This window comes from Crotalus tigris, unplaced genomic scaffold (assembly GCF_016545835.1).
Source record: "Crotalus tigris isolate CLP2741 ecotype Arizona unplaced genomic scaffold, ASM1654583v1 scf7180000017740.2609645, whole genome shotgun sequence".
NCBI lineage: Eukaryota > Metazoa > Chordata > Lepidosauria > Squamata > Viperidae > Crotalus > Crotalus tigris.
The window spans coordinates 2,011,199-2,270,639 of NW_024096606.1; the positions used below are offsets into that span (position 1 = coordinate 2,011,199).

Sequence of the window (259,441 nt, forward strand, 5' to 3'; positions counted from 1 at the left end):
AGAGAGAGAGAGAGAGAGAGAGACAGACAGACAGACAGACAGACAGACAGACAGACAGACAGACAGAGACAGAGAGGGGCACTTGCGCTTCCCTTCTCTCTGTGTCTCTGTTTCTTCAACCACAATCCCTTCTCCCCAGCCAGCCAGCCACCATCACTGATCTTCTCCTCACCTGGCCAGCCAGCCTCACACTCTTCTCCTTGTCCTCTGCACTTAATTGGCTGCTAGCGGCTTGGGTGGCTCTGCTCAATCCTAGTTGAAGAAAACAGAAACACAGCAGAAAGCAGCTTTCTTCAACTCAGACGGAGCAGAGCCACCCAAGCCACTAGTGCAGAGGAGGAGGAGGAGGAGGAGGAGAGTGTGAAGCCAATTATCTGGAAAAGATAATCAAACAATGAATCAGCGAACACCTAGAGGCAAACAAAGTCATTACTAAAAGCCAACATGGGTTTGTCAAAAACAGATCATGCCACACAAACCTTATTGCATTCTTTGACCAAGTGACAAAATTAGTGGATCAGAGGAGTGCTGTGGATATAATTTACTTGGACTTTTGATAAAGGCATTTGATAAAGTAGATCACAACCTACTACTTGATAAGATAGAAAAATGTGGGTTAGACAGCATCACCACCAGATGGATTCGTAGCTGGCTGACCTGCTATACTCAGTGTGTGGTCCTCAATGGAACCGGATCTACCTGGAGTGTAGTGTGTAGTGGTATGCCCCAGGGCCCTGTACTGGGCCCAGTGCTCTTCAACATCTTCATCAATGATTTGGACAAGGGGATAGATGGGGAACTCATCAAATTTGCAGACGATACCAAACTGGCAGGAATAGCCAACACTCCAGAAGATAGGTTTAAGATACAGGAGGATCTGGACAGACTAACAAAATGAAATTCAATGGTGAAAAAAGTAAGGTTCTACATTTAGGCAAGAAAAACCAAATGTACAGGTATAGTATAGGGGGTACCTTGCTTGATAGTAGTAACTGTGAGCAGGATCTTGGAGTCCTAGTGGACAATCACTTAAATATGAGCCAGCAGTGTGCTGCAGCTGCCAAAAAAGCCAACACAGTGCTGGGCTGCATTATCAGAGGGATAGAATCAAGATCACGTGAAGTATTAATACCACTTTACAATGCCTTGGTAAAGCTACACTTGGAATACTGCATCCAGTTTTGGTTACCATGATGTAAAACAGATGTTGAGACTCTAGAAAGAGTACAGAGAAGAGCAACAAAGATGATTAGGAGACTGGAGGCTAAAACATGTAAGGAACGGTTGCTGGAATTGGGTTTGCCTAGTTTAATGAAGAGAAGGACGAGGGGGAACATGATAGCAGTGTTCCAATATCTCAGGGGCTGCTAGAAAGAAGAGGGAGTCAAGCTATTCTCCAAAGCGCCTGAAAGCAGGACAAGAAGCACCAGATGGAAACTAATCAAGGAGAGAAGCAACCCAGAACTAAGGAGAAACTTCCTGACAGAACAATTAACCAGTGGAACAACCTGCCTCCAGGAGCAGTGAATGCCCCAACACTGGAAGTTTTTAAGAAGAAACTGGACAGCCACCTCCAAGGTCCCTTTCAACTTTATTATTATTATTATGGATCATCGCACAGTCAGCCAGATGTTCAGACCGGATTTGGCATTTTGTCTACCTATGGAGTCCTTACCCAGGACCTGGGATAGGCAGATGTGGATGTTTGATGGTATTACAGATATCGTCGCAGGATGGAAGCAGTTCCTAGTAAGGCCGCCTTTTGCAATTGACTAATAGCGAATTTGTCAATGCCAATGGTGTTCAAGTGGTGCTCCAGTTGTTTTGGGATTGCACCCAAGGAGCCTATGACTATTGGTACTACCCTTGCTTGCTTTTGCCACAGTCTTTCTATTTCTATTTGTAGGTCTTTGTATTTTGTTATCTTCTCCAGTTCTTTCTCTTCTATTCTGCTGTCTCCAGGCACTGCCACGTCCACTATCCAGACTTTTTTGTCTTTCTTATCGACAATTGTTAAGTCTGGGGTGTTATGTTGCAGGTGCTTGTCTGTTTGAATTCTGAAGTCCCAGAGCAGTTTAATTTTATCATTTTCTATGACTTTCTCTATTTTATGATCCCACCAGTTTTTGCTTACAGGCAAATGATATTTTTTGCAGATCTTCCAATGCACCATTGTTGCTACTTTGTCATGCCGCTGCTTGTAGTCAGTCTGTGCAATCTTCTTGCAACAGCTTACCAGGTGGTCCACTGTTTCTTCAGCTTCTTTGCATAGGCGGCACTTACTGTCTGTTGCTGTCTTCTCAATTTTGACTTTATATGCATTTGTCCTTAAGGCTTGGTCTTGTGCAGCCAGAATTAGTCCCTCGGTCTCTTTCTTCAATTTTCCTGCTCTTAGCCATTGCCAGGTCTTGTTATTATCTGCTTTCCCAGCTATTTTTTTAATGTATTGTCCATGTAGTGCTTTGTCTTCCCATGCCTCTATTCTGTTCTTCATTTGGTCTTTCTTGTAGGCCAGTTTGGTCTCTCCAGTAGTCAGTAAGCCTTCCTGATATACTAATTTCAGTGCATCTTCATCATTGTTCTTCAGATATTCTTCCAAAGCCATTTTTTCTTCTTCAACCATCTGATGTACTTGTAGCATTCCACGCCACCTATTTGCCTTGGTAGATAAAGTCTATCAATGTCACTGCGTGGATGAAGGGCATGATTCATTGTCATTATTTTTCTGGTCTGCCTATCCATTGCTTTTAGTTCTGCTTGAGTCCAGTCCACTATTCCAGCTGTGTACCTAATGACTGGGATTGCCCAGGTGTTGATTGCCTTTATGGTATTTCCTCCATTGAGTTTGGATTTTAAGATCTTCTTCACTCTCTTGATGTATTCACCTCTAATCTTTTTCTTGACTTCAGTGTGCTTGATGTTGTCAGCTTGAAGGATACCCAAGTATTTGTAGTACTCTTCCTCATCCAGACTCTTAATGTTATTTTCGTGGGGCATCTTGATTCCTTCAGTTTTCACTATTTTTCCTTGTTTGATAGTAAGTGTGGCACATTTGTCCAAGCCAAACTCCATTACAATATCTTGGCTATATATACGGACAGTGTTGAGCAGCGATTCTATTTCAGATGATGTTTTTCCACACAGCTTCAATCATCCATGTAAAGGAGATGGGATAGTCTGGCAGATGTTTTTGATGTTTGATAGCCATGTCCTGAGTTGTATTGTTGACAGAGGAAACAGTGCAATAACAAATAGTAATGGTGACAATGAATCTCCTTGAAATATTCCTCTCTTGATATTAACCTCTCCCAGTCTCTCACCATTGATCTGCAACTGTGTCTTCCATTGTGCCATCGATCTTTGCACAAATTTTCTGATGTTTCTACTGACTCCTGTTATTTCTAGGCACTTGATTATCCAGTCATGTGGCAGAGAGTCAAATGCCTTTTTGTAGTCAATCCATTCCACAGTCAGGTTGGTCTTCCTTTTCTTGCAGTTTTCCAAGATCATTTTGTCTATTAGGGGTTGACCTTTTGTTCCTCTGCTATTGGGACGGTTTCCTTTCTGCTCAGGTGGAAAGAGATTGTTTTCAACTAGATGCTGTTGTACTGCATCAGCTACCACACCAGTTAGTAATTTGAAAGTTGTTGGTAAGAAGGTAATTGGCCTGTAGTTGCCCGGTGTTGCCCCTTTTGCTGGATTTTTCATTATTAGGTAGGTTTTCCCAGTTGTTAGCCACTTTTCAATTTCTCCTCCTTGTAAGTATATTGTTGAACTGTTTGGCAATGAGTGGGTGTATAACAGTTAGATGTTTCAACCAAAACCCATGCAGTTCATCTTCACCTGGTGCTGACCAATTTTTGATTTTCTTTGCTCTTTTTTCTACCATTTTTGTTGTTATTACTAGTTCTTTCATTTCAACTTCTGTTTTATTTGCATCCACCTCTTTTAACCAAGCCGCATCCTTGTTGTATTTCTTTGGGTTATCCCATATCTGCTTCCAGAACTGCACTGTTTCTTCCTTGTCAGGTACTGACTGATTCTTGCAGTTTCTCCATTGATGGATTGGTAGAAACGTTTCTGATTGGATTGAAATTGGAGGTTCTGCCTATAGTTTGCAATTCAAGCTTCATATCTACTGATTTTCCTGGCTATAGCTGTTATTTGTTGCTTTATTATTTCCAGTGCTTCCTTGATCTTCCTTGTTTCTAAGTGGTATTTCTTGATTAGGTATTCTTTGATCTTCTTGTTCTTTAGCTTCTTTTCTTTCATCTGTTCTAACTTGCTTCCATGTGATCTTAACTTGCTGATCTTATTTTCTAGTCTAACCTTCCATTTTTGTGGTGCACTGTTTGTTTGTTTTTCTTCTTTGTTGATTTTGCATCCCAGGTATTCAGTTATAACTGCAGCTATGTTGTACATTAGTTAGTTTGTTTCTTGCAGTGAATTGGTGCTTATCCTTAATATTGCAGTATTTGCATCTTTTAATGCTTGTGCTAGCTGTTTCTTTGGAACAAGCTTCAATTCAGGCAGCCTTATTCTGTTGTTTTTGTGCTGTTCTAGATGCTCAGTTATTCTTTGTTTCAATTCTTTTATTTCTTTAGTTAGAGGGTTTTGTTCTTCCTGAGGTAGAGATGCCTGGTTTCCAAATGAGAACAGTTGTATATCTCTGCTGGATTCCTTCAGTGCCAACTCCTCCTGGTTTGCCTCTACATTCTGAATTACTTCTTGTAAGGCTTTGATTTCTTTGCCCTGGGTAAACCTTTGCAGTTCGTCCAATTCTGTTTCTGTGAATACTTTATTTCGTATTATTATTATTATTATTATTAGGGTGTATGGGGTGTTCAGGGAGGGGTAGTACCTCTGGTGTAGGGCATGTTGTGCCTTTTAGGGCAGCTCGTACACCTTTGGTCCCCACTGGACATTCATCTCTCACCTGTGGCTCCTAGTAGCTGTAACATGCGCAGCGGCCACACCCCGGGCAACAGCTTCGACAGGCTGGCCAAACCAGGTTGAGAGTAGCCGTTGTGCCTTCGACACTCGGTGAGCAAGGGACTTGTTTATCCCAAGCATGTGAAGACAGATTCTGGTGGAGTGAGCGGATGAGATCTATTAAAATAGAACCAACGGTCATGAAGGCCATTTCTGCAAGCGACATGGTATGCTGAGAGCACGGCAAGACACGAAAGATGCCCTAGTCAACCACTGCACCCAGCTCATCTCCAATTGTCTCAAATTTTGTCCTGCCATTGGAATAAGATGGAATCTGGGAAGAGAGAGTGAGGCTGACTATGCGTACCTCTCCCTCACTTAAATCCAATCCATGCACAAGTCTTGACATCTTGACTGTGGCAATAGGTGAACGAAGAAGCAGCAGGTGTGGAATCACTGGGAGCTGTGGACGCGGACCTGCACACAGGCGGCTCAGGTCTAATGGTCGCTTCTTGCTGATGAAGCAACAGCTGGATTCGGCATCTATCTGAGTGACTGAGCAGCCCTCTTTAGGATCACACTGCTCACCTCCGTAGTATGAGGAAGGGGCTAGAAAATGTGCTCTAAACATTGTTGCTTCTTTCAAACCCTGTCCAGCCTACCGTGGTTGGAGGGGATCCCATCTCATGCGGTCGAAATACAAAATTTAAGACGAAACACAAGGTGTTACCACTTATTATTGGTACATGGAATGTACGTACGCTTCAAGACAATCCATTAGCAGATCGCCCAGAAAGAAGAACAACTCTGGTAGCCAGAGAGCTTTCAAGATTTAACATTGACATTGCGGCCCTGTGTGAAACTCGTCTAGCCACTGAAGGTCAGCTCACAGAAACAGGAGGCGGCTACACATTCTTTTGGTGTGGATGTAGCAGTGACCAATGTCGTGAGTCTGGAGTTGGCTTAGCAGTTAAGAACCATCTTGTTCGCCAACATGCCAGTCTTCCTAAGGGTGTGAATGATCGACTCATGACACTGCGTCTCCCGTTACTAAGTGGAAAACAAGCCACACTGATCAGTGCCTACGCACCCACAATGACAAATCCAGATAAAGTAAAGGACAAGTTTTATGAAGATCTTGATGCCCTACTTTCATCTGTGAAGCGCACCGATAGGCTGATTTTACTTGGTGATTTCAATGCGAGAGTGGGGTCTGATCACTCTACCTGGGATGACGTTATTGGTAAAAATGGAATTGGCACGTGTAATAGCAATGGCCTGTTGCTATTGAAGACATGTGCTGCTCATGATCTGGTCATTACTAATACCATCTTTCGCCTACCCACTCGTAAAAGACGTCCTGGATGCATCCACGCTCCAGACACTGGCATTTCATTGATTATGTCATTGTGTGGAGGAAAGACATGCAAGATGTAAGAGTGACTAAGGCTATGCCGAGTGCTGACTGCTGGACTGACCATAGACTCATCATTTCCAAGTTAAATATTCATATCAAGCCAAAGAATTGTCCAAGGGAAACAGAGTTGTGATGAAAAAGATCAACGTCAGTACACTGGAAAACCCCGATGTAGTAGCTTCATTAGTAAAAGATCTTGACAATCAATTCCTGGAGCTGCAAATACAGGAAAATGCTGAGAAGGACTGGGAATGTTTCCAGGACATCTTGCACTCTTCTGCACTTAAGGTTCTTGGACCCTCATATAGGAAGCAGCAGGACTGGTTTGATGAAAATGATGAAGAGATTAAGGCCTTGCTTGCCGAAAAACACCATCTCTACCACGCTCATCAGAACGACCCGTTGTCAACTGCAAAGAAAAATGCTTTTATAAACACTCGCAGGATTGTACAGAGCAAGCTCCGTAAAGATGCAGGACTCCTGGTTGAGTGCCAAAGCAGATGAAATCCAGAAGTTTGCTGATAGAAACGATGCCAAACGATTCTATGAAGCCCTTAGATCCCTGTATGGACCTCAGCCGTTAGGAAGCTCTCCTTTACTGGATTCGAGTGGTGCAACTCTTATCACTGAGAAGACCCTGATTTTACAGCGTTGGGCCGAGCATTTCCACTCTGTGCTGAACCGCCCATCCACCATTAATAATGAGGCGATTGACAGGATACCCCAGGTAGATATGAACTATAGCCTGGATGCCCTACCATCAGAGGCTGAAACCTCACAGGCCATCAATCAATGTTCCAGTGGTAAAGCGCCAGGATCTGATGCAATCCCAGTGGAAGTCTATAAGGCTGGCGGTGCTGTACTTGTTGAAAAACTTACCCAGTTGTTTCGATCTTTCTGGAAGCAAGGTTCCATTCCTCAGGAACTGAAAGATGCGTCCATTGTGCACCTCTACAAGAGGAAAGGAAATCGACAGGTCTGTGATAATTATAGAGGAATATCACTTCTCTCTGTTGCAGGCAAGATCTTTGCACGAGTATTGCTAAACTGCCTGATTGACCATCTGGAACAGGGTATACTACCTGAGACACACTGTGGTTTCCACAAAGAGCGTGGCACAGTGGACATCATATTTGCAGCTCGACAGCTCCAGGAGAAATGTCAGGAGTAGAATCGCGAACTATACACCACCTTCGTGGATCTCACCAAGGCTTTTGACACAATTAGTTGTGAAGGACTATGGTGCATTATGTCAAAGTTTGGGTGCCTAACAGGTTTATTCTGATGGTACGACAGTTCCATGATGGCATGGCGGCTCATGTTCTGAGTAACGGTGGAGCCTCAGAGGCCTTCCCTGTTACTAATGGCATTAAGCAAGGCTGCGTGCTGGTACCAACCCTGTTCAGCATGATGTTCTCAGCCATGCTGTCAGACGCCTTTCAGAACAGCTCAGTGGGAGTTAATCTGAGGTACAGAACCAATGGGAAACTGTTCAACCTGCGAAGACTTCAGGCTGTCACCAAGGTAAAGGAGACTGTGCTACGAGATCTCCTCTTTGCTGATGACTGTGCCCTTAATGCAGGATCGGAGCAGGAAATGCAAGCCAGCATGGACAAATTCACAGCCGCTTGTGTGACAACTTTGGCCTCTTCATCAACATGAAGAAAACTGAAGTGATGTACCAGCCAGCTCCAAAAGCCCAATATCAAGAGCCTACCATCACGTAAAGGGACAAAAGCTGCAAGCAGTGGACCAATTTATGTATCTTGGTAGTACCCTCTCCCGTGCAGTGACAATTGACATCAAGGTCAACTGTAGAATTGCCAAGGCAAGTTCTGCATTTGGCAGATTGCGGGCTAACGTGTGGGACTGCCGTGGAATAAGTCTTGCTACCAAGCTTAAAGTTTACCAGGCAGCAGTGCTAACTACCCTATTGTATGCTAGTGAAACCTGGACAGTGTACAGGAGGCATGTTAGGCAACTGAACTACTTCCACATGACTTGCCTTCGTAGAATTCTGAGGATCCGGTGGCAGGATAAGATACCAGACACAGACGTCCTCTCCAGAGCAGGTCTATCATCAGTTTACACTCTGTTGATGAAAGCCCAGATGCGCTGGGCAGGCCATGTTATAAGGATGCCAGATCATCGCATCACTAAACAGCTCTTCTATGGTGAGCTGTCTCAAGGAAAGCGATCACACGGGGGGAAAAAGAAGCGATACAAAGACATGTTAAAAGCTTCTCTTAAGTCCCTGGATATTAACACCATCTCTTGGGAACTTCTGGCGCATGATCGACCAACATGGCGCATCTTGGTGTACTAGGGTTGCCAGACATACGAACACAGAAGGACAATCTTGGCACAAGAAAAGCGAGCACTCCGCAAAGCCAGAGCTGCAAATGCTGAATTAACAGTGTCTACATTTCTTTGTTCAGTATGTGGCAGAACATTCCGTGCTAACATCGGTCTTATTAGCCACCTACGGACACATCGTTGATGGCCCATAACCCACAAAATGTCAAGGTCTTCATCGAAAATTGATGGACGAACATTATTATTATTATTATTATTATTGTTGTTGTTGTTGTTGTTGTTGTTATCGATCATCGCACAGTCAGCCAGATGTTCAGACTGGATTTGGCATTTTGTCTACCTATCGAGTCCTTACCCAGGACCTGGGATAGGCAGATGTGGATGTTTGATGGTATTACAGATATCGTCGCAGGATGGAAGCAGTTCCTAGTAAGGCCGCCTTTTGCAATTGACTAATAGCGAATTTGTCAATGCCAATGGTGTTCAAGTGGTGCTCCAGTTGTTTTGGGATTGCACCCAAGGAGCCTATGACTATTGGTACTACCCTTGCTTGCTTTTGCCACAGTCTTTCTATTTCTATTTGTAGGTCTTTGTATTTTGTTATCTTCTCCAGTTCTTTCTCTTCTATTCTGCTGTCTCCAGGCACTGCCACGTCCACTATCCAGACTTTTTTGTCTTTCTTATCGACAATTGTTAAGTCTGGGGTGTTATGTTGCAGGTGCTTGTCTGTTTGAATTCTGAAGTCCCAGAGCAGTTTAATTTTATCATTTTCTATGACTTTCTCTATTTTATGATCCCACCAGTTTTTGCTTACAGGCAAATGATATTTTTTGCAGATCTTCCAATGCACCATTGTTGCTACTTTGTCATGCCGCTGCTTGTAATCAGTCTGTGCAATCTTCTTGCAACAGCTTACCAAGTGGTCCACTGTTTCTTCAGCTTCTTTGCATAGGCGGCACTTACTGTCTGTTGCTGTCTTCTCAATTTTGACTTTGTATGCATTTGTCCTTAAGGCTTGGTCTTGTGCAGCCAGAATTAGTCCCTCGGTCTCTTTCTTCAATTTTCCTGCTCTTAGCCATTGCCAGGTTTTATTATTATCTGCTTTCCCAGCTATTTTTTTAATGTATTGGCCATGTAGTGCTTTGTCTTCCCATGCCTCTATTCTGTTCTTCATTTGGTCTTTCTTGTAGGCCAGTTTGGTCTCTCCAGTAGTTAGTAAGCCTTCCTGATATACTAATTTCAGTGCATCTTCATCATTGTTCTTCAGATATTCTTCCAAAGCCATTTTTTCTTCTTCAACCATCTGATGTACTTGTAGCATTCCACGCCCACCTATTTGCCTTGGTAGATAAAGTCTATCAATGTCACTGCGTGGATGAAGGGCATGATTCATTGTCATTATTTTTCTGGTCTGCCTATCCATTGCTTTTAGTTCTGCTTGAGTCCAGTCCACTATTCCAGCTGTGTACCTAATGACTGGGATTGCCCAGGTGTTGATTGCCTTTATGGTATTTCCTCCATTGAGTTTGGATTTTAAGATCTTCTTCACTCTCTTGATGTATTCACCTCTAATCTTTTTCTTGACTTCAGTGTGCTTGATGTTGTCAGCTTGAAGGATACCCAAGTATTTGTAGTACTCTTCCTCATCCAGACTCTTAATGTTATTTTCGTGGGGCATCTTGATTCCTTCAGTTTTCATTATTTTTCCTTGTTTGATAGTAAGTGTGGCACATTTGTCCAAGCCAAACTCCATTACAATATCTTGGCTATATATACGGACAGTGTTGAGCAGCGATTCTATTTCAGATGATGTTTTTCCATACAGCTTCAGATCATCCATATAAAGGAGGTGGGATAGTCTGGCAGATGTTTTTGATGTTTGATAGCCATGTCCTGAGTTATTCAGTATTGTTGACAGAGGAAACAGTGCAATAACAAATAGTAATGGTGATAATGAATCTCCTTGAAATATTCCTCTCTTGATATTAACCTCTCCCAGCCTCTCACCATTGATCTGCAACTGTGTCTTCCATTGTGCCATCGATCTTTGCACAAATTTTCTGATGTTTCTACTGACTCCTGTTATTTCTAGGCACTTTATTATCCAATCATGTGGCAGAGAGTCAAATGCCTTTTTGTAGTCAATCCATGCCACATTCAGGTTGGTCTTCCTTCTCTTGCAGTTTTCCAAGATCATTTTGTCTATTAGGAGTTGATCTTTTGTTCCTCTGCTGTTGGGGCAGTTTCCTTTCTGCTCAGGTGGAAAGAGATTGTTTTCAACTAGATGCTGTTGCACTGCATCAGCTACTACACCAGTTAGTAATTTGAAAGTTGTTGGTAAGCAGGTATTATTATTATTATTATTATTATTATTATTATTATTATTATTATTATTATTATTATTATTATCAATCATCGCACAGTCAGCCAGATGTTCAGACTGGATTTGGCATTTTGTCTACCTATCGAGTCCTTACCCAGGACCTGGGATAGGCAGATGTGGATGTTTGATGGTATTACAGGTATCGTCGCAGGATGGAAGCAGTTCCTAATAAGGCCGCCTTTTGCAATTGACTAATAGCAAATTTGTCAATGCCAATGGTGTTCAAGTGGTGCTCCAGTTGTTTTGGGATTGCACCCAAGGAGCCTATGACTATTGGTACTACCCTTGCTTGCTTTTGCCACAGTCTTTCTATTTCTATTTGTAGGTCTTTGTATTTTGTTATCTTCTCCAGTTCTTTCTCTTCTATTCTGCTGTCTCCAGGCACTGCCACGTCCACTATCCAGACTTTTTTGTCTTTCTTATCGACAATTGTTAAGTCTGGGGTGTTATGTTGCAGGTGCTTGTCTGTTTGAATTCTGAAGTCCCAGAGCAGTTTAATTTTATCATTTTCTATGACTTTCTCTATTTTATGATCCCACCAGTTTTTGCTTACAGGCAAATGATATTTTTTGCAGATCTTCCAATGCACCATTGTTGCTACTTTGTCATGCCGCTGCTTGTAATCAGTCTGTGCAATCTTCTTGCAACAGCTTACCAAGTGGTCCACTGTTTCTTCAGCTTCTTTGCATAGGCGGCACTTACTGTCTGTTGCTGTCTTCTCAATTTTGACTTTGTATGCATTTGTCCTTAAGGCTTGGTCTTGTGCAGCCAGAATTAGTCCCTCGGTCTCTTTCTTCAATTTTCCTGCTCTTAGCCATTGCCAGGTTTTATTATTATCTGCTTTCCCAGCTATTTTTTTAATGTATTGGCCATGTAGTGCTTTGTCTTCCCATGCCTCTATTCTGTTCTTCATTTGGTCTTTCTTGTAGGCCAGTTTGGTCTCTCCAGTAGTTAGTAAGCCTTCCTGATATACTAATTTCAGTGCATCTTCATCATTGTTCTTCAGATATTCTTCCAAAGCCATTTTTTCTTCTTCAACCATCTGATGTACTTGTAGCATTCCACGCCCACCTATTTGCCTTGGTAGATAAAGTCTATCAATGTCACTGCGTGGATGAAGGGCGTGATTCATTGTCATTATTTTTCTGGTCTGCCTATCCATTGCTTTTAGTTCTGCTTGAGTCCAGTCCACTAGTATTATTATTATTATTATTATTATTATTATTATTATTATTATTATTATGTAACAATAGGCACATCAAAACTCTAGGATTATATGATTCTTTCCTCCAATGTTTTTATATTTTCCTTTCCTTTATACATTCCTTTCCTTTTTGATAAGTCCAGGAATATTACAATTAAGATGATTCTAATTTATTTCAATGAATGAAAAGTTATAGGTATTTTAATGACATTTCTTTTTGTGACATGGTAGCAAAACAGTTAAATATTTTGGCTCATTTAAAATGCCTCTCTGGATGGAAAGAACAGCCTGCCCCATTTACTTAACATGTTTGATTTAAGCATGAATAAGTTTGGTCCTGCCCAATCTTATTTCTTAAGAAAACGACATGTGTCAAACAGCTTTCTGATTGTAAGGGGCTAATCTTCCAATAATTTTACTAAATTTGGACACCAGATGGATGTCTGATGGCCCACAGTTAAGAAGGCTCCCAAATGCATTTGCAGCATCTTAAGAAGAGGTCAAGCATGATGCATAGAGAACCTCCATCAAAATGAGATACTAGGCACAAGTGCTATTTGGTAAGGAATGGGGAAAAAGACAAAGATTAAACAGGAGAGGGAAGTCTGGAGGGCAAGAGACAAACGAGAAGCAAAATCATGACAAGCAGAAGGATATAAACCAGGGAGAAAGAACACACATACAAACATGCCTTGGAGTTAAAAAGGGAAGGTATTTTGTCAGATCTTTCTATTTTTGGCAACAGCACTGGTGCATTATTCCTCAAGGAGTAGTTAAGTCAAATGATCTGATCTGAATATGGAGGCCTTTGACAGATCTGTCTTAAAAAAATAATAAAAGAGCAAGATATACTTATATACAGGGCTTTTTTTTCTCATAGAACGCCCAGAACGGAGTTCCGGCACCTTTTTTGGATGGAACCTTGTTGTCAGAATCCAATTATATTTCATCTTTAGTTATCAAATATAGAAAACCCCAATTCTGCCTTCTCTGGATTCTGCCATAAGAGGGAGAGAAGGGGGAGAACAAAGGGGCTTTATGGCCCTCATTTCCTTCAGTATACTTCTAAGGAACTGAATGTGTGTATTGCAACTTCAAAGAGTTTGAATGGGGTTAGCACCAAAAGGTCTTATCATAACAAAGGAGGCTATTTACCTTTCATGTAGTTTATCTGAAGTCTCCATCCAGACGGAAGGAAAAAAGGGGGTGCCTGAGACTGTCGCTGAAAGAGGGGGTTGATTGGGTGGGGCTACTGGGGAACCCCTTAAAACCTTGAATGGGAGAGCTTGAACCCCAAGTCCTGTCTAGAACGCCTGCAACCATTTTCTCTTAATAAAGGATTCCTGCTGGAAGAATTATTCCAAGAGTTCTGTCTTCTTAAGATGCAAAGTGGGGTGGGTCCTTACATTAGACAGGACTTGCAAAATTAATCCACCTGGAAGGGAGACCCTTGCCAGGGGATTTTGCAAAAAATTACCATGTCAGACAATGGAGCAAGAAAGGGGGGAAAACTCCCGGAAAGAGAGCCGCTGACCAAATTGGAACCTTGCCGGATGTTGGGATCCGAGAGGTCAGATTCCTCAGGAGAAGAAGTGGTGGAGACACGGGACCACAAGCCTCGCTGGTCAATGGGCATTGGAAAGAAAAGTGAGTGGAGAAAGGAATCAAGAAAGGTGACCCTGAGACGGGGGACCAAGCAACCAGAAAGAAAGCAGGAGATGGAGAAATCCCTGCACGCAAGTGAAGAGGGAGGAAGCTGGGTACTGTACTCAGACTGGATCCTAGAGAAAGCTATTGACCTGATGAAGAGAACTCTCAGCTCCCTAAGAGAGGAGAATCCTGAGCCCTACGGCCGCCCCAGCTCCTGGAGCTGCAAAGGGAGAGACACCGAGGGGGACGTGTAACCTGCACCCCCGGGGACATCTGCTGATCCAGTAGTCCCCACCCCCTACCGGACCACAGATGGCAATCTGGACGGAAGACACTACCACCAAAAATGGAGGTACCGATCCATTCCAAGACGTCCACCGTTGGAGGTGAAATTCAAAGGGGAGCCAACACGCTTGGGTTTTTTTCTAACCCAAGTCCTCAGCTACATGGAGGAATACGGGCAGGACATTCCCAGCGACAAAGCCTGCATCCGGATCATGCAATCTGCCCTGGATGGACCGGCTGCAGATTGGGTGGTGAACTTGCATGACTCCAATGCCCCAGAACTCAGTAACTTCAACCGTTTCATGTCCTCTTTGAGAAGACGATTTGAAGGCCCCCTGGCTGATCGCAAAGCCTGTGAAAGGATAAAAACGATGAGGCAAGGCAAACGCCCGGTGGCTGAATATACACAAGAATTCCGGGCCATTGCCAGCAAACTGAATTGGCCAGAAGACATCCTCCTTAGCCATTTCAAAGACGGACTAAATTATGATCTATATGACGCTTGCCTGCCCCGAGGGGACCCACACCAACTTGAGGAATGGGACATCTTGGCAGAGGAAGCAGAGATCGACATACTGAAGAGACACCGCCGAGGAAAACAATGGAGCCGCCCCCCGCCTGAGCTAACACACAAACCGGTGAAATCATCGGCTACAGCCAAGAAGCAAATGGGGTGTTTCAAGTGCGGAAGAGAAGGGCATCGAGCTGTAGAATGCCACTCCAAAGCCCCCAGCACAACCCAGACAGATCCCCAATCAACAAATCCGGAAAGTCTTCAGCTAAACCAAAAGAAACTGCCACGAGAATGATGGAAATTGCAGAACCCCCCACTTCTGCTCACCAAGGGGAAAGAACTGCAGCCTACACCACAGGGCCGGTGGATGCCTCAGATGACAGCTCAGAGGGCAAACCCCTGGTAAGTGGACACATCACACCCATCCTCAAGACAGTGACTATATTAATCCCCCCCATGCCCGAAGCTGTGAAGGTGAAAGCCTTAATAGACTCTGGCTGCACCCACTGCCTCATTAGCCCAACACTAGTGGGTAATCTGGGCATCCCATCAAGGAGACTGGAACAACCAATCTCATTTGGCCAGTTAGATGGATCCATAGCAGGGGGGGTGCCAGCTACCCTAGCCATTCTACCAATACACCTCTCCCTGGGCAAACATGAAGAGGACATAACGTTTGTGGTGACCCCAGGTATGGAATGCCCAATGATTCTAGGGATGGAATGGTTGAAAAAATGGAACCCCTGGGTAAATTGGAGGACGACAGAAATCAAATTCCCGAAGGGGGACCCTATGGACTTAAAACCCCAAGGGAGGCTGCCAGAATCAAGGAATAGAAAAAGCATCCATAGGAGAAGAAAAAAGATTAACAGATATACCAGAGAAATATAGAGACCTTGCTGAAGTTTTCAGTGAGGAGAGGGCAAATGAGCTCCCCTCCCACCGACCCACAGACTGTACCATTGAATTCAAGCCTGGGGCAAAACTCCCGAAGCCCAGATTATACTCCATGAGCCCAAAGGAGAAGGAGGAAATGGAAAGATTCATTAAAAAAAACCTAGAGAGAGGTTTCATTGAGCCAGCCAAGCCTAAAGTGGCTGCCCCGGTCCTTTTTAGAGAGAAGAAGGATGGCTCTTTACGTTTATGCGTGGATTATAGGGCCCTGAATACAATCAGTGAAAGCAACCTATACCCTCTACCCCTCATGAAAGACATGCTGTCATACCTATCGAAAGGGAAAAATTTTTCTAAACTAGACCTAAGGGAAGCTTACTATCATGTGAGAATTAAGGAAGGGGACGAATGGAAGACTGCATTTAACTGCCCCATGGGGTGCTATCAATTCAAAGTCTTGCCATTTGGATTACAAGGGGGCCCTGCAGTCTTTATGCAATTAATCAATGACGTTCTAAGGGAGCACCTGTTTAAGGGGGTCCTTGTTTACTTGGATGACATTCTTATCTTCACCGAAACAAAAGAGGAACATGTCAACCTTGTCAGAGCGGTTTTAAAGAAGCTGCGAGCCGCCCACCTATATGCCAACTTCTCAAAATGCGAATTCCACCAGGAAAGGATAGACTACCTAGGCTATCGCATATCCCCCCCAGGGCATTGAAATGGATCCAGAGAAGGTCAAAGCAGTATTAGATTGGGCACCACCCCGCACAAGAAAGCAACTACAAAGTTTCCTGGGCTTTGCAAACTTTTACCGCCAATTCATCCCCTCATTTGCCCAGATAGCCTTGCCCCTCACTAACTTACTAAAAACAAAGGGAGCATCCTCAGTAAAACCTAGCCAGCCACTAACATGGACAATGGAGTGCCAAGCAGCATTTGAGAGACTAAAGAGACTTTTTTCTGCCGAACCAGTACTAAGGCACCCAGACATGGACAAGCCCTTCGTAATACAGGCAGATGCAAGTGATGTGGCAGTGGGGGCTGTTCTATTACAAGAAAACAATGAAGGGGTATTGCAACCCTGTGCATATACATCCAAGAAACTCACGGAAACAGAACAGCGCTGGCCCGTATGGGAGAAGGAGGCTTATGGGATACGTTGGGCATTACTCATGTGGCGACAGTTCCTGGAAGGCAACAAAATCCCCTTCCAGGTGTGGACTGATCACAAAAATTTGGAAGCCCTGAAAATGTCCAGGAAACTCAATCCCAAACAAGCCCGCTGGTCCCAGCATTTTCACCAGTTCCAATTTAAGCTCCAACATTTACCAGGAAGAAAGAACTTCCTGGCAGATGCATTATCTCGCATGCCCCAATATAACAGCGCACGAACCACAGACTCTAGACCAATAATGGCAGAGTCACAACTGGCAGCACCAGTAACCACAAGAACCCAAGCCAAAATAAAACCACAACTGGATAGCCAAACTGGGATTGAATTCAGAAAAAGCTTGGAAACAGATGAATGGTTCCAGAAAAACAAAAATGTGTGCACAATGAGAGATGGGTTGCCTTGGGTAGGGGAAAAGTTATATATACCAACAACTCAAAGAGTAACTTTCATGCACCTTTGCCATGACACAAAATCAGCAGGGCATTTTGGATTTGTAAAAACTTTACATTTAATTAAACGGCAATTTTGGTGGCCATCCATGAAAAAGGACATTGAAAGTTATATAGCCAGTTGTCCAAAATGTGCCACGGCAAAGAGGTTGCAAGGGAAATTGCCAGGACTATTGCAAACAGTGGCAAGTCCCTCAGCCCCCTGGAGAGAAATAGCCATGGATTTTATAGTGGAATTGCCAGAAAGCAATGGGAATACTGTGGTCTGGACGGTCACGGACTTGTTTTCCAAACAGGTGCACTTTATCCCTTGCCAAAAGATTCCCACTGCAAAAGCCTTAGCAAAACTTTTCATCCAACACATTTACAGATTGCATGGGGCACCCCAACGCATCATCTCTGACAGGGGGGTGCAATTTACGTCTGCATTTTGGAAGGAATTTTTATCCCTCTTAGGAACCACTCAGGGACTGACATCTAGCCACCACCCTCAAGGAAATGGGGGGGCTGAAAAAATGAACTCCGTACTTAAGCAATATTTAAGATGTTTTCTTAGTTTCCAGCAGACCGAGTGGGCGGACTTACTCCCTTTTGCAGAAGTTGCCTACAATAATGCAGTCCACTCCAGCACAGGTTACACTCCTTTTCAAATAGCTACCGGTCAAAGTTTCAACCCCATTCCAGAGTTAATCCCAAACGAACCAACGATCCCTTCACTGAAAGAATGGATGGAAAAACTACAAAACACCTGGCCAATAGTTAGAAAAGCACTAGATGAAACTAGGCAGGCATACAAAGCACAAGCCGATAAAAAAAGGGGTGAGCCTACACCATTCATTATAGGAGAAATGGTGTACTTATCTACAAAATACCTAAAGTCCCTACAGCCCTGTAAAAAACTGGGACCAAAATATATAGGACCTTTTCCAATTAAAAGAATCATAAATCCAGTAACAGTAGAATTAGAATTACCCAAAAATCTCAGGCAAATACACCCAATTTTTCATTGCAGCTTGATGAAAAGAGAGCATCAGTCACCTCTATGGCCAAAAATCCCCCCCCCACCACTTCCAATCATGGTGGAGGGCGAACAACACTTCGAAATAAAGGAAATCCTTGACTCTAGGAGATATCATGGAGCAACTCAGTACCTAGTTGCCTGGAAACACCTCCCTCCCTCACAAAACGAGTGGGTCCATAAACGTCATGTCAGAGCCCCGAAGCTATTGAAGAAGTTTCACACAGAGTATCCTAACAAGCCTGACTAACTTTTATACCTGTTTTGTTTCTTCCAGGTCGATCTCTCTTATTTTTGAGGGGGCCGGATGTCAGAATCCAATTATATTTCATCTTTAGTTATCAAATATAGAAAACCCCAATTCTGCCTTCTCTGGATTCTGCCATAAGAGGGAGAGAAGGGGGAGAACAAAGGGGCTTTATGGCCCTCATTTCCTTCAGTATACTACTAAGGAACTGAATGTGTGTATTGCAACTTCAAAGAGTTTGAATGGGGTTAGCACCAAAAGTTCTTATCATAACAAAGGAGACTATTTACCTTTCATGTAGTTTGTCTGAAGTCTCCATCCAGACGGAAGGAAAAAAGGGGGTGGAAGTGTGATGCCTGAGACTGTCGCTGAAAGAGGGGGTTGATTGGGTGGGGCTACTGGGGAACCCCTTAAAACCTCGAATGGGAGAGCTTGAACCCCAAGTCCTGTCTAGAATGCCTGCAACCATTTTCTCTTAATAAAGGATTCCTGTTGGAAGAATTATTCCAAGAGTTCTGTCTTCTTAAGATGCAAAGTGGGGTGGGTCCTTACATTTGTAGGGTAGGCAAGGCAGGTTGTATGATGTGTGTGAGTTCCAGCACTTTTTTTTTTTTAGAAAAAAAGCACTGGTTATATATATACTATATTATAATATACTATATTATTCAAACTCTTTTTATTTTTCCTGACCTTGCACAAATGATTTGTGTATCTGTTTCCCTACCAAATATTGTTTTCCTCCAGTACTTTTAGGAAAAGTTCAAACAAGAGTGGTAACACATTATCTGAAAATGGCCATGAGTCAATTTTATTATGGTAAATATTTTAGGAACTGATCTTTGATGTGCATGTTATGAGATTCTAAAATCCTACTTGTAATGTTTCTTTAAAATATAGTAATCATCAGGAACTGAGAATATTTGCTCTCACTCCAAAAATAAGAGTGACATCATTTGGATTTTACAAAAAGAGAGAGAAATGACAATAAACTTGTTCTGGCCCTTTACCTGTCTATCTGCTACAAAAACACTGTTTCCATGCATAGGCTATAAAACATCAATTGGTCTTTCTACACTAATAGAAGTTCCAGCATTTACTAGACTACCCTTATTATAAAACCGTAATTGCAAAACTGCTTTCTCACATCCATCCAGCTGTAGGATTTGCAAACAGCGGAATATGATCAGCCCGATCCTGATAAAAGTTAGGCCAGTGTCAATGGTTATCTTTGAGATCAAACTCTTATAGGAGCTCACTTGGAAGGACTTATCCTGAACCATTTTTGTCATGCATATATTTGTATATATTTATAAGCAGCTCACACAGCTTACTGATAGCTGGCAGGCTCAGAATAGCACTACAGGAAAACATGGCTTGTTTCAGTATCAGAGACAGTCAACTGGGTCTGACAACATTTTTTTGACAGCATCATTTTATATACCTAAGGCTGACTTTGTAAGAAGCCACCCATGTCTATGCTAATCTTATCTTATCTCCCTTATTCGAAAATAACAAGCCTGCTGACTTCTGACTGAGACCAGTTTCTATCAAATGAACAGCTCTCTCAGAATGGAGTCAACACTGATTTCATGGGTTCTTGTGATCTGATTGCCTAATGATAGCTTTTTCCCATTCATTCCAGAAAGATACAGACTATTCACTCTTAAGTAAAAGAAGGATGGAAAAAGATTGATCTTTCACTGAGGCATTCCCATGAGAATAAGAAGTGCCTTACCTGCTGCTTTTCTAAAAGATTGTATTTCCCCTATTTTTTTTTTTAAAAAAAATTGTATCAGGAATCTGGGTTTACAAATAAAAAAAAATGAACCTGTTTACCTGCAGATTTTTGCTTTATCTACCCGTGTTCTACCTACCATTCCTAATCCCAACATTAAGCAAAATAAAGCAGTAGATTTCCATGGTGTTCTGAAAGAGCATCAAAAAGTTGAATATTTGATCAATCTTTTTCTGTCAAAGGTTGGCAGAGAAACTGTAGGATTTCTGCCTTAGAGACAAAATCATTGGATTGGTTTTGGAGGATTTCAGCTTGATTTAAAAAGGGGGAAAGTGGCTTCCATTTTTGTCAAAATAAAATCAATACAAGTAAAAGTGATTTTCAGATATTCAGCAAAAAATGTTAGCTCCATTTCATGGTTTTTATAAAAACATATACAGTTAAAATAAAAGTGTATTCATGTGGTAATTTTAATGCATCAGGATGTTTTAAAAAGGCTGAAAAATATTTCATAATAATAAAATATTAAGTATTTTTACCAGATTACTTAAAACCTTTCTTCCTTGTCACTTTGTTGAAAAAAAATAAAAGCAACAAGTGATGTAACAGGAAAAGTTAGAAGATAAATACTTTCCTGGACTATCAAACTGATTAATTACTGTAGTCCAATTTTCAAAACAGCTATATGCATTTAATTGTTACCGTCATTCAGTGTATACTTAACTGGCTTGTTTATCAAAATGTCTAGAGTCTTCTGAATTACTGATATCAGAATAGTTGATAGTTTGCAAATTCTTTAACCTCCCACCTATTTTTAAATTTGCTAGTAACCTGACACTTATTCAGTTCTCTGGGATTTCTAAAGAAAAGTACTGTCATAAGGGTTTAGCCAGACCATTGCCTCACTTGCTCAATACCCTGGAATTTGTACTTTTGTATAACTTAATCCTAATTTTCCTTAAAATCAAGACCTTCAGCATAATATGATCATTCCCTTCAATGTTTCTGTTGCTTCTATTTCCTCTACTTTCCTATGTGCTACTATTAAGTAAAGGGCACCTGATCCTCTTATGGCCTATACTATCATCTGTAGGAGAAAGTTATCAGTAAAACATGCCAGGAATATCCTGGAAATATTCTATTTGGCAGAACCTGTTTCTCAAAAGATGTGATAATAAAAGTATTTCATTAGTTTGATTTCCCACTTCTTGGATCCTTGGTCTAGTATTATCCACATGCTCTCCTTGATCAGGCAATAATAAACTACAAACATTACTTTTGTTTAACCCAGATGTTCTCTACAGCACTGACAAATTAATTCATTATAATTTTCAAAGAGAAAATGATACTTTTCATATACATTGCAATTCATTCTCCCTTTCAATTGTTTTTTGTTTCTTTTGGGGGAAAAAAGTATCCTTCATTGTTGCATTCCAACAATAATCCTATCAAATCTCTGTGATATCAGTTAAAACAAATTTGCCCTTCAGTGCTAAAAGCTCAAGCTCAACATCTGTATTTCCCAAATTTTATGCATTAGTGTACAGATACTGGTGGCCATATGCTTTATTAGCCATTTTTTTCACTCAACGGTTATGATGTCTTGTGACAGCAACACTCTCATTTTTTGTCATATACTATATGTGGTGTTTGCATCAGTTTTGTTTATTTTTTGTTATTTGTTTCCAATCAGTTTAAAGCCCTTCTAATCAAACTCACTCTGGTTTGGCTAACAACATTACTGTAAGGTCCAGCATAGCTTGCACCAGCAATCCACCATTCAGATAATTCAGATCCTGGTCCAGAAAACAAATCTCCACCTATTTAATTAGTCACCAATTTGCAGTATTTTAATTTTCCTTTCCAATACTCTTCTTTTGAATAAAAGAATGGAATGTTACTTTTGCTATCTCTTTTTATTTTGGATTTTCCTTTCTTTGAATTAATAAATTCTTGTCCTTTCTCTTCAGCTGACAGGTAACCCAACTTTTGACATTTTCTTGAAGGACTGCTATGAGCTTACATTTGTTTTTAGTAACAACTGCAGACTCTTCTATGTGTAACTTTATCTGTGCTTCTTAGAGTAATCTCAGGAGAAAGACTTTTATTTCTTCTTGCTCCTTCTTTACATTACTATTTTAGCCAAGTAGAAACTCTTGATTTCCCTTTAAACTCACCCACTGAGTAAACCAGGCAAATTCGTATTACCTGTCCCTATTCCATTTCTAGGCTCTGCTTACCCAGCAGGAAGCAGTCACTCAATCCTTTGTGTATATTAGCTTACAATCTTCAAAATATGCAATTTTCCTCTCTTGAGCTCTTGAATGCTCAAAAAGCTCTTGTTATATCTCCTTGTTTGCTCATTCACTAATTATGTATCTTGCATTGTTGTGATTTTATATGGTACTATAGAGTGATTGGTTTATTTTCCTTGGGTGCATGACTTTTATTCAGTCAGAATTTCAGTGCAAGGAAAACTCATCTACAATATTTGCTTCAGAGTGACACAGTAGAGATTATTCTATTCAGCACGGAATTCAGAAATTAATAAATAGAAAATAAATGCAGTCTTCACATTTCTGCAGAGCACCAAGTTTGGAAATAGATATGTGAGAAATTAAGCAGGAATATTTCTTTCTTAAATTATTTAAGATAGATCAGTTAGGTCCAATTCACTTTCATGTTGCAATGCAAGATTTATTATGATAAATCTGAAGTTTAATGCTACCAGAGAGTCAGATAAGTCAATGTTAAGTGAAACTCATGACAATGTTAATACTAATTATCACAATTTTATTCAAGGAATCCTTCTCTGAATCATTGACATGAAATATGTGTTGCTGTTAATGTTTGTTATTTAATTACTTTGCTGATCAAACATATTAATGAATCTAATAAATCATGCAACAGCATGAAATATTTAATTGATTGATAGCTATAATAAACCAGAATAATTTTGAAAAGATACTTACATTTGACCATGCTATATTACAAGGACATCTTCAATTAAGTTTGGCATTTGAACTGAAATGGAGACAGGAGTCATTTCAAAAAGACCGCATTAATAGAATAGAATAGAATAGAATAGAATAGAATAGAATAGAATGGCTTCTGGTTTGCCATCGCAGCCAGGGCAGACACATGGAGGTGAGCTTCATCTCCAGCGTCTGGTTTTATCCCGCTGGGGGACCCTGGAAAAGGTCGAAAGTCACCCTGTAGGGGCGACAAGCAAGGAGAGGACCCCCGCTTGATTGCAAAAGGGTGGCAACTCTTCAAACCGATGGGGAAAAGACCGGCCATAATAATATGGCTCATCACTAAGTTGCTGACAGCCGAAGTCAAACTTACTACCAAGCACTTTGAAAGCAATGTAGATGAAACTGGGTGAGATCTTAACTTCTCTTTACCCTAAGTACTTTCTTCCTGTAAAAGCTCTTTGAAGTATCTTCCCCCTGTGAGGAGAGAGGGAAGGGAATTTCTATCCCACCTTCTAAGAATAGCAGCGTCTGACTACCCAGGGGAATCAGAGCATTTAAAAGAACAATTTTAATCAAATTGGATGTATATGTTTCTGAAACTTGAGGACCAAAAATTTTCCTATTTTTACTGGAAACTCTTGTTTTTATCTACAAAAAAGAAATAAACTTGGAAAAAGAATTAGAAAAAATCAGGACTTAAAAAACCTTAAATGGCACCAGTGACATCTTGTGGTGAAGCTTGGTATGGCAATTTGTTATTTCCCAAAAAGAGACTTGGCTCAAAGCTCAGAATGTAGATAAGATTTTCCTGACCTTGGCACCACCTGTAAGATACTCATTTCTAACAGAACAGCTGGGCAGTAAAATAGGCCTACTAGAACTGTGAAGGTAAACCTTTACTGACTCTTGCTTAACAAACAACTTTTACTAGAATGACTATTTACAAATATGTGAAAGAGATGGATGAAGACCAGGGAAAGATTCTTTCCATGTTGAAAGCAATACATGAAACTATTCTTTCAGCTTGTAATAAAATGAAACCTAAAATAAAAGATCAAGACACCAGTTTAGATGCACAAAGCCAAATTTTGACTACAACCAAAGAACTAACAATGCAGAAGATAACAGAAGAATTGGAACAACCAAATATTAAGACAGAGGATGCAATTGACCAACAAGTACAGCTGATGGAAAACTCAGACAAGGAAGTGACAACATTGAAAGTGGAAATGACTTTCTATGTAAATCAGAAGAAATTTGAGAAAGAAGAAGAACAGATTGAATTGAAGACAAATATATTAGAGCAAACACGGGGACTGGAATAACAGGGTGACAATCTAACAAATACAAATGGGCTAGTCCTTCCAGAAAACTGGCAATGAAGTGGTCTCCTTTAATTCAAATAACATATATAAGAATAGAGGGAGATTTATTTGATAATCTAAAAGTGTTGATATAGAAGCCTAGTTGGCAAAAGAAGAAAGCTAGAATAAGGTTGAAAAAATGGGGTTTTTGATTCATTACAGGAGATTTTATATTGTCAATTAGAGGGTTAAAGGGAGATGTTGAGATAAGAGGAATTTTGGTTATTAGATTTAAAATAGTTGGAAATCAGCTGAAAATAAGGATTTGGTTTGTTTAATATTGAAAAATTAGATCTAAAGGGGAAAAGAAAATTAATTACCATGAATATGTTTGACTTATTAATTAACCCAGGCAATATATATAATGGTTTTGATTTATTAAAAGGGATATTGTATTATTAAGTAGATGACTCAATATGGTGGGAAATAGATAATTTTTAGGAAATAGAACAAGATTACGTTTAAACAGATAAAATGTGTATTTTGGATACTATAGTTTGTTATGAAGTGAGATAAGGGAAATCTTGGTTATCCAAAATCTGAAAATTATGGATATCAAAGCTTAAATTGGAATATTGGTGAGAAATTAAAATTTATATAAAAATTAATAACAGGATATGGAGTGTTTATGAAGATTGAATGCAATTAAGATATGTATAAGCTAAAATGTATTGACAAATGTAATAATGATTTTATTGAGTTGATATAATTAGAAATGTACTAGTTTGAATACGAGACAATAAATGTTAAGGGAAAAAGAGAAGAAATATCTGATGTTGTAACCTGAGACTTGCAATAAAGATTTTGTTATTGAACTATTGATTAACCCAGTCACCACATTGCTTTTTAAATACTCAAATGTAAAATTGGAAAATTAATAAAATATTATAAAGAATAGAATAGAATAGAATAGAATAGAATAGAAAGGGACCTTGGAGGTCTTCTAGTCCAGCTCCCTGCTCAAGCAGGAGAACCTATACCAGCTCAGACAGGTGATTATCTCTTCTTAAAAATCTTCAGTGATGGAGCGTCCACAATTTCTGGAGGCAAGCTGTTCCACTGGTTGAATGTCCTCACTGTCAGGAAGTTTCTCCTTAATTCCAGGTTGCTTCTCTCTTTGATCAGTCTCCAACCATTGTTTCTCATCCTTCCCTCTGGTGCTCTGGTGAACAATGTGACCCCTCTTCCTTGTGGCAGCCCCTCAGATACTAGAATACTATTATCATGTCTCCCCTATTTCTTCTTTTCTTTAGACTAGCCAAACCCAAATCCTGCAGCCGTTCTTTGTATATTTTAGTCTCCAGGCCTTTGATCATCTTAGTTGCTTTTCTCTGATATTTTTCCAAACTCTCAACTTCTTTTTGTGATATGGTGACCAAAATTGGCTGCAGTATTCTGGGTGTGGTCTTACTAGGGTTTTATAAAGTGGTATTAATACTTCATGTGATCTGTTTATACATCCCAAGATTGTATTAGCTTTTTTGGTTGCTGCTGCACACTGCTGGCTCATAGTCAAGAGATCGTCCACTAGACTCCAAAGTCCCTCTCACAGTTTTCTTGACAACACCAATCCTTTAGCCAGTGGATTATTTCTAGAATTCTTTTTCCCCCTCCATGGGTGTTGGCCTTTTGTTGGGAGTACTGATGAGAACATTACTTGGGCTCCTAGCTTCTTAACTTTATTGCCTAGTTGTTCGTAATTTCTCACTATTGTACTTAGGTTGTTTGTTGTGTTGTTTGTCTCAATGTGGTGGAGGAAGAAGGGGTAGTAATCTATGGGTCTAATTATTTTGGTTAGGTTTTCAGCCACATCTTTGATTTTTGCTCCAGGGAGACAACATGCCTCCTGTCAACTTTGAATGAACATGGCTGTGGCCATTTTCCTTTCTCATTTTTAGTTGACACACTCAGCATGGAGGGAGGGGGGTTGTAGGTGTTTCGCTAGTCAAAACAAACTTTCTCTTGGGCTTTCTCTGGTGAGAACCAAGGTCACCCTCTGTTCCTGGGATTGCGGGCTGGGCATGCCAGGAAAAGCCCCACAACATGCTGTATGGAGAAATGTAGTTGTTTGCGTAGACTTGGGGGTGGGATTTTCTAACGTTGTATTGGGGAATTGTTATATATCTCTTTAATATTGGTTTTACTTTTGAAGCGCTGATACATTGTAAGAATAAACATGTTCTTTGAGGAATTTGCAAGCCTTGGAGTTCTACTTTATTTGTCTTTGTCTGTTGGAACCATGACATTAAACCAAGACTCATAAAACCCTCATTTCCCAGGAATGCTGGGCCCTGACCACCTACCCATTCACTTCTGGGAAAGCGGTAAAGACCCAGCAAAGATTTGGAATGAAAGAGAAAGTTGAAACCATTGCTAGCGGCAACGGAACTCAGGCTGTCGGAGCGCAGGCTGATACTCCAGCCACCGAGGAAGCATCACTGGCAGGGGCTCAGCTGAAAACCAGGGAAGCTGTACTGCAGCAAGAAACTACAGCCTTAGTGGACCTATTCCAAGCTGAGGCTGCCCCTCAGTGCAGGAGCACTCCTGTAACCACTGGAGAGGAGCTTTTATTGCTACCATCCCAGGGTTCTTCCTCTGCAAATGGAAAGAAAGGAACGAGCTCATTGGGATGGGATGATTCTGGAGAGTGGAGATTTCAGTCAGCAGTCCACAGCCCCTCACTCGAGCAGCTGAAGAATAAGTTCGGCCAGCTGGAGGTAAAAGATACAACCCCTGTTGCCCAGGGGCTGGGGGCTAGGGGGAAGATGCCAAACCTATCCATCTCTTCCTCCCCCTTGCCAGAGTTCCAGCCCAGCTGTTGGAGTCCGTGCTGCTTCACCTATTCCTCCGGCCAGCTGTGATACCAAGCCCTGGGCCCCAGCCAAGCCTGTTGCCACAGCCTCAGGATGCCATTACTGGAGCCCTGCAAGAGAAGTCTGGAGGGTGGTTTGGCCATGTCCCTAGGACCAGCAGGTCACCCAAGCCCAGCAGCTGATGCAAGCAGCCCCACCAAGATTCGACCCACCTCCCATCAAGCCCACTTTCAATGGAGATCCGGAGAGACTGAACTTCCTAAACTAGGTGTGGGCGCACTTAGATCGCTATGCTTATGCCTAGCTGGATGGGGTTATGATGGAGAATGCAGTGGCAGCAAATTTAGAGGGGAAAGCAGCCAACTGGGTGACCAACCTTCACGATGAGGGTGCTCCTGAACTGAATGTCATTAACCTATTCATGGAGCAACTGAGGGATCAGTTTGAGGATGAGTCCCGAGTCCTGATGATATGCAGGTTCTGAGGTTTTGCTTGATAAAAAATACAGGAAACCAGACGATGGAGTCTGGGACCATTGGGCAATGAAACTGTAAGGGACCTTGAGAAGCCCACAAAATCTCCAGCTTCTCATAACACAGTGGCACCGATGGATTGGCTTGATTTCAACCGGACGGTTGTATACTGGGGGGAGGAGTTGTGAAGTGCCTTTTTGATGTAATCTTTTATGTGCCAAATCTCAGACCTTGCTTTGCTCTCTTGCCATACTAACTCTCAATAAAAAGTTCCTTTTAAGACAATGCCTGTTTCAAGAGTTCTGCTTTCTTGGGAGATCTAGTTGAGGCAGGTACTTACATTATACCTGAATGTTTCTTCCCAGTGCTTCATAGAGATGGAATGGAAGAATCTGATATTTGGATACTTATAGTTTATTATTAATTAATCTAGAAAAATTAAAAGTATTTTCTTCTAAATCTTTGGCATTAAGAATATTATATACTTATTTTTCAGCTAATTTACTACTAACCATTATTCTCATTCTATTAGTCTGTTACTACTTTGACACAATCTTAAATAAAATAAATTAAAAATGAAATTGAAGCATGATTAAAATACATTAAAATACTAATCCAACTAAATAGTCAAACTAGTTCAATTGCTGAAGACCCACCTGAATTAAATTGTATAGCTCAGTTTCTTTGAATTTGGCTGTCCCATATTGAAGCTGATAGTAGCATTCTAAGGAACTCATAAAATAATTAGCTTTGTTACTTCATTCCATATTCTGCAGGGAAAAGAAAACAGATTCATTTCACTGTGTGCAGATGAATAAATACTGCTGGATAGTCTAAGCCTAAATTAAAACTAGCCTAAATTACCTTAAAGACTAAAAGATTGACCCCAACCTGTTGGCCTTTCAAAGCCCCTTAATTTTTTTTTCATCAGGCCTAGGTATCCCATGGAAGTATGGCACCCATTAAATGTATTAAGTGTTTAAGTTTAAAAATGCACTCTTTCATGTTTTTATTACAGTTTTTAACTGTTTTTATAGTATTTTTAAAATATTTTTATTAAAGGATTTTATACAGTGATAAATGCAAACATACAAATTTAAAAGAAAAGAATAAAGAAAACTACAGAATGAATAGACAGAAAGGGAAAAGAAAAGAAAATAAAAAAGAAAAGAAAGAAAGAATAGTGATGCAAATAATTTTAACGATCATATATATTTGAAACCAGATTTTTTTTGTTCTAGTTTGATAGTCAACTAGAAAAGATACCTTGAAGATTATTTTTGTACATGGTAACCATAGCAAGCCTCTAAATGCACAAATATGGAAAGACTCTAAATTACCTACAAAGAAGGACTGATTGTTGAAAATGACAGAATTTGCAGAAATGACAAAATTAATTTCCTTGATCAGGGAGAAGACAAGTATGGCTGGAAACATTTTATGAACTTTTTGCTGAAAATAGAAAAAATGTAATGGGAATTATGGATTTGGTAATTATAAATGATAAAATATGGGAAGAATATTTTGAATTATGATATAACTTTAAAGAGGGACAATGATGATAAATGTACCTGTAACTACTGTAAAGAAAATCAAAAACCGTTTTCTTTCTTTCTTTCTTTCTTTCTTTCTTTCTTTCTTTCTTTCTTTCTTTCTTTCTTTCTTTCTTTCTTTCTTTCTTTCTTTCTTTTTATTATGTTTTAATGGTTTTGGATGTTTTTGTTTGGTTTTGTTGCATGCCACCCAGAATACAATGGATATATATATTTAATAAACAGGTCTCTCTCTGTGTGTGTGTGTGTGTGTTATCTGTGTGTGCAAGACTAATAGCTTTGTAGCTTTTTACTAAAAGCTTTGTGACCCAAAATTCTAATACATTGATTAATTTTATCCTGATTTTTTTTATGACAAGCTGTTCCATTTGAATTAAAAAACTGTGAAACAATAGCAATAGAGAGAAAGTGAAGGAATAATGTGCTCCTCCCATTTAAGCTACGCTTAAAGCAGATGGTAGTGTACCAATTTCTTAGGATTATAAAGCAGCAGTTAATCCCTTCTCAAGAAATGGATCAATACTCTTCCCAAAGCAATAGTTTTTTTTCTTTTTAATATTGGCAGATCAAATTAGATCCGAAATGGATTTACCAGCAGGTGGCACCATATAGCAAATATACATTGCTATGAAATTGACAGAGGTTTGAAAGGATTGTATTGTGTCCCCCGGAATTTATTTATTTATTTATTTATGAGGCTTATATACCGCTTTAAGTGCGAGCACTCTCTAAGCGGTGTACACCAGTAAGCAATGTATATATATATTTACATTGCCCCCAACAATCTGGGTCTTCATTTTACCTACCCCGGAAGGATGGAAGGCTGAGTCAACCTTGAGCTGGTGAGATTTGAACCACTGACCTGCTGAACACAGTCAGCTAAAGTGGCCTGCAGTACTGCACTCTAACTGCTGTGTCTATGGTATAGATTGCTATCAATGATTCTCCATATATAGTAGCTGGAAGGCAAGAGCTTGGGAAAAATCAGATCATGTTTTTTTTCTCTTCTGGCAAAGAAAATATTGTAGAGTGCAAAGGACTCCAAGGATCAGTCTAGTTCAGGAATGTCAAACTCAATTTCATTGCGGTTGCCCTCGGGGAGCTGGGTGGGTGTGGCCAGGGTGGGTGCAGCCTATTGGGTGGGTGTGGATAGAGTGGGTGTGGCCTACTGGGTGGGCATGGCCAGCTCTACATCATTCACATCAAGGGTGCCTGTGGGGCCTGGGCAGGAGTGGGACAGATCTGAGGGTCTCTGGAAGAAGGGGGTGTGACCAGGGCAAGTGCCAAGGTGTGGTCCACTGGAGTAGCCTCACTGTTCCTCTCAGGCCATGCGGGGGGGCTGGATGGTGGTGCGGGCTGCTAGGAGCCCTGGACAGCAGAGGTCAAATGCACAGCCTGGCCCTCGAGCACCTGCGGCACCAAGCCCAGCCCCACTTCCCCAAGGGGGCACCCAGCTGCACTTACCTCCTCCTCAAGGCTGCTGCTACTGTGCTTGCTCTCCTTAGCCAGGTTGCTCATGATGGGTACGAGGGCAAAGTCAGAGGGAAGCCCATTCCCTCTCCATGGGGGGAGACCCAGCTTTGTATCCAAAGTTCCTTAGCAATAGAATGGGAGATCCCCAGGATAGGCCAGGAGGAGGGGGCAAGTGGATGGTGAAAGAGCAGCAGGGCAGGACTAAGGCAGGACTTCCCTCAGACCCTCCCTCTCCTTCTTTCCTTCTTTCCTTCCTTCCTTCCTAAGTACAGAGTGGTGGGGTGGGAAAATATTTGAAATGAAGGAGGGAGAAAAACAGGCAAGAAACGCAGTTAGGGAGGTGTCACCCTTCGTGAGGAATGAAGAAATGCACCATTGCCTGGAAGTGGCCAGCAGATGGCCCTCACCTACTTCACATATCTGGCTTGGTGGGCTCTGGGGAAGGGAATGCCATGAACAGTGTGAGAGTCAAAATTACCTGTGCAATGCAACCCAGCCCCCGGCCTGCCTGGTTTTGACAGGCAGTGAGGTGCTCTCCTCACAGCGCCGAGAGACGTAGCCAGGCAGCGCGAATCTGAAAAGAAGTGTGATGCCACCCAGCCCCCAGCCTGCCCAGTCATGGCAGGCAGCAGGGCACTCTCCTCACAGCGCCGAGAGGTTGAGCCAGGAGGTGCGAAGCTCACCAGCTTTGCACCTTCCTGCTTGCTGAAACTGGGCAGGCTGGGGACTAGGCAGCTTTGCACTTCTCATCAGATTTATGCCACCTGGGTCAGTTCTTGGCGCTGCGAGGAAAGTGCTCCGCTGTCTGCTGAAATCCCTCCCCCAGAGCCCATCAAGCTGGATATGCTAAGTAGGTGAGGGCCATTTGCTGGCCACTTCCAGGCATTTCTTCATTTCTCACAAAGAGTGACACCTCCCCAGCATGCACCCAGGGGGCGGGGCCGATGTGCCAAGGGCTGGTTCCTCGATGTTTCCAGATGGCCTTGTGGAGCTAAGACTGAATACATTTCAGCATAGATGGCCACCAGAAAATTGTACATTGGCTCCTGGCCAGCCTGGGCCAGAGCCAAGGCAGCAGGGGCCATTCCCTCACTGTTTCCATGATGGCTTTGTGGGCCACATGAAACCACTTCGCAGGCTGAATCCAGCCCCCGGGCCTTGTCTGAGCTAGAAGATTAAGAAGACAAAGACACCTAAAATCTACATACCCCACCCAAACTCTAAGACAGGATATAATAGGATTAACCCACAGATGCCAAAGGGGCACACTCAGATTCAGGTCAAAAATACAAAGCCTCAGACAGGAACAGGAAACAGGAAACAACCTCAAGAGCCCCAGAGGGTATAAAAACCCACTCCCTACATGTGCTCTCTCTCTCTCTTTTCTTCCAGAGTCATCTTTCTGTCTGGTTCTTTTCTTCAATAAACTGTAACTTTCTTTCTAAAGCAGTCGCCATGTTATTTATTCCCAGCTTGGACTGAACCATGATGAAGACTTTTCCTTCAACAATTTGGCACCCAGGATGGGACTCCAAACTAACCTCTCCAATGGACTGAGACGGATAAGCCCTATCTTGTCGGCAGTAGATTCCTTGTGTCTATGGATGCGTTTCCCAGGCCCTGCCCATGTGGAGCCAGGATAGTAAAGGGAGTTTTCGGTTTGAGCTCAAGCGCTGCTTTGGAAAGAAGGTGAACGTGAGTACCTCTAAATTTTAACTTTAAAGCCCAGGGGAGTGAGAGAAATGTGTGTGTGTGAGTGAGAAGACTCTTTTCCCAATCACAGTTGGATTTTGCTCCCTCTGGCCTTTCCTAACCGCAGAAAGGGTATGTTCAAGTGGCAGACCCTGGAAAGTATGGGGGTTTGGCCAGAGTGCAGGACCTTTTGTTAGGGAAAAGGGAGAGGCTGTGTGCAAATGGAATGAGTGAATGAGAGAATTGGATTTGGGCAACCAGCTGGCAAGGTCCTGTAAGCAAAGCCCATCTGTGGAAGGGGCTCATACTAAGGCACAAAGCATAGGTCCTCCCAGATTCCTCCTGAGTCTGAAAACTGAAGGTGGTGAGGAAGAAGGAGAGGTCAGTACCTGTCTGAGCCGAGGGCAACAGGTCCTCCCTAGACACCTTTGTAGTCTGAAAAGCAAGGGCGGCCGAGTTCCCTAGGTAGGAGGGGCAGTACCTTGTTAGGGAACCAAAGTCCTCCTGGGCATTTTTTGTGTGTGCCCAAAATCTGACAGCAGGGCGGCAGGGATAGTGTCGCTAAGAGTGGCTGGTAAGTGCCGCTAGGGACCCGACTAAGCCGATTGAACCCCACATCAAAGGGGAACATGGGTAGCTGTAGTTTGAGGGTTGGAATCAGGTCACCTATTGGAGATTTGCTCGAAGCATCGGACAGGTTGCCTGTCCTGGATGGCATGAAAAAGAAATGAGCACAGAAAAATTGGGAAAAAATGGGCTTTGCTCAGGGCTTTGCTGGGAAACCAATTTGGCTAAATAAGGGTACTTAAAGGGAAAATAAGAAATAATGATTCCCTCCCCCCCCTCTCTCTCCAACCATGTGGTATGTTTAAGATTTGTGCCTTCCCTAATTTGAGTTAACTGAGACTTATGGTGGGAATGACCAGTGTGTGTAAAACTAAGACTTCTGTTTCCCTTTTCTGTTCTCTTTTCCTTGTCTTTGTGTGTATATGTGTGTCAAAGTCTTTGTGTGTGAGGTAAATGTGACTGTTAATTGTCTCTAATCCAAAGAGAAATTTTTTTTAAAATTCTGCTAGAAATTCTGCTTAAAATAAGCCACCAAAAGAAAAATATCCTCACTCTGTTTGTCTGGCCAACAGAGTGAAGAAAAATGTTTTTTTTTCTCCTTTCTCTCTCTGTACTCTTACGAACAGCCCAAAGTTAGCAGGAGGGAATGTTTTAAGTTCATCTGCTGGAAAAGTTTCACCCTTGCCGTTACTGTATGTGTTGTAAATGGGTTTTATCTGTATATCCTTTTCCTGAAACATGCCCAGCATTTTTCAAGTTGCAACTCTTTAGTCATCTTTAATATGTTACAAATGTTCAGTTCAGGTGAGATCTTTCATTTTGTTGTTCTCTTACCAGAATTCAGCCTTTTTTATCCTCATCTGTGTTGTCCCCATCTTATCTGTTCCTTTAACCACTGCAGTATTAATGCCTTTTCAAACTCTGCCTCCAAGCTACCCCCCCATTCTACTTCTCCTTTTCTTATCCTCTGTTCTCCATACCTTTGTTTGCCTCTCCCAGGAGAGTCCACCCAGAAAGGGGGGAGAAGATCTTGCTCTCATGTCTTTCAGCCCTACACAGATGACCCACCAACCTTTGAAAACAGAGCACACTGACCCAGACACTGCCTCCATCCATTTGAGCCATGGAATTGGGTTTTGAATCCAGCCATCCACTAAAAAGCCACCATGCAACCAGAGTGGAACACTTCTTCCCAAGTCCTACCTTTCCCCCAGATGCCTGTGAAAGCTGCAGAGGAAGGAAGGAGTCCTGGAGCCATTGGTCCCCACGTGAAGCCTCAGAAGAAAATTAGGAAGACTATGGTGGGAGGGTAGAAACTCAATGTAAGGTTTTCTTTCTTGCCCCATTTGTATTGTAATAAGGCAGTTGAATGGATTCATGGAGTGATGGCATTTGGGAATAATTGCCACAGCAAGTACTGAACACCTTGGTCTTATATCTGGTGGGAGGGAAAATTTGTCCATGATGCTTGTATTACCTGTTTTGTAGAAGCAGCTGCACACAAACACATGCACACACACACACACACACACACACACACACACACACACACACCATTCATACTGAGTCTATCTCTTTCGCCTACCTTCAGTAAAGCTCCAGCCTGATTCTTGCCCTTTGTCATTAAAACTTTGTAGGAATAATTTCCATCAAATTCTAAGGGGGAGGGAACCAGGTCCCTTCAGGTGATTTGTAATTCATATGCCCTCACTGAGGAGGTAGCAGAAAAGAAATCTCCAAACCTGAGCCCTGAATATCTTGCACTGGTGGACTCAAATTGGGAGTCCTAGGGCTCACTATGTGCAATTGAAGAAAATTTAATAGCCTGGCTTGCATACTGGCTAACCTCAATTGGACATTACAAACCTGGATACACTGAACTAAGAGCTAAGGCAGGAAACAACCTTTGAAAATGGGCAGCCAGTGGTTATGCACTGAGGCAAACCATGGCTATGAAGAATTTTGGGAGGAATGTGCAAACCTGACTGGAAGCTCAAAGTGACATCCAACATTTGAAAATGATTGGCACAGAATATTGGATACTATAAGTTTCTTTTCCATCTAACAGAACTTTTGCCCTGACTTTTAGACCGTTATGGGTTGAAAGCTCCCCTTTTAGGATCCACTGCAGGGATCTTTTTCTTCTGCCTCCATTAGTGTCTTCCCTTCTTTTTGGGGGGCTTAACAGTTTAAAGTTTGTTTACCAAATCTCCCTGACCAGATCAATTTTAATCTTGTGCCAGTAAGTGTGTCATTCACACACTTATGGCACAAAGGGGGGATTTGTGGGAAGTCAGCCCCCCCGCAGAGAAGGAAATATTAAAAGAGCAGAAAAATATATTTCCTCAAAGGATCTTAAAGAGGCAGAAAAGCATGCCCAGTTTTTTCTTAATATCCCTAAGTCTCCCTCCCCCAAGCAAAAACCAGGAAGGTTGAAGCTAGAAGATTAAGAAGATAAAGACTCCTAAAATCTACATACCCCACCCAAACGCTAAGACAGGATATAATAGGATTAACCCACAGAAGCCAAAGGGGCACACTCAGACTCATGTCAAAAGTACATGATAGGAAATACAAAGCCTCAAACAGGAACAGGAAACAACCTCAAGAGCCCCAGAGGGTATAAAAACCCACTCCCACTTTTCTTCCAGAGCCATCTTTCTGTCTGGCTCTCTTCTTCAAAAACTACAACCTTCTTTCTAAAGCAGTCACCATGTTGTTAATTCCCGGCTTGGACTGAACCATGATGAAGACTTTTCCTTCAACAATATTTTGGTCATTGTATTTAGAGGCAGTGAAAGATTCTAGTTTTATGCCTAAATGAGTGGTGATTCCCAAAGTTTATTGAGAGGGAAAATCTAACTGAAATGGCCTTTGTGACTTTTTAGAATATAATGTGAATCACAGCCCATCCATAACTCTCATTTGGAGTTCTTCTCATAGGATGTGTGGGTGAGTGAGCAAGCAAGCATAGAATTCCTTTCTTTTTTTACTGTTACTTGCATGCTAGCTGGATGTTATTTTCCCTTGTCATTACTTAACTAACATCCTGCCCATGCCATGGGGAAACAGAGAGCATGAAAGCAAAGAGAGCTGACAGAACCACCATAAAAATTACTCAATCTTTGCTAGGATGAATGAGTGATAATTATTACTATTTCTTGTTCACTCACTTATCTTCAGTCATAATGTGGCAAAAATTAAACAATCAAGAGGGGAGGAGTAACAAAGGGAGCAGCATTATCTCTAAGTGATTGCATGAATCTGAAATCCTAAGGTTAGTTACTAACTTAGCCTTACCAAACTCTGAGAGCTGTTGTGAGGAGAAATTGTGTTGTTTACTGTGTTGTGCATGCTTCAAAAATAAATACAAAGTAATGTTTCCGGATCTCATCTAACTGCAGCACGGGTTTGCCATTCATTAAGGCAGCCTGACATTTCTTCCATATGAACCTGAAGAAAAGCTTCCATTTTTTCTTACAGTTGCCTTAGTCTTTGTAAATGGATTTTCCACAGAAGCAGCAGAAGCAGCATCTTTTTTCTATGCTTGTATTAAAGAGCTGAAAATGGCTTCTACTTAATAAACAGCAAGGAGGTGCTATGCTCATCGAAAGTGGGAAACAATTCCTCTGAAAAAATTTTGAGAGATGTACAACTCTATTTATAAGAAAGAGAGAGAACAAGCATAATTCAACTGAAAAAGCAATCTGATTCAATAATGTCATATGTCTCTTGAAGCAGCTGATATTCCACAATTTCTCTTAGATTCTTCTCAACTGATATGTATGCTTCTGCATTTATTCTCTATTTCCAGGGGAATTGAATTTTTTATTCAACCCTAGACATACTTACTCAAAAGTTTGGAAGCTACAGTGTATGGACTGTGAGCTTTCTGACACAATGAAAAGGGTTCAGTGATATTTTTAAAAGACATTTTTTTCCTTTCCTAACTAAGGGATGGTTAGAATGGTTGGACCAACTCCCATAACCCCTAATAGACAATATTAATTCAATAGACATATTACTTGGGGCTTATGGGACTTAAAAGTGCTCTAAGAGGACTGGAAGTGCTCTAAGACAGACTTTCAGAGTGAAAGTGTTCTTTGATGACACAAGATACTCCATACAGTTCAAACTAAAGAATGAATTTTAAAACAGAAGCCTGCTTTTACACATCATCCTGAAAGTAAGTCCCATTGAACACAGTGTTTTAAATCAGAGTAAATATTCAGGCATTAAACATGGTTTTAAAGTAAGAAATACTTCTTGTCTGTATTTTGCCTTCTCAAACAAAATGCAATATGTTGGGAATAATACAGTATTTGACTATGCCTGTCAGGTCCCTTCGGAACACTGCCATAAGGAAAGGGAGGGAGAGCACATATTGATGTGGATTGAGGATGTGGATTCAGGATGTTTCTGTATTACTAGCATTTTTTTCTACTTTTGCTTTGATGTATCTACATGGGAATTAGGGAGAGGAGAATACCCTTGGGGCCATCTATTTTTCACTCCTGCCGACTGGCAAAACCAAGGTGCCTGAGAAACGACCGGTTATCATCTTTTGGCTCAAAATTCTCATAACACCTTCACACCAGTGGGTTGACATTGGGGTAGGGTTGAAGAAACAGGACTCTTAGCTTAACACTTTTGTGTGGGAACTTCAGATTCCACCTTTTTACTCTGCAATCACTATCTCACAGTAAAAGATCCTATTTGTAACAATGCTTGTTTCCTGAGTTGTGCTTTCCTGAGGGGACAGCTGAGGCAGATCCTTACAGTGCCTTTCAAAAACATTGCCCATGAAACTCTGCATTTGGATGAGCAAAACAATCTTCTTATAACTCTTGTAATCCCCACTCATGGGGATTTACACCTGCCAACTAGGCTTACAATTGCTTATGTTTTATGGTCTGCCACTAAAACATAGCAATGCCCCAAAGATTTTCACTAAAATCTTTCTCCCCACCCCTCCAGTTAAGATTTATTCCAGTCTGGGATTGAATTGGATTTCTAAAACATTTCCTCTATTTCCAGAGATAGCTGCCTTACATCCAATTGCAGATGCAATTGGAAGTAGAGCATATAAGTCATCCTGTTCTGATATGTTGAAGATACATAAGCCATCTCTGTGCCAAATGAATAATATAAAGTATTTCCTGATTAGTGAAGATGTTGTTGTTGTTGTTAATTGTGAAGTCGTGTCCGACCCATCGCGACCCCATGGACAACGTTCCTCCAGGTCTTCCTGTCCTCTACCATCTTCTGGAGTCCATTTAAGTTCACACCTACTGCTTCAGTGACTCCATCCAGCCATCTCATTCTCTGTCGTCCCGTTCTTCTATTGCCCTCAATCTTTCCCAGCATTAGGCCTTTCTCCAGTGAGTCCTTCCTTCTCATTAGGTGGCCAAAGTATTTGAGTTTCAACTTCAGGATCTGGCCTTCTAAAGAGCAGTCGGGGTTGATCTCTTCTAGGACTGACCGGTTTGAACGCCTTGCAGTCCAAGCGACTCGCAGGAGTCTTCTCCAGCACCATAGTGCAAAGGCCTCAAAAACCATGGCCTGGACTATATGTACTTTTGTTGGCAGGGTGATGTCTCTACTTTTTAGTATGCTGGCTAGATTTGCCATAGCTTTCCTCCCCAGGAGCAAGTGTCTTTTAATTTCTTGGCTGCAGTCCCCATCTGAGGTAATCTTTGAGCCCAGAAAAATAAAATCTGTCACTACCTCCATTTCTTCCCCATCTATTTGCCAGGAATTGAGAGGGCCGGATGCCATGATTTTGGTTTTCTTAATGTTGAGTTTCAAGCCAACTTTTGCACTCTCCTTCTTCACCCGCATCAAGAGGCTCTTTAGTTCCTCTTCACTTTCTGCCATTAGAGTGGTATCATCTGCATATCTTAGGTTGTTGATATTTCTCCCGGCAATCTTAATTCCAACTTTTGATTCCTCTAGCCCTGCCTTTCTCATGATGTGCTCTGCATATAAGTTAAATAGGCAGGGCGACAGTATACAGCCTTGCCGACTCCTTTTCCAATTTTGAACCAATCAGTGGTTCCGTGTCCAGTTCTCACTGTTGCTTCTTGACCTGCATATAGGTTTCTCAAGAGACAAATGAGATGGTCTGGTACTCCCATCTCTTTAAGAACTTGCCACAATTTGTTGTGATCCACACAATCAAAGGCTTTTGCATAGTCAATGAAGCAGAAGTAGATGTTTTTCTGGAACTCCCTAGCTTTCTCCATGATCCAGCGTATGTTGGCAATTTGATCTCTAGTTCCTCTGCCTCTTCGAAATCCTGCCTGCACTTCTGGTAGTTCTCGATCCACATACTGCTGGAGTCTAGCTTGTAGGATTTTAAGCATAATTTTACTAGCATGTGAAATGAGTGCAATGGTGCGATAGTTTGAACATTCTTTGGCATTGCCTTTCTTTGGAATTGGAATGTAAACTGACCTTTTCCAATCCTATGGCCACTGTTGAGTTTTCCAAATTTGCTGGCAAATTGAGTGTAGCACTTTTACTGCATCGTCTTTTAAGATTTTGAATAGCTCAGCTGGAATACTGTCACCTCCACTAGCTTTGTTGTTGCTCAGATTTTCTAAGGCCCATTTCACTTCACATTCTAGGATGTCTGGTTCGAGGTCAGTGACCATCTCATTGTGGTTATCTGGGATGTTAAGCTCATTCTTGTATAGTTCTTCTGTGTAGTTTTGCCATCTCTTCTTAATCTCTTCTGCCTCTGTTAGGTCTCTGCCATTTTGGTCCTTTATCATGCCCATCTTTGCATGAAACGTTCCCTTCATATCTCCAATTTTCTTGAAGAGATCTCTGGTCCTCCCTATTCTGTTGTTTTCTTCTATTTCTTTGCACTGTTCATTTAAGAAGGCATTCTTATCTCTTCTAGCTACTCTCTGGAATTCTGCATTCAATTGGGTGTATCTTTCTCTTTCTCCTTTGCCTTTCGCTTCCCTTCTTTCCTCAGCTATTTGCAAAGCTTCCTCAGACAGCCATTTTGCTTTCTTGCATTTCTTTTTCTTTGGGATGGTTTTAGTTGCTACCTCTTGTACAATGTTGCGAACTTCCATCCATAGTTCTTCAGGCACTCTGTCTATCAGATCTAATTCCTTAAATCTATTTGTCACCTCTACTGTATATTCATCAGGAATATGATTTAGTTCATACCTGAGTGGCCTAGTGCTTTTCCCTACTTTTTTCAATTTAATCCTAAATTTTGCAACGAGAAGCTCATGATCTGAGCCACAGTCAGTTCCTGGTCTTGTTTTTACTGACTGTATAGAGCTTCTCCATCTTTGGCTGCAGAGCACATAGTCAATTTGATTTCTATGTTGACCATCAGGTGATGTCCATGTGTAGAGCCGTCTCTTGGGTTGTTGGAAAAGAGTGTTTGTTATGACCATCGTATTCTCTTGACAAAATTCTATTAGCCTGTGCCCTGCTTCATTTTGTACTCCAAGGCCAAACTTGCCTGTTATTCTGGTTATCTTTTGGCTTCCTATCTTAGCATTCCAATCCCCCATGATGATAAGGACATCATTTTTTGGTGTTAATTCTATAAGGTGCTGTAGGGCTTCATAGAACCGGTCAATTTCATCCTCTTCAGCACCAGTGGTTGGGGCATAGATTTGGACTATTGTGATATTGAAAGGTTTGCCTTGGATTCGAATTGAGATCATTCTGTCATTTTGGGGATTGTATCCCAGTATTGCTTTTCCTATTCTTTTATTGACTATGAAAGCTACTCCATTTCTTCTGAGGGATTCTTGCCCACAGTAGTATACCTGATGGTCATCTGAGTTAAATTCACCCATTCCTGTCCATTTTAGTTCGCTGATTCCTAAGATGTCGACGTTCAGTCTTGTCATCTCTTTTTTGACTACGTCTAGCTTGCCTTGATTCAAGGATCTTACATTCCAGGTTCCTATAGAGAAAAAATCTTTACAGCATCGGACTTTCCTTTCACCACCAGATATATCCACAGCTGAGTGTCCTTTCGGCTTTGGCCCAGTCGCTTCATTCTTTCTGGCGATACTAGTACTAGCCTTCTGCTCTTCCCCAGTAGCATATTGGACACCTTCCGACCTGAGGGGCTCATCTTCCAGTGTCATATCTTTTTGCCTTTTAGTACTGTCCATGGGGACAGTACTAAAAGGCAAAAAGTGAAGATAGTTTTCTTCAATAGTACAGAAAGGCCAATCCATAAGCATATTCAGCATTTCACAGCTTTAAGGTCTGCAATTCAGTGCCACAAGCATCTTTCTTTAAAATTCAACAGAGATTCTATTCTCCACTTTTTCATAAAGCTTTTTGAAGAAATGTAGTTAGGGAAACAGGTTAGCTCCTCAATGCACTGAAACTGTTTTAAAAATGAAACTGAAAATATCAGTGTTACTGCTTGCTTAAAAGTTCTGTTGGGGAGAAAACTTCCTAGTTTAACAAGCCAACTGATTTTACAGAAAGCTACAGCAGGTACCCCTTAAGGCAGTGGTTCTCAACCTTTTTAATGCCGCGACCCCAACCGATCGTAAGTTGAGGACTACCCAACTGGTCGTAAGTGGAGGACTTTCCCTGCCCGGGAGTGCTGCACATGCGTGGTGCCGCCCCCTGCGCCGGCCGAGGCATAGCTGGCAAGCGGCAGAGATGGCACAGGCTGACCACCGGCTGGGCCACCAGCTGGCCCAGCTCAAGGGAGGTAAGGCACCCGCCGGGCCCCACACACACCAGCAACCCTCCCTGCACCTGCCGGCCTCCCACCTCTCACCCCTGGCCCTCTTTTACTTACATTTTTAGTAGTTGCTCAGCAGGGAGGGGTAGAAACTTCCAGACAGCTCACCTTCGCTGCAGACGACTTGCAGCACCGTTTGCAGAATAGGACTTTTGGTGGGCTCAGCAGGGAAGAGACAACCTGGACAATTCCTATTGGCTTTTGAAAGCCAATAGAATTAGACTCTATTCAATAGATTCTATTCTATTTTTTCTTGTATTTCCTTGTATTTTTGTTTTTTTATACATATATTATTGTTAACTAGTTTACAATTTCTTTAATTAATGTATTTAGATGTGTTTATGGTTTATATTTGTTTTAAGACTTTTTGAAAAAATATTAATTAAGCCTGTATTCAGCTCTGGGAAGGTCGGGGGAGGGCATGGGAGGGTTGGGGGGTTTGGGGAAGGGAACCGTATTGTTTTGTAAAATTTAAAAATTTTCAATAAAAAAAAAGAGATTCTATTCTATTGGCTTTCAAAAGCCAATAGAATAAAAGGGAGTAGCACAGCTAAGGAAAAGGGGAAAAAAATGGCAGACTGCATTGTTTGGCGACCCCCATGAAGTGGTCGTTCGACCCCAAATGGGGTCCCGACCCACAGGTTGAGAACCACTGCCTTAAGGGAAAGGGAATATAATATTGCAAAATTATTGTTATTTGTGATTTTAGTCCCTCCTTTGGAGAGATGGAAAGTCTAGAAACATGAAATATAAATATATGTAAATAAATAAAATGTTGTATTCCTTTGACTGTTCACTATCTCTGGGTTCTAACTTATATAATAATAGTTTTGATAAATAGTAATAAATAAATAAATAAAATAAAAAGTCCAAAACTCAGTATTTGGTAGCTTACATGAAAGTCCAGTCTTCTTGGCATGTTATGAAAGTAATTTCCAATGCCCTTTTCCACACTTTTTTTAAAAAAAGGTTCCAGTCTCGTCTATAATCCTGAAATCCCAAATATCCCAAACTGATTAATTCCACCAAGGAGAGATATGCTTAGAAAATTTGTGGTTTCAGATACTCAGCCTATGAACCCTCATACATGAAAATGACAGTAAAGTAGGATTACTTTTTTAAAAAAAAAAAAACTTTAAAAAGCATCATATTTACAAAAATTATATTTAAACAAAAATTCTTTAAAACCAGTTGAAACTTTCAGCAGCAATGGCTGCTAGATTAGATAGACAGACAGACAGAGAGATAGGTGATAGATAGGTAGTTTTTATTAAAAAAATTTTAAAAGGAAGATTAAAATCTAATATAAACTAATATAAAGTCAGAAAGAGAAAATAAAATCAAAGAGAAAGCTAAAACTGCAAGAAAAGTAAAACAAAGTAAAAGTAAAAACTGTGAAGAAAAAATACAAAGAAGTACAGTAGCTTTCAATCTTCTTCACAGCAATTATAAGTACATATTTACCTCTTACTCTATTCAGTTACAAGAGGCAACTCTCTTATTTCTATATCCTGTCTAATCATAAAAGCCATGAACCATAAGTTCATTTTTTTCTGTTTTATGCAAAACATGGGTTTTTTCAGTCAGCAATTAATGTAGATCTTGTCTTTTCTCTGAGCAAATAAGTCAATTTAGCCATCTCAGAAAATTCCATCATCTTCACTAACCATTCCTCCATTGTGGATAGTGTTGAATCTTTCTATCTTCGAGCATACAATAATCTTACTGCAGTTCTCATGTACAAAAACAAAATACCATGACTTTTTTTCAACTGTTTGTCCATCAGTCCCAAATCTCTGCTCTCAACTGTATTTTAATCTTTAAAATCCTCTGAATCAGTGTATGTAATTAAAATCCAGAATTTTCAAACTTTTTACATGATAAAATGTTCATTCTTGTTTACCCTTTCAACTTAAATTTTGAAGCGAGTTTATACATTCTAGATAATTTCTCTGGTGACATAAACAATGACTGTTCACTTTTAAGGTAGTATTCATTCAGAAGATTAAAGTTTTGGAATCTCTTGTGAAGAACTCAGGCAGTTAAGTATTGCCAACATTTTTATTGGAGTTTAATGATTCTGATTTCAGCAGTAAATTCTGCAGTGTTTATTTTTTTTTTTAATTTATACACTACCCATCTCAGTGTGAAGTGACTCTTTAGATTACAACAAGCTAAAAACTACAATATAAAACATTAAAACAATAAATATTACATTTAAAATTACAAAGATAGCTGAGGAAGGAGCAACATAGATCAGGGTAGAGGTAGAATCTTCTCTTAATCCACTAGCCACTTTGAGTAAGAAGCATCCCATTGGGACGTTATCATTATTGAGACTCAGCATTCTTTGGCTATCTTGAATGGCAAATTCTGGAAAGTGAAGCTCTAACAAGGAGTTTGTTAGTTGGGATAGGCTGGACTATGTCATTTGGCTACATCTCTGTTGTGGCTTGGTTTTGCTCATATTATCTATTGGTCAATGAGATTAATTGGGAAAATTATGATTTAGTACAGAAGGAATATTTCAAAAAGGGAAATTACAGCTTCTTGCTATTTAAGTGCACATTCCTTCCTGATATTTCCAGCCTTGAAGTTTATTCTTATTTTTGTTCTTACAGTATATTATCTATTATCAAAGGCCTGGAGACTAAAACATATGAAGAATGGCTGCAGGACTTGGGTTTGGCTAGTCTAAAGAAAAGAAGCAATAGGGGAGACATGATAGTAGTATTCCAGTATCTGAGGGCCTGCCACAAAGAAGAGGGGGGTCAAATTATTCTCCAAAGCACCAGAGGGAAGGACAAGAAACAATGGTTGGGAATTGATCAAAGAGAGAAGCAACCTGGAATTAAGAATAAACTTCCTAACAGTGAGGACAATTAACTAGTGGAACAGCTTGCCTTTAGAAATCATGGGTGATCCATTACTGGAGATTTTTAAGAAGAGGCTAGACAGTCACTTCTCTGAGATGGTATAGGTTCACCTGCTTGAGCAGGGGGCTGGACTAGAAGACCTCCAAGGTCCCTTCCAGCTCTATTCTATTCTATTCTATTAAAGAGATAGAAATATCTAATTTCTTTCCATTAATCCTGAAAGCACACACTCTCTGCCTTTCTCTTACATTACTCCTGTTTTCTAAGATAAACATAGTATAAGACAGTGGTGGCGAACCTATGGCATGGGTGCCAGAGGTGGCACTCAGAGCCCTCTCTGTGGGCACGTGCACCATCATCCCAGTCCTAGGCCTTCAGCTGGGTTTTATAAAACTTTTTCACTTTAGGCCTCCGCTGCCATGGGCAAAAAAAAAAAAGGTTCAATCAGTCAATTTCAACTTCTCGCGGGAAAAAAGAAGATCTTGCAAAGTTGGAATTGATTGATTGAACTTTTTAGTCCCATCCAGTCTGTTGTTACCACTGCAGCCACGCCCACCCAATTGGCCATGCCCACCCAATTGGCCACACCCAGACAATGGGCCACACCCACCCGGCACTTGACGATGCATAAGTGGAGTTTGGGTTGCAGTTTGGGCACTTAGTCTCTAAAAGGTTCGCCATCACTGGTATAAGACTTCCCATAGATATAGAAGATGATGGTAGAATATAGGTACTCCTCAACTTACAACCATTCTTTTACTGACTGTTCAAAGTCAGTAAATTGACTGTGTGACTTACAACTGGTCCTTGCACTTATAACCAATGCAGCATCTCCACAATCACGTGATCAGCATTTGGATGCTTGGCAACCTACATGCATTTATAACAGTTGCAGTGTCCGGGGGTCATGCAATAATCATTTGCAACTTTCCAAGTAAAGTCAGTGGGGGAAGCTAAATTCTGTTAATGACATTATTCATTTAAGAATTGCAATGATTTGCTTAACAACCATGGCAAAAAAGGTCATAAAATTGGATGTGACTCACTTCCTTACAACCACCTTGCTTAACAACAAAAATTCTGGTCTCAATTCTGATCATAAATTGACAACTACCTGTAGGTGCTATTCTTAACTTATGTTTTTCAACAGAGACATGCTGTTTTAGAAGCCTACTTGGAATACGCTCCCTCCCTCCCTCCCTCCCTCCCTCCCTCCCTCCCTCTCTCTCTCACACACACAAAGACCCCAAGTTAAATCTCTATCACTGTGATATTATTCCCTGTGCAATTTCTATTATTAATCCTTATCCACCAATGTATTATCTCAGCATCAATGCATCCTATCGTGCACATGTACTTGCTATTCTATGACAAGAATAGAGGATTTCTAAAACAAGGGATGGAACAGCAGGACTACGACCCTATTTCTCAAAGAGAGAATGTCTCTGAACTCCAGTCACGTTCTGATGAACCAGAAGCATGCGCACAAGCTGAGCCTGGAGCTATCCAAGTGCTGAAATTTATAGTTAATGTGTAAGATCACAGCCCTCCATTCCGGCACAGGGAGTGTAGCATTTTTCCTTTTCTTTCTTTTTTGAGCACAACATTAACCATGCACCTTTGATATTTACAACTTGCTGATAAAGAAATGGGTGAAAAGCAAATAGCCTCTCTCCCATTTTGAAAACGCTTAAGACAAATACTGATTTGTAAGCCCAAGGGAACTGTAGACAGCTCCGGAAGACAGACCAACGTGGCAGCATTATTCTCATCTCCATAATGTTAAGGTAGAGAAAGATTTGGTTTTCCTTTGGGAGGGTGAGAAGACATTCAGCATTTCCAAAAGAAGCTTTTTGGAGAACTAGCAGTTCCAGATGATTGTACCTTTTGTGTTGGCTTGGGAATGCTCTTTGGTTTAACCTAACCATGATTTTAAGGACTGATACTTTGGATGTTTTTTTATCTCCAATGTATGCAAACACAGATTTTTTTTCTTTCTGATTATAAAAAAAATTAAATTATTACTGGATTTGGAAATTTAATGAAGACAAGTACTTTCTGACAACCTCTTTTTACTGATGCTGGAATAATTTCTGAAATATATTTTTTTTTCCACATTCAATACAGAGAACAGGAGGAATGAACCGACAGCTAGTGAGCATTTTGACAGCCTTGTTTGCAGTTTTCCTAGAAACGTATCATTTCAGGTAGGTAAAATCTTTCCTTGTTTGTAAGCTTCTATGAAAGATGCAAGGATTTAGAGCTGCTTCAGGCTCACTATTCTTTTTGCTGAATCCGTACTCTGAGTATTTAGGCTAGATATAATTTTGTCATTGGAAATAGCTGTTGCTTGGTAACACACTTTAAAATTCCACACAACTTTAGTCTATGGAGAAGTTACTGAGGTACTCTTCCCTTTAGGGTACAATGTTTATGGGTAGCTAAAATATTTCCTCAGGTCAATGAAATTTCATTTATGTAATAATTTATAGCTATCAAACAGAATAATTTATTCTGGTGAGTGAAATGAAATTAATTTGTGGCTGTGGACATGCACTCAATTGTTATTTAATACATGTTAATAGTCCTGCTATATTAAAACCAAAAAGATAAACTGGGGTGGGGAGAAAAAGAGTGTCCATGCTCCTCATGTGTACTTACCCTTGCTGCAGCAGTTCTAGTCTATGTTAATAAAATCATGGAGAACTGAAACTTTGCTGGATTAACTAAAATAATTTGTTAATATAACTTCATGTATAAGATAGCTGAGAAACAGATTTTTACTAATGAAAAAAAATCTAAGAAGAAGCTACTGTCTCAATAGATATTAATCAAGAAGCATTTTTTTTATCAGTTCAGCATGCATATCTGATTCTATATACTATAGAAAGAAGGAGTGAATGTTTAAATGGGAAAATCAGTGTTTGGCCTTATTTATTCTGTTTTATTAAATGAATAATTCTGGGGGATAGGTGAATTGATAAATATGTATATAAAGAACATTAGAATTTAAAAGTATGAATATTAATATATCAATACAGTATGCCAATTTAAAACAGTGAGTTTTGAATATTACTCCATATGATTGTCATATACAGAATGTATTATTATACATTATTGTATATCCATTTATAGAGCTGACTAAATAAACAAAAAGGAAAAAAATCTTTGCTTAGGAAAGAAAAAGGTTTTTCTTTTTCTCAGAAGAAATGAACAACCAACTCATTTAATTAGTGCCTATTGTTTGATTGTTTGTTATTTTTATATGGTTTGAACACTAACATTGTAAAAGTGTTTGCTGAGTGTGTGATATGTTTGGCCAGACTTTCAGAGATAATGTAGATCCATAATCAAAAAGGAAATATATGACTCTGCTCTGCAAATATAAACATTCTTTGAAAATAATTAAATGAAAATTTTATGAATTAAATATATTAGTGTGATCTTTTTTTGAATTTGATTCCAAAAAGTTTGATGTTCTTCATTGTTCTGTAAAGTTATATTAACATTACACTTTTCCAGTGAAAGTGATGTAACTACAATATTACTCATGATAACTAATATTTTATCTAGGACAACTTTCTGTAAAGAACATGATTCCAGATCTGCAAAATCCCCTTCACAGACACTGTCTCCTTCAGATTTCTTGGATAAATTAATGGGGCGGACATCAGGTTATGACGCACGAATAAGGCCAAATTTTAAAGGTAAATCCTTTTTAGTACATACAAAATTGTTTGTAAAGCACACGTTGTGATAAATGAATATGAAGATTTTCAGGTACATTATTCTAGAACAGTTGTCACCTATCTGGAGCCCTTCAGTTAGTTTGGATTTTCTGGGAGCTCCGTCAGTACTGACTGTTAGTCATAAAAGCTGGAGCTGAAGGGATTTGTAGTCTAAAGCAATTTAATTTGCTTCTGATGGGAACTGTATTTAAAATATATGGAGAGATTCAGATGGGGAAATCTTATGTAGGATAAGATATGCAGGAGTATTGCTTTCACAATAATTAGAAGTCTATATTTCATACAAGTAGAAACACCAGAACTAAAATAGCATAGAGATTATGTAATTTTGTATCTCTTCAAATGTTAAATTTTAAAAAATAGTTGATATATACAGTTTTATATCTTCAAACACCTGAGGCAGAGAGAAATTTGGTATCTGAACCATTTAGTTCTGTAAAGTTTATTCTATACATTTGATCATGAATATATAAATTTGGGTGTAAAAATGCTCTTATGAAGATATTTCTGTGATTCATTACATGATATTTTAGTTCTCCAATGATAATCCATCTACGAATCAGCTCTAAAAAGTTCAGTATTCAAACAATAAGCATGACATCAGAACTGACTACTTTTGAGTTTAGCGTCACAGAGTTTTGCTGGTGTGAACAGGTGGATCATAGCACAAATCTAAAATTGCATAGCTAAGCATCTCCCACTAATCATGACAATATGGTACAGGATTAGTACTTAGAATGTATTTAAGTTGAATATATATTAATACTAATGGAGACTTTGTAAAATTAAATTAGGTTTGCTTATTATCAGAAGCAATTAATTTTGAAATGGAAGTAGATACAAATATATTTGGATTCCTTTTGTTAATCATAACACAATATTTAAAATACATATTCTAGGTACTTATTATAGGTTATGCTGTAGATTTTAGTTTTTTTAATGTATTCCAAAGTAGGTAAATGGTGATTAAATGTGTAGGATATTCAGTTCTAATGGAAAGGAAGAAGATTTGGAAGATGGAACCTCTCAATTTAAAATACAGTTATTTGCTTGTATATTTATAATGTTGATTTACTCTATATTTACGATATCATTATTGGTTTTCCATTTCTTGTCTAGATTTTAAGTTCCCTTCAGAATTTAGAATATCTTTATATATCCATATTTTATTGAGACTGACTAGATTTGGATGTACCAATGCTTCCATTTTGAGAGCCATCCTGGAGTTTTCAAATAGATCTTACATTTTATTTTTTCCCATGTTAATAATAGTGCATTTCTAATATAGTGGTTTTGGAAGTATTTATGTATTTTATTTTTTCCATACCAAGCATGCCAACCAAGTTGTAGGTCATGTCCCTCCAAGTACAACAATCTTTTATTTCTAAGAGTTATCCATTCTTTTATCCATGTTAGCACTGATGCTTGATAATATAAAACCATTCTGGCAAGCCAAAGCCTCCATTTCCCTTAGCTTCTTATAACATTTTCAATTTAATTCTAGCTTTCTTTTCTTGCCAGATAAATTTTTGAATTTAAATCTTCAAAGAATTTTTTTCTCCAGTTTTATAGGTATCGTTTGGAACAAAAATTTTATTTTTGATAATATATTTATTTTCACCGTAGCAATTCTTCCTAATATTGACAGTTGCAGATTTTTTCATTTTTCCAAATCAAGCTTTATTTGATTTAACAATTTAATATAGTTATCTTCTTTTATTGTTGAACATCTTGCTGTCAGATACATTCCCAAGTGTTTGATCTTCTTGACTATTAGCAATTCTATTTTTTCTGATAGTTGCTTTTTTTGTTTATCTGTAAACTATTTAACTATCACTTTGGTTTTTCCTCTATTTATCTTTAGTCCTGCTATCTCTCCAAATTGTTCTATCTTTTCCAACAGTTTAGGAATCGTCTCTAAAGGTTCCTCTAGAACAGGGGTGTCAAACTCAATTTCATTGAGGGCCACATCAGCATTGCGGCTGCCCTCAGGTGGGTGTGGCCAGGGTAGTTGCGGCCTACTGAGTGGGTGTGGATGGAATGAATGTCGCCTGCTGGATGGGCATGGCCAGCTCTACAGTGTTCGTGTCAATGCTGCCTGTGGGGGCCTGGACAGGAGTGGGACAGATCTGAGGGTCTCTGGCAGAAGGGGATGGGACCAGGACCACTTCCAGGTGATGATGCATTTCTTCATTCCTCACAAAGGGTGACACCTCCCCAGCATGCAGCCAGGTGACGGGGCTGACACAGCAGGAGCTGGTTCCTTGCTGTTTCCAGACGGCCTTGTAAAGCTAAGACTGAATGCGTTTCAGCATAGATGGCCACCACAAAATTGTACATTGGCTCCCTCCTGGCCGGCCTGGGCCAGGGCCAAGGCAGTGGGGGCCGTTCCCTCACTGTTTCCAGGATGGCTTTGCGGGCCACATGAAACCACTTCATGGGCTGCATCCAGCCCCCGGGCCTTGTGTTTGACATGTCTGCTCTAGAATAAATACCAAATCATCTGCAAATGCTTGCAATTTTAGGTTTCACCTTTTATTTTCAATCCTTTAATTTCTGAATCTTGCCTAATTCTTGTGATTCTTGTTCTTTGTATTTTTATACTTACATCTGCAGCTGCAGAGCATAAATTATATAATGTAATAGACAAGAGGTGATATTTTCATTATCAACCTTGTAAAAAAATCCCATATATATTAAACTGATATTTTATAAATCAGGAGCTGTACACTGAAAATGTTATACTTTTGAAAATTGGTCTGTCTTCCATTTGTTCAACAGTAATTCATTATAATAATCTCCCCAGAGAATAAAGTAAATGTTTCAAAATATGGAAAGAAATATAATTGATTATATTGAATACTCTGCAATCAAATTGTTTCTATGGTTAAAATGGCTAGTAACATTTCAGGTACACTGTACTGTCCCCCTTGATAGCAAATGTTAAATTGTTGCTCTGAACAAGCTACTTCAATCATAATCCCATACCTCTCACATATGGTCTTCTAGAAAAAACATGTGTCACCCTCTTCGCAAACTTCTAATAAAAGTAGTAAAAGCAGGTTACTTACTACTGGTATATAGAAACCACTCAAGAGTTATAAGAAAGGCAAGAAACTAGAATGCCTCTTCTAAGAAACACCTCTAGTAATTGTGCCAAATCTCTTAGAGCAGTTTACAACCTGTAAAGCAAGATTCTCACAAATTCAGTATAGACATATTCATTACAATAATCAGTAGGGATTGTTTACAGAAGATTGGAAACAAAATATGTATACCTTCAATTATCAGTGAGTATATAACATGGGCCTTCTTGGTGCATTTGATCTTTCCAACTGAGTTTTGGTTTAATAGGTAGGATACCAAATATTTATTTGATATTTTAAATATTCCATTTATTTTTAATCTGCAATGTTTTCACAATACCCACTTTAATTTCCAAGTCAGAGAATTCCATCACATAGTCTGGATTATATATCACAGTAAGCCAAGAGTTGGTCTTCTTCTTTATTGCTTACTTGCTATGTGAACTCAGGTATTGTACTTTGTATTTTATAGCTTATGATTTATGTGAACTAAGCCAATCATGATTTAATGTGATGTGTGGAACACAATAATATGAACACTCAATGTAAGTTACTTGACTTTCTAATTTAAATCCTTTATTATTTTTTATGAGGCCTATTAAGTATTCTGAAAAATGGAGTCATTTATCAAACTCTTGGCTAGTGCAGTTCAGCTCTCCTAATGGGGATTTTTCCTCTTCCCTAGAACTACCTATACACCTTCAAAATCTGCTTTGGAAAAATGAGGAAAAGTTTACGGATATGAAGATTGCTTTAGGAGGGAGATCACCCCCTCCCATACTATTTTTATTGATGGAAGCATATGACTAAATTTCATACTATATTTTAATTATATTGAATTCTTTAGACAAGACTGTTCAAACTGTTGAACAGAATTTGCACACAACTCTTTATTCTATGAAGTTTAAAAGTTCCCTTTTAAACTCCAAAGCATCATCCCACATTACTCAAATTGACATAGGAAAAAAAAAAGCTTTCTTTCTTGAAGCTTTCAAAAACTGCCTAACATAACAGCTGGAAAGCAAGTAATTGTAAAAAAAAAATCTAATTTTGGGATTGTGGGACTATAGCTGTGATTCAAATATATCTCATTTGTTGAACTCATGTAGATTTTCAAACTGCCATATGCAAAGATATTTCAATAGAATATATACAAGGGTACTTTAGGAGTGATAATGCTTACTTAGTTGTTCACATTTCACAATAAACTGCTTATTTGAATTTATAAAACCCTGAACATTTTAAACAAGAACAGTAGCTTTAAAGCAAAGGGACTAAAATTAATCATGTATAATTAGCTTTTATTTTTAGGCAAATAATACTTAAGAACAAAAAACTCTTTTTCTTAATATCAATATACTAGTGTCTCTTTCCTATCACTAATTATTTAAAAAGACCAACAAGCTAAATAGGTACTGTTGAATCAGATTGACTCTTTTTAACTGCAAACCCAAACACCCTCCATTATGACCAGACCCAGGCAACAATCCACAAATCTACAAAAAATATTTCAGTGATAAAGCTGATATTATCTATCAGTGCCAGCCCTTCAATGTCTCTTTGTCTTGCCAAGCATAGTTGCTTTTTCTAGACTTAAAACCATTTACAACAGATGGCCAAAATATGTAAATTTGTGTTTGTCAATTATTGTTTCAGGGAAAGAGCTTTTATTACACTGAGGATCAATTGATTAGTTCTTGCAAATCATGATAATCTTAAAGTATCATCTCCATATTCATAACTTAAAGCAATCTACAGTATCTTCCAGAACCTACTTCAAGGGAGAGAGGGGAAAATAATGAAGCAAATGTGCTATTGCAATGCAAGCTTTGCCCCTTACATATTTGCATCATAATGCTTCCGCCATGCACAATAGAGACAAGGCTTTCATTACAACAGTGTGTCACTTGTATCATCATTTTGACAAAAATCATCAGATCCTGTAAGCCAGGGGTCCCCAACCCCTGGTCTATGGACCAGCACTGGTCCATGGCATGCCAGAAACTGGGCTACACAGAGAAGCAAAGGTGCATCCACAGGATGCAGCAGCACATGGAACCATGCCCCCTCCGGTCCATGGAAAAACCTCTCTCCATGGAACTGGTCCCTGGTGCCCCAAAGGCTGGGGCCACTGCTATAGGCACCTCTGCTATCATCTTCTTCTTTCTCAGTTTCTCACTTTCACAGACAATATATTGCCACTGGTAAACCCATTGGTTTTAGTATTTTGATCTTTGCTGGAAATAACCTGAAATGTTTATGAACTTGTTTAAGTTTGTCATTGCCTGAATTTTAATATACTTTTTATTCCTCAAATACTCAGACTGTCATGTTCTATTCCTGGGATCAAAGGAAGAAAGGGAGTATTTATCATATTTTCTACTGTATTGAGAGTGAATTCATTAAGCATGCTGACTGACTGCATCTTTCTTTTAGTATGTAACTTTAATCAGATTTTCAGATTTCATTTTTATTTTCCTAAAGTTCTCTTTTATATCTTCTTTACTTCCAGTTAACAAAACAATGTCATTTATATATTTCAAATTGTCAGTCCATCAGTCCACAGCTGCTGCAGATTCCAGCTGCCACTTTAATATTAGAATTGTTTTATATATAGATACAGATATTGTGCATCTATATCTCACTCCTTGCTTGTATCACTATTTCTTCAACTGCAGTTCTTACAGAAATTGCTTGCTCATTGTATTTCCTCAAAATAATAATCAGTAGTTCAGATATCCTCCATCATTAAACTCCACATTCTAGTGTAATCTACAAAATTGAAGTCATTGTTATACTTCATAAAACAAAGGTAAAGTTCTTTATTAAATTCTCTTCCTTTTCCCCTTATTTGTCTGTTTCTATCTGACTTCTTCTCCTGTTGCCTTTTCTGAAAACTTCGCTGTTTCTCTTTCTGTGTATGGCTCTATTCCTCTTGGTAATATATAAGCAAAACATTTTGCATGTACTGTATATATAGTGCAATAATTCACTAATATGGAAATGTTCTAACATATTCTTTGATCAATATAAGTATATAAGCAAACCGTGTCCAGTTTTGTACATTTTTCCATATTTGTTCACAACAATTTGCACAAAGCATCTTTAGACAGTTCTAGAATAGAATAGAATATCTTTATTGTCACTGTGTATCTCACAACAAAATTAAGTGCTGTCCACAGTGCACACTACACACAAGTAAAAACCACAAGTAAAAACATACTCAAGAAAGCAGAACTCTTGAAACAGGAATTGTCTCAAAAGGAACTTTTATTAGGAGCTAGTGATAGCAGGGAAAACAAGGCGAGATGTGGAGAAAAACCCGTGCAAGCAGTATAATAAAAGCAACATTATTACTCCTCCCCCCAGGGTCCATTTGAATTCCAGCCAATCCACAGATGGCATAGTGTTTTGGTAACTGGTTCCTTTGGCATGATCTTCAAGGTCTCTCTCACTTTCGTTTCCTTCTGGCTAACTGTCTCCTAGATAAGGGAGATGCATTCTTTCTCCCGGGGGAAGGGCACATTGGCAAGACAGTGCAAATCATCCCCAAGACATCCCCACTCCCAAATAATGGTTACAAAAGCAGGTATGTTTTTGGGGACCTGATACATACATTATATACATACATCCTTCACATTCTATTCACCATTGCGCTGCCCCTTCATTGCACTTCAATGTTGCACTATACAGTGGTATTTAATATGGTTACAGCTCTGGGATAAAAACTATTTTTCAGCCTATTTGTCTTTGTTTTTATTACCCTGTACCATCTGCCAGATGGTAATAGTTCAAAAAAAAATGTCTGGGATGAGATGAATCTTTGAGAATGTTTTGAGCTTTCCTAAGACGGGGAACTGTAGAGTTTGTCCAAGGGGAGGAGGATAGGGCAGCCAATAATCCTGTGGGTGATGGTAATGACCCTCTGGAGCGCTTTCCTATCTGCTAACATGCAGTTAGCAAACCACACACAAATGCAATAGGTTAGAATGCTCTCTATGAAGCAATGGTAGAAGACCACCAGCAGTTTTTCATTCAGTTGTTGTTTCCTGAGAAGTCTCAAGAAACATAATCTTGCTGGGCCTTTTTAACCAATGCTACAATATGAGCACTCCAAGTCCAGGTCTCCTTTATGGTAACACCCAGAAACCTAAAGCTGGCCACCCACTCCACATGATCTGCGCTGATGATCAGGGGCAGAATGTCTGATCTATTCCTCCTATGGTCTACTATAAGCTCCTTGGTCTTAGTGGTGTTGAGAACCAAATTATTGTCTCTGCACCACAAGAGCAACTGCTCCACCTCATCCAGGTAGGCAGACTCATCCCCTTTGGAGATAAGCCCCACCATTGTTGTATCATCTGCAAATTTAATAATAATATGGCTGGGATGAGCGGGGGGGGGGCAGTCATAAGTGTAGAGGCATAAAGTAAGGAACTCAACACAAAGCCCTGTGGGCAGCGAGTATTAAGGGCTGAAGAGACATAGTTGCCTAATCTAACCCTCTGAGAGCAGCCAGACAGGAAGTTCTATAGGTATTTCATATGCACCTGGTAGTCTTTTATTTATTCTGATTTATCACCTCTCATACCTAACTTTCTGGTGAAGTCTGCTCCCAATTAGATTTCTCTTTTATTCATGTTTTGGTATAATTCAATTTGTAAATAATTTCATTGTAATCTTTCCATTCTCTTGTAATCTCATTTGCCGCTATTAGTCTTCTTCCATGATTACTCAAGTAGTCTCCAACTTATTTTATTTATTAAATTTTTATGCTGCCCATCTCACTAATACAGTGACTCTGGATGGCTTACAATATTTTTTAGCTAGTTTTTTTTTCTAAAATCCTCTCTCATTTTTTATTTCTTGTTTTTTCTTGTCCTTTCTTGCTTGACATTCAGAAGCTACATTTAATAATTACACATGCTTTATTACCCATTCTCCATCTTTTCCTAGCTATCATAATAGCCTATTCTGAAAGCCATGGATATGGGAATATTCTGCTTTGAATTTTACATCTCTCCCCATAAATCCTCATGTTCTGTTTATCATAAGTTGAGTATAATGAATTAGCTACTTAAGTTTAATATATTAAACATATTTTGATTGTATGTCCTCTGGGTGAAATCTTACTATACACCTGTCTCTAGTTGTCTACATTTAACATATACTTTGACACCAGTAATTTATGACCTGTTCTATAATCTTCATCTGGAACTATCTTGGTTAACTTGATTGTTCTTCTCCATCTAACAGTTCCTATTACATACTTGATTATTTTAACTTTTTAAATCTATCTTCTGAATTATTGCATTCTTCTAGTCCAGCATCTTCAAATTTGGCATTCCTGTCACTTATTGTTACTTATATTATCAAAACAATAATGGAACATATTGAAGAATTCTATGGCAAATTAGAAGGTGTGATAAATACAATTTCTAGAAAGGATGTAGTAGCAACAAGTAACAGAAATACCAAGGTTGGAAAAATACAGGAGCCAGAAATTGTAAAATGCAACAATGCACAAAATAGGTTTATAAACTTAAACTTTATCTGCAAGAGTGAGTCCATCAGTAGCTTATGCCATGGATAGGATCATAAGAGTGGCTGAACTCTTCTACCTCTGAAACGATGAAGACCGAACAAAAAGACCACAAAAAGATGTTGAGAGTTTGGAAAAAAATCAGAGAACAGCAACTAAGATGATTAAAGGCCTGGAGACTAAAATATACGAAGAATGGCAGCGGGACTTGGGTTTGGCTAGTCTAAAAAAAAGAAGAAATAGGGAGACACGATAGCAGTATTCCAGTATCTGAGGGGCTGCCACAAGGAAGAGGGGGTCATGTTGTTCATCAGAGCACCAGAGGGAAGGACAAGAAAAAAAATAGTTGGAAACTGATCAAAGAGAGAAGCAACCTGGAATTAAGGAGAAACTTCCTGACAGTGAGAGCAATTAACCAGTGGAACAGCTTGCCTTCAGAAATTGTGGATGCTCCATCACTAGAGGTTTTTAAGAAGAGACTAGCCAATCACCTGTCTGAGATGGTATAGGTTCTCCTGCTTGAGCAGGGGGCTGGACTAGAAGACCTTCAAGGTCCCTGCCAGCTCTATTCTATTCTTATTCTAAACCTATCATAGCCTAGCAGAAAAGAGTACTTTTGACAGCTTTTTAAAATATAACCTTCTATATTGTTCCAACATGCCATGTATTTTGAGATTTCCTAATAAATGAAACATTCCTAAAGTGTACAATAATTATAAATTCATATAAACTTCATGAAATTGTTATAGAGCTTCTAAATCTAGTTTTGTCAGGCCTTCAAAGTAAACTAGATTAGGAAACCAAATATATGAATACTACTATTTTAATTATAAAGTTATAACAGATTCTTGCAGATCTGAATATACCTCCTGTCTTCCTTTATTTTCAAGAGCATTAGGGAGTGTCAAGTTTGAGACCCTTTCTCAATTACATTTCTGCCTGGAACTTACATGCCTTTTGTCTGACCTTTGTCTTTTTTTATTGAAAAGTTTTATACAACTTTATTATTACAATACAATAACCCTCCCTCCCTCCCCCCACCTCAACCCTCCCCCCTCACTTCCCAGAGCTGATTACAGGGTTTAAAATAAGCAAACAAATTCTAACTAAGCTTATCCAACTATACCAATAACCAAATCCCTAACATACTTTAACTCAAATACAAACAAATCCCAATTTAAACTATAAGTTAATCAAAAACTAAATGATACTTTCTAATCCCATATTTATTCTGTACAAAATTTATCCATCTTCTCCACACCGAGATGTATCTTTCTTGTGAATGATCCTTCAAATAGGCAGAAATTTTGGCCACTTCTGCTAAATTAGAAACTTTAAACGACCATTCTTCTATGGTAGGCAAAGAATCTTTCCTCCAATATTGCCCAACCAATAGCCTTGCCGCCATAATAAGATTCAACATTAAAATAGTTTCTTTAACATCACAATCTTCAATAATACCTAACAAAAATAATTGTGGTGTAAACTTTATCTTTCTATTAAAAATCTTCTGAATGTTCCACCAAATCTTAATCCAAAAAGCTTTTATATTTCTATACGTCCACCAAATATGATAATAGGTTGCATCTAAGCAACCACATCTCCAATACTTAGGCTGTAAATTAGGATACATGCGAGACAATTTTTGTGGATCCAAATGCCATCTATAAAACATGTTATAAAAATTTTCTCGTAAATTTTGAGCCTGAGTAAACTTCACATTCCCAACCCAAATTGCCTCCCATGTATCTAGTAAAATCAGCTCTTGAAAATTTTGAGCCCATTTTATCATACAATCTTTGACTAATTCCGTCTCTGAATCCAATTCCACTAATACATTATAAACTCTTTTTATATTTGCTCGACTTTGATCTCTAATTTGTTTTATCAAATTCTCATCTTCTAAAGTAATACCAACTTTTTGGTCTAAACTCCATCTATCTAACAATTGTCTATACTGAAACCAAGAGTAAACAATATTATCTTGCCTTAATTCATCTAACGATTTTAACTGCCAATCCTTCCCTTCCAGTTTAAGCAATTGGTTATAAGAAGTCCTATCCAACTTCACACCTCTCGATATCCCCTCTACTGCGTGTCCAGGAATCCCCCAAATTGGCGTTTTATAATTTAATCTATAATAATATTTCTTCCAGACACACAATAAAGCAATTCTTAAAATCTGTGATATAGAAGACCTATCTAGTTTCTTATTATAAATTAAATATGCATGCCATCCATATAATAAATCCCATCCCTCCAAAAAAAAGTATATTTTGATTTGTTAAGTTAATCCAATCGCTAATCAATGTTAAGACCGCAGCATCATAATACAATTTCAAATTAGGCATCTTAAGTCCTCCTCTTTCACATACATCTTGTATAATCTTAAGCTTAACTCTCGGTTTTTTCCCTGCCCAAATAAATTTATTAATACCCTTCTGCCATTCATCTAAATTGACATCTTTCTTCAAAATAGGTATCATCTGAAACAAAAAAAGAAATTTTGGTAGAACATTCATCTTAACAGCAGAAATTCTCCCTAACAAAGATAATTGTAATTTTTTCCAATCATTCAGATCCTTCTGAACTTTGGTCCATAATGTTTCAGAATTATTTTTATACAATTTTACATTAGAAGCTGTTATATACACTCCCAAATATTTAACCTTTTTAACTATATCAAAACCTGTCAAGTTAACTAACATTTCCTTATTCTTAATAGACATATTTTTGGATATTTTAGTCTTATTATTGTTAACCTTAAAACCAGAGACTTGCCCACACTGAGTTATAATCTGTAACAAATCTAAAACCGAATGAATCGGTTGTGATAAAGTAACAACCAAGTCATCAGCAAAAGCTCTCAATCTATAATCTTTCTTATTTATCATTATTCCCTTTATTGTAGTTGACTCACGAATTTTTATTAACAAAATTTCTAAAGTTAAAACAAACAATAAAGGAGATAATGGACATCCCTGTCTTGTACCTTTTCCAATTTGAAAGGCCTCTTTTCCAATTTGAAAGGCCTCTGTTAGCCCTCCATTAATTATAATCTGAGCCCATTGTTGTTGATAAATGCCCTTTAGGGCTTGCAGAAATTTATCCCCAAAATTCATCTCTATCACTCTTAACAAAAATTGCCAATTTAACTGATCAAAAGCTTTTTCAGCATCTAAAAAAATTAAAGCTGCAGGAATCTGGTTATTTTTATCCAAATATTCAATTAAGTTAACAATTTGTCTAACATTATTTTTCATATATCTTCCAGTTATAAAACCAGATTGATCAGTATGAATCACTTGCTTCAATACAAACATTAATCTATTTGCCAATATTTTAGAAAGAAATTTATAATCTGTATTCAAAAGAGATATAGGTCTATAATTTTTAGGTTGAGTAAGATCTTGATCTTCTTTTGGAATCAACGATATAAAAGCCCTTTTCCAAGATGGAGGTACGTCTGCACCCAATAATATACTATTAAAAAGTTCCTTTAATGGTTCTATCATCTCTTCAGATAATGTTTTGTAATAAATTGCTGTCAATCCATCTGTACCAGGTGCTTTACCAACCTTTAATTGTTTAATTGCCATAATAATTTCCTCAGAAGTAATTAAGCCATTAATCTCATCTCGTTGAGCATTTGTAAATGAGCTTCTTGTAAATATTTATCTATATCCAAAATCTGTACCTTTTCATCAGTATATAATTTTGTATAAAAATCTAAAAATGATTTTTTAATCAACTCTTGCTGAAAAACCATTTTACCTTTATAATTTATTCTATCTATAATCCTGACCTCTGTTTTTTCTGTAATTGATAAGCCAACCACCTATCAGGCTTATTTGCATTACAGAAAGTATTGTATTTCATATATCGTAAGTTGGTTGCAACCTGATCATCCATTAACATATTAAATTGTTCTTTAAGCATTTTTATAGAAACCTTTAACTTATTATCTAAAGGATTCAAAATTAAGGCTTTCTCTTTCAATTTAATCTCCTCTTCCAACTCTTTACGTTTCTGCAATTGTTTACGTCAATGAGCCTTATTCATTTGAATCAAAACTCCTCGCATATAAGCTTTGCTAGCATCCCACACCATTGCCATTGAAGTACCCTTGTACATGTTTAAAGTAAAAAATTCTTTCAAGTGTTCTCTACACTTCTGTGAATTCACCTCATATCTAAATAAATTCTCATTCAACCTCCAAGATCTTCTATTCCCATTCTCAGCAAATAATTCCAACCATACAGGACTATGATCCGTCAATGTCCTAGGAAAATTTTTTAACATTCTTAACACTAAAATATAAATCAGTAGTAATTAAAAAGAAATCAATTCTTGAAAATGTTGATGCCTGTCAGAAAAAAAGGTAAAGTCCCTCTCTTCCACATTTTGTTCCCGCCAAATGTCTCTCAATTCCAAATCATCTTTCAAGTAAAAAAAAAGCCTTAGGTAGTTTAGCTTGATTGGAGAGCATGGAAAGTCATTTCTTGTCCTTACGTGAGTCTAAAACACCATTCCAGTCTCCCATCATAATAACAGATTTATAATCCAAAGAAATTAATTTTTGATGTAATAACTTATAAAACTGCTTTTGTTGTTGATTAGGAGCATACAAACCCACTATAAGAAGTTTCTTACCATACAATTCCAATTCAATAAAAACATATCTTCCTTGAGAGTCAGAGTCTATTAATTTTGCTGATAAGTTGTTCTTAACATAAATAACAACACCCCCTTTTTTCCCTGGAGCAGGGGATATAAAACATGAACCCAACCAACAATTAATCAAATACTTTTGTTCCTTTAAAGTAATATGAGTTTCCTGCAGGCATACAACATCATTATTATATTGCTTCAAATAATGAAATACTTTCCTTCTTTTCTGTGGGGAATTCAAGCCATTAACATTCCAAGTCAGGAACTTTGCCATCCCTACCGGCCTGAAGCCTGGAAAAGACTGCATGAAGATCTGCTGTTGAAGATCTCTTCAGTCTTGCTCCTCCCACAGGCTCAGAAGTAGTAGATTCTTGTGTTAATACTCTTGCCTCCATCTTCTGTTGCTCCTTCTCTTTACATCTATGAGCTGCTCAAGTCACTCTCTGCTCCTTTGAAGTTTCTTTTATCTCAAAAGGCTGCTGTAACGATTCAGCCTGTAATTCTCCAACCCCCAGTGAAATGGCACCTTCAATTGGCTGTTCTCCCAACTTCACCTCCTTAATTTTAGATCGTGGAGATGGTGGTAAGCCTGCTCCCAGGACAGAAGTATAAAAATCTTTTGCCTTTGAAATTGTATTAAGTCTGCAACATGTCCCCACATAACTCATCACTATTCCAATTGGGATCTCCCATCTAAACTGAAGCTGTCGTTTTTAAGCTCATCAGCCAAGAAGGCAAAATCTTTTCTTCTTCTTAAAATTTTGGGAGGAATTTCCTTTAAAATGATAACATCTTGAGCAGCAATCTGAAATCTCTGCTTATAAAAGGCTTGTATGATTTCATTATGTAAAGATCTCCTTGCAAAATAAATCACCACGTCTCTTGGTAAATTTCTCTGCTTCGCAATCCATGAATTAACTCTAAATATTTTTTCTATATCTCTCAATATTTCTTCAGGTTCACACCCCAAAATCAACGCTATATCCTTTGCCACCAGTTCTTTCAAATCTTCTTGCATATTTTCCTTAAAGCCTCTAATTCTTAAAGCAAATTCCATTTCTCTATATTGAGACATGATAATTTCATCCTGTGACATTTCTACCTTATTTTCCACTTTACCAACCCGATCTTCCAGACCTTCAACTTTCTCCACAACATCATCAATGCGATCATCCTGCCTTTCAACATGGGAGGCAAGTCCTTGCAAAGCAAGTACTATATCCTCCCTCATTTCCCTATTTCTGTCCTCAAAAAGTTCCTCCATTTCTCTTCTAATCTGACAAACTGCTTTTCCCAAAGCATCTTTTAAGTCTTTTACTGTAAGTGCTGCTGGTGGTGGAGAAGGTGGTGGTGTCCGGGGCTTAGCTTGTTGGACAGTCTGTACAACCGGGGAAGAGATCGAAACTTTAGGCACAGCAGAAGTTGCGAGATGCTTCGAAGCCATTTTAATTTATAAAACTTCTTAGTATCTCAACAAACAAAAGGGGAAAAGAGAAAAGCCCCCTATAAAAAAAGAAAAAAGAAAACTAAAAAAACCTTGTCTTTTGTGTCAATAACTAAAATCCAATACGTTATTCAAACTCTGTAGCGAAATGTAGCCAAGTGAAAGTTCTTTCTTCCCTTTTGCTTACAGAAAAAAAAACATCCCAGCGCCATTTTAACTTCTTTTATAATTGTAAAAAAAGGAGAAGATAAATTCTTTTCCAGAGTTAAAGTTCCAAAGTAGATACAAATTATAAATACTCCTGGTCAGCTCTGTCTGCTTTGAAATTTACTTACAAGTTCACTTTAAGCGCAGATGTGGAAGCAGCGTCTTGCTTTGTCCAAAAAGACATCTGAGATGTGGAGAAGCCTCGGACTCCGTGGGAGCTCACCCTCCAAACGAAAAAGATAAATTTTAGGGTCTTGGGGAGCTCTACCACTATCCAAGGAAAACTCACCTCCTCCCCTAGGCCCAGGGAGAGAAGTTCCGAACCGCGGGTCAGCTGTTATCTGCTGTCTCCACAGATTTGACACTTTCTCAGACGGACGGCTGAAAGATAGCCGCCATCGGCGCGGCCAGTGCCACTGGAAGTCCGACCTTTGTCTTGAATGTGGCTCTTCCTCCTGTTCCTCAAGGTTGTTCTTAGAGTTCATTACAGGAATTAAAACAAAATGGTAGTGAAGAAATACAGAAAGCTCTTATTTTATACTACCAATTGGTACTCATGTGAATTTTTGCATCCAGGGCTTCAGGAAGAAATATTGGACTGAAGACTGCTCCATGAAAACTGGAGCTGATGACCATAGCAAAATGAAGAGCTGGAAAGTAGATCACGTCTTTGATAATTCCTCTCTGGCAAGGAAAGGACTTGAAATAGCTCACAAGTACAGTTGCTCCTTGTGAGGAGATCATAAGACTCCTGCAGATTTAGAACTCTGTGAGATGAGAGAAAAGACATCTTGCTCAAACTGCAATCAGCTCCTTTGAAAGGGCACCAAAGAACACACACTTGCTTTTCTAATCACTTTTGGAAGCTGCTTATAAGTGGATTTTCAGCTATTAGGAACCTTTGAAGTGAAAAGTTTTACAGCAATAAGTTCATGACCTAGACTCAGAACTCAGATTCAGAATCAGTATCTGAAAAAGCTTCTCCAATTGAACCTGTGAAATGTTATCCTCAGGAAACACCAAGCCAAGAATCACACAAGGCTGATCTAATAAAGGCACCACCTGGATTACTGGAGCAGTCAAATGATGTTGATAATGTCAGGCCTCCCAACCCCTGGCCACTTCAGTGAAAAGCAGAACAGTGTCATTTCATGAGATTTCTTGCCAAACAAGAGAGAAATCTCTTAATTTGTGACAGCTGGCTGCAGCCTGATTTAAAAAGCAACTCTGAATCATATTCCCTTTCTGGAAACAAATTCTGATCTCTGGATCTTGTGTGATGTTCCTGTGAATCCTCTTTGTGTAAGAAACCTTGAATCTTTGACTTAAAAAATGACTGGCAAACCTGACCTGGCTCTCATAACCCTGGATTGGATTTGAACTATTCTATGCATTCATATAAAAATGAACTCTACAGCCAAGTTTCTGTTTTGTTTACATTCTTTGTTTGCTATTTATCTCTTCAGTCTTGAAATAAAATTGCTAATCTCCATGGCAACTGTGTTTGAATATGTATGATTGAAACTGGAAGCAGGATACCAGGTGAGTTTCCTTTGATCTGTAGTGGAAAAAAGTCTTAAATAACTTTAAGAATTTTTTTTTAATAAAGAACAAAAGGATTCTGAAAATTTGATTTTATAAAGTTATAAATCAAGTAAGCATTCAGATAAATTTAAAATAAGAGTTTGTAATTAATTTTAAGAAATAGTTCTTGGAAAATCTTTTGTTTTGATTAAAAAAAAGATAAATATCTTTAGTAAAATACTTTAGTACAGATAAGACTTTCAGAATTGGACACTAAGGAAACTAGAAGGAATTAAACATAACTAAAAAAATCCCATTCAAACCCCACTCATTCTACAATTATAGAATGAAGTAAAATAATTTAACATTGGATATATTAAAGATTATTTTGAACAATGGACCCAGAAATTAACTTTGATAGAAAGACTGTTTAAAAACTGTTATGGAAGAGGAACAAATTCTACCTGACAAAACTGAAATTGAGTTGAAAGTGGATTTAAAAGTGACAGACTACAAGAATGATATGGAAAATGATGCTACATGGACATACAAAAAAACCCCAGCTGATATCTTAATTAAAAAGGATATATAAATACCAAACAAAGAGACCTTCATGGATAATTTTCGTATGTAGGAGTTATAAAAAAGGCTTATTAAAACTTTGAAGAATTTTGTTAAATGGGACAAAGAAAAAATGAAAAAAAGTGAAATGCCAATGCATGATTTGAAGTGACTAAAGATGAAGATTGTTAGAAATAAAAAGGAATACACCAGTTTATTGTTCAAGGTTAAAATAAATGTATTGTTATCTGTAATAATCCTTAATGCACTTTTGCTGGTGTCAGGACAAAAATGATGAGATATTATGGGAGTTTATTGATAAGAGATGAAATAGACAAAGAAGAGATCATTTGCTGTATTTTAAAATAAAGTGATAAGTTACTAAAATGGTTGATATTATTTTTGGTTTAGGGGGAAATCACTTCTTCCTATATTTTTTTCTTTATTTTTTTTCTTTTCTATTTTTTGTCTTGCTTTGCTTTCTTTTGTGGACCTTTGTACTTTTACTTTTTTAAAAAAAATTGTACTAATTTTTATTGTGATTGTAATCTTTACTAAAATTACTATAAAAATGTATTTTTGCTTTCAGATCTGCTAGCTTCCAGTTTGATTAATAATTCATATGAACATTTATAGAACTAGGAAGTAGTGGGAGCCAATATAAATGAGATAACTTGAATCTCATTGATAACGGCTCCCACTAGTTCATAGTACAATACTTGTTTTCTCACAGATAATCTCTGTTGAGTTCAGTACACTAGGTAAGTATGCTTTTATGGTAACAGTCTTAAAGTACTATACTGTATATCTTTCAGCAACTTTTAGAAACTTCTTCCTATTTATAGCCTGGTCAATTTTTTCTTATATTTCAATCTCTTCTATTGTCTAAAATAAATATAACTCAGTAACTCTCTATTTGGAAAGCTTTATTTATGGTGGAAAGAATATTGTGTTTTGAAGTATTTTATTTGTAAGCTAAATGAAATCCCAGTTTTTTGCAATAAAAAGGAGTTCCATGGCATCAACCTGGAATTTCTTGATCTAGTTGTTCTAAAGATGGATCGTCTTAAATCATCTGCAACATGCCATTACAAATTAATGATTGTTATCAAATATTAAATATAATCATTTTATATGGAGTCCTTGGTGCTTCCTGAGCTTGGTTGTTTGCTTGCAAACATTTTGTTACCTGACTTCAGCAGTACTGAAGATAACAACATATCTGCAAGCAAATAACTAACATATCTGCAAGCAAATAACTAAGCACAGAGAACCCCAAAAATTTCACATAGTTTAACCCTGAGTGTATACATATTATCTTCTATTGTATTTATTTGCAATATTTCTATCATACTTTTTTCAATTTCTAAAGTGGAAAATGCTCAGATTGATACTGTTGTATTCAGTACATTGAAAATTAGAAGGCAAATACTGTTTAATATATTGTCACTGTGTAAGAAATTTTATGAACTAGAATAGCATAGCCATAGCAACAAACCAGCCAATGAGAACTGTTTTTGATTAAGACACAGTATTGGTTGTGTGAGGGATGTGATCCAGCCTAGGTCTGGGCATGTCTTAGTCTTCTCTCCCTGTGTCCTGATCTCCTGAGTTAGTTGTCATTGTCCCCTACCACATTGCCAAGAACTGAATGAAACTGTATGTATCATGTTTTTATATATTTTAGAGATAACGTTTTTCTAAACTATGCCTCCTGCTCATTTTGAATGTGTGCTTAATTTTTGGTCTTATTTTTGTGCTTTAAAGCTGTAAAACTCTAACGGGTTATGGACCCAGATCCCAGCCAGCCCTTGCACACAGTTCAGACTGAAGAAAAGGATTGAGGCTCAACATGGAGCTGTAATTAAGCTGAAGGACTGCTTGAGTTAAATAAGAAAGAAAAAGGCTGCTCAGCTGAAGGCTTGCAGGATGGCTGACTTAAAGGAGAGCTCTCTGCCTCCACTGGAACAAAAGAATTATCTTATTTGGGCTGCAAAAATGGAATGCTTTCTGAAGGCTAAGGAGCTCTGGGATATTGTGATTAATCCACCCCAGGGGCAATTAGCAGCTGCAGATCAATGGAGGCATGATAAGGCATTGGCTTACATCATCTTAAGTGTGGAAGATGAACAATTCTTAAATGTAGCTGACCTAAAAACTGCAAAAGAAGTTTGGCTGAAGTTGAAAAGCATGCATGTGAGTGCGTCAGCATGCAATATAGTGCAATTATTGAGGCAATTGTACAGAGCCCTGCTGCTGCCACAAGAGAGTGTAGAAGAGCATTTGCTCCACATGCAGAAACTGTTTGTTGAATTAGAACAGTGGGGAATGCAGATTCTTGAATCTCAGAAGGTACTGTTGGTACTAAATAGTCTTGATGAAATGTGGGCCATCGTTTCAGCTGTTTTTGAATGTAGGCCAGAACAGGAATTACGTATGGAAGCACTTAAGGCCTATTTGATTTCTGAAGAACAGAAACACCATTTTAGAAAAAGCCATGAGGAGAAATTCTTGAGGTAGAGATCCAAGGACCAGAGAGAGCAAAGCAGCAGACTGCCTGTCTGCAGAGATTGGATTACATCTCAGCAGAGAATTACCAAGGATAAACAGAAATGTTTTATGTGTGGGGCTGAAACTCTTTTCAAGAAAGACTGTTCACAAGGAAGAACAACAGCAAATGGACAAGCTGCTGTTGCAAAAGTTAGCTATTGTAATAGCAGAGACAAATGGTTAATAGACAGCGGGGCTAGTCAGACAATTGTTAATAATTCTAAGTTGTTTTCCAGATTGGATTCAACTGGAGGAGATGCAGTGGCCTTAGCAAATGGCCAGAAGACAAAAGTCATGGGGAAAGGCAGTGTGCTGATTCCATGTCTGGAGGAAAGATTTAATAATGTATTATGTGTGTCTGAAATGGAGCATAATTTATTAAGTATCTCCAGTCTTGACAAACAAGGGTTTGAGACCACATTTGTGAATGGAAGATGTCTCATAAAAAGAAATGGGAATGTATGTGCATAGGGCATAAAACATAATCTTTCTGTGTTGCAGGCACAAAAGATTCAATGTGCCCAAACATTTGGTAATGTGGCACAACATGATTCATGCATTCATCTCTTGCACAGAAAGCTTGGCCGTGTCAGCTTCAGAGTGTTGCAAATTATGCCAGCGTTTGCAGAGGGATTAACCTTGAAAGGGTGTAAGGCATATTTAGACTTGCAGTATGTAAATCATCGAAATCCAAGGTGTTCCTAGTGAGCAAGAAGAGCACAAGGCAGACAACAAGGGTTCTAGAGCTGGTACATGCAGATTTAGTAGGACCAACGAAAGCCAGCTTGGGAGGAGCCAGGTATGCACTGGTCATTGTAGATGACCATAGCAGATTTGGTTTCTGTTATTTGCTTAAGAGCAAAACAGAGGTACTGCAGAAGTTCAAGCAATAGGTGAGCTTTACAGAAAGAAGATATAGGCAACAGGTATGCCAGATGAAAACTGACAGGGATTCAGAATTCATGTCAGCAAGTTTTCAACAGTGGTTGGGGCAGCTAGGAATAAGAAAATAGGTGCACAAAGGGACTTCCGGTTTTGCGCCCGCAGCGCATGGCCACGTGAGAACGGTCCTCCACTCCCCATGGCTAGTTTCTTCCTGCTTGTGGGACCCTAGATGGGTCAGAAGTTGCCCCAGAGAGGTGACCGTGAAGGAGGGATGCCCCATTGATCACAAAGTGATGGCAATCACTTTGTTTGATCTGGAGAAAGCCCTCTGAACCCAACAAGAGAAAGGCTAGCATGAGATCAGCGTCTAGCCCAAGCTGCTTGCAGTCGAAGTCACAGAGTATGAACCTAAACATCGGTGAACAGCGTGCTTGGAATTGGTGAGAGTACTGATCTTTTTTCTTCTATCTACTATCTAAATCCTTGAAAAGATCCCCAAAGCAAGAAAACCTCCAGAAGTGAAGGGAGGGGACTATATCCCCATTCCCTTACAGATGGAAGTGGTGAATTAATATCAAAGGAGGGAAGAAATATATTAAAATTTGATTTAAAATACTTCAGTCTGGACAAATTTAGGAACTAAAAAACTGTCAAGAATATACTCTATTTTTTTTTTATGGAATTATAAAAATATATAACAAAAACAACTTTTTGATTGAAAGAAAAACTGAAAAAAGAAATAACTGCTGACATCTAGTGGAGACTCAGAGAATAGAACACTAACAATAAGGACTCAGAAAATTAGAATGCTTTAATAGAATTAGACTCTGAAACAGAATAGGTTAAAGACTGTATGATTAAATGGGCTCAGAATATCCAGGATCCGATCCCATTGGACTTATGGGAGACAATTTGGATTAGAAATGTTAAATTTACACAAGCTCAAAATTTGAGGGAAAATTTTTATAAAATGTTTTACAGATGGCACTTAGATCCTAAAAAATTATCTTGTATGTATCCAAATTTACAACCCAAATGTTGGAGATGTGGTAATATGGATGCAACATATTTTCATGTTTGGTGGAATTGTAAAAAAGTAAAGGCTTTTTGGATTATGATTTGGTGGAACATTCAAAAGATTTTTAAAAGGAAGATAAAGTTCACCCCTCAATTATTCCTATTGGGTATCTTTGTGGATTTAAATGACAAAGAAACTACTTTAATGTTGAATTTATTAACTGCAGCAAGGTTATTAGTAGGCTCGTATTGGAAGAAGGACTCGTTGCCTACTTTAGAAGAATGGATATTTAAAGTTTCTAACTTTGCAGAAATGGCAAAAATTTCTGCTTATTTGAAGGATCATACACAAGAAAGATATATTATTGTATGGAGAAGATGGATAGATTATATTCAGAAAAAATATGGTACTTTAAAGTTTCATTTATTTTATGAGTAAATTTTATAGTAATTGTTGTAGAGATTTGTTTATATGTCTTAATTTAAGGGGAGTTAAAGGTTAAGTATGATGGTTTTTTTTCTTTTTTTCCTTTTTTTATTATTGTTAACCTTCTTATTAATAACCCTGTACTCTGCTCTGGGAAGCGAGGGGGGAGGGTTGAGGGTGGGTGGGTGGGTGGGTGAGAGGGTGGGTAATGATAATATAGTTATGGCAAATACTTGGGCATTTCCCCTATGCTGCGTTCACGTGTGTGAGAGGGATGAGAGGGGAGGAAGGAGTAGGGAGGAAGTAGGATGGTTAGAGGAGATGGGGAGGGGAAGAGAGTAGGAGGGGAGGAGAGAAATAGGAGGGAAGCAGGGAAGGTTTAGAGAGGGTGGACGCAGCCTGGGGGGAATGGGCAGGCGGTACCAAGGGTTAATTGTATTTTGTATGAATAAATGGAAAATAAAAACTTTTTTAATAAAAAAAAATAAGGACTCAGAAATTGGCAGAGTGCCCAGAAACAAAGTTGTTCCTTTGAATTGCAAATAACCTTGAAGCCAGCTATAAGATTAAAAAGTGTTTGAACGAAAAAAACAACACCTGGACTGTTGCTTAAATCTAAGAACTGTTTATGAAAAAGAAAAACCTTGGCTTTTTGGCTAATCTTTTAGAGGAGAATCTGTAGGAAGGATTTAAAGTGGCTTAACATACTGAACTATAATTTTGACTGACTGATAAATTGATTTTTTAATTAAAACATTGATGAAAGATTATTTGAAGAGGGGAGACAACGTGGATATCACGTACATATCAAAAAAATGACAGGATGCCACATTCAATATTTTCTCCTGAAGGACTGAAAAATCAAGGGCCTCCAGAAGCAATACTTCAAGGCAAGATAAATACTTTCTAGGAGGAAATATATGTAATGTTAGGACAAATACAAATGACAATAGACTCAAACCAAGAGGAAATCTGAAACAACTTTGATGATTTAAATAAGCATATTTCCAATCTAAATTTACAATGAAAAAATACCCAGGAAATAACAACAAAGACATAAATAAATCAGACAGCAGACTACAAATTAGAAGAGTATGATCAAATTGATGAAACAACAAAGGAAAAGAATTACAATTTGACACAAACAGGAAAAAATCTTCAAGGTTCTGATACAAAAAAAATGGAATTATCAGGAGAATCATCAAGCTTTGGGAGACAGAAAGTATTTACCTTACTTACTTCATCTTTTGTATTCCCAACAAAATTTGTAAAAATACAGGAACTGCTGGGTAAGCGGATTACATCAACTTGGAAATTACTTGGCAAAAGAAGAAGTCCAGAGACAGATACAAGAGATTTGACTCGCCCTACCAGATGGACTATTATGTGAATAAACATTTGTTTGAACATGGCTAAAAGAACAGAGAATTTTGAACACAAAGGGGCCTTATAACAAGAAGGATAAGAGATTTAAGTAATATAGTATGTTTTATAATTTGTGAAATGTTAAAATAACTTTTATTAATATATAAGTGAAATATAAACTGATTAAAAAGGATGTTATATCTAGATATTATAATATAGATAAAAAGTATAGTATTTTTATAATGCATGATATAAAATATTGGGACGATGTATCTAAATGGGAAAATTTGGACAGTTAGATGACTAATATGAAGAAATTATGACTGATAAGAATTGGATTGAATATAAGGGAATTTAAGCAAACAAAAAATATAAAAATAGGATGTATGCTGAATTAATGAGATGATGGTTATGAAAATAATATAAGCTGAAAAAATATTATATAGAGAGATTATTATTATTTGTATAAATATAAAAATGACTATATCTAATAATTTATATATTGAAAATATTAAGAATTATATTTTGGCTAAGGTTGAAGGAGAATACAAATGGGAGAAGGGAAGATCAAAGAAATGTATCATTAATATATTAATTATGGAATTATCAAATTTAATTATTATTGATTGTTAATTGTTATTGTCCTTTTTCTTGTTAAAATATAAAACAAGACAATACTCTATACATCAGGCACTGGCACTGGAGATTGTTATAGTTAAAAACTAATAAAATATCTCTATATAAAAAAAGACATAGATACACAAATCCGTACACAGCAGCTGAGAATGTCATGGCTGAAAGACGTAAAGGAGTCTTGCAGACCATGAAAGACTCACTGCTGGAGGATTCTGGTCTGAGCAGGTTGTATTTTGGTCAAGCCATATTGACTGCTAATTATTTGCTCAATAGGCTGTGGAGTTCCTCTATCAATGATACTCCAAATGCTATGCTATATGGGAGAAAGCCATCTCTAGCACATTTAAGGGTGTTTGGAAGCAATATTCAAAGGCAATTAGGAGTGCATATTCCAAAGGCAATTATGAGAAAAGGGCAACAAAAGGATAGAAAGCTCAGGTTTATGGGCTATGAGCCTGGCTTTAGCGATGGAAGCAGAAGAATAGTAATTTCCAGATCTGCTAGCTCTGCAGAGCAGAACTGGGGCAGAATTGATGCCAATTCTGGGATGATCCACTTAGTGATGGTGACTCACTTAGTGACGGTGTCAGCGTTCAGGGAGGAGAAGCTGAAAAAGGACAAGAAAAAGAGTCAGAAGAAGTTGGTGACTGATGTGAAGCAGGAAAGGGTTGAGCCAAGAAACTATCAGGAAGTATTGGCACTACCCAAAGTAGAGCAAGAGAAGTGGAAAGCGGCCATGGACAAATAAATGAAATCCATGGATGAACATAAAGTGTTCACCTCTATGACTTTGCCACAAGGCTACAAAGCTGTAGGATGTAAATGGGTATACAAAAAGAAAGTGTTACCCAACAATGAAATCCAATATAAGGCAAGATTAGTGGCACAGGGGTTTTCACAGAAAAAAAATGTGCACTATGAGATATTTGCACCAACGGTAAAAAGTGAAACTAAAAGGTTGGCATTAGCACTGGCAATGGCACGTGAGCATAAAATTTGGCACTTTGATATAACCACAGCATTCAATGCAGAGTTGGAGAAACAAATTTATATGTTTTAAGCACCAGGGTATGAAAGTAAAAAGCCTGGCACTGTGTATAACCTGAACAAGGCCGTTTATGGGCTGAAGCAATCAGCCAGAAACTGGAACATCTGTTTAGAAGTGGCATTGAAGGATCTTGGTTTCAAGAGTTGTAAGGCTGATGGTTGCATATATACTGCAAGGTTCCATGGTAGGGATTGCCAATTATTAGCATTCGTGGATGATCTTTGCTTCATTGCTAAGGATCTGGCACAGGTGAAGGAATTTGCTAATCAATTGGAGAAAAAGTTTGAGTTGAAAAGTCTGGATGAAATACAAAACTATCTTGGTGTTCTTGTGGAAAAATAAAAGCCTTAAAAAAAGGATTTTTATGAATTCCAAGGGTGAAAGAGAGGTTTTTATTTTTGCGCAAAAGGTTCAGAAGTGATTTAACAATCAGTAAATTTCTGAACAAGGGGGAGGGTCTAAACTAAAGCTTTATAGGTTTCTTTTTCTCAGGAACAAAGGAAGCATAGATGGAATCTTACATTGTATATGGAATCTACTTTGTGTAACATTCAGATAGTTTCTCACACGTTAGCTCCATTTCTCATGGAAATACAATGAAGGCAGTTTTTACTTTTATACAATGTTTCTAAATATGCATTAGATCATTCACATACAGCTAATACAGCTTTTTGCTAACACAGCTTTCTTTTCAGAGATTATGCAGACACATGATTTTTGCTTTTAGTGATTTTTCATTATTATCATTCATCGCACAGTCAGCCAGATGTTCAGACTGGATTTGGCATTTTGTCTACCTATCGAGTCCTTACCCAGGACCTGGGATAGGCAGATGTGGATGTTTGATGGTATTACAGATATCGTCGCAGGATGGAAGCAGTTCCTAGTAAGGCCGCCTTTTGCAATTGACTAATAGCGAATTTGTCAATGCCAATGGTGTTCAAGTGGTGCTCCAGTTGTTTTGGGATTGCACCCAAGGAGCCTATCACTATTGGTACTACCCTTGCTTGCTTTTGCCACAGTCTTTCTATTTCTATTTGTAGGTCTTTGTATTTTGTTATCTTCTCCAGTTCTTTCTCTTCTATTCTGCTATCTCCAGGCACTGCCACGTCCACTATCCAGACTTTTTTGTCTTTCTTATCGACAATTGTTAAGTCTGGGGTGTTATGTTGCAGGTGCTTGTCTGTTTGAATTCTGAAGTCCCAGAGCAGTTTAATTTTATCATTTTCTATGACTTTCTCTATTTTATGATCCCACCAGTTTTTGCTTACAGGCAAATGATATTTTTTGCAGATCTTCCAATGCACCATTGTTGCTACTTTGTCATGCCGCTGCTTGTAATCAGTTTGTGCAATCTTCTTGCAACAGCTTACCAAGTGGTCCACTGTTTCTTCAGCTTCTTTGCATAGGCGGCACTTACTGTCTGTTGCTGTCTTCTCAATTTTGACTTTGTATGCATTTGTCCTTAAGGCTTGGTCTTGTGCAGCCAGAATTAGTCCCTCGGTCTCTTTCTTCAATTTTCCTGCTCTTAGCCATTGCCAGGTTTTATTATTATCTGCTTTCCCAGCTATTTTTTTCATGTATTGGCCATGTAGTGCTTTGTCTTCCCATGCCTCTATTCTGTTCTTCATTTGGTCTTTCTTGTAGGCCAGTTTGGTCTCTCCAGTAGTTAGTAAGCCTTCCTGATATACTAATTTCAGTGCATCTTCATCATTGTTCTTCAGATATTCTTCCAAAGCCATTTTTTCTTCTTCAACCATCTGATGTACTTGTAGCATTCCACGCCCACCTATTTGCCTTGGTAGATAAAGTCTATCAATGTCACTGCGTGGATGAAGGGCATGATTCATTGTCATTATTTTTCTGGTCTGCCTATCCATTGCTTTTAGTTCTGCTTGAGTCCAGTCCACTATTCCAGCTGTGTACCTAATGACTGGGATTGCCCAGGTGTTGATTGCCTTTATGGTATTTCCTCCATTGAGTTTGGATTTTAAGATCTTCTTCACTCTCTTGATGTATTCACCTCTAATCTTTTTCTTGACTTCAGTGTGCTTGATGTTGTCAGCTTGAAGGATACCCAAGTATTTGTAGTACTCTTCCTCATCCAGACTCTTAATGTTATTTTCGTGGGGCATCTTGATTCCTTCAGTTTTCATTATTTTTCCTTGTTTGATAGTAAGTGTGGCACATTTGTCCAAGCCAAACTCCATTACAATATCTTGGCTATATATACGGACAGTGTTGAGCAGCGATTCTATTTCAGATGATGTTTTTCCATACAGCTTCAGATCATCCATATAAAGGAGGTGGGATAGTCTGGCAGATGTTTTTGATGTTTGATAGCCATGTCCTGAGTTATTCAGTATTGTTGACAGAGGAAACAGTGCAATAACAAATAGTAATGGTGATAATGAATCTCCTTGAAATATTCCTCTCTTGATATTAACCTCTCCCAGCCTCTCACCATTGATCTGCAACTGTGTCTTCCATTGTGCCATCGATCTTTGCACAAATTTTCTGATGTTTCTACTGACTCCTGTTATTTCTAGGCACTTTATTATCCAATCATGTGGCAGAGAGTCAAATGCCTTTTTGTAGTCAATCCATGCCACATTCAGGTTGGTCTTCCTTCTCTTGCAGTTTTCCAAGATCATTTTGTCTATTAGGAGTTGATCTTTTGTTCCTCTGCTATTGGGGCGGTTTCCTTTCTGCTCAGGTGGAAAGAGATTGTTTTCAACTAGATGCTGTTGTACTGCATCAGCTACACACCAGTTAGTAATTTGAAAGTTGTTGGTAAGCAGGTAATTGGCCTGTAGTTACCTGGTGTTGCCCCTTTTGCTGGATTTTTCATTATTAGGTAGGTTTTCCCAGTTGTTAGCCACTTTTCAATTTCTCCTCCTTGTAGTATATTGTTGAACTGTTTGGCAATGAGTGGGTGTATAACAGTTAGATGTTTCAACCAAAACCCATGCAGTTCATCTTCACCTGGTGCTGACCAATTTTTGATTTTCTTTGCTCTTTTTTCTACCATTTTTGTTGTTATTACTAGTTCTTTCATTTCAACTTCTGTTTTATTTGCATCCACCTCTTTTAACCAAGCCGCATCCTTGTTGTATTTCTTTGGGTTATCCCATATCTGCTTCCAGAACTGCACTGTTTCTTCCTTGTCAGGTACTGGCTGATTCCTTGCAGTTTCTCCATTGGTGGATTGGTAGAACCATTTCTGATTGGATAGAAATTGGAGGTTCTGCCTATAGTTTGCAATTCGAGCTTCATATCTACTGATTTTCCTGGCTATAGCTGTTATTTGTTGCTTTATTATTTCCAGTGCTTCCTTGATCTTCCTTGTTTCTAAGTGGTATTTCTTGATTAGGTATTCTTTGGTCTTCTTGTTCTTCAGCTTCTTTTCTTTCATCTGTTCTAGCTTGCTTGCATGTGATCTTAACTTGCTGATCTTATTTTCTAGTCTAACCTTCCATTTTTGTGGTGCACTGTTTGTTTGTTTTTCTTCTTTGTTGATTTTGCATCCCAGGTATTCTGTTATAACTGCAGCTGTGCTGTACATTAGTTGGTTTGTTTCTTGCAGTGAATTGGTGCTTATACTTGATATTGCAGTATTTGCATCTTTTAATGCTTGTGCTAGCTGTTTCTTTGGAACAAGCTTCAATGCAGGTAGCCTTATTCTGTTGTTTTTGTGCTGTTCTAGATGCTCAGTTATTCTTTGTTTCAATTCTTTTATTTCTTTAGTTAGAGGGTTTTGTTCTTCCTGAGGTAGAGGTGCCTGGTTTCCAAATGAGAACAGTTGTATATCTCTGCTAGATTCCTTCACTGCCAACTCCCCCTGGTTTGCCTCTACATTCTGAATTACTTCTGGTAAGGCTTTGATTTCTTTGCCCTGGGTAAACCTTTGCAGTTCGTCCAATTCTGTTTCTGTGAATATTTTATTTCGTGTTATAAATCGGCGTTGATCTGCTAGTCTCTGTTCTGTTATTTCTGATTCTGGATGTTGTTCTTTCCAGAACTGGTGCATTCGTTTTAGATATCCTCTTCTTGTTGGACTTGATCTATAGTAACAGATCATTATTTCTTTGTTTTCCATCACTGTGTATCTGCGACGGGTAAACACCTTTTCTTCCAGTAGTTCTGCAGCTGCTGGCCCTGGTTGCTCAGCCAACAGTCCTGAGTCCTGTAACCCATTTTTCACCAGATATCCAGGAACTCCAATATCTAGTGCGGACCTTGTTAACCCGGGCGACGTCCGAGCCGGTATGGCATTCTGAAATTTACGTCTCACCATATTTTTTATGGGAGAGACACTCTTTGTCTGACTCCTCTGATGAGACCTGTCCAGTATGGTTGAACCTCTGGCATAGCTCTCATCTTCCTCAGAGTACACAAGCCCCACAACCACGTCAAAGTAGTGCCTCACTGGGGGATTATTATTATTATTATTATTATACTTTATTCTTTTTTATTCTATGTTATTCTATTTCTTTCCCACATTACTCCCCCTTTTGGAAGTTTTCCAGCTTAAACTTCCATTATTCTGCCTCTGATTCCGGATCTCTTGAAGGTACCATTTTATATTCCCATAAGGCTAACATTGTTTCATGTTTTGCTGTTAATTGGGCTGTACTTTCTGAGATCCTCCGAATCATGGCTATAAGACAGGGGAGTAAGCAAGGAATTAAAATACATCCTAGAATTAACAAAACTGCTATAACTATGATGGTTTGTAGGCCTGGTAACTTTGGCCACCATCCTGAAAATACATCTTCCAAGTTAAATCCATTCCAGGTTTGCACCGGAACATGTGCTAACTTGATCATTTGGTCTGTTATGCCTTTCAATACTTTCCCACTTTCATCTACTTTGATGCAACAGTTAGTTAGGTTGAATTTTCCACATACCCTTTGGCTAAAAGATAGTCCAGGGCTAACCTATTTTGCATGATATATGTTCTGGATTTCACATTTTCTTTAGCCAATTCAGTTAGTCCCTTCACAGTCTCATTGGTGATTAACTCTACCACCGCTTGTAACCTCATGATCCTGTTGATCATATAAATAGAGGTACGGTATCCATACATTCCATTCTCAGCCCAAGTAGCCAGGCCATAGACTAGAATGATGTGACAAGGTGGCCATTCATTCTTTTGCCAAGTGATTCCTGCACATTGAGTGTATGCACTTGGTTCCCTTTTTTGTCTTATATTGCCAATTTCATCATATACAGGGACTCCAAGAATTTGCTTAGTTTTTAGTGGTAACAGGAAAAATCCTGGTCGAATTATTCCCAATACAAAAGATCCACACCGGTTCTTAGGTAGTTGCCTGTATGCCATTTTTCCGCAAATCCAGTACATTCCATCTGGGGCTAACCAATGGAGACTGGTATTTGTGGGGTCTTTTAGATAGGGCATCCCAGGTATGTTAGTAAGGGCATAACGATCCATAGCAGTGGTCTCATTGGTTCCAGACCACCATTTACCGTTTTCCCATGTCCCTGTGCATAGGAGGTCACCTACTGCTACACAAGATGCTGTTTTGTTTCTTGAGTAACATACATGTCCTACCAAGTTGGAAGTGAGAGCCCAATCACCATCTTTCCCAATTGTATAGGTTAAATTATTATTTTTAGACATTTCTAGTACCTTGGTATAATTTAACTCTTGTGCCTCCCATGGCCACCTTTCTCCCATGTTTGTTCCACCACACACAAAACAGTTAGACACGCCTAAAGTATGGGCAATGTCTTCTGCTAACTTAACAAAAGTATTGATTACATGTCTAGGTACTTCAGGAATATGTAGATTCTCCATTTCCTCATAATATGACCAAAATAATGATTTTTGTTCTGGTCTTTTGGTTGCAGTTATAATTTTGACTTCTATTTCTGACATTGGGTCATAGCCATTTGTATCTATTCCTATCCCAAACATCCATTTCTTACTTTCCCACCTATTTTGTTCCAGGAACCAACTGCCATTTTTGACTGTGAGAGTCACCAAATTACAGTTATCCATTCCACAGAAATTTGCTTTTGTTTCATTCTTTTCAAACAAGATGTGGTCTATCTCTTTTGGGTCTTGGGTATGCCACTTAATACATGACCACCACTTACATTTGACCGCACATCCATCTGGTGGGCACAAGTAATGTTTTGGGATAAAGTTGTGAATATTACCGATCCCTCCACAACCATATGTTGGAGTCCAATAATTAGCTGCTTTGCAAACATCAAAGGTGACGCTAAAACTGGAGTGTGGATTGGATTTCCATTGGGAGATCCCTAAGAGTTCCTGGTCCTTATAGCTAGTTCTTGTTCTATGTGTTTTGATTTGTAAGGCCCAACTATCAGGATCAGACTTTGGGTTATAACACTGATATTGGACACCTTTTCTACAAACTTTATATGTAGTTCTATTGTGTGTACAAGAGTCAGGAGAACTATCTTGGCACCCTTCTGGTTTAACTGTATGGTAAATCAAAGTCTTGGTTATCTGGTTTCCTTGTTTTGTAGTTTTGATACAGTTTTGACAACCTTGGTTTCCCTGTGTTTCTGCTCTTTCTTGGTGTGTGCTACTCAATAATTCTTTATTAGAGGGTTTCTGTATTATGATCTCTCGTGTAGCCATTGTACTGATTTGTGTAGGAATGTGTGTGCATATTAAATAATTAACAAATATTACGAGCTGTAGAATCCTCATATCTTCCACTGTGCATAGAGAGACAGCTTCCTGGGGTGTCTCAGCAAGGTTGTTGATCACACCGTGTCTTGGGAACCTGTTGCTGTATTTCTTGTAAATTTCAACACCAAAGGCTTGTCAGTCTTGTCCACCTTGTAGGTCACCGGATTTGCAGGTGCAGCTGCTTTCATTCTACTCCAATGGATCCAAGACTTTCCTTCCAAGGTTTTCACTGCCAAAGGAGAACACATGACAACAGTATACGGTCCTTTCCATCTTGGGCTCAAGGGATCTGATTTCCAGTGCTTTATCCACACTCTATCTCCTGGCTTGAACCCATGTGTTGCTGTAACCACTGGAGGGGGTTGTTTTTCCATCATATAATGGCGTAATTTTGAAACGGCCAAATTATGAAGCTGTAACTGATGTAACAATTTCTGTTGATCTACTCCCCCCTTATGGGCCAAGTCAGGCCAGCCTTGACTGTCAGGTTTAAACTGGCAAGGAGGACAGCCAAACATGAGCTCATAAGGACTAAGTTGTAATTTAGTGCGGGGGGCCAGTCTGATTGCATACAAAACCATAGGCAAAACATCTGGCCAATGTAGATGAGTTTCCAAACAAAATTTGGTAATAAGTGTTTTAATTGTTCTATGAGCCCTTTCCACTCTAGCAGCCGATTGAGGGTGGAAAGCACAATGAAATCTCCACTTAATTCCTAATGTTTGGGCTAAAGCCTGATTGATTTGGTATACAAATTCAGGGCCATTATCTGATGAAATCCTAGAAGGGCAACCAAATCTAGGAATAATTTCTTTAAGAAATATTCTGGCAACCTGTATAGCTTTCTTATTTGCAGTTGAAAATGCTTCAATCCATCCTGAATAGGTATCAATTATTACTAACAGTGCTACATATTTCTTACCTCTAGGCATATCAGTAAAATCAACAATGACATAGTCCATAGGAAAATAAGCGATTGGTTGTCTGCCAGGTGGTATTACTGGTCCTTGGTGTGCATTGGTTTGGACACAAATGGTACATTGAGAACAAACATGTGCTGTTAGCGAAGAAGCAAATGGGATATAAAAAAATCGTTCAAGTTACTGTAATAATGCAGTTTTTCCCAAATGATGTTGCTTGTGTGCCTGAAAAATAAATGGGCAAGCAAGTGCCAAAGGAACAGCAATGCGTCCATCAGGTAAGGTGTACCAGCCTTTAACTAGTTTGGCTTGTACATCTTGTTGTAATTTTTGAGTTTCCTCCCTTGTATATGTAGGATCAAGTTGTTCTAAGTAAGTGTCTAGATACATGAACCTTGTGACATCTGATTGGAGAGGTGGACCTTCTAATGCAGCTCTTTTGGCTTCTTTGTCTGCCTTCCTATTGCCCTGGGTAATAAGGCTTGAGTCTTTTTGATGTCCAGGACAATGGATGATTGCAACTTTGGATGGCAATTGTGCTGCCTTGATAAGACTTTTAATCAAAGTTGCATATTGGATAACCTTGCCTGTGGAATCCAAATATCCTCTCTCTTTGTAGATGGCCGCATGTGCGTGTATTGTCAAAAATGCATATTTACTATCTGTATATACATTTAAAGTCCTTCCTGCTGCTATTTCTAATGCACGGGGTAAGGCATACAATTCTGCAAACTGTGAACTGGCTTGACTAGGCAACTGTGCTGACTCAACAGTAGAAGTTTGAGAAACTATTGCATAACCAGAGTATCTACATCCTTTATCCATAAAGCTAGAACCATCAGTAAACCATTGATAGTCCGGATTATGCAAGGGTTGGTCTATAAGGTCAGATCTGCAAGAATATTGTAGTTTTATTGTTTGCATACAGTCATGAACAGGCATGGTTGAATCAGGAATTGGCATTAGAGTTGCTGGGTTTAAAGTTGAGCATTGTTGCAGTGTAACTTGTGGATTCTCTAATAAAAGAGCCTGTATTTTATGCATTCTTTGATTACTTATCCATAAATGTCCTTTATTGTCAATGATTGTCTGCAAGACATGACTAGTATAAACAGTCACTGGAGCTGAAAAGGTTAACTTGTTTGCCTCCTGCAGTAATAGCATAACTGCTGCTAGAATTTTTAAACATTGGGGCCAGCCCTGGGAAGAAATGTCCAGGTGTTTTGACAGATAAGCGACAGGGCGGTTCCAACTTTCCTGGTTTTGGGTAAGGACCCCTAAAGCTACATTTTGTCCTACATCCACATAAAGTGAAAATGGCTTAGATATATCAGATAGTCCTAGGGCGGGGGCTGTGGTGAGAACCTGTTGCAGTTGTCTCATTGCTTGGGTTTGTTCCTCTTGCCACAAAAGAGGTTCTTTTTCTGGTCCCCTTAAAACTTGGTACAATGGTTTAGCTGTGAGAGCGAAGTTAGGAATCCAAATTCTACAGAAGCCTGTAATTCCCCAAAAGGCTCTAACTTCCTGTTTTGTTTGTGGGATGGGAATCTGTAACACAGCCTGCTTTTTCTGGGGGCCCAAAGTTCTTTGTCCTTGTGAAAGTTCATAGCCTAAATACATTACAGTCTCTTGAACTAATTGTGCTTTCTTTTTGGATGCTCTATAACCACAGTCTTGTAACAATTGGAGCAGTCTGGATGTGTTTTCAAAGCAATCCTCCCTGCTTTGGCCAGTTACTAAGACATCATCGACATATTAAAGGCAACAATCTTCTTGTCTGACTAACTTCAGATAAGCAAGATCTTGGGCTAGGGCTTGACTAAAGCACGTTGGTGAATTTTTAAATATACAGCTATCACAAGGCTTTGATTGCTTGCCAATAGATTTATTTAGGACAGATCTGGTGGCTCCTGTGTCAACTAGCATTGGGACAACCTGTCCTCCCACCCATATTTTAACAATGGGCTCTGGGGATGGGCCGATAGAACCCTGTCCTCTTTAGTCTTCCCATTCCATGTCACCTAAGCCGATCATGTTTTCTTCTCTTTCCTCTGTCTGATTGGGATAAAATGGATGCCCTCTTCCTTTGAAGCTCTTTCTGAAGCTTCTTTGGAAAGTCCCTCTAAATCCTCTTCCTCTCCCTCTTCCATACTGGCGAGATTGTCCCCTGGGTTGGCCATTCCTCTGGGGGCACTCCCTTTGCCAGTGTCCTTCTTGTTTACAGATGGCACACTGATTGGGTCCTAGGCATGTTCCTCCCAATGCCATGGCTAACATCTCAACTTTCTTTTTTTCTTTCTGATCTGATTTGCGTTCCTCCTCCTTGTCACAGTTACGGAACATATTGAAGCATTGAAATATTAGTGTTATCTGGTCCAGAGACCAACACCTCTCTTAGAGGGGCTATATTTTCTTCTGTTTTTATTTCTGCCTTACTGGTTCGGCTGGAAACTGATGTTTCATTTCCAAAGTTATTCAAGCTTTTATCTGTCTCTTGAAGGGATCCAGCTGTTGCTAATTTTCCTTCCTCACCGGCTTCTGGCTGAAATTGCGCTACATTTCTTTCAGGCAGAGGAGGTGGAATTTGCTGATTTATTCTCCCTTCTTCTCTTCTAGGAATGTAGGGAGGTGGTTGTCTGGGCATTTCCTCCCTATCTTCCTGGCTGAAAATCTTAGCTTTTGTTTGAGGCTTGGCTTTTTGGCTTGCCAAATATATCTTTGCACATTCTATCTGACATTTTGCTAACCATCTGGGTCTCTCTGCAATGTTGATTTTCCACTGGTCAATATAGGGATACTGGTCCCAATAACCATTTCCAGTCACAATTTGATGAACCCGTGCAACGAGTTCGGGATTCGCTGATCCCATTTTTGGCCACCCTACGCCCAGGGCAGTCCACTCAGATTCACGGAATCTTTTTAACATGGCTGGATTTGGTTTTGGATCTCCATAATCCCTAGAAAACCCCTTTTTGAAATTCTTTAACATGCACTGGAGTGGCATCTGGTCAACGCTCTCCTTTGACTTTTTCCCACCCATCTTTCTAATACACTACCATCGATCACTCAGCATGAGCTACAATGGTTTAACCTCCCCACACAATCCTGCCTATTGAAGGCTTAAGGATGACACCTTTGCCTTCTCAGGGGGTGATCAATCCCCTCTTCCGATCCAAAAGGGATCAGGTTTACCCTGTTTTACAATACTTGCCTGCAGGCGTTTTCCAGACTCCTTTTTTGATTTAAGACCTTTCTGTCACCCTCACGGATCCTTAGACTAGAATGCTTCGCTGGTGGGTAAATTCCCTTTCCCCCTGTCGAGGTCTCCCCGCAGTCAAGAGCTACGGAGCTTGGAGCTGTCGTCGTTTAGGAGAGGGGCCCCCACCTGGGCAGTCCGTCTTGGAAGGTTAAATTCCTTTTCTTAAAAGCCCTTAAAAATGTCCCGGCGGAGAAGTCGGCATAAATCTTGTGGAAAAATAAAAGCCTTAAAAAAAGGACTTTTATGAATTCCAAGGGTGAAAGAGAGGTTTTTATTTTTGCGCAAAAGGTTCAGAAGTGATTTAACAATCAGTAAATTTCTGAACAAGGGGGAGGGTCTAAACTAAAACTTTATAGGTTTCTTTTTCTCAGGAACAAAGGAAGCATAGATGGAATCTTACATTGTGTATATGGAATCTACTTTGTGTAACATTCAGATAGTTTCTCACACGTTAGCTCCATTTCTCATGGGAATACAATGAAGGCAGTTTTTACTTTTATACAATGTTTCTAAATATGCATTAGATCATTCACGTACAGCTAATACAGCTTTTTGCTAACACAGCTTTCTTTTCAGAGATTATGCAGACACATGATTTTTGCTTTTAGTGATTTTTCATTATCATTATTATTATTATTATTATTATTATTATTATTATTATTATTATTATACTTTATTCTTCTTTATTCTATGTTATTCTATTTCTTTCCCACATTACTGTAGAAATACAAAAAACTGAGAAAGGTGCCTACATTCTCAGTCAAAGAAGGAAAATTGAACAGCTGTTGGAGAGATACATCCTGAAGGATTGTAATTCTGCTCCGAAACCTATGAGCATAGATTTTTACAACACTTTGGGTGAGGACAAAAGTGAAGCCTGTGATCAGGAGATATATCAGTCAGCAATAGGAAGCCTGTTATATCTGGCCAAGTGGTCCAGACCAGACATAGCTTGTGCAGTAAGCATCTTAAGTTGCTTTACTGCCGCACCAATGCAGTTGCATTGGATGGATGTGAAGAGAATTCTCAGGTATTTGAAGGGAACTGTGAATTTGGGTCTTCAAATACAGGTCTCTGAAGAATTAAAATTAAAATGTTATGTTGACAGTGATTATTCCAATGATATGCAAACCAAAAGTCCAATTCTGAGTTTGTGGTATTATTTGGAGGGATTTTGATTGGATGGAAGTCCAGAAAACAAACAAGTGGAGCTATTTCTACTGCGGAGGCAGAATTTATTGCTCTATCTGAACTTTGTTCAGAAGTAACCTGGTATGTACAGCTGTTAAAGGATTTAAGTATAGAAGTTAATGAAGCTGTAACAGTATTTGAAGATAATGCTGCTTGCATTAAAATGGCAACAGGTGATAGAGTGAAAAGTAGAAGCAAGCATGTGGACATTAAGTATTGTAATGTCAGAGAAGCCATCAAAAGTAAACTAATTTGCTTGCTTCATTGTTCTTCAGATGACAATCTGGCAGATGTACTGACCAAGTGCCATTGGGTGGAGTACACCATGGGAAGAGTATTAAATGATTTGGTTTTATGTCTATTCCAGTCATAAAGGGAGGAGTGTCAGTGTGTAAGAAATTTTATGAACTGGAATAACCATAGCAACAAACCAGCCAATGAGAACTGTTTTTGATTAAGACACAGTATTGGCTGTGTGAGGCATGTGATCCAGCCTAGGGCTGGGCCTGTCTTAGTCTCCTCTTCCTGTGTCCTGATCTCCTGAATTAGTTTGTTGTTGTTCTCTACCATGTTGCCAAGAACTGAGTGAAAGTGTATGTATCATGTTTATATATATTTTATTGATAAGGTTTTTGTAAACTATGCCTTCTGCTAAGGTGACCAACCGTCCTCCTTTTGGAAGGACAGTCCTCCTTTTTTGAGTTCTGTCCTCCCTTGAAAAGTGTCCTCCTAAATGTCCTCCTTTTCCACATACCGTCCTCCTTTTGGGAGGATGGTCCTCCTTTTGTGAGTTCTGTCCTCTCTCGAAAATGTCCTCCTAAATGTCCTCTTTTTGATGACTGATCTGCAGGGCTTTTGTTTCCTCATAGAACGCTCAGAAGGCATTCCGGGACCTTTTTTTATTATTTTTTTTCAACTTTTGCATCTACTCCCCCTATTGGCTTTCGAAAGCCAATAGGAATTGCTGCTGAGCGCGCCAAAACACCCGGGCGGCAAACTTTGCACGTGCAAGTTGCAGGAACTTGCACCCCTCACTGCTACCCAACTACACGATCTCCTACTTCTTAGTTCCAAAGATAGCTGGAGGAGACTGGAGCGGTAAGTTTCACTTGATCTTCCCTGTTCAGTTCTACGCGGGGATACACAGGGTAGGCGGTGGTGCTGGGGGGCGGCTGGGGGGGGGTGGCTGCAGGACCAGAGCTGGCGCAGCTGGTGCTTTGCAAGCCACGGGGCCGGCTCTACGGGGATGGGCAGGGGGGGCGGTGGTGCTGGGGGGTGGTGGTGCTGGGGGGCGGCTGCAGGGCCGGAGCCGGCGCGGCTGGTGCTTTGCAAGCCGTGGGGCCGGCTCTACCGGGATGCGCAGGGTGGATGGTGGTGCTGCCCCAGCAGCTGGGGGGCGGCTGCAGGGCCAGAGCCGGCGCGGCTGGTGCTTTGCAAGCCGCGGGGCCGGTTGTACGGGGATGGGCAGGGGGGGCGGTGGTGCTGGGGAGAGGCTGCAGGGCCGGAGCTGGCGCGGCTGGTGCTTTGCGAGCTGTAGGGCCGGCTCTCCATGGCAGGGCAGCAGTGCTGGCGGGGCGGCTGTGGGCGGGGGCGCGGCGGGCAGTTGACCTTCCATGGGCTGCGCCAGCTGGTGGTCTACGCAGTGCTGACCTGCACTGCCACCATCTCACCCTGCGCATCTACATGGCCATCCTGGAGCGCCTGGCTCACAACACCTGCCTCCGCCGCCCACCCCCGCGCAGTCCAGCCGTGTAGATTTTTGGACAAGTGAGAAATTGAGATTGAATATTGATACTCTAGCTGCAGCACTTGCCGTAAAATTCAATATGAAGGATATTTCTTGTTCAGATATTTCCAATATATTGTTAGAAGATGATACATTGACAAAAAATATTCATTCAATGGAAAAGTACTCATTTAAATAATTAATAGGCATGTAAGCATAATTACAATATAAAATGTTATTGTTACAAATGTTTTTATTATGCATTTATCATATTATAGTGTATTCTGTATTATTGTTGCAATAAATACAATGTTTCTTTTATTTACGATATTTTTTTCTTAAATTTATTCGTGTCCTCCTTTTTGTTGTAAAAAAGTTGGTCACCTTACTTCTGCTCATTTTGAATGTGTGCTTAAGTTTTGGGCTTATTTTTGCGCTGGAAAGCTGTAAAATTCTAACATAGATACCAATTTATTTCTACTAAATCAGGATGCTATACGTATATTAAGAATTGATAAAAGTGCATCAGTATGTTACTAATAAATGCTTTGCCACTATATTAATGTTTGCTATGTATCTATAATAGTGCAGCTGAAATAATACAAGGCAGCTTGTGCCTGCCACACAAGGTTTTTTGTGGTTCCTTTGAAAATTACAGTAGTTGATTAATGCACACAAGTCTTCATCTGTATTAGAGATCAATGGGGTGACAGATGTTGCAGCCAGATCGCCCTCACATCCGTATTAGAGAAAATATTACAAAATATCAGGAGCTGATTGTATGATAAAGTTGATGGACTATGTGATAATGTGATACCTTAGACAAAAAGCCAAATCAGGAATGCAAGCTAGCATTAAAAGGGAATGACTAGGTATAACAATGTATTTTGTGTTCTCTTACATTAGGTCATCTTTTTTCCTGAAGTCTTGCCCAAAGGCTTGAGTTTGCATGGTGGTCAGAAACATAATAAATGGAGCTCTCCTTATATCTGTATTGTAACTTTGTGAAAGGTCTATCCTTCAGTATAAACATACCTAAATGTGGTAGAGATGTTAATATCGGAATTTGTTGAATTGAACTGACAGGTGATCCAATTCATTAGAAAGCAGCTCTGTATATACTGTATGCAAAGTTTCTGCTTCCCATGCAGTTCTTTAATGGACAAAATATTAGTTAGCAGAAGAAATTTCATTTTTTGTCTGCTAGATCAGCCATTAAACAATATTTTACCAGAGAGTACAGTAAGGTTAACCTATTTAGACAAGCCTCAGACAGGAACAGGCACCCGATGTAGGGATGATTCAGATAAATTCAGAAAATGTCTAAATTGAATTGTTTTGCTTGATTTTATTTATATCCTACATGTATTTTTAAAAAGTAAAGTATAGTACAAAATACTCCTTCTTACAACAACAATCCTTCGAAGTGATTGGGTTGAGAAAAAGGTGACTGGAACTGACTGTCTCATGGTTTCCACTCCACCACAGTTTCTGCCTAACCACTCTACTAAACTGCTTACACACATTTTCTTGGTTTCATGTAAGTTCAGGAAACCTGAATATGATACGTGATAGATAGATACATGATAGAATGATGTTGTCATTTACTGTATCAGGGACAAAACTAGACTAGGTAAATTTTTGTGGAAATGCTAGCAAGAATGGATACAAAAACACTTCTCTATCTATAGTTTAAAGTGATCCTGGGACAATTGTACCATGTCAGTTTTCATACAGTAGTCATATTGTTCTTGAGTACATTTGTAACTAAACAGCACTATTATTATTTTTTCTCTGCAGCTATTGACACTTCCCCGGATATTTTGAATAAATAAGGTTGTCCTTTATATAGTTTCATCCCTGCAGATGCCATAGTGACAGGGCTATTGTTTCATGTTCCAGTGTGCCTCAAGTTGGTCTTTCTGATGAAGATACGCTGCCTGAAACTTCCTCATAGCTCATTATTAGTGAAGTACAATTTGGCCACCAAGGATCACAGTTATGAAAAAGAATGTCTGATTATAATTCATGTGTTGACATGTTATTCCCATGCTGGATCAATGAATTTAAAACTGGAATACTGCTATCATGTCACTCCTATTTCTTCTTTTCTTTAGACTAGCCAAACCCAAGTCCTGCAACTGTTCTTCATATGTTTTAGTCTCCAGGTCTTTGATCATTTTATCTGTTCTTTTCTGAACTTTTTCCAAGGTCTCAACATCTTTTTTATAGTATGGTGACCAAAATTGGTTGCAGTATTCCAGATGTAGAATTATTAGGGTTTTATAAAGCGGTACTAATACTTTGTGTGATCTTGATTCTATGCCTCTGTTTATACAACCCAGGATTGTATTAGCTTTTTTGGCTGCTGCTTCACACTGCTGGCTCATAGTCAAATGATCACCCATTAGGACTCCAAGGTCCCTCTCACAGTTGCTGTTTTTGAGCCTGGTCTCACCTAATCTGTACTTATATCTTTCATCTTTCCTGCCTAAATGTAAATCTTTGCTTTTCTCCACATTAAAATTCATTTTGTTGGATAGGGCCCATTGTTCAAGTTTGTCAAGATCTTTTTGGATCCTGGGCTTGTCTTCTGGAGTGTTGGCTATTCCTGATAGTTTCGTGTTATTCGCAAATTTGATGAGTTCCCCTTCTATTCTGTTATCTAAGTCGTTAATGAAGATATTGAAGAGAACTTGGCCTAAGATGGAGCCTTGTGGTACCCCACTGCTTACTTCTCTCCATGTGGATATAGTATCATTGAGGACTACTCGCTGAGTACAGTTTGTCAGCCAGCTACAGATCCATCTGATGGTGTTGTTGTCTATCCCACTTTTTTCCAGCTTACTAAGCAGTAGGTTGTGCTTTACTTTGTCAAATGCCTTATTGAAGTCTAAGTATATTACATCGACAGCATTTCACTGGTCTACTAATTTAGTCAATTTATCAAAGAATGAAATGAGATTGGTTTGGCATGATCTGTTTTTGACAAACCCATGCTGGCTACTGTTTATAACTTTGTTTGCTTCTAGTTGTTCCCAGATCTGGTTTTTTTATTATCTTTTCCAAGATCTTTCCAGGTATTGATGTTAGAGTTTCCTGGCTCTGTTTTTTTTTCTTTTCTTGAAGATGGGAACTACATCAGCCATTTTCCAATCATAAAGTACTTCCCCAGTGCTCCAGGATTTTTGAAAGATATGGTACAATGTTTCTGAGATTACATCTGCCAGCTTCTCCAGAACTCTGGGATGTAATCTGTCAGGTCCATCAAGATCACATGTACTAATACTGCTCTATAATGCCCTAGTAAGACCACACCAAGAATACTGCATCCAGTTTTGGTCACCAAACTATAAAAAAAGATATTGAGATTCTAGAAAGAGTGCAGAGAAGAGCAAAAAAGTTTATTAGGGACTTGGAGGCTAAAACATATGAAGAAAGTTTACAGTAATAGGGCATGGCTAGCCTAATGAAGAGATGGACTAGGGGTGACATGTTAGCAGTGTTCCAATCTTTAAGGGGCTGTCACAGAGAGGAAGGGGTCAACTTATTTTCCAAAGCATTGAAGTCCAGATAAGGAACAATGGATGGAAACTGATCAAGGAGAGATTAAACTTAGAAATAAGGAGAAATCTTCTGACAGTAAAAACCATCAACCAATGGAACAGTTGGCCTTCAGATGTGGGTGCTTGTGGTGGTCTCCCATGGAGAATGAGACATGCACGCAGGTATCTCGGGATGGGAGCCCAGAGCTGACTCCAACACCCTTTTTTATTGTTACTATACTTTTTGCATCACACGGTGTAATAAAAAGGCATATATAGGGGTGGTTACAATGTATCACATAACAGACACTTTCCAGATGCAAGGCTATGCAGGTGGGTGATGATTCATGCATCCTGTTTCCCGTGTTCTTATCAGAGCCTGTCCAAATGGCTGATGAATGTGTTCCATGTCTGGAGCAGTCTGTTTTGGTATGTCAAGGACTTTGTGGGAGCATGTCTATAGGCATATTTATGCAATTAATCCCACATCTCCCCCTTTTGTGTTTTTTCAATGTTGCTCTCTTCCAGTTCCAGAAGGGATCTTGATTCACTGGTTAAGGCGTCCTTCCTAGTGGAGGGCATAACATTTTTACACATTTGCAGGAGGGAGGGAATACATTGAATGCAACAACATAGCAATACAATTAATATCAAAATGGTTACTATAATAGAAATCAAAGATCGTAGCCAGGATCCATCCGGTAGCCAGGACCAAAGGGCACCCCATATGTCCACGGTGCCTGATCCATCGCTGCGTAAGGGATTGTTTTGGATCATAGATTCCATTTTTCTTACTGTAGAGGAAATATTAGGTTGAAAATCATGTATATACATACAACAATGAGAATGAATTAAAGCACATACACCGCCTTTTGCTGCTAAAATAATATCTAAAGCATACCGATTTAGCAAAACTATTTCCCTTATTTCCCCCATTTCTTGATTAATCATTTTAATGCTGTTGATTGTTTCATTAAACATATGAGCAGTCCAATTGTTAAGCAAATGAAGGTCCTGATAGTTCATGGCAACTCCTAGATTGGGCAATATTCCTCTGCTGATTTGAGTTAGGGGTGGATCCGAGGAATCAGTATCACGTTTGTTCCACAGACGTCCATCAGGGAGATGAGGCAAGGCATATACAGCAGGGGTCAAAAGGCCCAGTGTACAGGTGCCTTTCCAATCCTTAGGCACCTGGTGATAGGCTCTACGGCCACATAGTAGCCACATATCGGGTAACTCATAATAACCCTGGCAAGACTCATTAGCAAATATTATTATGGATTCCATGTCAAGGCAAGCCATGTAGGTACTGACGTTTGTCCATTGATTGCTTCGATAAGTGTTGTTTATCTTAGTGAGGTTGCTTTTGATGGATTTGCATTTCTTTGCAGAATTCTATATAATAACTTGTTGACAATTACTATAATTTCCCAAATAAGTGGCAGTACGGAATAGTCCTGTGCTATAAAAACAAAATCTGGCAGGTTCCATTATACGAGCGCCCACAGCATATGTCATATTCAAAGTCTCTATAGTTACGTTCCATAGCTGCTTCCATCCTGTTTCATTGAACGGGATGGCATGGAAAACGAGGCCACCATGACTGTCACCAGGAATTTGCATGCAAATCCAACAGTTCGTGATGTTAAGTGTAAGAGCAGTGCACCTGGCATCCCGTACGAAAGCATTAAAAGTCCACAGTCCCTGATCCTCATATGCCTGGCTGAGATGGTGTACGTTGAGCCATATAAGGACGAACACAACGAGCTGGAGTCCAAATGATCTCGCCATGGTCGTCTATTGCAGCGTAGCCTTGACCCCAGGTAATGAGGGAGGCAGGCCCTTTCCAGGTGGGATCAGGCAAACGTCGATAGTATACCTGGGGGCATGAAGAATCTGTGGGAGAAGCAGAAAAATGCCTGCTTGCGGCGGTTGAGCCAGGGGTGCCAGAAACATTCAAAAAGTTTAAGGTAAAAAGTACAAGATTAAGAGTGTTTTGTATCCCAGGCAAGCCGGGGGTATTTTCCCTTTTCTTTTTTGCATACATGTCTAGAGCCCTTTTTACGGTCTGATTGGCTCGTTCCACGATCGCTTGACCAGTGGAGTTATATGGAATGCCAAATTTATGTACAATACACCAGCGAGTGCAAAACTGCGCAAAGGAGGTGCTGGTATAAGCAGGAGCATTGTCTGTTTTAATTTCTTTGGGCTTGCCCAGGGTAGAAAAGGTACGAATACAATGAGTAATAACATGTTTAGCAGACTCATCCCTTTGAGGGGTGGCCATAATAAAGCCTGAATAGGTGTCAATGGAAACATGCAAATATTTCCAGGGGGCAAATGGCAAATATTGCATAACATCCATGTGCCAAAGTTGACAGCTCTGCATCCCTCTTGGGTTGACCCCTTGAGGAACAGAGTGTGCTTGGAGGCTGCAGGTGGGACATTGTTGTATGATAGCTGCAGCCTCTGTAGCCGTTAAAGAAAATTGTTTCATTAAAGCCTTCTTATTTTGATGAAAATATGAATGGCTGTCCCATGGGGTTATGGGAGATAAAACAAGGACAGAAACGTCCTGGTGAGTCGAGGTGGCCGAAGCGGCAGCATCCGCCTTGGCATTGCCTTCGGAGATAATACCGGGGAAAGGTTGGTGACTTCTAATATGAGCAGGAAAAAAACAAGTAGAGCGGGAATGAAGAAGGGATTGGAGTGTGAGAAATAGACTGAGGAGAGAGTCATCCAATGAGGGGGACACATATTAGTCAGATAAAGAGGTGAGAACTTTATATACATAAAGACTATCTAAAATAAGATTAAAAGGTTCAGAAGAAAAAGTTTGTAAAGCCAATATTGTAGAGGCAAGTTCAGCATGCTGAGCAGAAGTTTGAGGAGGAGTAATTTTTGTGTGCCATTGTTCACCCTCCTTCCATACACATGGACCATAAGTCTTGCTGCCATCAACATAGAGTGTGACAGCGTTAGGAATGGGAAAAGAGGAAATAGGGGAATGCAAAGAAATTGAGACATTATTAAGGAGTTGGAAGCGAGGGTCAGAGGGAATATGACAGGAAACAGATCCTGCCCAGTCAGCAAGAGAAAGTTGCAATACATCTGAAGAGGCAAATAAAGGTTTCCATATAGTAAGAGACATGGGGACATATAAAAAAACAATATCAAATCCAATTAAACATTTTGCTCAAAAACGGCCCTTCGTAATTAAAAGAGCAAACATATATGGCAGTGGATTGATAGATTTGCGAGGGGTATTGGGGAGGTGAATCCATTCAACAATGGAGACCCTCCCCTTTTGATGTTGGAGAAGGCCAGCTGTAGGAATAGAGGGAGTATTAAATATGGCCAAAGAGAGAGGCTCATTGGGAATGGCTCGGTCCACCCAGCGGGTGGAGAGGGCACTATTAATTAAGGCAAAGACATGTTTTTGAGTGGGGTTAAGAACAACAACAGAGGAGGGGGAAGTGTGGCCATGCAGAGCCAAAAACAAGGGTGCCAATTGAGCAGTGGTGAGTGCAAGAAATGGGCGCACAAAATTTATGGTGCCCAAGATTTGTTGTAAAGCAACTAAAGTGAGAGGAGAAGGAAGATGGATGGCAGGGAGTACCGGAACAGAATGAGAGGCTAGGACTTTGTGTCCCAGATATAAAAAGGGAGATTGGGTCTGAACTTTTTCTGGGGCGACAATAAAGCCATAAGAAGCTAAAAGCTGAATGAGTTGGGGGAGGACATTTTGCACCGTGCCAGGAGGACCCGGTGCGGCTAGGAAAATGTCATCCATATAGTGATAGAGCAAAATGTTAGGATAGGATTTGCGAAAAGGCAACAAGGCAGCATCCACAAAAGCTTGACATATGGTGGGGCTGTTAAGCATGCCTTGGGGAAGAACAGTCCATTGATAGTGAGGAGTAGGTCGGGACATGTTAGTTTGAGGCAAAGAAAAGGAAAAAAGTTGTTTGTCATCAGGGTGTAAAGGAATGGTAAAAAAACAGTCTTTTAAATCAATAATTGCCAAATCATAGTCTTTGGGGATCATATTTGGGTTGGGCATTCTGCACTGTAGCGGACCCATGGGTTTAATTATTATGTTGATGAGGCGGAGATCGTGAATAATTCTCCAGTTGCCTGATTTCTTCTTGACTACAAATACTGGGGTGTTATAAGGACTGGTAGTTGGTTCCAAATAGCCAGATTGTATTTGCTGATATACCAGTTTCTGCAATGCTTCCTGTTTTTCTAAAGTGAATGGCCATTGGTCTACCCACACGGGGGTGTCAGAAAGGAGCACAAGCTTCATGGGTGAAGGAGGCATTATTAGTCTTCCAGAGTTAACTTCGGATCAAATTGAGAGAGTAAGTCTCTGCCCCATAAATTTGTGTGAAGAGGGAGGACGACAGGTTTAAATTTAGCAGAAATGCCTTTTGTGATTCGTTGTGCAGTAAGCCAATTTTTACTGGAGCTTGCTTGTTGAAGTCCTCCCACTCCCCTGACTGCCGGTGAGGATTCGAGGGGCCAGTTAGAGGGCCATTCAGCTGTTCTTATGACTGAGACATCCGCACCAGAGTCTACAAGACCAGAGAAAAGAATGCCATTGATTAAAAAAGGCATCACCAGTTTTTGGGGAGTAATTTGCTTTGTTAGTGCCAATAAATCAGAGGAAGAATTCCCAGAGTGAGGTGCATAGGCAGCCTCTGGAAGGGATGGCGCTGCACGGGGTAATAGAACCAAGCGTGCCACCGTATCCCCCCCGGTTCATTGTGACAGGGAGATTGGTATAAAATTGGACTTTTAGGGTGTCTCTATATGTGGGATCTATCATACCTGGAAGCACAAACACTCCTTGTTCCCGAACAACAGGTGTGGGGAGGATCATTCCCTCCGTTTCCGGAGGCAAGGGTCTGGAATAAAGGGTTTCAGCAACCGTGAGTAGGTTAGGAAAAGTAACAGAAAGATCAGAAGCCAATTTTAAATCAATGCCAGAAAAATATTGCGAAGCAGAAGAAGGAGTAAAGTCTGAAAAGGATGCAGCCTTTGGAGAGGGGTTAGCTGCAGACCCCTCTGTTAGTTTCCCTGATTGGACTGAGAGGAATGGCACTGATGGGCCCAATGAAAACCCTTTTTACATTTTGGGCACACAGTTTTGGGCTTGGCTCCGGGGATGGCAGCGGGTTGAGCCGCGCCGCCTCCTGGGGCTTTGCATTGCTTTTTAAAATGACCAGGTTTTCCACAATTGAAGCAAGTGCCTTGGGATTGATTCCCCTTTTGGATTGCGGCTGCAGAGTGTCCATTTGAAAAGCATTGGTTCCCACAATGCGGCAGGCTTTAAGAAAGTCCACTAGGGTGGCCGTGGGATTGGAAACAAATGGTTTAAGAATGGACTGGCAGTCCGCATTTGCATGTTCATAAGCCAATTTTATGAGGATTTCATTTGCTGCATCTCAGTTTGAAATTTGACGCTCAATGGCAATTTGCAGACGATTCACAAAGTCTGCATAGGATTCAGTCGCAGTTTGGCGAATGGCAGAAAAAGACTGAATCGGAGTGCCAGACTCATCAACGCGAGCCATGGCGGAAAGAACACAAGAATTAATTATCGGAAATGCAAAGGGGGTGAAAGTTTGAGCCTGAGCATTAAGGGTAGCAAAATTGCCTTCTCCGAAGAGTTGTTCTGCTGTCCATTGTGAACCTGGGTGATTAGCTCTGTTTTGTGCCTCTCTCTTATATTCAGATTCAAAGACTACGTATTGCGTTCCATTAAGAAGCATACGGAACAGATCTTTCCAATCTTGAGGCAACATTCGATATGCACTAGCAACTGAGTGTATCAGTCCCCGAGTATAGGGACTGGTTATGCCATAATCTTTTGTAGCCTTTTTCAATTCTCAGATCATAGCCAGGGGAAGTGCTTCCCAATCAACCACTATGCCCGCTGCAGTCTGTTGGTAAGTAACAGGGAACAACTCTGTCTCGGATAGGTCAGAAATGCTCAAATCACCATTTTTCAAAGCCTTTTGAAAAGCGCCACAGATGATTCCGGGCCGAGAAACAGACGGCAACGTGGCAGGAACAGGAGAGGCTGTTTGTTGTTTATCAGGATCCATAGAATTTGCAGGGGCAGAAGGAGGGTTAAAACCAGCTCCAGGTGGCAAGGGAGTGGCCAACATAACAGACGGACTTTTGTATGATGGAGGGTCTAATAAAGGCCGATGAGGCGAGTCAGCATGGGTTTGAATCAGGGTATAGGCAAGTTTCCAAAGGCACAAAATCTCTGGTGGGGCTCTCGGAGACTGATGGAGGACGGCGCCAATTTTCTTCCATGTATCTACTTTTAAAGATCCAGACTCCGGATAGGATGAGCAATTAGCCCATACATAAGCAAGCAATTTAACAGCCTCAGATTTAGAAAGGTGACGGGTTACTTTCTGTTCCTGATCAGTAAGATATTTTTTCCTGCCAAGTAGTCTCAGCTGTTCTACATGCTGCTTTTGAGTGTGAGACATTCCACCCCCCATACTTACGAAGAGGAGTCAGTTGCCAGCAACTTCGTCGGGTGCACCAAGCCTATTCCAGGCGATAAGTAAAGAGTCAGCAAGGACGTATCCCTTAGTGGATCACGTCGGGGTCACCAGTTGTGGTGGTCTCCCATGGAGAATGAGACACGCACGCAGGTATCTCGGGATGGGAGCCCAGAGCTGACTCCAACACCCTCTTTTATTGTTACTATACTTTTTACATCACACGGCATAATCAAAAGGTGTATATAGGGGTGGTTACAATGTATCACATAACAGACACTTTCCAGATGCAAGGCTATGCAGGTGAGTGATGATTCACGCATCCTGTTTCCCGTGTTCTTATCAGAGCCTGTCCAAATGGCTGATGAATGTGTTCCGTGTCTGGAGCAGTCCGTTTTGGTATGTCAAGGACTTTGTGGGAGCATGTCTATAGGCATATTTATGCAATTAATCCCACAGGTGCTTAATCACTGGAAGCTTTCAAGAAGAGACTGGACAGCCATCTGTCAGAAATGGCTTAAGCAGGGGGTTGGACTAGATGACCTATAAGTCCCTTCCAGATTCCTATTCTATTCTATTCTATTCTATTGTATTCTAATTTTCACGAACTTCCAGAAATGTTCAATAGGGTTCAGGTCTGGCTGGGCCACTCTAGGACATTCACAGTTGTCCCTAAGTTGTTTTGGCTGTGTCCTTAGGATTGTTGTCATGTTGGAAAGTGAATCTTCAGCCCAGTCTGGCTCCTGTGTGCTCTGGAATAGGTTTTCATTGAGGATACCCCTGAACTTTGCTCCATTCAGCTTTTCTTCAACCCTGACCAGTCTCCAAGTCCCTGCTGCTGAAAAACAGCCCCACAGCTGCCAGTGCCATACTTCATTTTTGGGATAATTTTGGTCAGGTGATGAGTGGAGCTGGTTTCCTCCAGACATAATGTTTAGAATTGAGACCAAACAGTTCAATCTTAGTTTCATCAGATCAGATAATTTTGTTCCTCATAGTCTAAGAGTCCTACAGGTGCTTTTTTTGTAAATTCCAAGTGGGCTTTCATGCTGTAGCTCTTAGTTTAGTGCATTCAGGGTTTATGATGTCAAATTGTAGTTAGTCAGTGTGCAAGCCAGGCTATTAATACTTCTTAAATTACACAAAGTGAGTCCTAAGATGCTCACTAAAGAGACCACCAGTGCAACATATACCTTACTGGGCAGCATCATTTTTGAGTCACAATTGGGTTTGGAGATCGCTTTTTTGCTACCTCTTCAGTGAGGGCATATGAATTTTTAATTGTCTGAAGTGGCATGGCTCCCCCCATGGAATTGACATGGGGTGTTAGTGCCACAGAGCAAGAACCAGCCTAGGGGAGCTTTACATGGAGGTAGGTGAAGGGGATAGCCTCAGTATGGTTCTGAATGGTTTTGTGTGTGTGTTTGTGTGTGTGTGTGTGTGTGTGTGTACAGCTACTTCTACAAGAAAGGTAATACAAACATCTTTGACAGATTTCCCTCCCACCAGACATAAGTCCGAGGTGTTCAGGATTTGCTGTGCCAGCCACTTCCAAATGCCATCTCTCCATGAATCTATTTAACTGGTTAATTACAATGTAAATGAGGCAAGAAAAAAAACCTTACAATGAGTTTCTGCCCCCCCCCCCATAGTTTTTCCAGTTGTCTTCTGAGGCTTTACGTGGGGGCCAATGGATCTAGAAGTCCTTCTTTTCTCTGCAGCTTTCACAGGAATCTGGGTGATGTAGGACCTGAGAATATCTGTTCCACTCTGTTTGCAGTGGTGACTTTTCTAGCAGATGGCTGGATCCAAACCCAATTCCCTGGCTCAAATGAATAGAGGATTTTCTCTGGAGGCAGCGTCTGGGTCAATGTGCTCTACTTCCAAAGGTTATGGAGTCATCTGTGCAGGGCTGAAAGATATGGGAACAGCCCCACTCCCCCCTTTGAGGGTGACCCTCCCAGAAGAGGCATTGTTGATCTGACATAGGAATGGAGAATAGAGGATAAGAAATGGAGAGGTGGAGTGGGGTGGATAGCTTGCAGGTAGGGTTTGAAAAGACATTAATACTGCAGTTGTTAAAGAAACAGATAAACCAGTCACAACAAAATGGTGACACCACAGATAAGGAAAAAGAGAGGTTGGATTTTGGTAATAAGGCAAAAAGATGTCTGGTGATGAGATTGAAAAGAAAAAAATGCTTATATGTTCCAGGATTAGTTCCATAGTCATTTTACTGACTACTGATAGGATAAGAAAAGTAACTTTAAAAAAAGGTTATTTCCATATATAAGCAAACTTGAGTTCATGAGGCTCCTGTAGATGGGCATACTTCATGATTTAGGAAAAGGATGGACAGATAAAATCTCATTTGCAACACCTAGGGATTAGCACAAAAAAAAAAAAAAAGTGCTGGAACTCACACATGTCATATAACCCACCTTGCCTACCCTACAAGGTTCCATCCAAAAGTGGTGCTGGAACTCCGTTCTGGGCGTTCTATGACAAAAAAAAGCCCTGGGGATTAGAGACACTTAACAGCTACATTTACCTTGAGGACACATAAAGACTTTAACACATATACACACACAAAGACAAGGGAAAGAGAAAAGGAAAGGAAAACAGAACTCTCAGGTTTTCACACCCTGGTCATTCCTACCATAAATCTCAGTTAACTCAAATTAAGGAAGGCAGAAGTCTTACCAAACATATTAAGTGGTTGCATAAAAGAGAAAGAGACAGAAGAAATCAATGTGCCTATATTGTTTCCATTTCTTTTTAAGCAAAGACCGCTTTTTACATAATTGGCATGGATGCTTCTTTTTCATTCCCACATGGGTGGGTAACTTCTTTTAACTCCAATTTTTAGCAGTCTCTCTAAAGGAGACATCTGCAGAACCTTGGAATCAGAGCTTCCAATATTTTCAGGCAAGACTCTGACTCATTTACCTGCAGTGAGTCTTTTCCTTTACTCTCCTGCATCCCCAGAATGATTCTCTCCTGGAGTCCCCTGTTCCAGCAAGGCAGTCTTTGCCTTTGGTTAGGCAGTCTTTCAGATGCATGCAAGGCAACTTTTAAGCTGCACTAGAGCATGCACCCTAGCCCTGTGCTCCAGTTTCAAACCCTAAGGGGATCTGGGAGGACTCTGTCTTCCTTTTTGTAGAGTATGAGGGTCCCTCCTAGAAGAGTGGAACTTTGCCCATAGATTTCAGCTAGTTGCCTAAATGCCAATCCTCCACTCACCTGCGTTCTTTTTTCACTTGATTTCTTTTCCTGTCAGAAGGTCCCACGCTCTGGCCAAGCCCCTTGCCTTCCAGAATGTGAAACTGGGTGTGGTTAGAAAAGGCACAGAAGAGATAAGATCCAGCTGAAGTAGAGGAGGATTGTCCCTTTTGCACTTCCACATACTTCTTGCACTCACTCCCCCTTCAGGCACCCAAAGACAATAATTTTGTGGTACTCACCTTCTTTTCAAGCAGCCATTGAGCTAAAGACTCAAAACTCCCTTTACTACCCTTGCTCCAAATGGGCAGGATCTGGGAAACCCATCCACAGACACAAGACGTCTGCTGTTGGCAAGGAAGAGGCTCACCCAGGTCCAGTCCATTGGTCAGGTTAGCTTGGAGTCCAATCTGGGGTGCCAAATTATTGAAAGAAAAATCAGGTCTAGTTCCAAGCCGGGAGTAAGATGCTGGAAATAAAATGGAGGTTGCTTAGGAAAGAAGCTTCTTGTTTATTGATGAGCAGAATCAACAACAGCACGTTCTGGGATAGCTGACAGAATCAAGTTGAGAGTGGTGGGTTTTTATACCTTCTGATTGAGATGCTCCAGAAGTTTGTGTAACGTAGTGAGCCTTGTGTCAATGTGGTGGGTTAATCCTATTATGTCCTAAAGGTCATATCATGTCCTTAGAATTTTGGCAGGGGAATATAAATTGTTAATCCCATCAGCTGTGGGGGCTGAAGGTGTTTTGTTTATGAATAGATTGGTCCAGTCTTTCTGAATATCCATTCAAAATCTCCTATTGACTGGCCTTTTTGCTTGAGGCTTTTTTCCTATAGCAGAAAGACTGGGGCTGCTTTCTGCCTTTGTTAAGATTTTTTTCTCCATTTCTCCTTTAAGAGAAATATTCTATCCTGCCTCCTTTTTAATATTAAGAATAAAGAATATTTTAATCTGGGGAGGGGGGGCTTCCTTCAATATATAAAAACAAAGTGCAACTACCTGGGCACCAAAATCATGCTGAACTAGTTTACTGTGAACTGTTCAGGTTAAAAATTCAAGATGGCAACTGCAATCTCACAATAAAACTCCCATCTTGATTATTTTTGACATCTCTCCACATGTTTCTATGGTATTACTGTGGCAATTGATATACCTCTTTTCTACTTCATACCCCTGCCATTTTGCTAAGTTAAAAAAAAATAAAAAAACTGATTAAAAGAGATTTCTATTGTATTATCTAAATCCTCAAATGTTCCCATCACCGTTTTTTAGTCTGAATAAGTGAATCAATGAGATTATTTCCATTGCACTTATAATACACTTTGTAAAGAATATTGTATATATATATATATATACTGTATGCACACACACATCCAGCCCAATGAAATTCTCCTCTGCATTAGCTAAAACTATTTCCCACATGAAGAAAATCATATTGTTTATACACTAATGCAGCACACCAGAAAACAAGAGATGACAGTCCTAATTTGCCACCATAAACAAGGCTGAAGACATACTTTCATGAGCTTTTTGCTTGGATGAATGAATCTGTCACTTCTCTTTTCTCTCATTCAAATTGTTTCTGTCCAAGGAAAACATACCAAACATGATGTTCACCTTTCTCTGAGAGTATTAATCATAGGGATCTCATCCCTCAACATAGTCCAGTATCCCACTTTCAGAATTGAGTGGGTTAATAACTATCTACTCTTTTAACTCACTTTTAAAAATATATTTTACTATGGAAACAAAATATATTTGAAGCAAAGTTCCAGTGACAATAAGCTTTCTCATATTTTTATTCTGCATGGGGTGCATTTTATTCTGTGCCGAGGTGGCGCAGCAGTTAGAGTGCAGTACTGCAGGCCACTTTAGCTGACTGTGTTCAGCAGGTCAACGGTTCAAATCTCACCGGCTCAAGGTTGACTCAGCCTTCCATCCTTCCGGCGTAGGTAAAATGAGGACCCAGATTGTTAGGGGCAATGTAATTATATATATGCATTGCTTACTGGTGTACACCGCTTAGAGAGTGCTTGCACTTAAAGCGGTATATAAGTCTCATAAATAAATAAATAAATAAATAAAGCAGTGATGGCAAACCTTTTAGAGACAAGTGCCCAAACTGCAACCCAAAACCCATGTATTTATTGCTGAGTGCCAGGTGGGTGTGGCCCACTGGGTGGGCATGGCTGCAGTGTACAAGTACCACCAGTTATCTAGCAAGGTGTCAAAAACTTGACCAAAAAAAGGAAAAAAGTGATAAAGTACAAGTAGTCCTCGACTTTCAACAATTCACTTAGTGACTGTTCGAAGTTGCAACAGCACTGAAAAAAGTGATCATGATCATTTTTCACACTTATGACTGTTGCAGCATCCCCAGGGTCATGTGATTTACATTTGGATGCTTGGCAACTGATTCATACGTACGATGGTCAGTGTCCCAGGGTCATGTGATCACCTTTTGCAACTTTTTGACAAGCAAAGTCAATAGCAGGAGGGCATGGCCAGTTCAATATCACTCAGGTTGTGGGGCGTGTCTGGGGTGTGTGAGTGGGGCTGTGAGGGGGAATTTGTGGGTTTCGTGGAGGGGGTGGGACTGTGGTGGGCGCCTTCCCTCCCTCCCATTGTCCCTTCCTTCCTTCCTTCCCTCTCATTGTCCCTTCCTTCCTTCCTTCCTTCCTTCCTTCCTTCCTTCCTTCCTTCCTTCCTTCCTTCTTTCCTTCCTTCCTTCCTTCTCTCTCATTGTCCTTCCCTTCCTTCCTTCTTTTCTTCCATCCTTTCCTTCCTTCTCTCTCATTCTCCCTTCCTTCCTTTCTTCCCTCCCTCCCTCCCATTATCCATTCCTTCTTTCCTTCCTTTCCTTCCTTCCTTCCCTCTCATTGTCCCTTCCTTCCTTCTTCCCTTCCCTCCCTCTCATTGTCCCTCCCTCCCTCCCTCCATGTCCAGGAAGAGACAAGGGGAGGGGGACAGGCTGCCAGCATGGCTGATGGCTGTGCTGCCAGTGGCCATGGCTTGAAAGGCCACTGTCAATTGCTGGACAAGAGCTGCACAGCCATGAGACCAGAGTGGTGGGAAGATACTTGTAATGAGGGAGGGAGAAAAACAGGCATCCCCTGAAGGAAATCAGCTCTCACCCGTGGACTCCGGGGAAGGGGACGTCGCAAGCAGCATGACAGTCCATATTACCTGCGCTATGCCACCCAGACCCCAGCAGGCAGTGGTGCGTTCTCCTCCTGGCACGGAACGGCTGGGTCAGATGTGGTGAACCAGCAACATGCTGAAACTGCCTGGGCGTGTGCAGAGGCGGCAATGAGTGCATGTACCTGGTGCATGGCATCCTGGGTGAAAGGGAAGCACTCAGAATGTGGTCAGCCTGTGTAGCAAAACAATCACCCGGGATGCCAGGCACCAGAAGCATGCACTCGTCGCCGCTTCTGCGCACGCCCAGGCAGATTCAGTATGTCGCCGATTCCCCTTGCCCAGCCCAGCCACTCCATGCGGTGAGGCGAATGCGCCGCTGCCTGCTGAAACCAGGCTTGGGTCTGGGCAGCATAGCACAGGTAACATGGACTCTCATGCCACTCATAGCAACCGTTCCTCCGGAATCCATAGGTGTGTGAAGGGCCATTTGTGGATCTCCTTTCTCCAAACACTTTCTGCTTCAGAAAGAGATTCACCCTTCTCTCACATTTTCTCCAAGTGCTTCCTGCTTCACTCAGTCACCCTTCTCTCACATTTTCTCCAAAGTCCAAATTCCCATTGCTTCCCTTGCTCGCCCTGCTCGCCTTCCCAAAGTCCAAACTCACTTGCGATACTTCCCTCACTCGCCCTGGTCTCCTTCCCAAAGTCCAAACACGTGCATACTACTTTCTCTGCTCTCCCTGGTCACCTTTCCAAAGTCCAAACATGTGCATGCTACTTTCCTCGCTCGCCCTGCTCACCCTTTCTCCAAAGTCCAAACTCACATTGCTTTGCTAGCTTGCTCGCCCTTTCTCCAAACTCACGCCACTTGCTCACTGTCCTGACTGCACCGTCGCTTCCAAAGGCCATGTGGTCTCTCTCTCTCCCACCAAAACATGCTTCTTTTATAGGTTCCCCTCTCCCTGCCCAGCTCTCACAGCTGCTCCCAGACTCCCAGTGCAGAGAGAGAAAGAGACCGAGAGCACTGCTGGATTTGGTTTCCCTGCCCTCTCCAGCTCCCATTAGTCAGATGCGCATGGAGAGGGGGAGAGGAACAGCCCCACCACGCATCCCTCTGGGGTGATGATGTGCATGCCCACAAAAAGGGCTCTGCATGCCACCTGTGGCACACATGCCATAGGTTTGCCACCATGGGGATAGAGTATAATATGGAGCTATGAGAACACAACATGAAGTCAAAGGGCATACGCAGTCCTCAAAGCTTTGACCTAAATATCTCCAAAGGTGCTTTCAAATTGTGTGGTTTAATTAACTATGGAATAAACATATTAATTGTAATTTATATTTAATTTAAATATAAAACTAAGTCAGAATTTGTTTTTTCCCCTGAGCCTACTTATTTCTTTAGCCTAGGTCTATATACCTGCAAAGATCAAATGTAATTCAGAATATTTTCTGCCCAAATGTGGTATACTCCTAGCATATTGGCCCTGATCTAGAGCTAACTTAGCATAAGATAAAATAGAATGTTGATATCCAAAAGAATGGATCTTTCTGAAAATATTCTAATTCTTTTTTTTATCTTATCGAAAATGCAGAAAGCTTCCTACTATTTAGAATGTAGGTATTATTCTGGGAGATTGAAAAACTGAATTCACATTATGATTCTTCCTGCAGAAAATCTGAAGGATGATGCTTCCCAAAGATATAATTGAATTATAGTGTCATGCAGTGGTATTAATTTGAAGGGTAAGTTATGCTGACATCTATAGAAGCTGGATATAGATGTCAGGCTTATAGTCCATCTAAAAACTTGGTTTTTTAATAATCTAAAAGCAGAATTGCAAACAAATAAATCTAAGGATATATAGAGACATGTATACATATATACATATGATTGCGTGTGTGTGTGTGTGTGTGTGTGTGTGTGTGTGTGTGAGAGAGAGAGAGAGAGAGAGAGAGAGAGAGAGAGTGCCCTGGCATCAAGGAAGGGTACAGGCAAGTAGTCAGGAATTATGGAGGCTGTATCAGAAAGAGATAGCTTGAGTGAGCTGAAAATAGTGAAGAAGGATAAGAGTAACAAAAAGGGCATTTTACAAGTTCAGATAAAAACAAAAGAGAATAAACATTATACCAATTGTTTGATAAATAGATCAGAATGCTAACAGGTATTAAAGAAAAGATAAAGTTCCTCAACGTCTATTTTGATTCAGTATTTTCCAACTAAAAAGTAATTATTCCACTAAGAAATTATTATGAATAGGAGAGAATTGAAACTTGATACCGATGTAAATATCTTCAGGAAATATCCTGCTATTTGAATTAATTTAAATTTATAGGAAGAGATGAATTATATCCTGGGGTACTTAAGGAAGTAGTAGATTATAGTCTGGCTGTATTTTTATGTCTGAAAAATCCCAGAAAACAAGTTAAGTGCTATCTTACCAAGGGAATAGCAAAGGTTCTTAGAGTTAGTACTCTTATTTTCAAAAAGAAGAAAAAGGAAAAATCAGTAGACAAGACAGTCTGACTTTAATACCTGGGAAGATTTTAATGCAGATCATAAAGTGACAGATTTGCAAGCACCTTGAATACAGTGCAGTAATTTCCAAAAATCTAATAATTGGTCAAAAACAAATATTGCCAGGTTAGTCCTAATCTTATTTTTTTGTATTTTTTTTAGTTATGTAATTTCTTTAATAGACTGTGGAAAAGCACTATATCTTGATTCCTGGAGAGCATTTGAAAAATATCACATCACTTTATTAACAAAGCTGTTAAGAGTCGCTTGAATGGCATGACAATTAAGTAGAAACATAGATGTGTCAAAAATTACAGTCAAAGAGTAGTCATTAACAATTTCTCTTCACATTTTAGAAAGACATTGAGGGATACACCAGAACTTCAGTCCTGAGCCCTTTGTTGATCAATATTTTTGTAATAGCAGTATACAAAATCCTCTTCTCTTTCCTTCCATTTTTCCCAGTATTAGAATATTTTTCAGAGAACTAGGTCTTCACATCTGAAGTTAGCTAATTTGAATCTCCTTTTTTTTTTATATTGGAAAGGAGTATGAACATAGGTCCTAATATTTTCAGGAACCCATCTCCAATCCAAATTTTAATTAGCAATGGAACAAATGAATTAATTGTTTAATTACACTGATAGTGGTTTTTTTCTCCTGTACTTGGCAGATGTAGGTTCATTTGCAAATGTTATTAAATATTATTAAATATGTACTACTATAGCAATGGGAAGGGCAAAATGATGAAAACAGAACAGTTTGCATTGCTCAATTAATATTTCTTTGAGAATATAACTGTGTGAACTGAATCACATTGGAAACAATTTGCATTCAGACAAACTGTCAGAACTGTCTCTGATTAATTCCTATGAAAGAATGACTCCTATGACTCCATAGATTCAGAGAAAAGGTACTTTTACTAAGAACAAACTGAATGCAACAATGCAAACTGTTCTGTTTTTATCATCGGTTTTCAGCAATTCCACTCTCACACCACCTGCACACTTCTCCTCCTGAATGCCCATTGCTCCCTCCCTCCCTATTTCCATGGCAGCTGGCAGCAAACTTGAAGAAAGGCAATGATGGCTTGACTGACATTCCCCCCCTTCCAGTAACAGGGACATTAGCCCTAAAATAAGAAAAACAATATGCACATAGCTAAGGCAGTATAAACCAATTACAATAACTAACCTGTTTGGGGGTTTTCAGGGTATTTTCTGTGAAAGGTTTGGAGGAATTTAAGTGCCTGAACATGTTTGGTATCCAGCCATTCAGATTGAGAGGCAGGAAATGTCTCCAGGCAATTAGTATTGGGTTTTCCCTTTATGTTTCCTAGAGTCTAAAATCTCTTTAATTTCAAAATATTCTTCTTCAATTAAAATGGGCACCAGTAGGGCATCAGGTGTAGGGCGAAGAGAAGAAACAGTTTCATGTTTCAGCAAACTGCAATGAAACATGGGATGAATATGCTTAAGTTTCTTGGGTAATTCCAATTGTTCTGGATTGATTATTTAAATGGTGGGGAACAGCCCAACATATATTTGTTGAGTGGACTGTAAATATTTCATGGAAAGGTAAATTCTATCACCTACTTTATAATCTTTTGGTATCATGTTTTTTTTTTGTCAGCTTGTTTCTTATGTGCTTGACGTGCATCCTCCAGAGCCTTACAGGCTACCAGTCAAGTGTTTTGAAGTTGCACCACCCACTCCACCAAGGAGGGTATTTGAAGTTTCTCTTGAGGCAGCTCTGGCATTGCTACAAAATCCTGACCAGAGGCCACCTTAAATGCAGTAAACCCTCTGCACTGAATGGGATAAAACCTATGCACTGAATTATTATATGCCACTCTACAAATGGCAAGAGATCAGCCCAGTTCTCCTGTTGGTAATTAATATAGCACCTGAGGTACTGTTCCAGGACCAAATTAGTCCTCTCACATGCCCTGTTAGTTTGAAAGTGGTGAGAGGAGCTTAAGCCCTGGGTGATTCCTAACAGCTTCAAAAACTCCTGCCAAAAGTGTGATGCGAGCTGCAGCCCCTATTAGAGATAATGCATTCAAGAGCACCATGCAATCTATACATGGGTTGCACAAAAAGCTTGGCTAATGTTTTTGGAGAGGGAATCTGGAGCAAGGGACAAAATGTACCTGTTTCGAGAAAAGGTCTGTAATAACCCAAATAACAGTGTTCCCTCCACTCTCAGATAGTTCCACTATAAAATCCATTGATATCTCTTTCCAAGGGACCAGGGGCTTGCCACACTTAGCAAGAGTCCCACTGGCTTCCCTTGTGATCTCTTTGCTGCTGCACAGACTGGATAGCTAGCCACATAACTTTCAATGTCCTTTTTCAGTGAGGGCCACCAGAGCTGCCACTTGAGGAAGTGGGAGTTTTTATGAAATCAAAGTGTCTTGCAGTCATGAGTGCCGCCTGTAAAATAGTGCTCCTCAAGCTCAAGAACACATACAATTTATCTCCAACCCAGGCCAGTCCATCGTACATGGTGTAGTCATTCTTATGAGTAGTGAATCACTCACTGAGTTTTAGCACTTCTTTCAGCTTCTTGCACAGTTCATTTGAAATCTCAGACTCCTTTCTCACCTAAGATCTTGTGGTCACTGGAGCAGCTATCTGCTTAGAGGGTATTGAACCCAATGGACTTGCTTAGGGGATAGTTTACATGGGGTTTTCAGAGCCTCTAGATTTTTATTATCAGTCCACACCTTGAACAGTGTTTTGCTCCCTCTAGAACAGTGGTTCTCAACCTTTTTAATGCCGCGACCCCCAACTGGTCGTAAGTCGAGGACTACTCAACCAGTCGTAAGTCAAGGATTACTCAACTGGTGCAGCACCATTTGCAGAATGGGACTTTTGGCGGGCTCAGCAGGGCAGAGACAACCCGGACAATTCCTACTGGCTTTTGAAAGCCAATAGAATTAGACGCTATTCAAGAGAGTCTATTCTATTGGCTTTCAAAAGCCAATAGAATAAAAGGGAATAGCACAGCTAAGGAAAAGGGGGAAAATGGTGGACTGTGTTGTTTGGTGACCCCTGTGAAATGGTCGTTCAACCCCAAATGGGGTCCCGACCCACAGGTTGAGAACCACTGCTCTAGAAAGTGCCGCCAAGTAAGCAAAGTCCACCATATTGCATATGCCTCCTTTTCCCATACTGCCCACCTCTGCTCAGTTTCAGTAAGTTTTTTAAAAAGTGTATGCACAGAGTTGCAGCAGGCCCTGGGCATTCTCTTGTGGGGGGATTCTCTCCCCATGGCTACATCACTAGCATCTGTCTGAATTATGAAAGGAGCATTTGGGTCAGGATGCTTTAGCATGAGCTCTGCCACAAACAGCCATTTGAGTTTTTTGAATGTTATTTGGCACCTCATAGTCCACTTAAGTGGCTGACTTGGCTTCAGCTTGTCCTGGCCCTTAGGTTTTAAAAGGTTGGTGGTTGGTAATGCACGTTTGGCAAATGAGGGGATGAATTGCCAATAGAAATTGGCAAAGCCTAAGAAACTTTGTAATTGCTTCCTGGTGTGGGGAGGGGCCCACTATGAAACACAGAGTCTCTTTGTGCTTTCCCATTCTTCTTTCCACTGCTTTCCCATTCTTATTTCCACTGACTCAGTTATAAAATGAGCCACCCCTTCCCCACTACTGTCCCATCCAGTTGGCAAAAAGCTATTGGCATCTTCAGTTGCGTAAGTCTCAGTCCCAACTTTTCCACCACCTCAGGACTATTCAGAGACTGACACTTGGTGCAGTCTGAGTCTAGTAGAGCCAACATCCTCCTCTGGGTCCCTGACGAGGGCACCACTAATTCCATAGGAATGGTTACGGGGATTACATGTTGACTTATAAGGGGTCATTGTCAGAATTGGTTTCACTCTTGCCCGGGCTCCCAGCCCCTCATAATCAGGAGGAGCGAACTCACAACCTCCACCCCTTTCAGCGCAGTCTCACAGGACCTCAGAACTGGTTTCTCTGCCTTTCTCCTTGGAGTCATCATGGCCTTGGAGCTAGGTTTGGTGAATCAGAAAAGCATTAGAAGGCAAGACAAGAAATAATAGATGGAAACTAATCAAGGAGAGAAACAACCTGGAATTAAGGAAAAACTTCCTAACAGTGAGGACAATTAACCAGTGGAACAGCTTGCCTTCAGACATTGTGGGTGCTTCATCACTTGAGGTTTTTGAGAAGAGACTGGACAGCCGCTTGTCTGAAATGATATAGGGACCCCTGCTTGAGCAGGGGGCTGGACTAGAAGACCTCCAAGATCCAGCTCTATTCTGATTGATTGGCATTCTGCAGTTCAGTGTCCCTCTGTCAAATCTTCAGATGCTCTGATTTAATATTTTTTTGCTTTTTGTTTGCCACAGCAATGGGAGGGGGGAAGACACATTCTTGCAGCTTAGTCAAAACAATAAACTTTCTTGTGGGAACCAAGGTCAAGCAGCTTTAATGTTTGGCGGGCTGGAGCTACCGTTAGGGAGCCTGCCAAAGGTCTTAATTGGTGATTGTGATTTATAACATAGAAAGGGGTAGGGATTTCAACTTTTACTTTGTAACCTTTTTAGGGGGTAACTTTCAGTCTTGGTTTCACCTTTGTTCATGCTGATATTATGTAGCCATTAAAAGTGTCCTTTGAGGAAAGCAATTGCCTCAGAGTTCTTATTTCTTCTGGTCTCATCTATCGGAACCATGACATTAAACCAAGACTGCAAATTTCTTTCATCTATGGGGTCCTGAGTCCCGGTCACCTACCCATGCCTTGGGAGGATGACAAAGACTCAGGAAAGATGCAGAAATGGAAAAAAAGAGGAATCATTCCCAAGCCTGTGAGCGACAGGTTAGTCCTGAATATTACAGATGATCCACTACTCCAGAAGGACGCAAGTATTCCCTTAGCCCAGATCGGCACCGTCGGTCTCCAAGTCCCGATCGCTACTGACGCTCCACAAGCCCAGAGCACTATCAATGCTATGTTAGTCCTGATTGCCGTGGGCATCATGCCAGTCCAGATCACCACCAGCACCCGTTAGAACCCGAACCCTGCCAGCCCGAGACCTCCACCAGGGGTGTTTCAAAGAGGGAGATTGCAGCAGCCTCAACCACAGTTCCCTGGCTTAATGCAAGTTCTTTGGGGTCGCCGCCCAGCCGACCCACCTCCCCTTAAGCCCACTTTCGATGGAGACCCCGAGAAAGTGGCTATCTTCCTAAATCTGGTGTGGTCTCATGTTAATCGTTATGAAAGGGCTTATTTGGATGAAGCAGAGATGATTGATGCAATTGCTGCCAACTTAGAGGAGGAGGCTGTGGAGTGGGTAGCTGGCCTTTGGGAGGAGCAAGCACCCAAACTATGGAACTTCGACCTGTTCACACATGGGCTGAAGGCCAGATTCGAGAATGAATCCCAAATGGTACAGGTGGAAAAAGACCTACATGATGTTAAGCAGAGGGGCTGGCCAGCAAGAGAATACAGGAGAGAATTTTGCAGGCTGGCAGAGAAGATCAGGCAATGGTCCGAGCAATCATTGATCCACTATTTCAAAGTGGGGTTGGATCGCAACCTATTCCAGACATGCATCTGCAGTGGCAATCCTGATCAACTCTATGATTGGTACCATTTAGCTACAAACATGGATATCAAGTTGACATGGTACCACAAGCCTGCTGCTTCAGGGTCTCAACCAAAGCGAGACCCTGTGAGGCATCAGCCATCGCAACGGCCTCCACCTGCCACAACACGTGGATCTGTTCGAGCATCCGCTGGATCCCAGATCAAGTGCTTCCGGTGTGGAAAACGTGGACATCGAGCTTCAGAGTGTGCGGTCCCTTTCCCTCCAGCAAAAAGTGCAACTGCAGCTCCGTTGAAGCCAAAGAGACAGCCTCAGCCGATGCGTGAGAAGTCGAATTGGGCCAACCAGGGGCAAGTTGTACAAGTCACTTCTCCTCCCCAGGAGAAGCAAAAGGAACCAGCTGAAAGCCTGCCTGCACCAGATCCTTGTGACAGTGATGATGGGGGGGAGACGACCTGATGGTGAGTTAGCCTGTCCCACCTTTTGCCTTTACCACCGGACTAATGGTGCCTACATCAGGGACTCAGATGGACTTGAACATTTTAGTAGATTTGGGATCCACCCGATGCTTAATCAACCTCCCTACCATACTAAAATTGCACATTAGAGCAAAATTGCTATCCCTGACCATGAGGTTTGAGCAGGCTAATGGATCTCTCATAGGTGGAGCTCCAGTACCCACCTGACTGAGTTAGTGCATCTAGAAATAGGGGAACATTCTGGGGTTGGCCTGGCTTGATAAATGGTGCCCTATGATTTGGTGGGAAAATGGAGACAAGACCTTAAGACTAGCAACCAGACCATCACCTCCTACCACAATCAGCAGCCCAGTTGAAAGCCAGGTACAGCACCTGGAAATCTTGAAATCTGCTGTTAGTTCCCCACCAGGAGAACCTATCATCCCAAGTGAATATAGAGACTTAGCAAAAGCGTTCAGCAAGGCGGATATCCTGCCATCCCACCAAACTATGGACTGTGCTATTGAGATTTTACTGGGGGCAAAATTATCCAAACCGAAAATGTATTTTATGACCCCTCGTGAACTGAAAGAGCTGAGAGCATATATTGATAAGCATATAGAAAGGGGATTTATCCAACCAACAAAATCCCGGATGGCTGCCCCAATCCTGATTAAGGAAAAGAAAGATGAATCAAAGAGGCTGTGTGCTGATTATAAAGGGTTAAATTGAGTGAGCATGGAGAACACGCACCCCCTCCCCTTGATGAAGGACATGTTAGCCCATTTGGCAAAAGGAAAAGTTTTTACCAAATTAGAACTAAGAGAAGCGTACTACAAAGTAAGTATCAAGAAAAGAGGTGAATGGAAAACCACTTTTAACAGCCCCTTAGGAAATTTCCAATTCAATGTCATGCCTTTTAGCCTGCAGGGGGCTCCTGCCATATTCATGCAATTGATAAATCAAGTACTGCATAATCACCTATATAAGGGGGTTTTAGTTTACCTTGACAACATCCTCATCTACACTGAGACCATGGATGAGCATGTTAAATTAGTGCACGAAGTGCTAAAAAAGTTGCTAAATGCCACAAAACTCTCAAAATGCGAATTCCAACAAACACACTTGTATGACTTAGGATACAGGATCTCCAGTGAAGGCATTGAAATGGACCCATCTAAAGTGAAAGCAGTACTAGAGTGACAGCCCGCATGAACCCAGAAGCAATTCCAGAGCTTCTTGGGATTCACTAATTTATACTGGCAATTCATCCCCTCTTTTGCTGAAATTGCCTTGCCACTGACCGAGCTGTTAAAAACAGGGAAAAATGGTGGGAAGCTGCGACCCTGCCAACCACTCCCATGGTCCATAGAATGCCAAACTGCTTTTGAGAATTTAAAAAGACTGTTTGCAGCTGAACCCATTCTCAAAAACCCGATCCTGAGAAACAATTTACCATTCAAGCCAATGCCAGTGATGTAGTTGTGGGGGCTGTTCTTTTGCAAAAGAATGACAGCAAAGATTTACAGCTCTGCGCTTACACCTTCAAAAAGTTAACGGACGCTGAATGAAGGTGGGCAGTTTGGGAGAAGGAGGCTTTTGCTGTGGGGTGGACTCTACTTACTTGGCCTCATTTTCTTGAAGGGAGCGATTTGCCTTTCGAAGTATGGACTGATCACAAAAATCTAGAGGCATTAAAACCCCCTCGCAAATTATCCCCTAAGCAAGTCAGATGGACACAGTACTTTAACCATTTCAACTTTACATTAAAATACATCCTGGGAGGAAAAAATGTCCTAGCTGATGCCCTATCCAGATTGCCCCAGTACAAAAGCCTTCGAGCAGAGATTGTGAACTCTGTTATTCCTCAATCAGAGTTGGTTTCTCAGGTAAAAACAGGGGCCCCATCGCAGCTGAAATCAACTGAACCTGACAACCCAATCACTAAGAGACTGAAGGAGGAGTTAAAGACCAATCCCTGGTTCTTAGCAAATAATACTATACTGACTTGTCTGGATGGGTTAGCTTGGAAGGGATCAAAACTGTATCTACCAGAGAGTCTCAGAGTTCAGGCTCTCCAACACAGCCATGATAGCAAACAAGCGGGTCACTTTGGCTATCTAAAAACTTTACATTTGATTCAGTGGCAGTTTTGGTGGCTGGGACTGAAAAAAGACATTGAAAATTATGTAAAAAGCTGCACAACTTGTGCAACCATGAAAAAATGTCCAGGAAACCCCCCTGGATTATTACAGCAAGTCGCATACCCTTCACAACCCTGGAAAGAGATAGCCATGGACTTTATTGTAGAATTACAGTAAAGTAGGAGAAATACAGTAATATGGACTGTAATAGTCCTTTTTTCTAAACAAGCTCATTTCATTGCCTGCACTGATCTCCCCTCTGCAAAAAAGTTGGCAAGAATGTTTCTCAAGCATATATATCGACTCCATGGAGCTCCGAAATGGATTATATGAGATAGGGGGGTGCAATTCACTGCCAGGTTCTGGACAGACTTTCTGAAACTTATTGGGTCGACACAGTGTCATCAGCTTTTCATCTGTCAACTAATGGAACTGCTGAAAAGGCTAACTCAATGGTGGAGCAATATATTAGGTGCTATGTTGACTACCAACAGACCACATGGGCTGACCTCTTCCCCTTTGCTGAGGTGGCTTACAATAACACTGTACATAGTAGCACTAGACTCACTTCTTTTAAAATTGCTACTGGTAGAAAATTCATTCCCATGCCTGAGCTCCCTGAGGATCCTCCTGTTTCTCAAACTTTAGATCAATGGGTGACTTTCTGGAAAACAATGCAAAAGCAGCTTTAACAAAAGCCTCAAAAATTTATAAAGAGCTGGCAGACAAGAGAAGAGCTCCACAGAGATCATTTCATGTGTGAGAAAAGGTTTACCTCTCTACAAAATATCTAAGACTCAAACTGCCAAGTAAAAAATTGGGACCAGAATTCCTTGGACCTCTCCCTATAGTGCAGATTATAAATCCAGTTACTGTGGAATTAAAGCTTCCTTTTCTTCTAGTGAGAATTCACCCCGTGTTTCACTGCAGCCTCTTAAAACCATACAGGGTGTCCACATTGAGACCTTCTCCAAAACATACACCTAGTCCCCTTGTTGTGGAGGGAGAGACTCATGAAATAAAATGAACCCTTGACTCAAGGTTGTATAAGGGTAAATTACAGTATCTATTGCAATGGAAAGGTTACCCACTATCAGAGGCCACCTGGGTGAAAAGTGCTGATGTTAAAGCTGATAAATAAATACGTAAATTTAATGATAAACATCTGAATAAGCCTAGGGGTTGGATTTCTGATTCTGAATTCTTTTTTTATTCACAGGATTTCTCTCTTCTTTAGGGGATCCGACTGTCAAACCTTCAAATGCTCTGATTTCAGCCATATTTGCTTGCTTTTCATTTGCCACAGCAATGGGAGGGGGGAAGATGCATTCTTACAGCTTAGTCAAAACAATAAACTTTCTTGTGGGAACCAAGATCAAACAGCCTTAATGTTTGGTGGGCTGGAGCTACCGTTAGGGAGCCCGCCAAAGGTGTTAATTGGGGATTGTGATTTATGACGTAGAAAGGGGTAGGGATTTCAACTTTTATTTTGTAACCTTTGGGGGGGTAACTTTCAATCTTGGTTTCACCTTTGTTCATGCTGATATTATGTAGCCATTAAAAGTGTTCTTTGAAGAAAGCAATTGCCTCAGAGTTCTTATTTCTTCTGATCACATCTATCGGAACCATAACACCCTCCTTTCTGCCCTCAAAACACATGTGGAATGTTGTCTGCACCCAGATTCATCCCTCACTGACATCTGGGTCTCCTTTCATCCAGAGGGGGAATTTGTGCCACCTGCGACTGCCTCAGTGTCAGTCTCTGGCCAGGACGATCTCTACTTCATCTGCCAGCACATATCAGTGTAGTAGGATGCATGGGGCCCTGTGCCAAATGTAGGTGTGGTAAACATCATTGTTGAGGCCATCTTTGAAGCATTTGATCAGGATGTCTTCAGGCCATGTGGCTAGCCTACACACCAACCCTTGGAACTCTTGGGTGTACATGGTAACTGACTACTGACCTTGGGTGGTGGTCTTCATCCAAGCCTTGCTCTCTGCCAGTGGGTCATCAAACCATTGGTGAAGAGCTGTCATGAAATGGTCATAGTTCTACAGCTGGGGTCATCATCATTGTGGAGGGAGACCATTCACTCAGCTGCTGCATCCTCAAGAGTCATGGTCATGTATCTTACTCATCCAATTCAGCCCCATACTCCTGCATGTAGTTCCAGACTTGTGCCAGGAAAAAACCTAGTTGCTTGGGGTATCCTTTATACTTCACTCACAATGCTGGGACCTTCGGGTCCGGCATCTCCGAGAGGCAGCTCCTGCAGATGGAGGGGCCTGCACAGCAGTAGCTGTTAGTGGTGGCACCACTGGTGCTGGTCCAGACAGAGAAGATGGCAGCTCCATCCAAAGCTTGGCTTGGGGTGGTCCAAGGAGCCTGAGTGGTCATCTGGGCAAGAGTTTCCTGTGCTCTCTGATTCTCAATCACTTCTTGATAAGTACAAGGCATGGCTTAGCACGTGTCCTCTAGGTCTGACTGTAAGGTCCTGCCTCAGCTAGCATTCCCAAGAAAGCAGAACTACTGAAAATGGCATAGTTTCAAAAGGAACTTTTATTGAGAGATAGCAGAATAGCAGAATAGCAAGGCAAGATCTGAATAATTCCATGCAAAATGTTTCATTAAAACTCTCCTTTCAAACCCTCCCCAGTGCCCAACGGTCCAGTATTATTTTGGCCAATCCACAGGAATGAAGTTGTTATGGGAACCAGAATGATAAAACGCAGTTCTCAGGCATTTTATGTTCCTCCCTATCTCTTCCTGGAAGAGCAGAGATAAGACAGAGGACCTAGGCACATTCCTCCTTCCTTTCACACCCAGAGGGATGCATCAAGGGTGAAAAGAACAAAGTAAAGGAAATACATCCAAAAGCCCACAGAGCTTTCCCCATCCCCAAAGAGTGAAATCTCCCCCTTCCAACAGAATGGCAGTACCCAAAAAAGAAAATGGAGTGAATGGACAGTTTAAAGGTCTGATATCTCTGTTCCCCTCATGCCACTCCCATCTGTGGGAACCTCTGCTTCCTTGAGTAAATGTCACCTCTGAGGGTTGGTCCTCTGGTTCTTCTTTGCACCCCATGCCCAATGACCATCTGGGCTTGACAGGTTCCTGATTGATGTCCAGCTCCTCCAGCCATTCCTTTTGTCTCTAGCACAGGATGGCCTAGAAGGGGACACGCCCAAAGCCCTGGTCTCCTCCATTCATTTTCATGGTTGGACATTTAGATACTCAGTCCCCATGGTAGACTGCAGTCTCTGGGTTGACCATTAAAGTAGACCTTGCCTAATGTCAGGGCTGCCTCTGATCAATTCCTACAAAAGAAAATCCTTGACTCCATATATTCAGAGAAAATGTACTTTTACTAAGAATGAACTGAATGCAGCAAAAGTCAGGCAAGGTCTGAAGCAAACATGCATGAAAAAGGCAAATTGAAAATTACCCAAGAGCCCACCCCCAGCAGTCAGGCAGACAGGGTCCAATCATCGGCCAGGATGATGTTTTGGGAACATTTCTGGTCCAAGTGCTCTTTGCTGCCCTCGTGCATACTATTCCCAGAATGGTTGGCCTTGAAGATGTTAAATAACCCAAGCTGGCCTCTCTGAGTCCAAGCCTCCCCATCAGTTTTCAACAATTCCACTCTCACGCCACCTGCACACTTCCCCTCCCGAATGCCCATTGCTTCTTCCCTCCCAGTTGGGAGGGTGACATAAACTAGTATTCTTCCATCTTAGTGATCATCTCCTAATTTGATTATTGTTGATTATTATGTGTAGTACTGTTGTAATATTACAGTTAAAATTTGATTGCAAATCAGGAACTTTCATTCTAATGTCATTTCTGTTTTGGATATCTTAATTACCCTTACTATTTAATTTTCGACACTTGGTTTCATTTCTTTTTCCCTTGTGCATTTATTTAGTAGAAAGATAATACTAGTTTATCTTTTTCTATGACTTTTAGGATTATATGTCTGTAGTACTGTCAGTATAATGCATTGCATATTTGCACAAAATATATATGATACATACCAATTATGACAATACCTTAATATGAAAAAGCATGTGATCCAATAACTGCTTAGTTGCTGTCAAGTTCTTGGCTACAGCTAGACTACTACTACCTTTCTATCTCTTTTATATCATTGCTGTCTTTAAAAAGGACAAGAACAAAACAATTATTCCAACAGGGATTTTTTCCCCTAAAATATACTGTCTCCAGTTTTGCACTTTGCTTGTTATAGAAGACAGTCTTATTTTAAGTTGTTTTTTTTAACACAATGGAATGCCATAAATCATTGTTCTATGAAAACTGATGATTAGATCCCTACATTTACCCAAGAAAAATATCAGAAGCAAGTTTAGCTCACTTTTGTTATGTGGCTTTCTTCTAAGAATCCATTTCTCCTCCTTCTACCCTCATTTAAGACTGACAAAGGAAAATGTGTAGGAAAACAATATATTCAAATAATCTAGTCTCAGTTTTAATACAATTTATCAGAAATGAGAATTCCAGATGACAATACTTTCTCTGCAGAGAATCCTACGGTTGTCTAAGATTACAGTGATTGTTTATGCTTCAAGATCACTTTTGCTGCATTTGTCATTAAACCATAAATTGAATTAATAAAGTTCACTACAATGGGCAGAGGGAGGCTATAAAAATTTATCAGGGTTAATATCATTTGTTGTTTCGTCTCACATTTTGCTTAATTTTAGCAGCTATTGCTTCAGATTGCATAGATGCTGGTGGAGAAGAAGTTTTCTATGATATATATTGCAACATTTTTATTGCATTTCACAGGTTCTCCAGTAAACGTTACTTGCAATATTTTTATCAACAGTTTTGGATCAGTCACAGAAATCACAATGGTAAGTGTGGCAATGCCACTGGCACTGAAACAACTATCCTTAATATATGTCATAAACACAAACTGTCATTTTTTTCTATTTATTATTCAACTTGCAGGTCCTCCTGTAAATGTTACCTGCAACATATTTATCAACAGCTTTGGTTCAATAGCTGAAACTACAATGGTGAGTGGGGTTGCCTATTGAAGCTATCTTGTGAAGGAGAGGCATGTGCCATGGATCTGAGGTTTCCTAAATCTGGAAGCCTCAGATATGAGGGTGACCAAAGATGTCTATTGTCTTTCAGAAAAATGTAAAAAATCATTTTTAAGGGGAACCCCTCCCAGCATTCAAATTAAATATATTAAAGAATGGTGGGCATACACAAATACAGACAATCCTTGACTTATGACCACAACAGAGCCCAAAATTTATGTTGCTAGATTTGATAAGTGAGTTTTGCCCCATTTTACAACCTGTCTTGCCACAGTTGTTAAATGAATTGCTGTAGTTGTTAAGTTAGTAACGTTGTTAAATTAATCTGGCTTCCCTATTGACTTTGCTTATCAGAAGATCACAAAAGGTAATCACATCATCCCTGGACACTGAATCTATCATAAATATGAACCAGTTGCCAAGCATCCGAATTTTGATTATGAAACGAAGGGGATGCTGCAACAGTTACAAGTATGAAAAATGGTCATAAGTCACTTTTTTCAGTGCTGTTGTAACTTGGAACAGTCACTATGTCAACTATTGTAAGTTGAGGACTACCTGTATCAGTTTTACAAGGCAGAATAAAAATATAAAAAACAATGTTTCATGAAGATCAAAACCAGCCAACTGAAGCAGTTATCTTCCTTATATTCCTTACTGGCAAGGCAGGCCTTATGGTTTTAACTCTGCATGAAAAATTGGGCAAATTATAGTATAGCTGTACTTACATCAACAATGGTCAACTGTTTTGGCAACTGCATCACAAATCAATCTAGAGTATAAAAGAACACTATTAGTAATATATTACTATTACTACTCCATCTACTAAGGTGTATTTTTTCCTCTTAATTTAGTGGGATAACGGAGAAACAGCTGAGTGTGCAGGGTAAACATGAGGCACTTGGGCTCTCTTGCTTTTATTCACATATAATTGGTGCCAAATGCAACAACACTTATTCAGGTTAGACCATCTGCTTCTGGAATATTATGGACATAAACTTTATTTTTCAGAGGAAAATGCCATGAAAGTCATTCAAAATTTTAAACTCCAGAGCAAGGGAACTATATACTATAACAGCAATGGTAGTGATAAAGCTAAGAAGTTGCTCCCAGACCACATTCAGTGGCTGATTAGCACAATGATATGAAAGCTAGCAGAATTTTCTTTTATCTTTCTCACACATATTAGAGCCACATAGGAGATATTGCAGAAATAACAGAATCCTTCAGATCCACCTATAGCTCACTTCACCATGGATTTTTATTAATTTTTTGCTCTACTTGAGAAAGGAAAAAATAAAATTAGGACATGAAATGGAAGCCCAAAACCAGCAACATAAAACTACCGTATATTCCGGCGTATAGGGCAACCCGGCATATAAGATGACCCCCAAGTTTGATGCCGGGTCGCAAGATGATCGATGCCGAGTCGCAAGACGATCGACGCCAAGTCACATGCCTAGAAAGTCATCTTATCACTGGAAACTACCGGTATTTCCAGCATATAAGACGATCGACGCCGAGTCGCATGCCTAGAAAGTCATCTTATATGCTGGAAACTACCTTATTTCCGGCGTATAAGACGACTCGGCGTATAAGACGACCCCCGAGTTTGGAGGCTGTTTCAACGCTCTCAAAAGTCGTCTTATACGCCGGAATATACGGTAAATCCTTTAACAGTGTGCTGCTACATACCCTGTTAAGTCTGTACTTGGGAGAAAGGATTATGAGACAGTTTCTACTATGGGAACAGAGCTTCTGTGTCTTCCCAGAATGGAGACATATCTGAAATATTCTCAGCCATCCTTCAGTTCACATTTGTTAAAAAGAAATATAAGCATTGTTCCATTAGTATTAGTAAGCCCACCCCCTTGTTAGCTTTCTTCATTTTAAAGGGTCATACTATTTAAATTCCTGAATCAACCATGCCTTGGAATTTACAAATTGACCACATGATTGTTATTTATCACTAAGCATGTTTCTGTGAGCCAGTTCAGTTAAATATAATACCAGATTATGTTTCTCAATTAGTATGTGAGATTAGCTTCTGCTTCTTAAAGGCTGGTTTGCAACAGTATTTCAGCGGGTGGGGGTGGTTTCCCCCATACTTTCAGTATTTCTTCCACTCTGGGACAACAGCAGAAAACTTTACATTTTACATCTCTCCTGATGACATCAGCAGTCTGCACCTACACTGCAGCAGCTTTATACTGTGCTTAGCAAGCAGGTACCTAAGCAGAAAACCAATTGGAATAAAGATGCTTTTTGCCTGAATTCTCCAATTCTTCTCAAAAAAAGTTACACTGATACCCTTAACTAGATTTTTAAGTAATTTTTAAGTCCTAGTCCTGATTATAGGTCAGCATGATTGATAATTAAATTTTAAAAATTGAAGTAAGGTGAATTCTACTTGTCACTGGCTTTGCAAGATGGCATTCAATGATGATATTTGCATGAACTAATGGTGATTACATTAATCAGATTCATCCATTACATTTTATTGTCTCTATAATATGCATCTATTGTGGGTTTATTACTGCCTTTCAACTAACAAAAAATAGCTAAATATTGGAGTAGCTTCAAACCAAGACTTTCAGCTGCCTTATTTGCTAATAGGGTCAAAGGAGATCTATTTACTTCAGTGCTGTTCAGATGTCTGTGGCTGAATTTCTTAAAGCTGACATCTCACCAATACATTTCTTTGAAACTGAATGAAGAAATGCTGTTGAAGGCAGACGTCAGCTACTACTCATCTGCTTTGCTTTATAAAGCCAGTCTAATGATAACATAAGCAGCATTGTGATATAATAAAAAACTTGAGTTTTCTAGGACTTCCAGAAGTTATTCTGCTGAATATCCTATTTGCCTAGGTGTTTGAATATGGCTGGAAGAAGTGAAATTGGAAAATGAATGAAAATTGAAAATTATTCATAGTGTGTTGATATAAACCCACTTCTTAATCTGGAATTATTGTTTCTGGCAAGAAAAAAAACCCTCCTCCTGAAACTTCCTTTTTGATTCTCATTTTTATTTGAGATGGGTTTAACAAATATAAATGTATGTAGGTTTAAAAGTTTAAATTGCATATTGTCTGCAATTTTAAATTTAAACAATCTTTTTGTTTCTAAACTTTTTCATTGAAATTTTTAAAATTGGGCTTGATATATATTCATGTACATTCATTTTAAATCAATGCACTAGGCTTTTATGTGGCATTTTCATCCCTGCCTTTTTTTCCTCCAAATGCTTGGCAAGATGACAAGTATTTCCACATTTTTGTGTCATTATTTTTATGTTAAGTATTTTTCTGAGTCAGAAAGCTAACATTTGTTAGACCAACAGTTCTTAAAATAACATGCTGCTACATTTTAACACAGTGCCAGGACTGAGCATTTCCAAAGATATGAAAATCATAGATCTATATTTTATACAGCTTTAAGAAGTTATATCTGTACCAGTTTTAATCATTTTATATACATATGTATGAATGTTGTCAAGGAATTCAGAAGTTCAACTTACTTTATTTCTTTTATTGGTATATTAATTTGCCATCCACATATTCTAACAGAATTAAATAAAGTTGCCATTTAAGATTTTGTAAACTTCCTTGCTTTGGACACATATACATTTAAATAGTGTATACATAGAAATATGCACTTTAATAAGATTTCCTATAAGAAAATATACTACCTTGATATATAATATCTTACTATCTAGATAAATAGAGTATATTCTTGGTCTTAGATACATATAGTAAGAAAGTACCTTACATGATAAAATATAATCTTCAAGCCACTTTAATTGTACCCTTTTAATTCTTTCCCACACTCATAATCTACTATGTCAGAAAGAAGAGACAGGATCCACTTACCCACTCTCCTTTCTAATATATGTCTGAAACCATGCCCCATGTTCTAGTGTTGAAAAATCACAGATGGGTGTTGGCTATACTGGTGAAAATTCCCCATTTGCTCTAGAATAGTAATAGTATATGAAAACCTCTATAAGAAGTGCTGGTTCCTTTACAAACTAGATCCAGGTTTGATGTATGGAGGTTGACAGGACTTGACGAGGGTTAAACATCCACAATAGGGAAATATCTATACTTGCAAAGACTTCCTATTTTGCCTTTGAATGCTGATTGCATACAGTTGTGATTGCATGAAGAGCAATATACACATGACTTACACTATATTTTTTTAGTTTCAACCTGGTCATAAAGAACTTAATAACAGTAGGAACAGGGAAAGATTCTTTTTCTTTCCCCAAATAATAGGTTACATGTGAGAAGGATTAGTTGTTATAAGGATTATGCCAAAGTCCACTTTTGGTTAATTTGAGACATTTGCTGATCTATGAAAAAGATACTCCCTAGCAAAGGGTACAAAAGAAATCCTTTTTCAGCTGAACTTTGTCAGGTTGTGTCAAAGCATTGAGTTCATCTTCCAGTCTGTTACCAAAGACAGGAGAAAAAAGTTTAATGTGCAGAATGGCATTTGATATCCACAGACATTTTTGTTGATGATTTTTTAAAAGGCTTATAAAATTTTTGAATGCTTTAACATTGCAATCCCACTTATCTGAGAGTAAGATCCCAGGAAATTAGATATGAGAATCCTTTGTTGGACTGTATACTTTTAGTTTTGATGATTTTCCAATTTTTTTTCAGTGATTAAAAATGATTCTCTTTTAAAGCTACTTCCAGAACCTCAATTTTTCCACACATGTGGGGGGGGAGGGGTGTGCAACTTAGATCCTTCACATGCACAGTTTACAGTAAGGTTCACACTCCTATGAGAATCTAATGCCTGATGATCTGAGTGGAGCTGGGGCAGTGATGCTAGCATTGGGGAGCAGCTGCAAATACAGATGAAGCTTTGCTTGCTTGCCCACTGTTCACTTCCAGCTATGCAGTGCAGTTCCTAACAGGCCACAGATTGCTACTGGTCCATGGCCCAGGGGTTGGGGACCCTTGCATTAGGGTGAACATATATGGAAAACAAAACAAATCAAGCACTATCTTAACTGTAGCTTGATTTTTAAAAAAATGAAATTAGATATCTATTTAAAAAGATGAAGACTGGTGGGTCTTCATGCCATTGCTCCCCATGTATCTTTGATTAACAAAATTAACCTCACAGTAGCCTTGAAGTAGATATCATGTCGAGACTCACTCATATAATATTTCTCATTCACAAAGATACAGCTGAAAGGTGAGGGAAAAAATCAGTAACAGCCTCCACTCACCTTCAAAGACATTCCACACCAAACAATTCAGCCAGTAGTTACACAATGATGCCATAACCATGTACCATTAAGGACAAAACTCCTAAAGTTACTCAGTCGATACTTTGCATAATGTTTCTGCATAGCACAAAATGTCAATGTTATTAAATGTTAGTTCTTCCTAGGACCCACTGTGTTTATTTTCCAATAATTCAAAATGCATTCTCTGGAGTGAGGTTAATAAATATTATTCACAGATTCCTAGCTAATATTTATTTATAAATTACTCTGCTGGATATACTGTATGAATGCTTAGCTAGAGACTTACAAATTAATCAGTGAAGAGGCAATCAAAATTAGTCTTTAAAATTCTGGCAGGTTTTTATAATGTTTAGACAGTTTTTATTCTCACTATTATGGAATACTAATTACATTTCAAAATGTCTCCACTATGCTGAATAGATAAATTTTATTAATTTTATCAATAAAACATATGGTAAGTGAAAACTTGCACTCTGTGATACAGAGTTTAATTTTGTTTTGGTCCTAAAAAGAATGAGGTAAAATTGCCACTCCATAGCTTTATGATTTCAATAAAACAGCAACAACAGCAGCAGCAGCAGCAGCAGCAACAACAACAGTAATAATAATAATAATAATAATAAAAATCAATGGTTGTACCAATAGTAATAGGAGCAATATCCAAAGGGCTGCCTAGATACATGGAGATTTTGAACTTATCAGATCTGAATATTCTGACTTTGCAAAAACCCATGTTATTCGGAACTGCCTATATACTCAGACGTTACCTTAATAGTTCTTAGGTCCTTGGTTAGGACTTGAACTGTTAAGTTTTTACCAGTCCCAGACTGTGAATTGAATTGAAGATTAAATCTTAAATAATAATAATAATATAATAATAATAATAATACACCATTGGCATTGATAAATACGCCATCAGTCAATTGCAAAAGATGGTTCTACTGGGAACAGCTTCCATCCTGCGGTGATACCTGTAACACCATCAAACATCCAGATCTGCCTATTCCAGGTCTTGGTAAGGACTCGATAGATAGACAAAACTGCTAAACCCAGTCTGAACATCTGGCTGACTGTGCGATGATCAATAATAATAATAATAATGTGGAACGTTTGAATCCAAATAGACAGACATTTGGCTCACAGGTAATGCATGAATTGAAGAGAAATAGTTAGAAAAAATTACAAAATACCACAATCTGCAAATTGAGGTTGAGTTATTATGGAAGAAGAAATCAATGGTTGTACCACTAGTATTGGAGCAATGCCCAGAGGGCTGCCTAGATACATGGGAATTTTGAACTTATTAGACCTAAATATTCTGACTTTGCAAAAAAACCACTTTACTCAGAACTGCCTATACACATACCTAAACAGCTCTTAGATCCTTGGTTAGGACTTGAAGTGTTAAGTTTTTACCAATCCCGAACTGAATTGAATTGAATATTAATAATAATAGATTGTCCTTGACTAATATAAAACATAATATTGTATCAAATAATTCAATAATTGATCAAAGTCTAAAAGTGCAATCATCTGGACAAGAGATTAAATAATTGGTATATCTGACATTTCTATAGGACTACAGAGTGAACATTTTTTTGAGGCAGCAGTGGAACGACTCCCGTCTTGCTTATAGTGAATACCCTGATGACTCTTTGGATTTGGATCCATCAATGTTGGACTCTATTTGGAAACCTGATTTATTCTTTGCCAATGAGAAAGGCGCAAACTTCCATGATGTTACCACAGACAACAAGCTTCTAAGGATTTCCAAAAATGGGAAAGTATTATATAGTATCAGGTAAACCACTATATGTACATGTTGGGCATATTCTTGGTTTTTGAAAAATATGTCGTAGATCACAGAATGGAATTTAAATATCCAGCTGAGATTTGAATCCAATAGGGCAGAAAAAATGTCTCCACTGTGCTTGGCTTTCTCTTCTCAGATGAGAAAAAGCATCATCATTAAAACCATCAAGGATTGATAAAAGAAGCTTGCTGCTCCAAAACCACATTCCCATCTTCATGAGTTGGGAGTGCACAAGCTTATACTTGTGTAAATTGCATTTCAAAGCAAAAAGAAAATGTAGTCCACTATATACCTGATAGCATGCCCCATGTACTAGTATTGGACTACTAATAATTTAATTTTTGCAATGGAGCCTTCCAGATAGAAAGTACACTTAAATTATGAAGCTAAATTAATACTTTCTATACAGGTAGTTCTTGATTTGCAACAGTTCATTTAGTGACTGTTTAAAGTTACACCAGCACTCAAATAACTGACTTATGACCATTTTTCCCAGTTACAACCTTTGCAGCATCCCCATGATCTTGTGATCAAAATTCAAATGCTTGGCAACTGATTCATATTTATGATGGTTGCAGTGTCCCGGAGTCATGTGATCAACTTTTGTAACCTTCTGACAAGCAAAGTCAATGGGGAAGTCAGAATCACTTAACACTAGTAGCTATGTTACTAACTTACGAATTGCAGTGATTCACTTAACAACTAAGGCAAGGTCATAAAATGGGGCAAAACACACTTAACAAATATTTCACTTAACAACAGAAATTTTGGGTTCAATTACGGTTGTAAGTTGAGGACTATCTGTATTCTATATTTTTCTCTTTCTTGCTGCAATATTTTTTATCACCTGGAAGCTACATATTTATTTAGTGAAGAATTTGAAACTATAATCCAAAATCTCACAAATTCTTCTTAGATGCAATAAAGATTTAAGAATTTCATCCATACAGGAACCCCCCCCTCCCATTTCAGTGTATTTTCTACTTTATTGCTACAGTTTCTGATTTTATTTATCCAACTGTGAAGAAAAGCTAATTAATTTTAACCCAAGTCCTAAGATTCTTTTTTAGGTGCACACCAGGGACAAGCAAATGCTGGTTTTGTGAACTATTGTTGCGTTGTTGTAATTGTTACATTATTGTAGTTATTGCATTCCAATGGTCATTATAGGTTGGATATTGATGTAATACCATTACTGGTTTACTGAGGACAGAGCCAATATTTTAAGTGGTGTTTTGAGTTTTCAGAGAGTTAGGGTTTTTTTTTCTCATAAACTTTTTTAGGTATAGGAAGCATACTAGGGACTTTTACTCCCTCAAAAAAAAAAAAATCAGCAGAAATCACATCATCATTGCTTTATGGATTAGGCTATATTCTAGTGGCCTAATCCATAAAGCAATGATGATGTGATTTCTGCTGATTTTTTTTTTTTTGAGGGAATAAAAGTCCCTAATATGCTTCCTATACCTAAAAACGTTTATGAGAAAAAAAAACCTAACTCTCTGAAAACTCAAAACACCACTTAAAATATTGGCTCTGTCTCCGGGGATTTGGAAACCATACAAAGCAATTTGAGTTGTTTGCAGAACAGATAGAAACAAATAATAAGGATAAATAAAAAGAGAATCAGGATGAATTCTAAGGTTAAACCTACAATTGTGGCTCTACATATTGGATAGAATTTGGTATTATTTAATTGTGACCTCTGCTCAGATTATGGAAGGCCTGGTCGAGGCTTAGAAAATACAAAAAGCCATGGTCTATTGACTCCAAGAGTCAAGATAAAAGAACTCCCCCCCCCCTGAACCTATTCTCTCAATAATTTTAGAACTGCTTCTAACAGACATAACTACTCAACATAACCTATTAATTCCAACTCGCAGTCCAATCACTGAGATGTCTTCACTCTGTCTGAGACATCTTTTGAGTTATCAGTCTAGCCCAGAGTTTCTATGCTGGCTGGGGAATTCTGAGAATTGAAATCACACATCTTAAAGTTGCCAAGGTTGAGAAATGCTGATCTAGACTGCAATCCAAGGATTAAGCAGTCTCTCTTCTATTTAGCTTTTAAGGCCCAAGTTATCTAGTCAGAGTTAGAGGATCTTTCTGCAGGGATTTATGCTATGACTATGACTATCAGAAACACAATCTCATGTTGTTATTTTTTGTTTATATATTTATATACAGATATAATTATTAATACAGATATAATTATTAATCTTATCTGTTGGGTGGAGCACCCGGTCTATCAAATATAAATCAGTCTGTTCTACTTACATTTCACTCCAATCTAGGAGCATGTTTTGCAGGCAGACGTCACATACTGTGAATACTGTAAATTCAAAATTTTGTGGCTGACAAAGAGTTAGTGGGAGACTAGTATAGCTATTTCAAGCTCTTTTCAAGCTATACTAGTCTCCCGCTAACTCTTTGTCAGCCACAAAATTTTGAAGATATAATTATTATATGGTTACATAACTATACTTGCATTTTATTAAATTCAATATGCTTTATCTAGCAATAAACCCAAATCTAAAAATGCAGTTAACTGACTTTCTGTATGAGAAAAGTTAATGAGGCACAAACATGTTTATTCAGTGTGAATTCTTTCAAGATATATCAACAGCCACAGAGTGAATGACCACCTGAATTCTCAGTAGAAGTAAACCTGCTGTTACCTAACAGTGCTATTTTCACCTGTTTAGAATAGAATAGAGCTGGAAGGGACCTTGGAGGTCTTCTTGTCCAGCCCCCTGCTCAAGCAGGAGAACCTATATCAGGGATATATAAAATATACCAGGGTATATATAAAATAAAGGTTAAAAAGGTAAAAAAAGATATATGCAGAGTTATCTTCATTTTAGATGTCAAAAGGATATATCTCTCTCCCCCTCCCTCCCTCTCTTTCCTCTCTCTCTTTTTCTTTCCTCTCTCTTTCTCTTTCCTCTCTCTCTCTTTCCTTTCCCTCTCTCTTTCCTCTCTCTCTCTCTCTTTCTCTTTCCTCTCCCTCTTTCTCTCTTTCCTCTCTCTCTCTCTCTTTCTTCTTTTTCTCTTTCCTCTCTTTCTCTCTCTTTCTCTTTCCTCTCTCTCTTTCCTCTCCCTCTCTGTCTTTCTTTCTCTTTCCTCTCTCTCTTTCTCTCTCTTTCCTCTCCCTCTCTCTTTCTCTCTTTCTCTCTCTTTCCTCTCCCTCTCCCTCTCTCTGAACTCTCTCTCACTCTTTCTCTCTTTCTTTTCCATCTCTCTCTCTCTTTCCTCTCCCCTCTCTCTTTCCTCTCTCTCCCTTTCCCTCTTTCCTCTCTCTCTTTCCTCTCTCTCTCACTCTTTCTCTTTCCTCTCCCCTCAATATCTCTGGTTGCCCTGGACTTCTGGTTCCGGATCACGGCATTTGCAGCCGTGCCAAGAGATCACTCTCTTCACCGGCTGATTTCTCTCTGCCAGTAGACCCTTATTAGGGTCGAAAAGCCCCCTGGAGGGTTGGCTACCACTGAGGAGGTCCTCGTCAACTGTGGAAGGGCGGCAGCTCCTTCCATGGTCCGAGATTGCTCCTTAGGGCCGACAGAAGAAAGAGTGGTCAGTAAAATGGCTGTTCATTTTGCTGCTGTAACCAGAAGTCAAAAGAATATCTAAGCGCAAAAAACCATCGTGGTTGATCTGGGTGAGATTTTTTTTACTCTCTTAGCCCTTTTTTCCTTTTTCTTGCCTGTAAAAAGCATTTTTGGATTTATTTCCCTGTTTTAAGAGAGCGGCATTGGTTAGTGTGGGAACAGAAGCTTTGGATGAAAACTGACTTTAATTGACTATTTTTCTACTTTTACTTACTTTGGGGTCTTGAAAAATTTTTTATTAATGAACATTACTACTGGATTCAGCATATATGTGAAAAATATTATCCTTTTTCTTCTCTTTTTCTGACTTTGACAATGTTATTTTTGGTGTCTGAAAGAGACTTTTATAGTTTACTGAGGACACCTTGTGAAGAAATTTAAAATTGCAATTGTCTTTTGTTTTTACTGTCTGATGATGAGATTGGCTTTGACCTTCAGAGCATCATAAAGAAAAAGACAAAGAATTTAATAGCTGTTATTTGTGGGGGTGGAAACTGACTAAATGTTTTGGAATACAGCCTCCACCAAAAGATAACAGGCTTTGGTTCTAGTCACTATTGAAATGGAGAAATCTTATTTACAACTCGGTTGTAAACTCATACTGGAAAATATCTATGAAGCTACTGAGGAAATATGTTTCCAAATAAGAGAGAGTACTACAGAAATAATAAACAGAAATTCTACTGAGAACCTACAAACCAACCTTCAAGACCAAAAAGCAACAGAAGAAGAATTAATTTACACTAAAGAAGATTCTATTTCATTTTACATACAACCTATTGAGACATCGAATGACCAAAGAAGGATTGGAACTAAACCAGCTACAACTTCAAAACTAACAGAAATGGATTCAAAACTACAATTGGTTGAGAATTATGACAATTTTGATAATCAATTATTAACTAAAAATTTGGACATGACCGAGTGTCTTATTCAGCAGACAGGAGCCAGGCATCTAAAACAGAGGATGGGAGGTTTTTTACTGACCCAAATGACATTGCAAACAATAAAGGGAGATTTATCTGCTGAAAAAGAGGCCTTGTTATGGAAACCTGCTTGGCACAAAAAGAAAGCTAGAATAAGACTTAAAAGAGAAACTTAAAATCATATGTAATGGATTAAAAAGGCTTTGAGAAATATGGATTGACTTAAGGTTTAAGATTTAGAGTTGAAAATTAGTGATTATTAGAACATATATGTTAAATAAAGTAAGAATGGTTTTTTTGGAATAATATCTTTATTTGTATGAAAATTATGGAATAATTTTGGAATAAGAATAAGAAAATGGAAGAAGTTTTTTAGAGATTCAGATTGATTTAACAATTAACTGAGTATGTTAAGTTAGTAAGATGATGCTTTGTCTAATAATATGTGTGTTTCTTTCCTTTCTTCTTTTTTCTCTTTTAGACACAGATTATTTGGATGAGATTTAAATTCTATCTAATGGACGGAAATGTTTTGTTATAGAGATAGATTGACTGATGGATTGTATATGTATAGAGTAGAGTAATATTTTATTTTTAACCAGGATAATTATTTTGTAGTGGAAGAAGAAATAAGAGAGATTCCTGATAAAAATCAATGATTTATGAGATTAAGAACCAGAATGGATCTGGATTAGTATTTTAGAAGGGATACCCGAAGTGATAATATGTTTATCTAAGACTAAATTGGACTATGGTAACTGTAAATTAATAAAGTTCAAAAAGGATTAGGATTTATAGAAATGAAATGTAGAAATGGATTATTTTAAATATGTTATATTATTTGAGGGAAATAGAGAGGGAACATTTAATGTATTTATTCGAGGTATTATATGATTTTGTTTCTGGATGATTGATCACCCAACCACCACGGTGTGTCTTGAGCATTTTGTTGTACAAATTAAAAAACCAATAAAATTTGGTTTTAAAATATCTCTGGTTGCCTCTTTAATTACAATTAAAAATACTAAAAACTTTTTTAAAGAGTAATGACAGCAAAACCAATAAAAATAACAGAAGCATCCAAATTAAGTGACCACACTGGAATAATGCTCAGCTTCTTATCCTAGGAACGCGGGTCAAAGGTGTGACCGTTTCATATGGTTGTTTGGTGATTAGACGCACAACAATGATGCCCACAATAATTGAGCCATGAGGCACAACTTCCCCCAGGAGGCAGAAAGAATGCAGGCAAGCAGCATTTCAGAGGTCAGGCTATGGCTCAGTCGGGCCCTCGTAGGGCGCAATTAGGGGTGGTTCCACGGAGTCCCGGGCACCTGACTCACAGAGGAAGCTGGCCGGGAGCCCATAATTAGTGGGCCCGCCAGGGGATGGCTGATGTGGAAACCTCCCATGGCAGTCAGGCAGCCCCCGAGCTCCTTACCGAGCCAAACTGGATTCCTGACCAGCCGGGCACGGGCAGGAGCAGCTCCCTCGCCGAGGCTGCTTGGCCTCCCTGGGCGACTGACCAGCCCGGCCTTTCCAGGGCCAAATCCTGCAGGAGGGTGAACAGGGCCAGGCTGGGTGGCAGGAAAGGAGGTGTGCTGCGATTCGGTCCAGAAAGCACCCTGTCCCGATGGATGGGGCTAGGAGGGGGAAGCCCCTTCCGATGCCCGGAAAGCAGCACTTCCTCTCCTGCTCCGGGTGTGGGAAAATGGGCGGAGGTCCCGGGAAGGCCAACCATGGGGGGGCAGGAGGCAGCAGAAGGCGCTGAAAGGCTCCTGGGGCACCACGGACCGGACCAGGGAGACGCGTGGCTGGCTCATCAGCCCGGGGACGGCCCAGGAAGCGATGTCCTCACCGGCCACTGCCCCAGCCAGGACTGCTGCCTGGCTGGGGGAGATGCATGGCAGGCTCAGCTGCCCAGGGGGCAGCCCGGGAACGGCCCAGGAAGTGATGTTGCCGCACCAGCCGGGACTGCCGCCCAGCCCAGGGCGACGCGTGGCTGGCTCAGTGGCCCAGGGATGGCCAAGGAAGCAATTCCAAGGAAGCTGCCACCACTGTCGGGACTGGCACCCGGCCACGTGGAGACATGTGGCCAGCTCGGCTGCTCCTCCACCTGGTACAGGTAAGCCGGGGGGCATGCCACTTGTCCTGTGGCACTCCGCAGACTTGAAGCCCCCTCCCTCCCCCCACCACTCACCCTCCATCTCTGGCTCTTCTGCTTCTAGGCCAACTGGGGCTGCAGCTTGCGGGAGGGCTGGCCCGCTCAGTGGATGCTCTGGCAGGCTGCTCCCAGCAGGGATCCTGGGGCTTCCCCGTGTGGCTGCCTGCCTGGGAAAGAGACTTCCTGGCCACCCTTCTCCCAAGGGGTGGGGCACCCAGGCACAGGGCCAATCAGGAGCTCTGCAAGGGGGAAGTCCGAGAGAGAGAGAGAGAGAGAGAGAGAGAGAGAAGGGAAGTGTAAGTGCCTCTCTGTCATGATTCCGTGCCAGCCTGTGTTCCCAACAGCTGAGTCTGGGGAATCTGAGGAGGTGGAGGAGGCATTTGAAGGGCCATCAGGGTCAGAGGGAGGCTCTGATGTATTACAAGACTCACGGTTTGATAAAGAGCCTGGGCCCTCCAGTTGTGTTCCTGATGAAGTTCAGTTGTGTGGGGAGAATGAGTCAGACTTGGAGGACTCACACCTGATGGACATGCTGATTGATGCTTGTAAATGCCGGCAATTAGTGAGAGCCGATCAGCAGCAGTCAGGACGACAACTCCAGGGGAGGAGAAGAAGGCACTGAGAGGCAACGCCTTGGGACTGCTGTATAAAAAGGGAAGGTGGCGGTGCTAGTTGCTGAATGCAACTGTTGCAAAGTACTTCATGGGATCATGTTCTGTTAGTATTGCCGGTGACTACTTTTCTATTTGCATCGTGTTTCGTGTGGACAATTTCCTCCATTTGGATTGTGTTTTGCTGCTTTTGTTTCTGGACTATTTGGCAGATTGGTTATCCATATTAAAGGGGGTTTGTTTTGTTTTGAGTCTCCAACCTATTTTCTCAACAGGGGTTTGGTCCTTGTGTCTTTAACAAGGACGGCTATAGGCTGGGATAGAACAGTTTGCCTTCAGCTTAACCCCCTACTATTATGGAGCAGTTACATGCTGAGAATGCCCAGCTCTCCCAGCAGCTGGCTTTGTTATCTGCCCAAGTTGCTCAGCTATCTGCCCATGTTCCTGCTGTGCCATCACCACCCAGGAGAAAATGCCAAGTTGTGAGGCCGGACAAATTTGATGGCAATCTGGACATGTTTCCTGTTTTCAAGGGACAATGCCACCTGTAATATCAGTGTGAGAGTGGCTGATTTCCCCACTGACAGGGATAAAGTGGGGTTTATGATAAGCCTGCTCTGTTGCGGCAGCTTGTTGGGGCACACCCCTGCTAGCCCAACCTAGTCCATTGATGGACAACTTTGTGGGGTTTTGTGATTACATGTGGGTGATGTATGAGGACCCCATCAAGACCCACACAGCTACCTGGCATTTGAAAGCTCTGAGGCAGGGCCAATGCCCCCTGCAGGGCTATATCAGTGAATTTTGGCTGCTTAGCCAGGATTCAGCCTGGAATGAGGCTGCGCTTGTGGACGCTTTCCAGGATGGATTGTCGGAGGAGATGTTGGATGAGCTGGCCTGTGTTGATATTCCACCGGACCTTAATGGGCTCATTCATCTCTGTCTGTGGATTGATGCTCGGCTGCAGCAGTGAAGGAGTCACCGTGCCACCCCAGAGACCCATACTGCCCCCATTGTGCATGAGACCCTAGTCCAGAGGGAGGAGCCAATGGAGTTAGGTGCTGCCAGACCTCGCCTATCAGTGGCAGAGATGAACAGGTGACATTTGGGGGGGTTGTGTTTTTACTGTGGGGATCCTGGGCATTTGGCCGCTTTCTGCTCCAAGAAGAGACGAAGGGCGTCTGTGACTGAGTCTGTCTTGAGACTGCCATCTGTCGGGAAACGGCCCACGCCCGACCTGAAAGGCAATTTGGGTCAGGCATCCTGCAACACCGAATGACACCCTTCAGATGCTGCCCATGGACCCCAAGGCATCTGATATTGGAGGCATGCCTGATTCTCCCTAGTTTGCCCAAGGGGATTCATGTCCATGCATTGATTGACTCTGGGGCCATTACGAACTTTATGGACGCAGCATTTGTGGCTAAATGGGCAATTCCCCAATGCCCGGTGGATCCGCCGAAGTTAGTGGAGACCATTGATGTCACGTGCTTCTGTCTGGGCCAATTAAGGCTGCCACACAACCGCTAGGTATGGCCATCAGTTCACATGAGGAGGCCATCCAGTTCTATATCACATCAGACCTGCATATCCCCGTGGTCTTGGGACTGGCGTGGCTCTGGGCGCATGACCCACAGATTTATTGGTCACAAAACTTGGTCACCTTTCCAAGCTTACAGTACGTGGACCACACCCACTACATCTGTGCCGGTAAGGTAGAGAGGCCCATGGGGGTCTCCTTTCCCTCCAAATTGGCAGATTATGCTGATGTTTTCAGCAAGACTGAGGCAGATCAATTGCCCCTGCACAGGCCCTATGACTGCCCCATTGACTTAGTCCCTGACATGCCTCTCCCAGTGGGGCATTTGTATTCCATGTGGGTTGGCTGCATTGTGGGACTTTTTGGACAAGAATTTGGCTCAGGGTTTTATTCGACCCTTGTCCTCGCCAGTGTCTGCACCCGTGCTCTTTGTCAAGAAGAAGTCCGGTGAATTGTGGCTTTGCTGTGATTACAGGAAATTAAATGCCATCATGGTGCACAACCGATATCCGCTGCCCCTCATCCCCGAACTCTTGGACCGGCTCCGGGAGGCAAAGATCTTCATGAAACTGGACTTGCATGGAGCTTATAACCTTGTCAGAGTTCAGTCGGGTGATGAGTGGAAGACGGCGTTTGGTACTCGGTACGGGCACTTCGAGTACACGGTGATGCCATTTGGCTTGACCAACGCCCCCGCCATGTTTCAGCATTTTATGAATGACATTTTCCGGGACTTGTTAGATCAATTTGTTGTGATTTACTTGGATGACATCCTGATCTACTCCCCATTGCGAGAGGGCACTATCAGCATCTCCGTCAAGTCCTGCAGCAGCTCTGAGAACATTGGCTGTATGCCAAACTGGAGAAGTGCCAGTTCTACCAGATGACTATCGAGTTCCTGGGTCACCGCATTTCTCCTGAGGGCATCGCCATGGAGCCAAGTAAGGTTGAGTCTCTGCACAGTTGGCAACCCCCATGTTGTGTGAAGGATGTCCAGCAACTTCTTGGGTTCGCCAACTATTATCAGACTTTCATCCCCGGGTTTGCTACCATGACAGCCCCCCTTACTCGGCTCCTGCAGAAAAAGACTCGGTTTCAGTGGGACGCTCCAGAACAACAGGCTTTCCAGGCTTTGAAGGAAGCCTTCATGAAGGAGCCCATCCTGAAACATTCTAACCCACAACAGCCGTTTGTCGTGGAGACAGATGCCTCTGACATTGCCATTGGGGCAGTGTTACTCCAGGTGATGACACCCGGCAGTTCCCTCTTCCCTTGCGCGTACTATTCACGGAAATTGAATCCGGCGGAGCGCAACTATACCATCTGGGAGAAGGAGCTACTGGCCATTAAAGTGGTCTTTGAGGCCTGGAGGCATCATCTGGAAGGGGCGCGACATCAAATCGAGGTCCGGACGGACCATAAGAATTTGGAAAGCCTGCAGACCGCTCGGAAATTGAACCAACGCCAGATCTGGTGGTCTCTCTTCTTTGCGAGGTTCAATTTCCGTGTAACATACATACCCAGAGGTCACAACCAAAGAGCAGATGCTCTGTCCAGGAAGCCCAAATATTCCCGAGCATAAGACAAGCTTCTGCCCAGGACAGTGCTCCCTATCGAGTCTTTTGCTGCGGTGCGGGAGCCGATAGATATACGGGCTCAGATTCAGGAGGCCCAGCAGCAGGATGGGTGGGTGGCTCAGCGAAAGGAGGAGGTGGGGCCCAATTCCCCATGGACAGTCACGGATGGACTCCTCCACTATCGTGATCGGCTCTATGTTCCGGGAGGGCCGCTTAGGGGACTCATCCTCAGCCAGTGTCACGACAATCCGGTGGGGGGGCATTTTTGCCTGTTCAAGACCCTGAACTTGGTCTTCCGTATCTTCTGGTGGCCCCGAGTCTGACACGATGTCCAGGCCTATGTCTCATCCCGTATCCCATGTAGGCAGGCCAAGTCAGCGACAGCCCCCCCCCCCGGACTACTGCAGCCCTTGCCAACACCCAAAAGACCCTGGGGGCTGTGTCCATGGACTTCCTTACGGACTTACCCCCATCTTCTGGATTCATGACGGTGTTCGTGGTGGTGGACATGCTGACCAAGATGGCGCATTTCATCCCATGCCGTGGCTTGCCGTCTGCCCATGCCACTGGTCACATGTTCATCGAGCAGGTGTTCCGACTGCATGGCCTTCCTGATAGGATTGTGTCCAATAGAGGGGCCCAGTTCACAGCCCGTTTCTGGCAGGGGTTGATGCAGGCGTTGGATGTCAAGATCTGCCTCTTGTCCGCACATCATCCCAAAACTGACGGAGGGACCGAGAAGGTCATCAGGATCCTCGAGCAATATCTGCGCTACTATGTCAATCAGCAGCAGAACAATTGGGTGGACTATCTGGCGGTGGCTGAGTTTGCGTTCAATAACTCACAGCAAACCTCCACACAGATGACACCATTCTTAGTCAATGTGGGATATCACCCTCGGTTTTTCCCTCTTTCCCCACTAGACTCACCGGTACCAACAGCGAATGACTACATGGCAGAGTTACAGGCGATCCATCGATTGGTGCAGCGACAGTTAGAGAAGGCCAAGGCTGACTACAAAAGATTTGCTGTTTGGTCAAGGTGGGATACGCCTCCACTAACGGTCCACCAGGAACCTACTGTCAACCCAGCCAGCCAAGAAATTAGACCACCGATATGTAGGACCGTTCCCAATCGAGGCTGTCATCAATCCGGTCGCCTATCGCTTAACTCTGCCACGTTCCCTGCAGGTACATCCAGTCTTTCACCATTCTCTGTTGGTCCCTGAGCAACCGACGAGTCCACTTCGCCAAGCCGAACCACCCCCACCAGAACAATGTGATGGAGACAGTGCTCCTGAGTACGAGGTTGCTAGCATTCGGAACTCCCGTTGGGTGAAAGGTCGCTTCCAGTGCCTGATTGAATGGAAAGGCTATGAACCGGAGGAGTTCACCTGGGAAGATGCAACCACCGTTCATGCTCCTGCCTTGGTGACCGCCTTTCATGAACAATTCTCATCCAGACCGCATCTAGATCGGCAGACCCGGGGGAAGGGCCCTGCGGTGCGGGATAGTGTTGTGATTCTGTGCCAGCCTGTGTTCCCAACAGCTGAGTCTGGGGAATCTGAGGAGGAGATAGAGGAGGCATTTGAAGGGCCATCAGGATCAGAGGGAGAGTCTGATGAATTACAAGGCTCACGGTTTGATGAAGAGCCTGGGACCTCCAGTTGTGTTCCTGATGAAGTTCAGCTGTGTGGGGAGAATGAGTCAGACTTGGAGGACTCACATCTGATAGACATGCTGATTGATGCTCGTAGACGCCGGCAATTAGCGAGAGCTGATCAGCAGCAGTCAATATGACAACTCCAGGGAAAGAGGAGAAGGCACTGAAAGGCAACGCCTTGGGACTGCTGTATAAAAAGGGAAGGTGTGGGCGGTGCTAGTTGCTGAAGGCAACCATTGCAAAGTACTTCATGGGATCATGTTCTGTTAGTATTGCCGGTGACTACTTTTCTGTTTGCATCGTGTTTTGTGTGGACAATTTCCCCCATTTGGATTGTGTTTTGCTGCTTTTGTTTCTGGACTATTTGGCAGGTTGGTTACCCATATTAAAAGGGGTTTGTTTTGTTTTGAGTCTCCAGCCTATTTTCTCAACAGGGGTTTGGTTCTTGTGCCTTTAACAAGGATGGCTATAGGCTGGGATAGAACACTCTCTCTCTCTCTCTCTCTCTCTCTCTCTCTCTCTCTCTCTCTCTCTGCAAATGGTGGAGGAGGCTCTGGAGCCACAGGAGATGGTTCAAAGAGCCGCTTGCGGCTCTGGAGCCACAAGTTGCCGACCCGTGACCTATACCATCTCAGACAAGTGACTGCCTAACCTCTTCTTGAAAACCTCCAATGATGGAGCATCCATGATTTCTGAAGGCAAGCTGTTCTACTGGTTAATTGTCCTCACTGCTAGGAAATTTCTCCTTAAGTTGCTTCTCTCTTTGGTCAGTTTCCAACCATTGTTTCTTGTCCTGCCCTCTGGTGCTTTGGAGAATAGTTGGATGCCCTCTTCTTTGTGGCAGTCCCTCAAATACTGGAATCCTGCTATCATGTTGCCCCTGTTTTTTCTTTTCTTTAGATTAGCCAAACCCAAATCCTGCAGCCATTCTTCACATGTTTTAGTCCCTAAGCCTTTGATCATCTTAGTTGATCTTCTCTGAACTTTTTCCAAAGTCTCAACATCTTTTTTTTACTATGGTGACCAAAACTGGTTGCAGTATTCCAGATGTAGTCTTACTAGGGTTTCATAAAGCGGTATTAATATTTTGCATGAACTTGATTCTATGTCTTTGTTTATACAACCCAGGATTGTATTAGCTTTTTTGGCTGCTGCTGCACACTGCTGGCTCATAGTCAAGTGATCATCCACTAGGACTCCAAGGTCCCTCTCACAGTTACTGTTTTTGAGCCAGGTCTTGCCTAATCTGTACTTATACCTTTGATTTTTCCTGCCTAAATGTAAAACTTTGCTTTTCTCCAGATTAAAATTCATTTTGTTGGATAGGGCCCATTGTTCAAGTTTGTCAAGATCTTTTTGGACCCTGAGCTTGTCTTCTGGGGTGTTGGCTATTTCTGCCAGTTTAGGGTCATCTGCAAATTTGATGACCCTCATATACGTCGTTTATGAAGATATTGAACAGTACTGGGTCTAAGACTGAGCCTTGTGGTACCCCACTGCTTACCCCTCTCCATGCGGATGTAGTAACATTGAGGACTACTCACTGAATATGGTTTGTCAGCTAACTACAGATCCATCTGATGGTGATGTTGTCTATCCCATATTTTTCTAGCATACTAAGCAGCAGGTGTGGTTTACTTTATCAAATGCCTTACTGAAATCTAAGTATACTATGTCTACAGCGTTTCTCTGGTGTACTAATTTAGTCACTTTATCAAATAATGTTTAATCTGAAGGAAAACAGAATGCTCCTGTTTGCTCCTGTTTGCTTGAGTGATGCCAGATATATCTTACTAGGAGCAATGGTGCAGTAGTGTGTTATTTGGAATGCAGTTGGATAATTTTTCTGACATTTGTACATGTCACAAAATTAATATTTCAAGATGTCATTTCAGATTTGTAAAATGTATATACTTGTACCAAAGTTAATATGATAAAGTATATATAATACTTTGTTTTGAATCCAAAGATTATTATCTCCCTGTTGTGTTCTATTGACTATAAATGCCTCTTTCATAGACAATCAATATGAAGGAAGCATATTGGAATCTATACCTAGCAAATATTTACTTTAAGAATTACTCGTAAAAGGCAGTAGGATGGAATCTGTCTTCCTATTTCTTTTCAATGGATGCAAAACCATATAAAGTAACTGTTGTGTCCTGAGCCTGCAAAAGCAGGCTCAGGACATTGCAATGGTCCTGGGATGTTGCAAGCTGCCCGGGACCAGACTAAGTGGCGCCAGCCTGCATGCATACGCAAGGCGCGAAAGCGTGCCATTCTTTGTTACCTTTTTGCCCGGGGATTCTATTTAGAGGCAGAGAAGCCTGTGAGCCTCTGAGTTGTGTCGGAGAGAGCTGAAGAGAATAAAGGCTGTTACAACTATCAGAATATGTGCTCTTCTTTCGCCATTGATTCGAGGACTCAACACTGGGGAAGAAGGTGGGATCGCTTACAAGATAAAGAAAGAAGACTTGTAAGGCTTACCCTAGGAGTCCTGGAGAAAAGGAAGACGGCGTTAAACTCTGTTGGAATATTCATGAACAGGAAGAGTCATGTGGTAACTCAGTCAGCCAATGTGAAGAAAGGGCTACTGAGTCTGTGCAAAAGAGTATTGAGTTAGGAGCTGGATTTCCAGTCTCTGGGTTTGTCTCTGTATCTCTCTGTAAGAAGTCTTCAATTAAGCTATGTTGCTGTAAAGAAGAATGGTATTGTAAATATTTTTATATAAATATAAAGTTATTTGAATCAGCTAAATGCAGTCAACTGTGAGAACTTCTGATTTATTTTTTTACCAATAGAGAAAATAAAATTCTCTAACAAACTCAGCATCTGGCCTGCCAGTACAGCGTCGCTGGAGGTAAGCTGGCTGATAGACCCCTTCCTAGAAGCAAGGATGGTGAAGATAGGGAGATTGTCTGAATTCGATGTTACTCACCCAGAAAGATGGGAGTCTTATGTCGCTAGAGTAGAAAATTACTTTAGAGTGAATCAAGTTAGAGAAGATGGCTTGAAGGCCGCTACTTTGCTGTGTGTCTGTGGTCAAGATGCATTTGAGATTGCAGAAAATTTGGCACCCCCTGCTCCTCTTGAGTCTGTCACTTATACAGACTTAAAAAAGTTATTGAAGGAACATTTTCAGCCCAAGTTGACTGTCATTGCGTGGAGGCACACGTTTGAACAGAGGGATCAAAGAGTTGGTGAATCAGCCAAAGAATACATTGCAGTTTTGAGAAGAGTAGCTAAACCCTGTGATTTTAAAGATTTAGAAGAAAGGCTGAGAGACCGATTTGTATGCGGGTTAAGGAACAGAGATTTGCAACAGAGACTCTTTGCAAAAGAAGATATTTCTTTCCAAGATGCCTTGAGAGAGGTCACTGCAGAGGAGGCAGCAGGTGGGGCGGTCAAGAACATGAGGCCTATCAGGAACAACCCAGAAGCAGTCTCCATGCACCATGAGGGAGTCCAAGAGAGCTCGGAGGAAGATCCTGAAGATGAGGTGGATCATCTCTGCCCATCCAAAGAAAGGAAGCAGAGAGAAGACAAAGAAAAGGCTCCAGCTGTGTCCAAGTGCTTTGGGTGTGGAGGTCGTCACAAGAGGGCCGACTGCAGGTTCCGTTCTGCAATCTGTAGAGCATGTGGAAGGCAAGGCCACATAGCATCTGTTTGTCTGGACCGTCAGAAGGCACAACCTCGAGAAGAATTGCGTCTGAAAGGTACCAGGGTCCCCAGCCAAAACAGGGTGGGTTTCTGCGCATCACGCAGAAGTATTTGTAGAACAGGCACACACAAACCACTTAAGGAGAAACTGTCATTTAAGGTGAGGTTACAAGGAGTTCCATTGGTTATGGAACTGGACACTGGGTCTGCTCTTTCAATTATTTCTATTCACACTTTCAGGAAGATTTATAATAGCAGTGGGTTCCAGGCCAAACCTAGGCCATCCAATATAATCTTAACAGATTTTCAAAATTCCAAGGTGTGTTAAAGGAGGAGGCCACCCTTACAGTACAGCACAAGGATTTTGAAGGTCCATTGGATGTATTGGTAGTTGGAGGTGAATGAACGAGTCTTATTGGACTCAATTGGTTTGAGGCCTTAGGAATCCAAATTACAGGCATACACAATTTGCAAACGTTAGGCCTAACAGAGGTCTGCAAGCAGTTTGCAGATGTATTCAGTCCACAGCTAGGATCTTACAAAGGGCCTCCAGTTTCTTTGAAACTTGACCCTACTGTCACTCCCATTAGGGTGAAAGCAAGGAGAGTACCCTTTGCTCTTAAGGGGAAAATTGATGCTGAACTGGATAAATTGATCCAGCAAGATATTTTAGAACCTGTTGATTCAAGTCCATGGGAAACCCGCATAGTTACACCTCTCAAGGCTAATGGGGACATTCACATCTGTGCAGACTACAGATGCACATTAAACAAGACATTGCAACAGCATGTGTATTCTGTACCTGTAGTCAGCCATATTTTGGCTTCCCTAAAAGGGGGGCATGTTTTTGCAAAATTAGATCTGGCACAGGCATATCAACAGTTACCTGTTGATGAAGCTGCTGCTGAGGCACAGACTATCGTGACCCATAGCGGGGCATTCAAAGTCAATCTTTCTGGGTGAGTAACGTTGAATTCAGACAATCTCCCTATCTTCGCCATCCTTGCTTTGTTTCAGAAAAACAGGCCTAAAACATAAAAAAGATAAATGCAAGATAGGAGTTACTTCTACAGATTTCCTGGGATTCAGAATAGATGCCAGGGGTATTCACCCTACTGATTCTAAATTAAAAGCCATACAGCAGGCTCCTAGGCCTAAGTCTAAAGCCGAGTTACAAGCATTCCTAGGTCTCTTGAATTTTTACAACGCTTTCCTACCTAATAAGGCTAATGTAGCTGAACCACTTCATAGGCTTTTAGACAAGCAGGCGGTTTGGCAATGGTCCCAAGTACATGAGAAAAGCTTCAATGAGGTCAAGGCCTTGCTTACATCAAATGATGTGCTTGCACATTTCAATGCAAACTTACCAGTCTGCATCACTTGTGATGCTTCCCCTTATGGGGTGGGGGCTATACTTAGCCACTTAAGAGCTGATGGGACTCAGGTGCCTGTTGCATATTACTCCAGAACTTTATCCTCTGCTGAGCGAAATTACGCTCAGATAGACAGAGAAGCCTTGGCCATTGTAGCTGGAATTTAAAAATTCCATGATTTTTTATATGGCAAACATTTCACGGTCTATACTGACCATAAGCCCTGTTGGGATTGTTTACCACTAACAAACAAACTCCCTATATTATCTCTCCTAGAATGCTGAGATGATCTATTTTTTGTCAGCCTATGATTTTTCATTGATTCACAAACCTGGCAAGGAAATGGGCCACACTGATGGCCTAAGTAGATTACCTCTGCAACTGGTAGAGGCTGACCCTGCCCCTGCCATCAATATTCTCTCCATTCAGGTGTTGCCTGAGTCTCCCCTAAATGCCAGGGATGTGGCTGCAGATCTCACGCTTACTCGTGTGTTGTCATGGGTTTTGTCTGGATGGCCTGAGAGTTGTCCAGGTACTGAGTTCCAAAGCTTCTGGCTCAAGAAGCATGAGTTATCCACTTTTCAGGGTTGCCTGTTGTGGGGCAGCAGAGTAGTTATTCCTACCTCATTGAGACCTAGAGTCTTGGCCTCTCTCCATGAAGGTCATCCTGGCATTGTCAGGATGAAAGCGCTTGCGTGCAGCCATTTATGCTGGCCAGGATTAGACAGGGAAATAGAGGCCCAAGTGCATGCATGCCACTTGTGCCAGTGTTCATGCCCTGAAATGCCTCAGGCCCCTGTGCATAGATGGGAGGAGACACAGTCACCTTGGTCTAGGGTGCATGTGGATTATACTGGGCCCTTTCAGGGACAATTCTTCTTGGTCCTTGTTGACAGCCATTCTAAGTGGCTTGAGGTTGTTCCTGTCTCTTCCACTACTGCTGCCAAGACCATTCAAGTACTAAGAGGGATTTTTGCTGCTCATGGCCTTCCAGATGTTCTGGTTTCAGACAATGGTCCTCAATTCACTTCTTCCAAGTTTCAGGCTTTTCTGCAGGCCAACATGATTCGTCATGCGACTTTGGCACCCTTCCACCAATGGTATGGCTGAACGGATGGTTTGCATCACCATGGATGCTCTCAAGAAACTGACTTACAGGGACTGGCATCACAGGTTGGCAGATTTTCTTCTTGCTTACTGCATCACACCTTCTACTTCCACTGGGAAGAGCCCGGCAGAACTTCGCTGGGGGCGCAGACTGATCACCAAACTTGACAGGCTGCATCCAGACAGGGTGGCTCCTCGGGTCTCCCAACCAAGGGCACCAAGGTGTCTGCAAGTGGGTGCCCCGGTATGGACCCGGAACTATGGGCCCGGTCACCTGTGGGTTCTGGCGGTAGTATGCGAGGTCACTGGTCCATTGTCCTACGAGGTTTCCCTGGACGACGGTCGTGTCCTTCGGCGGCATATCAACCAGCTGTGTACGAGACTGGACTCTCCCTCTTCAACTCCTGGGTTTTCTCTGGGGGGGAGGGGGACCACTGTGGGCAAAGGGAAGGGTGTTGGCAGCAATCAGGGGCAAACGGAGAGACGGAGGAAGGCCTTTCCCAAGGTTCCGAAAGTGTCCCTAACAGGAATTCAGGGGAATAAGGAACAATACAGGCACCAGTACTTACTCTAGCCAGGGAGTCACCCAGGGGGCATACTCATTATTCACAACCCCACTACAGTACTTCAAGCAGGGAGAATAACCGGGAGCATCCAAACAACCCAAATAACGCAAGAGAACTGGCATCCCAAAAAGCTGATCCAATGCTGCTACTGCTCCCAAAAGGAAGTCTGCATACAGGGAGGTAGTTAGAGAGGCAAATCCTGATTCTGGTACCTCCAGCATGGAATGGGGGGCAGCCGAGTACTGGGGCACTGTAGAAACCCTAGACAACCCAGTTACAGGGCTTGGGAGTGAAGGGATGTGTTCCCTTGATAGGTCCATTGTGGACTTGGAGAGTACCACAGAATCACCAAATACTGGTGGGAACATAGAGGGGCCCGATAGTCTACAGTTAGGCAGATCAACCAGGTACAGTAGGGAGCAAAGTCCTGGTCTGACGAGCCCGGTGGGCAAGCAAGCAGACCAGGCAACAGAACCCAGGTCATGGGGACCACCAGGGCTTAAAAGAGGGGGCAACTCCACTACAATCACTGCACAGGATGGTCAAGGGAGTTCTCAAAATCTGAGGAGGTCACAGAGGGTTAAAAGATCTCCCAAATACCTGGAAGATTTTGTGACATTGCTGTCAAAGCAAGGGAAGTAAAGAGGGTGCCTGCTGTTGGGTGAACTTCGAATTGTGAGTCTTTGGGCATTTAATTCCAAAATAATAGCATGGTACCATGTTATAGAGTGGTTAGTAAGTAGGTGCAACAGTTGTGCGGTTCCATAAGGGATAGCACACCACGTCCATTTGAAGGTCACGTATACCTATCTATATAGGTTCATTAAGTTTCATCCGGGGGGAAGGGGTGTTGTGTCCTGAACCTGCAAAAACAGGCTCAGGACATTGCAATGGTCCCAGGCTGTTGCAAGCTGCCCGGGACCAGACTGAGTGGCGCCAGCTTGCGCGCATGAGCAAGGCGCGAAAGCATGCCATTCTTTGTTACCTTTTTCCCAGGGATTCTATTTAGAGGCAGAGACGCCTGCGAGCCTCTGAGTTGTGTCGGAGAGAGCTGAAGAGAATAAAGGCTGTTACAACTATCAGAATGTGTGCTCTTCTTTCGCCATTGACTCGAGGACTCAACAGTAACCTTTGGCATCTCTCAGTATTTCCAGATTCTGGATGATGGCTCTTGCAAATGGCCAATGCAGCGGAAGATTTCAGCAGGTCTGAAATTTGCAGTAGATTCAAGATGATCAAAAGAAAGCATATCATCATGCCAGGCATAGCAACCTTTTGCTCTCAGTCTTAAATATTATTTTGGCAGAAAAAGGGAGCCCATTTAAAGAGGTAAAAAACTTTCCTCTATGCCAGAATTTGGTATGAAAAGCTGTAGTCCAAAGAAGAAGGTACATATTTGAAAGGCACATTTAAAACTAAATTTGTGAATTTGATAGTGCTATCTCTGCTCTTCCCAACCTCTCTGTATGAGTTTTCCCCTCATTGCCAGATCCTGCCCCATATATTTGACAGATCTCTTGGTCTATGTTTTGGTCACACTCTCAGATCTCCATATTTGTGAGGAGGAATTGTCACCTCCAGTTTAACTCATTGTGCTTGCAGACTTGAGGGATGAGCATTTTGTCAGTGTGCAAGAATTTATGAACTGGAATAGTCATAGCAACGAACCAGCCAATGGGAACAGTTATTTAATTGAGACGCAGGATTGGTTGTATGAGGCATGTGATCCAGCCTAGGTCTTGGCATGTCTTAGTCTTCCCTGTGTCCTGATCTCCAAGTTAAGAGTTGTTCTCTACCATTGCCAAGAACTGAACAAAACTGTATGTATCATGTTTATATTTTATAGATAAAGTTTTTCTAAAGTATGCCTCCTGCTCATTTTGAATGTGTGCTTATTTGGGGGGGGTTTATTTTTGTGCTGGAAAGCTGTAAAACTCTAGCGGGTTATGGGTCCAGATCCCAGCCAGCCCTTGCACACAGTTCAGACTGAAGAAAAAGATTGAGGATCAACATGGTGCTGTAATTAAGCTGAAGGACTGTCTGAGTTAAATAAGAAAGAAAAAGGCAGAGACTCATCTGAAGGCTTGCAGGATGGCTGATTTTAAGAGTGAAGGAACAAAAGGATTCCACTTGACAAGTATTCTGGTGTGAAAGTAAAGGTGTGTAATGTGTGGTATGAGCCAAGAAACTATCAGGAAGTATTGGCACTACAAAGTGGAGCAAGTGAAGTGGAAAGAGGCCATGGACAAAGAAATGAAATCCATGGATGAACATAAAGTGTTCACCTCAATGACCTTGCCACAAGGTTACAAAGCTGTAGGATGTAAATGGATATACAAAAAAAAGTGTAACCCAACAATAAAGTCCAATATAAGGCAAGATTAGTGGCACAGGAGTTTTCACAGAAGAAAAATGTGCACTATGAGATATTTGCACCAACGGTAAAAAGTGAAACTATAAGGTTGGCACTAGCACTGGCAACGTGGGCATAAAATTTGGCACTTTGATATAACCACAGCATTCCTCAATGCAGAGTTGGAGGAACAAATTTACATGGTTCAAGCATCAGAGTATGAAAGTAAAAAACTGGCACTGTGTATAAACTGAACAAGGCCTTTTATGGGCTGAATCAGTCAGAAACTGGAACATCTGTTTAGATGTGGCATTGAAGGGTCTTGGTTTCAAGAGTTGTAAGGCTGATGGTTGCATATATACTGCAAGGTTCCATGGTAGGTGTTGAGTCCTCAGCTAATGGCAAGTAAGCACAGAACATCTCGTAGTGTCAAGAAGCCTTTATTGTAATCTCTTCTGCTCCGTTACAGCTCTGAGGCACGCAGGCCTCTCTGCTTCTCTTAAGAACACTTCCCCGGGCCGAATGGCAACAATTGGCGCGCTCCGTGCCTCGCGCATGCGCACGAAGCTGGCACCAGCCAGTCTGGTCCCGGGCAGCTTGCAACTGCCCGGGACCATTGCAACGTCCCGAGCCTGCCTTTGTGGGCTCAGGACACAACATCCCTTCCCCCCCCCCCCGGCTAAGACTAATAAACTATATGAATAGTTACACACGACCTCAACACGAGCGTGGTGTGCCAACCCATGCTCCAAATGGTACCGGGCTATTGTTCTGGGCATTAATACCCAATGCCCGTATTTCCATTGTTCCCAACAGCAGACACCCTCTCACTGTTTCTGCTTTGCCAGCAGAGTTACAAAGTCCTCAAGGTACTTAGGAGATCTCTTGACTCTCTGTGACCTTCTTAGACCCTGAGAACCCTCAATTCCATTTTGCCCAGAGGATGACATGAAGTTACCCCCTCTTTCAGACCCTGGTGGTCCCCATGGACCGTGGCCCGTTGCCTGGTCTGCTTGCTTGCCCACCGGGCTCGTCAGACCAGGACTTTGTTCTCCCAATAACCTGTTTGACCTGCCTAGTTGCAGGCTCTCTGGCCCCTCTATAAAACTGCCACTGTTAGGCAACTCTGTAGTGCCTTCCAGGCCCACACTGGACCTATCAAGGGGCTGCATTCCTTCGCTCCCCAGTCCCGTAACGGGACTGTCTGGGGTTTCAGTATTTCCCCAAAACTCAGTTGCCCCCCCCCATCTGTGCCGGAGGTGTCAGAATTGGGATTTGCCTCTCCGACCACCTCCCTGTGTGAATGCCTCCTTCTGGAAACAGCAGCAGTACTGAGCCAACAAGACTGTTTATGTGCCAGCTCTCTTGCAATGTTTGAGTTATTAGGATGCTCCCGGTTATTCTCCCTGACTGGAGTACTGAATGGTATTGGTGAATGATGAGTATGCCCCCTGGGTGACTCCCTGGCTGGAGTAGGCACTGGTGCCTGTGTGCTTCCTGGTTCCCATGGATTCCTGTTTGGAACACTTGCGGAATCTTGGAATAGGCCGTCTATGGCCTCTCTGTTGGGGCCCGGCTGCTGCCAACACCCATCCCTTTGCCCATAGAGGTCCCCCTCCCCCCTGGAAAAGGCCCAGGAGTTTCTGAGGGTAAGTCCAGTCTTGTACGCAGCTGGTCGATATGCCGCCGAAGGACACGACCGTCATCCAACGAGACCTCATACGACAAGGGACCAGTAACCTTGCATACTACAGCAGGAACCCACAAGTGACCTGGCCCGTAATTACAGGTCCATACCGGGGTACCCACTTGCAGATACCTCGGTGCCCTGGGTTGTGTAGCCTTAGGAGGCAGTCTGTCCGGGTGCAACCGGTCAAGTTTAGTAATCAGTTTGTGCCCCCAGCGAAGTTCAGCTGGGTTTTTCCCAGTAGAAGTTGAAGGTGTGGTGAGGTACGCAAGAAGAAAGTCTGCCAACCTGTGGTGCCAGTCTCTTTAAAGCATCCTTGGTGATGCGGACCATCCATTCAGCCATACCATTGGTGGAAGGGTGGAATGGTGCAGAGGTGGCATGACGAATCATGTTGGCCTGAAAGAAAGCTTGGAATTTGGAAGAGATGAATTGAGGGCCATTGTCAGACACCAAAACATCCGGAAGCCCATGTGCAGCAAAAATCCCCCTCAGTATTTGAATGGTCTTGGCAACGGTGGTTGAAGAGACAGGTACAACCTCAAGCCACTTTGAATAGCTATCAACAAGGACCAAGAAGAATTGACCCTGAAAGGGCCCAGCATAATCAATGTGCACTCTAGACCAAGGTGACTGTGTTTCCTCCCATCTATGTATAGGAGCCTGGGGCATTTCTGAGCGTGAGCACTGACAAAGGTGGCATGCGTGCACCTTAGCCTCAATTTCCTTGTCTAATTAAGGCCATCACAAATGGCTGCATGCAAGCGCCTTCTTTCTTACAATACCAGGATGGCCCTCATGAAGGGAACCTAAGACCCTAGATCTCATTGAGGTAGGAATAACAACTCTGCTGCCCCACAGCAGACAACCCTGAAAAGTGGATAACTCATGTTTCTTAAGCCAGAAGCTCTGAAACTCAGTACCTGGACAACTCTCTGGCCGTCCAGACAAAACCCAGGATAAGACACAAGAGAGATCTGTGGCTGATTCAGCAGCCACATCCCTGGCATTTAAAGGTGACTCAGGCAGCGCCTGAATGGAAAGGATGTTGATGGCAGGGGCAGGATAAGCCTCCACTACTTGTAAGGGTAATCTACTGAGGCCATCAGCATGGCCCATTTCTTTGCCAGGTTTGTGAACTAAAGAAAAATCATAGGCTGATAGAAAGATGGACCATCTAAGCATCCTGGGGGAGATGATATGGGGGGTTTGTTGTAAACAAACCCAATAAAGGCTTATGGTCAGTGTAGACCGTGAAATGTCTGCCATATAAAAAATCATGGAATTTTTTAATCCCAGCAACAACAGCTAAGGCCTCTCTGTCTATCTGGGCGTAGTTTCACTCAGCAGAAGACAAATTTCTGGAGTAATAAGCAAGAGGAACCTAAGTTCCATCAGGTCTTAGATGGCTAAGTCCTGCTCCCACCCCATAAGGGGAGACATCACAAGCGATGCACACAGGAAGAATTTCATTAAAATGTGCAAGCACATTGTTGGATGTGAGTAAGGCCTTAACCTCATTGAAGCTTGCTTCACGTGCTTGTGACCACTGCCACACTGCCTGTTTGTCCAGAAGCCTATGAAGTGGTTCAGCTACATTAGCTTTGTTAGGAATGAAAGCATTATAGAAATTCAAGAGGCCCAGAAAAGCTTGTAGTTCAGCTTTGGACTTAGGCCTAGGAGCTTGCATAATAGCCTTTATTTGAACTCAGCAGGATGAATGCCATTGGCATCAATTTTGAATCCCAGAAAATCCGTAGAAGGCACCCCAATTTTACATTTGTCTTTTTTAAGCTTGAGGCTTGTTTTCCGGAACCACAGCAGTACAGCCCTCAATCTTTCTGCTAAATTTTGAGTGGAGTCTCCAGCAATTAAGACATCATCAAAGTAGGGGCAAACCCTTGGTATACCCCTCAAAGTATTTTCCATTATGCTTTGGAAAATTCCAGGAGCCACATTTACTCCAAATTGTAGTCTTTTGACTTTAAATGTCCCCCTGTGTGTTACAATGGTTTGTGCTACAGCAGCAGCTTCATCAACAGGTAACTGTTGATAAGCCTGTGCTAAATCTAGCTTTGCAAAAACACGCCCCCCCCTTGAGGGAGGCCAGAATATGGCTGACTACAGGTACAGGATATGCATGTTGTTGCAATGCCTTATTTAGGGTGCATTTGTAATCTGCACAGATGCGAACATCCCCATTAGCCTTAAGAGGCGTGACTATGGGAGTTTCCCAAGGACTGAAGTCAACAGGTTCTAAGACTCCTTGCTGAATCAATTTGTCCAATTCAGCATCAATTTTTCCTTTTAAAGCAAAAGGTACTCTCCTTGCTTTTACTCTGATAGGAGTGACAGTGGGGTCCAATTTTAAGGAAACTGGAGGCCCTTTGTATGTACCCAGCTGTGGGCTGAAGACATCTGCAAATTCTTTGCAGACTTCTTGTAGACCTACTGTTTGCAAACTATTAAGCCCTGTAACTTGTATTCCCAAGGCCTCAAACCAATCGAGTCCTATGAGTCTCGTGCGCTCACCGCCAATTACCAATACATCTAATGGACCTTCAAAATCCTTATATTGTACATTAAGGGTGGCCTCCCCCTTAACACACACTTTGGAGTTTTGAAATTCTGTTAGAACTATATTGGATGGCCTAAGCTTGGCCTGGAACCCACTGCTAGAGCAAATCTTTCTGAATGTATGAATGGAAATAATTGAAAGTGCAGACCCAGTGTCTAGTTCCATAACCAGTGGAACTCCTTGCAACTTCACTTTAAGTGATAGTTTCTTTTTGAGTGGCTTGTGTGTGCCTGTCCTATAAATGCTTCTTCGTGAAGCACAGAAACCCACCCTGTTTTGGCTGGGGACCCTGGTACCTTTCAGGCGCAATTCTTCTTGGGGTTGTACCTTCTGACAGCCCAGACACACAGCTGCTATGTGGCCTTGCTTCCCACATGCTCTACAGATTGCAGAACGGAACCTGCAGTCAGTCCTCTTGTGGCGAGCTCCACACCCAAAGCACTTGGGTACAGTTGAAGACTTTTCTTTGCCTTCCTTCTGCTTCCTTTCTTTGGCTGGGTAGAGATGATCCACCTCTTCTTCAGGATCCTCTTCCAAGCTCTCCTGGACTCCCTCATGGTGCACGGAAACAGCTTCTGGGTTGTTCCTGATAGGCCTCGTATTCTTGATTGCCCCACCTGCTGCCTCTTCTGCAGTAACCTCTCAAGGCATCTTGGAACGATATGTCTTCCTTTGCAAAAAGTCTCTGCTGCAAGTCTGTTTCTAAGACTACATACAAATCTGTCTCTCAGCCTTTCTTCTAAGTCTTTAAACTCATAAGGCTTAGCTGCTCTTCTCAAAGCTGCAATGTATTCTTTAGCTGATTCACCAGCCCGTTGATCCCTCTGTTCAAAAGTATGTCTCCATGCAATAACAGACAACTTGGGCTGAAAATGTTCTTTTAGTAATTTTTTTAAATCTGTGTAGGTGACAGATTCAAGAGGCACAGGGGCTGCTAAGTTTTCAGCAATTTCAAATGCATCTTGACCACAAACACACAGCAAGGTAGCGGCCTTTAAGCCATCTTCTCTTACTTGGTTTACTCTAAAATAGTTTTCTACTCTGGCCACATAAGACTCCCATCTTTCTGGGTGCGTGACATCAAATTCAGAGAGTTTCCCTATCTTCGCCATTTTCTCCTTTGTAAGGAAGGGGTCTATCATCCAGCTTACCTCCAGCGACGCTGTACTGGCAGGCAGGTGCTGAATTTAACGCTGTCTTCCTAGCTGCTCTCAGGACTCCTGGGTAAGCTTACAATTCTTCTTAATAATTGTAAGGCATCCCATCCTCGTCACCAGTGTTGAGTCCTCAGCTAATGGCGAGTAAGCACAGAACATCTCGTAGTGTCAAGAAGCCTTTATTGTAATCTCTTCTGCTCTGTTACAGCTCTGAGGCACGCAGGCCTCTCTGCTTCTCTTAAGAACACTTCCCCGGACCGAATGGCAACAATTGGCGCGCTCCACGCCTTGCGCATGCGCGCGCAACCGGCGCCAACCAGTCTGGTCCCGGGCAGCTTGCAACTGCCCGGGACCATTGCAACGTCCCGAACCTGCCTTTGCAGGCTCAGGACACAACAGTAGGGATTGCCAGTTGTTAGCATTTGTGGATGATCTTTGCTTCATTGCTAAGGATCTGGCACAGGCGAAGGAATTTGCTAATCAATTGGAGAAAAAGTTTGAGTTGAAAAGTCTGGATGAAATACAAAACTATCTTGGTTTAGAAATACAAAAAACTGAGAAAGGTAGCTACATTCTCAGTCAAAGAAGGAAAATTGAACAGCTGTTGGAGAGATATAAAATGAAGGATTGTAATTCTGCTCCAAAACCTATGAGCGTAGATTTTCACAACACTTTGGGTGAGGACAAAAGTGAAGCCTGTGATCAGGAGATATATCAGTCAGCAATAGGAAGCCTGTTATATCTGGCCAAGTGGTCCAGACCAGACATAGCTTGTGCAGTAAGCATCTTAAGTTGCTTTACTGCCGCACCAATGCAGTTGCATTGGATGGATGTGAAGAGAATTCCCAGGTATTTAAGGGAACTGTGAATTTGGGTCTTCAAATACAGGTCTCTGAAGAACTAAAGTTAAAATGTTATGTTGAAAGTGATTATTCCAATGATATGCAAACCAAAAGTCCAGTTCTGAGTTTGTGATATTATTTGGAGGGATTTTGATTGGATGGAAGTCCAGAAAACAAACAAGTGTAGCTATTTCTACTGCGGAGGCAGAATTTATTGCTCTATCTGAACTTTGTTCAGAAGTAACCTGGTATGTACAGCTGTTAAAGGATTTAAGTATAGAAGTTAACGAAGCTGTAACAGTATTTGAAGATAATGCTGCTTGCATTAAAATGGCAACAGGTGACAGAGTGAAAAGTAGAAGCAAGCATGTGGACATTAAGTATTGTAATGTCAGAGAAGCCATCAAAAGTAAACTAATTTGCTTGCTTCATTGTTCTTCAGATGACAATCTGGCAGATGTACTGACCAAGTGCCATTGGGTGGAGTACACCATGGGAAGAGTATTAAATGATTTGGTTTTATGTCTATTCCAGTCATAAAGGGAGGAGTGTCAGTGTGTAAGAAATTTTATGAACTGGAATAACCATAGCAACAAACCAGCCAATGAGAACTGTTTTTGATTAAGACACAGTATTGGCTGTGTGAGGCATGTGATCCAGCCTAGGGCTGGGCCTGTCTTAGTCTTCTCTTCCTGTGTCCTGATCTCCTGAATTAGTTTGTTGTTGTTCTCTACCATGTTGCCAAGAACTGAGTGAAAGTGTATGTATCATGTTTATATTTTGTTGTAAAAAAGTTGGTCACCTTACTTCTGCTCATTTTGAATGTTTAAGTTTTGGGCTTATTTTTGCGCTGGAAAGCTGTAAAATTCTAACATAGATACCCATTTATTTCTACTAAATCAGGATGCTATACGTATATTAAGAATTGATAAAAGTGCACCAATATATTACTGATAAATGCTTTGCCACTATATTAATGTTTGCTATGTATCTATAATAGTGCAGCCTAGGTTTGGGTGTGTCTTAGCTTGGACATGTTTTGCCTATGTCCTGATCTCCAAGTTAAGAGTTGTTCTCTATCACGTTGCCAGGAACTGAATGAAACTGTATGTATCATGTTTATATATATTTTATAGATAAAGTTTTTCTAAACTATGTCTCCTGTTCATTTTGAATGTATGCTTATTTTTCGAGCTTATTTTTGCGCTGGAAAGCTGTAAAACTCTAACACATTTTGTGTTTGCTACTGATAAAACAACACTAGAATTAAGAATAGGGTTTTTTTTCCCCCCTGCTTCTTGCTTTCCTGAAACTTCTAGAAGAACTAATTCCAGTTTAGAATCCCAACATATACAGTCAGGTCATGATAACTAAATAACAATACTAAATTCAGCCAGGGTTAGTCAGCAATAATAAGTGTTGAAAGAAAAATCTTCATCAGGGTCCAGTCACAATGGAGACTGCTTTAGAAAGCAGGTTCTTGTTTAGTTAGTTGCCAGAAACTTCAGTGACAGCAGCATGTTTCTGGGATGGCTGACCACATGGAGCTGGGAGTGGTGGTTTTTTATATCTTCTTGGGCTTTTGTGTTTGGAGTTGTTCCTGTTCCTTTGATATTCTAAAGGTGGTGGGTTAATCCTATTAAGTCCTAAAGGTCATGTTTCATGTCCTCTTTTTTTTCTAATCTCAGCTCCAGCCTTTCTGCCCCCAACCTTTTGGAATAACATTATCAAATCTGAATTTCTACAGAGCTAGCCTCTGCCTGGGGAGAATAGAACAGAGCAGAACAGAACAGAATAGAATATCTTTATTGTCATTGTATAACTCACAACAAAATTGAATAAGACGGACTAGGGCTGGTTTCTGGGGGCTAGTTTCGGTCCTTTAAGATTTTCTTTCTCCATTACTGTATTCCTTTGGGGAAATATAATATTCTTCCTTTTTAATATTCCCCAAAATATTTCCTTCTCTGGGGAGTGCTGTCTTACTACATAAGAATACCTTATTTATTTATTTATTTATTTATTTTAACCAACAAAACAAAGCAAAATATAACATACATACACACAAAATATACTCCTCTCCCTTTTTTTTACAGCAATTGCATAACGGTAATCTATTATTTACATTTCTCCCCTTATTCTTCTTTGGAATATTTGTTCTTATTGCCCCGTTATTTCTTATTTACATTTTTCTTCCTTCATGTTCTACTTCTTACTAAGAATAATTCATATTATTATTATTATACATTATTTTACACATATTTTCACTTTTGACCTTTCCATATTTATTCTCCTCTATTATTTCTAGTCTCCAACCAGACATATCACTTGTTCCGTGTTATATAATACTCTGTGTCTTCCTTTTCTTTTATCTCTTTTGTTAATTTGTCCATCTCAGCACAGTCCAGGATTTTTCTTATTCTTCCTTACTTATTCTCATTTTTCCAGCACTGTGCATATGCTATTCTTGCCGTCGTTATTATATGTAAAATTAAGTACCATATTTCTTTACTATATTTTCTGTTTAAAATACCTAACAAAAAAATCTCTGGTTTCCAGTCTATGGGTTGGTCTATTATTTCTTCGATCCATTTTCTTATTGTAGACCAGTATTTTTTTGCAACTGGGCATGTCCACCATAAATGATAATATGTTCCATGTATTTTTTTACATTTCCAGCATGTTGGCAAATTGTTCTGGAACATCTTGGCAAGCTTTGCTGGTGGAAGATGCCACCTGCAAAGCATCTTCAACTGTTTTCCTTGAATGCCACCAACATAATCAATTTTATACTTATTTCCCATATTTTTCCCCTTTCTCCAATTCTATATTATATCCAAAATTTTTTGCCCATCTAATCATTGTGTCTTTGACAACCTCATCTTCCATTTTATATCTCAATAGGTATTTGTATAAATTGCTAATTAATTTTATTTCTGTTCCATGTATAATTTTATCCAATTCTTGCGGCTCTTTTTGGATTTCATATAATTTTTTGTCCTCTGTATATTTAGATTGAGTTTGTATAAATGTCCACCAGTCAATCTCTCTGCCAATATCTTGTTCCAATTCTTGTTTTGTTTTTAGATTTCCCTGTTCATTTACTAATTCCTTGTATCTAATTATCTTATTTATATCCAATAGATTTGGGTATTTCAGAGCTTCTGTTGGGGATAACCACATTGGAATTCTTATATAATGTTTTTGTTTTATTTTTTCCCAAGTCTGTGGCAATGCATTCCTAACTATGTGTCTTTGAAAGTATCTGTGTATTTTATGTTTTTCGTCCCATAGGAATGCATGCCACCCTTCTTGCAAGTCATGTCCTTCTATTGTTAAAACTCTAGTATTTTTCAAATCCATCCAATCTTTTAGCCAAGTTAAGCTCGATGCTTGGTAGTATATTTCCCACTCTGGTAACGCCAATCCCCCTTTATCTTTCATATCTTGCAAGAGTTTTAATTTAATCCTGAGTTTTTTCCTTTGCCATATAAATTTAGTGACTAATTTATTTAATTCTTGAAAGAATGTTTTCCCTAATTTTATTGGAATAACCTGGAACAGAAATAATATTTTTGGCAATACATTCATTTTGACCATAGCGGTCCTCCTTAAAAATGAACTTTGCAAATTTTCCCAATTTTCTAAATCTTTTTTTATCTGGTGTAATATTTTATCATAATTGTCCTCCTTAATCGAGGAACATTTTGCTGCAAGCCAGATCCCTAAATATTTTATTTTCTTGGTTATACTTATTTTTGTTTTATCTTCCAGTTCCCTTGCCTGTGCCTTTGTAAGATTTTTTGTTATTAATCTGGATTTATAGTTATTTATCTTAAGTCCGGCTACCTCACCAAATTCTTCTATTTTTTGAATCAATTTAAAGCCGGTTTCTAATAGATCTTCCAAAATAAATACCAAATCATCAGCGAATATCCTATAATAAGCACCCATAAAAGGTATAGAGATGGGATATTTAAGGAAAATATTTTTGCCTACCAACTGTGGAAGTTTCAGGAGTTCTGATTACTATAGCAGTAGCATTTAGGCTTATATACTGTCCCATACACTTTATAGCATTCTCTGGGTGATTTACAATGTAGAAGCATTATTTGTATATTTTCTCCAACAATCTGGATCCTCATTTTACCAACCTCTGGAAGGATGGTAAACTTTGAGTCCCATCTGCCCATCACTCCATATAATGCCCCAGACAGAACAGACGGCCTTAGTCCCATCCCGGACAGACAGATAATTCAGAGGAATAAACAGAAAATATCTCTTTATTCTGGGAATCCTAAACAATAACTCACAGTTATGTAGAGATACTTCCAAAAGTATATTTAGCGGTATTGGCCCATTCCACAGATAATTTGATAATGGATTTTCCCCTCTTCTTCTGCATAAGCATCACATGTTGGTATAGGACCTCCAAGCCGTGTGGCTAGGAGACATGAGGCTGGATGAACAAAGACATTCCAAACTGGCTTGTGTCCAGGAAGTCTCCCAATGTCCTTTAAAAACTCCTCCCACTGACCCATTAACATGGGATGACTGACTAGCTAAACTACATTTCCCATAATCCATCTCTTAAGGAGACAGCACTTAACCCAATAAATGCAGATATTCTAACATACAGATACATGCTCTCTAGTTAGGGTTACATAGAGTTATACGATCCAGAATACTCCCCGCTTGGAAATTTACATTTCCACTACTAACTAACTGAAATAGCAAAAAAAAAAGAAAAAAAAACCCATAGCATTAAGGCATGTAATACTCATTGTTAACTAACTTGTGACTAGATAGATAAAATATAGTATCAAACATGCATTACTATAGGGTAAACATAAAACATGCACAATTATAACAAAAATAAGAAAGTGTTACATCAAACAATGCATAAACACAATACATAGTTTGAGGTTTGATCTTCTAGTTCGATCTTCGTCAGCAACGACCAAATTGGTGGTCAGCCTGGTACAAAAGTCTTTGAGTCACGACCTGACTCACGTGGCTTCACGATTTGGACCTCAGCTTGGCAACCCAGTTCATCAACTGGGTGGGCCCAGTGCGCAAGTCCCATGGGCCAATAGTTCTGGTATGCTTTCCTGTCTCTCGGCGAGACAAAGTCTTCTTCCTGTAAAGGAAACTGGAACCACATCTGGAACAGAAAAACCGGAACCCAAATTTTCTCAGGAACAAAGGGAACTGGATTCACAGGATACACAGGAACCGAAGAACCTGAAAAAACAGGAACAGCCGAAGCTGTAAACTTAGGAACAGCTGGAGCTGAATAATCAGGATCAGGAACATCTGGAAACTCAGGAACAGCTGGAGCTGGAAACTCAGGAACAGCAGGAACTGAAGAGTCAGGAACATCAGCTGGAACTGAAGAATCGAACAACAGCTGGAACTGAAGAATCAGGAACAACAGCTGGAACTGAAGAATCAGGAACAACAGCTGGAACTGAAGAATCAGAAACAACAGCAGCTGCTGAAGACTCAGGATACTCAAGAACCAAAGGGTCTGGAACCACCGATGGAGTATTGAAGATGGCTGCTACTGTTGTCATCAGGGTAGTGAAGACTTCATGTGTGGGCATGGTTGTCTTTGATGACATAGAGTCTATGTGCTCCCACAATTCGCCTATGCATGCTTCGCCCATGCGAGATGTGTGGGGAAGGCAATTTTTGTCCTTCAGACATTTGTCAATCACTGGATCATGACAAATATTTTCAATAGCCAGTAAGTCCTTGGAGGCTCCTACAAGGCTAATTCTTGGGATGCTAAGACAAGTGATCAAGACAATCAAAACTATGCCTAATCTCAGGTACTTCCGCTTAGACAGAGGTTTGAAGCAGATTGGTTGACATTTAATGGGTGCCCGAGGTTGAAGGTTGGCACATTGATCTGAAGCTGGAAGTAGAGGGAGTACTTCTGGCAAGGGAATGAGACGGTCATAGGAGCCTGGGTCTCCAGCCTCTCAGTCCGGTTTTGCTTCACCTAGCATCTCTTAAGGGGATGGAAAGTTGCCCTGGAGGGGCAATGAAGAAAGAGGGATCTTTCAGGAGCTTGGATTTGGTGGCGATCAATCTAAGTGTACTGAATACCTCCTCTAAAGGGGCGAAAGAAAGGTTTCCAGGAGAGCCGAGGCAGCCCAAGTTGTCTGCCACCGGAAGGGAAGCTATGAAAAACAGCTGATCTTCAACAAGTTATGTCTGGGTGAGCTGAAATCTTTTCCTTGTGTTTGAAAATATTGAGACCCTGAAAGGGAGAACTTGAAAGAGTAAAGATCCCCAGAGAGACTTTTGGAGCGGCAATTTAACATTAAGGGGAAATGTTAAATGAATACTAAATTACCAGACTACCGGAGTGTGGAAAGTTGATAAATAAGCCAACGAGGACACCTACTGGCAAAAAATAAGAATTAAAGAATTAAAAACACAGTGACCTTGGAAAGTTTGAATAAAACAAAGTCTTGGTCTGAGATAATAAATGAAAGGTTGTTTATAGCTATACTTGTTGACATTGGCTAAAGACTAAATAGACACTATCCCGGGAAAAGAAAAGAAAAAGAGAACATTTTAAATCCAAGAAGAGACTGGAGGATGTAGGTTTGCCTCACAACAGCTGATTCCTGATTACGCTTTGGATATAAGTTTAAGACTGTGAGCAATAAAATGAGTACATCTAATATTTCCAGACTTGCAAAGAAAACCTCTTTGTCGCCCTCTGTTGGACAAGCCAGCCCAACAACTCAGAGTTCTGTTGGCACATTGCTACAGCGTGAAAAAGCAGGCACGGCTCAAGATGAAACACAGGCCTCTTTAAAATTAATCCAACAAATTTTGCAGAGAAACCATGAGGAAACACGAAGTAAACTGGAGAAACTAAGCAAAGAAATTACAGATATAAAGGCACAATTTGAAGCTCAAAATCAAAAGATTATAAAAATGAACAGAAAATCCAGGAAGTGGAAAATAAAACTGAAGACATTGAGAAAAAGGTGGAAATGTTATTGCAAAAGAATAAAGGACTGGAACAAACAAATCAAGAGCTAGAATGAGCTATGGCAATGGTAAAAATGAGAGAAGCAGAACATTATTTGAGGTTTCAAAATATTTCCTGAAGACAGTGAAGAAAATATAGAAACGGTGATTATTGAGCTGTTGGCAGAACTCTTAAATGCAGACTGAGTAGATATTCAGAATGAGACAGATTAAATTTTCCATATGAATTCAAGCTATGCAAGAAAAAACAGATTACCAAGAGAAGTGCATGTGAGGTTCATGAAGAAATCAACAAGAGATGAAGTACTGAGAAAAGTGAGAGAGGAACCCTTACAATATAAAAATAAAGAAATTGTGGTCCTAAAACAGATACCCAGGAGAGTGAGGGAGACACTACCCGGAGACACTACCATTTTCTAACTACAAAATTGATTGCCAAAGGCATAAATTTCAGATGGCTAATACCAGAAGGCATTTTAATAAACTGGAACAATACAAGATATCGACTGGACTCAATTTGGAAAGCAGAGGACTTTGAAGTAAGAAATAAAGTAATTTTGGATGAAAGATTGCAGCAACAAGAGGATAAGCAGATGGGAGAGACAGCCCAAGGAGCAACGGCACAAGCAGAACAACAGGAGAAAAGTGAACAAACAGGTGAAGGAGAAGGAACTGCCAGAGAACAAAGGACTACAAGATCGACTAGACCAAAATACAAGTAACGAAAGAGGAAATGGAGAAAAAAAAATGATTTTTTTCGGTAAACATAAATGGACTAAATTCCTCAATAAAAAGAAATAAATTTTTTAGGAAACTTCAGAAATTAAATATAGATATAATCTGTTTACAAGAGACACACATAAAAAACAACATTACAAATTCTTGGGGAAGCTTTATTATACATTAGCACAACAAAAGAAACGAGGGGTAGCAATATACATTAAAGAGACAATAGATTCTAAATTAATATATTCAGATGAAGAAGGAAGAATTGTAATGGTTGAAATATATTTACATCAAAAACAAATATTTTTGGTGGCAATTTATGCTCCAAATGATAATCATGAACAATTTTATCAAAGATTATACAGGAAATTAATAGAAATGGAATACCAAAATATTTGTTTAATAGGAGACTTTAATGCGATAGTAGATGGAACAATGGATTACAAAAGTAGCAAAACAGGAAAACCCGTAAGAAGATTACCCAAGATATTCTTTGATATGGCAGAAGAAATTGGAATTCAAGATGTCTGGAGAGAAATCAATCCTCAAAATCGACAATATACCTTTTACTCAAATAGCCATAAATCTTAGCCAAGAATTGATATGATTTGGATGAGTCCTGAATTAAAGATGGTTATACAGGAAATTGAGATAAAAATAGGCACATGGGCAGATCATAACCCTTTAAAAGCGACATGGAAAGGAATACAAAAAAACCCAAGATGCATTTTAAATCAATCTATACTAAAAGATAAAGAATTCATAGACTTGGCCAAAAGAGAAATGGAATTTTTCTTTAAAGAAAATAAAGAAGATAATCACTACAAAATCTATGGGACACAGCTAAAGCGTATTTTAGAGGTATAGCTATAATGTATATGGCAAAAAAAAATAAACAGAGAAGACAGCAATATTTATTATTAAAAGAAAAATTTAGAAAGTTAGAGACAGAATTACAACAAAATCCACAGAAAAAGACTTTGAAAAGAGAAATGGAAATAATAAAACATAAGCTGAATTTGTTGGACTCAGAAAAATTGGCGGAACAAATAAAGAGAGCAAAACAAAATTTCTTTGAAAATGCCAACAAGTCAGGAAGATGGTTAGCTTATAAGCTCAAAAAACAGAAAGAGAAGAAAATAATACATAACTTAGTAGATGGGAAAGGTTGTTTACAATTTAAAAAGAAAGAAATAAAAAAGATAATTAAGAAATATTATAAGGAATTGTATGGCAAAGAGGAGGCTGCAAAAAAGAGAATTGCTCAATATTTAGAAGAAAGTAAATTGCCAAAGATTCTAGAGACATTCAAAACTATGTTAGAAGAAAGAATAACAGTGATGGAGATATTAGAGGCTATAAAACAACAAAAGAATGGGAAAACACCAGGCCCAGATGGGCTACTGGTGGAACTTTATAAAAATATACAAGATACATTAAGCGAACCACTGAAAGATGTTTGTAATGGATTATTGTTAGAGGCCAAACTTCCAAATACATGGATGGAAGCAAATATTACTTTGATACTAAAAGTCTATATTAAGAACTATAGACCGATTTCATTACTCAATGTGGATTACAAAATTTTTACTTCAATAATGGCAGAGAGACTGAAAAAATACTTAGTTGAGTTTATACATCCAGATCAAAACGGCTTTTTACCGAAGAGACAAATTAAAAACAATTTAAGGGTGATAATGGACGGATTAGAATATTATGAATTACATCCAGGGAAACAATTAGCATTAGTGTTTTTAGACGCCCAAAAAGCGTTTGATAATGTTTCCTGGCAATTTATGGTTCAACAATTACAAATAATGGATTTTGGAAAGAATTTTACAAATATGATAAAAACAATATATAGCAACCAGACAGCAAAAGTGATAGTGAATGGAGATAAGAAGAGCTTTGAGATAAGAAAAGGTACGAGACAAGGGTGTCCACTATCTCCATTATTATTTATCTTTACTTTGGAAGTACTAAATAGAAGGATAAGACAGGACACAGAAATTAAAGGATTGAAAATAAAAGATGAAACATATAAGTTAAAAGCATTTGCTGATGATTTAGTGTTTATCTTGGAAGAACCTTTAGAGATGATTCCTAAACTATGGGGTAAAATAGAAGAATATGGAGAAATGGCAGGACTAAAAATAAATAAAGAAAAAACCAAAGTAATAGTAAAGAACCTCACAGATAAACAAAAAAGGCAAATACTAGAGAAAGCAGAGGTACAAATAGTGAAAAAAGTTAAATATTTAGGTATTCATCTTTCAGCTAAGTGTTCGTCACTAAAAGAAGACAATTATACAAAGTTATTGAAGCAAATAAAGCTAGTCTTGGAAAGATGGAAAAATCTGCAGCTGTCAATATTAGGAAGAATTGCTACAGTAAAAATGAATGTGTTGCCGAAGATTTTATTTCTATTTCAAACAATTCCGATAAAACTTGAGAGAAAATTCTTTCAAGATTAAAATTCATTGGTTTTGAACTTTATTTGGCAGGGGGAAAAGGCTAGAATTAAGATGAAAACATTACAAGATGCTAAGGAAAATGGAGGTTTTGGGTTGCCGGAATGGATGTTGTATTACCAAGCATCTGTGTTAGCATGGGTGAAAGAATGGATAACACTCAGAAATAAAAGGTTATTGTATTTAGAGGGACATGATTTACAATTGGGGTGGCATGCTTTCTAATGGTACAGGAAAAACAGAGTCCATAAGTACTTTCAAAATCATTTTATAAGAAATGCCTTGTCAACAGTATGGGAAAAAATTAAAGCTAAAATATATTTAAAAATTCCAGGGTGGTTAGCAATGATGGAGGCATTTATACATCCAAACTTGGTAAACTTTGAAAAAATATGGACATATAAAGATATTTTAGATATTGATGGGAAATTAAAATCTAAACAAGAATTAGAAATCAGGGAATTAACCTGTCCTGGTGGGCACATTTACAGATACAAAGTAGATATGAAAAAGATGTAAAAATGTATGGATTCTACAAGGATCAAACTGTGTTTGATAAGATTTTGTTAACCTCAGATGAGAAATTAATCAAGAAAATGTATAACTTTTTGTTAATTTTAGATATGGAAAGTGAACAAGTGAAAGAAACAATGACAAGATGGGCAAAAAATTTTGGCTACAATATAGAATTAGAAAAATGGCAAATGTTATGGGAGAGAAACTATAAATTAACAATGTCAACTTCATACAAAGAAAATCTGTATAAAATGTTTTATAGATGGCACCTACCACCAGCAAGATTAGCAAAAATGTTTAAAAATATGTAGATAGATGTTGGAAATGTAAACATAACATAGGCACGTATTATCACATTTGGTGGACATGTGGTAAGGCTTATTGGAGAAAGATACATACGTGGTTAGAAAAAATATTGGGTGAACAAGTGGATTTTAAACCTGAACTTTTTTACTAGGTATTATGCCTGAAAAGACTAATAAACAGAAATTATATTTAATATTACACATCACTACAGCAGCGAGAATAATTTTTGCACAATACTGGAAGAATGAAGGACTGCCATCAGAGGAAGAAATAATCAGGAAAATATTGGAATGTGCAGAGATGGACATATTAACTATGAGGTTGAACGATAAAGAAGATACAGACTACTATCAGATTTGGAACTTATTTTATTCTTGGTTAGAGAAAAGAATGAAGGATTAGGAATTGAACATGTATTAGTATAGCAAATTCCATACAACTTGTTGATTGGAAAAATTAACATATGTTGATGAAAAAAAAGCAATAAAATTTTTATTAAAAAAAGTCAAGCTGGAAGTACATAGTGTTTTGGTCTCTGTGGCATCTGTCTGTTTGGACAGGCCAAGAACTCAGGACTTTCTAGTCAGACCAATTCTGTTAACTGTGTGGCAAGGTTGGGCCACTTCACTTGGTTCACAAAGTTCTTATCTGTTGGCACATGTTGCCATTGTTCAGGGCTTAAAGATTTTTCAGTCCTTTTCACTCTGTTGCCTACATACACATAGAAATGTCTGCTTTGCTTGAAGATGTAGCTTGACATCATCTTGCTATCTGCGTAGAAGGTGGTAGACTGTAGTTCAAGGCACAACGTCTTCGCTGTCAAGTTGGTGAGCTTTACAGCCAAAGTGGTACCACATAGCTCTAATCTTGGTACGGTGTGGCCTTCTTGTATTGTTAGTCTCGCTTTTCCAAAGAAGACACCGAGACTGCAGCTCTCCCCGCTGTAGACTCTGATGTATCTTATAGTTGCAAACAAGATGATATAAGTGTGGCTCTCCCCGCTGTAGACAGTGACGCATCTTAAGGCTGCATTTGCCTTCGTTGACACATCTAAGAAAGTGTACAGTTCTTTCTTTTGCACTGTGGCGGCTGGACTGGAGACATACATGCGCTGTGCTTGCATACTCTGGAGACATCTTGGAAGTACACTCCGTGACTCCCAGACTCATTTCTGTTCTGGCAGACGCGGCTTATCCCATGGTGTGGTATTCAGGGAGAATGCACGTAGATGCAGACATTGTTTGTCTTGTTTGTCCTCTATGGACAAAGTTAAGTTGTTGTAATTCTTGCTTGTCTGGAACACTGTTGCTTCCAAAACAGGTTTGGTTGTCACAAGCATGCAGTGTTCTAGGTGTGGTTTTAGATAAGGTGCTGTTCCATTACTGGGAATCGAGATTTTTGAGATGCTCACCTGGGTTGGGGTTTGCGGTTGATCAACACAAACCATCCCTACTATGGCCCATCTGAGTTCCGTCTTAATGACTACTGGGGTTCCTGGTGGACCTTTGATTCTTTCATCGGAGCCAATGGACTCTGGGGCGTCTCTTCCCACCATGAGTAGGATTTCAACTCCAGGATCTAGAGGAGGGATTAAATCGGCTATGTGTGCTAAGTGAGGTATTTTTCTTGCTGCCTCTTGTGTTGAGATTTTGCTGCGAACATCTGGTCTCCCATTTTAACACTGATGGTAACTGGAAATGTGAGCTTCTGTCTATCGCTTCTATGTGTGGACCAGTGATTTTCCTCCCCGCCATGCGTATTGGTACTGTGCACGTATTTATTGCAAAATGCTTCAGTTCACTTGGGATGTCGAAGAGGTCGAAAAAGGCGGGCTTAGCTATAATGACTTTGCTGTTGTGGGTCTAATATGACATACATCTTTACGGCCTTTTCAGGTTGCCCGTCAGGGTAGACTTTTGCAAGACATACGGGTGAGCATGAATATGCGGCAAATATATGCGGCGACTCACATGGTGAGTCGCCGCATATATCTGTGTAGTATGTGTGTAATATGTCCCGTACGGTTTTGGCTGCTCTTCGGAGTCACTTTGAGTCTCCATCGTCGAAGTCGCTTGTTGTGTCTCCTCAGGCTTCTTAGTTTCCAGATGTAAGGCTGCTGGGTGCTTGTTACTGTCACACAGGTGGCATTTCACCCTGACTGTAGAGTCCCTGGCCATGCGATCTATAGAGTCACAGCATTTGAAGCATATCCTATGCTCTTTGAGTAGGGCCTTGCGGTCATCTAGGGATTTTTTCCCAAATTCTCTGCAATAGTTTAGAGAGTGTGAAGAATTATGAATTGGACAAGTCAGGCTTTTTCTAGATGGACGAGGATTCGAATGAGAACTCCTCAGTGTTCATTCGTCAGAAGTCTTCTTTGGGCAAGGCATGATGCTTGTTTTGTACACTGAAACGGTGGTTCTGTCCTTCGTGGCTTGGAAAGAGCCTCTGTTAGGGCTGAAGTTATGACTGGTCCGTTTTGGTGTTGGGAACGAGTCTTTTATTGGCTCGAAGTTGCTGGCATTACGGCGTAGTTTTGCTTGGTCAGTCACGAATTGAGCAAGGACAGCAAAGGAGGGTGGTGCATCAGGGTCCTGGCTCCTATGAGTTTCTGATATTTTGGCCCATTCGTCCCTTGACTGTTTTGTTAGTTTTCTAACTAACTAACTAATCCTTTGCTTCTCAAACTGATCGAGGCAGGTGAGTTTCGGCATGTTGGGCTGCTCACGAACTGAATGTAACATTGAAAGCACGTTTGCGAATTCCAACATCTGGGTGTGGTTGTTGATATTGATATTAAGGAAGGTGTAAATGCAATCCAAGAGCGAATTCTCTGTCAGTTTGTGCACACCATACCGCTCGTCGAGCCTTTCCCAAGTCTTGAGAAGGGCGGTGGCTGGGTTGCCTAGGTGGGCTAGTTGAGTGTTCTCTACTAATCGTGCAGATGCTGGTCCCAGCCATGCCTTCATGAGTCCAAGCATTTCGCTTGGTGTTATTACTTCGTCTTGGATGGCAGCCTGGAATGTGAGCTTCCACAATACGTAGTCCTTCCCCGGTTTATCGGAGAATTTGTGCACGCCTTTGGATGCCAGATCTAGTTTACCTCTGTAAAGTCTTGAAGGAGCATAGCTGGGTGGGGATGGTACATTGCTTCCGGTAGTGGGGGCTTGCACCCTGGCTGGCTGGTAACTTCCTTCTGTGTATTGTCCGCTGAGAGCATCTTGCCATGTCGCGTGCGAGGGGCCTTGTTGGCTTGGTCTGAATTCCTCTGCTCTGGCGTTGAGCTGAGGGGACCCAAGTCCTTGCGTGGTTGCTTGTTGGAGGGTCTTTCATCTTTTGGGAGATGCGTAGCTGGCTTCCTGGTCGGCTGGCACGGCTGATGGTTGAGGTTCTCCTCTATGGTCAGGTCTGGGGCAGTTCCTTGGGACGCTGCCTCCTGTTGCCGCAGCAGGGACTCTAGTTTGGCTCGAGTTCTTTCAATCTCATCCCTGAGTGGCATCTGGTTCTGTTGTAGGGCCATTGGTGCTGCAGGTGGACCCATTTAGTTGCCATCAGTGATATGGTTCGGTGGGTTCCCTGGGGCAGCAACGGTGGGAAGATCTTGTAGCACTGCCCGCTGTGTAGCCATTGCCGCTGCTGGTGGACCCATCCAGGTACCATCAAGGGTATGGTTCAGTGGGTTCAATGGGGCAGCGACGGTGGGAAGATCTCATGACCTAGGTGTCATGACATCAACTCTGTGGCTGACCGGCGCATCTGGCCTTTGAGATTCTTCTCCTCGTCTACTCGATCTTGGGGGGCTTGTGGCTGGCTGAGGTGCTCTGACCTGCACACTTTGAAGCGTGCTTTGGTTATCCACATAGCCTTGCACACGGCTATGAGGGCTTTCTCTTCCTAGCCCTTCCAGCCGTGGAAGGGGTCACTTTCCATCTTCTAGCTCTCTCTGGAGAGCTGCTTGTACTACGGCTGCCTCTTTTGCTTCTTGTTGGCACTGGGAAATCTTAAAGTTGGCTCGAGCTTCTGCTATACTGCTGCAGTCTCCACTTTTGCTAATTCTTCTCTTTGCTACTTGTCTTCTACTGCTGCTTGTGCAGCAGCTTCAGCCCTTGTGGTATTGACTCGTGCTTCCCTGAGACGGGCGGCAATGCTCTCTGCTCCTGAGGCTCGAGGTGCTTGGCTCTGGTGAGAAGATGCCTTTGAATGGCGGGAAGCGCCTGTGATGTGAGATTGTTGTGACACGCTGGAATGCGTCTTGGATATATGCTGAAAGGATGAGGCCTTTCCAGAGGCATGAGATGGAGCCACATGTGATCAGTGGGATGGTGCATGTGAGTAGCGGGAAACTTCGGACTCAGCCCCGTCGACCGGTCTGTCTCTCGGGCGAGGTTCGGGCTATGGGGGGCTCTATAAGCTCTCTAGAATCTTCTTACATTCCTTGTTTAGTAGCTTGAGGCTTTGCATTTTGCTATCGATAGTTGGATCTCCTAGTTGCTCCTGAATGTCCTGGAGTTGCCATTCGGAATCCATCCATTGCTCAAAGGCGTCTTCCTTATCTCCTTCCTCCTTAGGCCCTTGGTAGAGTTTGTGTACTCTCTCCAAGAATCTTTTATGGCGCTTGTAGCTTGAATCCCATCTTTCCATTAGAAGTGAGTGAATGGGCTTCTGTAGGCTTTCTTTGTTGTCTCAGCTCATAGTGACCCTGAGACTTCTTTGGCTTCACTGAGGCTTGAGCTTCAACCTCTGTGTACAGGTCAAGGTTGACTGTTTGCAGCATTTTTCCTTGACCGGCTGGTTGGGGTGTTTCATGTAGGCTGGCTGGTTGAACCCCTTCTGCTAGACCAGTGGGACACTCTGCCATGGCTAGGATAGGTTCAGTACACTTCCTAGATATTTTGAAGCAAATTTGATGAACTTCTCTCTTTGACCACGAGGGGTCGCTGCTTGCAGATCAGCTGCTGGGTTGCTGTCAGTGGGTGGAGGTACCACTGGGTGGTTCTCCTGCATTTGTGGGTACTTCAGCACAATTCACCCTTTCACGACTAGGGGTCACTTTCTGCAGGTCAGCTACCAGGGTGCTCTTCCTTCAAGGTTCACCCTTTGTCCACTAGAGGGTTTTTCTGTATGTGATTAAAGGCTTGCATGTAGTTCCTCCTTTAACCACCAGGGGGTGCTGGAGAGGGGCCAGCCAAATCTCCTCCTATTATCACGTTGCTGCTAGTAGCCACCAAGAGAATGCAGAGCTTTCCCCAACTGGTGCAAACTCCCACCTGGTCGTTAAGTTGCAGGCTGGAACTACTTGGTCATCAGCTCTGTGATAATAAGCAAGGATAATTGCTGCCTGTTCTTCTCCTTAATTTCCCTCAAGCTGGAACTACTTGGTCATCAGCTTCAGTGAGTGATTACTTTTAGTAACCTATATATATGTTTATTACTTTTGGTGAAGTTCACTCTGTGTCCTCTAGGGGGTGTATGTAGCTTGGGATGAATTTAGATAACTTGCTCTTTAACTATCAGATTCACTCTGCATAATTAGAAGTGTGTGCAGCGAAGTACCTTCTTTCCCCTCTAGGGGGTGCTCTTAGCTTGGCTTGGTATAAGCCTGTTATGTACTGAATTAATTATCAAGTTGTTGTAATCCCACATGTAAATTGCAAGAAATTGCATAAAGAAGGTGTCATGTACAAATTGGCCACCAGGGGATGCTACTGCATTGCTATGGGAGCCTCTGAACACTTTCTTTCCATTGACATAGTTGAAATTCCAAGGGGAGGGGGGGAGTTTAGCTTCTCTCTCTGCAGAACTGGGTTGCTAAGGTGACAAATGGTTTTATTGCCTGCTGTTGGGGCCAGAAAAGGGGAGAATCGCCCTTTCTGAGAATTAAACAAAGGCAACAGAGATTTGCTAATCTTTGAATTTGCCAGCAAAGAAACTTTTTCATCTTGCTATGTTCATTTAAAAAGGTCAGTCTCACGCATTCCAAGGCATCCCAAAACAAGCTAGCTAGATTCACATGCTAACGACAAAGTTTTTCTTCAAGGCTTACTGAAGCAGTTATAACACACACAGCTCTCTTGCAAACGAAAATAGGTTCACAGACAATCTTCTAAAACAATTCTCTCATTGCCCCAAGCTATTTAAAGTTGCAAAGAAAAGGGAGGGGGGTGCTCCTTAATTTCAGAGATGCAGCTTTCACATGCAAGAAAATCTTTACTTTAAAACATTGGCTAGAATGCAGAATTTGACTAGCAATGATTCCTTGCCAGCAGATGCTTGTCAATATGCCGACAAACTTTATCATGCAGACCAGTGGAGACTTGCAGAATTAACAGCGAATTAACAAAACAATGCATCTGAATCACACCTTCTTTTGAAACGCTGTCTGACAAGCACTGACTTTACTTTGCAGGCGACTAGAGGAAAATTAGCCTTATTAGATTACTTTTTTTCTTTCAAACTGTTGCAGGAGATCAGAGGAAAATTAATTCTATCAAATTACTGTAATGCCCCAGACAGAACAGACGGCCTTAGTCCCATCCAGGACAGACAGATAACTCAGAGGAATAAACAAAAAATATCGCTTTATTCTGGGAATCCTAAACAATAACTCACAGTTATGTAGAGATACTTCCAAAAGTGTATTTAGTGGTATTGGTCCATTCCACAGGTAATTTGATAATGGATTTTCCCCTCTTCTTCTGCGTAAGCATCACATGTTGGCATAGGACCTCCAAGCCGTGTGGCTAGGAGACATGAGGCTAGATGAACAAAGGCATTCCAAACTGGCTTGTGTCCAGGAAGTCTCCCAATGCCCTTTAGAAACTCCTCCCACTGACCCATTAACATGGGATGACTGACTAGCTAAACTACATTTCCCATAATCCATCTCTTAAGGAGACAGCACTTAACCCAATAAATGCCAGATATTCTAACATACAGATACATGCTCTCTAGTTAGGGTTACATAGAGTTATACGATCCAGAATACTCCAGGCTGTGGGCAGAGTTTTGTCTGCAATACTGCAGTTTAACTACTGTGCACCAGGGCTCTATATATATTTCGGGAAAAATGTGATTACACATTTGTACTTAGGTTTTTAAGTAAAAAATATAGATTCTCTATCATGTATTATTACCTGTTTACATCTACACAGTTGGAAAAGCATAACAGGATACAATACAAACCATATTGGTCAATAAGAATTAAAGAATAATCTACATAAGATTATGTAATAAGATTATATAATTCAACATCTTAAAACATGAAAAGAAAGATATTAGATGAATTCCACCTGCTGGGAAAAAAAAGCCAATACTGTATGGGTTTCTTTAGTAACTTATATATATGTTTATTGATCTGAATCATACATCATGCTATTCCTTTTGTTTGTTTGTTTTTGCTTTGGCTGAGCATGATGCACTGGTCCATTCATTGTGCTTTAGCATTATAGATGAACCAGACTATCTCGATTAGTTCAACAAAACAATCCTTACTATTTATCATGTAATCAAATAGCAATGCCTTACCTTACTTCAATATTTGTTTTTAATAATCAAGAACAAATTTTCTAGTGGGATTTTTTCTTTGATCCAACAGGGTTCTTCCATTTCCATTTAAGTAAATGATTTGAAATGATTATATACCCAACATTAGTCATAATGATTGGTCCAAGAACACTAGTAGCCTCAAGGGCTTCCTCAGTCAATATTGCTGAACATTGATAGCAAGTTTTCTGTTTCAATGTAAGAAACATTTCAAAATGGCTATCTAAGTCTTTCTATAAAGTTAAGATTGTTTTAAAAAAAAACATAACCCCTTCCAAAAAAACAAGAAAGAATCAGAGCTACCCATTTTGTTTCATTGTCCTCCCTTTTGCTGGTTTCAGGTTTCCCAACATGTTACTACACCCAAGTACTAAAAGGTTTCTCGCCCTTGAATTGCATAGAAGAAAGGTGAGGTTCCTCTTAATACTTTCTGATGAAAGAAACCAAATTTGAAGAACTCACATAAAAGTAGCAACAGAATATTTTCAAAGAAATGTGGTACTGAAGCTTTCAACTTCAGCTGACACTAAGCTATTTACAATGGCCAACATTACAGAGGACACTGTCCCTTTTAAATCCAACCGAAATAATTGCCCTTAAATAGTTTGTATTTATTCTAGTGCATTTGACTAGTAAAGTCTTCATCAGTTTAGCAGGGCTGATAACCTGAATATGGAATCTTCAGAACTCCAGCAAACTTTTATATGGGTTGTAACACTATGTGAATTTGTACTTCATTTTGTGTACAGTATACTATATATATACAGTGCACAAACACTTCAGTCTGATTTTAAATTTATTCTATAATCCAACCTAGTATTTTAGAGAATTTTGATTTTCCTGGGAAAGATTAGCAGTGAGAACACAAAGGTCATTGTCAAAACCAAAAGTTATTGCTTGTTGTTCAAAGCCAGAATGATTCCTCTCCTTCCCTTCCCACATATATATTGTTTGTGCCCAGATAACATTGATAGGTGGTGTTTTTGTGCATGTGTTTTTTAAGAAAGATAACACATTGGATCTAGCACTCCCAAAGAAACTATTTTTTGAGGGGAAAAAGCATAGTGTAAGAAAAACAATTCAATTATCCTCAGGCAAAATTGTATGAAATTCTTGGCTATTTGAAATGTCTTTTTAAAAATGTAAAGCTTTCCACTATAAAACTTGCTAATTGACAGAGAAACTCTCAATAGAATTAAAGCAAGGATGAGATGGGAGAGGGTAGAGTAAGGTAGGATAGGGTAAGGCCTTGTAGGCACATACAGAGCTTGTTATATATTTAATTACTTATATGAGGGTGGGATTTACTTCTGTATATGTGAATCCTGTAACCCTGAGAAATAAGTTGCCTTCTGTTGAGAACTTCTACAGCACTGTAGTTTTCATTTCGTTAAATGCATCTTTATTGAAGTTCTCTCATGCTACAAAAGAGTGACACATTTTAGCAGCTGAAAGTAACACCTTCCCTTCTAAATCCAAAAGGCTTCTGCTTTAAATCTATCCTGATCCTGTTGCATTGCTTCATCTAGTAAAAATGAGGATACCATATTTAATTAAAAATGGGAGAAAGAGTCTTTGTATTTGTAATTTTATCTAAGGATAGCATTACTCTTGGCTGGAAAGATTTTTAAAAATTGGCAATTTCTTATGGAAATCAGGATTAATGGGATTTTTGAGATGTTTACTGGATATAGGCCAAAGAACACCTCTGTGTACATAAGAGTCTTATCAGATAGTGGTTTCAGCTGGCATAACCGGAAGTGACTTATGGTAATCTGTGAACTGTGTGAAACATTTCTTTTGGCAATGTAGCACTTAGCATAATGACACAGTTTGAAAAATAAACATTCCTATGAGTCTGGTTTGTAAATGAGTATTGCAGATGAGTAGAAACAGAGACATGAGGGAAAGCAATAAGAGTTTTGCTGCATACTATTTAAAGAGACTTTATTTTCTTTTTCAAGATTACCATGTTGAGTTCTGGGTGCTATACTTCAGTAAAGACAATAATAAATTGAAATGGTTCACTGTAGAGCTACAAAGCTGTTAAATGGTCAGATATTATGAGAATAGATAGAAAAGGCTGATTTAGTCACTTGCAAAGAAAAAAAGTCACACTTCAGATACTGTAGGTTAAGAATAGTACGCGAATGTATATTTCAGATAAAAGTAGTCTTAACTCCCCTGGTAAACAAAGCAAATATCATTCTGAATTCTCATTTTATTAAAAATTCCCTGTAATCTCCTTTTTATAGTGCTACAAAAACATTAACTGCAAAATAATGATTGCTTGTGTTTGACTTCAAGGTTGCAGCTGAGCTACTAGAATAGAATAGAGCTGAAAGGGACCTTGGAGGTCTTCTTGTCCAGCCCCCTGCTCAAGCAGGAGAATCTATACCATTTCAGACAAGTGATTGTCCAGTCTCTTCTTAAAAACCTCCTGTGATGGAGCGCCCATATTTCTGAAGGCAAGCTGTTCTACTGGTTAATTGTCCTCAGGAAGTTTCTCCTTAATTTCAGGTTGCTTCTCTCTTTGATCAGTTTCCAACCATCTTTTCGTATCTTGCCCTCTGGTGCTTTGGAGAATAGTTTGAACCCCACTTCTTTGTGGCAGCCCCTCAAATTGGAATACTGCTATCATGTCACCTCTATTTCTTTTTTTTTTAGACTAATCCTGCAGCCATTCTTTATATGTTTTAGTCTCCAGGCCTTTGATCATTTTAGTTGCTCTTCTCTGAACTGTTTCCAAGGTCTCAACATCTTTTTTGTAGTATGGTGACCAAAATTGGTTGCAGTATTCCAGGTGTAGTCTTACTAGGGTTTTATAAAGCGGTACTAATACTTTGTGTGATCTTGATTCTATGCCTCTGTTTATACAACCCAGGATTGTATTAGTTTTTTTAGCTGCTGCTGCACACTGCTAGCTCATAGTCAAGTGATCGTCCACTAGGACTCCAAGGTCCCTCTCACAGTTGCTGTTTTTGAGCCAGGTCTCGTGTAATCTGTACTTAAACCTTTGGTTTTTCCTGCCTAAATGTAAAACTTTGCTTTTGGTGTTTACACTGGGTTTCTGATAAGAAATACTTTTACCTAAAAATGAAATTCTCAGTCATCTAATATTCATGAAAAGAAAACAAACTACTGTTGATGGCAAAATATCAGAGGAAAGTGAAAGGAATTTACAAAAAAAAGCCAAAGGATAGAGTTTGAAGACTTGCACTCTACTACTCTATAATACTAAGACCCTTGATTAAAGGCCCAAATGATCACATTATTGATTAATACTTTGGATTAGATACTTGTGCTCATTAATTTATTTGTATCTGAGAGGGTGAAAAGACAATAAGACCTCATTTTTTCTATCCCAAATGTGTCATTTTCTTTATTGCTGTCACTATGTTCTTTTAGTTTTTACATCAGGGAACTTAATGGTACATGTACAAATATAATACAAGTAGTCCTCGACTTACAACCACAACTGAGCCCAAAATTTTTGTTGCTAAGTGAGACAGTTAATGAATTCTGCCCCATTTTATGACCTTTCTTGCCGCAGTTGTTAAGTGAATCACTGTAGTACTTACGTTAGTAACACCATTGTTAAGTGAATCTGGCTTTCCCTTTGATTTTGCTTGTCAGAAGGTCACAAAAGGTGATCACATGGCCCTGGGACACTGCAACTGTCATAACTTCATTTTAGCAGCAATTCCATACTTACTAAACACATTTACATTTCTTTGCATTCCTTTAGGCTAACATTAACTTTATCCTGTCCCATGGACCTAAAGAATTTTCCTATGGATGTACAAACATGTACAATGCAACTAGAAAGCTGTAAGTCAGATATTATATATTTTTTTAAAAAAATACACCAGTCATAATCTGACTCTTCAAGATGCACCATTTAATATCACTTCATGAAGTATAATACAGAGCTTCTGGCATATACAGAATATGTCACTGAGAAAACAATTGGAGAAAGCAAACAGAAGAGGGATATGTATCTCTACTACAGCTACTATTACTTGTTTACTTTACTATTTTTGAAAAAGAAAAGGTAATTTTATTGGCCTTAATTTGTTCTTGTAATAGAACCTATTAAGGCATCTTAAGACCTGATGGCTTTTGAGAAGACAGAACTAAATGTTCTAATTCAAATTCCTATAATTTAGTAGAACCTTTTATTCTCCAAATCCCTCAAAGAAGGTGACTGGGAATTCTAGGATTTGCAGTCCCCTATAAGTTTGGAGAGAACCTTGGAGGAAAACAATCTTATTTCTCAACTTTGAGGAATGGATATGCCCTTTTTGGATAGGGTGACTAAATTCTGAGCTGTCTGTTAATGCTTATCAGTAAGCAAGCTGTTTGCTGTCTCTATTTCTTTCTCTTTAGTGATAGTGTAAACGGTTTTCCTACTTAAGGCCCTGAATAAAAACAATCTTTGGATAATTGAAATTTTTGACTTGGAGGACTATTTGACACTTAAAATGCAAAGCCAAAGAATAAATACATGGAGTAAAGAATGACATTTCTGAGGCAGGCCATCGTGGGTGCATCTTTATATTTAACATACAGTGTCAATCCTCTATATCCCCATAGACAAACAGCCTGTATTGCATGGGGTAATAATAGTAAAAGTGATAGGTATAGAAGCACCTGGATACTCCTGAGGCACTCAGATGTAATATTTAAAGATGCTAGTGCTATTATCCAAATAGGATTGGAGACTTGATAGCATCTAATGCAGATTTTTCTAATATAGAATTGTCCAAATATATTAGATCTAAAAGTGCCTTAGTTTGTGGCTCCCATGCTATTGTATCTATAAATTGTAGTCTCAATTTATATCAGGGTAAAAGATGTAGAAAGTCCTATCTACTTCACTTTAATATCTTTGTTATAAATATACTTATGGTCAAATATTCCCCAAATTTAATCTAGATATTCCTGATTTATTGATGTCATATCACTCCATGCATTAACCATAATCTGAATGTATTTATTAGTTATCTTTTCTCTTTCAGAAATTAAATAATTTTCTACTGTTGCTATTTGCCTGTTGTAGCAATTCTGTTATTATCTAATCACAAATAATTTGTTCTAGTTGGCTATACAATGAATGATCTGATATTTGAATGGATGAGCGATGGCCCAGTACAAGTAGCAGAAGGCTTAACTCTGCCGCAGTTTATTTTGAAAGAAGAAAAGGAGCTTGGTTATTGCACAAAGCATTACAATACTGGTAAGTATTATATTACTCAACAAAGATTTCCAAATTTTATGGGCAATATTGGAAATTTATTAAAGAATCCTGGTTATTAATATTAAAGTTAATACACATTTATTACATAATTGAATCAACAAAATGGATTTGATTAAATTTCTTTTTTAAAGAAGTAATTCAAATCATGAGCCGATATACACTTATCAACAGTCAAGCTGCAGATTGGGTATTGATTTATTTTACAGTTGCATAATACTTTGGCTATTGACATCTTGATGTCTTGATAAATTGCAAATAGTAGTATGTGGCCAAGAAAAACATATCCATTGATGACAAACAATGATCCATCTTTAAAGTCATACCAACTCTCTTAAGAATTTCTGACCCAAATTTGAAAATGCTACATTAAAGCCAAGCCATATGAATTAGCATTGGAATTCCTGAATTAAACTTCCAACAACACATTGTATGTAATCAGTTTTTATTCAATATATCCATCATGTCTGGTGTATTAGAAATAATATCAAGATAAAATAGTAGTGAACTTGTTGGTTTGGGATTTGGAAAACATAGGTTCTAATACAGTTGCAGCTGACCTGGTTACTTTCTCCCAGCCCAGCCTACCTTACACGATTGTTGTGGGAAAAACTAAGAGAAGAAAATAGTCTGTCTGTTGCCTTGAAGTCCTGGCTGAATGGTGATATATAAATTTAAGAAGTTTTATAATGAAAGAAAGTAGCTTCATAGCTTTGAAAATAATCCATCAAATCTCATCAATAATGACTTTCAGTCTAATTTGTTTCCTTTAATTTCTTATAAAAATAGTAAAACCAAAATTTCAATTCATTTTCAAGGTTTTAATAGATATGGAATTTCAAAGGACATGATTCAAATGTGTAACTGGGATATATCCAGCCACAAAGGGCCCTGAAGACATGCATTCTCTAGGAAATCCCAGAATCAGAAGGCATCTGATAGCGCCTTTTTTAACTAACAAATTGTATTAAGAGAAATTAGGTTTTATTAATATACATCTTTATTATAGACCATGGAATGGGGGCAGGGCATGAGAAAACACTATCTAGGTGTACCCAGAAATTTCTTTTGCGATTTGAAAAATACTAAAGAGAAAAAGTGATAAAACCAAAGAATAATTTTTAGGAATACCAACTTATAAATGCAGTTGAGCATTGCAGCTCCATACCAGGTCACATGATTATTTACAACATTTAGGGATTTCACTAAGCAGTTCCAGTTGCCAAAGTGATTTAGTTATTTAGATTTTTTAAAAACACCTGGTCCCTTATATCAAGTCCCACTTTCAACAAATGCTTTCATCAAACTCTTTGTGGTCTGAAACTTCAAATACACTGTTTTGTTTATTATTTTGTTTAAAAAGTATAAAGCGGTATTAATTTTTAAAGCCCTCATTTTCAAAACATTAAAAATGCTCAAGACAGATCAGTAAATTGAACCAATTGTTATAATTGCAGTCATCTTTGTATAAAGTGATATACAACTCTCAAATGACTAACTTGGGGTTGATTCCTTCAGGGTAGAATGTCAGTCAAAATATACTTTGTATTAGTACTGAAGGAACAATGCCCATCCAATTGAATAAGATCTGATATTTCACTGTTCTTGTGCCTAAGGCAGTTAATTTACGCTCATGATATAATAGGATTAAAATGTACAAAAATGATTTATAAAAACAATTTCATGTTCTAGGAAAATTTACATGCATTGAAGTAAAGTTTCATTTGGAGCGTCAGATGGGGTATTATTTAATCCAGATGTACATTCCTAGCCTGCTGATCGTCATTTTGTCCTGGGTATCTTTCTGGATCAACATGGATGCTGCTCCAGCCAGAGTTGCACTGGGCATAACTACAGTTTTGACAATGACCACTCAGAGTTCAGGCTCCAGAGCATCTCTTCCAAAAGTAAGTACTTTCCATTAATTCAGAACTAACAAACTAAATAGAGATGATTCCTATAATCTTTTCTATTATGTTCCTTATTTTTTTTCATGCATTGAAATTATCAGTAATGTTCTTAATAAATTTGTGGACCAGATGTCTTTTATTTCATGTATATACAAGCAAGTGAGATTTATTATACAGTATATGATTGAAGGGTAAAATTAAGATATAGGGCATTATGTGAAATACATTTCTTTTTATTTGCATTAAGGATGACAGTTGGTTATACAACCTATTTTCTTATTTTTTATTTTTTTTTAAAGTACAATTTTTATTATATTTATTTAATATATAAAATACAAAGAAAAATACAAATAAGAAATTAGGGAAAGGAAAAAGAGAAGGGAAGAGAAAAAAAGTGAGATAAAAGGGGAAAAAGAAAAAGCGTGGAATTCCGACTTTCTTTAGCGCAGTACAGAATAAAAACACGCCAGCTTCAACTTTTTGCTTTTACACATTAGTATATGACTAGCCATTTCTATAATGACAAATCTATCTAATCGACAAAACCAAAGTCAAAATTTCATTTTTTTTCATCACAAACAAAAAATCCAGAAATGATGTCCAAGTGAAAAAGGTGCTTAAACATATTCTCCTCTTTGAATAAAATAGTCAATTTAACCATTCCTGCTTTATCTTTACTGTGGAAATGGTATGTATTTCTATTTGCACCTAATAATCTTTGTGAATAATCATCATTTTTATTAACAAGGTTCACTGTATTTTTTCAGATTCTTTGATCTTAAGGGAAAACACTCTTTTTTCTTTTCTTTTTCACCCTTTTTAAAATGCTAAACTTTTCTTTAAACACATTACTAAAATCAAAGCTTTCTAATACATTTTTTAATGTCTTAACATACAGATTTGAACTTCAATATTAAATTTAAATCCCTCCCTCCAAACTATTCTTAGAGAACAATATTTTTTCTTTTACAAACATCCTTTTTAAAACTCAAAATTTTTCTTTAACTATTAAAACATTTTTTAACTTTCTCTTAACACAGATATTCTTAAACACTTTCAATAACATTTTGCATACTTTAAGAATCACTTAAGCATTCTATATATATATAAATTTCATTTTCAAATTATGGATTAAGACTTTCAGCTACAAATATCAAACAAATAAAATCCATCCTTCAACCTGTCTTCATGGAATAAGATCTTTTTCTTCTCTGGAAAGTTTATCAAGTAGTTATAAGCAGTGGTGGAATTCATATAATTTAACAGCTGGTTCTGTTCATTGTTATCACTGGCACATCGCGCGTCGCATTGACCATCACCAGCACAACGCGCATTGCATTGACATCATCACCGGTCCAACATGCATCTCATTGACCTCACTAGCACAATGTGCGTCACATCGATGTCATCACAGGCGTGACATGCATCTCATTGACATCACCATTGTGACATATGTTGCATTGATGTCATCATGGGCATGATGCGCATTAAATTGATATCATCACCAGCACAATGTGCATCACATTGACTTCATCACTGGTGCGATGTGCATCACATTGATGTCACCATGGGTGTGACGTGCATCACATTGATGTCATCACTCGAGTGACATGTGCTGCGTTGACATCATGGGCGTGACATGCGTTGAATTGACGTCATCACTGACACGACATGGGTCACATTGATCTCATCATGGGCATGACATGCATCACATTGATGTCATCACTGGCATGATGCGTATTGCATTGACGTCATTGATGTGACATGCCTCGCGGTAGCAGTGTCACCAGCTTGACATGCCTCGATTTATTCTAACCGATTCACCAAATTCAACAAAAAGTTAGGTATCGTTTCTGCCGAACTGGTGTGAACTGGATGAATCCTACCACTGGTTAAAAGCCTTTATCAACCTTGTTAATGTCATTAAAGAAAAAGTCCCAAACTTGTCTTTTTAAAAATTGCAAATTTTCTTGAAGCTCTTCTTTCAGTTGTGTTGAGAGATTTATGTTTAAACCATCAGAATAAAAGTTGGTGTCAGGTTTATATTCCAAAATTGCAGTTAACTCCTCTGCATTTTCAGCTAATTGTAAAGTTGCCTCAGTAGTTTGGTAATACTGTTTGCATCCCTAAAGTAGTTTGAGAATTTTTTTTAATTACTCTTGGAGAACAGCTGGTCAACAAACTAGTGGATTTTATTTAGAGAATTTTCAAATAATTTACTCCTCCATCTTGACTCCCTCTTTGGTCACAGAATAGCTTTTTTTTGGTAAGTTGCTTGGGAATTGCTTTTTATCAGAAATAATAAAAATCAGAAAAAAATTAGCCACTCACAGCAAAGAAGACCAAGCTACAAATTACTACAATAACATCAACAAACTGGTGGATTTTATTTAGAGAATTTTCAAATAATTTACTCCTCCATCTTGACTCCCTCTTTGGTCACAGAATAGCTTTTTTTTGGTAAGTTGCTTGGGAATTGCTTTTTATCAGAAATAATAAAAATCAGAAAAAAATTAGCCACTCACAGCAAAGAAGACCAAGCTACAAATTACTACAATAACATCAACAAACTGGTGGATTTTATTTAGAGAATTTTCAAATATATCTCTAATAATTTGCTCCTCCATCTTGACTCCCTCTTTGGTCACAGAATAGCTTTTTTTTTGTAAGTACCGTATTTTCCGGTGTATAAGATGACTTTCTAAACCCTGAAAATCTTCTCAAAGTCAGGGGTCATCTTATACGCCCAGTTGTCTTATACACTGGAAAATACGGGTATTCTATTTTATTCCTTTACACATGTGGTTTGGCATATTACTCATCAAGTTTTCTTCCCCCCCCTTGCTCAAAAAGAGTCCTAGGATTATTATTATTATTAAAACCAGCCAATCAACTAAAGATATCTCTTTCCAACCTCTATACTGGGAGCACGATAGGCATTATCTGACTGTCGTGACGGTAAGATTTCCTGGAGGTTTATTCCCCATTATATAATGCTACATTGCATACCGCCTCCTTCTCTCTTCTTCCCTCTCCTTCGCCATCCCAATTCCTTGCCCACCCTTCCAGAACTGCGGATTGGTAGTGGCCGTCCCGTGATTAATTCATTCGAAGGAACTAGAAAAGGATGGCCCATGTAATGGGGAAGGGGGCGGAAAGAGTTGTAGGGTGGTTTTTTTTTATATAATGAAAACAAACCTAAGCATCTGTGTCCATCCAAGGCATTTCTCAGCGCTTCTTCATCCGGGGTCTTTTTGGCGTTTACCTCTCACCTCTGGTGGGAGTAGCTTGGGGGAGGCAGAGCTTGAAAGGAGGTGGGGCGGTAGGAGATGTTCATGGGGGATGCAGTGGCGGCTCATACTGAGTGTGCGACTGGCGGCTGCGGAGGTGGGCAGGCAGGCAGTGGCGGCGCAAGGCGTTCCCTCTTTCCTCGTGCCCCACACGATAGGGAGGAAGGAGGAGGAGGAGGAGGCTATGGGTCTGGAAGGGGAGGGATATCAGTTAAATTTCTCTCGGATTTGCGAAGCAGGAATGGAGGGGGGACAGAAAACAACTACACGGTCCTTTCACCCGTCGACTTCCACCGAGCTTATGCCAGCGGTTTCCACCCACCTAAATAAACTTGCATGGTGCATTTGTGGTGTTATATATGACAGATCCTGGCTGGTCAATCTGGCTCCCGTCAATAAGTACTATAGTGCACTGAGTTTTAATAACAAATTAAAAGGAAAGCATTTACTTCCCTCCCCCTTACCTGAAAAGGGGGCAACTTATCACATTTGTGGAAATGCAAGTTTTCGAAGGGCAAATGCCTTTCTTACTTGGTTTATTAACTGCTTCCTTTCCTTCTTCCCTAAACATTCTGGCTGTCGCCAATTTCATTCTTGGTAGTATTGCTTTAAAAAACTGCTGAGAAGTCCTTTTGCAGGCAGGGCAATTTTCATCAAGGTGTGTGTGCAATTGACAAGGCAGAGCCCCGAAGTTTCCTGGCTTACAAACAGGCAGGCTTTCTGCTTGCTCGGCTTGGGGAGGCTGTGGAGGATTCACGGGGTGGAAGACCGAGAGGAGGAGATCCCTGTGCGCAGCCCGCTTGCTCCAAGCTGGAGCTCGCTAATGGGGGGGGGCAACGGAAGGGACCCGGGGAGTCGCATGCATGCCTACACGCGCATGCACACACCCTGAGCTACTCATTTGGGCTTCCAGGTGGCCAATGAGAACTCAGAAAACTTCACTCCCTTTCCCCCTCCCAGGAAGGGCTGGGCAGGCAGGGAGAGCTGACTCACCCAATCCAAGCAGGCTTTGTATACAACAACCAGCCAGATATGAAGCCAGTTTCAAACTTAAAGTTGTAAACTTGACTTGATCTTGGATAAGAATGGTCACTATAGGAACTTGATAGTTTGCCTGATAGTTAGCAGGTTACTTTGCTCTTGAAAACCCTTTCCTCACCCCCCACTACTCTGTCCTACCTTACAGCAGGGGAGAGAAACACCAAAAACTATGAAACTTTCTCCAATAATCCCTCATTCTTGTAACATTGTATATTGAAAAGTAAGGAACATCTTTGTAAATTTAGCATCTTGATAGCTACCTGATCTCCTTGAATTCACTAGAGGAGACTTGGCAGGACAACAGTTAAGAGAGTGAACAGATTATAGCAGTCCCAGTGTGCCTTCTGACACAGTTGGAGTTGTTCTTCTCAGCTAGAAGCATCATTCTCTCTGGCTGGAGAATGAGCCTGTCACTGTTTCTGGTATCACAAAGACATCTCGGGTATCTGTCTGACAGGGTTGTGATTACACCTGATCGCTAATGGATTTATTGTCAAGTGGTATAGAAGAGGACAAAGATGACTTGGAAGAAATCTGCCATAATCATTAATAAAACAAGAGTTTATCTGGGGAAAATAAGAAAACATGAGAAAGAAACTAATGATTCTCTTTGGTATAAGAGAAAGGAAAGGGAAGAACACAGTCAAGCCCTCAAGATTCTGTTATTGTATAGCCTATGTTTATTTTTTCTTCTTCTAAGAAAATAGAATTTTAGTGCTTCTTGTGATATCTGTTTCCTGATCCAGCCTACTTTTAAGTGGACAAATGGACTATCTATCATTGTAAACATAAATTACTCCATTAGGTTAAGTTATCAACCTTAGTGTTAGCCATTAGCAGCTGGGCATAAACAACATAGTCAGCAGGTGATTCTTGACTACCAAGTCCATAACTAGGTTTGGGATCTGGTTTTATCTCTCAGATCAAGATGAAACTTGTTCTCTGGAGTTTATCTTTCTAAACTGTTAACTCCTCACTCTCATAATTGATTATGGAGCAGATAACTGACACATTTTATAAACTGTAATTGTTTAATGAAGCAAAACAAGTTCTCACTTGTCATCTGACTGGGGCTTGAGATACTCTTTGATAATTCAGGGGTCCATCAGTGTTTCTTTGCATTTATTTTGCCAAATTTCAGACAGTTCTTGCTTCTCCTGTTGTTGTGTTTGCATTCCCCATCTGTAAGTCCTTATCAACTTATCCTCAATGGAAAATGTTGGCAAAAGAAAATCTTTCTGGTGGGCACTTGGATCAGCAGGAAATGTGAATGAAGAAGAAAGTAGGGCAAGTAGATGAGAAGTAATTAAAATGAATAAAAGTAAACTGAATAAAACTGTATAAAATTATATAAGAATATATTTAATGTATAAAAATGTAGGATAGAATAGAGTTAAATAAAAAAAATTGAGATAGCAAAAAAGTTAATGCATGTTGTGGGGGCCCACTTTGCATTTCTTTCCAGGGTCTCTTTTCACTCTTGCTATGACCCTGATCAAATGAAAGACAAGAGCTATTATCTCAATGAATATATCATCAATTTGTTTTTGGTATTGCCAATCCAATGATGTCCACATATGACTCATTTTTTAGGTTTCCTGTTGGAAGGCAGTATGTGCTATAAATATTGACTTTTCTTGGCAGAAATATTATTTCATACTCAAAGGCCTAATTTTTCCATTATCTTAGATACTATTTTCCTTTCATCTTTAGCATTCCAAACTATCATAATTAGCATGGTATCTTTTTGTTTTGTTTTATGAGGTTGTTACAAAGTACCATAGAACTATCCCACTTTCTCTCCATCTGTTTCTAGAGCATAATATTATTGATTGGTTTCTATTGGATGAGATATTGAGCTATTATCATTTTGCACCTGAAAATTGATTTTACATTGTTTTCCTAACAATGATGGCTACTTGTTTCTTACATGGTTCTTTTGGTTTGAAATCACCCATTTCTTACCAGGGAGATGAGTGGCTTATAAATTTAATAAATGGATAAATAAATAAAATTCCAGTTAATTTCTGTTTGCTGATTCCCAGAATATCAATATTCATTGTTGATATTTTTACTTGGCTTATGGTTCTGACACTTAATTTACCTATAATATACATACCTTTGGAACATTTAATATTCTTTTGTCTCTGATAATATCAGCAGCTGGATCTCTTTTGGCTTTAATCCAGCCATATTGTAAAAACAAATATTATTTGTACTTAAACCTTTGCTCTTCCCCAGTAGTTTATTGAACACTCTTTGGCTAAGAACAGCTCCTCTTCCAGAACATTGTCTTGGTTGTGAATGCTCATTTGCTTTTCTTAGTAAAATGTTGGATGACCATTTTCTTCCGCAGTGGGTCATATTTAGCCTAATTCTATTCCCATGGCCTCCCCATTATGGATGACCTTTTTAGGTGCTTAAGGTCCTGATAACTGATAATGTAATTGAAACTCATTATACACTGCTACCATTACAAGGTACTAATCCAAAATAGAAATGAATAAGATTGCCTTCTGAAGAAATGTTTGGAATGAGCAAGTACATATTTACAGATGTAGTTGAGGCATTGAGATGGTTTTTGAACCTATGACCATCAAAGATGACGGTAAATATCACATACTTATAAAATAGAAATGAGTCCTACAAGAATCTCAATTAAATATTAAGGTAACCAGATGTGGCAGAGGAAAAGATATTTCTTCAGCTGTTAAATGACCAGCTGCATCTATATTTATTGTATTGACAAGATGGAAAGAAAACCCTGTGTGTGTGTGTGTGTGTGTGTGTGTGTGTGTGTGTACTTCCTGTAGAATACTATTAAAGGAAATACTTGGGGCCACATCAAAAAGGTATGTGATCTTTCACATATGTTTATAGTAACAAGCATATTTAAGATAGAAACCTTTAAAATGATATAGATTCCTGTAATTAAATTTACTTTATGCAACATATTAACAACAAAAGGGTGATTGGATTTTTTAAAAAAAAAAATGGCTTAGGAAATTTATGTTACTAATTGCACACTTTGGGGAGGGTGAATAGAAAATTTCTGTATTTTCCAATTATTTGGATATAAAATTCATTTTTTTCCAGATGGAGATCTATTTAGAACTCCAGAACATAGTTAAATATTCTGTGGTCCTTACTACTACCTGCCAGCATCCCATGCTGGATTATATTGCCTACACCTAGTATTTTATCATTTTCTCTTTTTCTTCTGTATGTAACACAACTTCTATTTATATAATAGCAGCATGCTTAAATGGTGTCACGCAGTGAACCACCTACAAATACTGGTCAAAAGATCTAGCTTTGATTCCTGAGAAACTAAAGGTCAGCATGATAGTTGCTTCCACAAGATCTGAGAAATACAATATTTATCTTGTTGATACCAGTGGGAGTTTTGCTGATGGTTGCTATGGATGCAGGATTTCATACCCTAGATATCATGTTTTATTTATTACATAGCAATGAAAATATAGTTTTGTTTTGCATAAATTTGTATGTAGTTCTGCTTTGGGAAGTATTCATATACAATGCTGATTATTTAGAAAACTGCAAATGTATGAAAGTATTTTATATCCATGCATGTTATGCATTGATTTCATTGTCCATCTACACTAGGGATGGAAAAAATTGTAAAGAGGATAAAATAAGCATAGCCACTTTTCACATGTGCTACAACTCTGAAAGTTACAGATTTTAATATATGTAAAACTTGCTTCTTGTCAAACCATTCCATCTGTGAAACCAAATATCCAATTTAATAGTACAAATAATAAAGAATTACTAGACAGAACTGTTATCTTACTATATTTGAATTTCACTATTCAGAGCTATATAGAAAATCCTTGCAACAACAATTGAATTTTGAATCATGGTCCTTAGTGAAGGTATCACATTACTATACTTGATTTTACAGCAATTTTTATGATGGTTGTTAAACAAGACATTGCCAGAAAACATTTTAAAAAGTTAAAAAGTTTTAAAATGTACTCATGTGACTGCAGGACACTGCAACTGGTTGTAAATATCAGATGGTTGCCACAATCTTGAGGGGATTAGTACAGCAACTGTAACTGAAGACAGGTCATAAATGACTTTTTTTGAGTCCATTGTAATTTTGAATGGTGGGAGGTCATATGTCAAGGACTACCAAAGGGTTAAAATTATCCAGCTAAAATAGGGATTGGGCTTTTGAGATGAAGAAAAGCCAAGTCAGAATTTGTTTCAGATTTGCCTTCAATTTCTTTATTCAAATGAGAAGTGGTTTTTGCTCAGTCTAAAATGTTGATCCTTCTGATTTTACTTCAGTGATAAAGTGACACAGGTACATCTTCCAGATGGTTATGTGTTCCTAATATAGTGGATGAGGAAATAGGATGGTGGAGAAAAATAATAAGCTACACTAATAAAGTTATTACAGAAGAATTTTAGGACCACAAAAAAGCCAACCACAACTCTATTAAAAGCGCCACAGCCAAATCTAAGTATCATCTATGATATTAAATTCACTTAAAGGAAGAAAGTAATAATCTCTTTTATGAAAATATAACAGAAGAACTTTGATCTGAATGTATATCAAAATTAAATTAATAAATATATATTTATATATACATCTAAATTGCTTTTTGTTTTTCTTCCTATCTTACTTTATCTCTTTGATACTTCATTGATAAACTATTTGAATAGTTTCAGTCAAGCCAGCCAGGGTGAAAAAGGCCCATAAATCAACATAGGGCACATGATTAGCATGAAGAGGTTCCTAGGCTCAATATCTCACATTTCCAAATAGGGGGATCAAGATCTTGAAATTGTTTCCTGTACAGGTAATCCTCAATTTACAATAGTTCATTTAGTCACTGTTCAAACTTACAACGGCACTGAAAAAAGTGACTTATGACTGTTTCTCACACTTACAACCATTGCAGCATCTTATCAAAATTTGGATGCTTGGCCTCAGACTATTTTTATGACTGTTGCAGTGTCCCAGGGTCATATGATCACCTTTTGTCACCATCTGTCAAGCAAAGTCAAGATTCACAACAAACATGTTACTAACTTAATAACTGCAGTGATTCACTTAACAACTGTGACAAGAAAGGTCATAAAATGTGGCAAAATTCACTTAACAAATGTCTCACTTAGCAACAGAAATTTTGGGCTCAGTTGCGATCAAGGATTAAATATATTCTAGTCAAGGACTAAAAGTATTCCTAAAACTGATACCCAGAGGAATGGAACAAATGAGCATCTAAGAATGGCAAAACGTAACAATGTAGATATTTGAAATGTGAATGTTTCGTGCTTCTCTGACGAATACCATTAAATTCTTGCTTTCAAAAGCAATAATAAAATATAAAATTATTCAGAGGGGCCCTTGTAGATACTAAGAACAATTATTCTGTGTAGAACCTACATCTCTGTACATATTGCCAGCACATCTGTCATTTCCTCCACATCTGCAAGACTCCATGATTTTATTTCTTGCTTCCTTGTCTTGCAGGTCTCTTATGTAAAAGCTATTGACATCTGGATGGCTGTATGTCTTCTCTTTGTCTTCGCTGCATTGCTTGAATACGCAGCAGTGAACTTTGTGTCAAGGCAGCATAAAGAGTTTTTGAGGCTTCGAAGAAGGCAAAGGAGGCAACACAAGGTACAATATCCTATTTTCAGAATAATTATAACTGTTCATATATTCAGTAAAAGGAATTGAGAATTGAAAAGAAATTTATTTACTGCTGGTGGTCTTTGTAACTGACATCATACAAATGAGGACAAGCATGCCCACATTTAGTCAATATTCAGACTGAATGGTCTGTGTACTCCAACTTATGACATTTATACAATTTCAAACTAGTTTTGAATATTTAATGTAAATGACTTTTCAGCACTTGTCCTCACCAGATGCTTTTGATCATTATTCTGATAATTATGAAAAGGTTTAATTCTGCTTTAGTTGCCATGAAATCAGTCACAGTATACACCGTAACACCGTATTTATGTAAAGGAATGGAAGGGCTAATAAAAATAATCTATTTATTCAGAGCTGGTTTTGCCTTGGATTTCCTTTGATATTTACCAGGCCATCATAACTGTACTATTTTGGCTATTCATTTATTATTTAATTTGACTTTTCATAGCCAGCTCCAACTGATTTTCCTCTGAATTGCTTCCTGCAGTTCATTCTGATCCACTAGCTATAACATTCTTTTTGTTATTTTATTTTGTTCTATGTGTTATTGCATCATTTCCATTTTTATTTTATTGTTTTATTACTTGCTGATCAACAAATTTGAGAACAGACACAGGCTGGGACAGTTGGAAACGAGGATATCAGTTCATTAAATGAATGGCTTGAGGGTAAAAGCATCATCAACATATGGAACAATAGAATTAGAGCACCAGTCCAAATTTCTGGGTAAATTGAGAGATGGACAAGGAGACAAGAAGCTAATATATGTTTGATATTATAAACTGGCAATCACCATTATTCATATATACTCCAGTTCTTCTAAGCTTCATGAACTCTCTGTGTACTTCTTTTGTCCTGGACTTCTTTTAGATTTCCATCAACCTAGTTCAATGGCAATTTTAGTATCTCATTCCATTTGGACAGATATGGATTTTGGTTGTTCAGTTTTACAATGCAGTTATTGAAAACATTATGCAGTAATTAGATGGTGACATTAAATCAGGTTCAATTCCTGGTGACTACATGGTCTACATCACAGGTGTCAAACTCGCCACGTCACGTGACGTGTTGCGACGTATCGCAACTCTTTTTGCATTGCTGGCAATGGGGTAGGTGTGGCTTCGGTATGATGAAACTGGGCCGCAGGCCGGCAGTTTGACACCCCTGGTCTACATTCAGATTGATGAGTCATTTTTTTTGCGGTCCATAGTGTAATTGCCTTGAAATCGGTATTTCCTAAGTATCCAAGCACATACATATGCATGTAAGAATTCACCTATCTTTATTATGATGGTTTGTTACACAGTTAGCCAGATGTTTAGACTACTTTTGGCATTTTTATGCATTTATCAAATCCTTCCCAAGGACCTGGAATAAAAATATCATCACAGGATGTAAGCCGTTCCAAATAAAGCTACCTCTTATAATTGACTGATGGTGATTTTATCAGTGCTGATAGTATTCAAGTGGTGATTCAGTTGTTTTGGGGTTGTACCCAGGGACCTATTACTATGGTTATTGGCAGTTTTATATGTGACCCATGGAATAGGGTGCGATTTTCACTACAAGAATGATACATTGGAAAATATTTACTCCACAGACAACATGAAACTAATTCTCATTTTCAGTGTCACTTAATGTACAGGCAATTCTCAATGTTCAAAGTTACAATACTGCTGAAAAAAATGACCTATCTTACATTTATTACTGTCACAGTGTCCCCATAATCATGTGATCATAATTTGGGTGCTTGGCAATAGGCATGTGTTTACAATAATTGCAGCATCCTGGGATCATGTAATCACCATTTGTGACTTTCCCAGCCAGCTTACAACAATCAGTCAATGGGGAAGCTGGATTCACTTAACAACAGTGGCAAAAATATTCATAAAATCAGGCACAGTTGCATAATGGCTCACTTAACTTTACTGCTTAGTAATAAAAGTTCCAGTCCCAATTTTGGTCATAAATCCAGGATTATCTGAATGTTGGTCTTCACAAAGTGAGGAAGTTCCTTTGAATTGCTAGAATTCATTTTTGTCATCTTATTTGGTCCAAGAAGTTGCTGAGACAGATAAAAAAAATCCACTTTCCTTAATAGTCAACTAAATGCTTCTAGGAATATTTCTAAGAAGGCTTAAAGACAATAACCATCTTTAGCCAAATGTTTTTTATAGCTAAATCTTCAACATGAAGATTTCATGAAATAACAAACAGCCTTTAATGTTTTATCTTCTGTGACTGACTCATCATCTTTTAAAATTATCTATGCTCATAATCATTGTTACATCATAATGTCATATTTTCTGTTTAGGAGATACTCATATCAGGATAGAGTCTAAGTATTATGCACTCAACTTATTGTGATTTATAATTTGTCATTTTAAAGGGATTCTTTAAAATCATTGGCATTTTGTATTGTAAGGAAAGTGTCAGGCTTGTGATCAAGACATAAAACACAGTGCATAATGCAAACATCTTTTTGTTGTTTCCCCTGAATAATTTAACAAGCTCTTGTCACATGTGACAAGCCATGCAGCATTTCATCTATCTCCTAAAAGACAAAACATCACAACACTGAGAGCCAAAATTTCATACAATATTAGATCTGACAGTGTTTATTCTTATATTAGTACTTGTGTTACCTAAACCTTGAGAGTGATGACATCAAAACAACAAGAGCAGAGAAGAAAAAAATTAATTGATGTTATATTAATAAAACAGTGTTCTGAATGCATCCATATGATCCAGCCAAGGTTCTGGAAGACAAAAGTCAATTCTTCTCCGGGTTACATTGATGACTTGTGACTTGCTGATCTATTGGTAGGCCAACATTAAAAAAACATTACTTGCCCTGAACACTAAATCATACAAATGGAATATTCCTGAGCACATCATGGTCTGTCCTATAGACAAAATCAGGGGAACACATCATTTACAATAAAGGAAAAGAATGAGCATGTGACATCTAAGAACAAGAGAAAAGTAAAGTCTTAGCAAGCTTCATATGTGTCAGTGTAGCTATCACACGAGTTGGGAACTATGAGAAACCATTTAAATATACGTCATAATTTATCTATAAGTTTAACACAATTCTCAGGTGGCCAAACAACAAATCTAGACATGTATCAGTACTGTATGTATATAACTGCCTAGGGCTTGGATAAGGAATGATGGTGTTGGTTCTCTTAGGAAATACGCTTACAATCATTACAACCTCAAGGTCACATGATCAAAATTTGGATGCTTGGCAACTGGCAACTGTATTTATGATGGTTGCAGTGTCCCGTGGTTATGTGATCACCCTTTGCAAACTTCTGAAAAGCAAAGTTAATGAGGAAGCCAGATTCACTTAACAACTGTGTTACTGACTTAAACAACTGCAGTGATTCACTTAACAACAGTGGCAAGAAAGATTGTAAAAAGGGGCAAAACTCACTTAACAAATGTCCTGCTTAGCAATGGAAATTTTCAACTCAATTGTGGTCATAAGTCAAAAACTACCTGTGTGTAATTTGGGGCCTAATCTATCTTTCAGTTTTCCAAATGTTTTCCTTTTTTTTTTTTTTTTTTTTTAGAAAAGAGTGTTTGTGTATGAGTGTGGGTGTTTCTGTCCTATCCATCTCTCCATCCATCCCTCCATTCTTACTTGACTATTGTAGACAGTAGTGCTGCTTTGGATTGTTTTAATTCAGTTATTGCTACTGAGCTCTTCTTACCACATGGTATTTGTGAAATATCCCTTACTTGAAAGTGCTATCATGACTCTCTTCAGCTGCAAGCTCTAAAAGTAAACCAGCTTTTCCTCATTACATTTAGCTCTTAGTTCTTTCATCTTTCATGTTAGTTTTTCCAATTGCTGAAGTGTGGTGCTCAGGGATACAGTGTTTGAAGTTGGATTTGACCAATGCAGGATTCAGGGGAACTCTTATTTCCTATGAGTTGGCAATTTGACTTCCATTAGTCCAGCCAGTGGTGAATCCAGAGAGATGTAAAAAAATCAAAATAGCAGTATGGTCTCCAGATTGAAGCTCTGAATCTTTGCTCATGTATATAATGATTTGCAAAAGGAGTGAGGACTTGATCACACACTTGTGATTGCGATCTTTTATTGACCCCACCTGTAAATGCAGATGGATGCAGTCTAAAATTACATTTGTCTGTTTAGTTGATGATTCATATTCAGCTTATGATCCAAGATCTGTTTTATTCGTACTCTTAGCAATATCTCTGCATTTGACTTCATTTTCCTAAATGAAAACTTAAACATTTGAAACAATACTTTTTCAAATTAAATAAGAATGGTAGAAAAAATACAAAATAAATTTGCAACACAGTATTAGTCATATTGACAATTCTCATAACTGGAAAGAAGTTATGAGCCAATGGCCTTTATAGAATAATAGCTTTATTATTCTTTATTATGGTTTGAAATTAATCACATCTGTCTTGCATTTCATTGATAAACTTATTCATTCCCTAAACTGAGCAATATATTTATATACACTTTTGAGTTAGAAAATATAATTATCAAATTTTCAGAAGACACACACAAAAAAGGGAGACAACGGTATCAAAATTCAGGAGGATCTTGACAAATATTGGGCAAAGTAAGATAAATCTCAACAAAGAAAAATGAGGAATTTTTTGTTTAGAAAGGAAAAAAAATCAAAGCCATGAGTTGGGAAGAAAGACCATACTGATCAGTGGACAGTAGCACATGTGCAGGGGATATGGGTCCTTTGGTGAATCACAAGCTGAACATGGCCAGCAGTGTGATATAGCTGCAGAAAATTGCAATCAAAAGAAGAGTGGTGCCAAGATTTAAAAAAAAAAGTCATTTTTTCTCTCTATTTTGCATTGCAACTACAATCTTTTATCCAGTTCTGGGCAATAAGAAAGACATTGACAACTTGGAACATATCCATTGGAATGAATATGTTAAAAGTAAGCAGATCTGCAGGAGAGAAAACTGTAATGAATGTTTGGAGATGTTAACTTGGAAAACAATGTAAAATCATATAGCTATCTTCAGGTATTTGAAGACCTGCCATATAGAAAATGGAGCAGAATGGTTCAGAATTATTCTAGAAAAAAGGACAATAATTAATAAGTAAATAGATTTTTAGCTGCCCATCTGGAAAAGTTTCCTAACACCAAATAGTGTTCAACAATGGAGCATGTTACATTGGAAGGCAGTAAATTCTCCTTGGCTGGGGTGTTTAAATAGAGGTTGGAAGGAGTATAGTAGTGAATGTCTGCATTGAACAGAATTGTTAGAAGTAAAGTCTTCATCCTGGTTCATCCAAGCCGGGAATAAATAAGCAAACATGGCGACTGCTTTGGGAAGAAGGTTACAGTTTATTGTAGAAAGATGGTTCTTCAGGAAAGTGCAGAGGAGAGAGAAGGGCTGAGCACATGGGGCAGTAGGCTTTTATACCCCCTCTAGCCTTGTTTGGAATAGTTTCCTGTTCCTGTGGCATGAACCTTGAGGCTGTTTCTGAGTGTTTGTCTAGGCCTTGATATCTGTGGTTTAATTCTAAAGTGGTACCTGGAAAAATATTAATGGTCTGACAACGAATGTGGGTAAAAAGCAGATGGCCCACCAAAGAATGTGTATGAAAGGGAGGTTTGTTTTGCTTACTAGACAACTCTTAAATTTAGGATGGCCAGACATCCTGTTCCCAGCTCTGCACATGATATATTACTAACTGCCTGTCACATGGTGTAACTAAACTGCTTAACACTTGATATATTACTAAAAGCATTCCAATGTAAATGAGGAACTATCGATTATAGATCTGTCTAGTAGTTTTCCTATGTTAGAATAAGGACCTATAGAATGTGGTATGGAATGTGACCTGCTCAGGAAATAACCCCCGCCTGAAGGATTATAAAAATGGTCATCAATGTACAGCCTGTGTTCAGAATCTTTAGCCACGATGGCTCTCTGAACCTGTGCAATAAACTTCCCTTTCCTGGAAAGAGCTGACTCAAGTCTTTCAATTCTACAACATTTTCTGGTGCATTGGCCGGGAAAAGCTTGAGTGAGGCGATATTTCGCTGAGGACGGCTGGACCCTTCGGACCTGCTGGTAAGCCATCTCTGAACAATTCTCCAGGCGCCATGGGGGTGTGTTTCCTCCAGGAGACAGCTGTGGCTTCTCAGCAGAGCCGACAGTACTGAAGGCCAGTCCAAGAACCCTTTGAGAAAGGAAAGGAAGTCTGAACCAACTCCTGGCCAGGATGGGTGTAACTACAAGGCAGGCGAGTATGTGTTTAAAGTAATGGTACCTATCTCATTTGAAGATAGAAGAGGGGGCCTGATCACTCCCCTGGACTCGGGACGGCGATCCTAATGAAGTCCGTGTTAGGTTGTGTGGGTGGTTAAGCCAGTGCATTCCCTACTAGTGACCGCCGGCGCTGTAGGTCATTGGCAGTGTGTTAGGATGGGGGGGCGTAGTATGGATGTGGGGTGGCCCCCAGAGGGGACTTTTAAGAAAACTATCCTAACCAATTTCAGTATATAGATCAGTGGGGGGATGCTGTTGCAGGACAGGCAGAGGATTTGTTGCAATGTCAGGCTGAAATGGTTCGTTTGTGTGTGGCTAGATCTAAGGGAAAAAAGCTTCAGGTTGAGACTAAAAGAGTTAGGGATGTGCAGATTTTAGAGACTAAGGTGTCAGATGCTAAGAAGGAGATAAGGATGGAAGTTGAGGAGTTGATTCTCAGACCTCCTCCCTACGTTCCACCTTTCTCCCCCTCCCCCCCAGTGCCAGCTGCGCAGCAGCCGCTCTGCCGGAGGAAGGGCTGATTGCCCCTGCTGTGTCCGAAGAAAGGCAGCCAGCTGTGAGACGAAAACAGAAAGAGGGAGGCTGTCAGCCCCCAAGGAGGAAGGGGATTTGGAAGGTCTCTCTGTAAACGTGAGGGGAGAAGTAAGTAAAGAGGACGTGGCAGGATGTACAGCAATTGTTGAATACTTTGTTGACTCCCGAGGAAAGGGAGAAGTGGAAGGTTGACTCCCGAGGAAAGGGAGAAGTTAGGCAGTGCTTGAAGGATAGGTTGCCAGCTGTACAGGATATACAGCCAGAGTTGGAAACAAGGGCATCAGAGAAGGATCCAGAATGGAATGCACAGGATCCACTGCAGATGAGATTGCTGAAGGAATATCAGAATTTAGTAGTTGAGGCTCTTTGCAAGGCTGGAAAGCCTTCAGTGAATGTGTTAAAGCCGTCTTTTGTGATGCAGGAAGCAGATGAAAGTCCGGAAAGTTTCTTGCAGAGGTTGATTGAAGCTTATGAGCTTTATACACAGGCTGATCCAAGGAGTGCAGACAATGTGCGAATGTTGAATGAGAGGTTCATAGCACAGAGTTATGAAGATATAAGAAAGAAGTTGCAGAGGTTGGAGGGAGCATTAGGAAAGAACACTACAGAATTGTTGGAGGTGGCCAGGAAGGTGTTTGTTAATAGGGATAAGGTGGGAAAACAGGAAAGAAATGCTAGAATGCATAAGAAAACTGAGTTGTTGGCTGTGGCATTGCAAGGAGGGATCATGCTGGGACCTAATCAGTGTGCTAATTGTAAGGAGGAAGGGCATTGGCAAAGAGAATGTCCAAAAAGGCAGATGCGAGGTAGAGGTTGGAGAGGAAGAGGAGGAAGAGGCCGTGGAGGTGTTGGCAGTGGGCCCCCCATGCGCTCCCCCTTCATGGGTAGAGGCCAGAGAGGGGCTCCAGGGAATGTAAGAGATGGTCTGAGGAATGTGAGAGATGGTTCGAGGAATGGGAGAGATTGGAATAGAGACAGGGAGATTGAAGGAATTGGATTGGCAGGAACTAACTGGTCGGATTGACGGGGACCTGGCTTGGAGGAAGCCCCCCCTGAGCCATTGGTTACTTTAAATATAGGGGGCAAACAGACAACATTTTTGGTGGATACTGGAGCAGGCAGATCAGTTGTGAATAATCAAGTTGCTGAAATAGGACCCCATAAAATTCAGATTCAAGGAATGTCAGGGGAGATTCTAGGGCGTTCGATCTTACAGCCTGTCACGTGTGTGTTTGAGGGCTCAAAGATTCAACACAAGTTCTTATTTGTCCCCGAATGTCCAGTTTCCCTGCTAGGTAGGGACCTACTTAGCAAGTTAGGGGCCACTATTTCTTTTGATGAGGGACGACAAACACTTCAGATTAAACACCAGCCGGAGGCAATGTGGAGATTGATGGTTAACAGGACTGTGGAAGAGGAGGTTGTGGATGAGACATGGAGAGAGTTTGGAGTGCCGGGGCTGTGGGCTGAGGATAACCCCCCTGGTTTTGCAGCTCACCACCCCCCTGTGATTGTGGAAATGAAACCTTTAGCAATGCCTGTGCGTATCAGGCAGAGATCTTGCTCCAAGGAGGCTATAACTGCTATATATGAGAGCATCCAAAACTATTTAAAAGCAGGCATTTTGGTGCCCATCCAATCACCTTGGAACACCCCTATTTTGCCTATTAAAAAGCCCGATGGTTCCTTTCGACCAGCACAGGACCTAAGACTCATAAACTCCATAACTGTCACGATCCATCCTGTTGTGCCCAACCCCTACACGTTGTTGAGCTTAATTCCTCCAACTGCAAAGTGGTTTTCAGTTGTGGATTTGAAAGATGCTTTTTTCACGATTCCTATTCACAAGGCTAGCCAGCCGTTGTTTGCTTTTGAGTGGGAAAATCCAAATACAGGGCAAAAAGCACAGTATACCTGGACCAGATTGCCACAGGGCTTTAAAAATTCACCTACCCTGTTTGGAACAGCCTGAGCAGAAGATTTACAGCATTTTGTGCCCCGACAGAGGGGTGACACACTTCTGCAATATGTAGACGATGTGCTGGTGACAGGCAGAACTGAAGAGACATGCTGGGAGAACACAGAATCTCTTTTACAGTTACTGTTGAAGTGCGGCTATAGGGTTTCCAAAAAGAAGGCACAATTAGTCAGACGGAAGGTGAAGTATTTAGGATATGAGATTGCGGAAGGGCATAGGGCTTTAGGCTGGGAAAGGAAACAAGCTGTGCTAGCTATTGCTGAACCCCTTAATAGGCGGCAACTGAGGGGCTTTTGGAGTTTGGCAGCGTTTTGCAGGATATGGATACCTAATTTTGCTCTATTGGTAGCACCTCTTTATTCAGTTACAAAAGGAGGTGATAGAGAACCTTTTGAATGGGAGGGAGAACAAAAGAATGCCTTTAGGGAAGTGAAACGAGCCCTCACATCAGCTCCAGCTTTAGCCTTGCCTATCTTAGAAAAGCCTTTCAATTTGTATGTTGATACCAGGAAGAATGTTGCCTTGGGGGTGTTAACTCAACAATTAGGACAGTGGCAACGCCCGGTGGCTTACTTATCTAAGCAATTAGAGGGGGTTGCCCAAGGCTGGCCACATTGTCTGAAGGTTCTTGCTGCTATAGCAGTCCTTTTACAGGATTGTAATAAATTGAGCTTCTCATGTCCCATAAGTGTCCACACCCCTCATGCAGTTCATTCTCTCTTGGATAATAAAGGGCATTTGTGGATCAGCAGTCAAAGGCTTTTTAAGTATCAGGCAATGATGATTGAAAATCCTCAAGTGAAATTAGTGGTGTCTAACCGGCTAAACCCTGCCACCCTATTGCCCACAGAAGTGGATTCAGAACACAACTGCTTGCAAGTTTTGGAAACTGTATATTCAAGCCGTCCGGATTTGTCTGATATTCCTCTTCAGGATGCTGCCCTGAATTGGTATACAGACGGCTCGAGTTACATGCAGGATGGGAGGAGGGTTTCTGGATATGCGATTGCGAATGATGAGGAAGTGGTGGAAAGTAGTCCGCTAGGAGCAAGCTGCAGTGCTCAAGTAGCAGAATTGTGGGCATTAATTAGGGCATTGGAAAGAGCTGAAGGGGAAACTTTGAATGTTTGGACAGATAGTAAATATGCTTTTCTAACTCTGCATGCTCCTGGTGCTGTGTATAAGGAGAGGGGATTCAGGGATTCGGCTGGCAAACATGGGTTACATGGACACTTGATAAAGCATCTTCTCGATGCAGTACAAAAGCCAGCAAAGGTTTCAGTTATGCATTGTAAAGGGGCCATCAGGGGGGAGTATGGGGGGAACTGAATAAGCAAGTGGAAAAACTTAGGAATTATGTTGTTGAACAAACACCTCCTAAACTAATAACAAGATGTCATCCCTTTAAACCAGGGGATAAGGTGTGGGTAAAACATTGGAAACATGAACAACTGGAGGGGAGATGAAAAGGACCTTATGAAGTAATAATGGCCTCTCCTTTAGCAATAAAGATTGCAGAATCTAAATCTTGGATTCACTGGACCAGAGTTAAAGCAGCTGCAGAACCTCTGTGGACAGTGAACAGGGACCCCAAGGTTCCCACCAAACTCACTCTTAAATGTGTTTAGTATGTTTAATGAATATTTTATTGTTTGTAAACCAGATATTGTATTAGCACAAGTGTATCCTGCACATATATCTACGGCTGTCTGGCTGAAATTTAACCCCCTGCTAAGCCACACCCGGAAGCTGGCTTTCTACGCACAGGAGAAGAAAGGATGAAAGGCTTCCTTCTGCTTTTATATAGTACTATTGTTGCATGTAATAATGTTTGTCTTTCTAATTTAGGCCAATGGAGCAAGCCAGAAGAAGCTCCACGCCTTATCCAATCTTATGCTATAGGCACGGGCACTTGTAAAGGTCACCCCCTATTGGATTTTCCCCAGAATGTTGGAATGGTATCTTGCCTCATCCATGTCAATTTCCTCAAGCATTTGACAGAATAGTTAAAGAAGCTTGTATGTATGACAAGACAACCTGTCAATCCCGAAGCCTGTCAGTATGTTGGAGATATTCTTAGGAAAGGCATATGTGTAAAGGCCCCATATAAGAAGCCTCCTCCTCCTGTTACTCTGGAGTGTGGGCCTCCTTTATTCTGGGGATGGGAGCGGGTCACCCTAGTCTCGCAGTTGAAGACGGGATGGAAGGGGACTTGCATCGTACATGTTATCCCGGTGGAATTTGGAGTAACTATCCAAAGACCCCCGAGGAAGCGCCCAGAGAGAAAACAAAGTAGAAGGTCCCATCAGAATAAGGATATGCCCCATCCATTGGAGTCAAGGATGCAATATAATTTGTGGGTCCAATTGGCTAAACTAGCCAACACAACTGATTTTTGCCTTTCTGAAGCATATGACATGGAGAATCTGCTGTCCACATGTTTAATACCAGTATGTGTTCCTGTCACAGCAGCCAAGGAGTTCAGTCACCACGAGTTTAAAGAACATATAGGCTATGAAACAATGTACAGCTGGGGTCACATTTCCAAGTTTCTACCCACTGATGCTTTAGCTTTACATACTCCTAACGTAGCCATTCCAGAAGACTTACAATGTGCACATATCACAGGGTGTGAGCAGAATACACCTTCACCTCATTACCTGAAAGTGAGCCAAGAAAGGCTAAATTGCACATCTTTCCAAACAATATCTTTTGGGTATGCAAACATATGGTTACCTAAAGGGTGGTTCTTCACTTGTGGGAAAGACACTTTCAATTATATTCCTGCCAACATACATACCTCAGACCCCAGTGTTACAGAATGAAACTTATCTGCATGGATGAGATAAGTCTCATCAGGGGGGAATAAAGTGGTACCTGGAAAAATATTAATGGTCTGACAACGAATGTGGGTAAAAAGCAGATGGCCCACCAAAGAATGTGTATGAAAGGGAGGTTTGTTTTGCTTACTAGACAACTCTTAAATTTAGGATGGCCAGATATCCTGTTCCCAGCTCTGCACATGATATATTACTAACTGCCTGTCACATGGTGTAACTAAACTGCTTAACACTTGATATATTACTAAAAGCATTCCAATGTAAACGAGGAGCTATCGATTATAGATCTGTCTAGTAGTTTTCCTATGTTAGAATAAGGACCTATAGAATGTGGTATGGAATGTGACCTGCTCAGGAAATAACCCCCGCCTGAAGGATTATAAAAATGGTCATCCCCTAATTTGAATTAGGGGAGAAATGAAAGAGATTTTAGAGGAAAATAATAAGACTTTGAAGCAAGAGATAGTTTTGACTTTAAAAGGAGTTGCCTCTGTTCTTGAAAAGTTGAATTCTCGCGTAGAAGAAAAAGTGGAATTCATGGAGGAAAAATATGAAAGTATGGAAAAAGAGATGAAAAACTTTCAAGATGAGATTCTTATGCTTCAATATAAGCAAATGGAATATGCCTTAAGAATCAGAGGTTTACATGAGTCTGTGCAAGGAGATTTGAGAGAGATGGTGGCAAAGGACTTTGCTGTGATTCTGAATAGAGAAGAAGAGGAAATACTTAGTGGAATTGATCAGACATTTAGAGTTAACTCTGTGGTGGCAGAGCAAAAGAATTTGCCAAGAGATGTGGTAATTTACTTTGGGAAAAGATCCCTGCGCAATGAAATTATACAAGCCTTTTATAAGAAGAGGTTTCAAATTGCTTCACAAGATGTTATAATTTTAAAGGAGATCCCACCAAAAATTTTAAGAAGAAGAAAGGAGTTTGCTTTTTTAGCAGACGAACTTAAAAAGAGACAAATTTTGTTTAGATGGGATGTTCCGACTGGAATGGTGGTGAGCTACCTGGGGATACGTTATAGTCTTAATACTGTTTCTAAAGCAAAAGATTTTTATACTTCGGTCCTGGGGGTATGCTCATCGTCACCTACTACGCTTAAAGCTTTGGAAGAAAAAAAGGCAGAATTGCAGTTTGAGGGGCCCCAACAAGTAGAGATGGAGGAGCAGAAGACAACCTGTGCAACATATAATTGTAAAGAAAAGGATCAACAGAAGAAGTTTAAGGAAGTTCCACAAGTATTGGTTTCTGAATCTGAGGGAGAAGTAGGATTTATAAATTCTTTGGAGCAACCTTTAATGCCAGAATTGCAGTCTGAAGAGTCTATATTAATTAAAAATGGGAGGTCTCAACAAGTAGAGATGGACAAGCAGAAGATAACCTATGCAATATATAACTGTAAAGAAAAGGATCAACAGAAGAAGCTCAAGGAAGTTCCAGAAGAGATGAAAGACCAGAAGACAACTTGTCCAACATATAAACGTAAAGAAAAGGAGGTTGAGGAAGCTTCACAGGTATTGGTTCCTGAGACTTGTGTAACGTATAAATGTAAAGAAAAAGTAACATATAAACGTAAAGAGAAAGACCAACAGAAGAAGGAGGTTGAGGAAGCTTCACAGGTATTGGTTCCTGAGTTTGTGGGAGAACCAGGACTTACAAATTTTTTGGAGCGATCTTCAAGGGCAGATTTTAACGCATTTCTTTCGATGCTTATGGGCAAGAGAGACTGATAAGGATTGTGTTTATAGTGGACGTAACCGGTTATTGGACAGAAGATTATCGAGACTGAATGAAAATTTTAGATAAGGAGTTTAAGTTTAAGTAATAGGTTTGGAGTATATTATAATGTCTTCAATGTTTGGGGTTTTTTTAATTATTATTATTATTATTATTATTTTTAAGATGCAATTTGTTATTGGTAAAGATGTATATTACATTGTGTTTAAGATAGTATTTGTTATTGGTAAAGATTTAAATGCGTATAAGGGGATCTTAATGTTTTAAGTTTTAAGTAATGTTCAAATTTGTGTCTTGGAGGGAGTTTATAAAGAATGATGGAATATAAGTATGACATGAAAAGGTTTAGAGTATATTATAACGTGTTTAATGATTGGATTTTTTAAATTATTATTGTTATTATTATTTTTAAGAGAAGATAATTTGTTTAAAGTTTAAGTTTAAGTATTTAGCTTAAGTATTCAAAGAGTGTTTTGTTTCAATGGTATAATGAAGGTTTATATGTTTATTTTTTTTGTTTTATGATAAAGAAAGAGGGAGAGATTAGATTTATATAGATGTATAGATGTTCAAAGAAAGTAATGTTTAAATTTGTGTCTTGGAGGGAGTTTATACAGAATGATGAATAATATTATAAGTATGATGTTAGAAAATGTTTAGAGTATATTATAATGTGTTTAAGGACTGTAATTATTATTTTTTTTAGAGAAGATAACCTATTTAATTTAAGGTATTTAGATTTGTTTAGGATTTATATGTGTTTTAAGTTTTTCTTTTCTTTTTTTTGAAAAATTTTAACTAAGCCTGTACTCAACTCTGGGAAGGTTGGGGGAGGGTTTGGGAGGTTTGGGGAGGGGGGGAGGGTATGGGAGGGTGGGGGGGGGTTCGGGGAGGGGATTTGTTTTGTAAAATTTAAAAAATTTTCAATAAAAAAAATGGTCATCAATGTACAGCCTGTGTTCAGAATCTTTAGCCACGATGGCTCTCTGAACCTGCGCAATAAACTTCCCTTTCCTGGAAAGAGCTGACTCAAGTCTTTCAATTCTACAACAATTCTATTATCATATCCTGCTTCCCAGGTGATGGGGCTGACTCCTAGAGTTTGGGTGGGGTATGCAGATCTTCTCTTTTGTCTTCTTGATTGCTCTGGCTTCAACTTTCTGATGGTTTTACATCTGCATTTGTATAGGGCTAAAGTCTTGCTCGGGGCAGAGAGATAGATTTGGGGCCAGGTTTGGTTTTAAAAAGTCCTTTTGAGGAAAAATATATTTTTCTGCCCTTTTTAATATTTCTTTCTCTGGGCTAACTTCCCTCAGAATACTGGAACAGGTTTCCAAGATTCTTCTCAACCTTTCAGTCTTTGACTCTGCGGAAAGAAAATTCTCCGGTTCATTTTTCCAACCGGGACTAAACGATCAGCGCTGAAAGAAATGGACACAAAGTGAAGCAAGCTGCCAGAAAATGGAACCTTTATTTTTGGAAGCCAAGAAACATAGTGACACAGTGATTGGGTTCCAGCCTAGCTAGGTAGCTAGATGGACAAGGGGTGCAATCTTTATACCTTTCTGGGCTATTGAAATTTTGATAAGATTAAATGGAGCTTTTGTTTTTGTAATTTTCTAGCCTGGTCTTTTCCTGGCAGGAAAAAAGTTAATCCTATCCCCAGGGAAGGGAGATGTCTCTCTGATGGGTTTCTGTGTGTTTATGTTTATTCAAGGGCTCTTGCAGCCCATTTCTGTGGTTCTTCTTATGGCAATTGTATCTATTTGTTAAGTGGTTCTTGGTTGCCTGCCCAGAGCTATTACTGAGAGAGGTGGGGGAGGAGAAGGGAGAAGGAAAACAAACAAACAAACAAACAAACAAAAAAACTTACTTGATGTACCTTTAATTTTTTGGCTGCTTCCCTTTGGAATATTTCAACAACTCTAAACCCAAATTTACCTTAAAAAAATTCCTTACTTCTGTTCCCAATAGATATGTTTTCTACTCCTTGCATCTTGCATAGACACTTCATGGTAATGATAAGACCTTGCTTTTATGGGTAAATAACAAGAGGCAGTTTGGTCTAGAAACCAGGAGACCATAAGTTCTAACCCATTTTAGGCATGAATCCAGCTCTCTTAGCCCTAGGAAATCACTTCCAAAATTTTGCCAAGAAAACTGCTGGAACTTATCAAGGTTGCCTTAAAGGCACTAAAAAGAAAAGAAAAGTATGTACAAGCCATATCATATGAACGGTGAAATATTTGGAATAAGGTCCTTTTTGCTTAATTATTTTTAGCATTAATAATGCAAATGAGATTGTATGAAAGAAAAATCTATATCTAAATGTTGTGATTTCCTATCTTGTCTTTAGCATGTTTACATAATATAAGAAAGAGAAATTAGTTCTACTTATATAAATATTCCAGAAATATGTTGCCTTTTTTTCTCTCTCTGAGGCCAGTCTAAGAATCCTTTGCAGGGTTCCTACAAATTAAAGCACTCTGATTAATTTACTATATATTCTAGTATATATTCACATACAACTTTCCAGAATATCAGGTATAATGGTTAGAATGCTGGACTAGGAACAGACCCAGATTTTAATTCTTGGCCCAGTCATTCCTTTGTTGCATTAGGCTTTGCAACAAACTGGATGAAAACAAAATTCTCATTGCATAATGCACCATAAGCTTTGTGCACTGAGTGAATGCAGTGCAAAATCAAACTGAGCAGGAGACCAGGCAAAACAAGCACTAAGGTGACAAACAAGATATTCACATGGAACTTTTGATGTTTATTGAAGAAGCAGTGTCCCATTTACATTGGTCTTTCCCATATGTGTATATTCTATTGAAAAAAAACCCTTTTTTGCAGGTAAGAATATTAAGCAGAATTGGAAATTAAACAATTAAATCACGCGAAGTATTAGTATTGCTTTATAAAACCCTACTAAGACCACACCTGAAATACTGCAATCAATTTTGGTCACCATACTACAAAAAAGATGTTGAGACCTTGGAAAAGGTTTAGAGAAGAGCAACTAAAATGATCAAAGCCCTGGAGACTAAAACATATGAAGAACAGCTGCAGGACTTGGGTTTGGCTAGTCTAAAGAAAAGAAGAAACAGGGGGGACATCAGTGGTGGGATTCAAATATGTGAACAACCAGTTCTCTGTGTGGATGCTGTGTTCAGAAGTCCATTCTGCGCCTGGGCAACAAAAAATTAGCTACCAGTTCTGCCAAAGTGGTGCGAACTGGCTGAATCCCACCACTGGATGACATGATAGCAGTATTCCAGTATTTGAGGGGCTGCCACAAAGAAGAGGGCGTCAAATTATTCTCCAAAGCACCAGAGGGCAAGACAAGAAATAATGATTGGAAACTGACCAAAGAGAGAAACATCCTGGAATTAAGGAGAAACTTCCCGACAGTGAGGACAATTAACCAGTGGAACAGCTTGTATTCAGAAATTGTGGGTGCTCCATCACTGGAGATTTTTAAGAAGAGACTGGACAGTCACTTGTCTGAAATGGTATAGGTCAGTGATGGCGAATCTTTTAGAGATCAAGTGCCCAAAACTGTCCCACCCCCAGCCTGCCCCCACTCCGCCCAGCTATCCCCGCCCTGCTCCACCCTCACCCTGCCCGCTCTCAGAGCCATCCACGGCCCACTGCAGATCACCCAGGTGGCCCTGCAGCACCATGGTGGCCACACCCTCTGCCCGCGCCCGGCAGCATCATCTGCCCAGCTGCCATGTGTTTGGCTGCACTGCTCTGCCCGGGCCACACCCGGGGTGACTCTGCTACGGGGGGGACTGCTGATGAGGAGGGGGCTGTGGGGGGGCAGGCCTGGGCGACGGCATGTATGCCCACAGAGAGAGCTTTGAGTGCCACCTCTGGCACTTATGCCATAGGTTCGTCACGACTGGTATAGGTTCTCCTGCTCAAGCAGGGGACTGGACTAGAAGACCTCCAAGGTCCCTTCCAGCTCTATTCTATTCTAAATCCTGCAACATAATCTAGGAAGATTCTACCACTCATTTAAAATCACTTTCTATGGATTGAACTCATGGTTTTCTGACTGATGTGCACTGGCATATTCACAATACTGTAATTTAGACTCCTTTAGTAATGATGCAGATAAAAACTAAAAAGCTCTTTAGTACTCAGTAACTTCCTATACATATGCCTAATGGATTTCTTCCTGTTCCTTTGTAAATAATGAAATAACTGAAACTGAATGTCATATCCAGCTGTAGATGATTTAATACTACAGTATATGATGCTTAGCATCCTTTTGATGGGCCATGTTGCACAGAAATTACGCATTTAATTTTTAAGTGCTACAAAAGCGTGTTTGGAAATTCAAATGCACTTAATACTGTCATCGGAAGCTGAAGAGGTTTTTTAAAAAAATTAAAAGATTTGAATGCTTTATCAAAGAGCAATACTTTAACAATATAAATGGCAAGATGAGATATCATAAAACCTTGTAATGTGAGATATTATCTTTCTGTTACCCAAACACAGAAACGAAATATAGACTAGTTGAAACTGATCCCTCCCAAGACAGCATCATTGGTTTCAACTTTTATGACCAACCCTCCAACCTCTCTCCTAAGTAGTCTCCCAAGTCTAGTTTCAAACAGTGTTCAGAATTCCTCCCTGATGTACATATCCTGTATTAAATTTAGGTGCTTGGTAAATTATAGCACAGAAACCTACTCACCACTGTCTTTCACCAACACCTACAGTTTTTCACACTAAAATTATCATAAATATATTCAGATAGTCTTCAACCTATGATCACAATTGAGCCCAAAATTTATGGTTGTTAAGTGAGTTTTGCCCCATTTTATGACTTTTCTTGCCACATTTGCTAAGTGAATCACTGAAGTTGTTAAATTAGTAACAAAATTGTTAAGTGAATCTGGTTTCCCCATTGTTAGAAGGTTGCAAAAAGTGATCACATGATCTGGGACACTGCAACTGTCATAAACATGAACCAGATAGATGGCAAGCATCCAAATGTAAATCATGTGACCATGGGGATGCTGTAAACAGTCATAACACTTTTTTCAGTGCTGTTATAACTTGGAACAGTCACTAAATGAACTGTTGTAACTTGAAGACTATCTGTATACAAGTAGTTCATATACATAATATTACTTAGCAATAATTGATAAAATTAAAATTAACATACATATGGAAAATCATGGAAAATTTAAAGTTGGTTTTAAAAGTGGGGAAACCTGGAAACCCATCCTTCTAGCTCAGACATGTCAAACACAAGGCCCGCAGGCCAGATCTGGCCCAATATGTGGTTCCATCTGGCCTGGGGACCTGCTTTGGAAACAGTGAAGGACCAGCCTGCCACATCTCAGCACTGATCTACAATCTGGTTGCGTCCATCAAAGCCAGAATGCGCTCAGTCTTAAATCCATGGGGCAGCCCTGTCCCGCCCCCTGGGTGCCTGCACAAGCAGAGTCCAGCACCCCTGCTGGCTGGCTTTGTCCCGCAGGCTGACATCACCCAGGATGCCAGCGCTGGCCGTCTCCTGTGCGCACACCCAGGGGGCGGGACAGAGGTGGCAAGGCAGCTCCTTGCTGATTCCAGGTCTGCCCTGTGGAACCATCATCCCTTTTGTAGTGGAGAGGGGAGTTGAGGGGGATCGACACTGGTGGGAGGCTTTGCTGGAGCTCTGCAGATTTGGCAGAATGGTCGGGAGCTCTGGTGGCCTCTGCATTGGCTGGCGGCAGGGTGGGGCTCTTGGGGACAGATTTTTAAAGGGGAGATTGACTGGAGGGAGATTTTATTTTCTCTCTTCAGGAGAGGCAAGTCAGAAGGAGGGAGAGTGAGGTAGGAAGTTGGTGAAAAGGCTTTTTATTGTCTCCAGAGAAAGAATAAAAAACTATTTTGCCAACTTCCTCTCTCCCTCCTTCTGGCTTTCCTCTCCAGAGAGAGAAAATAAAATCTTCTTCCCCCAGTCAATCTCCTCTTCCCCTTTAAAAATCCCTCCCCAAGAGCCCCACCCTGCCACCAGCCACCGCGGAGGCCGCCGGAGCTCCCGACCTCTCTGCCGAATACTCAGAACTCTAGCAAAGCCTCCTAGCCAGCATCAATCCCCCCAACTCCCCTCTCCGCTATGCTACCCCCTCCCACCAGCACCTCCAGCCTCGCAGCCACGAGGCATCCCTTTCAATGGAATCGCCCCTGCCCGTCCACATGGTATAAGAATGGCCAGCAGCAGTATATTAGTGCTGGCAATCTCTCCCCCTCCCATCACCCCTTCCTGAGTGTGGGGGAAGGAACGAGATGAGAAGGCGAAGGAAAGAATGGAGCAATAGAGGGTGGGAGGAACGGAGGAAGGAACAGAGGATGGGAGAGAGGAAAAAAAGGGAGAGAGGAAGGAACAGAGGAAGGAAGAAACGGACAGAGGGAGGGAGGGAGGGTGGAAGGGAGGGAGGGAGGGAGGAAGGAAGGAACAGAGGGTGAGAGGAAGGAAGGAACAGAGGGAGGAAGGAAGGGAGGGTGGGAGGGAGTGAGGGAAAAAGGGAGGGAGGAAGGAAGGAAAAAGGAGGAAGGAACAGGGTGAGAGAAATGAAGGAACAGAGAGGAAGGAACAGGGTGAGAGGAATGAAGGAACGGAGGGAGGAAGGAAGGAAGGGAAGATGGGAGGGAGGAAGGAACATGGAAGAAGGAAGGAAAGAATGGAGGGAGGGTGGAAGGAAGGGAGGAAGGAAGGAACAGGGAGGGAGGAAGGAAGGAAGGAACAGGGAGGGAGGAAGGAAGAGAGGGTGAGAGGAAGGAAGGAACGGAGGAAGGGAGAGTGGGAAGGAGGGAAAAAGGGAGGGAGGAAGGAAGGAAAAGAGGGAGGAAGGAACAGAGGTGAGAGGAATGAAGGAATGGAGGGAGGGAGGAAGGGTGGGAGGAAAAAAGGGAGGAAGGAAAGAAGGAAGAGAGGGAGGGAGAAAAGGAGAGGAGGGAGGGAGGAAGGAACAGGGAGGGAGGAAGGAATGGAGGGTGAGAGGAAGGAAGGAATGGAGGGAGGAAGGAAGAGTGGGAGGGAGAGAAAAGGGAGGAATGAAGGAACAGAGGAAGGGTGGGAAGGAGGGAGGAAGGAACGGAGGGTGAGAGGAAGGAAGGAATGGAGGGAGGGAGGGAGGAAGGAACAAGGTGGCAGGGAGGGAGGGAGGAAGGAACAGGGAGGAAGGAACAGGGTGAGAGGAAGAAAGGAAGGGAGGGAGGGAGGGAGGAAATAACAGAGGAAGAAAGGAATAGGGAGGAAGGAATGGAGGGTGGGAGGGAGGAAGGAAGGAAGGAACAGAAGAAGGAAGGACGGGAGGGTGGGAGGGACCATGTCCCAGCGCTCGCCCCAGTCCCACCCTCCTCCACTGGAGACCCTCAAATCCGCCCCAGTCCTGCCCAGGCACTGCTGAAGTAAGTGATGTAGAGCTGGCTACGCCCACCCCGTAGGCCACGCCCACCCCAGCCACGCCCTCCCAGTAGGCCATGCCCATCCCGGCCACATCCGCCTGGCCCCCTGAAGGCAACCACAATGCTGATGCAGCCCTCAATGAAATAGAGCTTGCCACCCCTGTTCTAGCTAGATTTAATAAACAACTAAGTGTATGGAATGATGCTTTTGCTGTCTTTGCCTCTAAGCACCGTGAATTCTTCATTTTGCACAATACAGTAATATGTCCATGTAAGTTGTAAATCTAATTTGTATGAACATATATGTGAATAGATTCTGTAATGAATGCCTGACTGATATAGGCAGTAGAAAAACAAGTAGTCCTTGACTTACGACCAAAATTGAGCCCAAAATTTTTGTTGCTAAGTGAGACATTCGTTAAGTGAATTTTGTTCCATTTTACAACCTTGTCACAATTGTTAAGTGAAACACTCCTGTTATTAAGTTAGTAACACGGTTGTTAATTGAATCTGATTTCCCCATTGACTTTGCTTGTCAGAAAGTCTCACAAGGTGATCACATGATCCCAGGATACTACAACCATCTTAAATATGAGACAGTTGCCAAGCATCTGATTTTTTATCATATGACCATGGGAATGCCACGATGGTTATAAGTGTGAAAAATGGTCATAAGTCACTTTTTGTAACTTTGTAATTTTGAATGGTCATTAAATTTGTCTTAAATGCTTATTTACAAATGCTCAAAGCTTGGGGAACAAACAGGGCAAACTAGAAGCAATAGTACATGAAGGAGGGTATGACATATTTGGCAAAACAGAAACCTGGGGGGATGAAACCCATGAATGGAATGGTTGGATACAAATTGTTCAAAAGAAACAGATCTACAAAAAGAGATGGAGGAGTTGTACTATATGTAAGAGAATACTACATATCTGCAGAAATGCACATGATCCAAGACAAAATCTCTCCAGAATATATATGAGTCAATATAACAGAGGGAAAAAGTGACATTAACATAGGTGTATATTACAGGCTACCCAACCATTCAGAAGAAATAGATGAACTGTTTTCCAACCAGTTAACAAATGTATGCAGGAAGCACACCACAGTAGTAATGGGAGACTTCAACTATCCAGATATCAAGTGGGAGACAAACTCTGCGGTGAGTCGGAGATCAAACAAATTTCTAACCAGCCTAGCCGACAACTTTGTCACCCAAAAGGTGGAGGAGGGAACTAGACATAAAGCCATACTGGACTTAATCCTTACAAATAGAGAAGAAGTGATAGAGGGAATTGAAATTGCCGGAATCTTGGGTGAAAGTGACCACGTCATACTGGAATTTAACATAATGCAAACACTAGCAACCGAAAACAATCCAACCAATGTCTTAAACTTCAAAAGAGCCAGCTTTAACAAACTCAGAGGGAACCTAGGAAAGATCCCATGAATAAAAATCCTAAAGGGGAAAAATACCCAAGAAGCATGGGAAATTCTGAAAAAGGCGATCACAAAAGCCCAGACCAGCACCGTACCACTGAGAAACAAAAACAAGAAATCCAAAAAGTAACCAGCATGGCTGCACAAAGATCTTTCTAACAAACTGAAAGACAAAAAGGACAAATACAAAAAATGGAAAGAGGGGCACATAACCAAGGCTGATTATCAGCAGACAGCCTGAACATGCAAAGAAGAAGTCAGGAAAGCAAAGGCTCAGAACAAACAAAGACTCGCAACAGAAATCAAGGACAATAAAAAAAGTTTTTTCCAATATATTAACAAGAAAAAAGTCAAGGAAACTGTAGGCTCACTAAAGAGAGAAGATGGCAAGGAAATTACAGGCAACAGGGAGAAAGCAGAGTTGCTTAACTCATACTTTGCATCAGTCTTCACACAAAAAGAAACTATAGCCCACCATACCAAAAAAAAGACTGCAAAAGACATACTAGAAACAAAAATTAAAATAAGGAAGAAAATGGTAATCTGATCTTGATGAGTATAAATCATCGGGACCTGACAGATTACATCCCAGAGTTCTGAAACAGCTGGCAGATGTTATCTCAGAACCATTGCACCACATCTTTCATAAATCCTGGAGCACTGGGGAAGTACCTGAGGATTGGAAAAGGGAAAGGAAAAAAAAAATGGACCCAGGAAACTACAGACCAATCAGTTTAACATCAATACCTGTGAAGATCCTAAAAAAGATAATCAAAAAACAAATCTGCAAACAACTAGAAGCAAACAAAGTCATAACTAGATCTTGACAAACTCGAACAATGAGCCTACCGAACAAAGAAGAGACTAGACAGCCACCTGTCTGAGGTGGTATAGGTTCTCCTGCTTGAGCAGGGGGCTGGACTAGAAGACCTCCAAGGTCCCTTCCAGCTCTGTTCTGTTCTGTTCAAGAAAACTTAAGTTATGCCCAGAATCAAGTGTGGGAACCTCTATTCCAAGGGTGGCACTATCATATATCTCTTTACTACCATGTAGTGGGCATCTGGATGCTTGCAACCAGGTTCTACTCTTGCCTGCTAGGCTGCTCCATATAGCCATGGAGACTTAGATAAGCTCCATCCATTAATTTGAAGTTTCAGTCCTTTTATCCACACACCAGGGCATCCCAGATGTGATGTTTCTTCAGGATTTCCTTCATCACTATTCTTCTGGAAAAAGCATATATCAAGTTGAACTTTTAGTCTCTCAGAGAATCTTCAAGGGCCATGTATCTAATCATTGGAAAAAACATGGAACTGGAGTTACTTCTTTTCTCCTATCCAAAACCTAATGTTTAAATATTTTTTTCTGTTTGACTGTTTGCTATCCTTCTATCAGTAGCTCCTTATCATTCAAAATGAAAAAGTGAAAAATACACCATCACCCTCCTGTATTATACATGTCAGTTTGCAGGTTTGTAAATAATATAATATTGTTTTTTAAAAAAAAAATTTATTGTTTTTTTACAATAACAATCTCCAGTGCCTGGCATACAGCTTGCTGTCTTGGTTTATATATGTGGAAAAAAAACAATAATAATTAATTAACAATCAATAATGATTGATTTTGATACTTCCATAATTAGTATATTAATTTATATTTCTTTTATCTTCCCTTCTCCCAATTGTATTCTCCTTCTTCAACCTTAAACAAATATAATTCTTAATATTTCCATGTATAAATGATTAAATGTAGACATTTTTCATATTTGTACAGATAGAGATAACATCTGTGTATAACTTTTTTATCAGCTTATATTATTCTTATAAAAATCATCTCATTAGTTCACCATGCATCCTATTTTCGTGGTTTTTGTTTAAGCTTAATTTCCCCTTTATATTCAATCCATTCTTATCAGTCATGATTTTCTCAATGCTAGTCATCTAAATATCCACATTTTTCCATTTCAGTACACCATTCCAATATTTTCATATTTCATGTGTTATAAAAATACTATACTTCTTATCTATCTTATAGCATCTGCATATAACATTCTTTCTGATTAGCTTATATTTCACTTATGTTTATAAAAGTTACATCATCCCAATATTTTTACATTTCATATATTGTAAAACATACTATACTACCTAAATCTCTTATCCCTCTTGTTATAAGGCCCCTTTATGTTCAAAGTTCTCTATTCTTTTAACCATATTCAAACAAGTATTTGCTCATGTAATACTCCAACTGGTAGGGCAATTCAAGTCTCTTGAATCTGTCTCTAGATTTCTTCTTTTGTCAAGTCGCTTTCCAAGTTGATATATTGCATTTGCCCAGCAGTTCCTGTGTTTTTTTAAGTATTCTTGGGAATAAAGAAGATAAAATAGGTAAAATATATACTTTCTGTCTAAACTCTGATGATTCTCCTAGGAATTCTATAGCCCATTCCATTTCCATATCAAAGTCTTGTAGATTTTTTCCTGTTTGTATTTAATTGTAATTCTTTTCATTTGTAGCTTCATGTTCTTCTAATTTGTTTTCTGTTATCTGATTGTTTGTTCCTTCGCTGTCATTTTCTGGGTGTTTTTTGATTGAGGATTTAGGTTAGAAATGTGCTTATTTATGTTGTCAAAGTTGGTTTTGATTTCCTCATGGTTTAAATCTATTGACATTTGTATCTGTCATAACATTGCATACATTTCCTCTTGAAAAGTATTTGTCTTGCCCAGCAGTGGGATTCAAATACGTGAACAACTGGTTCTCTGTGTGGATGCCACTTCCAGAAGTCCATTCTGGGCCTGGGCAATAAAAAATTAGCTGCCGGTTCTGCTGAAGTGGTAAATATTGAATGTGGTGGTCTGTCATTTTTTGATAGGTATACGATATCCATGTTGTCTCCCCCCTTCAAATAATCTTTCATCAATATTTTAGTCTCTATAATTAGTAGTACAGGCAATATTTTTGTAACAATTTTTTTATTCATGGGTCAGTTATTAATCAGTCAAAGTTGCAGTTCAGTATGTTTAGCTACCTTAAGTCCTTCCTATAAATTCTCCTCTAAAAGATTAGCCAAAAGCCAAAGATTTTCTTATTCTATAAGCAATTCTTAGATTTAGACAACAGTCTATATTTTTTTCAGACATTTTTTATAGCTGGCCCAGCTCTTTCTGTTCCCAGTTGTCTTCTTAAAAGTTATTTAAAATTCAAGGTAACAGATTATTCTCTGTTTCTGGACATCCTGCCAATTTCTGAGTCATTATTGTTAGTGTTCTGTGCTCTGATTCTCCACTAGGTGTCAGTAGTTGTTTATTTTCCAGTTTTTTTCAGACAAAAAGTTATTATTGTTATATACTTTTATAATTTCATCAAAACCCTTTAGGGTATAGTCTTAACAGTTTTTTTAGTTTCTAGATTTATCCAAACTGTAGTATTTTAAATTTAATTTCCATATATTTCTTTCCCCCTTAGTATTAATTCGCTGCTTCCGTCTATGAGGGAGTGGGGGAGTGTAGTCCCCTCCCTTCACTTTTGGAGGTTTTATTGGGGGTCTTTTCCAAGGATTCAGTTAAAAGGTAGAAGAGAGAAGATCAATACTTTCACCAGTTCCAAGCACTCTGTTCACCGATGTTCTGGTTTGTGCTCTTGGACTTCGGCTGCATGTAGCAACGCTAGATGCTGATGTACAGCTAGCCTTTCTACTGTTGGGTCAGAGGGCTTCCCCTAGATTGAACAAAATGACCACCACCATATCGTGATCAACGGAGTGCCCTTCTTTCATGGTCACCTCTTTGGGGCAACTTCAGACCCATTTAGGATCCTCCTGGCAGGGCGAAAATGGCCATGGGGTGCGGAGCTCCACTATCCTGCAGCTGTACACTACAGTGCAAAACCAGAAGTCCTGTAAATAATATAATATTGTTATTAGTACCTGGTGTAAAAGATATTGCTTGCACATCAGTAATTGTTCGGCACAAAATCTTAATCTTTTAATGCACAGAAACATTCAAATATAACTGGTAATAAGGAAATATATTCAAATATATAATTATGTCAATCTACTACATCCTTTTTCTTAATGGATAGAGTAACTATTAAAATTCTTCTTTATTTTTTCACTAAAGAGGTTTATAAGGAATGTATGTATCTGTAACTGAATATTTTCAAAATCCTTACCAAACCACAATTACTGTAGATAAAGGAGGAAGTAAAACTGTTCCACTGGTATAATACTCGTTTGTTGAAACTATTAAATATATACTACAGAACTTTCAGAACTCATGTTTTTTTAAGCAAAGGAAGTGGGTGATGGAAAGTTGAGTTAGCCTTTATTATCTTTTATTATTTTTTTCTATACCACCTTTAATCATTCAATTCATCAGGAACTTCAATCTGCCGTGTAGAAAGCAGAAACTCATCATTCTTGAGAAACGCTAAAAAGTCAAAAGTGTAATTCATATAATAAATTATTATCATAGCTGAGAGCATGCAAATAAATTTAAAATACAAAATATGGACTCCTTATTTCTTTAATTAATCTTTTGACCTGGATTTTGCATGTAAAAAAGAAAGCAGCTTAGGCATTGCTTCACCACATTCTTACAAAACTGTAATTAAAAGTTTAGAAAGAAACTCTACATAATCCAGATTTATCATAGTACTTTACTTTTATATGAACCTGTTACCATTTTAGAATGGAAAAAATCTTCGAGAAAGAATTATTTTACACTCAAATTTGCAGCTTTCTGTGGAATTTGTTTATCATTATCATTATATCTATTTCTAGCTAAACTCTATATTACAGTATTAGTTTTGCTTGTTTAAAACTTCACTAGCTTTGAATTTATGTCTCTCCATCTTGGGCAAGAGGCATTGGAGGGTCCATGAAATCCATGTATTTCAGGTTGCCCATTCCTATTGTAAGGATAGGGCCAATACAGAGAGCCTGTTTTTCGGAGAACCTGGACTCAAAAAGTTGGCTTTTCACCTTGAGAGAATTCTATGATTCTTTGGGGATAGCCACTAATTTAAGAAAACTTCAAACTGGACAAGTGAATGGACGATGATGTGATCATCATTACATACCTGAAGCTCTGAATATCACTCTAGGAGAGAAATATGAGGCATCAGTACCAGAATATCTTGTCTGGGGTCTTCCAAAGCTTTGGTTGGGTGTTCTAATGAAAAGATACTGTACTGATACTAGGATGATTCAGCAAGCCATTTTAGGTCCATGTAAATTTAAATTTTCATAAAAGATGTAAAATAATGTGTAAGAAAAAAGACTTGCCAAGAGCAAGGGAATTGCCCACGAAAGGGTGCAGCAAAGAGAAAAACTGTTCACAGTGCAAACCAAAGAAGAGATCCTTCAAAGCCAAGTCATGCTAAATTCAATGTCGAACAGAACAGAATGGCAGAGTTGGAAGGGACCTTGTGGGTCATCTAGTCGAACCCCCTGCCCAAGCAGAAGTCCCTACACCAGTGATGGCGAACCGTTTAGAGACCGAGTGCCCAAACTGCAACCCAAACCCCACTTATTTATCATTGGATCCCGGATGGGCGTGGTCCACTGGGTAGGTATGGCCTACTGGGTGGGCGTGGCCAGCTCGACATCACTCACGTCAGGGGCACTTGTGCGGATCTGGGCAGGATCTGAGGGTCTCCGGTGGAGGGGGGGTGGGACCGGGGTGAGCGCCGGGGCATGGCCACTGGAGGAGCCTAACTGAGCCTCAGGCCATGCAGAGGGCCCCTGGAGGGTGGCATGGACTGCCTGGAGCCTGGGCAGCAGAGGTCAAGCACCCAGCTTGGCTCTTGAGCTCCCACAGCACCAGGACCCCATAGCCCTGCCTACCCTAGCCGCACTTCCCTGAGGGAGTGCCCAGCTGTGTTTACCTCCTCCTCAAGGATACTGTTTCTGTTCTTGCTCTCCTTGGCCAGGTTGCTCATGGTGGGTGCAGGAGGGCAAAGTGCGTGGGTCAGAGGGAGACCCACTCCCTCTCCATGCAAGGAGACCTGGCTTTGTAACTAAAGCATCCTCAGCGATAGGATGGGAGACCACTAGGGGATGGCAAAAGGGCAACAGGGCTGCTGGTGGCCAAGTGCTAAGGCCAACTTTCCTCAGACCCTCCCTCCGTCTTATTCCAATCTCCTTCCTTCCTTCCACCCTCCCTCCCTCCCTCCTTCCCTGCCTCCCTCCTTTTCTTTCCCATCTTCTTTCCTTCCCTTTCTTTCTTCCTGTTTCCCTCCCTCTTTCCTTCCCTCCCTCCCTCTATGCCCAGGAAGGAACAAGGGGAGGGGGAGAGGTTGGCAGTGCTTCTCTCAAAGACTAACAGAGTTGGAAGAGACCTTTGAGGTCTTTTGTCCAAGCCCCTGCACAAGCAGGGGATGTATACCATTCCAGACAATGGAATATCCAATTTCTACTTAAAAGCCTCCAGTGATGGAGCATCCACAATTTCTGGGGGGAGCGAGGATTTCTTTCCTTACCTGTCCCACTTGTTCCGAGGCTGCTTTCTGCTCAGATACGTTGCTCTTGCCAATGGCCCGACCGCCCACTTCAGCGCCCTCCCTCCCCAAGCCTCCGCGCTCCACCTGCTGCTTTGGTCAGCTGGCCTGCCGGCCCCACCTCAACACTCTGCCCACTGCTGCCTAGAATGCCCGCCCCAGGGCTGCAGGGGCTGGCCTGGCATGGGAAGGGCACGTGCCCCACCCTTCCACCACCATGCAGGGTAAGGTTGCTGCCCCCGCCTCCACCCAGATGCCCTCTCCTCTAAGCAGTTTTTTTTTACTAATCTGCCTTTCAGCTGCATTCCGTTTCTCCGTTTGCTTGTCAGCCTTTGCCGCGTGTTTGTAGGACTATCAGTAAAAAAAAAAGTTCTATCAGACTTTCTAACTTCTTGCAAGATCTCATGAGAAGTTAGAAAGTCTTATGGGACTTTTTTTTATCCCACAAATATGTGGCGAAGGCTGAGAAGCGAATGGAGAAACAGAATGCAGCTGAAAGGCAGGTTAGTTAAAAAAAACGCTTGGAGGTAAAGGCATCTGGGCAGAGGTGGGGGTGGCAACCTTACCCTGCACGGTTTTGGCAGGTGTCTGGCAGAGGGAGGGAAGCAACAGGCCCCACCCCACCCCATGCATGGAGCACCCTGCTCCCACCAGTCCCCCCACTCCCAACACCTTTTTTCCAGCTTCAACATGTCATTTCCTTGGCCACTGTGTGGGACTGAAAATAAAGTTCAATCAAGCAATTCCAACTTTGTGAGATCTTTTTTTTTCTCACAAGAAGTTGAAATTGATTGATCAAACCTTTTTTTTGCACATGGTGGCAGAGGCCTAGGACGGCGTGTGCACCCACAGAGAGGGCTCCTTGTGCCACCTGTGGCACGTATGCCATAGGTTCACCACCATGGCCCTACACCATTTCTGACAGAGGGCAGTTCAGTCTCTTCTTGAAAGCCCCCAGTGATGAAGCACTAACAACATCTGAAGGCAGTCTGTTCCATTGGTTGATTGTTTTCACTGTCAGAAAATTTCTTCTTATTCCCTAGGTTTAATCTCTCCTTGATCAGTTTCCATCTGTTATTCCTTGTCTGGCCTTCAGATGCTTTGGAAAATAGGTTGACCCCCTCTTCCCTGTGACAGCACCTCAAATATTGGAACACTGCTATCATGTCTCCCCTCGTTCTTCTCTTCACTAGACTAGCTATGTTCAGTTCCTGTAACCATTCTTTATGTTTTAGCCTCCAGTCCCCTAATCATCTTTGTTGGTCTTCTCTGCACTTTTTCTAGAGTCTCAACATCTTTTATATAGCGTGGAGACCAAAATTGGTTGCAGTATTCTAGGTGTGGTCTTACTAAAGCTTTATATAGTGGTGTTAGTACTTCACATGATCTTGATTGAATCCATCTGTTGATGCAACTTAGGATTGCATTGGCTTTTTTGGCTGCCGCATATTTAATGGATTGTCCACTATGTTGACTCATATTTAATGGATTGTCCACTATGACTCCAAATCCCTCCGACAGTTGTTGCTATTAAACCTGGTTTCACCCAATCTATACGTGTACGTTTGGTTTTTCTTACCTAAGTATAGGACTTTACTTTTCTCTATATTGAATTTCATTCTCTTAGATAGGGCCCAGTGTTCAAGTCTGTTAAGATCCCTCTGGATCTTGAGCCTATCATCTAGGGCAGACATGTCAAATTCGCGATGTCATGTGATGTCGTGCAACATATCGGGATGGTTTTGCCATTGCCAGCAATGGGGTGACTAAACTGACACTAAACTGGCAAGAATAGCCAACACCCCAGTTGTCCCACGGTGAGTTGGCCATGGCAATTTTTCCCATGGCAAATTGGCTGTGGTGAGTTGGCCGTAACAAGTTGGCCATGGCGAGTTCTCTCATTCCATTGAAGGACATCTTAAAAGCATACTGTATAATGGAATTTAGTCAAATTGATTGTTTTTATTATTTCTCTCTTTTTTTGTTATTTCTTCAGGAAGAAGTTGCAGTTCGTGATAGCCAATTTAACTTTGGTGGCTATGGGATGGGGCACTGCCTACAAGTAAAAGATGGTACCACAGTTAAAGCTACACCTCCCAATCCTCCACCACCTCTCATGCCAAAAGATTCAGATTCCATCAAAAAGAAATTTGTGGACCGTGCCAAAAGGATCGATACAATATCCCGAGCTGCTTTCCCACTTGCCTTTCTCATCTTCAACATATTTTACTGGATCACATACAAAATTATACGTCATGAGGATATTCACAAAAAATAAGTAATTCTTTGCAAGCTGGGTTTTCTACACAAAGTGACTTCCTTGTAAATAGTGAAGTGTCTTTTTTTGTCCTTGGCACTAAAGGTTTGTTGTCTTGTGATGCTAAACAACTAATGGGGAACAATAAACATTGCACAAAACAAGATACATTGATACAAGATTGCTAATTGAGAAGGTACTCTCTATGTGGTTCTTCCAGTATTCTTGCCAAGATCACATACACACAGGGCACATTTGTTCCAAGTTGTCAGTGTGTTTCAGCTGTACTTAAGGAATTCTTAAAAGCATTTATCATGGGATTGTCTGTAATGGCTGCACTGCCGTGAGTTTTAAGAGAACCATATTTTTTTCAGGGTAACACTGCTTTCCTTTAGGAAACAAGTACAGTATCTACACTACTAAGCTCTCTACTTAATGGTTAGCCCAGAATTCCTCTTTGTCAATGGTAAATTATTTCTACTAATAGGGCATTGGAAGAAGAGCTTTATACTTTAATATCTTTATGGGTGTACATTTTAATATTCTTGCTTTCTTAGAACTGAAGTCCAACTTGCAAAGGCTGTGATTAATTTCACTGCTTTCATCTACAGAAATGGCTTCTGCTATGGATAATGTTCTTGTTTTAAGAAGGTGCACTTATTTCAATTTAGTTAGTTTTTTAAATTAACTACATGCAGCATAAGGTGCCAAACCATACTTTACCTATAATAATTCTACACCATATTGTTGATTATGAACTTGTGTCCAAAAGTAGCTTAGTTTAGCATTGAATTTCTATTGCTGATCTCCTTGTAGTTGCGAGTTGATAGCTCTGTACATATGTGAGTTGATAGCTCTGTACATGACTTGTTTACAGACCTTGACTTTATATCTTTACTAAAAAAACAGGTAGGTGTCATTTTAAATACAGTATCATTAACTTACGGAAGAGTTTTAAACTATATTGTGATTTTCATAACCTATTAACCTTTTGGTGCCTGCGCTATGTGGTCTAAATCCTTGCTATGTGTTTTAAAGTACATATGAAAAGAAAACAATTTTTAAAAGCAAACATAAAATAGAGGTATTTTTGCTTACCCCGAAAAAAAAACCCAACTGTAATATTTAAAACAAAGCAAACATTAAGATTTTACATTTACGGCTTCCAGTTTTGCGCACTTGTGCAGCAGACGAGGGATCACGGGGCTCCATACCCTATGGCTGATTTCTGCCTGATAAGGGACCCTAAATGGACCTGAAGTTGCTCCGTACAGGCAACAAAGAAGGAAGGCAATCCTGCTGATTATGGAGAGACAGTGGTCGATCTGATCAGTTTGGGAAAAGCCCTCCAGAAACCAGCAGGAGAAAGACTAGCTTAACTTCAGAGTCTAGCCCAAGCTACAAACAGCTGAAGCCCAAAAGCACTACTTTAAGCTGATTGTAAACAACGTGTTTGGAACTGGGTAAGAATAGTGATTTTCTCCTATTTGAAAAATTGATTTCTGGGGGGGGGAGAAAAACCCCAAGAAGCAAAAAACTCTGAAAATGAGGAGGGGAATCTGTCCCACCCTCCTGCAGATGGAAGCGGCTAATTAAACTTTTCAGGGGAAACAGATATATACTGAAATGAAATGAATATAAGACTTAATTTGGATAAGTTTGAAATCAGTGGAAATTGTTAAGATTTTCCTTTTAAACCATGAAAATAGAAGTAAATAATAGAAGTAAACATTTGTCTATTACTGAAAAATGAACTGGTTCTGACACCTAGTGGTGGATGAAAATATGCAACAGCAGTTGCTCTATTACAGGTAAAGCCCACGAAAAGATAACTTGCTTTTGATGACCTTCAATGACTTAATAACAGAGAACAGCTGCAACAAAAAAGAAGGGAGAGAACATTTTGGGCTATTTATAAAATGAGAATTAAAAACTTTAGAAAAAAACCTGATCTTTTTGGATTACAAATACCAACTCAAGTGTGACTCTAAACCTACCTGCAGAGAAAGGAAAACCCTGATTTTTGGCTACCATGGAAAACCAGAAATCTGCAGAAAGAATATATCAAGAAAAAAAACAAATATTTTCCAGAAGGAGATCTATACTATGATGCAACAAATCCAAACAACAATGATCTCAAACCAGGAGGAAATTAAAAATAACTTGGAAAATATACATGAACACATCTCCAATATAACTTTACAATACAAAAATTCTCAAAAAAATAAAAATAGTGAGCAGAAAAAACAGACAATTGAATACGAGACAGAGAGATTTTAAGATGGATCTTAACAATACAAGGAAGTATGACTTAACCCAGATGAAAAAAAACTTACAGGATATGGAAAAGATAACCTATACTCTTAAGATCACAAAATAAGTTTGAGGACAAGAAAAAAGATTAGACAAAATGGAGAACTATGACAAATTGAGAGACAAAAAATGATAAATAAAATCAAGAAAGAAGAAGGAAGGAAGGAAGGAAGGAAAAGATTCTCAATGAATATGAAGGGGCAAAACCTTCTTATAAAAACATCTTGCCTATTTTGTCTTTTGTACCTGCAACAACACTTACAAGATTATGGGAAGATTCTTTGATTCAGCAAAGCATATTGATCAGGAAAGATGTTTGGAAAAAAAAAAGGCTAAAGTGAGAATTAAGAAATTAGGTGGTGGGATTTACCAGAGGTAATATTTAAAAATTAAACATCTGTTTGAATATGGTTAAAGAAATGGAAAGATTTTGGATATAAATGAAGATTAGTTTAAGAGGGATGGAACCCCCCCCCCCCAAGTAATACAGTATTTTTTCTTTTGTGTTTTATGTTTTGACATGAGAAATATAAAAATGTTGGGATGGTTCATATAAAATAAATGTTTTCTTTGTTTTTTTTTCTTTTTTCTTTTTAATCTATGAGAAATGTAAAAGTGTTGGGATAGCTTGTATGAGAAAAAAGACTTAAATACTTAAGTGTAATTAATTTGAGAAAATCTTATACCAGTAAGAATGCTTTGAATATTGGGGGAAAACAAATTTAAATAAGAATTTTGTAAACAGAATCTATGATGAGTCAATCAAGAGAATCTATCTATGAGTCAATCAAGATGATCAATTAGAAAAGACATTTTATATTGATGTGGTTATTATTTGCAGAAACATGAGAAAGATGTCTATATTTAATTGTCATTTATTCAAGTAATAAGAAATATATTCATTTAAGGTTGGCAAAAGAGAATATTATTGGAAGAAGAGAAAATCAAGCAAAGCCATTACATGGACTATAGAATTATAGAAATTAATTGTTATTGATTGTTTTTAAATACTAACCCAGACAACACGCTGTTTACCAAATATTAAGGTGATTATGTTAAAAATCAATAAAACATATTTTTAAAAAAAGATTTTACATTTGCTGTAAAAATTATTACAGAAAAGTTAATTGTTCAATTTTAATAAAATTAAGTGTACAATTCATTTTTGTTCATTATTCTTTCCTACTATGTAGTCCCTAAATGATGGCATCAAGTCAAGTGTAATTTTGTTATTAGGGATTTTAGTATTTAAATTATAACTTTTATGTGTTGATACCTTATAAGTCACTTGGAATCTTTGGAAATGGAATGGCATATAAATTAATCTAATAAATAAATTACTGCTTTTCTCATTAAAAAAAAATACATGTAAACCATCAGATATACAAATATACAGAAAACTTCATCCCACTATCTTACAAGAGTCTTTTTTAAGTATAAAAAAGTACAAACTCATGATTTATTTCATAGCTTATTAATTGGTATCAACATATCAAAGAATCCTGGAAATTACAACTGTTGAAAAGCTTTACTTCCTGAAATGTATACTTTAAAACTTGTTTTTCTATGGTAAGTAGGTTTATTGTTTCAGAGACATTTCCTTACTTAAACAGAGAAACAGAATGACCATGGGTAGGCAAAAAAAAAAAAAAAAAAGTGAGGATGAGAGTGTCTATGGAGATTCTCAGTTATCCAGGCCATGGTTGTCCCAAAGGTACTTTTTCAAAAGGCAAGTGGACTTTGTTTTTTCCTTGAAGACATTTTGCTTCTCATCTAAGAAGCTTCTTCAGTGAGAATGGGAATTGACCTCCAGCTTCTTGCTAATTTCCCTATTGAGTGTCCTTGTGGTAACCTGGCAGAGAGTGTTGAGCAGAGATCATGTGTGGTTCAGTGTGAACAAAGAGATGGAGTCCAGATCTCTCTTGATAAATGAAACATGTTTATTCAGCTGAACAAAGGTAGGTCCTCCAATAAGATTGGAAGAACCCTGAATGCAGTTTTTATCAAGTACATATAGATTTCTTACCAAAGGTCTCAGCATCAGCAGAGGGGACATTTACTCACTCTGGTGTTCATATTTACTTGTTCCCTCCAACTGTACAACAATAGGAAGTATGTCCTCTTGAGAAGCTTTCCCAATTACAGTGAGGAACATGGGAGATCCATTAGGGCTATCATACTATTGGAATATTATATGCTTACAATGAGTTTAAATTAAGAAATGCCATTGTATAAACAATGGCTCCAACGAAAGTAAATAAATAAGTCATGATGTAGCAAAACCCTTGTAAAGGAAGATATATATCCTACGCATAGAAAAACATATCTGTTTTACCTCTAGATAAAGATATATCTCTTTAACTATAAAGTGGCACCTGCTTTAATTCTAAGGAAACTTTTCTTTGTAATTAACTAATGTATTCCATTCCATTAAAAATGTTTGGCTAAATCTCTAAACTACAAAACTCTATAAAAATGGAGACAAGGGGCCGTTCTTTACATCTCCCATCCAAGGCTACTTGATAACTTTGGATTGAATAAATATTTTCTCTGAACTCCACTGATCATCCAGTGAATTTTATATATGTATGTATGTATTATATCTTATTTTATTATTTAATTTTTAATTCTGGTCTGTGACTGTAATAAAAGTTTGATTGATTGATATGGAATACTCGGCTTAGAAACAGACTAGAGAAAAGGAGTCTGATGCATCTCTCAAAGAATTTTAAAACAAAATGCATATGTGATAGAAAGAGTATCCTCTCTAGGGTGCAAAATTCTGGATGTTAAGAATTTTTAGTATTTCTTTTATAATACTTTTGCAGCTCAGGTATGTCAGGTATTGCCATTAACGGGCAATTACAAATTGGGAATCTTTCATTTGAAAACACAAAAAGGATTCCCAGAACTAAAGAAAAGGAAATATAATTATTCTGAGAAACCCAGCTATGCAAGCACTCTTGAGACAACTGGCCTTTTAGCTAATCCTCAATTTACGACCATTCATTTAACAACAGTTCAAAAATATTGGCCTTGGAAAAAATTACTTACAACCTATACAACTGTCACACCACTTCCATGTCATGTGATCACAATTGTGGCACTTGGCAACTGGCTCACATTAATAACCGGTTGTGGAGGGTGGGAAGGAGTCTTCAACAGCTTGATTTTGATGCACCCAGTTTGACTTCTTCTGACCCTTTCATTGTGGCTTCTCTGCTTAGAGGTGGTGGCTGTGGTGCTCTTCATCAAAGGAACTGATGCCAGACACTCAGTTGCTTGGTGCCCTTGCTGGCCACACTGGTAGCACTTAATAGGGACCCCAGTTGGTACTCTGGGGGCACTGGCCATGGAAGTTGCTGCTGGATGCCATCTGAACTGATGTCTCTCCTGACTGCGTCTTGGCTTTGATTCACCAGCACTGGGTTTCTTTTTTTTTTTATTGAAAATTTTTAAAATTTTTACAAATAAAGAAAAAGGAAAAAAAAACAACCCTACCCAACCCACCCCAACCCTCCCACTCCATCCCCCCAACCTTCCCAGAGCTGAATATAGGCTTAATTAGAATTTCTACAAATCTTTAAAAAAAAAAAAATTTAAAAGTATAGACCATAGATAAATCAAAATACATTACATAACAATTTATAAAATAATTAACAATAATATATAAGTAAAAAAAACCTAAATATTAAAAGAAAAAAAAACTTAAAAGAAAAAAGAGTAAAAAAGAAAAGAAAGAAGAAAAGAGATATAAAAAGATAAAATAAAAGTGGAAATTATATGGAAAGAGAAAAAAGAAAAGGGATTTAATCTATAAAATATTAAAATTTATATATAAGTTATTGAAAAACTAAGTAATATTTTTTTATATCCAACTTATGTTGTATAAAATCTATCCATTTTTCCCATACCGTAAAAAACTTCTCTTGCGATTGGTCCTTTAAGAAAGCCGAAATCTTTGCCATTTCCGCCAGATAAGAAACTTTAAAAAACCACTCTTGCAGGGTAGGCAGAGATTCCTTCTTCCAATATTGCCCTACTAACAACCTTGTGGCTGTAATTAAATTTAACATCAGTATAACCTCCTTAGTATCACAATCAGTAACGATACCTAACAAAAACAATTGTAGAGTAAATTTTACCCTCCTTCTAAAAATTCTTTGAATATTCCACCATATCTTAATCCAAAAAGCTTTTATATTTTTACATGACCACCAAATATGATAATAAGTAGCATCCAAACAATCACATCTCCAACGTTTAGGCTGTAAGTCAGGATACATACGAGACATTTTTTGTGGATCAAGGTGCCATCTATAAAACATTTTGTAAAAATTCTCCCTTAAGTTCTGGGCCAGCACTGGGTTTCTTGTAGCGACCCAGTTCAATATCAATAATCACTGCCATTCTATACCACTTGCAAAGCTGTTCTGGGATTCCCCCATAGGTGCAGGCGTTGAACAGTTCATGGTCTAATCCTTCCTTGAAGTGGTGGATGAGAGATCATTCTGGCCACTGCCTTAATCCGCCAGTGGTCCTTCAGAACTCTCAAACAAATTCTTTCACCAGTCAGCCCCTCTGTTTCAGATTGTGGATCTCTATCTCTATTTTCAGGACTTGCAAGTTATCATCAAATCTGGCTCTCAGTTCCTCCAGGAAAAGGTTTATGTTTCCCAGTTCCAGTGCATCTTCATCATGAAGGCTGGTCATCCATTCCGCTGCTTCCTCCTCAAAGTTTGCGGCTATCACGTTCACTATCACCCTCTTGTCAGGGTAGCAATAATGTAGCAATCCAGGTGAGCTCACACCTAATTCAAGAAGAAAGGCAGCTTGTCTGGGTCCCCATCAAAAGTAGCCTTGATTGGCAAAGGGTCCACTGGGGGTGGAGTGCCCAGTACACCAGGCACCATCCGTGCTGTTGGTACTGAGCTTGTGGGTGATGTTGAGCCCACCTCTGGAATCATCTCGGTTGACCCATGGGGATTGCTGCTTGCCAACAGCAGGAAGGGCTTGGCCTTGGCCCTGCGCTTGATGCTGCTGCTGATCTGGGGAGTGGTGAAGTTGCACGGGCCATTATAATCAGGCTTGGGGTTTGCTGGACAGGGAGTGGCTGCGTGGCATTGGCTTCAGTTCCAGTTGAGACATTGTACCATGGAACCGGGGCAGCCCCCCTGACTTCCAGCCAGTTGAACTTCTCCTTCAGTTTCTAGACTGAAAGCCCATGGATCGCCGTCAAGTATTTCCATACTCCCGACTCAACTCCACTCGCTGGTCTTTTCACCTTCTATTTAGGTGTGAAGGATGAAGAGTTATAGGAAGAAATCAAGGGGAATTCGGCTTCGGCTGCCTTAGGAATGCACCTATGTTGGAGCTCTCCCTCTGTTCAGTACAGGTCTCTGGTAGCCAGTAAAGCCTCCTGAAGTGATGACCGGTCAGGCTTGTTGACCCAGAACTTCAGGCAAACTCCAGACAGTGGAATTCCATCATCAGCCTTGGTTATCACCCGGGCCGCATCCACAGGGGTTGTGCTGGTAGTAGTAGATGATTCCACCCTCTTCTCCATCCTGGGATTCTCCCTGAGTCTTCACCATCAGGTAGGCGATCAGGCTAAGGACCCCGTAGCTCTTTCCACGATAGCCCTTTATCCTGTAGCAGGAAAGTTGTTTTAGTAGAGTTGGTTTAATGTCAAGGTTCTGACTAATGAAACCAAATAAAGTAGAACTCTGGGGGTTGAGAATTCCTCAAAGAACATATTTATTGGATACATAGTATTGGCACGATCAAAAGTGAAACCAATTCTAAACTTTCTCCCAAAGATTCAAAGTAATTAAATATAGTAATTCCCTCCTTTCTATTATGCTACTTGTCACATTATCCAATAAGTGCATTTGGCGGTCTTGACAGTTCTTCTCTCCGCCTTAAGGGTCTGGTGAGAATGACCTTGGTTCCCATGGGATCATTCTATGTTTAGTCTAATAAAAGTAAAAGCAACTTGATTTATGCCTCTTTATGTTGCAGCTGAGAACAAATGACAAATATGGCATCAGCTAGGTTCGTTGCAGAAGTTAACAATATATTTATAATACATTTTGCCAGAATTCATATTTTTCTGACTGCAGTATTGTCTATTTAAAATAATGGTAACTTGAAAGCTTAGCCCATTTAACTCACATTCTTAAACTTAGTTTTTAATTTGAATACTAAGTGATCAGTAGATTTTGTTTACCAAGAGCCAGCAAAATAATATTATTTGGGTTTTGTTATTTTTTATTTCTCTATTTTTTTTCATAAGCAATTTGTCAAGGTTCCAACTGATGGAATCAAATAAATCAGAACTCCGAGGCATGAGGTTTCCTCAAAGAACATGTTTATTGGATACATAATGTCAGCACGGTCAAATGTGAAATCAAATCTAAAATCCCCCCCAAGGATTCAGAGTAATTCAGTGTAATAATTCCCACCCCCACCCCCCTATTTAGCTAGTGTATAAATCACATTCTCCAATAGAACTACTTGGCAGGCTTTGTAACAGAACATTCCTCCTTCTCCATTACGGTGTGGAAATGACCTTGGTTTCCAAAGGATCTACTCATGTTTAGACTAGCAGAAATACCTCTCTTTCCTGTGGCAACCTAGAACGACAAAGATGACTGCAGCCAGATGAAAGAGCAACATTTTTTGTTATGAAAACTGTGTGAGATAGGTTAAAGTTAAGGATAATAACTTGTCAGTGTTTTATAATTAAACAGGAATGTGAAGCCACTGTATGGCTGTGTTCACATGATGCATTTATGTCCCTCTTGGTTAAGACCTTTCAGAAGTTATGTGATTGGATCCATGAGGAAATTAACTGTTACTGTGACATAGGGGAAGGGTCCATCAGCTTTGAAAAGTAGTATCCACCCTTTCTTAAAGAAGCAATTATTGGATCCAACAAAACAACTTTAATTGGTGTCCACTTCTCAGATAAGTTTACTGAGCAACCCATAGGCTTGTGGTTCCAAAGGACCTAAATGAAGCAGATTGTCTAGACCCATTACATTTTGATTTCAGACAAAATTATAGTAGCAAGATAGCATTGATTTCACCTTGTTAATGATCAGAAGTGTGCTTGGGATAAGGGTGGTGCATCAGTCCTGATCTTCCTTGATCTTTCAGCAGGTCTCCTTCCTTCCTTTAGCTTTCATGTTCAATATCTACATTAAAAACCACTGGATGAGGACATCCATCAATATAGGATGAGGTATTATCAATACTCTGATGTTACTCTGATGCTACTCAGTTATATAACTTGGCTCATGGCATTTCAAATGAGTGTCAAGGTTCTTTTCCAAGACCTGGAGATTGTGGAGATCTGGATAGGGAAGAACAGGCTAACCCTAATAAGAACCTAATGGTTATGGGTTTTAGGGACTTCCCAAATTTGGATATTTTCCATCTCTAGCCTGAATGAGGTAGCAATCTCAAAGACAGAGATGGTAAATAATTTGGGGGTTCTGTTGGACTCAAGGCTAATGTTCAATAGTTATGGCCAGGAAAGACTTCGCATTTTTGTGTCAATTGCAACTTTTCCTGGATTGAGAGACTTATTTATACTTACCTTAGTCACTTTCTAGTTGGACTATTGCAATGAATGGTACATATGGTCATCTTGAAGCACACCTGGAAGCTGCAACTAGTCCATATGCCATTTTGGGTGCACCACAGTACATCCATATACACTGCTTTGTGAATTGCACTGGCTCAGTTAGGTTTTCAGGTGCAATTTAAAGTGCTAGTTGTCCTCTGGCATGGCACAGGACCAGAATGCTTACAGGATGCCTGTCTACAGCTGTTTATGCCCATTTCAGCAGCTCTGGCATGGAGGCCATGTTATGGGTCTTTTCTGTGAAACAATGTCATATAGAATAATTCAGGAGATAGGATTTTTGCTTGTTGCACTTGCCCTACAGAACCAATTTGGATGGCTGTGGCCTTGTTAGCCTTACATAAATGCTGGCCAGGTTATTAGCTGAGCCCAGTATATATTAAGGAATGCTGGCCAGGTTATTAGCTGAGCCCAGTATATATTATGGTAAGTTGTGAGCCTTTCTCATGAACCTTGGTTGCGTTTTATTATTGAACCTTGGTTTTCCCAGTTTAATTTCCAATATATTGCAAATATCAGATTTAGAAGAATAAGCGTTGGCAAGAGAAGGGGACTGCAGAATAGTCTTCACACAAACCTTTCAATTTTTTACCTACTGCTTCAACATTACCTGGAGGTTTACTATTATACAATTATTTTCTTCCTGGCCCTGCCATCATACATAATATGGTACTTTTTCAAATTCAACAACATTAACCTGCTCTAATATAAACAAAATACATCCAGAAATATTTAGTGGAAATGTAATTAAGAAAAACCTAGTTTTCAAATAGTACCATCTTTCATTGGTTCACAGCCTTATTTTTAAGCACTCTTTCAACTTATTATTATGAAGACCCTAGCAAAAGATGAATTTTCTCCCAGATTTTTGTAGGACAGCACCCCCCACCACCACCACCAGAGAAAGAAACATTTTGGGAAATACTAAACAAGCAGATCTTCCCCAAAAGAATAATGGAGAATATCTTTAAAAAGACAGAAACTTCTCCCTCCCCCCAGCCAGAAACTCAGCAGAAACCAGGTCTGTAGAAATGCAGATGTGATCATCCTTTCATCCCAGGAAACTTGAAGCTGATGGGATTAGAAAGACAAAAGATCCCTAGAATCAACAATCCCTCACCCAAAAAAATCCAACACAGGACATGGTCATCAGCCAAAGCCCCGGGAAAACAGGATATGACCTTTGGGACATAATAGGATTAATCCACCAATACCAGAAAGGCACATTGAACCTCAGGTCAAAGTTCATGCCATTCGTTCATTTTCTACAGGTTATAATTTTCTCAGTTGGAAAAAACAAGATTTTCCAGTAAGAATTGCCTGTGCTAACATAGTATCAATAATAATTTTAATGAAAAACTTTTGTTACACATGGATTTGAAACATTTGTATATTGTCTCACATTAAATATCTCATATCTATACTTTAGGATAATTATCCACCCATGTCAGATCCAAAACAGAAGCATTTATATTTGCATAGATGTTCCCTCGAAAGGAAAAAAAGCTTTATTTCTTTCATTTAAATTTAAATTAAATTTATTTAAATTCAGCATGAGCTAAATTGCTGGGTATAGAATGGAAAACAATGTAATTTAAATATGTTGGCTTAAAGGAAAAATTAACATTAATCTTTTATTATGGAAAATAAAAAGTATAATGTTCTGATCATCTTTGCAGCAGCTCTGATCTAATGAAATAGCAGTTTCATTTCTTTTACAGTTCCTTTTGGAAGAATTTAATTAGTCAACTGATAATAAATTATATCTTCAACTGGATGCTGCACCATTGTACTGCAAAATTTAGTACTCTCTTTTAAGGCACTCTGAGGAATTTCCAGGAACATAATTCCTTATTGAGGTTAACAAATCTGCTACTATCATGCACAATTCTTGTCAGGACAACATTAATATCTTTTGTAGCACTGACCATATAAGACAAATGCAAACTTGATGTCAAGCTATGAAGACTGCTTGCATCAGAATTGCCAGGCTGCTTCTAGCTTGCCTACAGTTGTGAGGAGGGAGGGGGATGTTTGGAATGCACAAGTGGATTCTATCCGGATGAGAACCAGGGCCACTGGAGGAATGTTGTGGCGAACAGAAACATTCTTCTCATAACAATTGAACAATGTGACTTGACCTGTCAGAGAGGGGAGGGAGGGAAAGTTTTACTCTTTTAATTATATTTTTCCCACCATATTCCCAGAACTGGTTTTTTATTCTTTAGAGCCAGTATGTTATATCCAATAAAATGTTACATTAGAGATTGGAATGGCTCAGATGTATTTACTACATTGGAATCCTTGGCTGGAACCTTGACACTAAACCAGCTCTCTTTTCAATTTCAATTCTAACCGAGAGGTCCTGAGTCCCTATAAACTCATAAACTCCAGAGGGGTAGTGAAGACTCAGGGGAAGATGCCCAAAATGGAGCAGCCAATTAAGGCTGAGTCGGGATTGACCAGTGGGGCCCCAAGCGGGGCTGAGGGCAGCTCCAGAACTCAACCGGCCATGGTGTGCCCCAAAGTGAAAGAGGAACAGAGGGAGCTGTTGTTAACCCTGGAGTGGACAGGCAGGATGACAGCTTTCAGCCATCTGGAGCTGGGGAAATGGCGAGATGGAGAGCAGAAGGCAGCTGAAGTCAAATTCCCCCTGTTCTACCCCCCCAGGCTGAATTCACTCGGGAGCAGGAGTGGTGGAATGGGCAGCCCCGAGAGAGCAGTACTTGCCACCATGTGGCAGCCAGTTGGTGGAGCAACTGAAGCAGAAGTTCAGCAGCCTGGAAGTGCTGGGGGGGGGGAACAAGTTGAGAAGCTGGATCCAAATCCCCGGCTGGGGTCTAGTCAAGTTTCAGCACCAATGCCAGCCGCCTGACCCCAGTTCTCACTGAGAGTAGCAGCCATGGGAGTTGGAGGCGGCCAGCCCACAGCCTGAGATTTCCCCATAGCGGTCCCAGCCTGGGAACTGGGGCCCACAGCCTGCTACTGGGGCCCTCTCCACTGCCTAAAGTGATGGTTGGTGGCCACCATCAGCTCCAATGTATGACCTGGGCTGCCACGAAGCCACTGCTACCCCCTCTGCTCAAGGCCACTTTCGATGGAAACCTGGAGAAGCTGGCATTCTTCCTCAACCAGGTTTGGGCACACCTAGACCAGCATGGAAGAGAGTATGCTAACAATGAAGCAATTGTGGCCAACCTCAAAGGGATGGCAGCAGAGTGGGTGACAGCCCTCCATGATGAGAGAGCCCCTGAGTTGGCAGACCTGGACACATTCTTAGGAGAGCTCAGAACCTGATTCAGTGACACCACGCAAACCTGACAAGTGGAGGCTGAAGAAGCAGACCCATAGTGGAATACATTAGGGAGTTCAGACCTGATGGAGTACAAAGGCCATGGGAGATTTGAGTTGCACCCAAAGAGGAGGCAATAAAAGTGAGCACTGGGAAGAAAGCAACCAGCATCAGTATCTGTTGGAATATTCATGAACAGGAAGAATATGGTAACTCAGTCAGCCAATGTGAAGAAAGTGCTACTGAGTCTGTGCAAAAAAAGAGTATTGAGTTAGGAGCTGGATTTCCAGTCTCAAGGTTTTGTCTCTGGTCTGTCTCTGTAAGAAGTCTTCAGTAAGCTATGTTGCTGTAAAGAAGAATGGTATTGTAAATATTTTTATATAAATATAAAGTTATTTTGAATCAGCTAAATCAGTGATCCTCAACCTTTCTAATGCCGTGACCCCATAATACAGTTCCCCATGTTGTGGTGACCCCCAAGTGGGTGTGGCCACCAATAAGAGGGAGTAGGACAGCTAGGGAAAAGGGAAAAAATGGCGGACAGCATGGTTTGGCGACCCCCCGTGAAATGGTCATTCGACCCCAAATGGGGTTCCGACCCACAGGTTGAGAACCACTGAGCTAAATGCAGTCAACTGTGAGGGCTTCTGATTTATTTTTCACCAATAGAGAAATTAAAATTCTCTAGCAGGTTATGGGCCCAGAGCTTACTAAGGACTGCATTATAATTTAAAGCTGGAAGAAATTGCCTGTGTTTAGAAAGTATAAGAACAAGGCAGAATAAGCAGAATGGCTGCAATGGAATTTGAGGAAAACTGTGTGCCTCGTTTGGCCCAGAAGAATTACATTGTGTGGGCTGCAAAAATGGAATGTTTGCTGAAAGCAAAAGAGCTGTGGTATATTGTTGAAAATCCACCACAAGTATTTGCAGCTGCAGATCAGAAAAGCCATGATCAAGCAATGGCTTGTCTCATCTTGAATTTAGATGATGATCAATTTCTAAATGTTGCAAATTTAAAGACTGCAAAGGAGATTTGGTTGAAATTGAGAGCTGTGCACATGAATGTTTCTGCTTGCAACATAGTGCAATTGTCAAGAAAACTTTATAGGGCCTGTTTGCAACCAGGTGAATCTGTGGAACAGCATTTAAATAAAATGCAAAGTTTATTTTTGGACTTAGAACAACGTGGGATTAAATTCACTGAGTCCCAGAAGGTTTTATTGGTGTTGAACAGTTTAGATAAAACCTGGGACACAGTTTCTGCAATATTTGAATGCAAAGAAGAACAAGACTTAAATTTTGAGGCTTTAAAGGCATGTTTGCTTAATGAAGAAGAAAAACGCCATTTTAGAAGCAGCCACGAGGAGGAGAAATTCCTGAGGAGGGGGTCCAGACTGCAAGTCTCCAGAGAAGAAACAAGCAGATCAGACCTGGACCAAATTGCAACAAAGGAGAGATTTTGCAAGCAGAGAGGGGGAAAGACTTGCTATATTTGTGGAGAAAAGACACATCTGCAAAGGAACTGTTTGCAAAGGAACTGTTTGCAGCAAAGAACATTTGTGCAACCAAAAAGGACTGCTTTGCAAAAGGAATATTTTGGTGTTGCAAAAGTTTGCTATAGCAACAACAGAGACAAGTGGCTAATAGATAGTGGGGCAAGTCAAACAATTGTTAATGACTCTGAATTATTTTGCAGGTTTGTTCCAGTAGCACAAGAAGCTGTGGCTTTGGCAAATGGCCAGAAAGCAAAAGTCATTGGAAAAGGTAATGTAAAAATTCCATATTTGGAATCAAAGTTTACCAATGTGCTTTGTGTACCTGAGATGGAACATAATTTGTTAAGTGTGTCTAATTTAGACAAACAAGGTTTTGAGGTCATTTTTGTAAATGGGAAATGTCTCATCAAAAGGAATGGGAATATTTGTGCAGAAGGCATAAAGGAAGATAATCTATATGTATTGCAGGGACAAAAGATTCAATGTTCCCATATATTTAAGAATGTTGCAGAGCATGATTCATTGTTCATCTTCTACATAGAAGACTTGGCCATGCAAGCTTTAAAGTTTTGCAGCAAATGCAAGATTTTGCAGAAGGGCTAAATTTGAAGGGATGCAAAACATATTTGGACTGTGCAGTATGCAAAGCATCGAAGTCAAAGGCATTCCCAGTTAGTAAATGTAGCACAAGACAAACAAAAAGAGTTCTAGAGCTGGTCCATGCAGATCTGATGGGACCTATGCAAGCCAGTTTGGGAGGAGCAAAATATGCATTGGTAATTGTTGATGATTATAGCAGGTATTCATTTTGCTATTTGCTTAGAGCAAAGACAGAGGTGCTACAACAATTCAAACAGTGGGTAAGTTTTGTAGAGAGAAGGTACAGACAACAAGTGTGTCAGTTGCAAACTGACAGAGGCACTGAATTTATGTCAACTAAATTCCAACAATGGTTGGGGCAGTTGGGGATAAGACACAGACGTACAAATCCTTACACAGCAGCAGAGAACGGTGTAGCTGAAAGAAGGAATGGTGTTTTGCAAACAATGAAAGATTCATTATTGGAGGATTCTGGTATGAGCAGGTCATATTGGGGAGAAGCCATATTGACTGCTAATTATATAGTTAACAGGCTGTGGAGTTCCTCCATTAATAATACTCCATATGCCATTCTATATGGGAGAAAGCCATCACTGGCACATTTGAGAATTTTTGGAAGTACTGCATGGGTACATATTCCAAAGGCAATCAGAAGAAAGGGACAGCAAAAGGCAAGAAAGCTCAGGTTTGTGGGCTATGAGCCAGGGTCAAAAGGATATCGCTTTAGCGATGGAAGTAAAAGAATTATAATTTCAAGGTCTGCTAATTTTGCAGAACAAAATTGGGACAGAATTAATGCAAATTCTGGGTATGTCTCACTTAATGACGGTGATCTGTTTAGTGACAATAATTCATCTAATGATGGAAAAATGATTATAGAAGATGTCAATGTTCAGGGAGGAGAGGCTGAAGAAGACATGAAGCCAGAAGGACTTGAGACACAGGAGCAGTTAATACCATGTAGGTCAGAGCGATGTAATAAAGGAATTCCGCCTGACAGGTATTCTGCCAGCAAGGTAAAGGTTTGCAATGTGTGGTATGAGCCAAGAAGTTATAAAGAGGTGTTGGCATTACCAAAAGCTGAACAAGAAAAATGGAAGGAGGCCATGGATAAAGAGATGAAATCCATGGGAGACCATGAAGTATTTAAATCAGTGACTTTGCCACAGGAAACCAAAGCTGTGGGTTGTAAGTGGGTATATAAAAAAAAAGGTATTGCCAAATAATAATATACAATATAAGGCCAGGTTAGTGGCACAAGGTTTTTCACTATTAAAAAATGTATTAAGTTAATAGGTCTGATGTCTCTTCCTGTCATGAAGGGAGTAGTGTTGGAATATTCATGAACAGGAAGAGTCATGTGGTAACTCAGTCAGCCAATGTGAAGAAAGTGCTAAAAGAGTATTGAGTTAGGAGCTGGATTTCCAGTCTCAAGGTTTTGTCTCTGGTCTGTCTCTGTAAGAAGTCTTCATTAAGCTATGTTGCTGTAAAGAAGAATGGTATTGTAAATATTTTTATATAAATATAAAGTTATTTTGAATCAGCTAAATGCAGTCAACTGTGAGGGCTTCTGATTTATTTTTCACCAATAGAGAAATTAAAATTCTCTAACAGTATCTCTGGCCCCTAGTGAAGCTACAACCCACAGTCCCAACCTGTGCTTCTAATGTGGCTAGGAGGGCCACCGAGCAGCAATATGCCCAATGCCAATGCCCAGGGCAGCCCCTGCGCCCCCTCCTCCTCTGAAGCCCAAGAAGCCACAGAAAAAAGGGAAGGACAAAATGTGAATGGCAGCACAGATTGTCGAGGTCTTCCCACCAAAAGCAAAGGGGAGGGAACTCCGATTGAAGAGGAGCCATGGATGACCCTCTATAATAGGGACAGTGAGGGAGAAGATAACCCAATGGGGAGTGGACTGGTCAACCTCCTCGCAGCTAAGGTAGACATTATAGCATCCTGCTCAGGAGCAAGAGGGGTGGTAAAAGCCCTGATAGACTCGGGTTGTACCCAATGTTTGATTAGCCAGCTCACGGTACAAAGGTTAGGACTGAAGATGAGAAAATTCAGGAAGTCCATGAAGTTTGAGCAAGTTGATGACACTTTGGTAGGAGGCTTGGGCGCCTCCCACCTAATGGAACTGGTGCATCTGAAATTTGGGGACCACAAAGAGACTATTCTATTTGTGAACATCCCTAAGATGGCTGAAGAAGTGATCTTAGGGCTAGCTTGGCTAGCAAAATGGGCCCCCCAGTTCTATTGGGAGAAAGCCTCAGGGTGAGTGGTGATGGAAAAAACCCCTTCCCCTAAGAAAGGAAAGGAAGAAGCCGAGAGAGGGGAGGGAGAGAGAAAACCCCTTGAGCATAGCAAAGCAGCATCTGAAAAGGGGGAGGAAGAGCAGCCTATCCCCAGAGAATACAGAGACCTCATGGAAGTGTTCAGTGAGAAAGAGTGTGACGTCCTGCCCCCTCACTACCCTATGGACTGTGCTATCGAGATCCTGCCTAGGGCAAAACTCCCCAAGCCAAAGATGTATTCCATGACTCCAAAGGAGATGAAGGAACTGAGGGACTACATCAACAAAAATTTGGTGAGGGGATTTATTCAAGTGGTGAAATCTTGAGTGGCAGCACCAGTACTGTTCAAAGAAAAAAAAGATGGGTCACTGAGATTGTACCTTGATTTCTGTGGTATTGTGCATGGAAAACATATACCCATTCCCCCTCATGAAGGACATGTTGGGACATTTAGCCAAGGGGAAATATTTCATGAAGTTAGACCTGAGGGAGGCATATTATCGAGTGAGGATCAAGGAAGGTGATGAGCGGAAAACTGCTTTTAATTGCCCCCTGGGAAGCTATCAATTTAAAGTAATGTTTTTTGGGCTGCCCCTGTAGTATTTATGCAGCTCACAAATGAGATGCTACATGTGCACTTATACAGGGGGTTTTTGGTGTACTTCGATGACATCCTCATTTATACTGAAACTATGGAAGAACATGTGAAGCTTGTGCGACAGGTGCTGAAAAAACCTATTGGATGCTAAGTTATATGCCAAGCTGTCAAAACATGAGTTTCATAAAACCAGCCCAGACTATCTGGGCTACCGAGTATCACACGAGGGAACGGAGATGGACCCGGGATAAATAAAGTCCATCTTGGAGTGGCAAGCCCCTCCCACTCACAAGCAGCTACAAAGCTTCCTGGGTTTTGCGAACTTCTACAGACAGTTCTTCCCCTCTTTCACAAAGATTGCATTGCCAATCACTGAGCTATTGAAAATTAGGAAAGGGGGAGAAGGAGCGTTGGCTTACCTGAACGCCTCTTCTCAGCATGATGATGAAGAATCCACCAATGGGTTATTTCAGTCCTCCTGCCCAATCAGACTAAGTTGTCAAGTTGTCACGCCCCTCCTTGACTGGAACCTACCAGTTTCATCGACGGCGTAGCCAATGACAACAGTTCGACATGATGACTCTCAGAGCAGGTACAAAGAAGGAAACAATAAGCCCCTGGCACAGACCTAACTGACCTCTACAAGGGAGGGCGTAGATTCTTCATCATCATGCTGAGAAGAGGCATTCAGGTAAGCCAACGCTCCTTCTCCAGCATGATAACTGAAGAATCCACCAATGGGATGTACCAAAGCTCCTGGAGTCCCCATGGGAGGGAGTCAGTAGGGGTCTGTGATCCTGATGCTGGTACCACATGTTGGAGGATACGTCTGCCAAAGGCGGCCTCAGCAGAGGCAAATTTGTCTAAACGGTAATGTCTACTAAAAGGGGAAGGCGAGGACCATGTCGCCGCCCTGAAAATATCCTCAATGGACGCTTGAGTTGCCCACACCGCAGATGTGGCAACACTGCGGGTGGAGTGAGCCGTCAATGGCTAGGAACGGGCAGGGCAAGTGATACGTATGCACCTGCTATGTAAGCCCTGATCCACCTACCTATCGTGGAAGTGGATACCTTTTGGCCCATGGATGAAGACTGAAAGGATACAAACAGGGCTTCAGTCTTACGAAAAGCCACCGTGCATTTGATATAACAGCGCAAGGCTCTCTGCACATGCAATGAATGCCATTGCTGTTCCAAATCATGTGACGGACAGGGACAGAAGTCTGGGAGAACAACCTCCTGAGACCTATGGAACATTGTGTTTATCTTAGGAATAAACGAGTGATCTAATCTAAGAACTACCCTGTCCTCGTGAAATGTGCACAGGTCCTTCCTGATCGATAAAGCGGCCAGTTCCGATATGCGCCTGGCGGAGGTAATGGCTATCAGGAAGGAGACCTTAAGTGACAGGAACCGTAAGGAACAAGTTCTGATGAGTTCAAAGGGTGAAGACGTTAGTGCCTGCAGAACCCCGGGGAGCTCCCAGGAGGGATACCTGTGAACCACGGGAGGTCTGCTGTTGGTGACTCCCTTAAGGAAGAAGCGGATTGTAGGGTGCTGGGATAAAGACTCTGAAGAGTCCCAGGAAAGCACCGTGGAAAGAGCTGCTACCTGTCTACGAATGGTGTTGGGTGACAACCCCTTGTTGACGTCCTCTAACAAGTAGTCTAATACCCTTGGAATGGTTACCTGGGACAGACTCACGTGATTCTTGTCACACCAGTGACAGAATTCCTCCACATATGATTGTAAATACGATTAGTCGCCGGTCTCCTGGCAGCCTGGATCATGTCAATCACCCCTGACGAATATGACTCCTAAGTCAGGGTGCTGCGTTCAAGTGCCAGGCGGTCAACTGTAGCCATTGGGGGTCTGGATGTTGTAGATCCCCGTGTTAACCGTATACAACTGTCGGGGATCTGCCATGGAGGGGAGATGGAGAGGCTAACTAGGTCTGCGAACCACGGCCTTCTGGGCCAGTGAGTGCAATAAAGATTAACTCTGCCTGCTCCTCCAGGACCTTCCTGACAACTGCTGGAAGCAGATGCAGGGGGAGGAAGGCGTACAAAAGGCCTTGCAGCCACTGGCTGCGTAGGGCATCCGTCCCTTCTGCTCCCCGAGAGGGACAACGAGAAAAGAATCTGGGCAGCTGGGTGTTCTCCGGTGAGGTGAACAGGTCCACGAGCGGATGACCAAACTTGTCTGAGATCTCCCTGAAGATATCCAGGTGTAACCTCCACTCCGAATGGTCTACTATTGACCTGCTGAGGAAGTCTGCCTGACGATTCGCCTCTCCCGAGATATGCTCGGCCCTGATGGAAAGCAGGTTGCTCTCTGCCCAGGAGCCCAATGCTCGAGCCTCCATCATGAGTGACCTGGATCGAGTGCCCCCTTGCCAATTCATGTGAGCTTTTGCAGCTACATTGTCTGTTAGAACCGGCACATGTTGCCCCTTGAGCACTGCCTGGAAATGCCTGAGAGCCAGATGGATCGCTCTGAGATCCAACAATTTATGCTGTGCCTCCAGTCTGCCCGTGACCACTGACCCTGAGCCATCTGGGTTTGGAGGTGTGCGCCCCAACCGAAGAGACTTGCGTCCGTGGTCACGCTGATATGACGAGGATCCTTGAAAAGAGTCCCCTTGTGAATGGCCGAGGATGTCCACCAGCTGAGAGAGAGACACACCTGGTGAGGGACGTGCACCAACAGGTTGGAGGTACTGGTGTGTTGTCTTTGGTACGGGAGTAGAAACCACTGGAGGGCCTGGGCATGGAGTCAGGCCCACAGCCCTATCGCTATGCAGGATATCAATTTCCCCAAGAGCTGGGAAAGGAGAGCCAGTGTCACTGCCCTGTTCCTGCGTACCTTGAGTGCCAGGTCTCTGATGCCCCTGCGCCGTTCCTCTGACAGGAACACGTGGCCAGAGTCCGTGTCTATTACCATGCCCACGTGTAACAGGCAGGTCGAGGGCGATGTCTGGCTCTTTTTGAAATTTATCAAGAACCCATGGTTCTGGAGGGTCCTGATAGTGAGGGCCAAGTCTGACTGGGCAGTCATGACTGAATGTGATTGGATCAATATGTTGTCCAGGTAACACTGGACGCGTACCAGGACCAATCTCAAATGAGCTGCCAGCACCGCCAGTATCTTGATGAAGATCTGGGGGCGGAGGAAAGTCCGAATGGTAGGGCCCTGTACTGGAAGTGGCAGTTGAGATAGCAGAACCACAGAAACCTGCAATGCTCTGGGAGAATGGAAATGTGCAGGTATGCCTCTGTTAGATCTATTGAAGTCATGAGATCTCCTTGCCTGACACTGCCCAAGATGGAATGGAGCGTTTGCATTTTGAACTTCTGGTACTGAAGATGGAGGTTCAGATCCTTGAGGTCGTGGATAGCTCTCCACCCCTCTGAGGATTTAGGGACTATAAATAGTATGGAGTAATACCCCCGTCCCGCCTGGTTCAGGGGGACCTCCTCTATGGCCTTTATGCTCAGTAAGTGTCGAATGGCGTCCTCCATGAGCCCTCTTTTTATTGGGTTTTTCATAGTTGGACAAGATACGAAATGGTCTATGGGTGTGGACTTCAACTCCAGGGACAGGCCTTCCCTTATGGTACGTAGAATCCAGGAGTCCGTGGTTGTGTTTTCCCATTGGCAGATGAAAAAAGTGAGTCTGCCGCCAATTGGGGGAGTCCCTCCTGAGTCACACCCCCTCTGCCACAAAAGGAAGACTTGTTCTGGGTCTGATACTGGGACTGGTCCCTATAGCTTGCCCTATCAAATGTACATTCTGTTTTGGGAGCTGGAGGCCGGTAGGATTTTCCCATCTCTGCCGTAGCTCCAGTCCGAAAGGACTGACGTTGACCATAAGGAAGGAAGCACTTGCTAGCCTTCCTCATCAAATGAGAGATGACCTTCTGCTTTTGTTTGTTTTAAATTAGATACGGAGTCAATGCCTCCCCAAATAATCTGCCTCCCTTGAAGGGGGCAGTGGCCGCTCTCCACTTGTGTTTGCTCTCGGCTCTCCAATTCTTAAGCCAGAGTAGCCTCCGAGCAACTACACTGGAAGCCATTGCCCGGGTTGAGTGTTTGGCAGAGTATAAGGAGACATCTGCCATATACTCAAACGTCACTATGAGTTTGGTCAGGTCCTGGTGGATCCTGATGTCCTCCAGGGGAATTCTGTCCTGTAACTGTCTAAGCCAGGTAATGGAGATTCTAGCGAAGAATGAGGTGTATTGAAGAGCTCTACCATGGGCTGGGAGTCTTGTGTGGGTTCCTCACAGTCCAACCACCGGTCTGCACCGTTGTCATAATCTGAAGCGTTGGAAGAATCAGATTCAGGAGAGTGTGATGGCGAGACCATGCCAGTATGATCTAATGTAGGTCGTAATGAGGTGGTTGGCACTGATGAGGGCCCCGGAATGGGTAACGTTTGATGGTGACCCGATGATGCCATGGCTTGAATAACCGCCTGCGATATCCACGATTGTATCTGGTCTGTAAAGGACGGCTCTAGCTGAGGCCGTAACTCCGCAGCAGTCGGTGTGAATGTCACTGTGGATGCCGTAGAAGGGCCCGGCAAATCGAGGTCCTCATCAAAAGGGGTGCCCCCCCCGACCAAAGATCTGAATCGAGAGCTGCTAATGCTCACGCTCCAGTGACCACGCCCTCGATGAAGACAGTAGTTGCGCTCCTGCCCCAGGAGCTGGTGGTGGGGGAAGCGGAGGCATATATTCTTGCCCAGCTGACAATTGTTAGGCCCAGGAGAATTGCTTCTCCAGGGCTCTATGCGTGCAATCAGCCTGCTTATCGCTTGCCTTATTAGTCTTCCTGCTGTACTTGGATTTCGCTTTGGCCTTACCTTTAGGCGCTTCTGGAACCAGATCAGCTTGGTTAGATTGGTTATCCGTGTCCAAAGGCTGTGGCTCAGTGTTGTCTGCCATGGCGATCGAGAAGCGTCCCAGATGAAGCTCTGGGACTGACTCGCTCTGCAAGACTGCAGTTGCCCCCGTGGAGGAACTGACTACACGTGGATTAACGTGAGCCAGCCCACTGGCTAAGCCGGGCTCACGCTGGGCACCACAAGGCACTTGTCACCAGGGCAATGGGCAATCTGTATGCCAGTCCTGAGGCCAAAAGGGTGACGAAATCACACACGTCTCACAATAGTGGCAATGGTCAGGTTCTGGCGAGCAACCACTAGATGCAGAGTGGGAGATAGTAAGGCGATGTTCGGCGAGTGAGGCCTGAGAGATCTTTTTGGCAGCAAGTTGGTAGGATCCACAAATCTTGTTGTGATTGTGATATCTTATTTGAATTGGAGCATTGCATCCAGAATACCTAAACTTAAAACTAGATTGAGTCCAAAATAATTATGTACATGTATATCTAAAACTATACATGTACTAAGAAGCTCGAAATAGCTATTCCATCCTCCCTTATTCTTTGTTAGCAATCCAAAAAATGTATATATACAAACAAAGTCGCAGTTGGCGACTGCTGCCTGTGGATGGCTCTAGATTGAGCTGATACAGGCAAAAGAAAAAGAAAGAAAGATTTCTTTCTCCCATATTTGGGCTGACAGGGTGCATCAAGAAACACTCAAGGTAAATCTCCTCCCCATGTCTGTTCCCTCCCTGATACAGCTGACAAAGTGAGAAAGAGCCTGTGGTCTAGAGGTTAACACAGCTGCCTAATATGTAAGCAGCCCAGGTTCGAATCTCAGAAGGGTATGTTTGGCTGAAGAGAACTAAGAAGCTCGAAATAGCTATTCCATCCTCCCTTATTCTTTATTAGCAATAAAAAAATGTATGTATGTATGTATGTGTGTGTGTGTCATCAAAAATCAGCTGCATGGACTGCCCACGCAATTACGTAGGCGAAACATCTAAGAGATTGGGGACTCGGATACAGGAGCATAGGTTAGCGGTCAAGAGTGGTGAGCAATATTCGCAGATCTGGTTGCATATGGCCGAAAATAATCACCGCTTCGACTTTGATAGCGTCCAAGTCTTGGCTAGTGATGCCACCAAAGGGGGACGATTATTGAAGGAAGGCTGGCTCTAGGACGATAACTCCATCAATTGGCATATAGACATGTGTCCTGCACAGCTGTCGTTAAGAACTTGGTGGGCTAGTCAATTTTACAATCATCGGAGAAGCTTGCCCCCCCGATCGAGTGAGGAACACTACCATCATGGCGCGGACAGATTTAGCCAGTGGGGAGTCTGGAACATCTTCACGAGTTACAGCTGATTGCCCCAAGAAAGAACAGCAGTCTGACAGCATCCCACGCAGTGGGGTAATGGATGGCTATGGGGTGATAACCCAGGCCCGCCGGAGGGACATGGACCTCCAGGTGATGGATCAGAGTACCCCTCACGATTGGACTAACACGGGGACGGATACCCCCCTACGAGCTGCACCTCCCTATACCGTGTGTGATTGCCAGCATCACAGAACTCCCTTGAACGGGAGGAGGAGGCAAAGGGAGGGAGCGACGATCCGCTCCCGTTGGAAAGAGATGGAAGGCTCCCAACTGATAGACCAGGACACCCCCCACGACCAACAGATTGCTGCGAATGAACCCTCTGGGATACCAAGGATGGAGAACCAGAAAGTGGAACCATATGGTTTGGAGAACAGTGGTGGAGATGCTCCCCGGACGGACTCAACGCTAGAAGCCTCGTGCCGATCCCGGTTTGGGCTTCGTAGTGTATGCGGACCACAGAGAGAGGGGGGAGAGAGGAGATTCCCGCCCCCCTGCTGAACATTGTGGATACAAACTCTGACATCCCCGGGCACGGTGTGAGTGACGGACTGGCAATTGACCAACAAAAATGGAGGGATTTTGCGATATGTGGGGGGGAACGAACGGTTGATTTGAGATGCTCACGACATCAGGGGGCTGTTACCCGTGCGAGGAGGAGGCATCTGGACACATGTAGAGAAGAGTTAAAAGAGGGGGGAGAGAATAGCGTTGTTGGCATAGGGTTAGTAACCATCAAGGAAGATAGGGATGTGGAGGATGAGAGGGAAGTAGAGAGGGGGAGAGGGAGAGAGAGAGGAGAGAGGGTTTGTGGCATATCTCACCCAAGGATGGGCGGGCCTAATGACACTACGACTGGAAGGATTAATGGAATAGAGGGAGAACCTCCCCCCTCTCTATCCGTATACAGGAAGATGAGGGAGGAGGGAGACGACCAGCATGCAGGATGAAAGGGATTCCTCTTACTCCCAGATCTAAAACTTACGGTTGGAGAATGATGCAGAATGAACGGCACGACCAGCTGGGCCCATTAACACGCCTTAGAAGCCGGATGCAGGCTACTAACACCTTATAAAAGACGTCCCAGAGTCTACCTTTTAAAACCCTGACGATGTTGGATAATTTACCAACGAAAGCTCGATTAATAAATTTTTAAAATTTTATTCCTCTTGGTGATCGACCTCCTTTTTGGATTTTATTATATATATATATATATATATATATATATATATATATATATATATATATATATATATTTGTTTTCTGAGGTTTTCGCGGGTATTTGTAGGTAGGTCTTTGGTTGTTCGGGTTTTCTCCCACGTAAAATTGGAAGTGTCTTGGCGACGTTTCGACGAAGTCCCATTCGCCATCTTCAGGCTGGTGTTTTCAGCTTCATGCTTCGAGGAGCAATGTGTGGTCTTAGCTGTTTCTTCCTTTTAACTGCCAGTGGGGGTATGAACTGATTGGGTGGGAGCTTGGCTGTGTTCTGATTGGGTGGAGGTGTGTTCTGAATAGTTAGGGGCTTGGCTGTGCTCTGATTGGCTGGGGGAGTGTTCTGTTTGGTTGTACTCAGGTTAGTCTGAGTTGCAGAGGGGTTTGAGATTTTGGGCTGCCTTGCTATTTTTTGGCTTCGCGTTCGTGGTCGTGCTTCCTCTTCATGGAGGGTGTCAGTTTGCTTCATGTATGGATTGGAGGGGTTTAAAGTGGCTAATGATGCAGCTGTGTTCTGGCTTCTGGTTTGTGGTCGTGCCTCATCATCGGTGTGGCTTTGGGTTTGCTTTTTGCGTGGATGTGTGGTGGTGACATCCTGTGTGGTTTTTGTGAGTGTGGTCTGGTATCATTTTTTGTGTTAGGGAGTCGTTTGTCAATAAGAGCGGGTTTCCAAATGGCTGGTAGGCGGGAGGTATCATCTCGCTTGTTCATGCTGTGTGGGCGTTTTTCTATCTCGATGGCTTCTCTGATTATTCTGTTATTAAAATGTTCACTTTTGGCAATGGTTCTGGTATTTTTAAAGTCAATTTCATGGCCTGTGGCTTTAAGGTGTTGGACCAGGGAAGATGTTGGTTCCTCTTTTTTGACTGAGTTCTTATGTTCTTCAATGCGTGTACTTATTCTTCTGTTGGTTTGTCCAATGTATGTGGTGGGACAAGTGGTGCATGGGATTTCGTATACTCCTTGATTTTCTAATTCAATTTTATCTTTGGGGTTTCTAAGGATGGTGGATATTTTTCTGTTTGTGCAGAATTCTGTTTTGATGTTGTGTTTATGGAGGATCTTACTGATTCTGTCTGTGGTGCCTTTATGTATGGGAGGAGGGCTTTGCCGTTTTCTTGTTCTTTGTCTTGGATTTTAGTGGGGGTTTCTTTTTGGATTAGGTTTGTAATCTTATTTCTATGGAATCCATTGGATGTTAGTACATTGGTGAGAGTGTGTAGTTCGGGTTTTAGGTGTTGTTCGTCAGCTAAGCGTTTTGTTCTGGAGATGAGTGTCTTGGCTACAGAATTGATCTGTGCTGGGTGGTGGTGTGAGAGAGCGTGCAGATAGCGGTTTGTGTGTGTTTTCTTCTGGTAGATGGTGTGTCCTAGGGAGCCATTGGATTTCTTGTAAACTAAGACATCCAGGAAGGGAAGTTGGTTGTTAGCTTCTGTTTCCATGGTGAACTGTATTTTGGGGTGTAGGCTGTTGAGGTGTGTGAGGAACGTGTCCAGTTTTTCTTTCCCATGTGGCCAGATTATGAAGGTGTCATCTACGTATCTGAGCCACAGTTTGGGTTTGTGATCCAATTTTTCTAGAGCTTGGGTTTCAAAGTGTTCCATGTAGAGGTTTGCAATGACAGGTGAGGGGGATGATCCCATGGGTGCTCCTTCTATTTGTTTGTATTTTTGTCCGTTATAGATGAAGTATGTGTTGGATGGGCAGTGGTTGGTCATATCTAGGATGTGTTTGGGGGGGTTATATTTGTTTTGGATAGCTGCCAAGGCTTCTTTGATTGGCACTTGGATGAAGAGGGATATGACATCGAAGCTCACGAGTAGGTCGCTGGGCTGTAAGTTTTGTTTCTTTATGATCTCTAAGAAATGGAATGAGTTTTTTACATGTGAGGTGATGGATTCTGCATAGGGCTGTAGTTGTTTGGCAAGAAATTTGGCTAGGTTTTGTAGAGGTGAGCCTATGGAGCTGACTATGGGTCTAAGTGGGGTTCCTTCTTTGTGTATCTTGGGGAGACCATAGAGCTTAGGGCATCTGGATGATTTCTCTCTGGAAATGATTCTTTGCTGGATCTCTTCGCTAATGAGGGAGGCTTTTATTTTGGATCTGGTGGTTTTTTCCAGGTAGGTGGTGGGATCTGTGTTTAGGAGTTTGTATGTAGTGTCTTGGGGTAGGTTGGTTAATTTGGTTTTGGTAGTCAGATGTGTTCATAACCACCGTGGCATTGCCCTTGTCTGCTGGTGTCTTCTTTCAAGTTAAGTAGTGCTGTCTGTTCCTCTTTGGGTAAGTTGCTTTTGGGTGGCTTGCTGGTACAGAGGATGTTGGTGATTTTGAGTCTGATTCTGTTCGCGTCATCGGGGTTGATTTTGGTCAGGCTGGTTTCAACTCCGCATATAATGGTTTCAGTGGGGATGTGTTTGGGAGCGACTGCAAAGTTGAATCCTTTGGAAAGGACATTGGTTTCAGCTTTGGTGAGGATCCTATCTGAGATGTTATGCACTGTTTGTTTCATGTGTGGCTGTGAGGGAGGAGGGTTTTGTTTCTGGCGTTCTTGTAGTCTTCGGAGTTTGTTGGTGTGTGTGTCTGTCTTGAGGGTGGTCTGTGTTTCGGCTCTCCAGACGGCGAGTTGTTTGGATTTGTCCCAAAGTGCGGGGTGGATCTTGTTGCTGAGTTTGAGGTGAAGTGTGAGAAGATCTTTGTTGATTTGCTCTAGGAGGAATCTTTTTGTGTGAAGTTCATTTCTGATTAGGGCCAATTCTGTTCTTTTCAGGATGTGTTTGGTGGCTGCAGAGTGATGTGCCCATGGGAGCAGTCCTCCTCCAGTGAAATAAGGAGGGTAACCTGCAGTCATGTGTATACACGTCCTGCAAATTAAATAACACAGAGCCACGGTGGGCTGTGTGGGAGAAAGAGGCTTTTGCGATTGGATGGGCATTATTGACATGGAGTCAGTTCCTAGAAGGAAGCAAACCCCCATTTGAGATGAGGACCGACCATTAAAATTTGGAAGCTCTGAAAACCCCCTGCAAGTGTTCCCCCAAACAAGTCCAATGGGTGCAGTACTTCAAATGATTTGATTTTGAATTAAAATACATCCTGGGGGCAGATGCTCTGTCCCACATGCCCCAGTACAAAAGCAGTTAAGAGGAAGTGGTGAACTCCATCATTCCGACCAAGCAGCAAGTGGCACAAGCCACAACTAGGCAGCAGGAGAAGAGGGACTCGCCACCCACCAATGCATTTGCTCAGCAACTGAAGCAAGAACTGCAAAACAATGCATGGTTTGTGGCCCATCAAGAAGAACTAACTATGAGAGAGCAATTGGCATGGAAGAGAGATAAGTTGTATGTTCCAGACAGTCTGCGACTGCAAGTCTTGCAGCACAGACATGACGCCAAACAATCTGGCCATTTTGGGTACTTAAAAACTTGCATCTTGCTAATAGCCAGTTCTGGTGACCAAAGATGAAGAAGGTCAATGAGAGCTATGTGAAAAGCTGTGCAGTTTGCACAGCCAGCAAAAGACTACCGGGAAAGAGCCCAAGGCAATTGCAGCAGGTTGCTGACCTGAGAGGAGATACCATGGACTTTATCATGAAGCTACCTGAGAGTGGGGGAAACACCACGATTTGGACTGTGGTAGACTTGTTCTCCAAGAAAGCTCATTTCACCACATATTCTGGACTCCCCTCAGCCCAAAAGCTAGTGAAATTGTTCTTAAAGCATATCTACCAGCTGCATGGAGTACTCAAGTGCATCATCTCAGACCGAGGGGTCCAGTTTACTACCAGGTTCTGGAGGGAGTTTGTGAAGATGATTGGGTCCTCCCAGGAGCTTAGTTCAGCTTTTCATCCAAGTATAAATGGGCCTGCTGAACGAGCCAACACAATGGTGGAACAATATCTGCATTGCTATGTCACTTACTAGCAAACTAATTGGGCAGGGCTCCTGCCATTTGTGGAGGTGGCATACAAGAATGTGGTGCACAGTAGCACTGGTTTTACCCCTTTTAAATTAGCCACATAGGTAGATTTCATTCCCGTACTAGAATGCCCTCAGGAGCCTCCCTCCTTGGGTACCTTAACAGAATGGGTATATTCATTACAATGTGTTTGGAGCAACACAAAGAAGCTTTAGTTAAGGCAGCAGAGAGCCAGAAAAAATAGGCAAACAAAAGGTGAGCTCCCCAAGGAACATGTCCATGTAGGAGATAAAATGTATTTATCCACTAAATACCTCAAGTTGAGACAAATTTGCAAAAAGTTAGGTTTTAAGTACATAGGCCCCTTTCCTATTGTTTAAGTCATAAACCCTGTGACAGTAGAGTTCAAACTGCCTAGAATACTGGGGAAAGTACAGACAGTATTCCCCTGCAGTCTACTGCATCGTAGAGGCTCTACGATGAGACTGGGGGGGGGAGGCAGCCCCTGATCCAATACTGGTGTGTGTGTGTGTGGGGGGGAAAGACACACTATGAAGTCAACCGAATTTTAGACTCCAGAATCCACAAAGGGATATTACAATACCTAATCCAATGGAAAGATTACCTGATGTCAGACGTTAGATGGGTAAAGGCTCATAATTTGAAAACGGATTGCTCAGTGAAGCATTTCCATACTAAGTACCCCTAGAAGCCAGGGCCCTCTCAAAAGGAAGTTAACCATTAATAATGTGCATTCATTGTTTTCCAGGTTCTCCCAACTCTGTAAAGGGGCTAGCCTGTCAAGCTATGAAGACTGCTTGCATTTGCTTGTCTACAGTTGTGAGGGGAGAGGGGGATGTTTGGAATGCACAGATGGATTCTATCCAGATGGGAATCAAGGCCACCAGTGGAATGTTGTGGCGAACAGAAACAGTCTTCTCATAACAACTGCCTGAGGATTAATTGGACAATGTAACCTGACCTGTCAGAGAGGGGAGGGAAAGTTTTACTCTTTTAATTATCTTTTTCCCGCCATATTGCCAGAGTGTTTTCTATTCTTTAATGCCGATATGCTTTATCCAATAAAGTGTTAGATTAGAGACCGGAATGGCTCTGGTGTATTTACTTCATTGGAATCCTTAGCTGGAACCTTGACACTTACTAGTTTTGAGGCCAGGCTGGCTTTTATTGTGCTGGAGTGGGTCAGTGGAAGAACGAATAAACAATGCTCAGGTGTGGCTTTGGAGTGCAACTGAGCCATCAAATGAGCAAATGAGCTGCCCTGACTGGTAGCCGGTACAGGTAGTTCTCGACTTATAACAGTTAATTTAGTGACCATTCAAAGTTACAATGGCACTAAAAAAAGTGACTTATGACTGTTTTCACACTTATGACCATCGCAGCATCCCCATGGTAATGTGATCAAAATTCAGATGCTTGGCAATTGACTCGTTTTTTAAAAAAAAAAATAAAAAAAATATTGGTTTATCAAAATATAAACTACAAAGAGAAATTCAAAAAAAGTAATAGAAAACTAGGAGGAAAGGGAGGGAAGAGAAGAAAAATGGTGTAAAGAGGGAAAAGAAAAGAGGAAAGCACCAACTTCTGAGTCTCTTTAGCATATTAGACGACAACAATATTATAACCACAACTTTTTACTTTTACACAATAGTATGTACAAATCATTTTTATAAAAATAAACCTATCTAATTAGCAAAAACCAAATACAAATTTCATTTTTTTTCCATTGCAAGCACAAAATCCGGAAGCAATTTCAAAATAGAAAAAATGTTAGATATATTTGACCATCTTTGCTTCTCTCTGTTGCGGAGAATAATATATACTTCTGTTGACTCATTAATCTTTATCATAATTCATATTAAGGGAATCCTCCATATTATTTCATTTTTTTAACCCTAAATGGAGAAAATACTTTTTCTAGTTTAGATATTTTACTAACTTTAAACAATACTCAAGTATTATATATAAAAAGGGGGGGGGACCTCTTCATTTTAAACCCAAAATACAAAACTACTTTAGAGCTTTCTCAGCATTACTTAAAAAGACAGAAGACATGCATTTATAAATGTATTTTATACATACGAAGCTACCTTAAAGCTTTCAATACATATATCAAACTTATAAAAATCCATCTTAATTAATTAAATAATTAAAGTTAAATCACTCCTTCCAGCTTGTCTTCATAGAATGAAATCTTTTTCTTCTGAAGGGTGTCTATCAAGTCCTTTCTTGAAGAAGTTCTCAGCATTATTTATATCCATGAAAAATAGTCCCAAGATTGTTCTGTTAGACATTGTAGATATACCTGGAGAAAATCCTCATAGAATGAAGTTTCTTTCTCTAAGATGTCTTATCATATCTTTTCTTCTCAAAGAGTTCTTGACTTTGTTGGTATCCATGAGGAAAAACTCCCAAACTTGACCTCTTAAGAATTGTGAGTTTACTTGACACTCTTGTTTCAGCTGCATTGGGAGGATTATATTCAAACCATCATCATAATAAAAACTGATGTCAAGTTATATTTCAAAGATAGTTAGGTTATTTGTGTTGTCCAGCATTTGTAGAGTTGACAGAGTGGGTTGATAATTTTCTATGGTGGGTTGATAATGTTCTTTTTTAATGTCCTCTGTATAATTAGTATCATTGGATTTATGGTATAAATGATTTTCTGTATGAACTTTTCGAAGATTTCCTCGATAACAGACTCCAGCTCAGAAGTAGACATCTTCGTAGCTTCCTCTAATGATCAAAAATATTATTTCTTTATTTTTTCCTTTTTCTAGCCAATCAGAGTTCATGAAAATTGGAAAATTTCAACCACCACAACATAAAGCTACAGATTATTTTAAAAGTAGTAAATTAAGACCACGACTTTTACCCTTATATTTTAAAAGAAAAAAATACTCCACGCTTCCTTATTTTAGCTGTCTCCAGCAACCCTCTTCCTTGTCGTTTAACAATAAAAGAATCTCAAAGATGACATATAGCTTCAAAAAAGAATGATAAACCGTAACTAAAGAGAGCCTCTTTTAGATAATAGAGATAACAGTCTCATAAATTGATTAAGAAATGAAGGGCACAGCTTATTGTCCATTTGAAAAATAAATTCCAAAATGGCTGTTTTATCAAACTACAACATGATTTCAGCCCTGCCCCCCACCTTCAGCTCACCAACTATTTTGAAGCAGGGCTTCTAAACTGTTTGAAGACTGCTGCTATTATCGGATGATCTTGAGGGATGATTCTGGGACTCTACGTAACACAGGAGAGTCAAATAAACAAAAGAAAGCCTGTTCCTTCTGTTGTTAAGTTGGAAAAAATGACAGTCCAGAGAGAGGGGATTCTCTGGGTGTATCACTGTTGGCCAAGACTTAACTGGAAGTCCAGGCTATTGATTCATATTTATGATGGTTGCAGTGTCCCAGGGTCATGTGATTATCTTTGAGACCTTCTGACAAACAAAGTCAATGGGGAGGCCAGATTCACTTAACAACTGTGTTACTTATTTAACAACTGCAGTGATTCACTTAACAACAGTGGTAAGAAAAGTCATAAAATGAAAATTCACTTAATAACTGTCTCACTTAACAATATAAAGGTTGGTCTCAATTATCGTCATAAGTTAAGGACTACCTGTACTGTTGGGTAGATGAAGGGACTGTTTTCATTGGCCAAATCTACTACATAGGTGTTGAGTGGAACTCACCTCATCAGTTGCTAGGGGACCTGCTGCTGGTTTGAAGGAGGGAGGGAGAGAGGGAGAGGGAGAGGGAGAGGGAGAGGGAGAGGGAGAGAGAGAGAGAGAGAGAGAGAGAGAGAGAGAGAGAGAGAGAGAGAGAGAGAGAGAGAGAGAGAGAGAGATTGCCGTACTTGAGCCTATGCACCTTTGGAGATATTGTGTAGGAAATTGGTAGCTGGAGAGAAAGTCACTGCTGAGTGAACTGGACAATTGCGGTATACAGCTGGCAGTTCCTGGCCCCAGTTGGAGAAGAGAATGAAGACCCTGATAGCAGACAAAGAAAAGCAAAACTAAAGAGAAAGAAACATGCTACACCCCAGATCAAAGGCAGACAGGGAAAGAGGGAGACAGATACTTGCAGATCTTCATGACCTATAGAACCTAATTCCAAGCAGAAACCACTAGATAACCAATCACAGAAGGAGGAAGGAAGTAAAGAGAAAAATAAACAAAAAAAGAAAAACATAACGAAATAGAGAGTGATGGAAAGATTGTAAATCCCAATTACAATGTAGGAGATATAAGAAACATACCCAAGACCAGTAAAGGACTCAAATACCTTTACACTAATGCTCAAAGTTTAGGAATCAAACAGGGTGAACTTAAAATATTAGCACATGAAGGCAGATACAATATAGTTACCATTACTGAAACTTGGTGGGATGAAATGAGTGGAATATATTGATGGAAGGATACAAACTACTCAAAAGAAACAGACCTAACAAAAGAGGAGGTTGAGTTGCATAGTAATGAGAGACTTTAACTACCATGATATCAATTGGGAGACAAACTCTGCAGCAAATAGGAGATTGAACAGATTCCTAACCAACCTAGCTGACAATTGTGTCATCCAAAAGGTAGAGAGAACTAGAGGAAAAATATACTGGACCTAGTTCTTACTAATAGAGAAGAAATGATAGAGGGAGTTGAAGTTGCCAGAACCTTCGGTGAGAGTGACCACGTCATACTGGAATTCAATATAATGCAAACATAAGCAATAGAATATAATCCAACCAGTGTCTTAAATTTTAAAACAGCTGATTTTAACAAACTCAGAGAGAGCCTAAGCAAAATTTCATGGATAAAAATCTAAAGGGGAAAACAACTCAAGAAACATGGGAAACACTGAAAAATATGACCATAAAAGCCCAGTCCCAAACAATACCATTAAAAAAGAAAAACAAGAAATCCAAGAAGAAACCAGCATGGGTGCACAAAGATCTCTCTGATAAACTGAAAAACAAAAAGGAAAAGTATAAAAAATGGAAAGAGGGACACATAACTAAGGTAGAATATCAACAGACAGCCAGAACATGCAAATACGAACTCAGGAAAGCAAAGGCTCAGAATCAACAAAGACTTGCAACAAAAGTCAAAGCTAATAAAAAAAGTTTCTTTCAACATATAAATAACAAAAAATGTCAAGGAAACATCCAGTCCACTAAAGAGAGAAGATGGCAAGGAAGTAACAGGCAGTAGAGAGAAAGCAGAGCTGCTTAATTCATTCTTTGCATCAGTCTCAACACAAAAAGAAACTATAGCCCAACCTATCAAAAACATAGCTGTAGAAGATAGAATAGAAATAAAAATTAAAATAAGCAAGAAAATGGTAAGAGAAAACCTGATTACATCCCAGAGTTCTGAAGGAGCTGGCAGATATTATCTCACAACCATTATATCATATCTTTAAAAAATCTCAGAGCATTGGGGAACTACCAGAGGATTAGAAAAGAGCTGATGTGGTTCCCATCTTCAAAAAAGGGGGGAAAAATCAGACCCAGGAAACGACAGACCAATCAACCAAACATCAATACCTAGGAAGATACTGGGGGGAAAAAAATAAAAAAACAGATCTGTGAACTTCTAGAAACAAATGAAGTTATAACTAATATCGAGCATGGGTTTGTTAAAAACAGATCAAGCCAAACCAATCTTATTTCATTCTTTGACAAAGTGACTAAATTAGTAGATCAACAAAATACTGTGGACATAGAATATTTAGACTTCAGCAAGGCATTTGACAAAGTAGACCACAACCTACTTCTTGGTAAGCTAGAAAAACGTGGGATAGGCAGCATCACTACCAGATGGATTTGTAACTGGCTGACAAACCATATTCAACGAGTAGTCCTTAATGGTACTACATCCACTTGGAGGGAAGTAAGCAGTAGGACACCACACGGTTCTGACTTAGGCCCAGTATTCAATATCTTCATAAATGACTTAGATGAGGAAATAGAAGGGGAACAGATTTGAACAATGGGCCCTATCCAATAATATGAAATTTAATGTGGAGAAAAGCAAGGTTTTCCACCTGGGAAGAAAAAACAAAGGCACAAGTATAGATTAGGTGAAACCTGGCTCATAAACAGTAACTGTCAGATGTACCTTGCAGTCCTAGTGGATGATCACATAAAGATGAGTCAGCAGTGTTCGGCAGCAGCCAAAACAGCTAATACAATCCTTGGTTATATAAATAGAGGCATAGAATCAAAATCACATGAAGTATTAGTACTGCTTTATAAAGCTTTAGTATGACCACATCTGGGATACTGCATCCAGTTTTGGTCACATTACAAAACAGATGTAGAGACTTTGGAAAAAGTGCAAAGAAGAGCAACTAAGATGATTAAAGGAAGAATGGTTCCAGGATTTGTAATACAGGCATTGTACAGGTAATCATTTAGGCTACGGGTTGGCAACCCACGGCTCTGGAGCCGCATGCGACACTTTGAGCCATCTCCTGTGGCTCCGGAGCCTCCTCCGCCATTTGCAGAGAGAGAGTCAGAGAGGCACTTGCACTTTCCTTCTCTCGCTCTCATTCAAACTTGCCCCCTCGCAGAGCTCCTGATTGGCCCTGCGCCTGGGTGCCCTGCCCCCTGGGAGAAGGGTGGCCAGGAAGGCCTTTTCCTGGGCTGACCCCGTCCAAGGTGCACGTGGCCAGAGAGCCACATGGGGAAGCCCCAGGATCCCCGCTGGGAGCGGCCCGGAAGAGTCTCCGCTGAGCGGGCCAGCCCTCCCGCAAGTCGTGGCCCTGGTTGGCCAAGCAGCAGCAGAGATGGAGATGAAGGGTGAGTGGCAGGGGAGGGAGAGGGCTTCGAGTCCATGGAGCACCCCCACAAAGTGGCTGCGGGGCAGGTGGCGTGCCCCCGGCTTACCTGTACCAGGTGGAGGGGCAGCCAAGCCAGCCACGCATCTCCCCAGGCTAGGCGGCAGTCCCGGCTGGGGTGGCAGCATCACTTCCTCGGCCATCCCCGGGCTGCTCCCTGGGCAGCCGAGCTGGCCATGCGTCTTCCTGGGCCGGCCAGCAGTCCTGGCTGGAGCGGCGGCCAGAGTGGGCATCGGTTCCTGGGCTGTCCCCGGGCTGCTGAGCCGGCCACACATTGTCCTGGGCCAGGTGGCAGTCCCGGCTGGGGTGGTGGCATCGGTTCCTGGGCCGTCCCCAGGCCACTCCCAGGACAGCCGAGCTGGCCACGCATCCCCCCGGGCCGGTCTGTGGTGCCCCAAGTGCCTTTCAGTGCCTTCTGCCGCCTGCCCCCCCACGCTTGGCCTTCCCGGGACCTCTGCCCTTTTTCCCATGCCTGGAGCAGGAGAGGAAGCGCTGCTTTCCGGGCATCGGAAGGGGCTTCCCCCTCCCAGCCCCCCATCTACCAGGGCAGGGTGCTCCTCTGGACCGGGGCTGTGCGAATCGCAGCGCACCTCTTTTCCCGCCACCCAGCCTGGCCCAGCTCACCCTCCTGTGGCAGGTGGAGCTCGGAAGGATTTGGCCCTGGAAAGGCTGGGCCGGCCAGCCAGACCGGGAGGCCAAGCAGCGCCAGCAAGGAAGCCGCTCCCGCCCCATGGCTGGCTGGCCAGAAATCCCATCCGACTCAGCAGGGAGCTCGGGGGCCGTCTGACCGCCACAGGGATGTCCATGTCAGCCGCCTCCTGAGACTCTGTGGAGCCGCCCCTAATTGCGCCCAGGAGGGCCAGCCTGACCTGCGCGGCTCCGAAATGTCGCTTTCCTGAATTCTGCCTCCTGGGGGAGAGTTGCGCCTCATGGCCCAATTATTTTGGGCATTATTCCAGCGTGGTCACTTACTTTGGATGCTTCTGTTGTTTTTATTGGTTTTGCTCTCATTACTCTTTTAAAAAGTTTTTAGTATTTTTAATTGTAATACATTTTTGAACTGTAAGCCGCCCAGAGCCACTGAAAGGGGCAACCAGAGATATTGAGGGGAGAGGAAAGAGAAAAAGTGAGAAAGAGAGAGAGAGAGGAAAGAGACAGGAAAGAGAGAGAGAGGGAAAGGGAGAAAGAGAGGAAGAGAGAGGAAAGAGAGGGGAGAGGAAAGAAAGAGAGAGGGAGAGGAAAGAAAGAAAGAGAAAGAGGAAAGATAGAAAGAAGGAGAGGAAAGAGAAGAGGAAAGAGAAAGAGGAGAGGAAAGAGAGAGATACCTTTTGATATCTAAAATGAAGATAACACTGCTTATATCAGCGGTTCTCAACCTATGGGTCGCGACCCCATTTGGGGTCGATTGACCATTTCACGGGGGTCGCCACACCACGCTGACCGCCATTTTTTCCCTTTTCCCTAGCTGTCCTACTCCCTCTTATTGGCTTTCAAAAGTGCCGTTCCTGCCTCCCTCCTCTTTGCGCATGCGCAGCTTTTTTGTATATAAAGTTAGGAAGTTTCGGTTTCAGAGCACGTGGGGAAAGCGATACAGAGGGCAGGGGCAGAAAGCGAGAGAGAGCAAGCAGCAGAAAGCAAGAGAGAAACAACAAAAAGCGGTAAGTTTCCTCTCTGGGGGAAAAGAAATGGTGTGTGTCTGTGTGTCTGTGTGTGTGTGTGTGTTTAAACAGCAGCAACAAACAACAACGAAAAGTATGTGTGTGGGGGGAGAGGGGAGTTAATGATAAAGGCGACAGACTGGGTTTTCAAGCCAATCTCTTTTGTGGTGTATCCAGCCCGACCCCATTCAGAAGAAAGAAAGGCTGCAGCCGGAAAGAAACGGGGGAAAGACATCTGCACCTTACATCCCTGAAACCCCCCCCCATTTCTCTGGCCTCTCCTGCAGATCTGTTCAGGGAGCACACAATTCCGGGAGGCGAAAAGGGGTGCAGGGATATTTCCAGAAATGAGCGAATCCAGTACACACAGCGACGCCCATATTCTCCCCGGCAGATTCTACCTCTCGCTTTTAAAGTTTAAACGCGTTTAAAGTTTCTCTGCCCCTTTCTCCCCCTTTAAACCCAAGACCCTGCCTCATTTGCAGACTAGAGCACTTCCCTGATTAGCCCAGCTTAAAAC

General features: G+C 40.6%; 1 protein-coding gene across 5 annotated transcripts; it reads left to right on the forward strand.

Moving 5' to 3' along the window:
- The first annotated feature begins 46,300 nt into the window (after positions 1-46,300).
- GLRA2 (glycine receptor alpha 2) lies at positions 46,301-223,541 on the forward strand. 5 transcript variants are annotated; one of them, XM_039339852.1, is made up of 10 exons: positions 46,301-46,543; positions 46,884-46,963; positions 48,330-48,463; positions 119,379-119,446; positions 126,322-126,545; positions 176,289-176,371; positions 177,642-177,779; positions 179,490-179,704; positions 189,548-189,697; positions 220,488-220,688. In XM_039339852.1, exons 2-10 carry the CDS (start codon positions 46,896-46,898, stop codon positions 220,551-220,553), a joined length of 1,146 nt encoding a protein of 381 aa, XP_039195786.1. In that variant the 5' UTR covers positions 46,301-46,543; positions 46,884-46,895; the 3' UTR covers positions 220,554-220,688. The 5 variants fall into 5 exon arrangements, with proteins under 5 accessions (XP_039195786.1, XP_039195785.1, XP_039195784.1 ...); XM_039339851.1 differs by lacking the exon at positions 119,379-119,446 and adding an exon at positions 119,214-119,281 and having other exon boundaries at positions 46,302-46,543; positions 220,484-223,541; XM_039339850.1 differs by having other exon boundaries at positions 46,302-46,543; positions 220,484-223,541.
- The last annotated feature ends 35,900 nt before the right edge of the window (positions 223,542-259,441 follow it).

Excerpts from the sequence above, each read along its gene's own strand:
- GLRA2 (XM_039339851.1), top strand. The coding sequence starts at position 46,896 with ATGAACCGACAGCTAGTGAGCATTTTGACAGCCTTGTTTGCAGTTTTC. Across the intron at positions 46,964-48,329 it reads CTAGAAACGTATCATTTCAG|GACAACTTTCTGTAAAGAAC; the intron begins GTAGGTAAAATC and ends TATTTTATCTAG. Across the intron at positions 189,698-220,483 it reads GGCAAAGGAGGCAACACAAG|GAAGAAGTTGCAGTTCGTGA; the intron begins GTACAATATCCT and ends TTATTTCTTCAG.